At 41.8% G+C, this 288358-nt stretch overlaps 4 protein-coding genes, 1 long non-coding RNA gene, 1 other non-coding gene and 2 pseudogenes across 9 annotated transcripts; 5 read left to right on the top strand and 3 right to left on the bottom strand.

Annotated features, from left to right (window-relative positions):
- The first annotated feature begins 28583 nt into the window (after positions 1 to 28583).
- Positions 28584 to 46323, top strand: LOC100683617 (annotated as a pseudogene).
- Positions 46324 to 54943: 8620 nt separating this feature from the next.
- Positions 54944 to 59796, bottom strand: LOC106559646. The gene is made up of 5 exons (XR_005368382.1): positions 59591 to 59796; positions 58975 to 59136; positions 58515 to 58563; positions 57596 to 57846; positions 54944 to 55032 (listed from the first exon to the last, which is right to left on the bottom strand). It is a non-coding gene; the product is annotated as an uncharacterized LOC106559646 (long non-coding RNA).
- A 32119-nt stretch (positions 59797 to 91915) lies between these two features.
- On the top strand, positions 91916 to 161144 carry IGFBP7 (insulin like growth factor binding protein 7). Its single transcript, XM_038556189.1, has 5 exons — positions 91916 to 92415; positions 150438 to 150547; positions 158560 to 158676; positions 159406 to 159532; positions 160879 to 161144. The coding sequence occupies exons 1-5, from the start codon at positions 91941 to 91943 to the stop codon at positions 160896 to 160898; spliced, it is 849 nt and encodes a 282-aa protein (XP_038412117.1). The 5' UTR covers positions 91916 to 91940; the 3' UTR covers positions 160899 to 161144.
- On the bottom strand, positions 161059 to 208541 carry POLR2B (RNA polymerase II subunit B). Its single transcript, XM_038556187.1, has 25 exons — positions 208234 to 208541; positions 203512 to 203584; positions 198120 to 198270; positions 195904 to 196016; positions 195565 to 195784; positions 195035 to 195193; positions 190648 to 190812; positions 188214 to 188410; positions 187940 to 188059; positions 186994 to 187180; positions 186167 to 186310; positions 185799 to 185938; positions 185587 to 185698; positions 180202 to 180356; positions 178784 to 178982; positions 178079 to 178247; positions 170999 to 171095; positions 169900 to 169994; positions 168048 to 168298; positions 167873 to 167962; positions 167526 to 167633; positions 166185 to 166298; positions 165685 to 165845; positions 162002 to 162197; positions 161059 to 161316 (listed from the first exon to the last, which is right to left on the bottom strand). The coding sequence occupies exons 1-25, from the start codon at positions 208250 to 208252 to the stop codon at positions 161227 to 161229; spliced, it is 3525 nt and encodes a 1174-aa protein (XP_038412115.1). The 5' UTR covers positions 208253 to 208541; the 3' UTR covers positions 161059 to 161226.
- LOC119865452 lies at positions 182169 to 182344 on the top strand (annotated as a pseudogene).
- Positions 208455 to 221344, top strand: NOA1 (nitric oxide associated 1). The gene is given in 8 exon segments (XM_038556188.1): positions 208455 to 210119; positions 211467 to 211631; positions 212289 to 212332; positions 212334 to 212495; positions 215797 to 215928; positions 217050 to 217166; positions 220514 to 220634; positions 220941 to 221344. Coding segments are annotated over 8 exon segments (2103 nt in total). The 5' UTR covers positions 208455 to 208984; the 3' UTR covers positions 221168 to 221344.
- Positions 221345 to 237517: 16173 nt separating this feature from the next.
- Positions 237518 to 260024, bottom strand: REST (RE1 silencing transcription factor). 4 transcript variants are annotated; one of them, XM_038556183.1, is made up of 4 exons: positions 259831 to 260024; positions 256357 to 257260; positions 249973 to 250056; positions 237518 to 243259 (listed from the first exon to the last, which is right to left on the bottom strand). In XM_038556183.1, the coding sequence occupies exons 2-4, from the start codon at positions 257249 to 257251 to the stop codon at positions 241248 to 241250; spliced, it is 2991 nt and encodes a 996-aa protein (XP_038412111.1). In that variant the 5' UTR covers positions 257252 to 257260; positions 259831 to 260024; the 3' UTR covers positions 237518 to 241247. The 4 variants fall into 4 exon arrangements, with proteins under 4 accessions (XP_038412111.1, XP_038412113.1, XP_038412112.1 ...); XM_038556185.1 differs by lacking the exon at positions 259831 to 260024 and adding an exon at positions 259075 to 259181; XM_038556184.1 differs by lacking the exon at positions 259831 to 260024 and adding an exon at positions 259050 to 259142.
- A 3297-nt stretch (positions 260025 to 263321) lies between these two features.
- LOC119865513 lies at positions 263322 to 263436 on the top strand. The gene has a single exon (XR_005369115.1). It is a non-coding gene; the product is annotated as a U5 spliceosomal RNA (small nuclear RNA).
- Positions 263437 to 288358: the final 24922 nt, after the last annotated feature.

Here is a 288358-nt window from a genome sequence, read left to right as displayed (position 1 = left end):
TGCATTCGGACTCCACCAGGAAAGGACGTCTCATGCTTTGAGGCCCTTTGATTCTGAGGTGTCTGACCTCTTGGCTGTAATACAACAGTGACTGTAAATATAACACTTACCTGTGTTCTGTGAGTCATTCTAGGAGATTATCCCAAATTTGTAGCCAATTGGCCATAAGTCAGCCTGGCCTGAGAACCCCTGAGACTGTGGGTGGTGTGTACAGTCTTGTGGAGGACTATGCCTCTAACCTGTGAAGTCTGGTCTAAGTCTGGGTGGTTAGCATCAGGAGTCCTTGCCCAAGGCTGTGTGGAATATCCTATATTGATGTTACTTGGCTAAAATTGATCTTCAGGATTCAAAACTGACCATCGCCTGGCTTCCATGAGCAGCATTTCTGTAAGGCGCTGTTGCTTCCATGTCCAAGTTTCATTGTCCCGCTTAACCAGGTGATCTCACTTTAACACCCTAGACCCTAGGGGGGTCTGATGAACTAGAGGGGAATTTCTGCTCATTTGGCTCTTTCAGTTTTCCTCCCTTACATTTTTACTCTTTTTGACCTTAACTGTGTAAAAATCTTAAGATTTGGGGGTGCCTGGATGGCTCAGTTGGTTAAGCCTGTGACTCTTGATTTCTACTCAGGTCATGATCTCAGGGTCAAGATCCAGCCCCACTTGGGGCCCCATGCTGGGAGTGGAGCCGACTTAGGAGTCTCTCTCCCCACCTTTTTCCCTCCCTACCTCATGCACTTGCGTGCAAGTCTCTCTCACTCTCTCAAAAAAAAAAAAAAAAAAATATATATATATATATATATATATATAAATTTTGTTCCTCATTAAAATAAAAAACAGTATCTGGGTGCACCTAACATTCTTTTGCACTGTCCTTCATACCTCTAACTAGCTATAAGTCTGGACACAGACTTGAAAAACACTAAGTGTATTTATAAGAAGATAGGGACGCCTGGGTGGCTCAGCGGTTGAGCATCTGCCTTCAGCTCGGGGCATGATCCCAGTCCAGGAATCAAATCCCACATCGGGCTCCCTATGGGGAGCCTGCTTTTCCCTCCCTATGTCTCTGCCCCTCTCTGTGTGTCTCTCATGAATAGGTAAATAAAATCTTAAAAAAAAAAAAGCATAGAATAGATCGATCAGTGATTTAATGTAGGATTTGAATTAAGCAAAGGAAAGAGGATAGGATCTTAGAATCATAGAATTTATATTAGTCACTCTTATAAAGAACTAAGTAGCAAATTTGGGAGCTATAAAAAGCCTCTGAGATAATCTAGTTCAAAACCTTCATTTTGGATGTTAACTAGCTTTACCATGGTGATCACAATATACACAAATATGAAATCATTATGTAATATACCCAAAACTAAAATAATGTTATATATCAAGTATATCTCAATTTTTTAAATTTTATTTTGTGGGTGAAGAAACTAAGGCCCAGAAAAGTTGCAGTGAAATATCTTTCCCTGAGTTAGAAACTATGGTATCTGAAGACAGCATTTCCTTGGAATGTATTTTATCCTTAGTAGTCATACTTGCTAAAATTCCTCTTTCCAAAGCAGAAAATCCAAATCACCAATGTGATATCTTATTCACAGTGTAGTTTGAAAATGTCACAATTAATAGTAGAATGACCTTACCATTATGTCATGACAATGCAGGAATCTTCCAGGTTTTTGGACAGAAAAGTAGCAGTTTTTATTTCAGTGGAAGCTATTCTCTTTCTAGGAGAGTAAGGAAATGAAAATCAGGTATCCTGGATCCTCTCTAGAGTTACAGACAGTTTCTATGATTTTTTTTTCTGTATTATTGCCAGTTCTTCAGTTATAAAATGGATGGCATAAAACATAGCTTGTTTTCATAATGAATGTATTTCTGAGAGAGAGTCTCAGTCACAAACCAAATAGAATAAGGGACTTTGGTATTTAAAAGAAATCCTAATGTGATTCCTTTTGTAAAATCAAAAAGAAAATTATTTTCTAATGTAAGTAACCTCACCACAATTTTTCTGTTTTGTAAATTCAGGTTTCTATACAAAGGTGTTTCCTTTAAATGAGGTTCCTCTGTATTACATACTCTACATTATTCTGGGATGACATGTGAAAAAGGCAGATGAATGTGGCAAAGTGCTTGGAAAGACTCAGAAAGAGTCGCCTGATATAGGTTCAGCAGGCAAAAATACAAAGGCTTTATTTCCTTTATCCTGAACTAGCAGGCTGTTTTTTCAAGATCCAGTCAGAATGTGCCGCAGCAAATAGCTCACGAATGTTTAATACATGATCAAGTGCACCTCACAATTTCACCCAAACACCCAATGTATTATTCCAGTAGGTGTGAGAGACAAGAATCAATCAACATTTAGGCTACCTCATCCTTTCTCAAGGTGAAAGAACTAAAACAACTGTATTATCTGTATGACAATCACTCCTGTTTTATTTGGAGCTGCGTTCCACTCTGACCATCAGAGAAGCAATGACATAGTTTTACGGCTGCTCTTATTAAATATTATTACTGTGGTGCAAGCTTGACGGTCGAGAGAGGAGAAAAAGGAGGCAGCTTCATTGCCCAGAGGAGATCCAGTAATCAGATGGTCTGCAGCCTGAAGAGAACATCAATCTTCTGAATCCAATTCTGACTATACGCTTTAGCAGTGACTGTATAGCCTCAGTATAAAACGTTGATATTAAGGCAATTGCTACCCTAAAAAGTGTGTGTTTAAGAAAGAGAACAAAAGGGACGGCTCTAGAGATTCAGAACACTGTTAAGAATACTAATTGATATTTCTAGAAAACAGTACTGAGGAAATACACTGGACTGGCCATTGGATTTTTTTTCCATTGTAGTGCTTTGTCTTCTTTGTGTTTTTTATGTTTTTGTGGGTTTTTTAAAAAAGATTTATTTATCAGAGAGAGAAAGAGAGAATGCTCATGAGAGCAAGGGGCAGGAGAGAGAATAGAATCTCAAGCAGACTCCCTGCTGGGTGTGGAGCTTGATGCCACAACCCAGAGACTGTGACCTGAGCAAAATCAGGAGTTGGTCGCTTAACTGACTGAGCCACCCAGGTGCCCTTTGCAGGGTTTTTTTAAATGCCAGTCTAGTGTCCAACCTGCTGCTTTCCTGGTTTTTAAGGAGTACCTAACTCCTTGAGCATAGTCTTAGAGGGTTTCCACAAGCTCCCACAGATAAAGATAGAGAGACTCAATCCTTCCTTTCCCCATTCCCTAATAGGCAATGCCAACATACAAGGCTCAGTGTGTCAGATGCTCTCACTCACCTGAATTTTGAACAAGTGAAGCAAAGATAGAGTTGGCTAAATGTACTCATAGCAGCAGCACAACCACACAGAGGCATAACCAGCTTCTCTTGTTTCTTGACTCTCTGATTCTTGTTCATTTTCCAGACATGATCTCCCAACCCTGACTATGCCCCTTATTTGCTTTAGAGTCAGAGTTATTCTCAGTTCCTTGGAATGCCAAAGCATCATAACTGACACCCATCATTATGAGACATCCATAATGAGACTGAAGCCTAGAATGGGGGACATCCTAAGGAGAGAAAAAAAGTTTGCTTTCCCAAAAACTCATTATTATTTAAGATTCTTATTTTGTATCTTATGTCTCATATCTCTGATATGAGAAAGGCATACAGAAAACATATACTCTTTCCCTTGTATTTTTATTACTGCCACTGTATGTGTGAGACATTTTCCAGTTGTTACCTATTCCTCTGGTGGGTGAATCCCCAAGAGTAACTAGGGAAATGGAATGATTGGTAACATGGCAGAGTTCTCTCAATAATCCCAGGTCTGTAAAGGAGCGTAAGACATATGCTTTAGGACTGAAGAAGGAACAAAGTAAGAAATACAGCAGGGGATGCAAAGTTCTTAAGCCAGAAGAAAAGCAGGCTTTGCTTACACTGACAGGAAGCTGAACTGGGGTGAAGAGCCTCTCAGGATGGATCTTCAACCACAGTGACTACAGAACCTTAAGAAAAAGCAAGCCCAGCCACTGCTCCAGCTCCGTGAGTAAACAAGCCAAGTGTCACTGCAAATGGAGAGTATGTAATCCAGGAAAGGTGAGAACAAAACACCAGATAGCCTATATTCTAGGCAGGAATTGTGGCACGACAGAGAGAAAAGCCTCCCACCTTCAGGCAAGACTTGTCTAGGAAACAGAGTGACTATACAGATGAAGGAGAGCCTAACCAGAGCCAAAGGGAATGACCGACCATGAGGCTCATATGCACAATTAAAGGCTCAGAAGTAAGTCCCAGAAATGCCAACAAGAAACAGTCTACCTTGCTTCAGATAATCAATCTGTGCTCTGAAAATGCATCTCCATCTATGTTGTATATATTCTTCAAATGCGTGTGTATAGGTGTTTAGAGATTAGTGTTGATAGTTTTTCCCATTGTTTTCTAAAATGTGTCACTCATCTTCACTGAATTAAGAGAAAAAGATCCCTAGGAGAACTACCATACTCAATTTGACCTTCAAATAAAGGAACACTAAGAAGTCTTTCTAAAAAGAAGATGAGGGAAACCCTATCAGCAATTGCTAACTCTCCAAGCCAGAGAACACACACATACGTACATACACACACACACACACACACGCGCGCGAGCGCGCGTAATATGCAAACCAGGAAGTCTGGGATTAGATTAGTACTCACTGAAGCCAAAATATGTACATGAAAATTGAAAAAAAAAAGAAAAAGAAAATTGAGCCCATAGAAAGCCTAGGCCATCACCACCAGTTCTAGGAAGTGTACAAAAACTAAGAGCCAGTGGTCCTTTAAGAACTCATCTTCAAGGTGATGCATCCGCAAAGACCACCAAAGAGGTTCACTTCTGCAAGGCTAGAGACTATTGAGTAAAGTCCTCTGCTGGGAGCATGGGGCATCCTGACTAGAAACAAAGGACCTAAAGTCAACCAAACCTGAGGATGCCACCCAGCTGGGTGACCTCCACCAGTCACTTAAACCTAGTATTGTGATCTGTGGGTAATAACCTCCATTCTGTAGGGCTGTTTAAGATTAAATGTTACATGTTTTATGACCTGCATGTTTGTGTCTCAAAAAAATCCATATGTTGAAATCCTAATTCCCAGTTTGATGACATTAACACATGGGGCCTTTAGGAGGTAATTAGCTTTAGATAAGGTCATGACAGTGGAGCCCCCACAATGAGATTAGCTTATAAGGTCATCCTATGAGGACACCTTATGAGACAAGAAAGAAACTAGGGCTTACACTCTCTACCATATGAGGATACAGTAAGACAGCTGTCTGCAAACCAGGAAGAGAATCTTCACCAGACACTGAAGCTGCTGACACACTGATCTCGAACCTTCCAGCTTCTAGTACTATGAAAAGTAAACTCCTCTGTAATCCAACCAATTTATGGTATCTTGTTATAGCAGCCTGAATTGACTAAGACATAATATAAAGCTTTTTGTGCACTCCTTAGTATATAGTAAATGTTTAGGAAAATAAGAAAAGCCATGTAAGTAAGAACATAGATAAATAAAAATAAGTGAAGCCACTGACTAGGGAAGTCTGGATTTCAGTCAAGTACAGAAAAGATCTCACACCACTAATCTCATTCCACCAGGAAAACATCTGGGAAGATGAACTAGGATGGACACACTTTTTAACTATACTTATTTGCAGTTTTTATTTTGAAGAAGTGGAAACAACAGCTGCCACCATCCCCATGATAGGCCAGGCAGTTGACAAGTATTGGTGGAGCTGCAGAAGGCTCTGTCAGGGGAACAGGGACTCTCCAGCCGGTTTCATGTGGGAAATCAGGAGGACAGATTTTCTTAGGCAATGTTCTCATTCATTCTGGTTTCTGCTTGGCTAGAAAGAGTACATAAGCTGTTTGTCTCAAATGAACGCTCCAGTAGATAAGACACCAAAAGGGGTTTTGGGAAACATAACAAAATAAGAATTGCCACACTGGCTTAGACCAACTGTCTGACAATAGTACCAAGAGACATTCTGTAGCAAAGAGTTCCAACTTCCTCCATAATCATGGCTTCATAAGCTTGGAAACAACTCCTAAATGTCCTTAAATTCCTACTAATGCTCTATCATCCACAACTTAAACTCTCCTTGAGTTTTATTATTAGCATTTCCAGTTAATACTGTGTATGTGTCCATGAGTTTATTTATGTAACCAACTTTCATTCCTGTGTTGTACTCCACTTGACCACAGCCTTGATTCACTTCACAACCTGAAGCATGTCCCCAAGCTGATTCTGTCTTAATATCTCCATCTATAAAATGGAAAAATAATAGTGGCTCCATATTGAGGTCACAAAAGGAAGAGATTCCTGGAGCTACATTTTTCTCTGCTGAGCTCTACAAAGGAAGAAAGGGACTTCAGACTAGATACTTAAGTTCCATTTTCTTGTGCTAATTCCTATCAATCCCAGAAGAATCAAATAGAAGAATAATGGAAGAGGAAACAAAGAAAGGGAATAGACAAAATCTTGGGATCAGGTTATATTGTCAGCCACTGAACCAATAAAAATGTGCCCATCCACAATTCAAAGGTTATTAGAATTAGATTACTCACCTAGATTATAATACTACAGAATCTATATGGCTTCAACAAAATGGTCACTTACAAATAAAAATGTTTGGTGACAGTAAGAATAGAAACAGCATTTTTTTTTCCTTTCAAGCCAGAGAAAACCCAAAGACGAGTAGTGCTGAATTGCCAAAGTAGTAAAAATCAGTAAGAGATATGTATATACCTGAATCGCCCAGATCACACTGGAATTTGACAAGAAATTTTTATTGTCATACATCAAATTGGCTCCAGACATGAGTTACTTTAGTCATTGTTTCCATATCATATAGGAGTAATAATTAAAGGTTTGGAGAAAAGATTTGATATTTTCTATTCAGGAAGAGGAAATGTGGTAAAGTACAGTTGTGAAGAAGTTAACATGCAAGGCAGGATAGAGTGAGTGATTAAATGACACAGTGGTCTTTCCCTTTCTACCTTATTAAAAGCAAAAGAAATTTTTAATAAAGTAATATAGTCAGTTCCAGAAAGCCAAAATGAGTCCAGTGTGAAACATTTGTATGTAACTAAGTCATCTTACTTTATTTGAAATTGAATTTGAGAATTTATTGAGAAAATAATAATTAAAAGTAAATACCCTCTAAATAATTTATTACAATCTTACGATGCTCACATTTGTTAACTATGTAAAGAGGCAAAATTTTGCTGCTAGAAGAATATATGTTATACCTAAGGTAGTTCTATTTGTTATAATGCTGAAAAATGTTTTTAATTAAGTGATATTAATATAAGTGCAAATAGAATTCTTTGGGGCCGCTTCCTCTTACAAAGAGGTTTTAAATATTAAATGAAGGAAAATGTAAACTACCTTAGTTTGTCTATCTTAAAGATGAAAGTTGTATGACCTTGTATCAAGGGAATGCAGTACAGATTAATTAGCTAATTAGATCTTTGTTGTATCCAGTGTTATAAAAGGCAAAATGTGCCTGTGGCTCTGGTTCAAGCCAACCCTTTTATCTAAAACACCAAGCATTTAAGTCAATACAAGGTACTGTCACCAGATCAGGGCAAGCAAACAAACCATAATTAAAGGTGGGGTTTAGTGCCTGGAGAATCAGGGCAATTTGCCCCTCGCTAGTGTCTGTGGCCTTGTCAAGTTACTTGACCCTTTGGGACTCACTTTCCTAATCAGTGAAATGAATGGGGTTGACCTTTCAGGAGTTTTTCTGCACTAAAATTCTATGGCACACAATTTTTATACTTAAGAGAAGCAAACAAGTCACTCTCCAGAGAAAGGTGCTGATTTGTTGTGGATATATCTACATGTATATATATCATGTGCCATTCCACATAAGGTCCAGGGACATGTCATGTATCCAGAAGTCCTCTTGCCTTCCTCTTGCCCAGCCAACCAGTCAACCCAGGGTGCCCAGGAAAATCCTGAGAATGTGAAAACAAAGTAGGTATCTACACATCCCTTCTCATCAGTTTCTTCTTGACCTCCATAACTCCCTTGCAAATCTGTTTTACCAATAACTGTGTTGCACCTTTGGTCTAGAAACACTCCAAATGCTTCCTTCTTTCTTCACTCACACAAATGACATTGTTAGGTTATTCTCATTCTTTCACTCGTTAATTCATTTATTGGCTGGTCTAGCATTTACTGAGCAACTACTATGGGCAGCTGTCTTCACTAGGCCTTGATCTCCTTTGAATGCTGTGTAAAGTGAAGCCAGTGTGTTGGTTCGGGGTGGCTGACAGCATTTTCCATGGAGTTAGACTGCCTGAGTTCAAATCGCAGCTCTCTCACTTACTGTGTTATCTTGAAAAGTGTCAGTGTTCTCATTTGTAAAGTGTGGTTACTAATAGGAACCACCTCATAAAGTTTAGTGATGGGTTAAATATGTCAATTTGTGTTTAGTGCCTTGAAAAAGCACGATAAGAGCTGATAAGCACTAGGTAAATGTTAGTTCTTACTGTTATCCCCAAACTATCTGAATTAGTCTGAAATCAGTAGGCCCCTCCGTGAGCCACTGATGACACTTGACACAGTGCCTTCCATATAAAACATGATATTTCATGGTTGTGGAGTTGTTTGTCCACTTCAAAGGGCCATTGGAAATGGATTTGAGGAGTATTTGTCACTGACAAGGATTAGTGAAGCAAGCAGAGTTGCTGCTACCTCAGAGAGTTCCGGGCAACGACAGCCACTTTGTCCAAGCCTGAGCAGTAGCAAAAGGATGGCAATAACCCAAAGAAAAGATACAGATGAGGAAGTATTATTGCCAGGCAAACCCAGGATGACCTGGAAATTTGCTCTAGCTACTCCTTTTTGAAGATACATAAGTCCGTGCTGCTTATTTATTGTAAAGAAAGCATTTGCCATGCCTGGACATTAATAGTAATGGTAGTGATAGTAATTGTAATTATTGTAGTAACAGTAGCAGTAATAGCAATAATTGGAGTATTTGAAATAACAGTGACAATAGCAGAGGTAGTCAATAGGAGTAAGAGTAACTGATAATAGTAATAATCCTACCAACAGTAGAGTAGCCATAGCAATGGTATAGTAGTAATCATGGCAGTGGTAATGGTAGTCATAGAGCAATAGTAAGAGCTGTGATGTGATAGTTGGTAGGAGTGATGGTGTAGTAGTAATGGAAGCAGTGGTGATAATCATAGCAGCACTTGCAGCAGCAGGAGTAGTGCAGTGGTGGGTGCAAGAAAATAACAGCTACACTTTTTTATAGCACTATTCAGAGTACTTTACATTTATTAACTCAATTCATACAACTACCCTGTGAGGTAGGGATTATTATAAATGTCTGTTTTACAATAGCACCTATAACATTTTGAATTAGTACAGTTCTAACTGATACCAAACTTGGTTATGCTAGCTCCACCAACATCTCATTAAGGACCATGGTCCTCCCATCTCCAGTCCTCCAGATCCCACTCACTGAATCTTCCCCCTCCTGGTCATGTAAGCTGAAGCCCCAGAGCCTCTGTATGCATGCTGTTGCTTCTAGTAGGAAAGACATTCCTTATGTAATGTGAAATTGCTTGCTTGCTTTCAATAAAGGTGTCCCTCTTGGCTGAAAAAAAAGTGGGAGAAATGTTGCCCTCCAGTGGTGGGTATGTTCTACAATGGTTGGCTAGAGCAGTAGAAGGAAAAGAGGGAAAGGAGAAATGGTCCCTCACCTCCCTCTTGATTGAGGCAGAGTCCTCACACCTCCTCAGTGTCAGAAAGACGCCTGTCCTCGATTTCCTGTCACAACCTACCTTCACACGTGACTCATTCTTTCCCTTTGATGAGTTAAGGTGTCTCTAAAATGGCCATTTCAAATAGTGATTAGGAGTCAGATAAACTGGTATGCAAATGTCACTTCTCTCCCAAATTGCTTCTTAGACTTTCTTAGACTTGGTTTCCTCCTCTGTAAAATGAGGATAATTATCACCTCCTAGAGCTGTTATAAGAAACAAAAGAGAAGATACATCAAAAGCCTGATCCAGCATTTGGCACATGTTAAGCCTAAATGACTATTAACCAACTACTAGTACTGAGGTTACCACCATTATTCTTTTCCTTCAAACCATTAAATCCATTATTGCTGTGAGTAAATATCCAGGTGTAATCCCTGTCCCCTCAAAGATCTTCTCTGTTACCCAAATAACACAGAAAATGAAATTTCAGGTCTCTAGTGTCAGAGAATCATCCAGACCTCCATTCTTTAAAGATGCGTATTAGTCTCCCATTGCTGCTGTAACAAATGATCACAAACTTAATGGCTTTAAGCAACACAAAGTTATTACCTTACAGTTCTGAAAGTCAGAAGTCTATGGTGGGTTGTCAGGAGACTCTAGGGAGAACATTCTTCTTGCTCTTTCTAGCTTTCAGAGGTTGCCCACAGCCCTTGGTTCATGACCCATCACTCCAGTCTCTGCTTCCATAATCACATATATGACTTCCACCTTCCTCTTTCCCTTACAAAGACCTTGTAATTATATTGGGCCCATACAGATAATAAGGGTAATATTGCCATCTCAAGATCCTTAATCATTTTTCTGCAAAGTCTCTTTTCCATGTAAGGTAACTTAGAGTTTCCAGAGGTTAGAACATGCGTATCTTTGGGGGACCATTATTCAGCCCAACACAGATGCCCTGAAGGACTAGCTATAGGAAACACTGAGTTCTCGCCACTGAATTCCACATTCCTTATTCAGTGTTCAGAGGATCAGCTGTCCTCCCCTGATCTTTAATATATTACCCAACTTCTTTGAGGGTCAGTTTTCACATGTGTCAAACTGGAATGGCTGCACTGCATATATCAGAGTGTTTGAGGAATCATGAATGCACTTGGGTTTTAGCAAATTTTAGAATAAAATGCCATGGGATCCCTGGGTGGCGCAGCGGTTTGGCGCCTGCCTTTGGCCCAGGGCGCGATCCTGGAGACCCGGGATCGAGTCCCACGTCGGGCTCCCGGTGCATGGAGCCTGCTTCTCCCTCTGCCTGTGTCTCTGCCTCTCTCTCTCTCTAACTATCATAAATAAATAAAAAAATTAAAAAAAAATTTTAGAATAAAATGCCACATAAAAATAAAGCAATAATTTAACTTTCTTACAAGTCAATTAATAGACTCAAACTGCTTTGAGATATTTGGATAAAAGGCATTTTCCAATGCCAAGTATATGTTGGTGTTTTGCCTTTGTCCTCGCTGTCAGCCATATATCATCAAAAGCATATTTTATTTTTCCTGTTTTAGATAAACTAATTTTCTGTGCCTATGGTTTTCCTGAATGTCTCCTTCCCTCAAGCCTTGCAGCATCAGAAGTGTAGCTCATTTTCTTCACTGGGTATTCTGTGGGTGGGTAGATTTGGCCACTTTAACTAGTCTTTTTGTCTCCCTTTGTTCTCAAGCTACAGCTTTTGCTGCCTCTGACTTGGTTTTTGCTGCATAGTTATGAATTTGCCACCTCTCTTTTGAGCCTCATCAAGAGCTGCTCTGGCCTGATACGTAGGTTTCTTTCTAGTTTTACTGTCTCCAAGGGAAATGGAGTCAATATGGTTGTTCACCTGCTGAGTTAAGAGTTTGCCCTCATACACATGCCATGTCATTTTATTCTAGTTACAGGGAGCATGCAGCGATTGCACTTCCATGGACTCTCACATGAAGAAGAAGCCACTGTGTGTCCTTCACAATCCCTTATGCATTGCCTTTGCTTCCTAGGGCAAGGATGTATACCAACTACACCCAGGAAGACGGTACAGATGACTCTACTTTTTGAAGTTGACCCTCCCCAGAAACCAGGACCTGCAGAAAAGCAAACCTCTATTTGCTTAAAAAAAAAAAAAAAAAAAATATATATATATATATATATATATATATATATATATATATATATATGAAAGAAACCAAAAGCTGCATTTGGTTTATACGTTTTTTAAACATCTAAAAAGACATGACTGCATTTAGAATAATGTGATGCTCCCGTGTATCTCCTTCTCAGGAAAAATAGTTATGTGGATGTATCAGTTCCCATTCAGATATTTAAGAGAGAGATTTTAATATAGGAAAAGAATGACAAAGGTGTTTAAAATGCTGGCCAAGGGAAAGAAGGTATTATCTAAAGGTCAGCCAACTGCAGGAAGTTGCCATTGCCCCTATAGCCGGAGGAGCAAAGAGGTGAATATGGTGCTACCCACAGTCTACCACTACATACCTGCTTGCCCCTGCTGGAAATGATGGATCTGCCCTTGGATTAGTTATCTATTGCTATTATGTAACAAATTACCTCAAAATGTAATGAAACAACAAACATTTACTACCTCCCACCCCAACTGCTCTTTTAGAACCCCTTCTGGTCCTCCTCATTTAATCAGCTGATGCCCCAACATTGTCTGCTCTACATATAAAGTCTCACCACTCTTCACCAGAACCTCTCATCTAGACTTGCTTTCTCAGACCATGGGTACACCAGGTTCCCATCCCTTCCTGCCTCTGCCTTTCCCCTTCCTTCAAAGCTTAGCTATCCTACTTTCCCTGTCCTTGCCTCCTCAGGGCTCTTTTATCGTCAGTTAGCACTGAATAATGGAAAGCTGTGAGATTTATTCAATTCAACAAAATCTATTATGCAGATGTTATGTTTCAGGCATTATGCTGGGGGCTAGGGATGCAAAAAAAGAAATAGTTCCTGCCCTTGAAGAGTATGCAGTTATGTCAGGGACACAGATGTCTATAAAACAAAGTGATAAGTGCTACAATACAGGTACATTCTGGCAGATTGATTGACAAACCACACAGATCTGTCCTCAATTGGCTTCAGGTTATCTGCATCCTTGGTTCTTGCTGGGGAAAGAAACGCAACCTTGAATTCTCAGTCATATAATCCTTATCAAATAAACTTACAATAAATAATTTATGGTGGTTTACCTAAAAGACAAACAGCCCATCTATTACTTTAGAGATCCTAAATTTTATTGTTCATGTACACAGAAGCATAATTCAGTTCATTAAAAAAAAAAATCTATAAAAAACTAAAACAAAACAACATGATCCATGGCCTTGTTTTCATACCTCAGTAGAACTGCTTTTACTGAGCTGTATGTTGATGTCTCATCTGCCTAGATAAGCAACATTTTAAACACTGCTAAATGAAATGAAATACATCCCCAATGTAGAAATATTGTGAGAGTCTTCCTGTACATCCTGTGTCCATTTTCTAAGGACTCCAGAGGGAAGTTTTTCTCAGATCTCAGATTCAGGAAGAGCCTTCTCAGAACAATTCATTTGTTTTTGTCTTATGGATAGAGCAAAAATCTTATAATCCATTCATTGTGTCTCCATTTTTGCTATAGGTGCTGGAAGTTAAGATCAAATCGTAGTGCTCCTCTAATAACCATACGAGAATGGGTGGTAGGCATTTGTTTTGCTGTCCTGATTTCCCCTTGATCCCAAATCCTCCTTTACCCTTTTGTAGGTATGTTGGTAAGATATCTCAAGCTCTCTATAGAATGGGGAGGTTTATATTGATTACAAATGAATTGTGCAGGTGTATATATGGTATTAGTCCTATTTGGGAAGAAGAAGCAAGAAAATCATAGAAAGAAATGACTTTTGATCTGATTCTTGGAAAATTATGACACGTATCTAGTCTGAGAAGATCTTTCCAACTCAGGAGAATAACATAAGCAAAGACTTAGAGTCATAAAAATACCCATGGGTTATAGGGCCAGATCCAGAGGAAGGGAGGCTCTAACATGGATGTATTTTTTCCTATTAGTACACTATCCCTCCCAGTTAAAAGAATAGTTAAGCTATTAAAATGCAACTTTACACTGATGAGCCTTTAAAGAGTGACTCTAATAATAGCAGTTTCTATCAAGAGAAATTAGTTGGTTTTTGTTTTGTTTTGCTTTGTTTTTATCAAGTAAGCATCTTTCTGTTCAATTCACAAGGACATCCCACTCTGTCTGCAGGTTGGCTAAGCTAGATGCTAGGCCACCAAGAACAGCAATAGTTGTCACAAGCCTCTGCCAGAGTAGGTATGGCCAAGGTAAAACCAGAGCACCCATCCCCCAAAGCTCTGTTCATGGTCCTCTGCTCCTGCAAAGCCATTTCCTGGGCTGGCTAAGCCTGCTTTAAGGGCAAAAAGAGCAATGTGTGGGTACGAGCAGATCTTACATATCAGGAGATGCTGCTCTGTTGTTTGGTACTCACAAGAATTGAGCAAGATTTTTCCCCCTTACTACTCATTTTCTTATGATTTGGATGTCTTTAATGTGATATTTTTACCCGATCCCCCCTTTTTCTATAATCACACTGCCTATCTGTGATATTCACTGATTTTTCCAATCTACAAACCCATCTATATACATCACAATGGACTCCCAGTAGCTAGAGACGACTTTAAAAATGAGTCATTCACCCTGCTCTAGGCAGGAAATTAAGACTTGTAATGTTGAGATAGGAATAATTTTGGGTACCTTTCATTACTTTGATTTCTTTTTTCTAGTAAATATTACAATTATTTAAGCAGCTGAAAACATCATGTTAAAATGTCAGTAAATACAGTAACAAATCTAGCTCTTAAGTGAGTCCCCACCAAGGCCTCATGCAAACAGCAATTTGCTGGAATCACACATGAAAAACATTAGGCTATTTGAGGATTTGGGGTGATTTCAGTCTGAAAATTGGCCTATTTGAGAAGAAAGAACCATCTCCAGGAGGAATTAACAAAGCAATGGCTTTTGTTGTTGGTTAAGTAAATTTCCAAGGTTTTTAAATGTTGCTTTTTATAAATACCAAAGGAGAAAAATTGGGTAGCACTGATCGCAGTTTTACTATTTAGCTTTAACAGAGACCTTAGGCCAGCCTGGGACCCAAATGAGGGACAGTCTCATGTGGGGACCACACAAAAAGAAAATCTGCCTCTTGTGTCAAAAAGAGTAGTGTTGGCCTGAACAAGCACCTCTCTGAGTGCAAACACTCCACTAGCCTGGAAAGGCACTGGTAGCAAAAGGGATGTGCAAGAAACCAAATGTCCTAGATGTACCAGCAAGAAGCAGTGAGGCAAAATAGCTGTCCTTGAATACAAATAAAAAGAAACCCTGCAATGAGAGTTCTAGCCCTGAGCTGCCCACATACACATCTCTCACTAATCACACCTCCGACCTAGCCCTGACTTCCTCACCCATCACACATTTACCCAGCCACCTCTAGCCATCACATGTGCCATGACGCTGTGCTAAACACTCAGTAAATTATCTCCAGATGGTCTTCAGACTTTGTCTTCCTTTACAGATTTGCATGTGCAAGTTAGCTTTGTAGATTACCCATGTATGCCTGAGATCCATGCAGTTTTCACTGGCCAAATAGCTATGTGTAGCCATTGTCGAGACTCTCCCCAGTTGCCTTAGGCTGAGACTATGAATACTTAGAACATTTATTTTTATAAACCAACCCTCATTTAGACAAAAGGCTAAATTATCTAACATATAAAGAGCTTTTACAACCAATAAAAAAATGCCAACAATCTTTGGAAAAGGAAAATTTATAAAGCAACATCTCACTAAAAAAGAAATGCAACTATCTTTAAAATGTGACCCAAAAAGAATGCAACTGTCTTTCAGACTCTCTCATAATGAAAGAAAAATTAGAACAATGAAACACTTTCCTATATCAGATTAGAAAAGATTAGAGTTTTTAAAGTATATAGTAAAGTATCAGAGAAACCAGGTTAATGAACTATTGATGGAAGTATAAATTATTATAATCTCATCATAGGGCAATTAGGCAATAACTATTGAAATTTTAATACTATTGAAATTTTAAATATATACTTTGACTACTTTCATATGTAAGAATTTATCCTTCAAAAATATTGTACATAAACAAGTGAGTTGTGAGGATATTGCAATATTAGCATAACAAAAGCAATATACCACAGATGACAACTGATATTTGAAGACCTCCAAATGTCCAGGAGTCTATGCAGTTATTAAAATGGTTGAGGTGGATCTCTACCAAAAAAAAGTCCAAAACTGCCTACAGGACAAAGAACTTTGACTGCCACATAACACATCACAAAGCAGTCACCCCCATGGCCCTGAACTCTAGACAACCAAAGAAGCCCACCATCAGGCAGCATGCCAAGGCAGTACAGGTAATATCTGGTAATCTGATAAGGATTAAAGATAAAATAAAACTTCAGGCAAGTATCTGTCTTTGGGTGTCTTAAAATTTCCATCTCATTGTGCTGAAAATATACCAAAGTATGATTTGCCCAGTTTGGCAGGCTCTAGAACAAGGTCTTATTTTCAGAATTTAAAAAAAAAAAAAAAACAGAGTTAAGCTTCAATTCAATTAAATAAAATATAAAAGCCTTTCTTATTCATTTGTTAAAATATACCACAAAATACTAGTTGTCAATATTTTGCCAATATGTTTAAATAAAAATTTAAGACAACCAACTCTCTTTCATAAAACTTCCAATCTCTTCTCTCATTGCTTAATAATATCTCTTTCTTCCCCCTGCTTTAAGAAAAAGCTTTAACTTTCCTTCACTGAAGTTCAGGTATCAAAGCTTGTCCACAGTTCCCGGAATGCTAGCTTAGGGCAGCAGCTATCAGATTCCATTGATTTGCTGCTAGCAAATTGGAAGATTTAATGGTGTGACTTCCATATGTTGCTGGTTGGTGATCAGGTCTCACTGGGGTCTCTCCAAATGGGAAAAGAATTGCTTCCTGCTAATCTCAGGCAGCCGCATTGCATCCACATCCATTTGCTCACTGATCTTAAACAGAAAGAATACAGAGAAAGATTATGTTTCATTCTCCCACTGCGTCTACATAAAACCCAATTGCCGTCCCTTTCTGATCAGCAAGATGTTACCTTGGCAACTACTTTGTAGAGCTCTTATTCCTCCCTCCCCTGAAGCTCATCATTTATGTAAAAGTTATTTTGCCTCCTAATGACTAAGATAAGATATCAGCCAGCCTGACTGGTTCCCTGGTTCTTGTAGACAAAGGTTATAAAACGGATAGCCTAGGGGCCAAATCCAACACTAAGTGCATTTGACTACACAAAGATTTTTAGGTTTTGTGTTTTTTTCTTTTTTTTTTTAATGTAAAATAAGGTATTAAACCAGAAGATTTGACATAGAAATCCAATATTCCAGTTGTCTTTAAAAATATTTAGACCTGGGAGTGCTGAGGTAGTTGTCAGTTAAGTGTCTGCCTTCAGCTCAGGTCACGATCTCAGGGTCTTGGGATCAAGCCCTGTGTCAGGCTCTCTGCTGAGTGGAGAGCCTGTTCCTCTCCCTCTGCCTGCCGCTCTGCCTACTTGTGCTCTCCCTGTCAAATAAATAAAATCATAAATATATATGTGTGTGTATATATGTATGTGTGTGTGTGTAGAGAGAGAGACCTGAAGACACTGCGTCCACATTGTAAAAATTCAGCTGTAAGCATAGTACTGGTTGTTTCCCTGCACTCAGGCCTCTTCCTTTGATTAGATTACCTGGTAGGCATTTAGGTTGTGGCCTCTGTTTGAAGATACATGCCCTTTTAAAAATGAAAATATTCAGAACAGAACAAAAGTTGTTTCTAAGATGTTTCTCTTTCTCAAAATTCAAAGGAACTTCAAACTCACCAAATGTCTTCAGAAGTGCACCAGGTTTTCTAACATTATCCTTAACTTTTTGCCACCATTCCTAATTACAGCCAGCAATATAAGATACTCTGAGGGTTTCAACAAAAAAAGACCAAGTTAAGGAGTGAAATAACTCATGTCTACTGATCAGTTAGAAGGGCAGTGAGGGTTGTTTTTTTTTTTTTTATTGGAGTTCAATTTGCCAACATATAGCATAACACCCAGTGCTCATCCCATCAAATGCCCCCCTCAGTGCCCGTCACCCAGTCACCCCCACCCCCCCGCCCACCTCCCTTTCCACCACCCCTTGTTTGTTTCCCAGAGTTAGGAGTCTCTCATGGTCTGTCTCCCTCTCTGATATTTCCCACTCATTTTTTCTCCTTTCCCCTTTATTCCCTTTCACTATTTTTTATATTCCCCAAATGAATGAGACCATATGATGTTTGTCCTTTTCCAATTGACTTATTTCACTCAGCATAATACCCTGCAGTCCCATCCACGTCAAAGCAAATGGTGGGTGTTTGTCGTTTCTAATGGCTGAGTAGTATTCAGCCATTGTATAAATGTGGTCATTGTATAAATAGACCACATCTTCTCTATCCATTCATCTTTTGATGGACACCGAGGCTCCTTCCACAGTGTGGCTATTGTGGACATTGCTACTATAAACATCGAGGTGCAGGTGTCCCGGTGTTTCACTGCATCTGTATCTTTGGGGTAAATCCCAGCAGTGCAATTGCTGGGCCATAGGGCAGATCTATTTTTAACTCTTTGAGGAACCTCCACACAGTTTTCCAGAGTGGCTGCACCAGTTCACATTCCCACCAACAGTGCAGGAGGGTTCCCTTTCCTCCACATCCTCTCCAAAATTTGTTGTTTCCTGCCTTGTTAATTTTCCCCATTCTCACTGGTGTGAGGTGGTATCTCATTGTGGTTTTGATTTGTATTTCCCTGATGGCAAGTGATGCAGAGCATTTTCTCGTGTGCTTGTTGGCCATATCTACGTCTTCCTCTATGAGACTTCTGTTCATGTCTTTTGCCCATTTCATGATTGGATTGTTTGTTTCTTTGGTGTTGAGTTTAATAAGTTCTTTATAGATCTTGGATACTAGTCCTTCATCAGATACGTCATTTGCAAATATCGTCTTGAAGGGCAGTGAGGTTGATAAAGAAGTCAGTGGTCTTCAAACTGAAACATGCATTAAAATCATTAGGAGAGGGGATCCCTGGGTAGCTCAGTGATTTAGTGTCTGCCTTTGGCCCAGGGCGCGATCCTGGAGTCCCGGGATCGAGTCCCACGTCAGGCTCCCAGCATGGAGCCTGCATCTCCCTCTGCCTGTGTCTCTGCCTCTCTCTCTAGGTCTATCATGAATAAATAAATAAAATCTTTAAAAATAAATAAAGTCACCAGGAGAGCTTGTTAAAACACAGATTTCTGAGGGCACCTGGATGGCTTAGTTGGTTAGGTGTCCAGCACTTGATTTCGGCTTAGGTCATCATCTCAGGGTCTTAAGATAGAGTCCCACATTGGGTTTTGTGCTGAGCAGGGAGTCTGCTTGAGATTCTCTCCTCCCTCTACTCTTCCCCCTACTCATGCCCTCTATAAATCAATCAATCCTTTAAAAAAAAAAAAAAAAAACTCCAGATTTCTGTATCTGAGTTTCTGATTCAGTAGGTCTAGGATATTTGCATTTCTAACACACCCCAGTGATGCTGATGCTCCTGGTCTGGCAACCATACTTTGAGCATCACCAATTTCTTGCTGTACCAAATATATCTGTAAATGTATAGTGGCCAAGCACAATAGAAGTTTATTTCTCTTTCACAAAACAATCCATAGCAAGTTTTCTTTCATTCATTGAGTGAGGAACCCAAGCTCCTTTGAGCTTATATCTCTACTAACAATTAGGAGCATATACAGTTGGAAGAGAGGAAAGGTATCCAGAAAGCAGACCACTTTTTTTTTTAATTCAAGCATAATTAACATACAGTATTATATTAGTTTCAGGTATATAATATAATGACTCAATAATTATATAAATTACTCAGTGCTCATCATAACAGATGTCCTCTTAATCCCCTTCCATCTATTTCACCCATCTCCCTATCCATTTCTCCTCTAGCAACCACCAGCTTGTTCTCTATATTTAAGAGTCTGTCTGCTTTTTGGTTTGTCTCTTTTTTGCTTTGTTCTTTTTGTTTGTTTCTTAAATTCCACATGAGTGAAATTTTATGGCATTTATCTTTCTCTTACTGACTTATTTCACTTAGCATTATACCATCTAGATCTGTCCATGTTGTTGTAAGTGGCAAGATTTCATTCTTTCTATGACTCAGCAATATTCTATTATATTATATATGTAAATATTTTTTGTCCATTCCTCTATGGGTGGACATTTAGGTTGCTTCCATATCTTTGCTATTATAAATAATGCTGCAGTAAACATAGAGGTCCTTCTATCTTTTCAAGTTCATGTTTTCATTTTCTTTGGCTAAATACCCAGTAGTGCAATTACTGGATCATATGGTAATTCTATTTTTGATTTTTTGAGAATCTCTATACTGTTTTCCACCAACTGGCATTCCCACCAATAGTGCACAAGTGTCCCTTTTTCTCCACAGCATCTCCAACACTTGCTGTTTCTTCTGTTTTGATTTTAGCCATTCTGATAGGTATGAGGTGATATCTCATTTTGGTTTTGATTTGCATTTCCCTGATGATTAGTGATGTTGAGCATCTTTTCATATATCTGTTGGCCAGCTTTATGACTTCCTTGGAAAAATATCTATTCATGTCTCCTACCCATTTTTAATCAGATTATGTCTTTTGATGTTAAGTTGTACAATTTATTCATATATTTCAGATATTAACTGTTTATTGGATATATCATTTGCAAATATCTTCTCCCATTCAGTGTGTTGTCTTTTTGTTTTGTTGATGGTTTCCTTTGCTGTACAAAAAGTTTTGTTTTGTTTTGTTTTTTTGGTATAGTCCTGATAGGTTGCTTTTGCTTTTTGTTTCCCTTGTCAAAGGAGATGTATCTAGAAAAAGATTTGTTCAGCTTATCAGTCTACTTTTTAAAAGCGTTGTCATAGAAGTGTCCCATATCACTTCAATTCAATGTTTCATTGGTGAAAACTAACCACATGATAGTATCTAGATGCAGAGAATGCTGGGAAACAGTCTCTGGCAGGACAGCTACTTCTACAAAATGGAAGGGAGAACACCTGTTTTTGTGTACATCTGCATCTCAGCAGCTATGAATGTGGCTCACTCTTCCTCTGCCAACTTCTTTCCCCATTACCAAAAGGCTCTTCTCCCTTATTCTTGCTCATCCAAATCTCATCACCCTCTGGTTATATTTAACTTCCACCAGAATTCCCAGTAAAAAATATCTCTAGTCTTTTATCTTGATAAGTAGCTAAAGTAACTTCCCTCAAAGAGTTTGTTGTTTCCTTGAGGTTATTTTGATAATTATAACCTTAAGAACAAGATTCATTCTTCTCTAGCTAATCAGAAGGAAAATATAAGCTGTTTGCATTTTGAACGTTTTAAAGACTTCCTAGAGTCAAGTATCACATCAAATTATGTTTCCAAAAACTAGACAATGGAAATAAGTAATGAAAAGTGCCTAAAATAATTAATGTTGTGACATTATAACCTAACTACTCTCCCTGTAGTAAATTAATACTTTCTAAAGTCCTCTCTAGCTCCTGGGATCTAAAGTGAGTTATAGAGGTGATCTGTGGGCTTCTAAAATCAATCAAAACTAAAAATATGATAATAAAATGAAATGTGGTTCATTTACCATTGCAAGTAGCATAAAACTGAACCCAAACTAGCTAGGCAGAAAGAGAATCTATTGTTTCACTTAGGATGAAAAGTCTAAAGGCATACTTAGCTTCAGAAATGGCTGAATTCTGAACTCAACTAATGTCATCAGGACTGTTTTTCTCATCTCTCAACTTCATGGTGGAACAGAATGGCAACAAGGACTCTAACTCCTATGCTCTCTTTAGGTCCAACAGATAAGATCAAGAGTACCTCAAAGAGAAAACATCACTGTGGGTTATTGGAATTGACTAGAGAGTCTTATGCTCATCCTTAAACTAACCATTGTAGCCAAGGGACACTAATTTTGGTTTTGTGTGTGGAATAAGTTTCACTTAATCCAAACTGAGTTGGAGAAGGTGGTTCTTTTTTTTTTTTTTTTTTTTTAAGGTGGTTCTTTAGAGGGGAAATGTATGGTTATTGTTGGAGTTTGAGGCGGCTCCATGCCCTACCCTTGGAACCAGTTGAAGGACCTATGAGCCAGGTAGACACAAAAAGTTACCTTTATTACATGAGTTTAGGTCTGTTAACCAAGAGCTTGCTAATTCCTGAACCAAATGAATCTGCCCCATCACAGACATGCAGTCTCCCACAGGGGCTTGTCCCTATCAGATTTATGACAAAGAGAAGCACAGAATGTTCTCTGCATACTGATAGGTGACGTCAAAGGAGGAAATGGGAATTCTGGTGCAGTGGCTGAGCCCTATCAGGTAAGTCACTCTTCCCCTGCTTGGGGCAAAGGGAGAACAACCAGTGGGTAGATGAGCTAGGATTGTTACACTGAAAAATTTCATACACACAATATAGGAATAGAAAATACATGTCTCCTAACATTTAACAAGAGAATAAATGAATGCTGATAGCAACAACAGATGTCCACTACCAATAGAAAGTAAGACTTAGTTTTAAATACGTAGATACATAGAACAAAATATATGCATCCAAATGGTTAGATTCCTTAAGCTTTTTAGTTATAAAAGAATATTGAACCCACCTGTTATGAAAACACCATAATGCCCTTTAGATACTGTACTTCACAATTATTGTCTTTTATCTAATTTAGTGTGTTTCTGTCTATGAAAAGTAACCAAGTATAAAAGTGGACTTTAGCTGAGTGAAGTAAGTCAGTCGGTGAAGGACAAACATTATATGTTCTCACTCATTTGGGGAATATAAATAATAGTGAAAGGGAATATAAGGGAAGGGAGAAGAAATGTGTGGGAAATATCAGAAAGGGAGACAGAACATAAAGACTGCTAACTCTGGGAAACGAACTAGGGGTGGTAGAAGGGGAGAAGGGCGGGGGGTGGGAGTGAATGGGTGACGGGCACGGGGGGTTATTCTGTATGTTAGTAAATTGAACACCAATTAAAAATAAATTTAAAAAAAAGTGGACTTTATGTTAATGCCCTAGGATTAAATGAGTTGCCAGAAGAATATGGTTGAGAGCTTAGGGAAAACAAACAAGACAAAGAGGAGATTCATACTGATCTGGACCTGATTCTACAATATAAGTTCTATGAGATCAGACTCCTTGTCTTCCCTGCTCACCATTTTATCTTTCCCTAGTGTCTAGAATGTGGCCTCTGACATATAGTAGATGCTCAATAAGCATTTGTGGATTGGATAAATTGCGGAGGGGGTAGGAATCAGAGAAAATTAAAATCTTGTTTGGAGTTACAGTGGCCCCAAAAAAGTAGTGTCAATTTGGAACTAAACTGTATTTCGACCTTAACTAAAAGGACCTAATTTCATGCTATCTAGGATGTATTCAGCTGACCTGGAAGAGTTCAAGAATTAAGGAACCAAAAATATCTGAAATGATAGGTAACACGATGGTAACAGATCTGGAACCTCAGCCTGGCCAGATGCAGGCCCTCCCCGTCCCCCAGAAAGAGGGAAGCCCACTGTCCTGGGCCTGCAGGATTTGGGTCCTGCCCACTAGCTGCACTGACGCTGCCCCTTTCTCCCTGCCCAACTTCCCCTCACCTCAGCTCCGGACATCCAGGACTTATTTAAACTCTGTTGCAAGTGCAATAAACCCGGCCCGGTGCCCCCACTGACCAGAAAAAAAAAAAAAAAGGAGTCTTACAGGTAATTTATTAATTCCCAACAATGACTGCATATTTAAAACACTTGGGGAGCTCTTTAAACAATTAAATACCCAGGCGTCTATAATTTGCAAGTAGTTCCCAAATGATTCTGACATACAGCTTGGGCTGAGAACTGTTCTACTACAACCACTCCATCCTTTAGAAGAGGCTGCACTTAAAAAGGTAAAGGATTCAGAATGTGATTTGATTATGTCAGTGTTTAGATATATTTTGAAATTAAATCATGAAAAAGAAATAGCTACTTCTTAATGTCAACCCTAGTCGATTCCTGAAATGAGTAAGTCTCAATCTTTCAAAATATTACCAGAACCAACTATTTTTATAGGCAGAGAAGGATGGTTATTCCAGCCCAGTAGTCTGCCTTGAAGGCCATGGGGAAGCCATTGAAAAGTTTTGCAAAAGTGTCATGATGAAAAGGTAGTTTCCAGAGATGGACCTGGCTATGGTGGAAGGATAAGTTTGAAGGAACAAGTAGAAAGACAGGGAGGTGACACAATAGCTATCCCAGAATGAGCCCTTGATCATCCAACATAAGATAGAGACAGTGAACATGAGCACTATCATGTAAAGCTGTCAACAGGGCTTCAGGACTATTGGCTTGGAAGAGTCAACGGTGAGCTGGCGCCCAGAGCAACTACAGGTGCCAGCTCTTGACTTAATCCAGTTTTGCATTCTAAACAGCTGCCTGGCCTGGAGCTGCCAGAAGCTCTTTTAAAGGAGGAGAAGGAAGGGTATAAAGGAAGAGAGTATAAAGCATGGGCCTGGGGGTGAGGGGCAGGTCTAACCATTTCATCTACCTGGGGAGCTTAACACTGTTGTGTTTTGTGACTAGAACCAAGTAAAGAGATGGTTGTCTCAGAAAATCCACTTCCCGGCTACTTGGGTGACCTCCAAAGTCCTGCAGGACATTGGGCCATTGGGGAGAGGGGGTAGAGGAGTGACACCTTCTACTTGGTAGACACAAAGCTGTTTCATCACCATATTTTACTTAAGTAAAATTAAGTGTGCTAGATGAGTAAATCTATCCACCTCAAACACATTTTGCAAACCATCATCTAACCACTGAAAATTTTGTTTTCAAAATTTCCCTGATTGGATCCCATACCCAAGGTGCTGTGGGGTGTTCTGCATGTATTTGCAGATATGCATGCACAGTACCTACCTTTTGCAGAGGCAAAAAGTCACTCCAAGGTGAAATGATCCTGCTGAAAGAGCTTGTGGCTCTTCCAACAGAACTGAAGGGGTTGTGGGGGGAGAGGTGGTAGCCCAAGCAATCTGCCTCAGGCCAGCTCTGGTAGGGCCCCAGCCCTGTGAAGGAGCAATGCCATTCCTGGGAGCCCACTCCCCTCTGCCCTGGGGGGTTACCTGCGCCCCCTCAGATGCCTCCAGTAATGGGTCTTTCGAAACTTCCCTCAGGAGAGGATGCCATGGGCTAATAGACATCACTATCAGGAAGACTTTTGTGCTGCGCAGCTTATATTTTCTTTTCCGCAGTTTCAGCTCATTGCTCCTAATTACCTCCCCCTGGGCACCACCCCCCCCCTCCCCCCAGCATACAGGATCAACAGCTTGGCCTGCCTCAGCACCTCTCTGCCAGAGGCTCTTCATTCAGAATGGCCCACTTAAAATGCAGCCCCACACTACCCAGCTCCAACTCAGGTACAGGTCCCTGGAGTTGCCCGCCTTCCTGCTACCCTGGCCTTGCTTGGGGTCTCCTACTGGCTAAGCCCAGGAGCCCCAGCAGGTGAGAGCACACCGCCATCTCCTCCCCCTTTCTCTGCCTGGGCTTTCTCATAGGGTCTGCGTTCCTCCAGTATGGGGGGCACAGCCGATGGAAGCAGAGCTCTGGGTACCATGCCAAGGGGACCCAGCATTAATTATTCTCTCTTCTCCAAGCAAAGGTGTGAGAGCTGTGCCCTGCGATGATCACGGACTTGGAGTACAGTCAGCACTACATCTACAGGCTGAAAACCAGAGAGGTTCATTCAATTCCCTCTCCTCCTGTGCCTTTTAACTCACTTTGAAATTCCTCACGCTGCTGCAGGTGCCTCCGTGCTTTTTCCAAGGGCTAGAGCCCTGTGCAGATTTATTTGGTAACCATCGCAGGAATTTCAAAAAAAAAAAAAAAAGAAAGAAAGAGAGAGAGAGAACTGGAGGAAGAAGCCAGGCCTGAAGTAATTAAGATGATTTGTTTCACATGGTTCAGGTAGGTACAAAGGGGAACCTGAACACAGAGAATGGAAGATCAAAGGGACAGCAGTGAGAAGGTGGAAGCTCAGCTCTGCCAAATGAAAACCCCTCTCCATATTTTTAGCTTCTCCCAGAGATAAAAGAGAGGAAGATAACATTTGTTTTAACGTTTGCTTTCAGCAGTTAGCTTCCAGAATAAAATATTCAAATGTATGATGCCAGATTTACAAGGTCATAAGATCTCCCCCTCTGAAATCATTTGTGGGTAGAAAACACTGCTCTACTTAAGCCCCAGGAATTGAGCTGCCGGAATGAATATTCCTTAGGAAGTACATGTACTTGGCAAGCTTATTGGTGGCTCTTGAGAATCCTCTCTGCAATGGGCCCTCTTCTGCCCCTGGCACCCTACCAGCCACGGTATGTAAAGGTAAGGTTGAGCAGCAGAGGAGCCAGTGCAGGGGGCACATGCATACATCTGAGCACACCACTTTTCAAAACCACGACATGGTATTTATGAAACAGCATGGTATTTGGCTGTGGGGTTCTCCTTCCCAACAATATGCATCACCAAGAATCAGCCATTGTATTATTTTCCAATGCTATTGATACCCCGGATCTTCTGATATTTTGCCACAAGTATATACACGTCTCTCCTCTGCTAACTCTGTGGCTTCCATCTGACCTGCACTGTGACACACCTGCTGCTCACTCATATTTCGTCCAGAGTTCCTTACAAGCCCTGGGAAGTTACACTTGTTCGGGACCACAGTGACAGATCTAGAGCTAGAATCTGGGGCTCTGGCAAAATGAAGAGGCATTCTCTTTGTGGTTTTTCCTTTCTCATCCCCTTTCCGTAAGGTGACTGAGATTTCTTACCTCCTGTGAATATGACTAAATCTGAGTATTACAGAGTGAATACTGAGCTTAGTATTTATAATATGCCCATTAAATCAGTACCATTCAGATAATCAATTTTAAAATTATCTGAATGCATGGCTGGGTGGCTCAGTGGTTGAGCATCTGCCCTTGGCTTAGGTCATGATCCTGGGATCAAGTCCCACATTGGGCTCCTCACAGGGAGCTTGCTTCTCCATCTGCCTATGTCTCTGCCTCTCTCTGTGTCTCATGAATAAATAAAATCTTAAAAAAAAAATGGAAATAAAGAAACTAAGGTTGGGAAAGTTAAATCACTTACCCCAGTCAGGGCTAGCAGGTGGAGGATAGAGGGGTCTCTACTGCCTCTGTGAATAAACACCTGAATTCCTTTAGCACCACAGATAGCATTCACCGATGGCCTCCGAACAGCTGTGGAGACTAGACTGACCAAACAATCGAACATCCATGAGGTGTGTTTTCAGTGACTGCACTTTTGACAAAATTGACCTGAGTAGGTGTCACTTTGGGAGACTTCCCTCTACTTCACTAGCCTTTTCCTAGGACGCTGCTGCCACGGTGGCGGTCTTGCTCCAGGCCCCCTGGAGGCCTACATACCATTGGTAGGAAATGTCGGCAGCATTGACCATGATTCTGGAAAGAAGCAAATTAATCTGTGCAGTGGTCTCCAACCCATGACATGGCCTCATTATCCCTCTTGCTCTGAGCAGAAGGTTCCAGCCCATAACCCAGAAAAAAAACCCTGCAGACGCCCTATTGACTCCTCAGCTCCAGGGGACAGGTATGTCACAAGACTAGCTTCCCTGGACCAGGCTTCAACGGAGGTGTTTTTCTGTGGTGGAGAGAAATGTGTGGACAAAAGAGATGGCCTTTTTTGTGAGTATCAGCACTTCTCAGGCTTTGGCATACACACGAATCACTGGGGAGCTTGTTAAAACACATACTCTGTTTCAGCTGCTCTGGGGTCCTGAGATGCTACGTTTCTAGGAAGCTCCAACACAGTGCCCACACTGCTGGTCCCGATGCTGAGTAGCCAGGTTTTCTCTGCACATATGTTTTCACAGTGAAGCCCTTGATGTCGCATTTTGACAAAGAAGTTCTGTAAAGACCAGAAGCCGTGGCCTTACATCACTGCTATGAGTAGAAGGAAGGCTTTCTTCTGAAGCAGAGAACATTCTTCAAGTCACTCACCTGGGAAAAAGCCCTTCAGATCATCCAGAAAGGAAATTCCTCACCCTCTGCTGGAACTGCACATCCAAAGTCAAGGCTGGAGCAGTCCTTCAGGGATCAAGGATAGGCCACACATGAGGCCATAAACTCTACCATGTAACCCTTCCTGCTTGTAGTTCCTTTTGTGGCCATACTGACTCAGCTGTAAGTCATCCAGTGGGTTTGCCCCAACCCTCAGTGGACAGGTGCATGTGTCTGCCAGGGCCCACCAGGTTGCACGTGTGCCAGCAAGCATGTACCACCCATCTGTGTGCCCACTGTGGGGTGGTACAGACGGGCCCAAGGTTGGGCTAGCACCACACAGGGCTCCTGCCCCAGGCATCCCGCATGTGCACAGTCACTCCTGGTCATGTGTTTATGACCTAGCATCTGTGCAGTTCATCTGGGGCTCCGGGGCCACACTTGATTGTGTTCTTATTGACTCAATGTCTCCCAAAGTCAGATAAAACCCATGGCTGTGAACTAGGCTGGACCACGTTCTTTCCATCACATCTGCACACATACATGGATGTGTGTCCACATTCCTTCGAAACTGAAAGTCTAATTTTAGGAAAAAAATTTCCAGGGCATGGTGATAGCCTGAAGTTTAAAAACAAAATTTAAGTCTCAGAAACTTGGTTCCCCAATAATGCTGGTGGACATGACGTTGCCAGTGCTGTGGCTAAAGATGAGAACACAGCTCAAGAAAGGGAGACTGGGTGAGGCCAAGCAGCCTGGTTTAGCAACCCCTGCTAGAGGAGGAAGATAGCATGCATGGTCTTTGCTTCTGATTAGCTAAGGGACTTGAGCATTGGGATTCCTTGAAAGGTCATTTCTCTAAACAGAAATAACCTAAGTTCTGATTTTCCCTAATAACATAACTACTTGGTACACATTTGGGCAACTATAAAATAATGCCGGTTCTAGAGGCAGAGAAGCTGTGGTCAGACCAGCCTTTAATGAGCAACCCAGGGCCTGGCCAGGTTTTGAAGGAACTAGCATATAGAGATATTAGCTAAACCTCAAAAACAATAGGTGCCTGCGCCCTCTAAGTAGCTCATGTGTTACAGATCTGACAAGTCTCATTGATTTAAATGGCTGGAGAACTGCTTGGATTTTAATCTCCTTCACCCTTATACCAAGGAGGTCACTGTTTAAATGCTTTTACTTAATAATGTAAACACCTGTCACACGCCAGGGGCAAAGCTATTAAGGAGAAGGATTATTTAAAGCAATGCTCCTGAATACAACATTGTTATTATTGTCTTATTCTCAGTTGCCAGGGCTTTTTTCTTAGGACTAGAGCCAATGGCCAAGTCACCTAGTGCTCTGTCCCCCAGAGAGATCTGCAGAGGGTTCCTTTGACCCATACACAGAATGAGCATCTGCTCACATGCTGTCATCTGAAGGTCCCCAAACATCTGACCTGCAAAGCCTCTTGCAGTCAACACCATGTGTCTACCAAAGTCCGTTATTAAAATGGAAAGCTATTTTCATAAAGGAGTATTAAGCCATTAACCTGGTAGCTACAAGGCACAGACTAAACTCTTTACAAAGTATCATCTCTTATACCTACAACAACCCTATGATTTAATGCTGTTGTCATCCCCATAATCTGAAGTACAGAATGGTTAAGTGACTTTCTCAAGGACACACAGTATCTAAGATTAGAATAAGAATTAGATAAGAATAAGAATAAGAATAAGATTAGAATCTAGGGCTGACCTCAAAGCACCTACTTTTAGGAACCAAGCACTATGCTGTATTATCTCTCTCACTTTCAAGGGTCCATTAGTGTACCACATAACCTGATGAGATGAAAGCCTAAAGGAATGATTCAGAAGAGAGTAGAAAAAAATGAGCCAGAACCTGCAGGGCTGCTGGGGAGGAAGGGCCTGAGGCTAGACTCTAAGGCCTGGACTGGGGGCTCTGGAACAAAATATTGGCATCAGGAGGCCCAGGGGTTAGAACCCGAAGGCAAAGGACCCTAACACATTTAAGAAGATACCAAGGCTAAAGATGTAAGAGCACCACCTATAGCCCAGCTTAAAGAAGGGACAGCCCCTGCTCCCTGCTCTTTTATTTTTCCCAAACTGTCTCATCAGGGGAGGCACACCTGAGGCCAACACAAAAAGGCCTTCCCCACCCTTACCTGTCCATGTCTTCTGAATATTCACCATAGCACTGGTCTTAGCAAAACCCAGGTCAGCCTGGACCCTGCCAACAGTACCCAAAGCCCCAATGTCTAACCAACTGTGGGTTAGTGACATTGGCCCTAGAAAGGAGGGCAAGCTCATGTGACAGTGCAGGTTGCAACAGACACTGGTCTTTAATCCAAGTTACCGATCAGATATTGGTGTGGTTTATCAAGACCACTCCTCCACAAACTTACCTTTGAGAGAAAAGCCAATCCCTTTGGCTTAGTCTCAGCACCTGAATTCAGGAGTGCTTTGATGAACAAACTCTTCATAATGATACAGAACAAGAAGAGAGGAAATGGTTTGTTCACTCAACAAATATTTATCGAACATCTTTTGTAAACCTGGCACTACCTTTGGTACCGGGAATAAAGCAAAGAATAAAGTTGTCAATATGCCCTCCCCATGTGGAGCTTTCAGTTGTGCAGGGACAGCAAATCAGTAAAAGGAGGGAAATAATGTTATGTTTTGAAAGAAAAATAATCAGAACATTGTTTCTCCAGGAGTGGTGGCCAAACCAGCAGCATCAGCATCACCCAAGAACTTGTTAAGGCACAGATCCTTAGACCTACTGAATCAAAAACTCTGGGCATAGAACCCAGCAATCTGGGTTTTAACAAGCCTATGAGGGGAATCTGATCTGTGCTAAGGTTCCATTGGGATATAAAGTAAGGGTGGGGAGAGGAGTATCTTTAGGTAGGATGATCAGGATAGGCCTTTGTGATATTCAGACTGAGACCTGAGAGATGAAAAAGAAACATCCCATGCAAAAGCCAAGAGAAAAAAGAATTCCAGAGACAGAGAACAGTAGGTGCAAAGTCCCTGTGGCAGGGAAAACTTGTTATGATCAAGTAACAGGAGAAAAGTATGACTATAGCATAATTATTAAAGAGGAAGCTGAGAACAGAGGCTAGATCCTGCAAGGAATTATAGACCTCAGTAAAAGGCATAAATTGAGAATTAACATAAATGCTCTAACGAAAGAAGCATGTTCCTATGTTATGAAGCATGAATCTAACCCAGATTGAGGGTCAGTGAGGGATTCTCAAAGGTAATGATTTTTGAGATAATCAACAAATACAAGATTACTAAGGAGCCATCATGTGCAAAGGCCCGGAGACAGGAAAGATCATGACACGGTCAGGAGAAATTATAATTTCCCTTTTTTTTTTTTTAATTTCCCTGACTTTAAAATAGGCAAAAGTGACTGGATAGTCTAACATACTCTTTCCTACTTACCTGTGCCTTCATTATCTTTGACCTACTTTATCACTATTGCAAATTGTAGAAAACTGAGAGTAATGCCATGACTCTTAACCAGAGAAATGCAAATTAATGTTGCCCAACGTGTAATTGATTATTGCCCTATGAATATGGCTAGCTTCACCTCTGTTAACCAATTCATTTCAGCATTTCTCTTTTATTTTTTTAGATTTTATTCATTTATTCCTGAGAGAGACAGAGACAGAGAGAGAGAGAGAAAGAAGCAGGCTCCTCGAAGGGAGCCCGATGTGGGACTCAATCCCTGGACCTAGGATCACACCCTGAGCCTACACTAAACCACTGAGCCACCCAAGCATCCCTATTTTAGCATCTCTTGATTGTATATATGTGCGTGTCTTCTATGTGTGTGCTGAATTCTCTTTTGAACCAATTGTAACCTCCTACTGATTCTTTCATTAATCAGTGAGTTTTTTAAAACTTTGATGGGGGCATCTAGGTGGCTCAGTTCAGTTAAACGTCCAACTCCCTTTTTTTTTTTTAAAGATTATTTATTTTAGGGAGTGCAAGTCTTAAGCAGACTCCTCACTAAGCAGTACTGAGCATGGAGACCAAAGAGGGGCTCCATCTCAGGACCCTAAGATCAAAACCTGAGCTGGAACCAAGAGTCAGAGACTTAACCAACTGTACCAATCAGGTGCCCCAAGCATCCAACTCTTGATTTCAGTTCAGGTCATCATCTCAGGGTTGTACAATGTAGCCCCGTGTTGGGCTCTCTACTGGGCGTGGAGCCTGCTTAAGATTCTCTCTCTCTCTCCCTCTCCCTCTGTCCCTCACACCCCCTCCTTAAAAAAAAAAAAAATTCTTTGACACATTTGTTTATGTTTATATATGAGTTATAATTTTATCTCTTTTAGAAATTAGTTTTTAACAACAGGCTAGTGTGGTAGCAGGCTGCCAAATAACATACAGGACACTCAGTTAAATCTGAATTCAGATAAACAAGATTTTTTTGCATAAATATGTCCCAAATATCACATGAGATATATTCATGCTAAAAAAGTATTCATTGTTTATTGGACATGCAAATTTAGCTGGGCACCTTGTACTTTTATTTGCTAAATCTGAACACACAGTAGCATGGTCACTGCTGACTGTACTCCCACAGCAGGCCCCTATTTGCTCTCAGGGTTGGGAACAGAAAGAAACACCTTTCATTCAGTCTTTGACTTCTGCTTAGAGGCTACATCAACACATCTTAGGACTTACACAGTAGGATTTGATAATGTTTCAGATCTCACACACCCTCACCCCATCCAAAATTGCCTCTCTTCCCAGTGAGGATTCACTGCTTTAGTCTGAAGCTCTTCCATATTCAAGCTACCTATTAAAATGCAAATATCCCCCCATGAGGATATCTGAACATTGGCTAACATTTTAACAGGAATGAGCTGACATGATACACAAACCAAGCACTTGATGGGAGGCGGAACAGCAGCTTAGGAAAAGATGTAGGGAACAGGCAGGAAGGAGACCCCAAGAGAGGGGGAAGATATGCTGGAAACCTGGAGTCGTGCTTTAGTCCTCAGATCAATCTTGCAGGCAAAGTCTTTAATATAAAATCTGGGAAAGAATCATTTCAAATTTAAGGCCAAATGCTCTTGTTATTTCCCATGCTTTTCCCAAAATGTGATATAAGACACCTCCAAAAGGCCTATCCTCATGGAAATATATTTTTGACTCAGTGGGCATCCCCACAGGCTGGCAATAGAAAACACCTGCGAAATGGATAACCCCACACAGACGCATAAAAGGCAGTTCCAGTCACCAGCAGGGCTTCAATCACATTCCCCTGAGCCCAGTTAGGTCTCCGAGGAATTATTATCACTTTCTGCATGTAGAGGACAATGAATGGGCCTAGCTCTCCCTGGAATGTAGGAGTGGGAGCCTGGCAGACCGAATCTCTCCAGACTGAATAAATGCTGGCGGGGGGAGGGGGAGGCTCGGGGGAAGGATCACCATCCCCAAGAAGCATCCATCCCTTTTCAAGCAATGGCTCACACACCAACTTTGGATCCCAACTTCTGTAATATTTCTATGTTATAAATTGAATAGCGCAGCATGTGGTCAAGGAGCCATTACAAGCCCACTCAAACAAGATTTTTTTTTCCAGGGGACTTAATTTCCTACAATGTTGGAGCAATTATTCTCTTGGAATGTAGGACAGGCTCTCAGCCTGCCAGACAAAAACAAAAACTAAACCAAACATAAAAGCAAAGTCTCTGAAAGGATAACGCACGAGCAGACTTCCTTCTGAGCACCTGGAGGCCCCTCCCTCCCAAGCTGAAGCTGCTAGATCACTCTAATGAGAACAGATGGCACCTGTCGGGAGATGGCCTCCACATTACATGCTTCCCATGTCCTCCTCCTGAAACCAGATTTTAGCAGATTTGGAGCTGGTTTAAGTGTTAGCCTAGTCATGTGCCAGGAAAGTGGGATGTTAATATGCACTAATACATTTGCTGCTGATTTTTGGAGAGCTCAAGGCACTTCATAACAGAGGAGGTGAAGTCTTCAGGAGGGCCAACTTCAAGGATGGAGGAAAAGGTTGCCACGAACAGCCCACAGGAGGTGACTCATCTAGTCATTGGCAGAGAAGAAATTATACCCCCAACCCCCCACTCCATGATTCCAGCTACCTGATGCCAACATATGACTGGAACACGGAACAGTCCAGGTGCAGGGTGTGGAGTGTGGGAGGGCAAAGATTCCACAGGAGGGTCGGGAAGCTCATTTGAGGTAGAAGAGGCTAGGCTGAACCTGGTACCTCTGGTCAACCCCGCCCTCACCCCTGCAAGTGGAGGTCACCTGCCTGCATGTGGTAGTCATTTCTTAGCCTTTCAGGTTTCAGCAAGTGGATCGGGGTGACCTTAGAACACCACTGCAGGGGTATCCGCAGAATAAAGGCAGAGAGAGAGCTAGGTTTCCAGAGCAGCAAACTCCTGCATTTTAAACTCTACTTTTCACAAAAGGTGTTTCATTGTCGTCATAATTGCCAAATTTAAATTACTTCTATTTTCAGGTCTCAGGAAGCCATAAAGAGAGAAAGGAGAGATTTTCACGGTGAGAAATGAGAAATGATGAGGGGAAGAGGGCAGCCTGTGGAGCAGAGACATAAAGAGGAAAAATGTTTCTGGAATCAGCTGCGCTGAGGCTGAGTCTGGAAAGGAAGGAGAAGTGGCAGCAGGTGAGTGGACAGGGAAAGGGGGAAGGGAGAGAATCTGGACATAGAGCTTTGAATCAGGTCAGAGGTAAGCCCCAAAGGAAGTTCTAGGAAGGAACTTTTCAACAAGAGTCATTGAAAACGAGTATGAAAATGAAGCAGAAACTGAAATCATGTTGTTTTGTGTGCCTGTGACCAGTGTTCACCAAGGATGGTGAACCCTGAGTTCTAGATTTCTTCTTCTAGATTTCTTCTGTGTCTTTAAAAAAAATAATAGAGCAAAAAACAGGAGTTGTTGGAGAAATGACATTGATAATATAGTGACTTATAAGAAATACATACTTGGTCTTCCTTCCGTTTCTGGCACAGAGCTTCTAAAACCCTAGGAATTCCGTAAGTAATAAGAGTGATCAAGGCTTCTTTTTTCATGCCAATGTGGTGGCTTTTAGATGCCCCTAGGCCACCTGAGGATGAGGCCTGGCTGGCAGAGGAACCCACCTGGTGATGAGAGGGTTGGAATCTTTAGTCTGGGAGAGAAGTACCGGAGCTTGGCTCAATCCCCAGTGGCCAATGAGTTAATCAATTATGCCTGTGTAATGAAGCCTGCATAAACCCCCAAAAGGATAGGGTTTGGAGAGCTTCCAGGTTGGTGAAGAGGTGGAGATTCAGGAAGAATGGAAGCTCCACACCTCTTCCCCACATGCTGCCCTATGGATCTCTTCCATCTGGCAGTTCCTTTTATAATAAAACAGTCATCTAGGAAGTAAAATATTTCTCTGAGTTCTGTGAGCCACTCTACCAAATTAATCAAACACAAAGAGGAGGTCATAGGAACCTCCAATTTATATAGCCAGTCAGAAGTACAGGTAATAACCTGCATGTGTGTCTGTCATCTGACCATCTCCCCCACCTGGGAGGACAGCGGGGCTGACAGACTTACAGGACAGACTCCTTAACTTGTGGAATCTGATACTATCTCCAGCTAGACGGTGTTGGAATTAAGCTGAAGTATTGGACACCCTCCTGAGGTTTAGCAATTTCTTGGTGTTCTGTGGGAGGTCTCTTGCCCCCTCACCCCACCCCACACACACACATACACACACACAGGGATTGGGTCCAGGAACCTAAAACAATATAGGCTGTCAACATAGGCTGAAATCCTTTTCCCCATTATTGTTCTTATATCAGCTAAGTGTGTGTGTGTGTGTGTGTGTGTGTGTGTGTGTGTGTGTATACACTTTTCAATAATTTTTAAGGGCTTTGTGCAGGGGTGAACTCCACTTTAGTTTCTAAATAGATGATCCCTGGGATCCCTGGGTGGCTCAATGGTTTAGCGCGGCCTTCAGCCCAGGGCGTGATCCTGGAGTCTCAGGATTGAGTCCCACATCAGGCTCCCTGTGTGAAGCCTGCTTCTATCTCTGCCTGTGTCTCTGCCTCTCTCTCTCTCTCTCTCTCTCTCTCTCTCTCTGTGTGTGTGTGTGTGTGTGTCATCAATGAATAAATAAAATCTTTAAATAAATAGATGATCCCTCTAAGTAATATCCAGAAACATAAAAAAGTGATTATCTAAAAAAAAGTGATTATCTCTTGGTAATTAGGGCAGATAACTCTCCTTGATTGAGTACTTATTACATATACAAACATTATATAATGTAGTTTTTATAAAAACTGTGCATTATTCTCCCAGTTTACAAAAGAAGGAACTTAGTCTCTGGGTGTTAAATAAATTGCCCAAGTTTACTAGTATGGATTAAATGCTTGCATGAAAAAAAATAAAATAAATGCTTGTGTGTCCCCCCAAAATTCATATGTTGAAGCACTTAACCCCCAATGTGATGATAGTGGGAGGTGAGACCTTTATAAGGGAATGAGGCATGAGGGTGGAGCCCTCACGAATGGGATTGGTACCCTCACAAGAAGAGCTAGGGGACAGCCACATAAGGACACAGCACGAAACAAGAAGAGAGCTCTCACTAGGAACTGATCAGCCCAACACCTTGACCTTGAATCTCCCAGCCTCTAGAACTGCAAGAAATCAATGTATCATTTAAGCTACCTAGTCTTTAATAGCATTTTAAGCTGATTGCAGTTACACACCCAGTAAATACTGGAGCAAGGACTTGGTACAAAGTCAGTACTCTTTCTACTACACCAGACTGCATCTCAGCAGCAGCTTCACTCAACCCAACTCAGCTGGACATGACAACCACAGTAATATCCTTGTATATATGTGTCTCATAGAGTTAACAAAGCACTTTCACATCTAGCACTTAGGGTGTTATAAAAAAGTAAGGTCTGGAATCTTTAGACCTCAAATCCTAGATCCTAATACCCAGTGCAGAGACCCATCACGGCATATTATTTCTAACAGAAATAAACCGGTGAAACAGGGATCCCTGGGTGGCGCAGCGGTTTGGCGCCTGCCTTTGGCCCAGGGCGCGATCCTGGAGACCCCGGATCGAATCCCACGTCAGGCTCCCGGTGCATGGAGCCTGCTTCTCCCTCTGCCTGTGTCTCTGCCTCTCTCTCTCTCTCTCTCTCACTGTGTGCCTATCATAAATAAATAAAAAATTTAAAAAAAAGAAAAAAAGAAATAAACCGGTGAAACAAACTTTAATAACATGCAGCGCTGCTGAGGATTCTCTTGCACCTGGCTGAACATGCCATGTGGCATGAACTTTCTGGATAATCATTTAGTAATAAAAGTTTTTAAAAGCCACATTCTTTGATCCAGTAACTCTGCTTCCAGTACTGTCTTACAGGTGAGGAATGCATAGAAAGATTAATAAAAAGGATATTCATCACAAGATAATAAATAAGACTCAAAATTTGGAAATAGCCTGAAAGCCCAAAAATGCATTAATTGACCAAATAGTATATATTTATAACCTAATACCATACATCCACTACATATCATGCCATCGAAGTATACACAAAGGTATATGCAATGTTCCTAATATTAACACTTTAGGTGAAAAAGCAAGTCAGAAAACAGTATATAAGGTATATGGTTCCCAATTTTATTCTTAAAACATGTCTACACATAAATGTGACCAAACATAAATGCACTTACTGTTATCAATAAGGTTGCCTCTGGATGAAAGTTCTAGGTAATCTTTCCTTTTCTCTATATTTTCCTAAATCATCTGTACTGAACATGTATCTTTTCTAATCAGAGAAAAAGAAAATAGAATGTAATTTTTTGTTTATAATATTTGTACAGTAAAGCCTCCTTGCTAATCATTTCTTTGCCAAGAGGCCTCACACTCACATTCGCACCCACCCTTGGCCTCAGGTTGGAATTCAGGCCCATCTGCATCATCATCATCCCTCCCAATGTTCTTGCCATTCACATATGAGACTTGCTCTTAGCTTCTCTCCAGCATAGTTCCTTCTGTTTCTATATAGAAAGTCCCGGATAATTTTCTTTCTTAAAAAACTGAATTTTCGGTTGAAAATTTGGAAGCTTGGCAAATACCAGGTCACAGCCCCTGTGATAACTAGCCTCACAGGTGATGTTTTCCCGAACCTGACTTGGAGCAAGCAAAGAGATCATCACTTCACTTCTAAATAGCCTCCAATCAAGCAAACATTTCAATTAAAAAGTTTACTTGAGGTTTTGTGTTTTTTTTTTATTGCTGTGCACACACACAAATATACCTGCTATGTCTTTTTTGAGGAAGGAGTGCAGGGAACAATAACTAGGAGGCAATATAATCAAGGATTTCATCTCTCCTGTCTTATTTCTTATCCTACCATCTTGTACTCTCTGACCGGCCAATTTAAAATAAGTTTCCAGAGGCCCCTGGGTGGCTCAGTTGGTTAAGCATCTGACTCTTGGCTTTGCCTCAGGTCATGATCTCAGGGTTGTGGGATCAAGCTCCACATCAGACTCCTCATCCAGCAGGGAGTCTGCTTGACACTCTCTCTTTCTCTCTCTCTCTCTCTCTCTCTCTCTCTCTCAAAGTAAATAAATCTTTCAAACAATAAAGATAAAATAAGTTTCCAAACTGACATACTGTCCACACCTTGGAACTTGCACACTTTACCATTCCTTCAAATTGACCTATTAACTCTAATACATCCTCAGGGTCTCAGTTTGAACACCTGTGCTCCAACAAGCCTTTTCTGACCTCCAAGACGGGGTCAAACAGCTTGTATCACTCTGACTGCTCTTTATTAGAATTGCCTCTTTCACTTGTCAGTATCTCCACCTGGACCTATAAGCATCTACAAGGTAGGGACTGTGTCTTATCTACCTTTGTTTCTCTGGCATGTGGTGTGATGTCTGGCACAAAGTAGATACTCAGTAAATGTTGGTTAATGAATAAAGGTATCATGCCCCCACCCCCACCCAAAGTCCCTAGCAGTTCTTGATCCACACACAGCAGCCACTGATAGGACCACACAGTATATCCTACAGTGTCCACAAATGCTGTATTTTAGTTACTCATGGAGTCTGGCTCCAGGCATGGAAGCTTTGGAAGCTGCTGGTTATGATGCTTGGGATCAGATAAACTTAAAAAACTAGAGTGAATGATCCTATATCTACATCTGTCTGTTAAAATATTTAAAAGGGAATTTATCCCTTTAATGCAAAGTTCATCCCACCTACAACTCCAGTAGTAGTGGGCTAGCAGGGTAGTGGCCCTGTTAGAGATTTACTTAGACATGTTTAAGTGTCATGCTGTAGTCCTTGCTGACTGCATTGCAACTCAATGCTGAATAGGCATTTTTTTAAAGATTTGATTTATTTATTCATGAGAGACAGAGAGAGAGAGAGAGAGAGAGTGAGTCAGATACACAGGCAGAGGGAGAAGCAGGCTCATGCAGGGAGCCTGATGTGGGACTTGATCCCCTGTCTCCAGGATCATGCCCTGGGTGAAGGCGGCACTAAACCGCTGAGCCACCAGGGCATTTTTTAACAAGAAGAAATGATTCAGTGGGTGTGAATTGGCAAATGTGCTACTTTAATGGCTATTCATATTAGCTCTGTGTAAAAAGGTCCCAGGTTATGTCTCCATCTAGTCTGGTGTTTATTTAGTGTTCAGTGTTAGTTTGAGTAATAAGCCCCTTAGCTTTGTGACAGATTGTCCTTTAAACACCAGACCCATCAGCACGCTGCCCTTGAGTTCCTGCTAACCAGAGAAGATTCCTAGGGAGTAACTCCTCGGCCCCATGGGAGTTTGTGAAATGTGAAATTGGAGGTCAGTGACAGCGTAAACAAATCTGAAAATAGCTCTTGTGAAAAATCTGCTCTGCAATATAGAACCCACTTCTGCTAGAGCTGGTTGAGACCTTCCATGGGTCCCAGATCCCTCCCACTGAGACTAGTGGGAGGTAGGAAGAAATGTGGATTTAGCACTTGTAGCTGACTTGGAAAGGCCAAGTTTGGATACAACTAAATCTTTGTAGAGTTTTTTTTTTTTAATTTTTATTTATTTATGATAGTCACAGAGAGAGAGAGAGAGAGAGAGAGGCAGAGACATAGGCAGAGGGAGAAGCAGGCTCCATGCACCGGGAGCCCGACGTGGGATTCGATCCTGGGTCTCCAGGATCGCGCCCTGGGCCAAAGGCAGGCGCCAAACCGCTGCGCCACCCAAGGATCCCTTTGTAGAGTTTTTTTAATCCCAGGGTCTTTTTCTACACCTCTGTAGGGACAGAAATAGATAAAATACTCTTATCTTTGTTTTATTGATGGAGAAAGCAAAGCTTAGAGAATGGCTTTCCCCATGTGGAAGGTGCTACTTGATAAGTCAGTAGTGGCACTTAGGATTCTGGAGCCTAGAACATGTCCTGACCACTTGCTCATGTGTCTGACACAGTGTCTGGCATATAACACTTGGGCATACAATAAATGCTTATTGAGTAAATGAATGATGAATGAATGAAACAAATGTCCCTCAAATTCCTTCAGAGAAATAAGTCTCTTGACCCCAGAGGTTATCTATAAAACCTCAATTTAAACTTCATTCTTATTCTTTGAAATATCTACCAGTAGCAAATTATCATTGCAAAATAGAATTTCAATCCTTATAGTTGATAAAAATACTTTATTAGTATTGAAAGAAAAACACAATTTTTTAAAGTTCTCATTGAATTCATAGATCTCAGTTAATATCAGCCAATCTCATTTAAAGGGAAACTGTACCAGATTATAAGCCCTTAAGGGAGGGCTGGTCTGAATGTTGTCCTTTATGAGATCCTCAGCAATCTTCGCCTGGTACTCTCTTCCTCTGAGAATAATGATGGTGATCTGATTGTGACCAAACTCCACCCTAAATAGGAAAGGATAGCTCTCCCTGCCAGCCAGTGAGTGCCATGCACAACAGGAGAGTTCTGGAGAATGATGCTTGAATGCACTCTAGCTAAGCAGAGCTCACGTCCAGCTGGGCATTCAGAGAACGTATCACAGGGAAGGTGGAATGTAAACTGGGCCTGGCAACATGAAGAGGACTTGGTGACACAGAGAAGAAGGAGGAGAGCTTTAGCAATGAAGAAAGGGGAGTCTTTTCCTTTCCTGCTGATTTGCTGCCTCTTAAACTGGATTTGCCAACAAAGACAGGCCTCGAGGATATCAGAAGTCCTGGCCAAACCTCAAAAGACTGCATGGGTTTTGAGTAATGCCCAATCAGAAAGGACATAATAGAAAGATAATTAAAAATCTGGGGGCACCGGGGTAGAACAGTCATTTAAGCCTCCAACTCTTTTTTTTTTTTTTTTTAAGATTTTATTTATTTATTCATGACAGACACAGAGAGAGTGAGAGGCAGAAACACAGGCAGAGGGAGAAGCAGGCTCCATGCAGGGAGCCTGACTTGTGACTTGATCCCAGATCTCCAGGATCACACCCTGGGCTGAAGGCGACACTAACCCGCTGGGCTACTGAGGCTCCCCTAAGCCTCCAACTCTTGAGTTTTGGCTCAGATCATGATGTCAGGGTCGTGAGATGGAACCCCATGTCAGCTCCATGCTCAGTGGGGAGTCAGAGAATCCCTCACCTTCTTCCCCTGCCCCTCCCCCCAGCCCATGTTTGCTCTTGTTCTCTCTCTCTCTCTAATAAATCTTATCTCTTTTTTTTTTTTAAGATTTTATCTATTTACTTGACAGAGAGATAGCATAAACAGTAGGAGTGGCAGACAGAAGAGGGAGAAGGAGGCCCCCTGCTGAGCAGAGAGCCTGATTGGGGATCATGACCCAAGCCAAAGGCAGTTGCTTAACTGACTGAGCTTAACTTTCCAGGCGTCCTTAGAATAAGTAAATCTTAAAATAAAAAAATAAAAAAATAAAAAAAAAAAACACCTTAAATAAACTGTTATTCCTCAATGAAAAAAATCATCTGAAATCGCTGGAGGAAATTATTCTTTTCTACTACTTTGTCTTCATTCTCCCCACTTCTGAGTATAAAAATGACTTTGGACTACCCAGATCCTATTCTTGAAATCTGAAGTTTGTTTTCTAGGCTCTGAAACTTGCCTATGTTTTCTTTTTCTTTTCTTTTTTTTTAAGATTTTACTTATTTATTCATGAGAGATACAGAGAGAGGCAGAGACATGGGCAGAGGGAGAAGCAGGCTCCCTGCAGGGATGGGACCCAATCCTCAATCCAATGTGGGATTCAATCCCAGACCCCAGGATCATGCCTTGAGCTGAAGGCAGATGCTCAACCACTGAGCCACCCAGGTGTCCCTGTTTTCTTATGTTTCCTAATGACAGGCCCACACCCCTCCACAGGGGGTCCTTGAAGTCAACTATTGTGTCTTTTTGGTGTGTATTTCCGTAACCTACTGCCAAATCATACGCAGGTATTCCATAAACATTTTCTAAAAGAATCTGTTTGGCCAAATAAGTGCCCAGAGTTATTCTATGGCCCTGTCTCTTCTCGTACATCAAAATGTACTCCTAGCAAAGGAGCTGATCACTTCAGCCACATTAAGATCTAACTAACACCACTTAGTATGTTCCCTGCCCAGTGACATTTTAAGTCCCATGTAAATTGAATTTTTTCACAAACAGACTTGGGAGATAGTTCAAGGCTAAGTAGGAGTGTTTTTTGTTTCTAAGCAAATAGGTCTATCTTCGTAAGGCTGACTTTGAAGCCAGCTCTTATCAAAAAGATGAAGTGAAATTTTGGCATACTTATAAAAGGGCGGTATAGTTGATCCTGTGATAACAGATTTGAGCTGCAAAGAGCTGCCAAAAAAAAAAAAAAAAAAAAAAGCTACAGTCTACCCTAGCAACACTTATTAAGATGAGATTTAACCAAAGACTATAAAATCTTAAATGGTAGATAATAAGGTCAAGCTAAGTTACTATTTTCAGCTCAGAACAGATGATAAGACAGGAGGACATAAATGGAAATTAAAAGAAAAGGGATTCAGAACAGATCAGAAGGTCACCAAAAATAATCAATGGCTGAAATGACTTTCTGGACTCATTCACTTGTACAGAAAATATTGGGTCATTGAAAAAGTAATGAGATGATATTCTTGGGAAATGGAATAGTTAAAATGAATGAGTCCAGATAGGCCCAGAGACTTTAATCATTCTGAAAAGTAACACTTGCTGGGACACTCTCTCCTCAACCAAGTTGAAATTTCATTCTAGGGATAACTAGGTATATGGTAAGAAGACTTCACTTTTCACATTCCCTGAGTATTTGTAGTTCCTTCAAAGTTATAATGGTATATAATATCAAGGGGCCTTTTATGAGTGCTGGCTCCTACAGGATCTTAACAAGAAAAATGAGCAAGACAACCACTAGAGACATGGAGACTTGGAGTTCATTCTCAGCCAGGCTCCCATCCAAAGTTGAAATCTCTGTGTACACACAAATCATGCATCTGCCAATGCATAATTCCAGGGCCAGGACAATGCCGAGGCAGCCTACTCTGCTACTGGGCAGCTGAAATTGTTAGACAGCCAAAATTGTTTCTTGCAGGGTCTGGTCTTCCTAGTGTCTACCCAATAGGCAGATCCTTTGTATCTACACCACATGTGTCTACTTCTGCTTCTAATTTTTTTTTTTTATTTATTTATGATAGTCACAGAGAGAGAGAGAGAGAGAGAGAGAGAGGCAGAGACACAGACAGAGGGAGAAGCAGGCTCCGTGCACTGGGAGCCCGACGTGGGATTCGATCCCGGGTCTCCAGGATCGCGCCCTGGGCCAAAGGCAGGCGCTAAATCGCTGCGCCACCCAGGGATCCCTCTACTTCTGCTTCTAAATAGTAACTAGCAAATATTTAAAGGTAACACAAGCTAAGTTTTCTCTTTTTCAAGCTATATATACCCATTTCCTTCATATGGCATATTTTCCAGATTCTTTGCCCTCCTGACCACCATCTTTGCAAAGACTGTTAATGTTCAATCATGCACACTCATATGAACATACACACACATACATATCTTAGAGTGGAGTCCTCCAAATTGAACATGTGTCCCCAGATGAAACCGGGCATTGTACCAGCTACCTTCTTTGATCTAGAGATGCCTACTCTGTTTACACAGACAAATAATAGTAGTAGTAGCTACTATTTATTACAGTCTACCATATGCCAGGTACTGGGCTAGCCACTTTGCATAGGTTATTTCTAATCACAACCACAGCCAATTTTAATATTCCTATTTTATAGATAAAAAAATTAAAACTCAGAAAGCAAATAACTTGCTCACCTTCATAGGACTAGGAAAATTGAAGAAAAACATGCTGATTAAGAAGTATCCCCTGATAGAGCTGACCTAAAGCTTCCTAGAAACCAATGGAAGCTGTAGCAGAGCATCTAATGAATATGGTGACATTAAACATATTTCCACTAAGGAATGGGCTATGATTGGTTAAACTGTTTTACACCTTTTAAAATGTAAATTCAATTTGTCAACATATAGTATAATACCTAGTGCTCATCCCATCAAGTGCCCTCCTCACTGTCCGTCCCCCAGTTACCCATCCCCCCACCCACCTCCCCTTCTGCAACTGTTTGTTCGGTTCCCAGAGTTAGGAGTCGCTCATGGTTTGTCTTCCTCTCTAATTTTTCCCACTCAGTTCCCCTCCTTTCCCTTATGATCCCTTCCACGATTTCTTATATTCCACATATGAATGATCTGGTTAAATGTTTTACCAAGCTTTTTAAAGATGATATCCAGTATCTGTTAACAATGGACAAGCTATGGTGGAAAAGGAAACCACCAGTTCTGTTGGACTGGGCTGAAGTACAGAATCAAGGAGAAGAAACCAATGAATCAGATCAACAAAATGAACTCCAGTTAGGTCTGCAAGACCAGCAGGTTCTAGAGTAAAGAGCTATACACCTCTTTTTTTTTTTTTTTTTTTCCAAAGAGCATTGAGACTTTGAGAGTTCATTTAACAGAAAAGGAAGATGGAACTGAGCTTGTGTGGGGCAAGGATGACCTGTCTACAATGGGTCACCTCTGCTGCAGACCTCATGCTGCTTATTTTCAGTATGAATATGAAGAGAAGATTTGGTAGAAAATTAATGGCAGAGAACATTATTCCTGCTATTGCTACAACTAATGGAGTGATTGCTGGGTTAATAGTACTAGAAGGATTGAAGACTTTATTAGAAAAGCAGACCAGTAGAACAATTTATTTTTTAATAAATAGCCAAATGCAAGAAAGAAACTTCCTGTACCTTGGCACTGGATCCTCACAATCCCAATTGTTAGACATGTGCCAACAAGCCAGAGTGACTGGCTGAACATCCACAAAATGACTGTTCTCCCATTACAGGATAAGATAGTGAAAGAAAAATTTGCTATGGTGACTCCAGATGTCTAAATTGGAGATGGAAAGGAACAATCCTAGTATCTTCAGAAGAGGGAGAGGCAGAAGCTAATAATCACAATAAGCTGTCAGAATTTGGAACTGGAAATGGGAGCCTGCTTCAAGCCGATGACTTTCTTCAAAACTACACTTTATTGATCAACATCCTTCATAGTAAGGCCCTAGGGAAGGATGTTGAACTTGATGTTGTTGGTGATTCCCCAGAAAAAGGGAGGCCCCAAACTAACTGAAGATGATGCCAAAAGCATAAGTAGCAATGGCAGTGACGATGGAGCTCAGCCTTCCACGTCCACTTCACGGGAGCAAGATAATGCTCATAGTTGATTCAGATGAAGAAGGTCCTTCAGATAATGCCAACATCAACAAAGAGAGAAGTCACAAGAGGAAATTGGATAAGAGAGAATATCAGCGCAAAGAGGTCATGTGCACAACAGACAGAAGAGCTTGATAATGTTATGGCTTTAGATTGAACAGAAAGATCTCTAAACAGAACCTTCTGACTGCAGTAGGTCATCTGGGCAGAACCAGCTTCTTTGTTATGTCTCTTGTTCCAAAGGGGGGGAAAAAATGACACCAGTGACTTGAAAAAAATGATTCTGCTCCTTTGAAAGCACTCATTTGGCTAGAATAATTAGAAACATGCAGTATGCTATATTCATAGTAGGAATATAGTTTTAAAATCCTTCAAAGTGTGTGCATAACTATTTGTGAGATTAAAGAACACAATGCATGTTGCCTTTCTAATGTAAATAACCTTAGGTATCATTTAACAGTTTTAAAATATCATAGTTTAGGGCACCTGGGCAGCTCAGTGATTGAGCGTCTGCCTTTGGCTCAGGTCGTGATCCTGGGGTCCTGGATCAAGTCCCACATCGGGCTTCCTGCAGGGAGCCTACTTCTCTCTCTGCCTAGGTCTCTGCCTCCCTCATGTGTCTCTCATGAATAAATAAATAAAATCTCAAAAAAAAAATAGAATATCATAGTTTAGTCAAGTTGATACCTGGTTATAAATATTATGCTTTTATTTTTTGTTAGAATTATTTTTAGCCTAGATCTAACCATTTTCATACTCTTAACTGACTGAAACAGATTCAAAGAAGTATCAAATGCCATGCACTGAAGCCTATTTTTAAATGTTAACTGGCACTATGTACACTAATGTAAAACAGTGTTCATTTACTCAAGTTTTCAGCCTGTTACTGCCTGGTATGTCTGTGTAAGGAGCCAATTTTTGTGTATTGTTATAGTTTCAGGTTATTTATATATGATGTTTCATTAAAACATCAAATTACAACTATATGGTACTCATGGACCAAATAAATGGTATCTGCATACTTGTTTTAAAAAAAACTTTTTATCAACTCCACACATCTTGCACTTTCATATATGTTAAAGATTTGTACTCCACAGGGAGTAAATTACATTGCAAGGCAGTGGCATTCATCACAGGGAATTCTAGGAGAAAAGAGCTGGACCCAGGTTGGGAGGGACACAGGGTTTTGTGGGCAGAGCTGTGGCACCAGTATAAGCCATCAATTGTCCAAACCCTAATCCAAGCAGACATACAGCCAATGCAGCCCATTTGCAGGGGTCTCAGGGAGATCTGTGGGAAGACAAGACAGCCTCAGAGATTTAAAATACTGACCATGAGAATGTCAAGCTAACCAGAGATCCTACACAAATTCTGCCTCCACCAGGGCCTGAGAGAACAGTATATAAAGTCATGAGGACAATAAAATAGGGCTTTGCCCCCATGATCTAGAAAGGGGTGCAAAATATGAACACTCTACGTATCCAGGAGACCCAGACAAAGGAGAACTAGACCCAAGCTTGTAAAACCTGATCTCCTGTGCAGTAAACAGTTAACTCAACAGGCCTGGGGTGCCCAAACTCTGCATATTTCAAAGAAAGGACTTGCTCTTCCTGGGATCAGGAAGATCCCTATTCCTATCAGGAAGATCCCTACTCCTATTCAGCAGTAAGTCTGTTCTTCCCCCTCCCTCTGCCCCTCCCCCTGCTCATTCTCTCTCTCTCTCTCTCTCTCTCTCTCAAATAAAATTTAAAAAAAAAAAAAAAAACTCGCCCTTAACCAGGGCCCATGGCCATGACAGTTTATGTTAACAATGTGATATATGGTAAATGCCTATTTTTGTTTGCCTGGAATCATGAGCCATACCCTGGGGAGGCTGGAGACTGAGTAGCTAAGGTCAGTTACACGAACACTCCATGTCTATACGACTGACCCCTAAAAGTTGGCAATACTTCATGTGTGTTGTCCTGCATTATTGCTGGGGGGATTGAGTGGTATCCATGCAACTCCACTGGATGAGGACAACTGGAAGCTCATACCTGGTTTCTCCCGAACTCCACCCTATACATGTTTTTCCTTCACTGGCTTTCATCTGTATCCCTTCACTCTAGTAATCTATACCTCTAACAGTTTTTCTAAGTTTTGTGAGTCCTTCAAGCAAATCATCAAAGCTGAGAGTAGCCTTGGGGATCTCATACATATCTCCCAATGCCAGAATATGTAGAGGAGTGGTTAAGGGGCTTAGAACACCGAGGTAGAGCCCAACACAAAGGCCAGTTCTAAACCTCCCTCTTTGTTGCCATATGCAACTCTTATTAACAGACCCACTGACCTCTCAGTGGGACTAGGAGAGAGCCAGATCAGCCTGCAGAAAATGGGGTTGTCATTTGAGATAACTGGGATGGATCTAGGACAGGGGTAAAAATTCACACAGATGTCCCCATCTGGTATCCGTTCAAATGAGTATGTTTTGAGTTGTTTTTTTTTTTTTTTTTAATGTATTGGCAAAATCTATGACTCTAATTGTGAAAGTAATACATATTCATTGTCAAAAATCTGGAAAACATAACAAAATACATTAAAAAGAAAACAGCCCATTGGAATCCCACCACCCAGAGGTAAGCGCGGTTAATACTGTGATATAGCTCTTTCCAGTCAATTTCTTTTTCATGAATATGCAGCAGTGTCCCTGATGAGACAGAATTTAAAATTTTTTGTTAGCAAGAAAATCTGCAAGTTAAAAGTTGCCAGCCACTTCCATGTCTAACAAGTCATCTTGGGACACATTTTTGTTCTGGAAACAATCACATGGGCAGTTTCTTTTAGTCTTGCAGATGTAAGGCAGAGGCACCCATCATAAGGCAACGATGGGTTTTTTTTGTCATGGAACATGTTTCTTGTCAAAGGCTGCCCATCTCACCCTGCTGGTACTAAAGCCAAATGTCACTGGAAAGTAAGTGAGCCGATCTGAGAGGGAGCCTAGAAGCTTCCTAAAAAAAAAAGAAATCAAGACCCCAACTACTTCTTGGCTTCACTAGTTTTCAGCATTTCTGATGAGTTCACTTAGTCTTATGCAGGAACCCAGATTACTGAACTGTTGGTGTTTTAGTTTAGGCATAACACATGGACCCAGACAGGAACCCTCTACTGCAGTGGCCCCAGGCACCATGCGTTTGAGGATATTATGTACGAGGGCACACTAAGAAACTGAAACAAAGAGATCCCAGGCCATTACTGGTACACAATGGTAAGAAGAAATCTCTTCCCAGCACACTGAGAACTATCCCCTGACCAGCTGTGATAGCACAGCCAGGGATGGCTCCAGGGAGTGGTAGCCAAGTCGGTAGACAACCCAACACACAATAGGCCAATAAGATTCTCCAGGGTTCTCTCCACAGGCACTTGTTCTTTAGTCTGAATAAAGTGGCACAGAGGAGCCTTAAGTACATCACAAGAAGGGTATCACTGAGAAAGAGAAGAAAACTTTCATGCTGAGTGAAATAGGGCCTCTACCCTGTGCACTGGAGACATGTGACCATATTTTATACCCCAAGCTGACAAAGCAGAAGATATACACCAAACAAAAATATAAACCTACATGATGTGTAACAAAAAGGGGATTAAACCTCATAATGTTTTTTTTTTTTCTCCACTTAACATTTTTTTTTCTCCAACTCTTATGCCATAAGAGTTGCATATGGCAACAAAGAGGGAGGTTTAGAACTGGCCTTTGCGTTGGGCTCTACCTCGGTGTTCTAAGCCCCTTAACCACTCCTCTACATATTCTGGCATTCTCTCCTTTGAGCCTTGAATAACACAGGTTTGAACTGTGTGGTTTTTTTCAATAAATATAGTCCAGCACTGTAGATGTGTTTTATCTTGCTTATAATTTTCGTAATAATATTTTCTTTTCTTTAGCTCACTTTTCATATACAGTATATAATACAGATACAAAATATGTGTTAACGGTTTATGTTATTAGCAGGGCTTCTGGTCAACTATAGGCTCTACAAATAGTTAAGTGTTGGGGTAACCAAAAGTGTTATGTGGATTTTCAGCTGCACAGGGAACCCCCATGTAGTTCAAGAGCCAACCATATACTGAGCATTTTCTGACATTACACTTATTTGGAAATGCACTATTAATAGGTAATAATAATAACTAAGACTTACTTATGTAGCACTTGTGTAGCACTTACTGTGTGAGGTAGTATTAGTAGCCTTATCTCTAGATAAGGAAACTGAGGCACAATGAGGTTGTATAACTTGTTAATGACATGGCTAGTACATGGAAAAACAAGCATTTGAACCCAATTTTGTATACATAGTATATATAATCACTTTTCCTATAAATAGTTCATTTTCCCTATTATAAATATATAGTGATAAACATCCTTATACATAAATCTTTAAAAGTCAATTAAAAATTTTAATCTAAATGTAGAACTTCACATTTGTTGAACTCCACCACTTAAAAAAAAAAAAAAAAAAACCCACAAGTTGTCTACCTGCCACCGTGTTGGTGCTACAATGTCATGGACTATATTCCTTCCGCTGTGCCTCTTATTCCCCTAACTTACTCATTCCAGAGCTGGAAGCCTATGTTTCCCATTCCCCTTCAGCCATTTTTCCCATCTCCCCACCCCTTCCCTCTGCCACCCAACAGTTTGTTCTCTGTGTTTATAGGTCTAATTCTGCTTTTTGTTTATTTGTTTATTCATTTGTTTTTTACATTCCAATATAAGTGAAATCATATAGTATTTGTCTTTCTCAGTCTAACTTATTTCACTTGGCCTAATACCTCTAGGTTCATCAGTGTCACAAATGGCAAAAACAAAAACAAGCCCTCATCCTTTTTATGGCTGTGTAGTATTCCTCTGTGTGTGTGTGTGTGTGTGTGTGTGTGTGTATTATATACACCACATCTTTGCTCATCATCTGTGGGTTGCTTCCATATCCTATTGTAAACAATGCTGCAATAAACATAGGGGTGCACAGATCTTTTCAAATTAGGGTTTTTGTTTTCTTTGAGTAAATCCCAGTAGTAGAATTATTGGATCATATAGTTTTTCAATTTTTTGAGGAACCTCCATACTGTCTTCCTCAGTGACTGCATCCATTTATAGTCCCACCAATAGTACACGAGGGTCCTTTTTTTTCTTCACATCCTTGTTATTTCACTAGTTATTTCTTTGAATTCCAGCACTTTTAATTTAGACCTGTGAGATTTTTCTGGAATCTTAATTCTGCAATTCAGATTTTCCACTCTCCCCTCCCCCCTCAACTTTTGTGTCATTCTGAGTTAACTGACCTGTTCTCCTCAAATTCACCTCTTTCGATTCTGCGGAGGTCTGAGGGAGGGAGGATGAGGTTGGAGTCTTCTTTCTGTCGCCAGAAACTCATCCATACTCCCTCCCCCTCCCTCCTCCCTCCCTCTCCTCCTTTCTTTCTCTTTCTTTCTTTCTTTCTTTCTTTCTTTCTTTCTTTCTTTCTTCTTTCTTTCTTAAATCTTTTTTTTAAGTAGCCCTTACTCCCAACATGGGACTCAAACAATCCTGCAATCAAAAATTGCATGCTCTACAGACTGAGCCAGCCCAGGCACTGACAGATACTTCATCTTAAACTTGACCCTGGACAAGACAAGTTCCCATGGCTTGGTTCCTGTCTCTCCCACCAGTTCATCTCACATTCAGGCTTCCACTTTGTCAACCATACCATGTTTCTGTGGCCTTGCATTCTGCTCCCCTTCCTGACACCCCCTGCCTTCCCTGGTGAACTCCCAACAGTCCTTCACATCTCAACTCAAGCTGAGGCCAGAGTGAGTTTTTTGTTATATAGTCACAGAATCATATTCTTTTCCTTCCAAGTGGGAAATTCATGCACTCATTCATGAAATTATCTGATTGATAGCTGTCTCCTTTATTCAATGAAAGATTCCATGACAGCAAGGGCTACACACCTGCTTTCACATCCTGGTACCCAGCGCTATACTTAGTCTGGAGTGATAGTCAATGAATATTTGCTGAATGAATGAATACAGCATCCTGTGGCAAAGCAATAGAACAACTGACCTTCTGTGTTCATAATAGCATGCCTGGATTCATCAGCTTTCTTCGAGTATGGTACTGTAATTAGTTATAATTTATGACCTACCCACATTCTCATCTTAGCCCCAGGATATTGCTAAAGAGTGTCAGATACAGCTGACATCAAGCCATACTGTGATTGACCACCCCTACTCTCTCCTCCCTCCAGACAACCTCTATACAGCCTCCAGTTGTCCTTCCTAAGGCAGCTCTGAATACACAACTTCCTGATTAAGAACCTTTTTGGGGGATGCCTGGGTGGCTCAGTGGTTGAGCAATGGCCTTTGGCTCAGGGCGTGATCCTGGAATCCCAGGATTGAGTCCCACATTGGGCTCCTTGTGGGGAGCCTGCTTCTCTCTCTACCTATGTCTCTGCCTCTCTGCCTATGTCTCTGCCTCTCTCTCTTTTGGGTCCACAATGTCCTCTGGATGATGTCCAAGCTCCTAATCATGACATTCAAGGTCCTTCACATTTTGGCAAAGGATCACCTGCCTTGTCCCTATTGTCTGCTGCCCCTCACACTGCCACCCACTCCCCACATAGTGCAATACCACAAGTCTTCCCACACACCACGTGCTTGCATATCTCTGAGCCTTTGCCCTCTGTCCCCAGAATGCAAACCTCTCTACTCTGACAAACCCCTACTCATCTTTTAGGTCAAAAGTCACTTCCCCTCTTAAGGTCTCCCTGTCTCCTTCCCACCCTCATCAAAGGCAGAACTAATGATTCCTTCTTAAATTCTTGTTGCATTTTGTCTACTTTAGTATTTTCAATCTATGTTACATTTAGATGTTTGTGTCCTCTGAAGGATTTTGAGCTCCTTGAGGGCAGGGACCATATCTCATCCACCACTCTCTCCCCGCAGAAACCACCTCTGTTCCCAACACAAAACAGGCACTCAGAGAATGTTCATGCTGCTACGTCTTGGGGTACTATCCCATTCCACAAGTCTTGTGGTACTTTCAAAACACATTCAACTTTTAGAGCCATTGCTGACCAACTCGCCTAAGAGCCACTGGTAGATGGGATGTGGAGGTTCTCAGCCACAGAAGTGGTAAGTGCGACCTGAGGGCCTTGAGTCTCTGCTTCCTCCACCATCACACCAGCCACTAACCTACCCAGCGCCTGTCAGTCCAGTGGGGGTACCTGCTTGATCCTGCTAGTCCTCTCTGCGGCCCATCTTTTCTTTCTTTGCTTTCCTGCTCTCTACTTCTTCATGAATTAGTGACAATTCCGGACTGGCTCAAGGTGAAGAAGCTACTGAGAGAATATAGAAAAACTGATATTCAGAAATCAAGGGCAGAGAAGACTGCTGGGTTTTTAAAAAATTGAAATGGAGACATTCTGGGGTTCTAACCCTCACCTCTTTCTTCCTCTTTCCGCTCAGCTAGCTGCCTCAGTTTGCCCATCTTTCACGCACCCCACCCCCTGCCAAATTTACATGACTTTTCAGCTCAGCTCTCCATATTAAACAAGACCGTTCCTTTCAGTGTTCCAGTCCCAAAAATCTTAAAAGAAGGCTCTGATCATCCCATTGCCACCCCAGTTTTGTAGCTTTGGATCCGGTGTCCTGTCCCAGTCCAACCAGCCAGGGCTAGCACAAAGGTTCAGATCATGTGGCCAGCTTCCCTCCACAGAGGGTGGAAAGAGAAGGGATGGTTAGATTCAGCGACTGTATCTTTAGTTAGGCACTAGACTAGGGCATTTTTCAATCTCAGACAAGCCTTGAAACAGAAGTACCAGCTGTTTGGAGGTCAAGTGTTGCTATATAGGAGACCAACACTGCCCCCCATCCTCAGTGTAATAGCCCAGAGACTGCTTTCTCAACATTGTTCCAAGCAGCCCCCATTAGTCTGGCAAAATGAATAAATGGGTCCGTAGCTCAACAGAGAGATTTTGACCGGAGATGAAAATGTAGTCATCATCAGGATTAATGAGCAATAAATGGTGGTAGTGGAGAAGGTGGTGGTGGGTCTCGGGTCTGTACATGTAAACAGGTCCTTGGGGAGGTTGAGCAAAGTGAGGAGGAGGCTGAAGTTGCAGGGACCAAGGACGTGGGAAGTTGGCAAAGGAAGAAAATTTCTGAAGGACAGAAAAGAACAGCCAAGAGCAATGGAGGTCTTAGAGCCAAGATCTGGCCAAGGTGGGATGGAGTTTGGAGGAAGGGAGAGGGTGTCAAACCTAAGGAGATCAAGTAAGACCAGGATGGGCTTCTCAAGAGGAGACGAACTCCTAACTCTGGGAAACAGACCAGGGGAGGTGGACGGGGAGGGGGGCGGGGGGGGGGGGTGACTGGGTGACGGGCACTGAGGGGGGCACTTGATGGGATGAGCACCGGGTGTTATGCTGTATGTTGGCAAATCGAACTCCAATAAAAAATAAATTTATAAATGAAAAGAGGAGACGAGGAGGTGGGAGGGGATTGAGTTAGCAAACCACGGGGGGGGGGGGGGGGGGGGGCGGGGCTGAGACAGGTGAACAGAGAGGAACTTAGTGTCACAGGGAATTTTTTTCCCCCAAGATGAAGTTTAGGTGAAGAGGTTTAAAAGCCAGAGAGGCCGCGAAAGGAGCGAGGCGGAGGCCGGTGGAACGGGACTCCTGAGTCTTGAGCTCCGAAGCCGCCTGAGAAGGGTCGGTGAGGCCTGAGGGCGAGGGGAGGCTCCCCACGCGCCGTCCCGGGCCCAAGGTCAGGCCTAGGACCTGCCCGCCGCCTCCGCCGCGGGGCTCCGCGCAGCGCGTGACGCTGGTGCCCTCTAGTGGCTCGAGTCGGCATCGCGGGGGCGCTCGGCACCGCCGGCGGGGAGGGGCGGGAGGACGCGCGGGTCTCAGGATACGGCTCCCGGCACGAAATGGGCGGGGGAGGAAACCATCTAGATGGGGACAGTCATCAGTTTCTCCGGGGGGGGCGATCTGGGCCAATTAGCCACAGCATCGGTCACGCCCGGACCCCGAGGCCGAAGCCCCAGGACGCCCGGGCCGCGGAGGCCACCTGCAGAGCAGAGCGTGCGGCGTCCGCGGAGGCGGGAGGCGGGAGGCGGAGGCGGGAGGCGGAGGCGGAGGCGGAGGGAGGGGCTCCGCGGGGAGAGGACGCGTCGGCTGCGCGATGCTGCCACCTGCCGGGCACGGCCGGAGCGCGCGGGCCTTGGCGGGCGGCTCTCAGGCTTTAGCAACAGTGAGACTCACCTGGCTCGCGGAACAGCTGGAACAGCTCGGGGGAAGCATTCAGGTGCTTGGTATTTTCCATCTTCAAAGAACAAAGAAAAATCCTCTACCTGGAACCAATATAACAACGTTCGTTAAGAGTCAGGAATTAAATTTTTTGAAAATAACAATGACAATGAAGAAGCTACTAGAAACAGAACCACTCCCCTGACCAAATAAATTCTCCAATGAAATGTACACAGCAGGGACCCCTGGGTGGCTCAGAGGTTGAGCGTGATCCTGGAGACCCAGGATGGAGTCCTGATCCGCCCCTTGCAGGGAGCCTGCTTCTCCCTCTGCCTGTGTCTCTGCCTCTCTCATGAATAAATAAGTGAATGAACGAAAGGAAAGAAGGGGAAGAAAGGAAGGAAGGAAGGAAGGAAGGAAGGAAGGAAGGAAGGAAGGAAGGAAGGAAGGAAGGAAGGAAGGAAGGAAGGAAGGAAGGAAGGAAGGAAGGAAGAAGGAAGGAGAGAAAAGAAATGTACACAACAAAGAGTAGATCAGTGACTGGGGTCTGGAATGGTGTGGGTGGCAGTCTCGGGGTCAAAGGTCATTCTCAGCCTTACAGATCTGTAGAGTACATGGAAAGAAGGTTTGGGGCTCAAGCCTGTTTGCTTTTGAGCTTGGTTCCTTCCTTTCTAACGTGGCGGTAATGATGGCCTCAAAGGAATGCCCTGAGGATCAGAAATGTTGATCCTTGGAAGGAGTGTGGCAAGTGTAAGCTGCACGTCGTCACAGATGCGATCAAGTGCAAACTCTTGTTCCCTATCAGAGGTGACTGAGCAAAATGCTGCCCATCCAGGAGTTGTTGGTGTGGAGGGGAGAAGCTAAGATTCTCCATTTCGTTTCCCCAGATCCTGGTTTTAATAAAACCTGTCTTTCCTAAATGGTCTTCCCAATACCATCACTGGGATGCTGTAAGGAAGAAATTAAATCACTTATATAAAAAGCTTACCTCTCCCTGAAGAGAGACTGACAAGGGTGTTTGCTTTTTGGAGTTGTATTTGTCAAGTCAAAACGTATGTCAGTCTTATTTTTGGCAGCTAAGCAGACTAAATGTTAGACATTTTTGCAGTGAGCATGATTTTTCCATGATTCTTAAGAGAATACTGAAGTTCACAGAGGTTAATTTTCCAAGACCACCAAGCAAGTAAGCAGTGGGTATAAAACTCACAATTGGAGAGAAAAATCAATAAACTTTGGATAAAGCCAGCCTTGAGCCTAGGCAATACACCAGCCCTGCCATAATGTCAATTCAGATCCAGTATGAGGACTTTCCTGCCTGATAAAAAGCACTTACTCTGCCTACTTATAAAGAAAATTAGACTTATAAAAATCATTAGAGAATGATTCTTCAGGTTTAAGACATTTTTGTTCCCCTTTTTGAAAAGCAAATTCTCCTGAGAATGATAATAACTTTAAGCTTTTTTTAGTCATTTATACCTACAGAAGAAAAAGTTTATTGTATTCTTCCCCAGAGAGAAGCTTGATGAAGAAATGGATGAAAAGCACATGGAGAGTCTGAATACTCACAGGAAATAAAAAGAAAAGGAACACAAAAAGGGAGGCAGGTTGCCCCAAATTGCCTATTTCACTATTTTACCTAGAATTTTGGCTGTGATGATAGGATGTGTTTTTGATGCCAAAACATCATATACTGAAGACAACAAAGTTAGAGGACTGACATTTCCTCATGTCAACACTGGAAAGCTACAGTAATCATGGTGTAAGTATCCTACTGTCACAAGGATTGACATAGAGATAAATAGTATAAAATTGAAAGTCAGAAATAAACCTTAACATCTACGGTCAATTGATTTTTGACCAGGATGCCAAGACAATTCAATGGAGGCAAAATAGTCTTTTCAATAAATGGTGCTGAGAAAACTGGGTATCCACACGTAAAAGAATGAAGTTGGACCTTTTAGTCACATTATATGCCAAAATTAACTCCATATGGATTATAGATTTAAACATCACACCCAAAACTATAAAACTCTTAGAAGAAAATATAGGAGTAAATCTCCATGAACTCAGGTTGGACAAAGACCTCTTAACTATGACATCAAAAGCACAAGCAACAAAAGTAAAAATAGAGAAGTTGGACTTAAATTTTAAAACTTGTACTTCAGGGACACCTGGGTGGCTCAGTCAGTTAGGTGTCTGACTCTTGATTTCAGCTCAGGTCATGATCTCATGGGTCATGGGATCACCCAGCATTGGGCTCCATGCTCAGTGGGGAGTCTGCTTGAGATTTTCTTTCTCCTCTCCCTCTCCCCCTCTCCCCATTCGCACACTCACTCTCTCGTTCTCTAAAATAAATAAATAAATCTTTAAAAAAAAAACAAAAACTTGTACTTCAAAGGACATTCCTAAAAAGTGAAAGGACATCCTACAGAATAGGAAAAAAATATTTGCAAATCAAATATTCTAATAAGGAAATTGTGTCTGGAATATATAAAGAACTCGTAGAAGTCAATGACAAAAAAGACAACCCAAGTTGAATGCGCAGAGATTTTAACTAGATGCTTCTCCAAAGAAGATAATACAAATGGCTCATAAGAACATCAAAAGATCCTCAGCGTCATTAGCCCTCAGGAAAATGCTAAATCAAAAACACAATAAGATACCTACCACTCCATACCTAGCCAGATGCCTGTGAAGAAGCCTCTAGATGATTCCAGCCCCGGGGCATTCACATGTTCCCACTGAGGGAACAGACAAGTCAACCCTGTGTGCACTGTCCAGATCTCTGACCCATGTGACCCACATACACAAAACGGCTGTTGTTTTATCCTCCTCGGTTTGGGGTAGCGTGTTATGCTCTCACAGATGACCAGAACATGGTTTAACTTGAGTGCTCAGACGCCTGTTCCTCTGTGAGCCTGCACAACATAGGACCAAGACACAAGAGAAGAATGTAGGGTTTTCCGATGAAAATTACCCACTGTATCAATAGAGATGGTTAATTGGCCTCTGCTATATGCTAGAGTGGTGCTGGATGCTTTCCAGACTTATCTCTGCTCTTCCCAGCAACTAACCCAGGGGTTCTATAAGCCCCATTGTACAGATGAGGAAGCTGTATCAGGCACATTTGAATGACTTGCCCAGGGTCACACAGATGCTAGACAGCCACGATTGACGTCCACACTGATGTAGTTTCCGCCGCGTGCAAAACCTATATGTTGCCCCCCACAGCATGGCACCCACCCACCCCACCATCGCAGCCGTCCACCAGGAATGCAAAACTGTTCTGAAACTGCAAGCAAGGAGTTGAGATACATAACGAATAGTGACTTTTTTTATTCCCCTGCCAAAACTACACGAAACACGCAGAACATCAAGAGGCAGAGGCGGTCAAGGTGTTTGTTTTAATAATTCAGCTTATCAAAAAATTATTAAATAATAAGAAGGAACTGAGGGGAGCTGAAAAACATATTTCATTTTTCCGGCCTCCCCTACCTGGAGTCAAGACTGGTAAAGGCATAGGGAGAGCCTTTTCTCACTTTGGGCCAGACTTAGTATCTCCACACCTGACTGGGTCATTTCTTACCCTGTGGACACAAAGTGGTGTCCAAATTGTGGGAGACGATTCCAGTGGCCTAGGAAAAAAGCCAGAATCTACAGTCACCCTGAGGATGTTAGAATAGACTTAGCCAATCAATCAATCAATCAATCAATCAAAAGAATAGACTTAGCCACTAGATATTTCCGTGTCAACATACCACATGCCACACGCTCAAGCAGTTGTACCATTATTCAAGTATGTAAATTGTTTGTTTAACATTAGACAGGGATCTCCAGAGAACCGCCAGGCTTTATGTATATAAAACCTTCTACCCTACCCCACTGCCCCACACTTGCATGCAGACTCTCTCATAAAATAAATAAATAAAAAAGAAAAAACATTACATAAATATTTGTTGAATGAATGAAGCATAACCCTAGGAGACTTCTTCATTGACATTAAGCTGCCAAGTCCCCCACAAACACTTGATTATGACCGCGCTTACCTGAGTATGAAATAGCACCCACGTTGAATGTCAAGGGTGCTATTTAAATGTCAAGGTCTAAAGGCAGCCGGCTGACTCAGCTGGAAGGGCATTGGAGTCTTGATCTCGGGGTCATGAGTTCGAGCCCCATGTTGGAGGTAGAGGTGACTTAAATAAAGAAAACTTTAAAAAAGAAAGAAAAAAGAAAAAAGAGATGTCAAGGTCCAAAGCAGATGACCTGCCCAGTCACCACCAGTAACAGTGATGTCGAATGAAGAAGTAGAAGCTAAGAATAGAGTAAAGGCATTTAGGGATGCCGGTGAACCTAGAGTAATCCAACAGAAATGCAACGTGAACCACGTGGGGTATGTTTAGTGTTCTAGTAGCAACAATCTTACAAATTAAGAAACAGCAGGTCAATTTAATTTCAATAACACACTTTATAAATTATGATTTTTAAATATAATTATTTTACCCATATCCAAAATATCATTTCAGCATATAATCCATAAAAAATCATCAGTGAAAATAAATAAATAAATAAATAAATAAATAAATAAATAAATAAATAAATAAAACTATCGGTAAGGTAGTTTGCCTTCTTCTTTCATACTAAGATTCTGAAATTCATGCTTACGGCTCATCTTCATGTGAACTGGCTCGTTTCCAGTCCTCGGTGGCCACAGGCGGCTCACTCCGGTGCTGTCTAGAGGCAGCAGCATGATGTCTGACCACTTGCAAGTCAGGATGAGTGGCATCCTCTGAAGCCCTGCTTGCTCAGTGAGGCTGACTTGACTCTCCATGGGATTCGATGTCCATGTCCCCGTGTCTTCCCTGATTTGAGAAAAGTCAGAACCAGGGTCACCATGTACCTGGAGTCCATGGAGACAAATGAGGCCAAGACTCAAGACCTGCTATTCACAACTGGTCAGACTTGGGGCACTCTCCGGGTGTCGGTATCCTCACAAACGAAATGTAGAATTGCTGAGAGAGTTCAGTTTGAGCACCTTAAACCCTGCACAGGAACTTCGAGATGCCAGCCTGAACCCCCTGAACATGGAACTACTTTGAACTCCTACTACTGGCTGCTTCTGCAGAATGGCTGAGGCTTCACTTTAAAAAAAGAAAGAAACTGGGGCACCTGGGTGGCTCAGTCGGTTAAATGACTGACTCTTGATTTCAGCTCAGGTCATGATCTCAGGGTCATGAGGTTGAGCCCCACACTGGGCTCCGCACTCAGCGCAGAGTCTGCTGGAAATTCTCTCTCTCCCTCTCCCCTTGCCCTCTCCCCTGCTTGCTCTCTCATGTGCTCTCGCTCTCTAAAAATAAAAATAACTAAAATCTTTTTTAAAAAAAGAAGGAAATTCTACAATATGTGACAACATGGGGCACCTGGGTGGCTCAGTGGCTGAGCGCCTGCCTTTGGCTCAGGCCGTGGTCCCAGGGATCGAATCCCATGTCAGGCTCCCTGCATGGAGCCTGCTTCTCCCTCCGCCTTTGTCTCAGCCTCTGTCTCTGTGTCTCTCACAAATAAATAAATAAAACCTTTTAAAACAAAATGTGACAATATAGATGGATCTTGAGGACATCGTGCTAAGTGGCACAAGCCAGACACAGAAAGACAAGTAGTATGTGCTTCCACTTTTATGAGGTATCTAAAATTGTCAGATTCATAAAACCCAAGACTAGAATAGTGGTTCCCAGGAGCTATAGAGAGAGGGAAATGGATCATTATTGATCAATAGGCATAACATTTCAGTTAATAAGTTTAACTTTTTACAAAAATAAGATTTTTTTTTTTAATGGCCGAGGCTTGAAGGAAATCTCCCACTTCCCTAGAATTTCCTGAGACCCCTGAAGGAGGCTAGCCCGTGAGAGGCCACTCCAGAGTGGATTTCAAGCTTGCAGTCCATGGAGGGAGCTGGTGGTCTTTTCCAGCCCCTGACTTGGGCTTCTAGCCCAGACATGGGAGATTTCACAAAGAGCCCATCGAGGGCCAGAACACAGAATCCGTGGCACTCTCGATAATGCAGCCAAGCGATGCACACGCTCCCACTCTCTCTGCCATTTTTGCACCATCGCAGAAACTCAGAGAGATGTGGATGGAACACTATAGATGTTGGCATCTCCAGGGAATGACGCCAAGGTCGGTCATATTAGGAAGACAATCCCAAACTCCTCTGGGGTCCTCACAGCTGCTTCCAACCCTCTGCCCATGGTCTGGTTTCCCATCACCGGCACACCTTCAAGTGTCTATAAGATAAGCTTCTGAAAGTCATAGCCATTTAGAAATCTAAATGTTCTCCTAGTCTCTAATTTATACATCGGCTTCCTAGAGCCCTTGACATTAACCTCCCAAATGTTACCAAATTCAAATCCCCGTTCATGATCTGTCAGCCTCTTTATCTCTTAGAAAGGTAACAGAGGGAAAAGAAACAAGCCCAAATGGCTTTTTTGGCTGCCCACAGTATTCTTGGAAGTCGGTACGCGAGGCATCCAATGCCTTCTCCCCTATTGTTAGTACCAGCTGGCAGGCCACGGGCTGACAACACACTTGCCAGCGTCTGTGCTATTCCATACTGTGGAATAAAGCCCGGCTGTTTCCTTCTCTCTACCAAAGTAAGAGAGTTAGAGTCATAGGCAACTGGTAAATTCTCTGAGATTTTTAAAAAATGTTTAAGATACTCCTTGTTTAAATAGACCCCTACAGGAGGGCTGCTGAAGCAGGTACCCTTTCTAAGGGTACCTAAGAAGCCCCCTACCAGGGGAGGCGGGGACTGCTGGGGAGGGCGGGATCCGAGGAAGCAGGTACAAGAGAAGCAGACAGATGGAGGATGGAAAGAAGGTGGAGAAAGGATGGTTCTGGTGGCAGGAAGGAGATGTGTCTGCTGAATGCGTATGTGGGAGCCCCACAGCTAAGCCACCCAGCCTTCAGGAAAGTGCTTGCTGTTCCTCCGCAGGAATGTGGCCAGCAGACAGCCTCCAGGTGCCAGCGCAGGGTCTGTCTCCGCTGCAAGAGCTGCCTCACACAAGGGGGTGCCCTTTCCAGGGCAGGCACGTCTGGCAGTTGAGGGAAGCAGGGCCCATCACCATGGCCCCTAGTAGGACAACTCATTGCAGGGCTCCTGGGTTGGCTGAGGCCTTGCGGGGTTCACACTGTGTCTCAGCTTCTCCTTCTGTCCGGCCCTGCTTCCTCCTCTTGCTGCGCACAGGAGCGGGTCCCTAGCAAATGCCCATACATCGAACTCCATTTCAGCATCTGCTTCTGAAAACCCAAACTGCAATGGCCTGGATTTGATTATACCAGATATTTTACATGTTACCCCACTTAACGTACACTGTTGTATGTAGTAGGTGTGTGTGTAAATAGTATATTGTATATAGTATGTATATAATATATAGTATACATAGAGCATACTGTATATAAAATATTGTATATGGTATAATATTGTATACTGTGTGTGTGTGTGTGTGTGTGTGTGTATGTAATCAGTCCCCTTTTATAACTGAGGAAGCCAAAGCTCTGAGAGGTTTAGTAACTTGCCCTTGGCTTGCACAATAGCAGAAGTGGGGTTCAGAAGACCCCCTGAGTGAATTACTGATGACCTAACGTGTACCAGAAAGTCAGGGAAGAGCAAGCCCTTTCAAGGGAGGGGAAGAAGAAAAAAAAAAAAATGAGAGGGGAAGAGATGGGAGAAAAAAAAATGCAGTCCCCTTTTGGTGACTTTTGGAAACATACTCTATACCCAAAATACTCCTCCTCCTCCTCCCTGGCCAACTGCTGACTACAATCCCTTTCTTTCCAAAATTGGAGAGAAAAATTAACATACAAATCCTGAAAACAGAATTGCACCCACATGGTTAAGTCAGCAAGCCCCCGGCACCCGCACTCTCTGCTTCTCTCATCCTCTGCTTTGCTTCCCTGCTCCTCTGTTGCCCTAGATCCTTGCTATCATGAGAGAAGTGATCTGATAAACTAACTCCTTCAGAGGGACATGCAAATGACAGCGTGTGTACATTTTGCGAGATAATTCAGGACGCAGCTAATGTGTAACCTGAGCACTGGGGTTCCAGATTGGAAAGCTATTTTGAGGCAGGAGGATCGTGACATTTGCTGTCACTTTGCAGATTTGTGTTTGGAAGGCCAGTACTCCCAAAGCTGTTTATCTCTTCCTGTTATGTTACCCATAATTGAGATAAGGTTGACAATGGTCCTTTGGAAATTGTCTAGTGGTAAAAATAGCTATTCTTTCCATGGACACAGTTAACATAGATATTTTCTAAAAGCCGAAGTAGAATTCTTCATTAGCAACATCATTAAACACCAGTCTCTAAATATAACAACAATTAAGGGAAGTTTTTTAAATAAAAATAAATAAAATCACTTGAAGTCCAATTTTACTAGTTCTTCCAATAAGTGCTTAATCTAAGCGTAGCTTCCCTCAGGCTGGATGACTATCGTCTGACTCTTTCACCCTCCGACACTGCTCAAGCACACATCTGAGTTTCTCCAGCTCTGTTGTTGGCAAGACTCAGAACCCTCTATGCAGTGAAAGGGTCCAAAATGTGCCACCCCCAAATGTGCCACTTTGGCACAGGATTACTTTGAGCTAAAGGCAATGGAGAGTCAAAAGTTGTAAGAACTTTTTTGTAAGAACTGCCCTCCCCTTACCTGCTTAAATTTCCCTTTGGGCGTATCCACCCCCCCAATCACCACCCCCACCAGGAATATAATTCTTTTTTTTTAAAGTATCATTGACATATGATTTCTGAGAAGAGCTGAGAAAAGCATTCTTATCATGCTGAAACGAGTTTTCATAAACATATCTTACTATAATAATCTTTATGTTCCATTAGTTCTCCCATATATTTCCTAGTCACTCCCTCACAATTATGCCTTGAAGCCTGTTGGGGAAGGTCATCAAAAAGATGTGACTGCCAGATGACCCATGACTTAGAGGCTCCTCATCCCCTCCCCTGTCCTTGGAAGGTGGTTCTGATTGCCTTTCCCATTCTCAGAGGCGGCTCCAAGGACACAGCCTTGAGATAGTGATGTGGTGTTGAGAACACCCGCATAGTGTACATGACTAAACCCCTTAAGGCTTCTTTATAACTTTAAAGATTTGGTGGGTGGGTACAGGGATCCATCCATCTTGTTGCTGCACAAGACAAGCTTATTAAAACCTGTCACCTACCAACCTGGAGTAACCTGTCTCTTTCTTTCATCCCTATGGGGGCCAGTTTCAGATTACACCAGAGAAGCTCCCAATAGGGTTGTCTAACCACTTCTTTGAGTTTCATTTCTTTTCTGTGAACTTCTGTGCTAATAAAATTTGGTAAGTTTTTATGCTATCTTCTCTTGTCAATCTGTCTTTTGTTACTTTGGTTTTTTTAAGATTTATTTATTTTAGAGAGAAAGAGGTAGGGGAGGGGCAGAGGGAGAGAGAGAGAGAGAGAGAGAATCCCAAGCAGACTCCCCGCTGAGCGTGGGGCCCTGACACAGGGCTTGATCCCACGACCCTAAGATCATGACCTGAGCCAAAACCAAGAGTCAGATGCTTAACAACTGAGCCACCCAGGCATCCCTGTCTTTTGTTAGTTTAATTCGTAGATCCCCAGTTACTGAAATTAAGAGTAGGGGATCATTTTTCCTCCCCAACATCAGCTATAGGCATCTTTTACTCAAGCCAGAGAGCCCTTTTGGTTACTATTGAGTTTCCCTCTGTCTGGACTCAAGATTTATTCTACCTAACAATGTGGGCTCTCTTTGTTCCCTGCGTCAAAGGAAAATACTTTCTGAATCATCTGTCTCCTGAAACAGAAAGGCCATCATCTCTTGGGCTTTCTCTAGGAGTGGAAACCCTTGAGACATAAGGAGTAAGTGCCAGCCTGGAAGTTAAGAGGTCTGGGTCCTTTTCTAACTCTGTTCTATGACCTCTGCAATAACCAATCTGGGGCCCAGTTTCCTTACAGAGGGAAGGGAAGGGAAAGGAAAGGAAGTAGAAGAGTTGACTCTAACTCCAGCTCCTCTGCTCACTCTCATGAGTTGAGACCCTCTCATCTCTCTAAGTTTCAATTTCCCCCTCTATAAACTGGGGGCTAGGGAAGTTACTAGATCAGCACTTCTCAAGGTGTGGTCCTCTTCCACCTCCACAACCTCCCCCCCATGACCACCAACCAGCCCAGCAGCAGCAGCATTGGAGAATTTATTAGAAATGCAAATGTATGTGCTTGCAGAGATCTACTAAATCAGAATTTCTGGGATGCAGTCCAGAAATTCTGTTTTAGTAAACTTTTTAGGTGATTCTCACTCAAATTTATGAACCACTGGCAGAAATGATATCACAAGTCTCTTCCAGATTAGCAACCCTTAAACTCTTTTGACCCCAACCTTAAGATCTCTCTCTCTCTCCTTCTTTCTTTCTTTCTTTATCTTAAGAACAAAACAAAAAATCTGCTACAAATGTCTCTCTCTATAGACTACTAACTTTAAGGGACTTAAAATAAAATTTGCATTCAGTTATTTCCATAGCAACCTTAACAAAACCACTAAGATGTTTTTGTTCTTTAATGTACCTGCTACTTCTTTTAAAGGAACTGTGTTCCTTTTCCAGTTATAAATCCAATCTTATGTAAGGATATCTCTTAAAAACATCTCAGTAGTACAACCAGAGTCCCAGCCAGCAGTACAAAGATTATCATTTAAATCATACCACCTAATTGACCCTATATGTCAACTCTCTTATAAAGGCCACCTCTCAAGATGAGACATAATCTAAGATCCCAGATCTCCAGGAAAGAATCTGTTTCCATAATAGTATTCCATATACCGTTATTGATTTCACATTCTATCCACTGACCCTACTTCTAGAAATAGCTGCCAACTCTGACTGATGAGCCACCCACCCCCACCCCACCCCAGACCGTGAATTTCTGGTGCCGCTGATTCTACACCCAGATCCAGGTTTGGCCCATAAAAGCCTCCTAGCCCTGGACGCATGACCCATGTCATTCAGAAGTAGCAATATGACCCATCGAAGCCAATGAGATGTTGACTGAAACTTTTGGAATATACACATGTGATATTTCTCACTGGACTATAGCCAGGAATGATGACATCTAAAACTTCACAGTTGTTTTAATCTCATGACAGAAGATTTATCCAAGATGGAGCCACTGAACAGGTGGAACTATGAGGCCAGGTGAGTGAACATGGGGCCATATATCATTTCTGAGCCTGTATCCAATAATGCCTGAAACCAGTTCCCCTTTCCAGACCTTTTGGTACAAGATCCATTAAATTTCCTTTATTCACTTTGGGTTGACTTTCCTACCACCTGGCACCAAAAACATTTTAATGGGTACAGAGTATAAATTAATACATCTTTTGGTAAGCAACTTGTCAGTGTCTATAAAAAAAAATCCCATGTGCATAACTCTTGTCCTAGAAATTCTATTTCCAGAATATACTCTTCAGAAATGCTCTCACAATTTTGGAAATATGTACACACACACACATACACACACACATTCATTAAATTCACTGAAGTAATGTTTTCAGAGAAAAGAGTTGGAAGCAGCCTAGTGTCATTTGATAGAGGAATGGACCAATAAATCATGTTGCATCTGTACCATGGGACACTGTGATGCCACTAATATAAACGAGGCAGATCAATATAGTGATGTGAAAGAAAATTCAGATTTCTATTGATAAGTAACAATAATCAGTTTCAAAGGATATTTTTATACTATATTGGAAGTAGGAGACATGAATATATGAATTGAAAAGGTCTGGAAAGATCAAATGGTCAATTCTATGGAGTAGGGTGAGGGGACATTTAAAGCATTTTATATTGTTAACTTTTTACCTCAAATATAAACTACTTTGGTAAATAATAAAACCCAAAAAAGGATAAAAGAAAAACACTAAAAAGCAATACATTGAGTTGTACTTTGTTTCAGCAAACACTTAATCAATGCCTACTGTATGCTAGGCTCTATGCCGGGCCCTGTACATCCAAAGATGAGCCTCATTGTGAAGATAACACTAAGAAGTATACCTGTGCCATAAGGTAACTGTGCCCCACGTACTGTTTTGAAGGTTTGGCCATAATGAGTCATAGACTAAATCCATCTCTTACAAGTAAAGCCATGGGTTTTAGTGTGTGTAGGGTAAAGTTATTACCACTAAGTTACCATTCAGTGCTATCAGGAAATTTTTTGTTGCATTTTTGCAACCGACTAGTCTTTCAAGGGCTCCCAAAAAACCCAGAGCTCATGGTTGGTTGTGCGACTAGTGGGAAAGCCAATAGTTGGTATAGATTTGAACCCTGGTGGCTCCATAAACAATACTTGCTTTTACTCTGTGAAACAGGCAAATGAGGCTTTGATTAAAAGAACATCTCAATGAATGGATAAAGAAGATGTGGTTTATGTATACAATGGAATATTACTCAGCCATTAGAAATGACATACCCACCATTTGCTTCGACATGGATGGAACTGGAGGGTATTATGCTGAGTGAAATAAGTCAATCAGAGAAGGACAAACATTATATGGTCTCATTAATTTGGGGAATATAAAAAATAGTGGAAGGGAATAAAGGGGAAAGGAGAAAAAATAAATGGAAAATATCAGAAAGGGAGACAGAACATGACAGACTCCTAACTCTGGGAAACGAACTAGGGGTGGTGGAAGGGAGGTGGGTAGGGGGTGGGGGTGACTGGGTGAGGCACACTGAGGGGGGCACTTGATGGGATGAGCACTGGGTGTTATTCTATATGTTGGCAAATTGAACACCAATAAAAAATAAATTTATAAAAAAAAAAGAACATCTCAAAAACCAAGGTCAACAGGGCTTCCCATGTGCTGGGCTCATGCACCTCCTAAAAACTGATCCAAGACCATCAATTAATGTCCCAGAGGCCACCAAACACTGTCTGAGGAGGGAGAGTGTGCAGTGGTTTTGAGAGAGCACTGGATTCATTCTAGCAATGGAAAGGTTTTAGCATCCCTGTTGTATCCTCACCCCTGGGCAACCCAATCTCCATGAAGCAATGAACTATTCACACTCTATTAATGATTTATCTGATCATGTGTTTACTCATGCTCTTGCCACTGCACAGTTAACTCCATTAGATTAGGACCATGTCTAGCCTCATATCTCCATCTATAGCATGAGGTCTGACACATAGCAGGGGCTCAATAGACATTGTTGAATTAATAACCTATTCTTTAGTCAAACCATTTTTAAAGGTTTTTAATGTGAAGTACAGTATCTTCACTTCCCTGCTCTGAGCTGTACTACAAGAAGACTAAGAATTATAAATTAAGAAGCACATGAGATGGCGTATATGGAACCTTCTGCAAACTTCAGTCTCCTATACAAATCTTGGTAAGTGGTGCTCAGGAAACTGGTTAACTTCTAAGTAATGGCTCTATCATATTTCCAACTTAATAGCTGATTTGAAAATAAATTGTGGAGCAGTTAACACTTCAATGCACAGGCTAAAGTATGTTTTTGTTTGTGTATTTTTTAGAATCCTGCCTCATTTGTGCATTTATGATGTTAATGATGAGTAAAGCACAACCCCAATCATAGAGTCAAAGACTTTTTTTTTTTTAAGATTTTTTAAATTTATTTATTCCTGATAGAGAGAGAGAGAGAGGCAGAGACACAGGCAGAGGCAGAAGCAGGCTCCATGCAGGGAGCCTGACATGGAACTCGATCCTGGGACTCCAGGATCAGGCCCTGGGCCAAAGGCAGGTGCTGAACCACTGAGCTACCCAGGTATCCCCAGTCAAAGACTTTTAGAGCTAGAAAGGACCTAGGTCAAGTATTGTACATCTATCACCTGACAGATGCAAAATCTAAATCCACAGAGGTAAAGTGACTTGGCTGGTGTCACTCAGCTAATTCTTCACAGAGCCAGGAGAAAATCCTTTATCTTCTGGTTGCCATTCCTCCTCTACATCATGCTGGGTCTGAAATTCTGACTGTGCTGGTCATTGTCAGACAATGGCTGGCATCTGGCTTTTCACTGTAAAATCAATACCCCAATGCAAAAGTTAAATCAACATTATGCTCAGTGTCAAGGATAACAAATTAAGCTGCTTTAAGCTCGACAAAAATAGCTTTTTCTCTGCATACAACTTTTTTCTTTCCCTCTCTTCTCCTTCTCTTCCGTCCACCAAACTCACACTTGTCCTGGATACACCAATGCAAGCGGCAATTCAGAAAGCTTCAGCAGCTAAATGCCAGTCAGAGTAAAGCTCTATTCTCAGCCACAGTAATAAAGCAGTTGAAAATGCTGTTCATTCAAGTCACAAAAGATATGATTTCTGCCTGAGATTGTCCGATAACAGAAATGAATGATGGTTCTTTGCCTGAAAATACGTATTGATTGTTGGCTGTGAATTTCACCATGTTTAATGTGGAAGTCACCATCCTTCAAATGTGTGTGAATTGAAGTTGCTGTTGCCCATTCCTTGCAGGATGATTTGTAGCAAGAGACAAGACAAAGCAGGAGAAATGTCTACATCCAGGTCAGGCTGGACATTCTCCAGCCAATTTTCCATCCTGGATTATTTGATCTTCACTTCTAAGGCCCCAGTTTATTGCATTCGAAGGGCAGATTGATTGCCTGCATTTGACTAAGATGGAGGGGCCCTGGCATTCTTGAAAATCTTCTGCAGAACTGAATTCTTTAAAAATCACCCCATATTCCCAGGCCAAGCCACCATTTAACAACTTAAATCTCTAGTGGCCTCACCTAGCCTACTTTCTGCTGACCTGTGAATGGGACCAAATAGAAACCAGCACCAATACCAGGTGTCAATCTTCTCTCCCTAAGCCAGACCAAACTTCATCCTTCCTGCTCCAATGCAGCAATAGCTCTTTGTATCACTTCCTGATGCTTAAAAAGCATTAGGCTTTACTGACTGATTTGGCTACCAAAATTCCTGCAGAAGGTAGTTGGCCAGTCAGTGTTAGTCAACAGAGGAAGAGAACAGTCTGCCTCAGCATCAGTTTCATGCTACTCACAACTCTAAGACATCAGAGTCCAGTGAGCTCAGAGATTCTAAGTAGGAAGTTTCTTATGCTATAGAATTCAAGGGCTCCTAAAATTTTCCCCTAACCCAAAATGCTTCCCCAGCAGCCTATTACAATATCTAAAATCTCACCATTACAAATCTGTTTCATGAGAGTTCTATCAAATTAGGGTTTCTGAATGCCCTTCATAAAAATTCCAGAACCACTAAGAGGACTAAATATTATCTTCATTTTAGCAGAGATGTCTTCTAAGCTCTTAGCACTGAACAAAAGGCTTTATGAGGATATGAAACATCCAGATTGCGGAGACACATAGGTGGTAGTGAGACAGTCATGGAATGGAAATGCTGAAAGATACCACAGATTTCCAATTTAGCCCAGGATCAGCTGGAGGAACACACCAATCCAGTTTATAAGAGAAATCAGTCCCAGTGAAATGTTCTGAAGACAGCAGTAGTAAAATTCCAGAGGACATTCCTGGAGCCTCAGTAAATCCCAGAAGAGGTTTTTGATGCCTTTCCAGTCCTGTAATTCACTTCATTACTTTCTCCTAGGTACCTAATAGGGGAAACAGGACCAGTGGATAGACACATGGAGGATTTGAGAGGAGAAACATACATTTTAATATAATTGACTGTCATTAAAAAGGGTTTAATGCTTTATATAGTCAGCAAGACAAATTAGTTGACTTCACCTTCTTTTTTTTAAAGTATAAAATATTACAGTTAGAGCAGCGCACACACACAAAAAAATCCCCTTAGATATACCAATGCTTTATCATTGTTGTCAGTTCTTGCTTTGTCTAACTAATGACTTAATCATCTTTCTCCTTCCCCCAAGTTGGAATGGACTCAGTTACCCCCTACTCAATTGAGGCTTAGGCTACACATGTAGTCATGGCTCTTTTTTTTTTTTTTTTTATGATAGTCACAGAGAGAGAGAGAGAGGCAGAGACACAGGCAGAGGGAGAAGCAGGCTCCATGCACCGGGAGCCCGACGTGGGATTCGATCCCGGGTCTCCAGGATCGCGCCCTGGGCCAAAGGCAGGCGCCAAACCGCTGTGCCACCCAGGGATCCCTCATGGCTCCTTTATCATGTCTTTCCAGGAAAGTCTCTACTGACTGAAATTCTACTCTTTATGGATCCTGTAATTTGCCCAGAGATGCCACATGCACTAACTCCTTTTATGGTTTGTTCTATGTAACCATTATAGACAGAGGTGTACCAAACATACATGTGCCCCCATCCCACCTACTTCATGTGTATCTATTTTACTCTGGTTTATAACACTAATTAAAACAATTTACTTCTTGCATGTTAGGACAGCCAAATGCATCCAAGATTATCCACTGTAACTATCACAGTGCTCACTGGCCTCTGAGGAAACCTGCCTACGGATAAATCCTCCAAACTCTCTCCTCTCATTCTTTGCATGTGCTTTCCTCATATCCATCATCCTCCTTCAGATCATCTCAGGATAAATGCTATACTACATCCCTTCTGAGAAAACCACCTCAACCTTCTCTCGGTCTTGTCCATTTCGCCTCCTACTGTATCTTGAAATATTAACTTTCTACCCCCACCCTCATCGCAGGACTCACCTTCCTCCACCTACTTACTCTTATACTCTAAATCTGCACCTGGCTCCCCAAATTAAAAGAACATTTCAATTCTCTCTCCATGTAGAAAGTGAAAGACTAACACAATGACTAAATTTTCCATCCCTTAAACCATATTTCTAAAGTGCCAGTCATAGAATGGATACTCAAATGTGGTTATTCTTTCTACCAGCTGTGATGGATTTGCTCCTCAGCCTTCCAGCCAAGCTGGATGGTACAGCATAGTAGGAAGGGCAAAGGCAGATCTTCAGAGTCAGGCAGATCTAGGTGTACCTCCCGGCTCTCCCACTTACCAATTGTATCTAAATAATGGTGTGGGGCATTGACAGTTTGGTGGGATCGTGCATAAAGAATCAATGTGGGGCTTTCCCCTCTCCCATCATCAAGTGGGGACCATGATTTCAATGATCATTGCATCTATCTCCAGGCACAAGAGACACACCTGGCATACAGAAGCCACTTACTACATATTTGTTGAACTAACATGCAACAAAGATAACAAACATAACAGATATTAGACCCTATAGACACGGGAGGGAACAAACACAAGGTTTTCAGAAGCACCAAGAAATCCCTGGAAGTCAAGAGCCACTGTCCAGAAATGGAAGAGAGGGAAAAGGGTGAGGCAGGGAATGCCATGATTCACCACAGAACAAAATGTAAGAAACTAAAGATTGCCAGAACAACGGACTCTGACACGTGGTTCCCTAGTCCTTCTTTTAAAAGGAGATTTCTATTTAAAAAAACTTTTTGAATGACTCCACTACAATATTGATATGGGCATTCTTAGTCATAAAATGGTTTTTTTGTGTGTCAATCCCCCCTTCTGTCAAAAATGAGCAAGAATTTTAAACTTACTTGGCTAGCTACAGGGAGAAGAGATGGAAGAAACTGGAGGAGGGTTAATTATCTGAAAGAACATCTAGGAAACATATTCAGGCATGGAATTCCAGAAATGAAAAGGCATCTATCTCATCTTAAGTTCAGGTTGAAGAAGGATGCAAGTTTCCCTAGGGAAGGTTCCTTCCAACCCTTTTGAAAAGGCATCCTTGACAACACTCTGCCCCCCTGCCTTGGACATTTCAAAATCATGTAGCATTTTATACTCCATAATTTTAGCCACTTATTTGTTCTGCTAAAAGAGTGTAGAGAGGGTTACAGAAGAGAGTCCATATATAATGAGAAACTAGAAGCTCCCTATGATTATTAAGCAAAAGATGGCTGAGCAACACTCTCCACGTAGAAGAGAATTCTCTGTCACAGAAGGAAGGAAGTCTCAAGGCCTCTGAGACTGCAACCAAAGCATCGGTCACAAGTTCCAACAGCCAGAAGGCCTTGATCAGAAAGAATGGTCATCGTCGCAGACACAAAGCTAATGATGACACCAGAGTGCCATTATCAAGAGAAGCCAGGGGCTAGCAAGTTTCCATCTGCTTGAAAAGAACATGATATTTTCTGATGTGCTTGCTCTCCTTGGAGGAACAAAAGATAATAAATGTGAAATACTAGTGGTTACCATATTTTAATGGTATTCTGCGGGGGGGGGGGGGGGGGAGAAAAACAATAGATTCTGAAGATAGGAATATGAATTTTTAACACCCTCTTCTTTGTTTCCCCTCTTTGTGACCCAGACAAAACGGGATATTTCATGGTCAGTCTCAACACAGTTCTACCTGCAAAAGAAACCAAAAGAAGATATTGAAAAGCAATTTAAATTTTTATAGAATTCCCTTGAAGACAAAGGAAAGGGTATTGAGGGCATGACGCTAGGGAAAGCTCCTTTAAGTCTTTCTCTCCCTCTCTCTCTCTCTCTCTCTCTCTCTATCTATCTATCTATATATATATATATATTTCTCTTCAGCAAAATTCCATCTTTCAGTACTGAGGGGGGCACTTGATGGGGTGAGCACTGGGTGTTATACTATATGTTGGCAAATCAAACTTAAATAAAAACAAATGTAAAAAAAGAAAAAGAAAAAGATCAGCTTCCCCACCCCCACCCCCCCAAAAAAAACTCCATCTTTCTTCCTTTCCCTCCCACCCCAACCCCTTGCTCAGAGATCTGTTTTGTTCTTCTAATAGCTCCAGGCTCATCCCACTATGGGTCAATCCTGTCTCCTTGCTCCTTCCAGCTCTTCCAGCCTCACATTTCCATAATTAGCACAACAGTAGATCCTAGCCTCCTTAGAAAAAGAGGGGCACCGGGGAAAGCTATGATTGTTTATACACTAGTACTTTTTAATATCAGGGATGCTATCATACCTACACTTTCTTAAAATTTTTAACGAACATGTATAATTTTGTGATCAGGGGGAAAAAAAGCCATGTTTCCTTTTTTCAGTAAAAAACAGAGTGTCTTTAAAATAGAGTATCCTAAAAACAGTGGTGCCCAGATTTTAGAATGTTATAATCGAGTACAACTTTCAGAAAAATCCTAGGGAATAACACAGGGCTAATAATTTTATAGCTTGACCCAAAAAAGGATTATTTTTAAAATCTGCTACCCTCATCGTTTTATCAAAGAAAGAGCATTTTAACAACCTTAACAGTGGAGAGAGGCACGGATTCTCCTGACTGGCTAATGGTTTGGACCCATTCTTTAAGTAATGGGTGAGAGTATTTAATGAGAGTAGAAAGAAATTGACTTCTGTTAGAAGATACCCTTTTATGTTCAGAACAAGAGACAATTACATATGCTTATCATTAACATAATATTTGAACTTATTTGCAATTGTTTTTCATTTCACTGATTTTCCATTATTCCTAACTACAAAGCACTGTGCACTCATCCCCAGCCCCTCAGACTCACCAGGCATGGAAGCCGCTTACGTAGCTTTTTCAATGGGCTTTTATACTGTTTTGCTTAGTCTTTGTTAACAAAACACTCCCTTTTCTGATATGTGTGTCCTTCTTTAGGACGTGAATCTGGATGTATCCAAACCAGATACATTTTAGGAGACCTTAAAGGGCTTAAAATGCATGTGATAAAATAAATCACTTGTTCTCAGTAAGCGGGACCAAGGAATGCATGCTGGGTTTCAGAATTTCAGCTGATTGCAGCTGCCAACCTCAGGCCACTGGCGGCCGGCTGGCTAGGCTTGGTTGGGGCTGACTGAACTTGGTGCATGCTGGAATCATAAAACTATTCAGACAAAATTGGCCACCACCATCAGAGAGTGCTTTGTGTTTGCTTTTGTTTTTGTTTTTGCATCCACACGAGGGCCTCTAAGACTTCATTAGGATTAGGAACAATACACTTTTTAATGCTTTTGAAAATTATGGCACCTGAAAACCTGAGTTAAAAAGAACCATATTTCTGGGGCGCGTGGGTGGCTCAGTGGGTTAAACATCTGACTCCTGGTTTTGGCTCAGGTCACGATCTCTGGGTCTTGAGATCAAGCCCCACATCTGGCTGAGCATGGAACCTGTTTAAGATTCTCTCCCTCTCCCCCTGCTCCTCCTTCCCCTCCCCGACCCCCAACACTTGCACGTGCACACTGGAACCCAATCTCTCTCTCTCTCAACCAAAGCAAAAACATATTTTCTGATTTACAGCATCCCTTCTAATTACTTCCCTAGGAAGTAGCTCAGCTGACCTGGTTCTTAATCCAGACTCTAGAAAAGTCACTTGAATAATGGATTTGACTTTTACGTACAGTTGAAAAACCACAAAAGAATAAGCGCATGCATCCAGGTACACCAGAGATTTACCACATGTAGTTGCAAGATGAAGAGTATTTTTAAAGTCTCACCTAGTTATTGATCGCCGACCTGTTTCCCCAATGAGCATCTCGTCCAGCCCAAACTGGTAACAATTGCTTTACCTTTGAAGTAATTAGCTTTGACTGCTCCCAGATGTGGGAAGGGGGATGGGGGACATGAAGGGGACACCCAGGTGATGGCTGACAGCATGTCCTCTCGCTATCCCATGCAAGTGAAGAGAGTTGAGTCTGTCCCATCTATGTCCCTCTCCCCTGCCCTGTAATTGGCCTATATATTGTCCCCTGTGGAAAATATGTTCAACAGCAGCCACCTCTTCCCCTTCCCCTTGCAAATCTGCACCTATTTTTTTGTGCCGACGTGGACGGTTCATTCGATGTGCAGAGAGGAATGTGCAGAGAGGACCCCCCGCCAGAGTGAGAGAATCAAGCCCAGATTCCCCTCCAGCATCCTGGGGAGCAGCCCGGCTCCACTGCCCCCTGGCAGCCCAGCCTCACGGATGGGAGATCAGGGCCGGGAGGACTTGGCACCTGCCGGAGCTGCCCTCTGAAGCTCATCCAATAATCCCCCCACTGGAAGCAGGAGGTATGGAGATAATGACTATTTCCTGAATATCGTGCTGTTTAAACAGCCCTGCTGTGGTGTTTGGAGAGATCCAGGATGTTTTTGCATCCCAGGTGCTGTCGGAGCTGCCGAGCTAAGCTAAACACAATGCTCAGCCTTTGAGAACAGGTGGTGGCTGGCCAGATTGCTGGCAGTCAGGGTGCTGGCGGGTGTTTTCCTTGTTCCAGAAGTTGGCAGAGGAATGCATGCTTCGGTACAATCGGTAGCTTTCCATCCTCGAAAAAGGAATGTTTTCCCTGACACCAGAACAGGAAGACACACTCTACGCTGCTCAAAAGCCCTTTCGGAGACCCAACAAAGTCCAAAACTGCAGACTGCCGTTCAGAATCATCCTCGCTTTATCCCTGATTTTAGCTGGAGCATTTTGGCTTGGAAAATGAGCAATGCACTCAAGCTAGCTCAAGAGGCTATGTGTGGGTGTGGAGGTGGCTTTGAAGGAACGCAAGGGAAGAAATAGCTCTGGGGCTCAAAGGAGCTAGCAATCCAATCTCTCAGGGACTGTGTACACCCTCCCATCTCTAGTTCCCTCACGGACTCCTTTCCTGTTGGCCAAGGCCCCCAAGTCCCCTAGTCTTTGTCACCTTCCTGGAAAGGCCTTCCCTGACCCAAGTCCTTGCTGCTGTCTCTCCCCATTCTCTATCAGATAACCCTGTTTTATCATTCCATTGCCTTTACCATTGCAATGGATTGAACGTCGTTGTTCCCCAAATTCAAATGTTGAAATCTGATCCCCAAAGTGATATTTTTTGGAGGTGAGGCCTTTGGGAGGTAATTAGGTCATGAGTAGGTCCACCGTTAAATGGAACCTTCGTGAATGCAATTAGCACCCTTTAAATAGAGGCCAAAGAGCCACCCAGCCTGCTTTCCATCATGCAAGAATATAACAAAAAGCTGGCTGTCTGCAAACCAGGAAGCAGGACGTCACCAGAAGGTGACCATGCGGGTGCTCTGATCTTGGACTTCCAGCCTCTAGAACAATGAGGAATCAATTTCTGTTGTTTATTGACTGAGCACCCAGTTTGTGGTACTTTGTTATAGAGGCTTGAACTAGGATGATTAACACCTGAATTTTTAAAAAATTTATTTGCTATTCTTTTCCCCACTTTAACATACACTAGGTAAGAGCAGGACTTTGTCTTATACATCACCACAGCAGCCTTAGATCCTAAATAGCATGAAGCAGGTCACTCAGGAAATGCATGATCTTTCGCACCCGGGGCCCTCTGCTCCAGAATTTCTGTGATAATGGGTTCAAACTCCCAAGAGAAAACATCTCATTGGTTCTCTAGCCAGCAAATGGACTTATGCCTATAGTTCTGGCATCTGTCCCTCGTTCATTCAGCCAGGGCAAGTGCCAGGGGTCATAGACCACCCTTTGCTAGGTCTCTAAGGGATCTGTGGGTGAAGAAGAGTGGGGTCTCAGGGGGGTCTTGCCACCTTTCCAGAGTTACCTCCCACTACACACGAATGTACACAAGTGTGTGTGCAACCCACTTCCCCCCGCCATGCATGTGGGTCACCCACCAAGATGACGCATAGCTCAGATTAGACATTCAAACTGATGTATTCCTGCTTCCAGATCTTGCCCACGCTATTCCCTCTCTGCCAGAAAGGCTCACTCCAACCAGTCCAACCTCCACTATCAGCCTACAGATGTTATAACCTTATTTCAGAAATCAACTCAGATTTCATCCCTTGCCCAGAGTCTGCCTTTCTGAAGTAGCCACTCCTTTCCCCAAACTCAGGAACCGCCTTGTGGCAACCTCTATTAGCGGCTTATTCCACGCTTCTTGCCAAGAGAAAGGTAAGAATCAGATAACAAAATGTCACACAAAGACCCCTAGCAGTGAAAACCTGAAGACTTACATTAAGACAGAAGTAAAGTGTGACATCCATGCCATGTACAAGAGGCCACTATGGGTGTGTTCACGCAGAGGACACAGCTTCTTGAAGAAGGCCATCAGAAAGAGGCTTCAAGGGCCATAAGGTTACATTTTGCCTACTAACAAAGACAAGCTGAGTCTTTACCCAAATGCAGGCTGTCACTAGATTTTACCCCTGAGACCAATGGTCATCAACTTTGGCTGCATATTAAAGTTACCTGGGATGCTTATGAAAACTCTCCGTGTCCAGACCCCACTGTAAGAGAATGGGATTTAATTGCTCTGAGGTGGGGCACGGCCACTGAGAACCGCTTAAACTGTGTCAAACACATAAGAGACAAACAAGGGCTCTGATTCCAAAGTGGACAGAGCATAAACCCCAACTCCATTCTTTCCCAGCTTCACCATCTCTGCAAGTCACTTAAAACGTCTGAGCCTCCCTTTTCATACACCCAAATAGAGCGATGCTAGTAATTCTTATCTCATGTGATTAGTGTAAGGATTAGAGAAAACATATTTAAAATTCCTAGAATGGGACCCCTGAGTGGCTCAGTGGTTTAGCACCTGCCTTCGGCCCAGGGCGTGATCCTGGAGTTCCGGGATCAAGTCCCACATCGGGCTCCCTGCATGGAGCCTGCTTCTCCCTCTGCCTGTGTCTCTGCCTCTCTCTCTGTTTCTCATGAATAAATAAATAAAATCTTTTAAAAAAATAAAATAATAAAATAAAATTCCTACAACATAATAGACCCTCAATGAGATGCTGGGTATAAGCACTATTAAAGCCTCTCCGGACAACTGGCTGCAGAGTGCTATTTAACACGCTGTGGTTTAAACACCTAAGAGAGTGTTGCCTACAAAACAAAATATTAGTGCTGTAAGGAAGAGGCTTGCTTTGTTTGTATATAGGCCACCTCAGCCCCATCACCGAAGAAAGTTGGTTGGCTTTCTCTGAAAAGTGACATCGTCCAGACTCTGGCTTTTCATGGAGGCAATATGCCCTTAAGAAGTAACATTTGTGTCAGCAACTCCAGACCAGAAGGCAGCTATCCTGTCACAAAGCAAATGACAGGGAAGTCCATAACCGCCCTTGAATGAGAATGCTGTGCCTACAGAAAGCTACGGGTGGCAAAGGCACGAGGGGACCATCACATGAATGTGAGCCAGGCATCTCTCACATTTTTCAGGCACATTTGTATATGAGGGGAAACCATCTGCCAGGCACAAAAGACAAGGAGAAATACATTTCCTGTTCTTCATTAGCAAAATAATAGTATCCCATTCCCAAAATCCCTTAGAGACATACTTCCTGGCTTTTTCACTGTACTGGACCCTCTTCCCACCCAACACTAGAACTAAGTCTATAATGCAACAGTATGAAGCTGAGAGGTGGCAAAATCTGGCTTGATTTCAACCAAGTTCGTGGGGAAGATAAACATGCTGTCATTTACAGTCTGAACCACTAGGGAAGAGAAAATGGCACATTGTAATCAGGATAATTATTTGCTGACTTAATTTAGACTGTGGAGATATTGAGAAGCATAGGACCCTACTGCAAAATATAAGATATGGGAGGAAATTCCAACATGGAAATTTACAGATTAAATTGATACGGACGATTACAAGGCAAACGGAAAATATCTATGACAACAAAAGTATCCTGATGGAGACCCTAATTTATGAATTAACCTATTGATTTTTCTCAGCTGTGTATATTAGTCAGCACTTGGTTGTTCTCTTCCCTAGAGGGTCAACAAACTACGGCCCATGAGTCAGACCCAGCCCACCACCTGTTTTTGTAAATAAAGTTTTATTGGTACACAGCCACACTCACTTGTTTACAAGTCATCTATGCCTGTTTTCACGCTACAACAATAGAGTTGTAGAGTGTTGCCATTGTATAACCTGAAAATTTTAAAATATTTCCTATGTGACTCTTTGCCAGTGAAGTTTGCCGAGCCCTTACTCTGTTAAAACAGGGCCTACAATCATCTCCCCACCAAAAATACTTAGGCTAACCATGATAGCGTCAGTAAAAATATATTAAAATATATGCTTGAAGATTTACGCTTTGTATGAAGTACTCAGTATAGCAATAATGTGTTTATTATTTGTTACATACCATTTGGGGAAAATCACTAAGTAAAATTACCTTATACCACTAAATATCCATTTTTATATAGATAAGAGTTATGCTAACAGTAAAGATTTCATTTCAGTCTTTATTAGTAATTACTAGATGGTTAGTTATTTTCACCTATCAGGGCAACTTGGAAAAGAAATACAGTTCATATTATTTCTGTCTTAGTTTTTCCACAGATTAAATGTAAAAGGAAATGGAGCTGGTGTGTTTAATTCAACTCAGCACTTTCTAACAAGGATGAAATAGTGTCAATTATATGCACTGCAGTTGTTTTAAAGCAAACTGAAACATAAAATATACTCAATTTAATTAAAGCATAAAAATAAAATGAGGTATCAATAGTAAAAGAGTGAGAACAGCAGTATTGGTATGGTAATCTTATTTATGCATCTAGATTTACTGCATCCAAAATTGTGTGGGTTTTAAACAGTCATTAATGGGAATCCGGTTAAAATAGAGCAACAAAGGAAGAAAAAAACAATTTAAATAAGTGACATTTTTCTTTTTTACATTTAGCCATCGTCTAAAGAAGGGGCTATTAAAATTTTAAATCAGTTTTTAATCAAAGTTTAGTAGTATAATATTTAATTGAAAACACCACCAGATGTTCTTTATCAAAACATCTTTCATAATGGCTAAATCAAGGTCTAAGAAGTTATTTAATGAGATAATTGTTGGTCTGTGAATACAGCAGCAATTTCTTATTTATTTGTAACACTAAAACACACAAGTTTGGAGGCTAGCCGAGGTTCTGTTAACTGCTGTTCACGTCTCGTATCTCTCCTTATGTGGTCCAAGCAAAGATGCCTGCTTACAACACCAAACCTCAAAGTCCAAGCCAACAGATGAGCCCCAAGTATCAGTGCCCTGGGAGATTAGCCCCTTCTTTGAACCCCAGGAAAAAATACCATTGATAAGATATAGGGCATAGGTAACAAACTGCAAGGTTCCCAGGCACACAAAAGCCAGGAAGAGAAATCACAGAGCTTGGCTTCAGGGAAGAGTTATCTTCAGAAAACAGCATTTGACAATTTTGGTAGGCAGAAATCTCAACTGACTACCCAAGATTTCCCACTCTAATCACCAGGACTATAAATATGATGATAGATCATGCCCATGATTATGTGACATTACAAGGTAAAAGAGATTTTGCAATAGAATTACATTATTACTGATCAATTGACCTGCAGTTAAGCAGGAGGAAGATTATCCGGGTAAGCCTAGTCTAATGACGTGACCTGCTAAAGGCAGAGTTCTCTTTGGTGGCAGAAGAGGAAGTTGGAGAGACACGAGGCTCTAGAAAGATTCAACACTGCTATGGCTGCTCCGAAGATGGAGGGGGCCACACACAAGGATCAGAGAGCTGTCCAGCCAACAGCCAGCAAGAAAACAGGGTCTTTAGTCCTACAACCACAGGAACTAAATTTTGCCAATAATCAAAATGGTCATGGAAGTAGAGTCTTGTCCCAGAATCTCCATATAAGAACCCAATCCAGCCTACACTCATTTTAGCCTAAGAACCCAATCTGCAAGCTACCAAACTTGTGTTAATTTTTTAAGCAGCAATAGAAAGTTAATACCACCATCCCCTCCGTTATCAAGGCCAGAATGACCAGGCATTTCCAAAGCATCTATTGGCTTTTCTTATTCAGACTCTTGCTTGATCAAATTCCTAAGATCCCCTTGACACTCACTATGAACTTAATAAAAATTCCTCTCCCTGGAAGAAAAGATGAAACTGAGAATCTATAAATATTAAGCAAGTTACACTGAGATTGGCAAGCACCTTTTCCAAAAAGACAAATACTGTACCAGAGGCAGCATGTAACGTTTCTGAGATTCCCAGGAGATACCTCTCTCAAGAAAAGTTGTGCTACTTTGCAGTTCAATATTGCTACTTTCAGGCAGAAGCCAACTTAACTATGAACCTGCTTCAAATGGGATGATTAAATTCAGGGCAGACATTACCACCTCTGCTATGTGGGAGGTAATAAAAAGGTCCCTCCCCAAGCGCTCCACATCAGCCCATTGGTGCGCAGAACCCTCTGTGTGCATTTTCCCCTTAAAAGTGAAAGGACTAGAACTGCTTAGCCTTTGGGAAAAATGTATCTCACCAGCAGGGGGCTGAAACCAGCGTGGGGAATATTCAAATGTCATTTACTATTCTCTGAGATAGAGAATTAAAAAGCAGTAGGAAGCCCGTCTGATGCCTTCAAACCTCTCTGCCTTATCGCTTATTTGAAAAGAACGAGGAATGAGAATCCCCAAACCTGGGGAGATCCTAAGGCAGCAAGCAGGAAGCCGGAGAACTCCTGGGTGTAGAGGATACTATGCTTTTCAAGACTAAGTCCTCTTCTCCCAGAGACCTTCTGCTCAGCAGATGGCTCAGAGATCCAGCTGGTAGGCCGTGCCAGTTTGGTAAGAAAGACCAGCGCTCCATAAACCAGTTTCCATTTTGTCCCACTCACCATTTTAACTTCATCAGTGCTCACAATAGGGTTGTTCAAAAGCAGGGGGGTGGGGAGGTGGGGAACTTATAAAACCGCTGAAAGATTTTCTTTTTTAAATGATTTTATTTATTTATTCATGAGAGACACAGAGAGGCAGAGACACAGGCAGAGGGAGAAGCAGGCTCCATGCAGGGAGCCTGATGTGGGACTCGATCCCAGGACCCCAGGATCATGCCCTGGGCCGAAGGCAGATGCTCAACCACTGAGCCATCCCAGGCATCCCATTACTGAAATATTTTCAAACTTAAGGCAAATATTAGGTATCTCTAATATTCTAAGTGTGACCCACAAAGCCATTTAGCCCTACGGGACACCAACAGAGGTACCCACCAACCCCACCCCCGCCCCAACCCTAGGTACCTCCGAAAAATAAGAGAGGAATCAAATGAAGGAGTAAAGAAAAAGAAAAATTAATCCATGTTTACATAATTCCCCCCACACCTAGTGAGACAGGAAGGTCCAACAGTGATCTTAGTCTACTAATCAATTTTGACAAAATCATTGGTTTAGCAATCCTGTGAAAACACAGAGGAATGCACAGGAAATAATTGAATAATAGCATTTACTTAAGGTTCATTAGTTCTAAGCACTGTTTTAAGTACTCTAAGTGTATTAGCTCATTTAATGTCCCTACTACCTTGTGAGGAAGGAACTATTCTATTCTTATCCTCATATTACAGATGAGAAGACTGAGGCACAGAGAGGTTAAGCTACTTACTCAAGCTTGTAGGCCTAGAAAGTGCTAGAAACTGGAATAAAAGAAGAAAGGGAGCCAAAAAATTATATATATTTATATTTAAATCGACATACACATATAATGTGTGGTGCTGAGATGTCTTAGAAAACAGGTAACCAATGAATTCACTCATTCGTTCATGCACGCATTCATGCATGCATGCGTTCATTCATGCATGTATCCACCTGTTGGGCTGAGTGCTAGAAATACAGCAATAGTAAATCAGTTTTTAAAGCCACCCATTCCTTGAGATTGCAGAGTCTGGTGGTTAGATCCAGGGCAGCAAAGCTGAGACAGGAGATGGGCCCAGGGGGGAGCCCACTGCGAGACCTGAGGGGTAGAGAGGGCTCTTCCCACAGACCCTGATGTGTGAGCAGAGACCCAAAGTATGAGGATGCTCTGGGACTCAGACCAGATTGCCTCTGCCCTTTGAGAAGGACTTTGTCCCCCCCCCCCAACACCCTCCAGCACTAACTGTTTTAAAAATAGACCCAAAAAGAAGAGAGAAAGAGACTGTGGCGGCCAAATTCCAAAGGAGCCCAGTCATTTCCTCCCACCCTGAAAGTCCCGGGAGAGAGAAAGGGCTGGGCAAAGGCAGAGCAGGACAGGGTGGACTGACCCGGAAAGGCTGGAGGCTGGGATGCGATGTCCTCACCCAAGGGAAGGAAGCTCTGGAGGCCAAATCCAGCTAGAGATTGGAAGCAGATAGAAGCACACCTGCGGTATGCACACGTGCGTGGAGAAGAGTGAAAGTAGACCCCGCAAGCAGCCAGCCCGGGACAAGAACTGAGACTCCTGCAGCTCAGGACCCCGAGGTCTACACCCGCAGGTGGGCGTCAGACCGCGCAGTCGAGTGGGGGCTTGGCTGCGGTTCCCAACTGCAATTCTCAGAAGGGAACCGGACAAAGGAGGAGGGGTTCAGTCCCAGAGAGAGAGAGAGAGAGAGAGAGAGAAGAGGTTCTGGGGAATGAGATAAATGCTCAGCTTCTCTAGGGAATTCCAGAAGGCAGAAACAAGGTGTGAGACGTCTAGAGAGGATGGCACGCTCAGGACATTGGAGTCTTTGAGTTTGGTATCAGCGAGGTCAAAGGGCAAGTCTAGGGATGCCCTTTGGGAAATTTAAAATACTCCCAAAATTTTTTAAGCAGTCTGGCGTGTTTCTTATCCACTGAAGGTGGTTAATCAACAGGATTTATTTAGGTCTAAACCTTCGATTGACCAGGGCTGCCTCGAGGGGCCCAGATTAAAAATTTCCTATGTTCTAATCAGTTTGATGCAGTTATACCAGAGAAGAGCTTTAACTGGGTCCCCAGTGAGCCTCTTCTTGCAAATGCTTGTGGTATAGAATTACATTAAGAATGTAACCGAAACAGATTTATCGAGCCATCTTCTGAGAGGCACGTGAAGCTGGCCAGTGTTGCTTTCCCACCTTAAGCCAATTTCCTGGACTCCCCAATGTCCATGCCGTGGGGTCTCATGGCCAAAAAGGTGGAAGGCTTCCCACAGTCACCGTTGCCACATTGTCAAAGCCCCTCCTAATATTCCCACTGTGTACTAACAGGACACCTCAGTTGGGTCTACTTCCCTCCCTGGGGGCTGCTCAAGCCTCCGGTAGACTCCCCAGCTGTGGGCTAGCCTGTCGTACAAACTCCAGAGACCTGGGATCACACATAGAACATGAGCGATTTCACCAAAGGTCAAGGAGACACGAGTTCCTTTCTCCTAGAGTTGTATCCTCTCTTCCCTCTCTTGAATATCTGATCCCCAGATCACTTTTTCTGCAATAAGAAAATCACTGGGGAACCTCCCCGACCCCCCATCAAGCCAATCACCAGTAAGTACATCTCATGGGCTTCCAGAACCCGAGGCCAAGTAACACGAGGACAAAAATTTCACCTCTGAACCTTGGAGAAAACCTAAAAATGTTACTTCTCAACAAGGCATAGGAATATACTCAAGTGACCCAAGAGAATTCCACTCAACAAGAATCAAAAGAAGAGGGACTTTTTCCAGTATTCCCTTTAATCTGGCATATCAACATTTCTCTTAAAAAACAAGCATTTTAATAAAACATTAATGCTATGAGAAGGCAGTAATGAGGGAGGTGCCCTGGCATTGGGGATTTGGATCTGAAACTTGATAGCTCTAGATGGTGACAACACTGGAATTAGCTTGCTACTCACCCAAGAGGCTGACACACCAGCCAGGTACACTGCTGTAGTAGATAAAGTAACAGTCATGTCATTCGGTTATCAGCTTTTTAAAAAGTGAATCTTTAGCACCAGTGAAAGGAATGTTGTTATTCTACTCCCTTAACAAGTTTAAAAAAAAAAAAAAAGAAAAGAAAAGGAAAAGAAAAGAAAAAAGCAGTATCAGTGAAGGAAAATTTGCTACTCAACATCTTAACCTCCTAGCTGATGATCTGTTCAGAAGGGAAAAGATCAAAGCTCTCGGGATAAAAATCCTCACAGACTTTCAGACACCCAGATAACCCCCTCAGAAGCATAAAGTTTTCCTCACAGTTAAGTTTGTGACTGAACCACTTATTCTCTGAAAATATTTTATTCATCCTTGTTTGATAGTCTCGGGCCTCTGACAACGATGAGGAGACATTCTTTATTTTTTATTTTTCTGCTTTGCCAAGGTGAGTTATGGAATCGGGCAACTGGAAGATGAATATGGGGGCACTGCATCATTTACCACCAAATGATCATATCATTTCCCCCATAACAAAAAAGGATGGAGCCTAATTATGGAATAACCCAAGGAGATTTCTTTCTACTTGTTGTCACAAGAAGCAATGCTTCTCTAATTTATTTTATAGGGGGATGCAAATGTAAAAGTCCGTGCTAATTCAAAGTTAAAGTGTAAAATAATGAATCTGAAGCCAGGAAATGAAGCTCCCAGAGATTTAACAGCCTCGTGTGATATATCTGGTATAGTGAGGATTAGAGCGTAAACCTAAATTTTCTTTGCACTTGTGTGTATTTGGAAGTTAGTTTATTATTCAGTGACCTTCCAAAATCTTGAAAGGTTGTCAAATAATAGAGCAGAATCTGAGAGAGATCATCTTCTTTGATGATCTCTAAAAGTCCTTTAGGGGTCTCTGTGCCCCTGATGACTCATGATCCGGGCTAATGGCATGCTCCAGCTTCACCTCGCTTTCAATGACCTCTAGAGAGTCCTTCAAGTTCTGTGTCTCTAATATTGAATTTTATAGGCTTTTAATGCCTTTTCAATTATATCATTAGCTATTTCCCTGCATAGCTGTAGCTCTTTTAAGAGATCAGATGTGGAATGCTGATAAGAAATCGGTTTCTGTCCTTTATTAAACAATGAGATTTTATCATCGAGGGTCTTCATATAACAGAGAGAGAACCGACGTCAAGGGCTGACTCTAAGTCAAATTTCCGGCAGTGTCTCCGCAACAATGTGATATGATCACTAGGGAGGCCCCCCTTTACCTTTCTAGAACTATCCAAAGAGGATAGACCTGGTTTTATAAAGAATCAGCATGTCCAAAATCAAGCTCATCATCGTCTCCTAACACAACAGTGTGCCAACAGCAGCTTTCACCAGGTCTTCCAGGCCAGAAATGTCAAGGTTTCTCTTGCCTTCCTCTCACAGTTACTTTCAGAGGCCTGTGTATTAACGTCTTAAAAAAACCTCTCATCCTCTATATAGGGTCACTGCATGTCCCTCTTGTCCCAGGCAATCTTGATCTATGCCTGTTTGTCCCAGCATAATTGCGAACAGTACTCCCTTTTGCTCATGAAAGTGTCCAGGATGGACCTCATCCCTTCCCATCACAATTCACTTCAAGCCCTCATTGATTCCTGCCTGGATGGTAGTTGTAGTGGGCACTAATAGTTACCCTGCTGTCTTCTCTCTCGCCCACTGACTTTTTAAAAATTCTAAGTCAGAAAAAAAAAAAAAATTCTAAGTCAGTGCCAGTTCTGTATCACACACAATGTTGGCACCGGGCTGGGCCTCCCTGTACGTCTGTGCAGTGTGCACACAGGAAGCGAGTGAGGCTGAAATTCAGCCCTCCCATCACCTGCTAGGCCCTATATTTTGGGGCAGGCTTGGTTCCCCTCCCAGGAGGAAGAGGCGACTTCTTGGCACAAAGGCACCATCTACATGCCAAGTCTTGCTCTCTCTATACTGCATCTGCCTGGGTGGCAGGCGCGGGGGCGGGGGGAGCTTTTTTCTAATTTACATAAAGACACTACAAAGACTAAAGGTAGCTCCTATTTTGTAAAAATTACACTCCTTCTTCAAGTCTATCCTATGTGAATCCATCCCTGTTTTCTGGACCAACCTTTCTACACTGCAAACCTGATCTTGCGTCTCCCCTGCATCCTTCAGCAGCTCACTGTCATCTATAAAGCTCCAGTCCAAAGTCATGGGCGTGGTGTGCAAAACCCTTGGTCACCTCCTCTCTGCCTTCTCTCCAGAGTCATTTCTCCTCCCACACACCTTGCTTCAGCTATCCTGGACTTTATCCAGTTGTTGGGATGTGCCAAAATCATTTCCACTGGCTTCATCCTTTTCATGTGCTGTTTATCTGGGCTGGAATCATCATCCACACCCGTTCCCACCACCTGACAATCTACTTCCTGACGATGATGAAAGAAGGGGAGGGAGAGGAGGAGAAAATGAAATGATGATAGAGATGATGAATAATTATCACAACAGACAGTTAGAACAACTTTTCCTGTGCCTGGAAATGGAGCAGGATCCACACCCCCAAAACACAGATGCTATGTGTCTCCCCACATTCTAGAAAAGAGCCAGCAAGAACTGGAGCAGAGTGCTCCTCAGTGCTAAATGGCCTACAACAATCAACCCCACCCAGCACACTAACCCCTACTCTATAAAAGCAGGTTGAGTGAGAGCCTAGTGGAGGACACAGGCGGGTTCTCCTCCGCTTCCATGCCTACCCCCGGCTACCCAAAGAAGCCAAGGTGGGGGGAGCAGCCAATGTATCTGTGGTGTTTCCAGAAAAAGGGAGACAGATGTTCCATTTTCCAGTTAGATATCTGCTGGAGAGGCAGGGCACAGAGGGACACAGCAGAGGAGGCCGCATGGCTCCATGAGCTTCCCATAGATGCCACTGAAGTGTGCTGGCCGGGGAGTCTTGGAGATGCCCCACCAAGATGGGTGCTTGTCAGGTACATGGATCCATTGGCAGAGGGTTTGGGGGTGTGCTATGGGTTGGGGTGGGAAAATGTTGAGCTCAAATAAGACAGAAAAGAAGGAGCTGGAGGGCAAATCTCTCATGTGCCACTGCCCTTCATCCAAAGGCCACCAGGAGCACACCTGTAGTCAAATAATTGGCTTTCTTACTCATTGTAGGAGAGAGAATGAGCTCCATATGGAACTGAGGGGTTCCCGCAGTTAAGAGGGTGTTAGAAAGAACCTATTACAGAATTTGGACTTTGGTTGAGTAATTTTGGGAAAGGTCTAAGGAAGCAGGAGTTTACTCTGAATGGAACAATTCTCTGATTATCTCAATAACTCTTATCTGTAGGGAAGGCAGATCCAAGTAAAAAAAATAATAAATGATAAAGTAAAAGACTTTTTTCCCCCAATTTTTTATTTAGATAAAGTAGCAGTCTTGTTTAGTGAGGGAGGGGGTGTTCAGTATTTTGTGGCTGGCACCTTGTCTACAGTAGGAAGAGGACCTTGCCTTTACGCCCTTGCCAACCCTCCCAGCATCTTGATCTTGGACTTCGAGACTCCAGAATTGGAAGAAAATTAATTTCTGCTTATTTAAGCTGCCTCATCTGTGGTATGCAGAAGGAGCCCGATGCCAGGACTTGATTCCAGGACCCCGGGATCACGACGTGAGCCCAAGGCAGACGCTCAACCACTGAGCCACCCAGGTGTCACTCACTCTCACCACTTCTATTCCACATTATACTGGAGGTTCTAACCAGAACAATTAGGCAAATAATAATAATTATAATAATAATAATAGAGGGTATCAAGATTAAACAGGAGGAAGCATAAAATTCTATTTGCAAATGACATAATCCCTTCTCCAACACCCAGGTGTTTCATCTCACTAGAACTGAAGCTGAATAGGTGGCAACATCTTCTTTTTGGGAAGCAAGGAGTTGCCAAATTTCTTTGTAAAGGCTCCATCTTCCTGCCGTTTCTTCTTCCTCTGAGTAGCCAGGTCTGTTCCTATTTTCAGGTGCTCCGCACTGGCGCTGTCACCACAGCCCAGGTGCCCCCTTCAATGATGAGAACCCCGCTTTCTCTCCTGCTCACTGGGCAGTGAGGGCCCCCAAAGGAACTCTACTGTCCCATGTGCCTGCTTTCTAACTGCTGGCTTGGATGCCGGGTTTCAAAACACCACACAGCTGTGGTCGGTGCCCCCCACCCCAAACGTGTAGAGCCTGAGGGCTTCATCTGGCTGCACACCCACCTGGGAGCTAACTTGATAAGCACCTGTACCGCCGCCTGCCTTTCTAACCCGCTCCCAAACCTCTCCCCCAAAACCCGGTGCAACTGGTGTGGCCTTATGTGGCCTCTCAACTAAACTCCTTGAACTGGGATCCTTGTTCTCAGGATCAGCTTCTGGGGACCCTAAAACTACAGCAGATAGTCAGAGTGGGTCATCATGAACCTAGTGGACCTTGACCAATGAATTCATAATGTTGCAACAGAAGAGGAAATATCAGAGTGCAATCTGCATTCGTTTCGATTTGGGACTGTATACCGGGTCACAAAACTCTATCTCACAGTGGGACAAAGGCAAGAATATTTAAGGAAACTCTCTCCAAAGACTTTTCATCGTTTTACAATCGTCATGTCAACATGTAACCTTTCAAACGAAAGTGCCACTTTTTCAGAATATCGGAGGCCAAAAAAGCAGTGCTGCTAGGTTTTCTGGTTAGGAGGATGCTTGGTTTTTTACTCCCTGATTACATTTTGCGATTGCATAATTCCCAGGAAAAAGTTTACAGGAATCCTAGTAAGGACGATGAGAGTGACATCCATATACTGCCGGTGGCATCGTGAACCGCACACTTTGAGTTAGCAATCCTAGAAATCCTTGGATTTATGCTAAGAAGAAAGAACTCTAAAGAACTAAAAGGTGACATGCAGAACGATGCACATGGCAGTGTTGTACGCTGGATAAAAATGGAAAGAATTTAAATGACTGCATAGGAAGGACGTGAAGGGCAGGCTCTCAGGAAAAGAGGCTTTACGGGTAAGTTGGCAGCGCACTTTACAGAAAGACGGAGGAAGAAACGCCAGTGGTTTAGATTAAAAATCTCATGGGATCAATGGTGACAATTGCTGCAGGTGCCTCCAGTGGGCACATGCAGCTGTGCCCCGTTCTCTGGAGAGCCAACGCAATCCAGAATGAACCTAAGGCAGTGAAACGACTCTCGTGTTTGTACTCACGCTTAAAACTTGATTTGGGGGCAGCCCGGGGGGCTCAGCGGTTTAGCGCCGCCTTCGGCCTGGGGTGTGATCCTGGGGTCACAGGATCGAGTCCCGCGATGAGCTCCCTGCGTGGAGCCTGCTTCTCCCCCTGTGTCTCTCATGAATAAATAAATAAAATCTTTAAAAATTAATAAATAAAAATAAAACTTGACTTGGCATAAGAAAGCACAGGGTTGGCAATGATTTGTCCTCTTAGCCTGGCACCTAAGGCCACACCGAGCCTGTGGCCAATGGGGACACCAAACCCCATGCGGGGCCTTAAGCACCGATTGTTAAGAGCTTCCCAACCGCAGCGTCTTCAGTAGCGGGGTGTCCCGGGCCCCCGGAGACTTTACTAGGTCATCAGCTTGGGGGGCCTCGGGCGGGGCGGGGCGGGGGGCAGCGGAGGGGCGGCAAGAGCAGCGAGGGCAGCGCGGGCAGCGGGGGCAGCGGGGGGGCGGCGAGGGCAGCAGGGGGCAGCGGGGGGCAGAGGAGGGGCGGCGAGGGCAGCAGGGGGCAGCGGAGCGGCGGCAAGGGCAGCAGGGGGCAGCGGGGGGCAGAGGAGGGGCAGCGCGGGCAGCAGGGGGCAGCGGGGGGCAGCGGAGGGGCGGCGAGGGCAGCGGGGGGCAGCAAGGGGCAGCGGGGGGGCAGCGGGGGGCAGCGGAGGGGTGGCGGGGGCAGCGTGGGGGCAGCAAGGGGCAGCGCGGTCAGCAGGGGGCAGCGGAGGAGCGGCGAGGGCAGCGGGGGGCAGCGGGGGGCAGCAGGGGGCAGCGGAGGGGCAGCGCGGGCAGCAGGGGGCAGCGGAGCGGCGGCAAGGGCAGCAGGGGGCAGCGGGGGGCAGCGGAGGGGCGGCGAGGGCAGCGCGGGCAGTAGGGGGGCAGCGGAGGGGCGGCGAGGGCAGCGGGGGGCAGCAAGTGGCAGCGGGGGGCACGGCGGGGGCAGCGGAGGTCAGAGCGGGGCAGTGGAGGGGCGGCGGGGGCAGCGCGGGGGCAGCGCGGGGCAGTGCGGGGCAGCGGGGGTGGGCGGCGGGGGCGCGGGGAGGGGAGGCGCGGCGCCGGGAACCGCACGCGGGCCCCTGCCCCGGGCCGCGGACGCCCCGCCCCCCCCGCCAGCAGCAGCGCGCGGCAGCCGGGCGGTCCCGGGAGGGGGACCGCCCCGGGGAGGGGTTCCCGCGGCCGGGCCGGGCGGGGCGCCGGGTTTAAGGCTCGGGCCCGCGGGGCCCCCTCAGTCGCGCTCCCGCCCGCCGCCGCGCCCAGCCATGGAGCGGCCGCCGCTGCGCGCCCTGCTGCTCGGCGCCGCCGGGGTGCTGCTCCTGCTCCTGCCCCTCTCCTCTTCCTCCTCTTCGGACGCCTGCGGCCCCTGCGCGCCGGCCGCCTGCCCGCCCCTGCCCCCGCGGGGCTGCCCGCTGGGCGAGACCCGCGACGCGTGCGGCTGCTGCCCGGTGTGCGCGCGCGGCGAGGGCGAGCCGTGCGGGGGCGGCGGCGCCGGCAGGGGGCACTGCGCGCCGGGCATGGAGTGCGTGAAGAGCCGCAAGAGGCGGAAGGGTAAAGCCGGGGCAGCAGCCGGCGGCTCGGCGGCGAGCGGCGTGTGCGTGTGCAAGAGCCGCTACCCGGTGTGCGGCAGCGACGGCGTCACCTACCCCAGCGGCTGCCAGCTGCGCGCCGCCAGCCTGCGGGCCGAGAGCCGCGGGGAGAAGGCCGTCACCCAGGTCAGCAAGGGCACCTGCGAGCAAGGTGGGCACGCGCGCCGGCCCCGCCCCGGCCCCGCCCCGGCCCCGCCCCGCCCCCGCCCGCCCCGCCCCGGCCCCGCCCCGCCCCGCCCCCGGCCTTGGCTCCCCCTGGCGGAGCGCGCCCGCCGAGCCCCGACGGCTGCAGGCGCGGCGGACGGGCTGCGGGGCGCGGCGCCCCCTCTTCCCTCCCTCTCTCTTTCTTCTCTTTCTTTTCTTTTGCTGGTTTTATTTTGGAAGCCGGTTGCGCGCGCCAGAGGCGAGGATGCGGCGGGGCGAGCGTGCGCGGACCCCGGTGCACCCCCCCCCCCCCGCCCGCGCTAAACAGCTGGCGCGGCCCCCGCTGCCGGGAAACGCCGGGGCCGCTGCCTCCGGGGTCCTCCCGCCCGGGCTCGGGGCGACGGCGGGGCCGGGGCGGGGCGGCCGGACGGGACCGGGGGGCGACGAGCGCCCGAGCCAGGGCGTCCCGCGGAGTCGCTCGCCGCGCGCGTCCGATGGGCTCGAGTGCCCTGTAAACGTTGGGTTTCGTTCACTTACTGCAAACGAAAGATCCTCAAAGAATAATCTGGCCCCTTATCTGTGGGCCAGAAGCACAAACTGCTGCAGGAATGTTTTAATGGTGTCGCTTGTATCCTGAACCTTCTGGCCGGTTTGTTGTTCTTTCGTGTCCCCTTTTTTGGGGCCTTCATCCCCCAGGATGCGCTGTTCAGCAGGAATGCCTTTGAGGCTGTTTTATTTCCGGGCAGGTCCAAACTTGCCATAAAAGAAAGGGGAAAATAAATAAGAGTCTGGACTTGTAAGGAGGAGAAGGGGAAAAAAAAAAAAAAACAACCTCAGAGGTTTTAACTCTGTCTGAAATAACATTTTCCATAGGCAGTAACTTCAAGGGAGAGTTAGAGCCAACCTTGGCAGCCCCTCTCCTGGCCCCTGCCAGTGTAGAAAAAAGGAAGGGAGGCGGTTCTCCTGAAATGACAGGAGCAGTTGCTTCTTTAGAGCACAGCTCAGGCTTTCTCCACACTTTCCAAATAATTCTTTTTTTAGAGTTCTTCCCAGAACTCCGTGCTCTGATGAGTCCTATGTCACTAATTTCAGAGTTCACCCCCGAAAGCCTTGAATTGTGTAACTTACGGTTGACTCTTTATATTATGGTCACCTTAAGCTTAGAAAATCACCACCCAGACTAATTCACAGTACTTTTCCAACAGGAATGGTCATGTCTTCTTTTGGATCTCATTTATCAGTCCTACCCTGAAAGAAGTGTGTGGGGTTTAAAAACTCATTCCACATACTGAGATTTTCTTAGAAACATTCCAAGGGGACTTTTTCCCCATAGTCCTTCAAATTCCTGGTTATCAGAGCAGAAGGTTAGCTTGGTGATTGTTTAAGCATTGTTGCCGGTTCTGGCCGGTAGCTGGTTTTATCCCTTTTTCTTTCCTGCTATGTGCATCCCTAAACGCACAGTGGGATTATAAGATCTTGAGACTGATAGTCCTGTAGAACTGTTCCTATCACCTCCATGTACACCCTGTTCCTTAGCATCTTTCCAGACTGCAAACCCCATAACCCCATGAAGATGCGGACCTTGTTTTTCTTTTTGTTGGGGGGGGGGGGGGGTGGCACGGAATGTTAAGAGAACTAGCATCTAAAACTGAAAACCCTGACATAAATTAGCCTTTTCTTCCCAATCTAAATTTAGAGATATGGGGTCTAGGGCCTGGGACCATTTATGGGAGGAATGCCAGAGAAAGCAGAAAAGAATGTGAAGCCTACCAGTGTACTTTTCTACAACAGAGACAAATGGGGCTAAAGCCATACATGTTCATACATTTTTCCTGACGTGGATGTGTTTTGACAATTACAGAGGCAAGCCGGACAGAGTGCCGTTTATTTCTGTGCCATTTGGTACTGGGGCTCTGCAAAGAATAGGAAATGCGTTTGCTAGCTTTCTCCAGCCATTTCCACCCCAAGAAGAAACTTGAGTTATGCTTCCTTGAGTATTTAGAGGAAGGGGGCATTGCTGTTCATCTCGTTAGCCAACGTTTATTGAGCATCTAGCACACATCAGCACGGTGTCTCTACAGCCAAGGATGCACCAACAGATCTGGTCGTGCTAATTAAAAGTATCCTAATTAATTAATTACAATAAATAAAATAAATAAAATAAAAGGATCCATACAGGTTGCAACCGCTCCTCCCTGAGTGGTTTCCTTAGAGCCCTGGAGACACTCCCAATCGTCCCCTTCCTTTCTGAGATCACCACTTAACCATATAGGAAAAGAACTTCCTCTGCTTGTTTTCTGTACCTGTGATAAGAGGCAAAGCCATCTTCTTGAAGATATGTCCAGAGGTAATGAGCTAATAATCTCAAACCTTGGAACTGCCATCACAAATTTAGTGCCGTTAGATCTTACTGAGGTCCCTGATGTCATGAGTAACTGGAAGAGGGGATTTGACAGTTCAGTTTAATAAGGACTTATTATAGACGTGCTGAGATCTATAATAAAATCACACAGTTGGAAGAGAATATGGTGCTCCTTTATTCCGTTTCTTGGTTAACACCTTTTGTTTGTGGTCTTTTAAATCTGAGCTTCTTGGCAATTCCATTTCCAGTGGTCTTAGGTTTCTGTTTAGTGCTTTTAGGACCAAGTTCAAACTACCTGGCTGGGCATACGAGGCTCTTTACCATAACTGTATTATTTTGGCTTCTTCTCTCCAACCCCCTTATGGTCCAGCCACTGTAAGCGCTGCTGTTTGCTATTATTTGCAATCACACCCTCACCCTCACTATCTCTCCACCCTTTGAACACCAGGCCTTCCAGAACTGGCCCATATCCCTTTCTCCATGAAGCTCCTTAACACCCCTGTCCTTCTCCACCCACCCTCTATCCCCATAATGATGTCCTTCTCCTCCTTTGGTTCTCTGTAGGCATCCAGCCATTTTTCAACAGTATTTATTGCAGACATACTGTGTATATGTAAGCAAGAGGCGTTCTAGCAGAAATAGTAAGACACTGAGCTCTAGAGCCAGACTCCTGGGTGTGAATCTCAACCCTGTCACTTATCCTTAGGCGAGTCGCTTGACCTCTTAGGACCGGGTTTTCTCGCCTGTAATAAAACGATTCTAACCAGACCTATCTCAGAGTTGCTGTTAAGACTCATTATAAGGGAAAGGAGGGGAACTGGGTGGGGAAAAATTAGGGAGACAAACCATGAGAGACTCCTAAGTCTGGGAAACAAAGGGTTGCAGAAGGGGGGGGAATGGGGTAACTGGGTGATGGGCACTAAGGAGGACACTTGATGGGATGAACACTGGGCATTATACTGTATGTTAGCAAATTGAATTTAGACTTAAAAAATTTTTTTTAAAGATTCAGTGTTGTGGAGGTTATCCATAGCAAGCACTCAATAAATGTTCATTGTCATTATGGAACTTGAAAGTAAGCTCCATGAGGAAAGGGCATTTTTGCTCCTGATCTATGCCTACATCAAGTGTGTTTTAAACATACGTTGAATGAGTGTATGAATTTGCCAGGCATTCTTCTAGTCTCAGGGCAAGCAGCCTTAAATAAAATAAACAAGATCCCTCTCTCACGGCTTTTACTCTAAGCTTTAGACAGAAACAAACCTTTTCATTTGATAGCATGTCCTGTGAAGAATGCACCACAGGAAAATGGGATGGAGGCTAGGGGTGGATGAGCAGTGTTAAGTGGGGTGGGCCACGCCATGCAGAGGATCCATGTGGGGATTTCAGCAAAGGGACCAGAATTCCTGAGGGAAACACAAGCTCTGCTAGTTAGTATAGCATTCCCCATGGTCTCCAAAGGGCTCTTTGAATGTCTGTCTCCCCCCTCCACCCCCACTAGGAGCATCCTAAAAGAAGACGGACTCCACCTTATAATAAGTATTTATAAATACAGTGGCGGGATCCCTGGGTGGCGCAGCGGTTTGGCGCCTGCCTTTGGCCCAGGGCGCGATCCTGGAGACCCGGGATCGAATCCCATGTCGGGCTCCCGGTGCATGGAGCCTGCTTCTCCCTCTGCCTCTCTCTCTCTCTCTCTCTCTCTCTGTCTCTGATGACTATCATAAATAAATAAAAATTAAAAAAAAAATACAGTGGCTGGTGGATAATTGGACACTTTGTAAATATTTGTGATTAAACAAAAGAATCCATGTAAGAAAGAGCCTTCCCATTTGGAAATGCAGGGTATGGACTCTCCTGCCTGCCTGTTCTCTTTTCTCCTTGTATATTGTGCCTTCCTCAAGTCCAGGCCAGTGAATACATCTGACTGTTGACTCCTCTTCCCTTCCCCGGCTATCCTGAACTCTAACATTAGGTAATCACGTTCCCCACCCCCCAAATCCCAACATTTCTCCGTCCCCACTGTGGTAAGGATTAGGTTCAGAGCTGCAGAAACTGTTCTGCAAATAGAAAAAGCTTCAGTAAAAGATTGTGGTTTTCAGAAACTCCTTTTGTTTGATGGATTTTATTTTATTTTTTTAATTTTATTTATTTATTTACGATAGTCACACAGAGAAAGAGAGAGAGGCAGAGACACAGGCAGAGGGAGAAGCAGGCTCCATGCACCGGGAGCCCGACGTGGGATTCGATCCCGGGTCTCCAGGATCGCGCCCTGGGCCAAAGGCAGGCGCCAAACCGCTGCGCCACCCAGGGATCCCTGTTTGATGGATTTTAAACATTCAGTCTTTGAGAAGCTCATTTTAATGTTGATAGGCCATCATTTAAATGTCCATGTCCTATTACCAGCCGCCAATGAGTTATGAACTTGCGATATCGTGATTTATAATGAATGTATGTGTGATCATCCTCCCTGTTTCTGCAGCGAAGCTCCTAAAGTCCTTGGAATCTCTAAAGTGTGGAGAGTGAAACAAAAAAATAAATAAATAGGGATCCCTGGGTGGCTCAGCGGTTATGCACCTGCCTTCAGCCCAGGGTGTGATCTTGGAGACCCAGGATCAAATCCCACATTGGGCTCCTGCCTGCTTCTCCCTCTGCCTGTGTCTCTGTCTCTGCCTCTCTCTCTCTCTCTCTCTCGAATAAATAAATAAAATCTTTAATATAAATAAATAAATAAATAAATAATTAAATAAATAAATAAATAAAGTGTGGAGAGTTATCAGGGTAGTTTTTGTTATGTTAATGAGTGACTTTGGGACCAAGGAGGGTGCTGGCTGCCTGCCAGTGGAACCAACCACTTGATTATTGGGTGGGAACTTTCAGACCCACCCACCCACCCCTATCTCCTGGGAGGACAGAGGGGCCGGAGATTGAGTTCAATCACCAATGATTGTCATTGAATCAATAATACATAGTGATGAAGCCTCCACAAATACCCAGAAGGGTCGGGTTCAGAGAGCTTCTGGATTGGTGGACATGTGGAGATGCTGGGAGAGTGGCCCTCCTGGACAGGGCATGGAAGCTCTATACCCCTTCCCCCATACCTTGCCCTACACATCTCTTCTGTCTGGCTCTTCCTGAGTTGTATTGTTGTATAATAAACCAATAGTTTTTTAAGCAAAATGTTTCTCTGAGTTCTGTGAGCCACACTTGCAAATTAATTGAACCCAAGGAGGGAGTGGTTGGAACCACCAATCGGTAAGCAACCAGAAGGGCAGGTGGCAAACTGGACTTGCAATAGGCATCTGAAGTCCTGTGGGACTGAGCTGTGGGATCTTATGCTATCTCCAGGTAGATAGTGTCAGAAAAGGATTTTAGGTCACCCTGCTGGTGTCAAAGAATTGGCACTGGTGTCAGAATTGTAGAACTTTATCAAAAGTTGAAACAGGGATTCCAAAATTATTAATGGTCTGGTTTATCTGCAGGGATGGGGGGAATGGAAGTCTGTGCAATACTTTGTTAAACTGACACAGTTCTACCATAAGATGGTCCCAGAGCCCAGAGGAGAGGGATCCTTAACCCAGATTTGTAGGAAGAGAGCCAGGAAAGAATTCCTGGGAAAATAAGGTCCTGAGACAAGAATGTACAGGAACTGGCTGCAGAAGAGCTGGCATGGGAGTTGGAATGGACTTAGAAGGGAGATGAGAAGGGTATCAGCTGTGGAAGGACTAGCACGTGGTTCCATGGGGCTGCCTTGCGGAGAGAGAGCGAACTATCCAGTTCGCTGGCAGCTGGACCATTGGCAGAGTCCAGTGATGGAGAAATTTAGATGCATCAAAGTTTAGAGGTGATCCCAAGAGTAGTGGGACCTATTGAGTGCTGCTGTTGGATTTATGTTTTTTAAAAATCTGTATTGGTAGGGGCGCCTGGGTGGCTCAGTCAGTTAAGTGTCGACCTTTAGCTCAGATCATGATCCCAGAGTCCTAGGTTCAGGATCAAGCCCTGCATTGGGCTCCCTACTCAGTGGGGAGTCTGCTTCCCCCTCTGCCCCTCACCCCACTTGCTTGCTCTCTCTTTCTCTCTCTCTCAAATAAATATATAAAAATCTTTTTTAAAAAAATCTGTGTTGACCACCATTAGAATGGATTGGAAAGGGGCAAGACTTGCAGTCAGACTCCCATTAGGAAGCTGTTAAAGTAATCCCAACAGGAGATGCCTAGACTTCTTCACAAGACCTTAAGTTTCTCAGATCTTAGAAGCATTGTCAGATCTGGGTTCCTAACCTACCATGACAAGCTGTGTGTTCCTTGGGATAGAGGAGCCCATTGTGCCTCACTTTACAAAGTGCCCTCACGTCACTAGCTCATTAGCCAGCCCTGCTCCCGAATTACAGCCCCTTGCTCATTTCTGGAAGCTCTTCCTTTCTCTCCACAATCCCCATTCCTCTCTCTCCTTTCAAATCAGAAACCGAAAAAGTCACATCCCCCCAAAAAAGTCTACCCCAGCCCAATAGAAATACATTAAATATTTTTTCTGGCCTCCTTTGTCCTTCTTGAGCACAGAAACCTGAGGGCCTTGGTTCCTTCTTATTTTATCTAGTTTTAATCACTACATTTCAGGAAAGATTTGAAAACCCGAAGAAGCTTTAGAAAAGCTAATAGGCAGCCTTGGAAAAAGGTCTAAAGGACTTAAGATTTTTTTTTCTAGGAAAGGAATCCAAAGAACAAGTTAATGTTTCTTCATGGTTGGGGAATGAGTTATTAAATGGAAAGTGCCAGACCCGTTCTACAATTCCTCAGGAGATGGAATTAAACGGCCTGGAATTAAGTAGCCATGAGGCACATTTAGATTACCCAGTAGGAAGAACTTGCTCGTAAAAAAAAAACAACAAAAAAAAACAAAAAAAAAAAACACTGCTCCTGTTGGGAGGCCAGAGCATTCTGTTTGAAAGATTCTCTCATGGAGAGCTGAGAGAGAACTCAAGTGAGGAAGGGAAGCATGTGGAAGAGGCTGTTACAAGTTTTAAAATCTTTGATCCTTGGTGTGCCTGGGTGGCTCAGTGAGTTAAGCACCCGCCTTCAGCTCAGGTACATGATCCTGGGGTCCTGGGATCAAGATCTAGCTCCGCATCAGGCTCCTTGCTCAGCGGGGAGTCTACTTCTCCCTCTGCCTCTTATCCTACTCATGATCTCTCTCTCTCTCTATCTCTATTTCTATCTCTTTCTCTCTCTCAAATAAATAAAGTCCTTTTAAAAAATTAAAATCTTTGATATTCTAGAGCTATGAGATAGAATGATTGAGCTAAGCAGGCATCTATTGACACCACTAAATATGATTTCCATCCTTCCCCTAGAGCCTGCCCCCTGGGTTTACTGCACACTTGCCTTCTACGAGAAGCTGCCTTATAAGGCTCTCTTTCAGTAGTTTAGTGACAAAACTCTCTTGGACGGAGCCCAAGGCCAGCCAGCCTGCCTTCATTCTAAATTCCTCCCCACAGTGGATAAGATTATGGAGCTTCCTTTACCTCGAGCTACCCCACAAATGATCTCACCTCGTCTGTGTTTTTAATTGTAAGACAGCCTCTTGTTTTTAGCAGCTATTAAAAAGGAACCTGAATTGTCAAAAGAACTTTTAAGCCAGGGAACATATGAATGTAACCTTTTTTTTTTTTTTGTAATTTAGATCCAGGAGTGGCACTGTTAGAAAGATTTGAGATGGGAGAAGGCTTGTGACTGTATAAACAATTGTCAGTTTATTTTTAGGCAATTCTGAAGATTTCCCGGTGAGACCTTTTACTCTTCAGGAAGGTGGGTGGGAGGGACTAGAAAGGTCTAAGGAAAGCTTTCCCAAGGCTCTTCTGGGTGAGTTTTTCAGGTGGATAAGACCCACCACCCCACTAGCCCACAAAGCGTACAAAAGAGAGTGAAGAGCTCTGGAGAAAGCCAGGGTTGATCTTGGGTGGGGGAGCAGGGAAGGATTTTTCTCTTTTTTACTTCAAATTGATATAAATAGTTCATGGTGTATTGAGTTCAAATAGTTGAACTCTTTTTTTTTTTTAAGATTTTATTTATTCATGAGACACACAGAGAGGGTCAGAGACACAGGCAGAGGGAGAAGCGAGACTCGATCCCTGGACCCTGGGATCATGACCTGAGCCAACTGAGCCATCTAGGTGCCCCTGAAAAAGTTGGATTCTATCTCAAGTTGGATTAATGGCAGAATGATCTGGAGCCTTTGAACAAGCTTATTTATTGAATTGACATTACCCTTCTACAAAGGAGGGCTGGTGCGGTTGACAAGGAACAGCTGGAGCAGGGGGTCGCCCCACCTAGTGCCTCCACCCAGAGAGGTCACCAGAGAGAGGAGCCAGCTGTGGACCGGGCCGCACCCAGAAGCAGGCTGAGGTGGCACAGAAGTTCTGTGTCTGAAAAGGAAGAATGGTTCAGACCTGGTGAGACAAACTAGTAACCCAGTGTTGACAGAGCCACGTTCATACGGTTGTGGCTTTACTCACTTACAGTAGGAGAGCCAAGGACAAGCCGGCACGTTCCAAGTAGAGTTTCCTGTGAAAAAGCAGCACCCTCAAAACTTCGAAATGACACATTTAATTAATTGCGAAGGTCAAATTAAAGAACAGATACGAAATAGCTGTGAAGTGTGCAGCACCAAACAAATGTCAAGAGTCATTGACTAGACTAAACTCCTTTGGGGCAAGAGCTCTCCTTGGGGCCTTGTAGGTGGTGAGTCACTGATGTTTGTCGGTAACTCAGAGTTAACTGGGGGCTTCTGTGGATGTCTGCTCCTTTGCCACTCACAGCAGCCTTGGAAGGTAAGGGGAGTCCTCCAGTTTCCAGATAAGGCCCTGAAGGTCAGCCATCACACAGCCAGGAAACCGCATTTCTGGTGTGTAAATCTAGGTATTTTATAGGCTTGCTGTTCAGAGTGTGGCACGTAGACCTATAGCATCAGCTCTCTGCACTTTCTCTTCTGTAAACCTAGAGAGTTATTTCAAAATGAACAGTTTAAAACAAGAGTCAAGGGGCACCTGGGTGGCTCAGTCGGTTGGGTGTCTGGCTTCAGCTCAGGTCATGATGCCAGGGTCCTGGGTTCGAGCCCCACATTGGGCTCCCTGCTTGGGGAGGGGAGACTGTTTCTCCCTCTACCCCTCACCCCGTTTGTGTTCTCACTGTCTCTCTCCTTCTGTCTCTGTCTCTACCTCTCTCTCACTGTCTCTCTTCTCGCTCTCTCTCTTACTGTCTCATAAATCTTTTAAAAAAAGACTTTAATGAGTTTATCTTGCTTATATTTTTCTCTTTGATGAATTGAGGGGGGTATATGATAGATTCCTGTGTCAATAGCTCTAAAAGAGTTCTTTCAATGAGCATAAAATAGAAACTCTTTATGATAACAAAGTTGACGTCTTAGTTTATTGGCTCTTTGTGGTAAGGTGATGTACCTTATAATAAATGTCCTATTACATTCAATGGAAGATGGTATTTCTTACAGGAGTGCATCCGAGGGGCCCCCTCATGGATACCTGAGCTCAGTCTTGCGTCTCCTTCCAGGTCCAAACTGGGGAGTCTCCTCAGTTGCAGCCCAGAGGCTTTGGAGGGCCAGGGTGCTGGGAGCAGCTGGCCTGAATCTTTTCCCGAACAGGACCTCTTGGAGCATAACGGTTGTGCGTGGTGTTTGATCACTTGCCAGGCCTCTGGGTAACTCCGAGTGGACTGAAGGAGGAGGAAAATCACTAAGCTAACTGTCAACACGCTCGAGTGTTCGCTTTCACCTGAAGTCTTAGCTCTGAGCCCTGCCTGGGCCCTGCCCCCAGCACCACTCTGGCCTCCGTTTTCCCGCCTGGGATAATATTTACTCCACATCTAAGCTGTGATTCATCCTAGGCCTACTCTTTAGGGATCGAAGCATCGTTTTGTCAGTCAGGTGATGACTTGCCAAAGAAGGCAAGCCCTTGTAGGGGCTTGAGGACTCCAGAATAATCCATTTTGACTTTCTGAGAGGAAAAAAGAGCGCACTTTAATATTCTGACAGGCAGAAATGCAGCTGACTTCAATCACTCCCTTCTTTCATGCTGTTTTTCTTGAAGGAGGGACGTCTCCTGCCTTCTCGGAGGCTTGTCTTTTCCCTGAGTGAGAAAGGCTCAAAGACATTTCATTTACATCACGACAGATGAGCCGGCCAGCGGTCAAGTGGTTGAATCAGGAAAGCTTTAGATCTAACATCTGTTCTGCTCTCTTCTGGCCTGACCCCAAGCGAGGGAGAAAATTTTATCAAGGAATAGATCTACTGGAACATTCAGAAGGTTTTGAAAGAGACCACACAGAAGCGAGGCTTTAGGAATTTGTCTGGGAAGCCCGAGCCTGCAGGATGCAAAGCCCGCTCCTTCTCCCTGGGAGCTTTCAGAACTTCATGCTCCGGGAACAGGAACCCGAAAGTGAACTTCAGTAGCAGCTGCAGCAATTCCCCTGCAGCCCCGGCTTCCGAAGGACCCCCCCTTGGGGAGGCTGTGCCGCCTGTGACCCAGAATGAAATGCTGAGGCAGCAGGCCACTCCCAGTTAGAGGAGGTGAGGGGACGGGCTGCTAGTTAGAGACGTCCAGCCCTGCTGGGGAGCGCGCAGGCCGGCCCAGAGCAAGACGCTGCTCGAGTTTGGACAGGCCAGAGCTTCGGAGCCGGAGGCCCTTGAGAGCAGGAGGGAGAAGCTGATGCAGCTTGGCCCTTTCTGCACCACCAAGCCTTTGGTTCACTAGGAGAGAGCTGCCAGGGCTGGGGCAGGCCCGTTGGGACCCAGCTGTGATGTGGGGCAGCGAGCCTCCCTCACTCCTGCCTCCTCGGAGGCCTCTTGCTTTTTGCTCTCTCTGCCTGGCCTGGCCTTGCCTGCTGCCCTTTTCTCCTGCCCCAGCACGAAGAAGGATGGTTTTCTCTCCCCAGCCCTCACCCTTCGTGAGTTCCAGAGCTCGGCCAGCAACTTTATAAATGATGAACTCTGCTCAGTCCACTCCCCCAACTGCACCCCCAGACGCATGAGCTGCACCTGGCATTCCCCCGTAGAGCGCGAATAAGCAAGAAGCAAGAATAATGCCACGTCTCAAGGCCCGTGTTAACCAGGAGATGGTTGTCCTTTTCTTGATGAAGTTTTCTTGGGATGAAGTTTTTTCAGATGGTTTAGGATCCCGACTTATCCTATGCATCAGCCCAAACCCAGTGGCCTCCCCCAGGTCTAGCCTAGGAGGTAGGGGAGACAGCCATAACCCCCTGGTGACCGTGGGCTTGATAGGTCTCCAAGGCTCACCCCCGGCTGGACCCTACCAATTGTCTTCAGTTCTTAAGACTTCTGGGTCACCCAGCAGCCAAAATGATACACGTGACAAAATACAGTGGAATGGTTAAGGATGTGAACTTTGGAGTCAGACCCCGTGAGCCAAATCCCCCTTTGCCACTTAACTACTTGTGGGACCCTAACCTCCTTGATTCGTAGTTTTTTTTTTTATTGCAAAGCAGGTATAATATTAATGTCTGCCACTTAGGGAACATGAGTGAGCTAATACATGAAAAGCATTGGTATCCGGCACATAGAAAAGTCTCATTAAATGCTGTTTCATTTCCGCTTTTATTGTTACTAGCATTATAAACCCTTATACAATTTAGTTTGTAAGTGACTAGACTGTGGCATGTTGATGTCTTTTTTTTTTTTTTTCTTTCTAAGAGGGAGAGGAGGAGGGGCAGAGAGAGAGAGAATATTAAGCAGGCTCCACATCCAGCTCAGAGCCCAATACGGGGCTCAATCTCACAACCCTGAGTTCATGATCTGAGCTGAGATCAAGAGTTGGACACAGCCAACTGAGCTACTACCCAAGTGCCCCTGACAGGTCGATGTCTTACTTTGAACAATCCAAATGTAATACTGCCTTATGTATCTCCCAAGTTAGATCTGAAACCTGTATTTAGGTCTATGCAAACAAAATGGCAGGATGACTTTGTGATAAACAAATCCCTGAAAACTCATCTACCTCTTGTTCTTGCTCTTCAAGTATTTTAGGACAGGGAGTTCTGCTCCATCTCCAGGAGATCCCAGAGCCAAATGCAAACAGTCACATGGGAGCCACCCAGGATGCTGGCCAGAGGGTTCACTTTGCTTTACAGCATGGAATATTTCCATCTTCTGTGTCACACACTTTTTTTTTTTCTAATAGCACCTTTCAGGTATAGAGGATATTTTAGAATCAAAGGACACTCAAATTAGTTTTTTTTTTTTTAAGATTTTATTAATTTGAGAGAGAGCATGGATGGAGAGAGGGAGAAGCAGACTCCTTATTGAGCAGGGAGCCTGATGCAGAGCATGATCCCAGGACCCCGAGATCATGACCTGAGTGGAAGTCATCCACTTAACAGACTGAGCCACCCAGGCACCCAAAGGACACTCAAATTAAGTAATTATTGGTCTGTTTCTTCCTTGTATATATAGGAAATGTTTTGGGGTTATGTTGGTTGGTTCATTAAAAACAAATCAGAGAGACTGGCTCCAAAGAGAAACATAAACCCAAATCAGAGATTGGCCAAGAGTATGATTAGTATTGGGTACATGTTGGGTATTAGGCTTGACCGCTGAAGACTTATTGGTGGAAATAATAAAACCCTTTGCTTGCAATTCATGTATGTCCTTTTTGGCTTTCACCTGTAGCCTCAGCTTAGTAAGAACTCCTTTTAAAAATCAAAACACTTGGGACCCCTAGGTGGCTCAGTGGTTGAGCTCCTGCCTCTGGCTCAGGTGATGTTCCCAGGGTCCTGGGATCAAGTCCTGCATCAGGCTCCCCGCAGGAAGCCTACTTCTCCCTCTCCCTCTGCCTCTCTCTCTCTCTCTCTCTGGCTCTTTCATTATAAATAAAAATCTTTTTATTTATTTTTAAACATTTAGCTATAAACAGACAAGTTTAGACTCAAGAAGGTATCCACGTAGGTGGGTTCTTTGCGACTACTCAAAAAATGATGCCGTCAACCTCCCAGCAGAGGGTGGAGAGCAGAAGAGAGGAGGGTATGGAGAGGAAATTTAGGAAGCTAGGTAACTTTTCAGATCCACCAGCTTCAGCAGTTTTGAGTGAAATAGAACACTGGACCCACCAACTCTTGGCACACACTGTGTGCTCCGACACATTCTAAAGCGATGGTTCTTGACCTTGGCTGGATGTCACAATCACCTGGGGAGTTTTATAAAATTCTGATGCCTGAGTTCTACTGCAAAATTCTGATGTAATTGGCTTAATTGGGCATCAGGATTTTTAAAAACTCCTAGGTGATTTAATGTCCAGGCCAGGTTCAGAACCATTGTTCTAAAAGGACTTCAGGTGACTTTGGAGGTACATCGTTTCCTTCGATTAATCACGATATTGATGGACCAATTTTTGCTCCATTTATCTGCACATAATGTTTCGCAGCAGGACAATTTTTCAGAATATCTATTTTACCTTGGGAAGCGGAAGCCCTCGAAAACACGAGCACTCAGTACAGTGCAAGCGGCATGGTAGTTTGGCTGCTGCTTATCTCCTTGGCTATTTCAGTGCAGTTTTATGAGTCAGAATGGAAATATTCCTACATTTACTGGTATTTGTTGGTATTAATAAAAGTTGGAGTGCCACAGTACTTTAAGTACTAACCTGAAGCCATACGACTCAATCGTTCAGTCCTGTCCCTAGAATATAAGTTCCATGAGCCTAGTGCTTCTTATCTGTTTTGTTCAGTTTTTAATCCCCAGTGTCTAAATAGTCCTATGGATAAGATAGTAGGTATTCAATACACACTTGTTGAGTAAATTAATGAATAAGAGTGGATTAGAATGTGTCCTATGGGAAAGGGGAACCTTCACACAGGTGGATGCCCACCTCTCTCCCCGTCCCTCCCTATTCAGGATCTCCAATGGGGAGAGGTGATGGTCCAGCCTAGAGGGGAATCTTTTGTCCCTTGGCCGAGTGTCCCAGTTGTCATCTTCTCACATTGCCCTTTATACTTACATCCTGCCGTCACAAAAACCCTGAGACTGAGAGTAAATGTTCAGTTTGATTATATCATCTCCCTCAGTCACCTCCCAGGCAGTGGCTCTGTGACCTAAGGAAAGTTACTTAACCTCTCTGAGCATCAGTTTTCTCATCTGTAAAATGAAGATACTACCTACCTCACAAGCTGGTTGTGAGAGTTACATGAGTGAATGTATTTTAACTGTCTAGCACAGTGTTTGACCCACAATTGGCCCTTAATAAAGGTTACTTCTAGTCTGTTTTCCCCTTCGGTGAAACGGCAACAGAGGAAGACACAAATTCAGTTCGTTCCCATTATTTGTGGTAATGCAGACACTGAATTAGTGAGTACTGAACCATTGCTCTTAGGGGCAACAGACTTAAGTTCCTGATCACATTTTCATTAATCGGTACATGTGTATTTGTTTTATGTGTATTTCTGCTTAAAGACACTTTATTTAATACGTATTGTTGATTTATTTGCACTGAACTCAGGCCAACAACCTGTAACTCCTGCCGGAGTGAAGCATTTCTAACACACACTTTCTCTGTAAGACAGGTAGCCTTTTCTTGCTGGAACACTAGACAGCACTTCAGCACTACGCTTGGGGACCATTTTAAACAGTGAAATCACCAACAGGAAACAAAAAAATGCAAAAAAAAAAAAAAAAGTGGCAATAATAGACTGTGAAGGGGATTCTTGTTTACAGTGTGAGAGCTGAAACGAGCAGTTTGGCCTTGTTTGACCTCAGCTGGGACCTCAATTTTTTTTTCCACTCTGCACAAGAAATTTTTTTTGTACCCTGTACAAGAATCATTTGATTTGAGGGTTATAAATGTTAATGAGTCGGTGGCTCCGCAATACGGAATCCATGAATAATAAGGATCAACTGTCGGAAATAGATCAGTGACAAGCATTAGGAACTGTCAGGATTTCTGAGGACAGTACACGTTATGGGTTGTGCTAGACTGTCCCCGTGACAAGCCTCTGTTTTCTCCCTGCAACTCGTCTGCAAGCAGGACTCCCACTCCACAGGTGTTAGAAGTGTAGGTTTTATCGTGTTTTTATAGGGACAGCAGGAGGCACCTCCCATTTCTTCTCCAGCCTTCCCAGCAGCCGGAATCTCCTGCGTGGCTCTTCCTTCACACAGGGCCAGGCTTGCAGGCACCCTTCTTCACCTTGCTCAAAACCAGCTCTCTCCTCTCTGTCTGGATTTACACTCAGCAATTAGGCTCTATCCTGGCTTCTCTGAGTTCACCCCATCCCTGAGCTCAGGAAACGAAGGTTACCTGGATCATCACTGTCATTAGAAGTAGAGAATTATGATGATTCCCTAGGAATCATGTCAAGTACCTTTTTGTAAATGCTGAGCTGGGTGCCATAATAAGGACATCTGCAGTGATGAGAAAGTTAACGCCCCTTCCCTAAGGAGCCTACAAACCTGTGGTCTGTCTGATGGTTTGTGAAGTACAGGAAGGCAGACTAATATGAAAGAGGCCCGTGTAAGTCAGGTCAATAAAAATGCGTAGGAACAAAGAACATCCACATGACCGAGCCCTCAGCTCTTTACTTTGAATAATTAGAAGCATATATTTTCCATGCAGTTTCCACTGAAAGGGAAAAAACGAACAAAGGTACCTTCACGTTTGTAGCCTATGAATACATTATAATTTAATTATTGACTTCGTGAGCTGATAAATAATGTAACTATGGCTCAATGTGTAGTATATAAATGACATAGTTATTACTTTGCCCAAAGTGACATTCTGGAGTGGAGACAAATGGATTTTATTTCTTTTTTTTGCTCAGGATTGAGCTAAGGATAGACTGTTGATCCAAAAGAATCTCAAAGATTGTGTTTACCCTGGTAAACACTGAGAAGAAAAAAAATACAATAAGTTCACTTTTGTTCCACCTAGTTCCCTGACAAAAAGCAAAATTATAAATAGGTACGAATGACCTACTGAAATCATGAGGATACTATTTTGCACTTAGTGATACATTGTCAGGTGGTTAGCTTTTTGGACAAACTACAGTGGGTTTTAAATTCTAGACGTTTCTTATCCTTGTTAATTAATTTCAGCTGGCATGCAGTTTATGTGTGTTCTGGGAATGTGAGCTCATTTAATTTTGTTTTCAATTAAGATCATTTTTGTTACTGAAGAAAAACCCAAACATTATGGAGGCTTGTAGAATTCATTGAAATCGGAGACTGTCATTGTTAGTTTTTTTATAGTACCCATTTCATATTTTATTGTATTTCATTCTAGCAGTTTTCTAGGCATGTATCATATAATTAAATAGTGTTCTTCATATATTTTTATTATTTTCATTTATAACTACTCTCTGTGGACTCAAAATGTCTTATAAATATTATTTATAATGCTACATGATTATTTGAATGACTCCTACTTCACCCCAGTTTTCCTGTCATGAATAACCTTGAAATTCACATCTTTGGACATAAAGGCCTTCTTCTGCATTATATTTTTAGAATAGACTCCACCTTGGAGTGACTGATTCAAAGGTTTGAACATTTACCAAAAAAATTTTAATGTATGTTGACATTGGTAATTCCATTTTAAAAATTAGCCTCTTCTAAATTAGACATATTTTCCCCAAAGAACAAAAGGCCAAAAGCAAAGCATTCTGTTATGCAGTCGAAATTACTTTGGGGGAGTGCCTGGATGGCTCAGTGGTTGAGCATCTGTCTGCCTTTGGCGCAGGTTGTGATCCTGGGGGTCCCACAGGGAGCCTGCTTCTCCCTTAGCCTGTGTCTCTGCCTCTCTCTTTCTATGTCTCTCATGAATAAATACATTTTAGAAAAAGAAAAAAATTACTTTGGAATTATCTTCAGACTTGAATTATACTGTGACTGTCCCTCTCCAATGGCGTAGAAACCAATGAGAGTAGTACCTTCACCCCTGTCCCTGTCTATGAAATGTGTAGTGACTGACCAACATCCAGATCCAGTTTGCTTCCAGGCTTACCAGGCATTGGGAGTAGAGAGTTAGAGATCAGTTAAAACTCCTCCATCAGGAGTTTGCTGTAATGCCTTTCATTTGTTAGAGTCCAGTTTGGTCAGTCATACCTTTCAAAATAATAGGGAGCTGGAGAGAATATGCCTTTGTTCATCATTGAATTGGGATTCATTAAAAGCATGTGTATCTCTGTGAAAGTAGCTTGAAAATGTCTATTGTAACAGCAGCCACCTCTATGAGATCTCAATGGTCAACACTTTGTGAACTTTGGCGGTTTTGTCTTTAGTGTCCTTTCACAGAAGAAAAATAATAGCCTTTACAACTCTATTTGGCCATGGTCAAACACGCTATTGATTCTCAGCATCTCGTTAAATACGAGTTCCATGCATGATCATGAGCCCAGGGCTTGACCACCTGTTTCATCTTGCTTTTGTGACATGTACTGCTACTCTCCAGCTCTCAGGGTCAACCGATGGCCTGTTCCACTTACTAAAACTGGAAAAGAATGTGTTTACAACGTTTTACTGCACGTGTCCTTGCAGCTCTCCTTGGGTCCTTAGAGATTGGCAAAGCCTCATTTCCTTTTCCTCAAATCCTTAATCTCTAACAATTCAGCGACAATAGTCCTCTGTGAGGCGGTTGTTCCTGCGAATACAGTAGTAACCAAAGAATGCTGAGAGGATAGATTTATAAAATGGAGAAGCTGCACGTGATTATTCCAGCAGAATTTTCCCCATTATTTTACCAGGAGTTAGGAATAGTAACAATACCCTAAGTCAACAGGATAGTACAAGTTATAAGAATTTTTACATATGCACATATGTATGTCACCTTTTAATCCTCACAGGATCCCTTGTGGTGTTAAGTGTTATCCCTGCATTATAAATTAGACAACCAAGGTTCAGCATATGTGAGTGCCCTAGCAGAGCTCTGATGAACAGGAATCCCTTGAAGCTGGAGCGAGGGTTTTCCGCAAGCAGATGTGTACCTGGGCACACACCTTTGAAGCCACAGGAAACTAAAATCGAGTCTCAGAACCAGTTAAACCTAAGAGATGCTTCATTCTAGTCCCTAATCTGTGGATTCCAGTTTCTATTTCCTGTATTTTTATGCTATATTTCCACAACTTCCAGTTACTCTGATTATTACCAGTGTGTGGAAATGCATGTGTTTGTGCTGTGCTTATTTTGTTAAGCCATGTATGTCTTGTTGAAGAAAGATATCCAGAAAGTCTAAAGCTGTTGTTTTAGTAAGTTCAAATAACGTAAAGTCGAGGTGTTGGCAGTGGCAGTTGCCTAGCTTAGCATGATAAAATTATCCCCTAAGTGCCCATGATTAACTTGGTTAATTACAAGTAGCCCAACTCCCAGTTGTGCACACTGCCTGGATTGTTGGTTTTGCTCAATAAGCAGTATGTCATTCAATATCCTGGGGAAAATGCCAAATAAGTTTAAAAAGGTAATCAGGTAAATCACTGCTTTCACACATATTTTCTAAAACTCATCACTAAAAAGTAGAACTTGGGGTGCTTGGGTGGCTCAGTCCATTAAGTGTCTGACTCTTGATTTCAGCTCAGGTGGTGATCAAGCTCCGCATTGGGCTCTGCGCTCAGTGGGGAGTCTGCTTCTCTCCCTCTGCCCCTCATCCCCTCTACCCCATGTGTACACACTCATTTTCTCTCTCAAATGAATTTTTTAATTGTTTTTATTTTTTTAAAAGATTTCATTTATTTGAGAGAGAGAGAGAGAGAGACCAAAAGCCGGGAGAGGGGAAGAGGGCGAGAGAGAAGCAAGCTCCATGTGGGGCTCGATGCTAGGGCTCCAGGATTGGGACCTGAGCAGGAGGCAGGTGCCTAACTGAACCACCCAGGCACCCCTACATAAAAAAATTTTTAATTTTAATAAATAAAAAGCAGAAGAACTTTTGAAGAACAGATAAGTTTTCAGTCAATTCGAATAAAATTGAGTCCTGGGAGATTTATCATGGGTCTGTATGTCTGTGATCTCTACGGAATGAGAATGTGACCTGAAGCCCTTGAAACCAACAGGCTGTATCCTAACAACTGAAAGGCCTAACTTTGAACACTGCCAAAGAAAGCAGGAAATAGATTCCTCATGGAAATATGACATCGCAGACCCAAGAAGTTCTTCGGCAGAGAAGTGAAGGGATATTTCCCAGCAGTATTCTGAATTAGCCGTGTAATGTAGTTTGTATGCAGCTTGTATTATTCTTTAGTTTGTAAATACTGTTGGGTTATGTAAGTCTGTGCCTGATGAGAAGGTGCCATTCTGTGCCGGTTCCTTCAACCTGTACGGGGTGGTTGGATTTGGGGAAGGGAAAGAGAAGAACCATCCCCAAAAGAAGGCAGCAGCTAGTCTATCAGTAAGGAACGTGTTCAGCTGCAAATAACAGAAAACCTGGCTACAGTGGCTCACCCAGCTCAGGGGTCTGCACAGCAAGGAGTCCGGGTGTAGACAGCTGCTGGTATGGATTTAACTGCTCAGCAATGCCACTGAGGACCCAGGTCCTTTCTGCTCTTTCATCCTTTGCCTTGTGTTGGCTTCTATCTTCATGCTAATCGTTTCAAGGGGGCTTCTGTGCCTCTGGTCATTGAGTCTTACTCGGGGAGGGGCGGGGGGCAGTAGTTAGTAGGAACAGGGACAGTGCAGTTGTATATCCCGTTTTATCAGGTGAGCAAAAGATTTCCAGAAGCTCTTCTCTCAGCAAATGTCTGCCTAATGTCATTGGCCAAAAATGGGTCAGTTGGCTACACTACAGCAAGAGAAACTGAGAAGAGGGAGGTAGAGATCGGGGCAGAGTCAGGCCTACCCTCTCTGCCAGAGCTGGGCAGCAGTTTGTCTTTGCAGAATTATTAAGGCAAATTCAGAGGATGACTGCAAGTTCAGTGGTTTGGAGTCCACAGATGCCATCAGACTTCAGTAAACAGCAACCAGTTACTTTTGAAAACCAGATGATAGGGCGCCTGGGTGGCTCAGTGGTTAAGCATCTGCCTTTGGCTCAGGTCGTGATCCTGGGGTCCTGGGATTGAGTCCCGCATCAGGCTCCCCTCTGGATGCCTGCTTCTCCCTCTGCCTGTGTCTCTGCCTCTCTCTGTGGGTCTCTCATGAACAAGTAAATAAAATCTTAAAAAAAAAAAAAAGAAAAGAAAGCCAGATGATAAAATAGATTATGTCTGGGGAAAAAATGAGACCAGCTTTATAGCAAAATATGTCATTCGCAAAATTCAGTGTGAAGAGGTTCTATGGAAAATGTACCAAAGATCTTGACGGAGACCATTATGAAAGAAATGACATTTCACTCCTTAATGGTTTCCTTTATAGAAGGGATAGGTAACAGGTTTGAGGATTCCTGCCTAATTTGCTTTTATGATGTGGAAAGGGATACTTTGAAGGTAAACAACAAGGTTTTTAAAATTGCTTTTATGCAGATATGTGCTATGAAAAAGCTTAGAAAACAAACTTTATGCAGTTTATGAAAAATCAAGCTTCAGTTCATCCTCAGGTGTCTTGGTATGATGAATTCCTAATTGTTATGTTTTTATGCTTATTTAAACCATACGTATTGCAGAGGGGTTTGTTTAGGAGAGCGTGGGGTTCAAATTCCTACTCCTATAGTTACTATATGCATGATTTGGGGGCACCTGGGTGGCTCAGTTGGTTAAGCATCTGCCTTCAGCTCGGGTCATGATCCCAGGGTGCTGGGATCGAGCCCTACATTAGGCTCCCTGCTCAGCAGGGAGTCTGCTTCTCCCTCTTCCTCTGTTCTTCACCCACCACCTCTCTCTTGCTCATGTTCCCTCTCTCTCAAATAAATAAAAATCTTAAAAGTAAATAAATAAAAAGATTTTTAAAAATAAGTGCATGATTTGGCCAAGTTTCTTGACGAAACTGAGGTTCAGAGAAGCTGTCTGTAAAGTGGGAACAGTACTGCCTGCCTAGCAGGGCTGGTGAGAGGAGGTGCCTGGCTCACAGTAGGACTCAAAGTCTGGTTGCTGCCCTCAGCATTAGTGGTACTGTGATGCTTCTGGAACAGCCCCAAAATGTCATACCTTGGTACTTTTATACTTGTTCTTCCCTCTTTTTCTTTTTTTTTTTTTTTTCTTTTTCTTTTTCTAGAGTTGTGGTGATTGAAGGTAGAGGCAGAAACTAAGTGGTAGGAGTGGTTTTAGGGATTGCAGGGAGCAAATTAGGATTATTCTTGCCCAAACTAGTCCAGAACCTCTCTGTTTTTATATATGTATAATATATACCCTGCCTTCTTCTGACATTGGGTGTGAATAGTTTGTGTCCCCACGCTCTTCAGGTGTAACAATGGTGTTGTAAAACACATTAAGCTTAGAAGAGAGTCCAGACTATACATTGAGTGGATGTGTTGTATGGACAGGTTGCTTAGTCTCCTGGACCGCTCCATCCCTTCACCTGTAAAGTGGAGCTAGCAGGGCTTGTATTAAAAGGATAGGGTTGGAGCTCGTGGGTGGCACAGTTGGTCAAGCGTCCAGTTCTTAGTTTCTGCTCAGCTCGTGATCTCAGTGTTGTGAGATCGAGCCCACCTGGGGCTGCACACTGAGTGTGGAGTTTGCTTGAAGTTCTCTCCCTCTCCCCTCCCCAGTTGTGTTCTCTCTCTCTCTCTCTCTCTCTCTCTCTCTCAGATAAATAAATCTTTAAACAAATAAAAATAAAGAGGTAGGATTGTGAGAAGAAATAAGCGAGGTAACATGTTTGAAAGCCCTTTGTAATGGTAAAGCATGGTACAAACGAAAGATTTTATTCCTTTTGGTTTCACCAATTGTCACAGCAACAGCTCTCAAATATGCCCACCAGGTTAACTATCTCATATACATCTGTGTCAAATGTTTACTTTCTAATGGGTTGCCCCATGTATGACTGGGCCACCTCCTTCCCTTCAAATCACCACCAGCAAGTGATGCCCAGGGACTGCTCACGTTATAGCGTGTGCCTGAACCAAGCATAATTAGTAAAGAAATCTGTCACAACAAATTCATACACAAGAAAATACAAAGTACTTTAAGGTCAGCATCAATCTGAGATCATCTGTTCCTCTCCTGCTCTTCATTAGTCGGGTAATCAAGAGTTGGCAGTGTTCTTTGCAGAAGCTCATGCTGCATATTGACCTGGGTAATGACGGCAACTTTTATGTTAACCATCAATCACTTTAATGAGTATAAGAATGCCTCCTATCAGCCTTCCAGAAGATGCAGGCATTAAGAGTAACTTGTTCACGGGTGAAATATATGAGTGTCTTCTCTGGGTTGGGTGCTGTGTTGGTGCCGTGGGCATAACACCAACTCCCGTCTCCAGGACTTATAGTTTGGTAATGGGGCTGTGGCAGCAGACTTCGTTGGTCTCCTGAATTCAACTTCCTCATAAAAACAGAGCCATACAAGGGTGGTTGCCAGGGGTTGGGGAAGAAAGGAATGGGAGTTGTTTAATTGGACCACAGCTTGCTTGTTACTTAACACTATTGAACTATACATTTAAAAATAGTGAAGGAGGTGCTAACCTTTATGGTAAATTTTAAATTTTTAATATTAAAATAAAGCCACTAGATCCCAAACCAAAACCCCATGGATGATGTTTACCACACAGAGGTGACAAGCTGTCCCTTAGAATCCCAGAATAGGAGTGTGTTAAACCACCTACGTCACAAGGTCTGCATGATGTTGATAGCTTTGTGCAAGGAAGCAGAGGAAAGTCATGAGATGATGGACAGACCCGATTATAGGCAAATCCCAACGCAATCAGCTAGTACTCACTGGAAAGTGTGATGTGTACCAAGTCCATTAGTGGTGAGTGCAAGGAACTCACAGAAGGATCCGAGGAGCTGGAGCAGCCTGGACCCCCAAGATAGGGTCCCTCACTAGGGAGAACTTCTAGAAGTAGGATCAAAATTCAGTGGGAAAGAGACAACAGAGATGAAGGAAAGAGGAGGCCAGGTAAAAGTGGGGAGGAATTTAGCTCCTTGTGATTGCAAGACAGCTCAGCAGCAACCACAGACAAAGAAGGTTGTGTCTTCTCCTGCATTCCACATTATTATTATTATTCTCAGAATTTTTCTAAGAAGTGCTCCGGTAGATTTACCCGTAGGTCTCATCAGCCAGAATTGGATCACACCCCCCTGCCTGAACCAGTGACTTTGACTGTCAAGGAGAATGAGATACTGTGATTGGCTGACACCCAGTCATAATCCACCCTTGAGAATTAACCTTCTCTTGACACATGAGAGCCTGAAGACCCAAACGCAGTCTGGTTTGCCATTAAGGAAGATGGGGCCTGCCCGTTGGGTATATGATCAACAGTATTTGCAATAGTTTGCTATCGTGCTCAATTATGTTGTGGCTCCTAGTCCTCAAATATTGTGATCACACTAAGTCTGTGGGAATTCTCCTGTTAACATTTGGTAGACATGTTATCATACATGCAAAATGAGTCTTCAAGGGTGACCTATGCAGTTGTGTGTGAGCCTCTTTTCAAAATATCCGTAATTCTCTTGAGTAAATTAGGTACATTCTCTACTGCTATAGTATTAATTTAAGTATTACTGACTAATATATCAAAATAATCTGTAAATTGTGGTGGAATATAAATGAATAAGGTATGATTTCTGTCTTTAAGGCTCTTAGACTATAATTAGTATAAAGATAATCATCATTTAAGCCTATGATATAATTTTATTGTCTAAGTCAAATGAGTCTCAAGAAGTACCTGGATCTCTTATCAAGCAGTTCACCTATGGAGTAACTCAGCACCAATTACAGAAAGTTAAAATTCTTCCAGTTTAAAAAAAAAAAAAAAAAGGAAAAGAAATTGCTGGGGAGGGCTATAGCAAGGAATTCACAGAAAGCAAGTCACCATATATTTTTTTTAAGATTTTATTTATTTATTCATGAGAGACACAGAAAGAGAAAGGCAGACACAGGCAGAGGGACCTGGAACCCCAGGATCACGCCCTGAGCCAAAGGCAGAGGCTTAACCGCTGAGCCACCCAGGCATCCCAAGTCATCATATTTTTAATACTAAGTGAAAATAGCACAAAATGGAGTTCTTGAGAAATTAGAAAAAGGTATTTTGGAATACCTCCTTCTGAAAGTTCAGGAGAAAACCAATTTTACATGAAAATAAGCACAGAAAAGGATTAAGGTTGATGCCATATTAGAAAGAAATCTATAAGGACGGAAAAGAGAATAACATACCTGCAGATAATGAAACCATCCACAAAAGACATGTGCTCAAAACAGATAAAACTATAGCCTACTATTCAAAATGAGCGTAGAGACCTGTTTTTAAAAATACAAGGTATGAAATAACAATAGAGATCAGACTTAGAAACACTCAAAAATGAGGCAAATAGCTCTAATTACAAATAAAAAACAATTATTTCAGATTAAGAGTCAAAATCAAACCCAATAGCAAGCAAAAGCAATAAATAATTCCTTGAAAGAAATAAAAAGATTAAAGAAACAGAAAGGCAAAAGACATTATTATTATTATCATTATTATCATTTTCATTATTATTTATTATTTTGAAAGGGAGAGGGAGGAAAGAGAAAATCTTAAGCAGGTTTCCCCAGTATGGGGCTCAATGTCACAACCCTGGGATCATGACCTGAGCTGAAATCAAGAGCAGGACGCTTAACCCACTGAGCCACTGAGGCACCCCAGAAGGAGGAAATTTTTGAAAAAAGAAATGAAGAGATAAAAGTAACTATTGAAAATCTGCAAAGCAGGGGTACCTGGGTGGCTCAGTGGTTGAGCATCTGCCTTTGGCTCTATGATCCCAAGATCCTGGGATCGAGTCCCACATCAGGCAACCTGCAGGGAGCCTGCTTCTCCCTCTGCCTATGTGTCTGCCTCTCTGTGTCTCTCATGAATAAATTTTTAAAAAGAAAATATGCAAAGCAGATCTAGCATACAAATAAATGATAGAGGTAACTGAAGAAGAAAACTGAAGCAGGAGAACAGAATAAATACTTAAGGTTATATTCTAGAAAACTTCCCTAAAATACAACAACAACAACAAAAAATTTAAAACTACATTGTGGAAGAGCAAACAGCCTACTTAAGAGTATTGATGTAGAATGGCAGACAAGAAGTCATTCTAGTAACATTACCAGACTTAAAAAAGAAGAAGAAGAAGAAGTCCCTTAAACATCTGAGTAAAAAGGGACTTATAAGGGGGAAAAAGTAAATCATCAGACTTTTAACAGCAGCTCTTTGTGCCAAGGGAAAATAGTGTAACCACTGAGTTAATAGAGACAATTTAAGTTTACTTGCAATCTATTTTGTGAGCAGTGCCTGTGAGTGGTATAAACAGGAATCCCTAGAAGAGTCCAGGAAAAAAAGAAAAAAAGCCATCGCTCTCAACTAGAAAAGCTTCATGAAAGAGGTGGAAAAGAAATCTTGGAAAAATTTTAAACTAATATATTTCAGAATTATAATACATGAATGTGATTTATTCTGAGTGCTCAACTATGTATAATATTGGATTCATTGCATACCACCCTGTGTCCGTATTTCTCTTACTTACTTTTATAAAAAATATAAAATTCCTGGCTAAAAGTTTTTTTTTTTTAAATACTGGAATTTGAGTAATTCTGTGAATCCAGAATATGTTGCTATTTTAAAAATTACATACAATTCAGTGATTTTTTTTCAGTAGATGTGATAAACATAAATTTTTTGTCAGTGGAAACCTGGATAATCCAGCTTTTGAGTTGGTTGATTATTGAGACAAAAGTAATTACATATAATTAAACAGAATTCTGAGCAAAATTAACTGTCCAAGTACTCTCCATCTTTATTTTTTGGTTAATTTCTTTTTATAGCACATAGAATGGATGGTAGAGTATATTTATATTTTATTGTATAGAATACCTTAAAATCTAAAGGGAGTTTTTCGTTTTTAAAAAAATATATTTTATTTTTTAAGTAATCTCCACACCAAACCTGGGGCTCAAACTCACAATCCCAAGATCAACAGTTGGATGCTCTACCAACTTAGCCAGCCAAGTGCTCTGAATTTGCATTTTGTGTAATGCTTTTAATACAAAGTAGTGGCCAAAGTTCAGAGTCAAACAATTCACACTGCTTCATACCGTATTAAAAACAAATTCAGGATGGTTAATAGCAAAAAAAGTTAAACGAATAAAGCTATTCTGATAGCCCAGAAACCATAAAGGAAAAGATCAACTGACTTGGCTACATAAAAATTCTAGGCTTATATATTTATTTATGCATTTATTATTTTTATTGAGATCATACTAGTTACCAGGCACTGTTCTTGGTGCTGAAGATACGGCCTAAATAGCCAGTGTCACATCTCACAAAGAGCTTATATTACATGCTATATGGCAACCAATACCATAAATAAATGGCTATGGGGGAAAAAAAAAGACACAACCTAGAGAGATTCTTTGCAAGATATATAATAAATATCTGTAATAAACAAGGGCTCGTAATAAATTAGTAAACAAGTAACCCAATAGACAAATAAGCAAAAGTTATAGTGAATTAAAAGGAGAAACAACTGGAAATGGCCAATAAACATGTGAAGAGTTGCTCAGTCCGAAAGTAGTTCTAAAAATGCAGTTGGAACAACTACAGCATACAGTGTTTCCCCCTTCAGCTTGGCCTAATTTCTGAAAATTCCTAACTCCCACTGTTGGGAAATGTGTGAGGAAATGAACACAAGTCTAAGAATTTCTAGCCTTTTTGAAAGTAATCTAGGAGTGTCTGTTAAAATGAAACATTCTCATACCCTTTGACCCAGAAAGCACATTTTCTGGAACCTCTCCTACAGACATAAAAACACTAATGCATAAAGATATGTGTAAGAGTATTTACTGTATCATAGTTTATTTTGTATGTAGAAGAGAATTGAAAGAGGTTGACTCGCGTTATGGAACAATTTGTAGCAATTGAAAAGAATGAATTTGATACATGTGAATTATATTGACCCAACAAGAACATATATGAAATGCTGATTGTTCAATGACAAAAGGCAATTTGTTGGGTAATAGAATGAAATTTTTAATTAATTAACTCTTTTTGAGTTAGTGTTTTAGCTTTGTTCAGATAAATACCCAGAAGCGAAGTTGTAGGATCATATGATAATCCTATTTTTAGTTCTTTGAGGAAAGTCCATACTGTTTTCCATACGGCTGCACCAATTTAAATTCCCACCAGTAGTGCACAAGAGCTCCCTTTTCTTCATATCTGCACTAACACTTATTTCTTGTCTCTTGTTCCTTTTGAGGGGGTGAGGAGGAGCAGAGGGAGAGGGTGAGAGAAAATCTCAAGCAGGCTCCCTACTGAGCGTGGATTAAGGATTAAGCCAGTAGCCATCCCCTACTTTCTTCCCTATATTATTCCCGTCTAAGAGATTTCAAACCTGACTGCTCCAAAGACACCAGTAATAGAGTTCTCTCCAATCACAGTTTGCTACCCATATTGGTCTAGAATGGAAAATTTCACAGTATCCTTTGCAAACTGAGATTTACCGTATGGAGGTCTTTCTTACTGTGAGTGATATCCTTTGGACTGATGCTTACACCTGTTTTCTCCACTTCAATTATCAGAGAGAAAGAACCAGAAATTATTCTAGGCCTCTAAAGGACTTCCTGGAGGTTGCTTCAACCTTCCCATCTTAGAAGTGAAAAAACTGAGGACCAAGTAGAGTGTGGAACCTGCCTGTGGTGAGAACTGATACCAAAACCCATTTATACTCCATGCCAGCCAAGTGCACTTCCTGCTGCCCTTGTCCTACCTTTCTCTCAGAGAGACACTAGCATCACCTAATTGGTTCTACATTCAGTGCCTTTTACCTACTGATACAAGGTCGGTGAGGTACAGACTACTGTCATAACTTTTGAAGTAAAAACTAATCTATTGGAACACCTGGGTGGCTCAGTGGTTGACCGTCTGCCTTTGGCCCAGGGCGTGATCCTGGAGTCCCGGGATCGAGTCCCACATCGGGCTCCCAGCATGGAACCTGCATCTCCCTCTGCCTGTGTCTCTGCCTCTCTCTCTATGTCTATCATGAATAAATAAATAAAATCTTTTAAAAAAAACTAATCTATTAATGTTGGGATTTGCCATCCTATACCAAAGTAAGAGTGTTTCAGAGCAAGGATAAAACTCCAAATCACCACTCATTTTGGACTGAGAACCTAGAAGCTCCACTTTCCCTTCCCTGGTTTAGGCTCCATGCTGAGACTTTAATTTAAAGTCAAAACTTCACAGGATTAGGAATTGAGGGTATATTTTTTTTCATATCTACTCAAAACTGAAGCCCTACTGCCATTAGGCAGCTCAGATTCTTTGCTCAGCTTCTGCTTATGTTTGGGCAAAGTGAAGACCCCTGGGTGGGAGTGAATGCTTCCAGCACCGCATGGTTTCCACAAAGGTCCAAGCATTCCTCCTGGCCTGATATGAGGGTCACACCAGAAGGATGTGACTAATAAAGAATGTGACTTCAGAGACTCTGCGAGTCCAGACAACTTCTGATAAACATTTAAACAGAGGTTAAGAATGTTTTCGTTTCTGAAGGGAAACTATGTGGTCTGTGGTGTGAGTGGGAGGGAGTAGAGGGGAATAAATCTAAACATCAGCTTCCTCTTTTCATAATTCTTAAGCGTTTTAGCAGCAGCCGTTTTTAATACCCTGACAGGCTTTCGTACTTAGAACCCAGAGCTGGATGCCAGCCAAAAGAGAAGGGGGATGGAATCTCTGAAGACCAGGCAATTCCAAAGTGATTACCAAGCAAGTTTAAACATAAGCTGGACATTGAGGCCAATTTCCCTGGTTCCCACCCTAAGTCCGGGAATGCTCCAGAAGGTGTCCACTCAAGGCACACTTTGAGTCTCCTGGTTGGGATCCTCACTTCCTATGCTGACAAAAGGGGGAAGCTCTGTAGAGGAAATGGGTGTTGACTTCAGGGGGAGGAAAGGTGAGGTGGACCAGATGGCACCTTTCAGCATCCTCAACCCACCCAAGGAATTCTGGGAACACTGGTCCAGGACAGGGAGGAGACAGCCAACACGTTTACCCGGCTGGCAGGGGAAAGGAAAGCAGCATAGTTCTGGTGACGCAAAGCACTTTCATTGGTAGTGCTGACCCAACGAATATCTTTGAGCACTTTCTCCTCGTGGGCTCTTTGATTTATCTCCTCACATTTCCTGGATAGTGTGTGTTGGGGGAAGGGGGTGTGGATAGCATGGCACTTTCTCTGCTGAATTCTAAATAAAAAGTAAGAAAAATAATGTCATTCAGCAAACTCTCTCTAAATGGGGAGGGGAGGGAGTTCAGTATTGGAAGGAAAGGCATGGGTGTTAACTTTAGGAAAACCCTTCGTGTATCTGAAGTTGATATTCCTTTGAATATGTCTGCTTCCATTATTTTAGCCATTACACCTACAGCCAGGAGCACTCAGGACCAGTGTGGTTGTGTTAGTTCCTTTCCTTTGAATTTTAAGTGGGTAGAGAAATTATTTTTATTTTGAAATCCTAAGTATTCCCATACTCCATTTCTGACATTTCTTGCTTTTCTGAGAGCAATTTCTCTAAAAAGGCTATTGTTCAGAAAGCACATTCATCTTGGTTTGTTCATTTATGTAGTCATTCATTCGTTCATTCATTCAAGTGTCCACCAAAACCTATGATAGGCTCTGTTAGGATGGAAAGGGCCATCATCCCAGTAGGTCATGACTCAGAAAACTGGGAGTCATGGTTAGGATGAAAGTCGTGGAGTTAAACCTACCCTGAAATCTTGGCTCTGCTACTGATAACCTGTGTGACTTTGCACATCATTTAACCTCTCAGAGCCTCTGATTTCTCATCTGTAAAATGGAGCTAAAAAGCATAAGCCCCTCATTGGATTCTTTTTTTTTTTTTTTTTTAAGATTTTATTTATTGATTCACGAGAGCCGCAGAGAGACAGGCAGAGGGTGAAGCAGGCTCCCTGTAGGGAGCCTTACATGGGACTGGATCCAGAGACTCCAGGATCACACCCTGGGCTGAAGGTGGCGCTAAACCGCTGAGCCACCCAGGCTGCCCACCCCTCATTGGATTCTTATGAGAATTACTCAAAAGAAGAAGAAGAGCCTACACTCTGCCCGGCATATAAGCTCAGTAAATGGTGGTATAGTCAAGATTCATGGTAGCTTTAAGGCTGGTGGCGATTTTTATTATTATTATTCATGAGTGATAGGGCAAAGCATTGTTAGATGTCAAGGTCGGGGAGAGAGCGCTGGACCGGAGTGCCTGCAAAGATTCCCTGTAGAACTTGACTTGCTAACTTGCTCTCCCTTGAGCTCTCTTATTTTTTTCAATCACATCTTCATGGAGAAATTGGGAAATTCCTTTCCCTTTGCATTTCGCTTTCTATTACATTCCTGAAGACTGAAGCTTTAATACAGTATTCAGCTGAAGGCCACATCCCTGGTATTTGCATTGACCTTGGAGTGCCAGCATAATTATTTTGTCAATTATTTGACTTTTTAGAGTGTGCTTACCTTGAAGAACCTCCACAAAGGAGAACCATGTTAATGTGTAACACAGAGATAAGCAAGGAGCTGCTTTCTCTCTCTCTCTCTTCTCTCTCTCTTTTTTTCATGACCATTCAAGTGGAAAACTGAAATGGTTCTATTTGCATCTCATCGAGCATGTTGAAAGGTGGAGGCAGAAAAGGGGCTTTTGCTAATGAACTACCCTGGGGTGTAAATTTTAGCAACACTGAATGCAAGGAGTCACCTGTGATTTGTTTTCTGTTTTAAGAAAAAAAGAAAATTACAAAACAATGTAATCCCTTGCTTGAAGAAGTGGCTGGTGTTTAGCAAGAAGACAGCAAATAGGAATCATCTGAGTTCAGCCAAGGAGCAGTGTGCTCCCTTTGCTCCCTTGTAGATGGGATGAATGAATGAATGATTCTCACTTGCATTGGCAGCAAGGTCATTTTTCTCACCCTAAAAAGAAGGCATTAATCATCGGGGCTGGAGAACAACATGTGAGACAAGAAGAAATGAGCGGCTGCAGCAGGAGACACAGAGCTGGGCCGGGAGGCTTGGCGACCCTGCGGGTGGGAGTCGGGCCTGCCCAAGGTGGCCCCTCCCAGGCTGGCAGGAGTGGGTGTGGGAGCTGGTGCTCCTGAGCCCTAATAGTTCTGTTGGGAACTTTCCATTGTTAGAGAAACCTCCTAGTCATCATCCAAGTGCATTTCTGAAATGCCTGACTGTGCTCAGGGCTTGGTAAGCTCAGGATTAGCCTGCCTTCCACGTACCCAGTGTGTATTACAAGCAGGGATCAGGGGAACGTGGCTGAGCCAATTGTTTTTGTTGTTGTTGTTGTTGTTGTTGTTGTTTTTAAGCCCCAAACCCACAGGTAAATGGAAGGTACATATTTATATCACCGACCCATCAAGGGCAAAGGTGTTTTGCAGGAAGAGAGAGAAAGAAATTATCACGAATGAAGCTCTGGAACTTAGAGCTAGAGGAATTATGGAAGATTGAGCAAAGGAAATTGAAAGCAAATACTGGACCTCTAACCAACTTTTCCATCCACCACAACCAGTGGTTTGCCTGTATATCTGTTCGTTGACTTGCCCAGGCAGGCTCTTAGGTCACCTATATGGTAATATGGGATCTTGGCTGGGAGCCTGGGTTCTAGAACCAAATTACTTAGTTTTGAATCCCAGCATAACTACTTATGAGCCTGGGGACTTCGGGCAAACTCTTAACCTTTCTTGGCCTCAGCTTTCTCTTCTGTGAAATGGGAGACAGCCCCAACCTCACAGGGTTGTTGACAGGGTTAAATTAGTTACGTATCTATCTGTCCATGTCAAGCCATTGGTGGGGAGCTGGGGGCAGGAGTGAGTGGAAGGGCAGGGAAAGCCATGTGGAATAGAATAACAGAGTAGGGTGGATGCAAGGAATGAGAAAGGTCATTTAGTCCAGCCTCCTCCTTAACCAGGAAAACAAATCCTGCTCCATTTTAGAGGATTTATAAGAGAGACCAACCAAAAGCGCATCTGCCAGCAGGAGGAGGAGCAGAGGGGGAAGGCAAGGGAGGCGGAAAATCTCAAGCAAACTGTAGGCTGAGCGTGGAGCCCACATGAGGCTGAATCCCACCACGCTGAGATCATGACCTGAGCTGATACACATGTGTGCACATGCGCATGCACACTCTTTTTGAAATAAAGAAGCTGGGATCCCTGGGTGGCGCAGCAGTTTGGCACCTGCCTTTGGCCCAGGGCGCGATCCTGGAGACCCGGGATCGAATCCCACGTCAGGCTCCCGGTGCATGGAGCCTGCTTCTCCCTCTGCCTATGTCTCTGCGCCTCTCTCTGTGTGTGTATGTGACTATCATAAAAAAAAAAAAAAAGAAATAAAGCCTTTAAAATAAATAATAAATAAAATGATAAGTAATTAAATATTTCCTTTGGAAAATCTCATAGGAAATTATAGAGTCAATCCATCATTTGATTGACTCCATCATTCAGTTTGGTTGAAATTGTGAATAAAATGAAGAATCCACCCACTAATAACTCTCAGCCTTCACTCATATCCACAGGACTACATTTTAGGAAAGTCTGTTTATTGTTGGACACCCTTAACTGCTGGTGCTTTGCTACCTTGACTTTAAACATGCAATGTAACTTTGATCTTAGTGTTTCTGGGGTAACTAAAATCAAGACTTCTCATTTCCCGATGTGGCATTCCTTCAGACGTTAGAAGATATTTAACAGGTACTTCCCCTCTCCAGGCTTCTCTTCTTCAAGCACCCCACATCACCTTCTACGTTGGTTTTCCGACCCTACACCATTGTTTGATGGGTCTCTTCCACTCTTAACCTCTTGGACGGGACCCAGGTCTGCAGGACTGAGAGGATTAGTGCAGAACACACTAGAACCATAGGCTCACATGCATGCAGACCAAGGGGGCTGACCTCTAGCCTCTTGGTTAAATAAGGTGGTGGGCTCCTTGGTTAAATAAGGCAGAGAGGCAAGCAGGAGCAAGGAAGGAGCTTTCCCGAACTGTTTCAGGGTGATCCATAGTAGTCTTGGTATTGTTGCTGCTGTTTGTATTTCAAGTAAGAATTCCTCATTAAATTACTTGTAACAAAGAGATCCTTAGCATTCAAGTTTTGTTTTTTTTTTTTTTTAAGATTTATTTATTTATTTTAGAGAGAGAGCATGGAGGTGGAGTGAAGGGCAGAGGGAGAGGGACAAGCAGACTCCCCACTGAGCCCTGAGATCAGGACCTGAGCTGAAACCATGAGTCGGACACTCAACTAACTGAACCACCCAGGCGCCCCAGCATTCAAGATTTTTATAGACTATTCATAAATTCTCAAGCACGAGTTCAAACAATGAAAAAATGTTCCTCCTTTTTATGATAGGGGACATCTGTAGCTATGTTGATCAGAGATCTGTATGACAAATAGACCAGGACCCATGGAAAGGGAGAGATTTAAAGATCTAGATGTCGAGATACTCAGGTGACTCCTTTGTGATCTAACTACTACGCTGCTTCCTGCCCACCCCTTCTCTCAGATTGGAAATTATTGGACTTTATTTTTCTATGTGTCACATTCTCTGTAGCTTTTTAGTTGCTGCACTGAATCCTTTCCCTTAAAGGCATTTGTTGTTAGGTTGTTGGGTTTGTTTGGGTTTCCTTCTTTCTTTTTTTTTTTTTTTAACGTTTTTGCTTCACTGAAGCTTAGTGTGCTTTTTATGGTTTTATAGTTACCTTGCAGAAATCTCATTAGAAAAGCACTTTAATATATTACTTGGCAACCAGACATCTGACAGTGTTCTAGTTCATTAGTTAGGAAACCTCCCCAACCTTGTAGGAATGGACATTCCTCAGTGAACAGGGAAGCTTTGATCACTCCTGCAGGGGCCAGGATTTATTTTAATGCATTTTGGGAGTAGGGGAAGAGGGGCTGTAAATCTGGCAAAATAAAAATAACCAATTAAGAAAAACAATGAAACATTATTGAAAAAGAAATAAATTTAAGTTAATATTATCCTGTGGTATCTCCTGAGTCTATTGAAGGCAGAGCTTGTTTTAGGAAAATGGTCCTCCTGTCGTGAACAAGAAGCTAGTTAAGCAGCCTCACGCCAGATCACAGATTACACTGAACTGATCCTAATGAGGATAGACTTTTCAAAGCTATATTCATTTTACCATGAATAAATGGATTCAAGTCTTATTCGTGGGTTTTTAATTTTCAACTTTGAATTTGCAAACTATCAAATTCCTTCAAAGCTATGGTGTGCAGAGAAGGCTCTGAGTAATAGGATTGCTTATTCTTAAAGTCAGATGCCCTTTAGCAAAGCACTAGGCTTTGAAATGTGATCAGTCAAGGGTCCAATAGGCACGGATTGCCCCACATGGCGCTGTTTCTTGTTGAGTTCCAACCAGATTTAGTATCTCTCACACAAAACACAACTCGGCCCCGAGGGCTTCTAGTGCATTCAAAGTAGGTAATGCTATATTGTTTTAACACAGATTATACCAAATGAAGTGCAATTTAAGTTCCTGAGGCATGACGGTACTTGGGTGCTGGTAACTTTTTTTATTTGGGAGCTGGATCTTTTTTCTTTTAATTGAAAGGCTTGAAAGAAGCAAGCTGTCTGGAAAGGTGTTTTTTTTTTTTTAAAAAAAAAAAAGAAGACTCCTTTATTAGAATGTTAAGAATAAGCCAAAAAGCAAATGGGGTATTATGAAAGAACTTAGAGATGAGAGAAGAGAGTTTTGGCAAGAGTGCGGGAAGCCCCTGAGGTAAAGCTGGAGAATAAGCTCGAGCATCCCACGTAGTGGGAGGGTAAGTGCGTGGAGCCTGTGGTGTTTTCACACTTGCCTGAATGGGGAGCAGAACCCAGATGCCAGATGCTCACTTTTACCTTGTGAGGCCTTCAGAGGCAAGTAGAAGGAAGAAAGGGAGAGCCGAGCAATAAAATGTGTTTGTTCTGGGTTAGAGACGCGGTTTCCAAAGAGGAGACCATGTCAGGCAGTTGGGAGGCCCTGTCTGTGTCCTCACACCAGGATAGGGCCGTGTGAGCTCTGGCCTCAGGCGGGTTCCTCACCTCTGTACCAGCAGTCACTGCGGTTCCCAGTCAGCGCCACAGGACTGCGCTGAGGGTCAGCTAAGGTAACCCACTTGAGAAGGTTCTCCACAAATGGGCAGTGGTGGTGAGCAAAGTTGGAGGTGGTGGTGATGACTGTGGGGTTGTATCTGGGCTGACTTACAACCTGGCCAGTTACTGTGCAGGTGTGGAAGTTTATGGGGCCACCCAAAACCCATGCCCGTTCTAGTCTAATCCTCATGATCCAGAGACCCTAGTGATCTCAAGCAATTCTGGGACATTCTTAGAACCACCTCCCTCCCCACATCTGGTGTTCCTCAGTCTACCCAGAACAACTATTCAAGACAAGCCCTCCTAAGCAAACCCAATGTTTTGAAAGCCCTTGTGGATCTGCCCTCCTGATTACCCTGGTATCCGCCATGCCACGTATGCCACGAGCCACAAGCCATGTGGCTCCCTTGTGTCTGACCTGTTAGGATACTAACCGAGGCCAGCCCCCCTCTGTTGGGCTGAGTATTGCATCTGAGGGCTGGGGGCCCCCAGGTTCCTCCCCCAGAGGGACCCCCACCCACTCAGTGACCAACCAGGAAAACCAGGCTGGCTTGCTGAGCCTGTGTGTTGGAACTCTCCCCAGTGTTGGAGAGCTGGGGTTGCTTCATCTAAGCCCGAGTGATCAGCACCAGACGTTTACAATGTACAGAAGCAAACATTTGTCAGCACAGATGGAAGAAGGAGATGCTAGATGTGAGAGTCCCAAGGAGGCCTCCTGCCGACTGACTCTCCTCTCCCTACGCATGCAGAACTCTCCTGATGTGATGAGACATGTGTGCACTCAGTGACAGCATGGAATGTAGTGTCTGACTAGAAGAGGCTTTCCAAAGGCCGTAACAGGAGGAGTGTTCTTAGTGAGTTCCAGCTGGTGTTTCACACTCCAGATGTATCAAAAATACATGCCTTCAGTAGGACGTAGAGTTGTGCGTTGATGGGCAGCACTTCTGGCCATAATTACTCATGCTGCAGCCTGAACTGACTCGCATACTTCCTTCAGCCCGACTTTGTCACCACCATATGCCCATGGGCCCCAGGGACTTTGTTAACCTGGGGATCCAGTGTGTTCAGAACAGGAGAAATAGGAGGTAGTAAGGTGAACACACGCTGGGAGAGCCCATCTGCAGATAAAGTAGCCTTTGTAATTAGCAGTTTTATTTCAGTAAGTTATTAAATTAACTGAGATGTCTGTGTGGTACCATTCGACTCTGATCCACAAGATTGATCACGTTTGTTTTTCAAGATTTATCAATCTCACTCCAGTAGAAAAATGCACCGAGGGCTCCCCCCACCCCAGTGTTCATTGCTTATTAACCCCCCCCCCCAAATTGTCAGCTAGGTTGTCTCAGACATCCATAAGAGAAAACAAAGGTGTTCTTATTTAAGCTTTTGGTTTTACATTCACACGTTTTGATTTGATTGGAGAACAGTTAAAGACTCAGGGAGGTTTAGGCCTGCAGGAGGAGATTGAGCACTTTCCATCATTATAAACGTGTCCTGGGGCGCCCACCTCATTTAACTAGAGCATAATGCAGAGGAGTGATTTGGGACTGACTCTTTCTTCCCACAAACTAATCTTTTTAAATGGCTTGCACTTTTTGCTGTCCCCAAAGGGATTTGTGAAATGTGATTTTCAGCAGGAAATTGGCTTTTTTTGATGTTAGCCATAATGGAAATGTGTAGATAAACAGAATCTCGGTTAATATAATAAGACAATCAGGCATTTGGGGGGTAGGGGGTGGAGAGGAAGGCAGGAGAGAGGAAACAAAGCTAGGAAGACCTCTGTCAAACGTGGAAGGAGTATGTCTTTGGTTTTCATTTTTATTTAAACCAGCCTCTTTATAAAGTTAATTTCTTGTTAAGACATCGTACAGTGAGTCTGATCAACATTTTGAGGGGAAAATGTCTCGCTCTGGGTGGACTTCTGGGAGAAAGAGGACTCACCTAAGATTCCTGTGGGAAACCTAAGGACAACTCTGATGCTGAAGGTCTCCTGATGGAGGAACTTCCATTTGTGTTTTGGTGGAGGGGCCGTGGACAACCTTGAGAGACCAATCTCAGCATTCGGAAGTTCCTCCTATAGCCCGACCTGTGGTCCCTGCCCAACTTCTCTCTGCTCATTTGGTTTCTTTATTTTTCTCTTTGGCTCCCTCCAGCCCAAAATGGCCCAAGAGACACAAATGGCCATTTGGGTTTTCACACCAGTTTGAATTTCCTTCCCAAGGCAAGTCCGTGTGTCTTGATGGTAGCGTTGTGTCCTTAAACAGTGCAGTGGGAGGGTGTGGGAGTCTCCTTCATCCCCACCTCTGGGAGCACAGCTGGAGGAAGGCCTCATGGGGGATCCAAGCCAGGCATTCAGGCCCCCCCCGCCCCCAATGTCTGGGCAAGGGGCTCAGAACGTTTCTGTGGTCTCAACCAGAGGGTCTTCCTTCCATGGTTTTTTTCCTCTCCTGTCATTGAAAAGGGTTCCACACCTAAGACTGGCAATTGAAAAGCTTCAGGGAATTTGCTTTTAATGTAAAAAGAAGTAGCAAGCTGAGCAAGTGACTGAAGAGGAAGCCTACCCCGGCTGCCGGTCCACTTGGAGAGCATGGGCATGACAGGATGTCCTCAATGTAAACATTACTTGTCCCTTTCTCCTTGTCCTTAGAAGACATGAAGTCTCCTTTCACTTCCCTCAAGGCCTTCCGCTAACCCCATTCCTGGTTTAAGGCCCGGCAGGGATAATTTTGTGTTTGCACTGTGAAAATCCAAACCTTAATGTGCCATTTACTCTCTTTTAATATCTTTTTTCCTTCTTCCTGTGGAAAATGAGGTAAAAGAATCAATAAAAAAAAAAGAATCATTTTTTATCCCAACCATATATTAATGAATGGGAAGTATTTCCGTCCTTATTTTTCTCTGCCATTACTGACATATTACCAGGCTCCTCTTATCTCTGCCTTAGCTTCTTGCTTATCTGAGCCTTCACTGGCTTCTGTTTTTCCCTGTTCTCTTGGGTATTGTGTCTACAGGTCTTTGGTGTTGGGGGAATGAGCTAGTGACCTGGTGACATCAGGCCTTTGATTGGAGTCTTGCTCTTCAAATGCCTGGGTATGTTTTTAAGCCCACTTGTCGTGAAACCTCAACACATCTCCAGATTAGCAATTCCCAAACTTGTTGGGCTTATTACTATCCTTGTTTTCCTACCTTACCTTTGGTTTATATGACTTTCTTCCTCCTCCTCTCCCATCCTGCCAATCCTCCGAGAAGAAGAGTGCAACGTTTGTATCTATTAATATAAAAACAAATAAAAATTTGTTTAATTTTGAGGAATTTTGAGACAGCATGACACGTATACTGGAGAAATTCTGGAGTGTTGCAGAAAAGAAATCACTGCTATAAATCTTGGAATAAGGTCATTTTAATCTCATGATTCCTTTTTTTTTTTTTTTTTTTTCAGTTTTCATTTTGGTAGAAAACATGTCACGGGGCAGCCCCGGTGGCGCAGCAGTTTAGCACCGCCTGCAGCCCAGGGCATGATCCTGGAGTCCTGGGATCGAGTCCCACGTCAGGCTCTCTGCATGGAGCCTGCTTCTCCTTCTGCCTGTGTCTCTGCCTCTCTCTCTCTCTCTCTCTGCATCTCTATGAATAAATAAATAAAATCTTTAAAAATAAATAAAAAATAAAAAATAAAGAAAAAAGAAAAAACAATAAAAAAAAAGAAAACATGTCACGTGAAATCTACCCTCTTAACAAAGTGTTAAGTATACAGTACAGTATTGTTAACGGTGTGCACATTGTTGTACAGCAGATCTTTAGAAATTTCATGTTGCGTGACTGAAGTTCTACACTCATTTCCCCTTCCCTCCAGCCTCTGGCAGCCACCATTCTACTTTCTGCTTCTGTGAGTTTGGCTCTTCATGTACATAAAAATCATGCAATATTTGTCCTGTGATGGGCTTATTTCACTTAGCGTAATGTCCTCAAGGCTCATCCATGTTGTAGTTTATGGCAGGTTAATTTCACTCACCATTAAAGTGTAAATATGAGACTCTTAAGGGGCAAAAAAAGTCCCTTATATCTTCTATGGGCTGTTTAAGGTTACAAATGCTCACATTTAGGGCTTCTGTTTTAAAGATCCTGGGGTGATAGAAGTTCCAATTCTTTATTATATAATGATGAAGTAACGTAGAAGATTGTAAGATAGCAGATACAAAAAACATATTAAGAAGAGTCCTTGAAAATACTTATCATCTCCATAGTCATCTCGTTGGGATTGAGCAATAATGGCCCGAAATCAGTAAATATCCATCATGAGGACTCTGAATATGTGGGAGTATATCCTTGGGATATATCCTTGGGAGAAAGGACTTTATGACAAACAAAAAAACCTCATTCTCCAGGGAGGATTATGATTAATTAAGGAACAACTCTAGTTGATGGTAGAGAAGGTTCAAAGATGTTGTGTCGGTTATTTATCGCTACAGAAAAAAATTAGTCCAAAATTTAGCAGCCTAAAACAACAAAGAATATTTATTAACCCACACATTTTGTATGGGTCAGACATTTAGGACTGGCTTATCCAGGTAGTTCTGGCTTTGGGATCTCTCATGAGGTTACGGTCAAGATGTGAGTGGGCACTGCAGTCATCTGAAGGTTTGACTGGGGTTGGTAGGATGTGTTTCCACACTGGCTCACTCACAGGACTGTAACTATAAGTGTGTATTCCATCACACAGGCCTCTCCATTGCACTACTGGAGCATCCTTACAGCATATCAGCTAGCTTCTCCCAAAGCAAGTGACCCTAGAAAAAGGACGGAAGCTGCTGTGCTAATGGCCTAGTGTCAGAAGTCCTACTTTGTCACTTTAGCCACATTCTATTTGTGAGGAGTCCAGCCCACAGGCAAGGGGAGGAGAATTAGGTCCTGCCTAGAGAGGGAGGATTTGATAAGAGGACGGGGAGGCCTGTGCAGTAGGATTTATAAATAGGACCTGGACTGGATACTGTAGTAATGCTGCAAAACAGACAGATTTGGACACAAACTCACTTCTGTGGTTGTCATGGGGCTGATGTGGGGTGGAGAGAACCAGGGACACAACTGGCTGGGTGCCCTAGAGAAGTGATACAGGTAAAGGCAGTGGCTTTGACCTGGGAACAAAGGTAGGTGCTCTGGGCCAGCCCAGGAGCTGGGCACTCCTGGAGGGAAAAAGTACTTTTTACCAACCAGGTTTTTGTTTGCTGTCGCTGAAACTGAACAGTACCCGCAGGTTCTCCTCTGCACTGAAGATGTTTCTTCAACTCAGCAAGAAGCTGGCTCAGAACCCAGACCCCACGGTTCTGTGAAATCGGAGGAGGGCTAACATCTTGCTGCCGTTTGTCCCTGGACTTGCCCCTTTGTACATGGCCGTCTGTTGGCATTTCCAGAGCTTAGCAGTGAACCCTTTTCTGTTTTCCCCGTGAAGTCAGATTCTGGGGTGGGCCTCGATGTTTCTCCAAAGGCCCTTTCCAAAGCTTAACTTGTGTTTACTTAGAAGAAAGTTGCCTGAATTGCCTTCCTAACCTCCGTAGACTGAGTTTATTTGTCTTGAGGGAAGAATCAGAGTTTCGAACTCATCTCTTTGGCTCCAGCTCTCTTGGCAGAGGACACAGGGAGAGAGTTTTTGCTTGTGTGTGTGCTTGGGGAGGATCTTTTTTTAATTTTTTATTTATTTATTTTTTTTGTCCCAGCCATAGCCCATGGGTGAGCAAGCACCTGGGACCTTGACAAGCCTCCATGTGTGGGCTGGGGTCACATGGGGAGTTCTACCCAGGAGGACCATTTGTGATGTTCCCAAATTCCAGAGTAGGCGGTGGTTTTCCAAATTCAAGGCTCAGGGGAATTGGGGGAATTACTTTCCTGGAGCCAGCCTTATCTTATTTATCCATGTTCTACTCACGCGAATTAGACATATTCCCACAACTAAACTGTGTGCTGCCCATCTGCCGAGAAATGGAGCTGTGGATGCTTAATGGCTTTGCTCAGCACCTTTCTGATCTCTCAGCTTCACCCCACCTAATGGTGGCCAGCTGATCGAGGACAGATAATGTTTTTTTCTCAGTTAATAATAAAGTGCAAGGAGATGAAGTCACATAGTTCTAGTTTTTGTTGCTACCAGCATCCAGTGATGAGCAAAGGCAAATGGTCACAACCCCCACCCCCAGCCTTACCTGTAAAATGAGGATCTGGACAAGATGTATATTAGGGTCCTTCTACTTCTAAAAGTCACGGCCTATATGATATTTTAAGAGAATGAAAGCATCAATAGGAAAGGACTTCTTTACTAAAAGAGGTGAATCTCATACTCATTCCTATCCCACTAGAAAGGGCCCGTCCCTCCACTGGAACATTTCCTCTCCATGTGGAATCAGCGATTTTTCCTGTTTGGAAACAGATTTTTAAGTAGACCTTTTCACTTAAAACTTGATATAATTGTTTTTAACATCTTTGGGTAACTGGGGCTTATGCTTTCCTGTTTTTTTAATCCATCTCTTCTAACAATATCGTTGGTCAACGTGGATTTGAACTTTGGCGCTTTGAAGTATTTACACCACCTTTACTCTGGTTCTCCCAACAAAAGTCTGAGCAGTGACCCTGGATTTTTAAATCTTACAAATTGACTAATCAGGCAGCATTTGCTACAGACTCAGTCTTTATCTTTTGTCTCCTGGGTTTTATCTACGTTTTTAAATGAGATTGCTATTTTTTTATAGACTTTTTTTGAACATGTGATCTATGTTAGTATAAGGGTAAAAATACAGAATCAGCAATTCTGGCCATTTGATTGCTCTGTTGAGTAGCTGAGTCAGGAACATAAGAAAGGCAGACCGAAGCATTGACCTGTTTGTACCTATGAATGGTTGAGGACTGGCTTTTAAATAGGCCACAGTTAACAAAATCTCTGCACTTTCACCTTTCCCAAATGCTAAGACATGCCCTGTACAAACTCTGGAACAGAAGTAGTTTATAGCTGGCTAGCCCCCCCCCCCCCCGCCCCCAGAGCGTTTTTAATAATCAACAACACGAAAGCTAGTTTCTTGGAATGATTCCTAAACTCATGCTATTGAAACCTTCACATGAAAATACTAAAAATATTAAACCTGGTGAATAATCTACTAGAGGCATTGTTTCAATCAACTACTCAGCAGAGTATTATTGGTCATCTACTCAGTGCTAGGCAGTGGGACACAGGAAAGAACTAGAGAGAGCAGGTCGACAGATCCTTACCAGCACTGAGCCCACAGTCTGACGGGCTACATAGACACAATCAGACTGCCTTGTGAAAATGCTAGGATGAGAGTCAATACAGAGAGCCAGTTAAAAACCAGAAAAGATGCCCCCATTCTAAATTGGGTGCAGGGAAGGGGTGAAAAGGAGAGGAGGGAGATGAGGAAGGAAGGGTCAAGGAAGATTCATTAAACAAAAAGATAGCTGAGACCCAAAAGATACCTAGGAGTTAACCAAGCAAAAGTGGGGAGGAGTGAGAAATGGAGGAGAGGGATTGTTCCAGAAAAAGGAATGATACCTGCAAAGATTAGCAGAGAGCAAGGACATTCGAGGAACACAAGAATTCTCTATGGCTGGAGCTCAGAGTTCAAGAGAGATGTGGCAAGAAATGAGGCTGGGAAAACATCAAGGCCAAATCTTATTTATTCTGGATTTTATAGTTTAGTAAATGTTTTCACATAAGGCCCTGATTCTCTTTCTGGCAATTAAAAAGTTTTTCTCAACATGAAGATATAAATCTAGAACATATCTAATCCCAAAGAAATGACATTTTCACTAAGATAAGGATTGCTTGGCTCTGCCCAGGAATGTTTACTAAGTGTTAACGTTGACTTTTAAAGTTCTCATAGGATTCCTGCATATATAAGATACTTTCTAAGAATCTGGCATCTTCTTAATGATTTGTAAGACAAAACATGAAATGTATTTTCTCACACTGATTGTCACATTAAATATTTATTTAATAAAATCTTTTAAAAAAAATAAAAAAGAAGAAAGAAAAACTAAATTCATGTCCTGGCCCACTATTCTCAATCTGGGTGACTTTCTACAAGCCACTTAGCCTTACTGAACCTCAACCATTTTTTTTTAAGATTTTATATATTTATTCATGAGAGACACACAGAGTGAGGCAGAGACATAGGCAGAGGGAGAAGCAGGCTCCCTGCAGGGAACCCGATGCAGGACTTGATCCCAGGACCCTGGAAATAGGACCTGAGCCACCCAGGTGCCCTTGAACCTCAACTTTTGTATCTGTAAAATGACTAGCTAATCTCACAAGATTATTGGGAAACTCAAAATGAAGTAATAGACATAAAAGCTCTCTGTGTGGTTGGTGTAAAGCCCAACACCAATATAAATTATTATTTTTCCTGCAAGTGACCTCTCATTTCTTTGAGCACGCTAATCCCATTGCCTGCAATCTCCTCGCCTTTGCCGCCACCACCTTTAACTTTTGAAAGGCCCTTTCCTCTTCCACGAATTCAGTTCTCACCTATTCAGTCAATATTTTTTATATTTATATCATAGGACCAGTCAACACTCCATCCATATTATAATTGCTTATCTACTTGTATACTTGTCTACACTTTCTGTATTGTAAACCCCTGTCAGGCAGGAGTCCAACCCAACCATCTTTCCGTCCCATGTCACCAGCACAACACATAGTTCGTGGAGGGCCTGAATGAATTAATCCACTCCTTGTTGTTACCTGCTTTGTGCCAATGCAATGCTGAAATTTGGTTTGGTTAATATCATTGTGGATCATTCTCACCTTTTATGCCATTTTCCATGGGGATATTCCCTCACAGAATAAATTCAAGTAGGCAATAGTAGAAGTTAGGGCTCTAATTACAGGGATGGATGTTAAAGTTAATGATGATGAGATGACATTTTTCCTTTGATATCACCTAATTATACAGAATTAAATCTTTGGCCAGCCCAATTTTACATCTGATGACCGACCGATCAGTGTATTTCGGAAAGATCTGTCCTTTAAACATCTTCTGAGTGTGTTAACATGACATTGGGAAAGCTATCTAGTGCTGACACTATAGAATATGTGTTGAATTGTGATTCCTCAGTAGTTTTGTGTAGGTTAAAATGCTGCTTGCTCATTAAAACAAAACAAAACAAACAAAAACCTGTCTGAAATGGATTGATGGATTGACCTTTCTCCACTCCAGAGGCCATGACCCTCAGTTTTCACAGGCCAAACTCACATGGATATGTGGGTGGAAATACGGAGAGAGGTTGCATGATTGGCCAACATCCAACTTATTGGAGTCTCCTTTGAATTTTCGTCTCTTCAAGTGTTGGTTTAACTGACAGACTCAAAAACCATAATCTTTTCCCATGGACTAGATGAGCCTGGACTACTTTCCCTCCTCCTCCCCATTGTTCATAAGCAGAACAAGCATGAACACCCTTGTGAACAGTCTTCGTCTTTGAAGACTCCAGCTTCCTAAAGAGGTCACACATTTCGCTGGGGAGATTTCCCGAGAATGTGTTCAAAAGGCAAGGCCTGAGGGGGTGTCAACTGCAGCTTTTACGTCACTTTCAGGAAGATTGAGGACATTTTCTTCCCCAAGTTTATAAAGAATGAGTTTTCCTACTTTTATGTATGGTTGCTCTGAAGAGGTGCCAAATCTGAAATCCCAGCTGCTTGATGAGGAAATTATTTTTCATAAACAAAAGAATAAGGTCTCCATGCCTGGAACTGATGGTAGCTCTAGAAGGCATACCTGTGGAGGAAAAAAATGGTTCTGAGGGACGAGGCTTTCCCCCGGTGTCACCTCACCTGCAGGGTACTTGGCATGTGGTTGCTCCCAGGCCTCACAAAGATACAGCGGCCTAGATTTTAAAACCCAAGCTACTGAAACCATGAAAACCTTCCTTGTTTCTTCCTCTGTTGTAAAAAGAATGAGCAACTTAAGGAAAACAAAACAAGAGAAACTAAAACAAAACAAAAAACCATAGCATCACTAATTACAGAAAAATAATCACTGCCTAAAAATAAAGTGCCAAAGTCAAGATGTTTGGTCCTGTAACTCCTGGGAAGAGCAGCCAAGAGCATTCCCATGTCCCAAAGTTCCCTTTTTCTGGAGAAATTACTCCCCTGTGCATTGACATAGCTTTGCTTTACCTGCTTCCCCAATGTCCTATACCTCACACCCACCCAGATGAGCTCCAGGTTGTCCTCCAGCAGATGAGAGCAAGCATGATTTGCCTCACTAATGAAAAATACAAGATCCTTATTCAAAGTTCTCCGGCTCCTACCAGATAGCTCCTCCTACCCTGAGGTCAGCAAGACATACCCATTTTTCTGACTGTCAGAGTGGTGGTGTTTGGCACTTCTGAGCCCCCCTGAACAGTCTAGCTCACCCAAATCCAGATGGTCTAGCACCTTCTGTGATGTGAACTTCCTCTCAGCACCCAGGAGGAATGTCTTGCCCATGTGCCAGAACACACAGCACCTTCACAGTGATTTATAAAGCTAGCAAGCCCCCGAGACACACACACGAGAATTAGCCCACAAGGTAGGAGGAGTGTTATGCTCTAGCCTGAGCCTGGCGAGCAGCCCTAGAAAATGCAGAACATGGGAGAAGAAACCCTAAATCCTACCAGGGAGGGGGAGGGAAATCTGAGGACACTCAGCAAAGGGGAGATAAACAAAGGCTGAGTCTTGGGGTAAATAGCTGAGAGCTTTCAAGCCTGTGGCCGACATCACAGAGGAGAACAGAAAATCACCAGAGGGTTTTGATTTGTATTTCCCTGATGTGGGCGGGGGGACGGGGTGACTGAGTGACAGGCACTGATGGGGGGCACTGGATGGGATGAGCACTGGGTGTTATACTGTATGTTGGCAAATCGAACTCCAATAAAAAAATATATATTAAAAAAAAAAGAATGAAGAAAGAAAAAGAAAGAAAGAAAGAAAGAGAAAGAAAGAAAGAAAGAAGAAAGAAAGAAAGAAAGAAAGAAAGAAAGAAAGAAAGAAAGAAGAAAGAAAGAGAAAGAAAGAAAGAAAGAAAGAAAGAAAGAAAGAAAGAAAGAAAGAAAGAAAGAAAGAAAGAAAGAAAGAAGAAATCACCAGAGGGCACGAGAGGGAATGAGAACACAGAGAAAGAACAGGGGGAGCTCTTTTGTGGGCGGCTGATTCACGTCTGGGGTTGGCGGCCAAGGAGGCAAGTGTAAATGAGCTCTAGGGGAGCTGGAGCCTGGAGGCCGAAAACCTCATCAAATAGAAATGCCAGCCGGGGCCTGCGCTCTGCTTCTCGGCAGCCTGGGGGGTGCTGTTTTCTGGCACCCGGGTCCCTGGTACCCTGCCCCTGGCCCTCCCCATGCCAGGGCCCATGTGTCTTCAGGGAGCTGAGCGGAGGGGCAGGGGCCCCAACTTGGCCAGATTTTCAGGGGGTAGGAGTTGCGAGGCAGCCGAGGGGGGCAGGGGCAGGGCTGAGAACCAACTGCTTTATTTCAGGAAAATGAGCCAAGGCGACTGAGAGCTTCCGACAAAGCTCCAGATGCGGCCCACAGGGGCCCCCCTTCCCCCACCAGGCCCAAGTGGCCAGAACAGTAGTAAGCACGCAACACCGGGTCACTGCCATCGGGCTTCGCCCCCTTCCCTGGAGCGGCTCCCGGAGCTTGCTGTCTTCCCCAACCCTCTGCACCTCCCAGGGCCCCTCGGCCTCTCCCCGAGGAGACTGGAAGCCTTCTGTCTTCAAATCTGTCCTCCCCGCCTCTTGTCTTACTTTGTGCCTTCCTGTCTGTCTGTCTGTCTGTCTGCCTCCTCCTCTGAGCGTCTCTGGAGCTGTGTGCTCATTGGTCCTGCCTGGAGAGGGTGCTTGTTATCGTTGTTGTTGTTGTTGTTTTAATACTGGGCCAGACCAGTGAGAAACTCCGGGAGTGCGGCCCAGGCCTGGGCCCTGACCCTTCCCAGGGGAGTCCAGGGCGCAGCCAGGATTGGCAGCCTACCCCCCCGCCAGGTAAGATGCTGCAGGACCCCATCCTGCAGGCCCAGTTCCTGGTGGCAGGAGCCCCCCACCCCACCCCTGCCCCCCCAGCTCTGTGTGCCTGGCTGCTGCTTATTTCTGCAGGCGCCTCTCTGTGAGATCTTTCCTGACCCATGTCACCTCTGGAGACTGGACACCTCTTCTCCTTTTGGCCACTCCTAGTCTGAAAGAGTGACTGTGCTGGACGGTCCATTCCCGCAGCTTCTTCCAGAGTTGTCAGCCTGGCTGGAGGCGATTTGCTGGGACCCCTCTGGTGTAAACCTCTTCTTGGACAAATCGGAGCTCATGGCAGGGTTCGGGAACACCTGTGTCTTGGGGATGGCGCACACTGTGGCCCTTGTTAGCGGCACAGGGCCCGTGGGCAAAGGTGAAGCTTTGAGGCTGGGTGACCTCCAGGCTCCAAGAGACTTTTCTTATACTCTGGTCCAGAAAGCACTTCCCGATGCCTGACGGTGCCAGGCACCGGGTGTGTATGGAGGGGAAGGGGAGCGGGCAGGAACTCAAAGGTGAAGCATCCTGGGGCAACTCACTGTCCAGGTTTCTAACAATCCCAGAACCAGGTGGCAAAAAAAAAAGTGCCCTTCTGTGGAAACTTCCCCACCCGTTTCAGTGCTTATGGCATAGGAACAAGTAACCTGCATTTTTCATAGGTTGGATTTAAGGGAAGTGAGTCATAGGTCCAGACAGGACAAGCCCACGAGATGTAGAGAAAATATCTCCGAGGCCGCGTTAACGAGATACACCCACATAACTGGGGAGTTGCCCTTCGTAATGGTACTCCATATGAGGTCAGTTCTTGCACATGCCCCCACCAGATAAAAATCTAGCCCACTCGCTTAACTTGTATGGACATCAGTCAGTCGGGTGGTGTGATGGCAGTAGGCAACTGCTGCGTGAGCTCATAAGTGAGCCCATCCCTTGGCATGGTGGCCGACACAGCCAGGTTAGCTCATCCGCTACTTGGCTACCCCCGGGACCGCTCTACCTGACCCATCTGAACCCTTCATGGATTTGCTCTACGTAATGCAGGGTTCCTCCCAAGGTGACCCCAGGCCACGTGTACCAGAATCACCGGTGGGTGGCAGTCACCCCCGGGGGTCAGACCCTTGGTCAGTACCTGTCTCCTCCTTGTGCTAGACCCAAGTTAGGGGAAAAGAGTAAGAAAACATGGTCACAATAAGAGATCTGTTTGTAAGCAACAGATTGTAAGAAGCAACTTTCTATTCCTGTTCCATGGTCAGAGTTAACGGTAAAAATTTTGAGACACTGCAAGATTCGCAATCATCATAGAATGACTTATGAACACTATGATATCTACTAGAGTTAAAAAAAAAAGGGGGGGGTGTTGCTGGAGTGGGCTAATACATTCTGGGAAGATTTTCGGCATTGAGGATTGGAGCCATAGTGGGGTGTCTCATTAAAACCCAGAGGTTAAATAATAATAATAATAATAATAATAATAATCCCAAAGGTTAAGTAGGAGTCAGGAGATGTAGCAGACAGGACCTGTGTACGCCGCCACCAGGGTTCCATCACTGGGCACTGTGCTTTCACCGTGGCTCATGGCCACGTGGCTCATCTCCTTCTCTGCCTTGGGCCGGCTGGGGATGCAACCTGCTGTCTGAATTTTTGCAGAGAAGCTGCCCATGGGATGGAGAACCAAAGCTGCCTGGCTTCCACACGAAGGAAGCTACCTAGCCTTCCCAGGGCTAGAAGGTAAACTAGACGACATTGACCTTGGCGCACCTGGTCCCTGCAGCCTGTATCCTTTCCTCTCTTTCCATTGGGTTCAGACCTCAGTCCCCTAGATGGTATCTCCAATTCAGCAAACTAAGACCCAGATGCATTCCTTTCCCCCCTCCCCAGACTGGCATCCTGCTCATGCGCATGTGTAGGAGCCTTCTCTTACCCAGCCTCGCACCTTTTGACTCAGCCCCCACTTCCCCCATCCAAGCAGTTACTGGATGGCATGAGTTCCTCCTGAATACTCTCTGCTCTCCTGTCTGTTCCCCTTGCTGCAACCTTGACTTACCCCCCCAATCCCCACCGTGTCCTAATCCTGCTGCAAAGGCCTCATGCCTCTCCAACATTCGGGGACACACTTGACTATAAAGCCCCAGCTCCCCACCCCCCCCACACACACACCAGATCTCTGCTCCTCCTCTTCTGTGCAACGTGCTCTCCCAGAGCCGGCCTGGTGTGCTCGCCCTTCTGCTGGCAGGCAGGCGTTTTCCTGCCTCCACACCTCTGCTCAGGCAAGTCCCTGAAGGTGGAAACCTCCTTAACAGAAGTCCTATTTCCGAACTTCAGGGCCTACTCAGATGCCATCTCCCTTCCCTGGCCATCCCAAGTCCAAGTGATGTGTGGTCTCCATTGGGGAAAAAACAATTTTCATCAGCTCCAGTCATAAGGAATTTGCTTTGAAACAGAAGCAAGAACTGTTTACCTCATGCTGCAGGTTCCAGACCAATTGCTGTATCATGTTTGATCTTTCTAATAATCTAATGATTTGGATATTGTTGTCTCATTTCAAGATGAACAGACTGAGAGAAGTTAAATAATTTGGGCACTGTCACACTACTTGGAAGTGATAGAACAGGATTCCTGATTCCAGGGTCCATACTCCAAACTCACGAGATAGTCTCTTAACTCCCCAGAATTCTGTTTGTAGTTTAAACTGTTAAGCATCCCCCATCCTATCCCACTAGATTATATATGGAGGAGAGGAAGCAATTCTTACACACTTTTGCATCCGGCAGTGTTTGACAGGGCCCCATCATTAAAAACTGTTATGTCTTCATTCACACTAAAGTGTAAATGACTAACAGTAGCTACCATAACCAGATGACTTTGCCTTAAACTAAATGAAATTAAACCGAGGCTCTGTTGCTTGAGATTTAGTACTTTTTCCTCCTGCCTTTGCTGTCATCCACTGACACCCTTGAGACTGTGTGATAGAGTCCCATATCCAGGTTAGCTGCCACCTCACCCCACCTCTGGAAGTTCCCAAAATGACTTGCCTTGGCAGATAGCTCTGCTCTTTAATTAGCCATGGAGCTACTGCTTCCCCTTATTTAATATCAGGAAGTTTTTGCATGTTTCATCCCCTTCCCCCTCTTGGCCATAGTGCCTTCCTACTATTCTTTTCCTAGTTTGTACTTTTGTTTAGTGTTTTTCCCTTCGATGTGTTATCAGAATGCAATCTGGGGATTTTTGCCAAGGTGTCTGAACTCTTCATCTCCATATGTGGTATCACAGTTCTTTCTTAAGTCCTCCTTTTTTGGTATGAATACACATGTGCTGTATGAACTATTCCAAGATTTGGCATCTCTGAGAGTCCAGATGAGTGTGGTTTGCAGACCCACCATAATGTAGAGAAGACTGTATACATCGCTGTCTTAGCCATGTTGATAAGTACTCAGCGGGAGCTGTAATGTCCATTGTATAACCCAACATGGTGCAGAAACCCTGTTTTTCACGTGAGGATGATTGATGATGTTTTACCCCCAGCAGACCTACCCTCCTTGTTGGGATTTCTTAACTACTATATACAAATTAATTTGCATCCCCTGATCATATACAAACAGGCTAGTGAGTGGGCAGTAGCCATGATACATTGCTTACGGCAAGAGAAAGTCAAGTGGAGGATTAAAGAAAATTGTGATAAATTATCTTCCAGCTGGTAAATAAGCAGTGGTTCTAGCATCACTTTGGTTATGTGTCTTGGCAGTGTGCGCACCGGTGCATTTTCAAGACTGTGGCTAACTACTCAGTCCCACGTGGCTAATCACGTTCTGTTCTGAGTTTACTGCTGCCCTTTACCCACTGTATGTAATCTGGGCTGTCCCTCCTTCCAGTGAATGCAAAGAACATCTGATTCCAGAGTTTCTGGCTCAGTTCTGACTCCATCCGGGCACTGGTATCTTCAATTAGCTCTGCTGGGGAAAGCATTAGAGAACAATGATGTGCTAAGCCATATGGCACTAAGTGAACACAACAGAATTTCCCAGATGAAATAAGTGGGAATCTTAGCTATACAGAAGTGCCAGAGGGAGTGACACTTCAGTCCTAGAGATTCAAATAAAGGATGGGGCATAGATAATAGATGAGAGGAAGGACATCCCAGGTGGGCCAGCGCATCATCATAAGTAAAGCTTCAAAGCAGTAATGAGCATGTAATGGTGGGTGAGCCCAGGAATGAGTTTGGGTAGAAGTAAGAAGAGCGAATTTTTAGTGTGAGAACGAAAGAGATGATAAGGGAAATGAAAGCAATGAAGAAAAAAAATATATATATATGCATATACGTGTGATTAAATATCAATAAAATAGGACAAAAATTGACTATTGGGGAAAATTTGGCTTTTGACTGTTTTCCAGTGGGCTGTATTCAGCTTCAGAAGACCTCTCCTAACATCTTCTATGCAGCTCTTTCAGACTAAAAACTTGGCTTACTAGGTAACATTTGATACTTTAATAAGCTCTATTTTACTCATTGCAGAGAGAACAAACTTTGTTATGAGTCACATATGTTGCATTTAGGTAGGGGAGAAGGTCACTGGACTGTTGTGGGCCATGAGAGCTCTAGAAGTAGGCAGCACAACTGCAAAACTTCATGGATGTCAAAGATGCCATTTGAGTTGTAGTCCTGTGCTCTCAAGGACACATTCACTTCTAAGCCCAAAGAGAAGATTCTCAGGCCCGTTCTGGTTTCTTCTGTAACGATGGGTTAGTGACTTTTCCAGGGTCTCTTGGCCAGAAGCAGCAGACGAGGATCCAGAGCCAGGTGTCCTGTCCCCAAGAGTGCTTTGATTTTTGTTTTTTTTTTTAATGGTGACATGGTGAGGCCATCTCAGGTCATGTCAGGGGAGTGTTTTGTGCTCTGTAGGAGACTAGGAAATTGTTCACACGTTTCTTATACATGATCTTCATGCGTTTTATAGGATAACAAATCTTAACCCTGTTCTACAAGTTCATGTAAATTAGTTTGCATGAAATGTTGGTCAACTTAAAAATTCTGCTTCAGGATCTTCTGGTATTTGTGTGTTTTGTGAGAACTGCTCTCCTTAGCCTCTTCAGAATCAAATTGAAATATTCGGGGCAACTGGGTGGCTCAGGAGGTTGGGCATCTGCCTTTGGCTCAGGGCGTGGTCCCGGGGTTCCATGATCGAGTCCCGTGTCAGCTCCCTGTGAGGAGCCTGCTTCTCCCTCTGCCTGTGTCTCTGCCTCTTTCTCTCTCTCATGAATAAATAGATAAAATCTTTTTAAAAAGTTGAAATATTCCAAATTTAAATCCATCTTGTCTACGTTTTTCATGATTTCTTGGAACATAGCTCTTTCTAGGTTGTGATTGAATATTCCTAAAATTAATTGGTCATGTGTCTAGAACTTAATTAAAAGGAGCCGAGGAGAAGGAGGTACATCTAGATGGAAATTCTGCGGGAGATTTCTAGCTCCTCCAAGGTACTATTAAGGTGACGTTGATTCAATAAAGTTAATTTTAGTTTTCTTCCAAACTTAGGACTTCCTTCTTCCTTGCTACTTCATTTAGGATCTGGCTGTCTTGCTTCTCCTCCACCTTCTGCCTCCCTCCTTCTTCCTCCTTCCCTCCAAAGAATGATTAAAGAGAAGAGACTATGTAAGGGTCACAAGGCAAGAGTTACTAAAAAGGAGGGGGACAAGAACATTAAGAGATTGGATGAGAATGGAGTTACGAGATGTAAGAAAGGAAAAATAGTGGCTCAGTGTTTGAGCCTCTGCCTTTGGCTCAGGTCATGATCCTGGGGTCCTGGGATCGAATCCCCCATAGGGAGCCTGCTTCTCCCTCTATGTCTCTGCCTTTCTCTCTGTGTGTCTCTCATGAATAAATAAATAAAATCTTTAAATAAAAAAAGAAAGAAAGGAAAATGAAGGAGCCTGATTTGGGGAAGCATTGGGGTAGACTCCTTGTGCCAGCCGCCAGGCAGCACTGTGGGCAGCTTGGTTGCTACATGGAGTTGCCCAGGGTGGGGATGGGGAAGAGACAGGTGGTGGGCCGTCAGTTATCCTCTGTCCGCACAGGATGTTTGCTAGACAGATGTTTGAGCAGCCTCAAGTGCTTACTGGAACAAAGACCAGGATAAATAAATAACTGAACCTATCCTGGTGTCTGTCCTTATATATTTAAATATATAAATTGCTTGCTTTATATGGAATCTCCACTTGCTTTAAATGGAATCCAAACATCGAACGTGATTTAGATGGTAATGTCGGTCCCATTGGCCCAACCTCAAGAACCAGATTCTGAGCTTTCTGCCTGAAACCAAGGTCAGAGTGAACCAAAACTTCCTTTACCCTTAAAAAAACAAATAAATTCTGGATCTGCTTTGGACTTCTTGGGAACAAGGCAGAGTGGAAGGAGAAGCTATTTGGTCAAGAGTCATTTTGCTGAGCTCTCTCCTGAGGTCGAACAGACTCTTCAGGAATTGAACTGTGTGATAGACTCACAATTCCAGATGATGGTGGTGAATGCTTACCCATGGAGCATGTGGGATGATGGTGATTCAGGTTGGGGGAGGGGATTACAGTGTTTTGGGATCTGCCACCGTATTAGCCCAAAATGTTTTCACTATCCCTTCACGTCCAGACAAAACCTGTCCACTTGGTGTCCCTGTGGGTCACCATTAAGTCCCTTTCTTACTCTTTCTCACTGTGTATCCTCACTCGTCTTTCTGTACTGCTGCTGTGTCCTGCTCTCATCACAAGTTTGTCCGCTCCCCCTTCATACCTGAGGGAATTTCCTGACTGGTGAGTGGCAAAGTACCAGGCAAGAGTTTAGTAAGTAGGTGACCAAATGGGTATCAGCACTGAACAGCGTAAACAGGAAGAATCTGAAACCATGGATCCTTCCAATGCAGGAAATCAGATTGAAGCCAGCCTGCCCCCACCTACTCTAGGAGGTTGGTTATCTCTTGAATATTAGTCTAATCATTCATTGATCTGAGCTGACTTTGCAAGAGACTGCATATCCACATCTAAATCTAAAGGTCATACCGTAGGTCAGCAACTATCGAGAGTAGATATTGCGTATTCAAGTTTTCCTTGGGTTCTTGAATCTGACATTTGTTCAAGGACATATGAAATAGCCAAGGGTTTTTGTAAATGCTCTTCTGGCAAATGGGTCCTAACGGCCCCTCTGCTCCTCCACCCCATCAACTCAAGATTCAGAGGGTAATACAGAATTTATGGTATGGAATCTTGTAGAATTCTTGGGAAAGCCTGGTAGCAGAATTGTAGAGATAATTTATGTTCTTAGAATGGTCCAAATAGTGGCTCAGCCCATTCACCCCTGGTTTAATATGTACTTCAAGGGTTGGGAGAGAGAAAGAGGAACCCACAGCTTGATTTGTCCTAATTTTGAACTTCCTAGCGATGGCTCTCATTCAAAGTATTCCTGGCTTCAGATGTTTTGAAAGAATTCTTGCTCTTCCTGAAATGTAATGCTTCTTGGAATAAGGAGAGGATTGGGGAGGGATGGGTGTAATAGATCTTCTCTCTATTCGGTGCTATACTTTTAATACATTTCTAAATTACACCATAGTCATTATTAGCACAAGGACAGGCACATAGACCGATGGAACAAAATAAAGAATCCAGAAGTAGACTCCCACACATATGGTCAGTGGATTTACCATTATGATTCTGCAGGAAAAGGATGGCCTTTTCAACAAATGATGCCAAATCAATTGATGACCTGGGCCGGAAGGGGTGTGGTGAACTTTGACCTCTGCCGTGGAGCATGCACAAAGATCAATTCAAGAGGGCCACAAACCTAAATGGGAAAGGAGAAACCATAAAGTTTATAGAAGAAAACAGGAAATCTTTATGACCTTGGGGTAGGCCAAACATTTCTTTAAACAGGGCACCTCCAAAGCACTAATCATAAAAGAAAAGTGTGATAAATAGGACTGTGTGAAAACTGAGAATATCTTAGCTTTAAAAGTGTGCCCCGGGAAGAATTCATAGGCGTCTTCAAGGCCTGTAACAGAAAATCAGGCTGGGCTTGTTCCCTGCACCCCTGACAGAGGGGGGCCTCGGCTGCCCCTCCTGACTCTAGGGAGGTGGATGGACGCAGGTTCAAATAAGTGGTTGGTTCTAAGGCTCAGGCACTGAGACCTCACAGCAAAAAACCATCTTACGTTCCTTGTGTGGTTTTACTACATGAGAGGCAGCTTTGTTCCCGAGCCCCTCCACCCCTGAACACTAGGGTATTCTTCTCCGAACAATCTCTTGAGATTCCCTGAGCTTTGAGGTCATCCTGATGAGTCTGTGTGGGAAGGAGGACAGAGCCACATGGAGGCCCTCAGAGAGGTGAGGGAAAGTAGTTCACATTCCAGCCAGATCCGGTTCGCTGGCAGCTCAGCCCCTGGGTCCCAGGACCCTGGAGGAAGGCTGGGGTGGGGTCAGGCCCGGCCCAGGCCTTTGCGGGGTCCCCTGTTGCTTCAGTCAGACTAGGAAGCACCGGAGACAGAGCCAGAAGACACACAAACACAGCCTGGCCTTGCTCACCGCATCTCCACATCTGCAACTGAAAAGCCAAGACCCCTGGCCAAGATAGACGTTTCCTCCTCAGACCTATGGTTTAGAGGGAAGGAAGCACGAAATATATTTAGAACTTTCAGAACTTTGATTGTTTTGCACATTCTTACAAAGGGGAAAAAATAAAAATACCCTGAGGGATTAGAAAAAAAAAATCAGCAACCAATACTTTAGATGAGTGGGAAAAAATCTTATATGCTGGAGTTATTTCCTTTCTATTTCAAAAAATTACTAGTGTGCTGGAAATAGCCTGTTGCAAAAGGGGAGATTTTGTGTCCTTTGAATGCTGATTATGCCAGAAAATTTTCCAGGCCTAAAGGGGAAGTTGTCCCTTTCCCAGGACACTGACGCAAGATGACCCTTACAGTTAGACATTTTATTTGGCAGAAGACTCGAGGCAGTGGAGAGCTGAAATTCAGAGGGAATGATTAACTCATTCGTTCAAGAAACGGCATTGAGCATTGAGGATGGGCCAGGTTTGGTTCTGGAGTGGTGGGCTGTCCTACCAGGAAGAGGGGGCGTGGGGGGGCGGGGAGGTAGGCTCCAGCTCCACCTCCCTCCCTGTTCTGGGGACTGTCCCTAATCTCCCCGAAGGCCCCTGTGCTTGAGACCTGCCATTCAGAATTAGCAGAAGTGAAATATTAAATACAACCCACTAAGAAGCAGGTGTGTGGGCCTCTTCTACAGCAGATGCTGGGGAGCTGCACCCCCCACCCCCCCCACACCCAAGAAGCAGTGAGCATAGCCCTCTCAGTACCTATTGGTTTCAGAAGTGTTACAGTTCAGAGCTGGACCAGCAGGTGGGTTTACCTACACCAGCTCCAGGTAACGTGTAGAGGAAGGTCGTGTGGAGCCCTGCGGCTTTCCTGTGACATCTTTAGGCATTGGTAGGCTGATGAGAGAAGGTATCAGCGCTTCTTCCTTAAGGGGCCAATTTGTAAATTGGTTGTTTCATGCCATACAGCCCCGGGCCACAATTGCCAGACTCGCATGACTGTGTTCCAGTAAAAAACTTAATTTATGAAAAAAAAAAAAAAAAAAAAAACTTAATTTATGGACACTGAAATGTGACTTACAATTTTTGCATCATGAAATACACACACACACACACACACACACACACACACCAACCATTTAAAAACACAAAGACTGGGGCGCCTGGATGGCTCAGATGATCAAGCACCGACTCTTGATCTCGGCTCAGGTCTTGATCTCAGGTTTGTGAGTTTGAGCCCTGTTTTCTTAAAACAAGAAAAAAAAAATCCTGGTAAACGAGAAGGAAATAAAGCTCAACATTTTGGAACTAAATTTTATTATATTAATTGGGACATCCCAGATAATGCAAAACAGCCGGTGCATTTAAACCATTAAACAAAAAAAAATAAAAATAAAAAATAAAAAATAAAAAAATAAACCATTAAACATGGGCAGTCCGGGTGGCTCAGCGGTTTAGCGCCGCTGTCCGCCCAGGGCGTGATCCTGGAGTCCCGGGATCGAGTCCCACGTCGGGCTCCCTGCATGGAACCTGCTTCTCCCTCTGCCTGTGTCTCTGCCTCTCTCTGTGTGTGTCTCTCATGAATGAATAAATAAAATCTTTAAAAAAAATAATAAGCCATTAAACATGAATTAAGGGAGTGGAAAATTTTGTCAACAGTGAATTTTTCTTCCTAATGATATCTGTTTGTTTAGATGTGTGCATTTCCAAAGCAGAGCTTCAAATCATGCTGGTGGCAGGGGGATGCCAGGCTCTGGTCTTTGAAATTTATTTTAGGTAATGCACAGGGGGCACAGCCTCCTAAACAGAGTCAAGTATTTACTTCCTAGAATGCTAACGTGAGAAAAAGATGGTTTAAAAAGATGTGTTTGGCTTTGTGTTCTCTCTTGTAGGTCCTTCCATTGTGACACCCCCCAAGGACATCTGGAATGTCACTGGCGCCCAGGTGTACTTGAGCTGTGAGGTCATCGGAATCCCAACCCCTGTCCTCATCTGGAACAAGGTCAGTGGCCCAGATTTCAGGAAGGCCTCCAAGGCTGCCGGCCTCTCCTACTCCCTGCCGCTCCTCAGAGGTGAAGCCTTGTGGTGACCTTCCAGACACTTCCCCTGGATCCACAGACCAATTTTACTGACCTCCAGAATGGTCTCCGCTCTGCTTTTGTTATCAGGGCCTGAGGCTGGAGTCTTAGGAACTGGAAAACTATAATGCTGAACACCCAAACCCAGCATGTGAGTGTGTGCGCATGTGAGTGTGAGCATGTGTGTGTCCTCACCAGAGACGGTACAGCATAGCAGCATCATGGTTAAAGATGTGAGTAACCAGGTCACGAGAATTCTAAGGCCCCCCTGCCCCCAGGTTTCTTCCCCTGAGCACTATTAACATTTTGAAGCAGGGATCCCTGCGGGGCTCAGCGGTTTAACGCCTGCCTTTGGTCTCCAGGGTGTGATCCTGGAGACCTGGGATCGAGTCCCACGTCGGGCTCCCTGCATGGAGCCTGCTTCTCCCTCTGCCTGTGTCTCTGCCTCTGTGTGTGTGTGTGTGTGTCTCTCATGAATAAATAAATAAAATCTTAAAAAGATATATTTTGAAGCAGATAATTCTTTGATGTGGGGGCTGCGCTGTGCATTGTTAAGATGCTTAGCATCATCCCTGGCCTCCACCAGCTGGATGCCAGTAGCACCTGCCCCCTCCAGCTGGGGACAGTCAGAAGTGTATCAGGACATTGCCAAATGTCTCCTGGGGGAAAAAATCGCCTAAAGTAAGAAGCAGTGCTCTAAACCTCCATCTCCTCCTCTGTATGATGAAGGTGGCATATAGTTTTTGTAAAGAGTCCATAAAGGAACGCAGGCTTGTTATCAGCAGAGTTAACGCTGTTGCTGTCACCTACTGTTCCTGGAAATATTTCTCCTCAAGTGGTATTATCTTGTGTAATTGTCATCACATTTGAAGGATAACGTATTCCCAGCATGTCTGTAGAAGGGAAAACACTCATTTCCCAGATCAAATAGTACTTCACGGTTATACTCTATGATTTTACATTATTTCCCTTTTTGTGCATTTTCAAGGTTTTATTTATTTGTTTATTAAAGATTGTATTTATTTATTCATGAGAGACAGAGCGAGGCAGAGACACAGGCTGAGGGAGAAGCAGGCTCCCTGCAGGGAGCCTGTTGTGGGGACTCGATTCCAGAACCCTGGGATCACGACCTGAGCCAAAGGCAGACACTCAACCACTGAGCCACCCAGGCACCCCCTTTTTTTCTGCATGTTGACAGGGTGAAGCCTCCCAACAATGCGATGGAGTAAATACCATCAAACTTGTGCTAACAACAAGGAAATAGAGTTTAAGGAGAAAGGCGTAACCAGGTACCCCTTTCTGGGCTGGTTCACTTCTCCAGCGAGCTCTGAGATGGTCTCTCGATTATTTTGTTTGCAGGTATCTGACCAGAGGATCCACTTCTGGAATTCCAGGGGGATCTTGGCTCCCATGGTCAGAATCTTGATGTGGCAGGTTGTAAGAACCTCCCTTCAAACTACCCTGAGCAAGAAAAAGGGAGAGTGGGGAGTGGCGACTCCTGCCTCTGGGGTGCCTAGATCCAGGTGCGCAGTGTGGTCAGGACTCGGGTCTGGACTTTGATCTCCGCGTGTGCGTCTCATTTTTTCCTTCTACTTCAAAAAGCCCCACACGGTCGGCAGCATTGTCATTGGCAGCTCCGGACGCATGTTATGATCACCCCTTGAAGACTCTAGAGGAAAGAAAGGGCTTCCCCTGTCCCTGCTGCATTGTCCCCTAGAAGGACGCTGACTCGGGTGGGGCCACCTGCCACCCTCTGGCCAGCGGGCTGCATCATCCTCATGGGGCCATCTGGTGGGAGTGAGGTCAGGGGGATTCCAAAAAATGGGGGTAGGGGGGCAGAGACACCACCAGCAATGTTGCGACCAACCTTTACAGCTGTAACTTCTGTTAAAGAGGACAGTGAAGGGGATCCCTGGTGGCTCAGCGGTTTAGCGCCTGACATTGGCCCAGGGTGCGATCCTGGGGTCCCGGGATTGAGGCCCAAGGCCCGCATTGGGCTCCCTGCATGGGGCCTGCTTCTCCCTCTGCCTGTGTCTCTGCCTCTCTCTGTGCCTCTCATGAATAAATAAATAAATAAAATCTTAAAAAAAAAAAAAAGGACAGTGAAATTTCACAGTAAATTTTGCATATTTCAAAAACGCAAATTTCTTTTTTTTTAAAAGATTTTATTTATTTATTTATAATAGACATAGAGAGAGAGAGGCAGAGACACAGGCAGAGGGAGAAACAGGCTCCATGCAGGGAGCCTGACGTGGGACACTATCCCGGGACCCCAGGATCCCGCCCTGGGCCAAAGGCAGGCGCTAAACCGCTGAGCCACCCGGGGATCCCAAAAACGCAAATTTCCAACGCAAAATGTATTTGTCACTACAGGCCATGTCACCGACCTAAATAATTAAACAAGCCATTTGTTTCTCCCCACTTTCCCTGTAACCAAACTGTTAAGAATACAAACCAGAAAAAGGTCACGTTCAAATTCAATTTAAGCCCAGAATTGCTTTCGGATTATAAATGGATGTTAGAGTCTCAAGTGTCAAGCTTGAAGTTCAAGAAGGCAGCTTGTCTTCCTTGCTCAAGAACTAACTCCCAGTGGGCAGCCCAGGTGGCTCAACGGTTTAGCGCCGCCTTCGGCCCAGGGCCTGATCCTGGAGACCCGGGATCGAGTCCCACGTCGGGCTCCCTGCATGGAGCCTGCTTCTCCCTCTGCCTGTGTCTCTGCCTTTCTCTCTCTCTGTGTCTCTCATGAATAAATAAATAAAATCTTAAAAAAAAAAAAAAAACTAACTCCCAGCAGCCGCAGAGCGTGCGGAACGAGCCTTCTCCCTCAGACACTGAAGGCTACGGTGGCGCCTCTTGTGGTCTGTACTCTGTGGCCTCTAGTTACTGTGTGATGTTGACGAGGCCCATACTTCTCCAGCAAACCCCCAGCCTAGAAAGATTCCAGGAGCAGTATTTTGAGATGGAGAAATGAACTGAAATAGCCATATTTTAGGCTGAGAGAGCCTTAACCCAGCAGGTCAGAGATGATGCTTATGGAGAAGATAAAACACCTAGAATTCCTTCCAAACGCTTGTAGTTTCTGAGACCAAAGCTCTTTGTTCTTTTCCTGCCTGAACATTTCTGCAGATTTGGGCTTTCATGACCCCCAGAAATAGTTCTTTAATTAAAAATAGTGATAGGAAAAAAAATAGTGATGGGGCACCTGGGTGGTGCCCAGTTGGTTAAGCATCTGCCTTTGGCTCAGGTCATGATCTCAGGGTTCTGGGATCGAGCCCCGTGTCAGGCTCCCCGTGCAGTGGGGAGTCTGCTTCTCCCTCTACTTCTGTGCTCTCGCTCACTCGGTCTCAAATAAGTAGTTAAAAATTTTTTTTAAAATAAATTTTAAAAAGTGATGATAGTAATATTAGGAGAGACTCTCCAAAGACGTAAAAAAAAAGAGTTCAAAATCTCCCACCGTCTTCCACTCCCTGAAATAACCAAGTGAACTGCCCTGGTTTTTCTTTCTAGACCCTTATTTGTGTCCAGACACCGGCACATATTCCCAGTATGTGGCAGGCCTAGGGGGGAGCATGTTACTGTGATACTGGCTTTTCTCAATTAATTTCTTGGGCATCCCTCCAGGTCTGCTCTCGGTAACTACATGATATTCCTAGTATGAGAGTGTACCATAATTATTAAACAATTCCTGTATTGTTTCTAATTTTTGACCACCTTAAATAATATGAGTATATACATATTCTATATGCAAGTGCTTTTATTTTTTTCCCCTAGAAGATGGACTCCCCCCAAAAGATCCATGACTAGGTAGGTCAAAAGATTTGTTTTAATGCTAGTTTTAATAGACATTGTCAGATTACTTTCTAAATAGATTGTAGCGGTTCACACCCTCCCCAGTAGTGTAGGGGTGCCATTTCCCTGCATCCTCACCAGCACTGAATATTGCCCAACTTTTTAATTTTTGTTAATGATGGCTAAAAATATCCTTTTGTTATTGCTTTAATTTCTTTGACTACATTGAGGATACATTTTATCACATTGTAAATTTTCTTTGGGGTTCAGCAGTCTTTTATTTTAAATTTTTTAAGATTTTCTTTATTTGAGAGAGATAGAGCACACGAGTGTGGGGGTGGGTGCAGGAGGACAAGCAGACTCTTCTCCCTTGTGCAGAGAGCGCAAGCTGGGCTCAATCCTAAGACCCTGAGATCATGAGCTGAGCTGAAGTCAGATGCGTAAGCGAATGAGCCACCCATGGGCCCCTAATTTTATTTTAATTCCAGTATAGTTAACATAGTGTTATATTAGTTTCCAGTGTGCGATATAGTGATTTTTATCAATTCCATACATCACCCGGTGCTCCTTACAAGCGCACTCCTTAAGCCCCCTCACCAATTTCACCTGTTCCCCCCTCCACCTCCCCTCTGGCAACCAGCAGTTTGTTCTCTAGAGGTAGGAGTCTGTCTGTAAGGGCACCTGGGTGGCTCAGTGGGTTAAGCATCCGACGCTTGATTGCAGCTCAGGTTTTGATCTCAAGGTCATGAGTTCAAGCCATGTATTGGATTCCATGCCCAGCATGGAGCCTACTTTTTTTTTTTTTTTTTAATTTTTATTTGTTTATCATAGTCACAGAGAGAGAGAGAGAGAGAGAGGCAGAGACATAGGGAGAGGGAGAAGCAGGCTCCATGCACCGGGAGCCCGACGTGGGACTCGATCCCGGGTCTCCAGGATCGCGCCCTGGGCCAAAGGCAGGCGCCAAACCGCTGCGCCACCCAGGGATCCCTGGAGCCTACTTTTTAAAAAAAAGTCTATTTCTTGATTTTTTTCCCCTTTGCTTCTTTGGTTTCTTAAATTCCACATACAAGTGAAATCATTTAGTATTTGTCTTTCTCTGACTGATTTCACTTAGCATAATACCCTCTAGCTCCATCCATGTCATTGTAAATGGCAAGATTTCACTTTTTATGACTGAATAATATTCCATTGTGTATGTGTGTATGTATACATATATATACGTTTCAGTGGACACTTGAGTTGCTTCTATAATTTGGCTATTGTAAATAATGCTATAAACATAGGGATGCATGTATCCCCTTGAGTTAGTATTTCTGTATCTTTGGGGTAAATAATAGTGCAATTCCTGGATCATAGGGTAGTTCTATTTTTAACTTTTTGATTAGCCTCCATACTGCTTTCTTTCCACGGTGGCTGCACCAGTCTGCATTCCTTCCAGCAGTGCATGAGGGTTCCATTTTCTCCACATCCGTGCCAACACCTGTTTCTTGTGTTGTTGATTTTAGCCATTCTGACAGGTATGAGGTGATATCTCATTGTAGTTTTGATTGGTATTTCCCTGATGGTGAGTGATGTTGAGCATTTTTCATGTGTCGGCCATCCACATTTCATTTTTATAGCAATGTCTGTCTTCTCATTTTTAATTGGATTGTTTTGGGGGGGGGTTGAGTTGTATAAGTTCTTTATATATTTTGAAAAGAGTATTTTTCATATTGTGTGTTATGTGAATTGTGTTCAAATATTCTTTACCCATTTCTTTTTTGGGTTGTTTCTAATTACTAGTCTGTGGCTTTTTGTACAGGAGATATTTATTGACCCTTTCTCACGTATTAAAAATATCTTTCCTAGACAATTATTTTGTTTTTAGTGGGTTACAGTGGCCGGGGATATGCAAGTTTCAACAGACATGTATTTATTTCATCATAAACCTCTTCTGAAACTTCATCAAAAAGGCACAGCAAGTATGTTCTATACTGCATAAAAATCCTCTAATGGTTCCCTGAAATTCAGTGAACCCTTGAAATGTATTAACCTGTAAGAGTCAGACTAACTCATCCTGCTTTGTAACCACGGGCACTTTTCATTAATTGCTTATTTGCAATAGCAGGATTCAGGAAGATGTTGTTGCAGCTAAAATACAAGCAGAGCTGAAATGACTTCCTGGGTCTCCCTCTAATTCACCTAGTTGACCCCTTATGGTGAGCAGTGACTGCTAGGCAGTTTTTTTTTTTGCCTAAATTTCTAAGGTTCAAACTCTGAAGCACGTCCAGCCCATTGCACATCTGTCAAATTGTCTTAGAATCCACTTTTCTCAGCCAGCATCCTTTTCTTTTCTTTTTTTTTTTTTCAAACTATAAAACACATTGATCGACAAACTCCCCTCACATGAGGGAGCAAGGAAATGTGCCATATAAAAATGTACCATGTAATAATTCTTGACATTTCTACATGTTTTCTATGTGGTGAGTAGCTTTTTACAATGTATTAGAATGTGAGTTCTGTTACATATAAAGATTTGCTTTCCAATCCAACTTGAGAGCAGTTTATACAGTAGACCAGGTTTACTGGCGCAGAATGCTCCTAAGAGTGACATAACCTGAGGACCAGCAGTTGCTGAGATTATTTTCCATGGAGTAGAGTTTTTCTGCTCTGGTCACACACAGAGCTCTAGAAGAATTCTGAAATTCACTAAAGACCAGAGATACGTTACTTTGGCCATTGAATCAATACTCTCACACCATGGTTATAACCATTTTCAAATATTTCAAAATCTGCACTAGCATAAACTGTTTTTGCCAGCTACTTGGTAAATGGGAGGAAAAAAGATGCCTACGGAGTTTATCTGTTTCGTCTTGATAGCTCTTCCATGTGAAAAACACTAACCTGGCTTTCTCTAATGGTCACAATAGGGGGAAACCCCGGGGGGTGGGGGGCGCTAAGCAGGCAAGCAAAATCCAGGCATTCCAAATCAATAATGCTAGGTATTTTTTTATAAAGTAGAGGAGTTGGCCTAGGTCCCTCATGGTTTTCAGAGCCCTAGCCCTGGTGTCACGCCACAGAAAATGAGTAGACTTGAAGTTGAGACAAGCTTACTGATGTGTAGTAGGAGTGGGACACACAGGGAGATGCAACACTAATGTAGAGTGTCCATATAGTATGTCACCTGTTTTTTTGTGACTCAGAATCTGCTCAATAAAATGAAAACTACTTGTGAGATTGCAAGTCCTTTTTCCTAATTAGAAGTTACTTATCAGTTAAACATCAACCTCTTACAGGTGGCCTGAGATGGAATAAACGAAACATTGCTTCCTGTATCGCTTTTTTTTTAAAGCCCATCCTTATCACAAGCCTTAAAATATTTGTACCCTGACTCAACAATTCCACTTTTAGAAATTTATACTAAATGTGTATGTACATAAGGGTTACATTTTATTTTTCCATATACTTTTGCGTATTTTCCAGTTTATAATATGAACACAGGTCATGAGGGGGAAATTAGGACAGAGTTCACTATTACCCTCAAACCAAGGAGATGGAATGTCTTAACCCATCCCTATTTCCATCATGACGCACAGGGGTGGGCAGCAAGCAGCTTTTGTCATAAGAGAACAGAGCCAGCAGTGTGTATTTGACAGGCATTTTTTTGCTCTCAGTTCTTTAGTAAATCATTAGAATGAACTCTTAGCCCTCCGAACAAAAAGAATGGTACTGATTTTGGACTCAACCTACTGTTTTCTATTACTGAAGTGGTTGCAGAGCATAGCCTCCTACTCAAGGTCCCAAGAATCAAATCTAGCACTTGGTGACAGTTTGTCAAACATGGCATGGCAAGCAAGAAAAAGCTCAGCAAAAAACAGAATTTATGAGGGCATGAGTGAAGGATGGTAGTCAGTGGCAGCAAAGTATGATGGTGTGCCTTCCCCAAGCATGCAGAAAAATAGTTTAAAATATATAAACTTAGAGGGAAACTGACAGGAAGAAATAAGATCTATAGTTAAGTATTCAGGAAAGAGTAACAGGGAAATTGCTGGGTTTAATCCAGTTAGAAAGTCTGACGCATACCCCACACAATTCTAAAAATGTGGCTGCTTCCAAGTTGGTTTTTCAGTACAAGAAAACTTAAGACTATTTGCTTTTGTTTTTGCAGGTAAAAAGGGGTAACTATGGAGTTCAAAGGACAGAACTCTTGCCTGGTGACCGGGACAACCTGGCTATTCAGACCCGGGGTGGCCCAGAAAAGCATGAAGTCACTGGTTGGGTGCTGGTGAGTACCAAGAGCTGCCAAGGATTTCATTCCTAGGATTAGACACAGCAAGCCTGGCAAAAGTGCCAGATGTCCTGGCAGGCTGCAAGTATTTGCCCTGCCACACCACACACTCTTTGGAACAAGCCTACCAGGAAACTGCTACTCCTCTTTCAGAGGGAACTTAAAGAGCTGAGATTGGTTCAATGTTTTGGAAACAACCAACAAATAAATGAGAATATTTTCTCTTAAGAATTCAAAGCACGGGTGCCTGGCTGGCAGTCAGTAGAGCATGTGACTCTTGATCTGAGTTGTGAGCTCAGTCAAGCCCCATGCTGAGCCTGGAAGCTTACTTTAAAAAAAAAATTCAAAGCAAAATCCTCACGGGGAACTAAGTGGCCCAACCATTATTTTAATCAATTCTTAATGGTTATTTTTATTTGACCTCTGATGCTCCTAAATTGTACTTATATCCACTAGTAGTCTTCCTCAAGCTGGTATGGCACATGTCCCCAGTTCTTCACCTATACATTGTGTTCAGAAGCTGTCAGTGGTGTTTCCTCAGAGCGTCAGTGCTCCTGGCAGAACAGAAGGGCAGCTGCCTCACTCTTCCAGCACAGTATCTGCACTGTTTCTGGCAGTACCTCTGCTAGGAATCCCCTATTCAGCCTAAGAAATAATGACCTAACTGGAGCCACTGGGAAAGAGAGGACTGCCATAGAGGAGCTAACGATCCTTTTTCTTTCATAGGTATCTCCTCTCAGTAAGGAGGATGCTGGAGAATACGAGTGCCATGCATCCAATTCCCAAGGACAGGCTTCAGCATCAGCAAAAATCACAGTGGTTGATGCCTTACATGAAATACCAGTGAAAAAAGGTAGGTAATGAATCTCACAACCATTTAAGGATTAGTGGTTTTGTCTCATAGAGAAACAGAACCAAGGATGAAATTTAGACGTAGCTCTTACTGAAGTTGTTAGCCACAAAGACATGCCATCAACATGTGGAGCACATGGCTCTACGAGAACATCTGGACAGTTGATGGAACGCTACTGTTAAGACTTAGATGCTTTCATCTTATCTCACATGTAAAAGTCAAAACTCAAAACTTCAATGGAATGGCTTATATTTCCCACAACTTTCTATCCACATGGCAGTCTTCCTTGGTGTTGCAACCATTACATTAAATTTCCACTTTAAAGTAAATGATTGTGGGATCCCTGGGTGGCACAGCCGTTTGGCGCCTGCCTTTGGCCCAGGGCGCGATCCTGGAGACCCGGGATCGAATCCCACATCTGGCTCCCGGTGCATGGAGCCTGCCTCTCCCTCTGCCTGTGTCTCTGCCTCTCTCTCTCTCTCTCTCACTGCGTGCCTATCATAAATAAATAAAAAAAAAAAATTAAAGTAAATGATTGTGAGCAATTCTGGTCCTTCACTTTGAGCTTTTATAAGAGAAAGCCAGAAGGGACAGTATACTGGCAAGTACCCAACTCTACTCTGCCTTGCCATCAAAAAGCTGCCTCTCAAGCACCTATCCTGGCAGCATCAGAGCACTGCTACTTTACATTTATGTAGTGGTCTTAGACTGATGTCCGAACTGGCTTCTCTTAAACCAAAAATAACAAAATTTATTATCAGCATCTGTCAAAACATCCCTCTGCGCAGATCGCTCGGGAGGAGGAAGTATCAAGTAAATATGTGCTTGGTCAGATTCTCCTTGGCCAAGATGTGGACAGCCAGGTGATGAAACAGCAGTAGCTGACAGTCATGTTTCGATCTCAGCTCTGCCACTAATTATCCTCCACTTGAATTCTGAGAGAATGCTTGATGACAGAGGACAGTTCCTTCGCGTCTCTGGATCTCAACTTGGTTGTGAAATGAACTCTTCCACTTCTATAATTAGTTCCATCTCTCATTCGTAGACCAGAACAACAAAATCACATAGGTCAAATTCCAAAGAGTGTTTCACCCTATCATGTGTTGTTTTAGAGATTTTAATTTATTCATGAGAGGCAGAGACATAGGCAGAGGGAGAAGCAGGCTTGGTCTGCAGAGAGCCTGATGTGAGACTCCATCCTGGGACCCCGGGATCACGCCCTGAGCCGGAGGCAGGCGCTCAGCCACTGAGCCGCCCAGGCGTCCCCCTATCGTTTGTACAGTTACTCACATATCCTTTATCATTTATTATTTCTTTAATTTTCATCTTTTTCTTTTTTTAAACAGGTGAAGGTGCTGACCTATAAACTGCAGAATGTATTAATCTGCATCACTAAAAGTAGTCCTGGTAACTACAGCCTCTGTTCTTGCCTAATAACCAGTTTCTTTTCATCCAGTCCACTAACGCTTAGTTATATATTCACTGGTTTTACATAAAGGAAATCCAAAATAAAGATAACACATCAAGACTATCTACAAAAATTTATTGTCTATTTACAGAAGAAAAGCATGCATGTAATTAAAATCAATAAAATGCTTTCTCTCACAATGCAGTACACTGTGGTTTTTTTTTTTTTTTAAAAACATACTGAAGAAACAAAAATATTTACAAGTATCTTGAGGTTTTTAAAAGAACTAAACACTCATCATTCGAGGTGCAATACTCATAGACATAAGTTCCTGAAACAACAGCTTGCATGCATAAGGCATTCGCACCAAAGAAATCTGGAGGGAGAAGAAAAAGGTAATTAGCAAAACTGTATTTGAAATAACCCCACTCCCCTACCCCAGAAAAAGGTATGAGGTCTTGGTACTGTAGGTGATAAATAAGGGCTGATAACATTCATCCCTTATTTGCTACTTTGTGGCGGCTCTTTCTCCTGAGAGGCTTTGGTATTTCTTTTTTTTTTTTTAATTTTTTTTTTAATTTTTATTTATTTATGATAGTCACAGAGAGAGAAAGAGAGAGGCAGAGACACAGGCAAAGGGAGAAGCAGGCTCCATGCACCGGAAGCCCGATGTGGGATTCGATCCCGGGTCTCTAGGATCGCACCCTGGGCCAAAGGCAGGCGCCAAACCGCTGCGCCACCCAGGGATCCCGAGGCTTTGGTATTTCAGTCTTCTAGCCAGACATAATTTATATTCACCTTTTTTTTAACTCCTTAATTTAAAATGTTTAAAATCTCTTGTACACATCCTTATTTCCAAAAGATGAGACATTACCCCACTACAACTGGTTTTTAGAAAAATCAAATTATCTTTTTCCTCATTTAAAACTAAGAATCTTATACAGGTGTTAATCAAAATTGTGAAAATGCCAATCGGTTCCACCACACTGAACCTGCCTGCATGATTAAACCAACATAGTTATATCCTAAACAAGTATCAACTGCCAATAAGGTCTACACACCTGGGTTTTATTGCGGCAGCCTCGGCATTCATATGTATGGGTCCTCGTGTTAGCAATCGCCATTATGCCACAAAGATTGCAGACATGAACCTGATATGGATCTGACGCCTCAAACAATCTTTCCCTTAAAAACTGGGCTGCTCCATGGGCAATCTGACAATCTCGTTCCATTTCTCCAAAACGTAGACCACCATCACTGTTAAGAACAAAGAACAGATTATTTTATACTAATAAATAAAGCAGCTTCTCCATGAATGAGTCTCCCAGGCAATCAAGCCTACACTGATAAATGTACACTGGTAAAAGTAATGGAAAGAACAAGTGAATAATCACAGGTTTCCCCAGTATGGAAGTGAAATGAAATGCATTATTTAAAGAGCCAAAAAGTGGATGGTTACAGCTTCTATTTAATAGTCTCAATACATAAAATTCATAAAACCAATGATTTCTTAGTGATATTATCAAAAACCAAATCATCAATTTTGGAGAATGATAAACCAAGAAAGAATCAAGCATTTATCTTGCCTAAATGAACTATGTCACAAGGTTAACCAGTTGAGGAAACAAAGTTTCTCTCTATACAGAAGTATAAACAGGGACATCAAGTAATGATCATTAATGGCTGCTGAAACTGTAAGACACAGACACTGGAAATACACAATATTGCCTATGACATTACTGCAAAACAAAAGAGTGCAATTCTTCATTTCATCAAAGCTCAAGATCTAATTAGCTATTTACAAGAAAAATAGGAATATATAGCCCCAGAATGCAACCGGCAAAATCCAGAGTGTGAGAAACCCTCCAGGGCTAACAATCCAGTTTCTTCAACACATAAACACTGCAAGGGAAAGGAAAGGTGAAAGGCAACCTATAGACTTAAAAAACAAAAACAACTCCAACTGCAAAGCACAGATGTATCTATATCCTAACTGAAAACAAATCTCCTTAAAAATTAAAAATTTCCAATCAGGAAAATTTGAACATTGGATACTTAGTAATATCAAGGTACAGCTCACCCTGAACAAAGTGTAAGGGGCTCTTATTCCTAACCCCATCCTGCAGTCAAAAATATGTGTAAACATCTGATTCCCCAAAAATCCTAATAGCCTACTGCTGACTGGAAGCCTTACCAATACTAGTCAGTTAACACATACTGCACATATGTATTCTACACTATATTCTTTTTTTTTTCTATAGTATATTCTTAAAGCTAGAGGAAAAAAGTGTTAAGAATTGTAAGAGAAAATACATTTACAGTACCATATCAAAAAAAATCGTGTACAAGTACACCTGCACAGTTAAAACCTGTATTACTCAAGAGTCAACTATAGTGTGATTAGGTGTTTTGGTGGGATTTTTGTAATGTTCTAATACTTTAAAGTTTTCTGAGTGTAATCTGTGGACCCAGTAAGGGTGGAAACTATTTTCATAATAATATAACACATTTTTACTTCTTCCACTGTATTGACATGTGCACTGAGATGGTTGCAAAATAAACTACAAGACACAAAACAAGGCAGTGGAACCAAACTTACTAGCAGTCATATTCTCCACTGTGAAGGGAAGAGGGAAAGCCAGTTTCACTTAAGAATGTCATTAATAATAAAAGCCTGGGTGGCTCAGTCCGATAAGCATCTGGCTCTTGATCTTGTGATCAAGAGTTCAAGCCCTGTGTTGGGTTCTGCCCTGGGTGTGGAGCCTACTTAAAAAGAATGTCATTAATAAAACTGTAAAAATAGTTTTATTAAACCTTGATTCTTGAGTACACGTTTTTCTGAATATTCTATGACAAAACAGTTCTAAAGCACTTCTGTTCTATACTAAGGATGCTTGTCTTAAAGAAAAACACTTGCATGATTCTGAAATAATTTCCTTTTCTCATGGAGTATCTTGAAAAAATCGCTGACACCAATTTTGTTAATTCACCAACACGAAGAACACCAACTATGTGAATCTGAATTCAGACCTGGGTATTGGGCAGACATCATTTTTTTTTTTTTTTTTGAAAATGAACACAGTAATCCTTTTACTTTGAGGAAAACTTGTAAGTATTTGTTGAAAATGATTAAAATTTGAGCTTTCAATCAAAAAAAATTTTTAGAAAACCTCTATTTAACACTGGCCGTGAGAGCTTCTCAATAAAAGATTTCTGATAACACTGGTGAAGACACTACAAATGTGAATTTTTAAAATAAATGAAACACATCAACATGAACCAGTTTTTTCCAAATAGCCCCAGTTATAATGCTACAAAATTATACATGTGTAAAAGATACATTCAAAGTGCAAGACAGGCCAGAATTTTAATACAATATGGTTTCAGATTCTACATCACAGCTAACCTTTAAGAAACTACAAATTGTTATTTTGGCATAGCCAAAGAATATCCACAGTCATCTAAAAAGGTTATTAAAATATTTCTCCCTTTTCCAACTACATGTCTATATGAGGTAGGATTTTCCTCATATACTTAAATATAAAAAATACTGCAATGGATTGAATGCAGAAGCAGACACAAGGATCCTGCTCTCTTCTAGTAAACCAGCTCATTAAAAAGATTTGCAGGGGTACCTGGATGGCTCAAGTCTAGGTTAAGCATCTGCCTATGGCTCAGGTCATGAGGCCCAGGTCAGGGTCCTGGGACCAAGTCCCAAATGTCAAGCTCCAGGCTCAGCAGGGAACCTGCCTTTTAAGGACATTAAGGAGGGCATGTGATATGATGAGCACTGGGTGTTATAAGCAACTGATGAATTACTGAACTCTACATCTGAAACTAATGTACTATATATAGGTTAACTGAATTTAAATAAATACATTTTTAAAGATTTGCAAAAAGGTAAACCAATGTCACTCCTCACTAAGTTTACTTAGAAAATAAATTTTTCATTAAAAATGTTATTTATGGGCAGCCCAGGTGGTCAGCAGTTTGGCGCTGCCTTCGGCCCAGGGTGTAGTCCTGGAGACCCGGGATTGGGTCCCATGTCGGACTCCCTGCATGGAGCCTGCTTCTGCCTGTGTCTGTGCCTCTGTGTGTGTGTGTGTGTGTGTCTCATGAGTAAATAAATAAAATCTTTTTTTAAAAATGTTATTTATGTTAATGCCTAATGGGCTTATTAATGTTTTCTGTGATTTATTTTAGCAAAAAAGAGCACGCAAGCAGGGGGAGGGGCAGAGAATCCCCAAGCAGACTCTCCACTAAGTGCAGAACCCAATGCAGGGCTCAATCCCAGGACCCTGAGATGATGTCCTGAGCTGAAATCGAGTTAGATGCTCAACTGAGTAAGCCACTCAAGGGCCCCCTTATTAGTGTTATTTTTTACTAAATTAACATTTTAAGTCTTAATTTTAACTTCTACCATGATTAACATCAATAGAAACAACTCAAAAACTCTTTAGGGTCCTGGAACTAAGAAATTTGAGAACCACTTTCATAAATATATCCTGAAATATATTCACAGATGAAAATGATGTCTAGGCTTTGCTTAAAAGTAATCAGGAGCTGGTGGCAGTAGGGAGATAAATGCAGTTAAGTCAGTCTGGCCACTGATAATTACCTGATGTGGAGTGAGAGGCACATGGGGGTTTCATTATACCATTACCTCTATTTTGGTAGGTGTTTGATATTCTTCATTAAAAAAGGTTAATTAATAATAACAATGATGGTGATGCAGCTCTCTTACCGAGATCTACCCTCCATGGGCTGTCTATTAAGGATCTGAATAGGTCCCCTGGCACGAGAATGAATCTTATCATCCACCATATGCTTCAAACGCTGGTAATATGTGGGACCAATAAAAATCTGTGACGTGATTTTTCGACCAGTGAAACCATTGTACAGGACCTGAAAGAGATTTTGAAGTACAGACTTAAAAATATTAAAAATACATGCATAGACCATATGATTTCATTTATATGAAAACTGAAAGCAGAGAGAATGTTTACCTTGGGGCTCGGATGGGAGTAGTAAATGGAAGGATACAGGAGGGGGCATCCAGGCCTAAAAGAGTTCTAATTTTTGAGATCTGGGTGCCAGTCACACAGATGTGTTCATCAAGCTATACATTTATGATTTGTGCACATATTTAAAGCATTGTCATACTTCAGTAAGAATTGATTTTTTAAAAATGAAACTAGACATATACGACAAAGGATATAACTACTAATATAAGAGCAAACATACCTCATTTCCTCTGAGATGGTAGCCATAATCAGATAACAGATTAGAAATCTTCTGCACGTTTACAGCATCATTAAATGGAGTGGCATCACCAATTTCACCCTTGTTAGCTGATACCTTTTTTTAAAAAAAGTAGTCTTTAAAAGCTGGGTCCTTCTGTATTCCCTTAGAAGTCTTTATCAATAAAAATATATTCAGTTAAAAAATCCTTTCTATACAGGGAAGATTTTGAATTTAAAAATCTATGTTATGGAAAGCTGTAATATTATGTTTCATTTTATTAATATCTTAAATGAAATATTTATAACAAACTAATTTACTGAAAAAAATTAAACTTGGGCAGCCTCGGTGGTTTAGCGGTTTAGACCTGCTTTCCGCCCAGGGCATGATCCTGGAGACCCGGGATTGAGTCCCACGTCAGGCTCCCTGCATGGAGCCTGCTTCTCCATCTGCCTGTTTCTTTTTCTCTCTCTCTCTCTCTCTCTCTCTCTCTCTTCTCTCTCTCTCTCTCTCCCCCCCTCCGTCTCTGTGTGTCTCTAATAAAAAAAAATCTTTAAAAAAAATTTTAACTCAATTATAAGCCTTCAAAAAGGGAAGCTATCCATGAAACCAGATACAAAAAGAATGAGACTCCCAACTGTTTCCTATGGCTCAAAGAAAGTGACATTTTAATGCCCTCAAACCAAGTCACCTATGTGTTAGGCTATATCCATTCTACCGGAACAAGATACTTAAAAATGGAAAACCTACTGAAAGATGCATGAATATAGCTAATAATACAGCTATACAATTATTAAGTTCACACTGAACTAACCACCAATGAATTAACCCCTCATCTACAGAAAAGAACCAGTCAAAAGATAATAATAGATGTATGTAGAGATTGGATGTAGTAAATTTAATAAAAATTCTGACTTAGCCAAAACCTCACAAATTTTTGCTGGGGGAAGAAACACACAATCATAACCAACTTACAAATTAAAAGCAGGAAAAAGAAAAAAAATTAAAAGCAGGAAAGTGGGACGCCTGGGTGGCTCAGCAGTTGAGTGCCCGCTTTAGGCTCAGGGCACGATCCTGGGATCCTGGACTGAGTCCCGCAACAGGCTCCCTGTGGGGAGCCTGTTTCTTTCTCCCTCTGCCTATGTCTCTGCCTCTCTCTCTGTGTCTTTCATGAATAAATAAATAAATCTTTACAAAATGTATGAATAAATAAAAGCAGGAAAGTAAGTATCATACAATCTTTTTTCCAAAAAAGAACCCTGACTCAAATATGAGAGAATCACCTATCATCATTTTGGAAGAAACATCAGTTTGGAACATATATTTTTAAAGAATATTTCTTACCTTCCCTTGAAGACATTCAATCAAGTGACCAATAGTCATGCGAGAGGGAATGGCATGGGGATTTATGATGATATCAGGGGTGATACCCTCACAGGTAAAAGGCATGTCCTAGGAAGAAATTTTTTAAAGGAGACAAACGTAACTCTCTTAACTATGAAACTGAAATGGATCCTCCCCTTTCTGAAGTTTCCTATGTCCTCAATTCTGTTCAACATGCTCTATTCATTTACTTACTCAAAATTAAAAAGTCAAGCCTCTATCATCTCTGCACTTTTAAGTTAAAGCAAATTTTGATTCTGTAAAATGTTAAACTGTGGGTTAAGGTGAGGGAAATAAGAGATACCTACCTCTTGTCTGTACTGAATACCACAAGTACCCTTTTGACCATGTCGACTAGCAAATTTGTCTCCAATCTGTGGAATTCTAACAGAGCGGACCTGAATTCATACAAAAATAGGTTAATTAACTTAAGTCAAACTGGTTTACTTTTTATAAAAAGCAGTATGAAAAAGCTATACTCACCCTTATTTTACAAAATTTATATCCTTCCTGGTTGAGAGTTACCATAACCTGATCCACAATGCCAGTCTCACTAGTTCTAAGAAATGTGCTACAGTCTCTCTTGGTATAGCGCCTATTAGTGCCCTCTAATTCATCTTCATTTTCAGGCAAGGTGACTGTTTTGCCTATAATAACATCATCTCCTGATACACGGACTCCAGGAGCTATCAAACCATCATCATCCAGCTTGTCATAAATGGCATGCCTCATACCTATGAGGAAACAGACACAGAATTTTCTGAAATGGTACTACTATATAAAGTATTTAAAATGTCACATAACCCGGGGCACCCGGGTGGTTCAGTCTGGTTAAGTGCCTTTGGCTCAGGTCATGACATCAGGGTCCTGGGATTGAGCCCTATGATGGACTCCCTGCATGGTAGGGAATCTGCTTCTCCTCCTCTCCCTGCCCTCCCCCCCCCAAACTTGTGGTCTCTCATTCTAATAAATAAATAAAATCTTAAAAAAAAAAAAAAGTCACATAATCCCCCCAAAAGATTAAAACCAAATCCTGAATCAGTTCCAAGTCAGAGAGAAGTTCATAGGAATCTTTAACACCATGAGCTATGTGTAATAATAATACAATGCTCTTACTCCAAATCCTACAAACTATTCTGAATTCTAAAAAAGTACTGGACTAACACTGGAAAATCAAAATGTCTATGACTTTGGATAAGGGTGTTGCCATCTTCTGATCTCAGAGGGCCTGGGTTGTGCAGTCGGTTAAGCATCTGACTCTTGGTTTCAGCTCAGTTCTGATCTCAGAGTAGTGAGATCAAGCCCTGCATCCTGCTCTGCCACTGGGAGTCTGCTTGGCTTTCTCTCTCCTTCTTCTGCCCCTCCCTCCTACACTCACACTCTCTCATTGAAATAATCTTAAAAAAAAGAAAGAAAAGAAAAAGAATATGCTCTCTACACACATCCTCTCAAAGAAATTTTGAATTTCATCTTACATAATCTTAACTCCACTGGACATCAATTCACTACTACATAGAACCACCCACAATGGCTCTATTTCTATAGGATAACAGAAAGATGACTTAAAAAACAAGACACATTTTACTTCACACAATACCATTAGAGGTCAAAACTGTAGCAGATACATACATTTCCCTGGGACAGCCCATCCATCCCACTGCATACATAGTTTTTAAGTGTCTATGAAAATAGTAACTAGACAATAAGTTTGAGTTTTCTAAACAAAAAAAAGTGCCAGGTATCCCTTTATCTGTTAAATGTATACAAATATGGTGGCTAGACAAATATTATGGACACACTACAATGTGGAGAGGGAAGGGAGTTCCCATGCAAATACATAAATTGAGTGAAAAGTTCACAGTACAGGAGTACTGTATCCCATGAAATTATATGACCTCTGTGATGTTCTAAAACCCTCTTCGGGGGATCCCTGGGTGGCGCAGCGGGTTAGTGCCTGCCTTTGGCCCAGGGCGCGATCCTGGAGACCCGGGATCGAATCCCACGTCGGGCTCCGGTGCATGGAGCCTGCTTCTCCCTCTGCCTGTGTCTCTGCCTCTCTCTCTCTCTCTCTGTGTGACTATCATAAATAAATAAAAAAATAAAAAAATAAGAAAAAAAAATAATAAATAAATAAAACCCTCTTCGATGCAGATCTACCAGGATGGAAGGATCTTAACAAGCCAACTCCTATGTGTAAAGACTTTTGGCAAACACACATATTTTCTTATATATCAGCTCTAAAAATAGTGGAGGGGGGCAAGGGGGAGGTACTAATTAGGAAAAACATGGTGAGTTAACTTTAAATTCCATTATTTTAAATGTCAGTATCACTTACCCTGGCATGTTTCGCGAGTTGGCTTCTCAAAAACTTCTTCTTGATCAAATCCTTTCTTAGATTCCTGTTCTTTATATGATCGATAGAAGACAGACCTAAAAATGCATGGTTGTAAAGGTAACTTCTATTTTCCTTTTATAATAGAGGTTAGAATATACCAATCATTTTTACTTTGATATTTGGGAGACAATTTAACCATGAATCTAAAATAAGAGTTAACTGTATCAAGAGTCAAAGTCAAGTCTTAAATGGTATTATATGCGCCACACACGTAGCATTTGATCTGTATCTTAACACAGCTGGATTATATGTGAGAACAGGAAGGACCTAAGGTCACAACTGCAACCTCCTACCTAAAAGAAGAATCCCTTCCCTAATAACCCCCAGAGAAGGTCATTCAGGATCTGCTCCAATATCTCTGGTGAGAAGTTTATGATATTAAGGTATCATGCCCACTCTCTGGTCCTAGTTCTATCCTGACACTATGCAGAAAAAAAATCCATCTTCTCAATCTCTAGTTTTTAACCAATCTTCATATGCCAGTATCTGGGATTGTCAATAAAATAACTAAAGCATAAGAATAATAAAGACTGAAAAAATACTATAATTTTAATAGTTATTTGTGGGTCCTAAGATTAATAGGTTTATTTCTTTAGACATTTCTGTATTATAATTGCAAACATGTATTTGCTTACCAAAAAAGAGTAGAGGGTGGCGACCTCAAAATATTAGCATTTGAAAATCCTGAGACACAGGAAATAGTGTCATTCCTTCAGTCATTCATGACCATGAACCAACTGGGCCTGTTTTCTGGAGCAGGGCATTGATTTCGCCACACTGAACTCTATACAGCTATCTATACAACAGTATGTACTGGCCAGTATGTACACATAGCTTCATGAATGGAGGCAAAAGAGTAAATATCGTAACAGAAAAACTTCTCTGCTGTCAGATCATTTTTTCTTCTAGCCTGACTTTCAAAACCACCAAAAAGTTTGGATACATACAAGCCAAATCTATTTTTTTAAAAACTTTTTTTGATTAAAGTATTAATTTTTGCACTGTATCTGTGTTTTGACAACTGTTGTAAATAGCTGACCTGAAAAAGCCTCTGTCTACAGCTGAACGATTCATGATAACAGAGTCTTCTTGGTTATATCCAGTGTATGATGCAATGGCCACAATGGAGTTGATACCTGTAGTGCATGTAAGAGCATACATTAAAGCCTCATCCGGGAAACAAAGAAAAACTTTCTTTTATTTATTTTTAAAAAGTTAAAAATTCCTTAAATTTTTTATTCCTGGTACCACTACTGCAATTGACAGGACAATATACATGATGTAATGAAAAAGACAAAGCTACAACAGCTAAAAGACCTCAGGAATATACATCTAGGGGCGCCTGGCTAGCTCAGTCAGTAGAGCAAGCAACTCTACTGGGTCAAGCCCCCATGATGGGTGCAGATTACTTAAAATTAAAAAATAAAAATAAAAAAAAAAAAGAGGAATGTTCGTCTAATTGACACTACATCGCATTAAGCAATAGCTGCATGTTTTGAAAACTGTGGCTATAACCATCCTGAACAAGAAATGTTTTCTATTTAAGCTCTGGTAACTTTACTGACTATGGATCATCATTTCTCCTACGGCAGACTTTTACAGACGAATATTTCAAAGTAACCTGCAGCTTTCCTGACCAACTCACTCTCTCTCCTGCTAAGAACTGTAACCCTTTTCTTCTGAGTTCTTTTAGAATCTTCTGCTATCATATCCACCACTTCCACCACCAGATCCATAACCACCACCATAGGGACTACCCAAGTTTCTTCACCAAAACTGCACCCCTTCACAGGTCCATAATTTAATTGCTGTTGTCCACTCTAATTTCCAAAATCACTAGGTTCCCACCACCAGCATAGTTACATCCTCCAAAATTTCCTCCTTCACTGTAACCCCTGTATCTTCCACCACCACACCATAGCTTCCTCTACTGTTACAATCAAGACCACCACTATCATTGCCACCACCCTCTACAACTACCTCTGCTGCCAATACCTCCACCACCACAGCCTCCTCTTCCACCTAAGTTTCTTCTGTGATCCATAAAGTAGCCAGATCCACCTCTACAACTTCTTTGTGATCCAGCAGACTGCATTTCTTGCTTAGAAAGGGCCTTTTTCACTTCACAATTATGCCCATTAATAGTATGGTATTTCTGAACAGTAATTTTGTCAATTGTATCAATGATCATTCAAAGTTACAAAAGCAAATCCTTTTTTTTTTCCATCTCTTCCTGTCTTCCATAACTTCTAGAGTTTCAATCTTGCCATATTTTTAAAAAATACTTAAGGAGGGACAGCCTGGGTGACTTAGCAGTTTAGCGCCGCCTTCAGCCCAGGGCCTGATCCTGGAGACCTGGGATCGAGTCCCACGTCGGGCTCCCTGCAAGGAGCCTGCTTCTCTCTCTGTCTGTGTCTCTGCCTCTCTCTCTGTCTCTCATGAATAAATAAATAAATAAAATCTTTAAAAAAAAAATACTTAAGGAATCTCTATACCTAACATGTGACTGGAACTCACAACCCTGAGATCAAGAGTCATACACTCCTCCAACTAAGCCAACTAGGTGCCCCTAGAGTTTTTTATTTTTTTTAAAGATTTTACTGATTTATTCATGAGAGAGAGAGAAAGAGAGGGAGAGGGAAGGGGAAGGGAGAGGGAGACAGACAGACAGACAGACAAGCAGGCAGGCAGGCAGAGGGAGAAGCAGGCTCCGTGCAGGGAGCCTGACATGGACTTGATCCCAGGTCTCCAGGATCACGCCCTGGGCTGAAGGTGGCGCTAAACCACTGAGCCACCCGGGCTGCTCCAGAGTTTTCTTTTTTTATTTAATTTTATTTTAAAGATTTTATTTATTCATAGAGACAGAGAGAGAGAGAGGCAGAGACAGAAGGAGGCACCATGCAGAGCCCGACGTGGGACTCGATCCATGGTCTCCAGGATCACACCCTGGGCTGCAGGTGGCGCTAAACCGCTGCACCACCAGGGCTGCCCCAGAGTTTTGTTTTTAATTTGAATTCATTTTTAACACTTTAAAAAGTAAATTTACCTAAAAACTTAGATTTTAAACTTTTCTTTAAAAATCAGATCTGGCATCACTGGGCCCATTTATACACATCACAACCATAGCTGAAGCTGAATACGGATAAGTGGAAAGGTAAACCTCTAACTCACCAATCCCTGCCTAAACCTGTAGGAATTACAGGCTGCAAGCCCTGTTTAAAAGATAACACTAAACATTTTATGCTAAATATAACCTTGACTGCTCTCTAAGGAACAATCATACTAACAAGAGGGTATTTGTTCTGAGCACCTTGATGAGTTTGTATATTTGAATTTAGATCTAAAATGCTCTCCTTGAGGAGGAAAGGACTCTGATATTCTCCAAGGAAAAACCCCAGTAGTAGCAAGGCCTTCAGAGAATCAGAAAAGTCCAATAAACCGTCACTTCTCAGGTATGCAATGAAAACTCCTCCCGAAATCTAAATGATTTGCTCTAGTAGCATTCACACTGGTCACCATCCTTTTGTGTGGACTCTTTGGGGGAACTAGAAGAATTTTTAAAAACTTCACAAATGATTAAGCAGCATAATGCAAGGAAAACACATAAAAAGCCAGCAGTAGGACATAGATCACATCTGTGGTACATGAAACAGGCAAGACTTCTCCAGCATGTCCTTACATTTTGGTGGAGAACCACCTATACCTATGTCCTGCACCTTTTCCCAGATGATATAGCCTATAGGTGTTCAACTGTCTTGGCCTTGTGAGGCTTTCTTGCTTTCATGTGACAATCCCTGGATCACCTGTATATACTACATCAACTGGAGCCCAGAAGATAGTCCCTTCCATCCTACCTTTATCCAATCTATCTGGGCAAGTCTGAGAGATCAGCTAAATTTAGCTAAAAACATGAACTTGGGACGCCTGGGTGGCTCAGCGGTTGAGCGTCTGCCTTCGGCTCAGGGCATAATCCCAGATCCTGGGAATGAATCCCACATCGGGCTCCCTGCATGGAGCCTGCTTCTCCTTCTGCCTGTGTCTCTGTCGCTCTCTGTGTCTCTCATGAATAAATAAATATTTTTAAAAATAATAATAATAAAAAAATAAAAACATGGAACTTAAGTATGCTTCTAATAGTTTTTTTCTTAAAAGCCCCAAATCAAGATGCAATGTAGTGAAGAGCAAAAGGCACCAGAAAGAGAGATGGGAGGAAAAGGTCTACGTTTGGTCAAAAAGGAAAAACAGGCCAGTTTAAATTCTGGATTTATAGTTCTTAAGTTGTTTAATTCTGGGCAAATAACTTAACCTTTTGGATCCTGTCTCCACAGTTGTAAAACAGAGATAATATAACTACCACTATCTCTAATCATTTGACATTTATTCCTCCTTTACTATCTGCCAGGCACTAAGCCATCAGTTTTAAATGGATTTAACCATTTAATCATCACAAAAGCTTTATGAGGCAGGTACTATTAATCTCATTTTGCAGGTGAAAAAAATTTCAAAATGTTTTTATGATGTTTAGAAATAACATGTAAAAAACCTTTGAACGGTGTTTCAAATTCAATGCTCAATAAATATTAGTAACTTTGACAAAAATATCTGTGAGCTATGGGGTGCTTGGGTGGTTCAGTCATTGAGTAGCCACTCTTGATTTCAACTCAGGTCATAACCTCAGGGTCCTGGGATCAAGTCCTGAGTCTGGCTCAAAACTCAGGGGAAGTCAGCTTCAGGATTCTCTCTCTCTCTCCCCTTCTTGCTCTCTCTCTGCCCCTCCCCCTACTCACTTGCTCTCTCTCTCTCTAAATAAAGCTGTGCAATCCTTGCACACACTCTAAGATGAAATTCTGTCACAAGCATCTTTGCTCCCAGAAGATGTCAACTAAGGTAATAGTATACTATTACCTTGATAGTGTATGATACCCCTACAAGAATGATACTCATCAAGAAGACATTCCTTAAGATAACTTGATTAGCCCGAATCCGTCAGTCAGGGCTCAGAATTTGGCCAATGCAGCTGGCATGTTAGACAAAGCCAGGGCCAATAATTCAGCCAGGAGGTCAAGAGATTGGTTATATCAATAGAATGAGCAAATAAATAAATACACTGAAGTCAGCAGGAGCCAGATTTCTCCTTATCAGAAAATGGAGTTCTAAAATAAACACTCTCGTTTTGGACTGGGATGGAAGATGCTTGTGTGAACCTGTGTTACTTAACATACAGAATCATAAAAATAGACAAAGTTATGGGAGCAGTATATGCATATGCATTTTTCTACGTATTAGCTGAGGAACCCAGAAACAATGATATTCTAATAGCAAAAAGCACACTTAACACCCACATTCTGGTTTCCACATATTATTCCTTCACTGAAAGAAACTGATGAGTCCAGGTTTAGAGAAAGCACAAAATACAATGAAGTGCATAAAGAAAGATAAGGGACCTATCAGGAGTCAACTTCAAGTTGTTCCCACTGCAAAGTCTGGAACAATTTTAGCATCAAAATGGAAGGAATGATGGAATCAGAAAATCACCATTTGACAACAATCATGCTACACACTAATGGCTGAAAATTTGACAAGGAACAGAATATTTACATCATCTCAAAGTATCTCTTCCCAAAACACAACTTAGTACAAAATACTTTTAATTAACAGAAAGTGGAGAAATCTGGCAGACATCATCTTAATCACATGAATAGTTAAAAGTCACTATTGGTACATATAGACAGCATGTGCCTCCTGATATGATGCAATAAGAATACAGTATTACTTCTTTGCTGGTCCTGCCAAAAATTCATACTAACCCTAACCTGCATACAATCATGGGGAAACAACAGCCAAAGCCAAACTGAGAAGACAAAGTATAACTTTGCCTGAACGCTTCAAAAACGTCAAGGTCATGAGACAAGGAAAAACTAAAGAACTGTTCCACACTGAGGAAACTAAGGAAACATGCAACTAAATGCAATGCACAATCCTGGATTAGAGCCTAGACCCGTGAAGGACAGTATCTAGAATGGCAAAATGAACTAGGGACTGACTGCTCACTAGATGGGTATCCATGTTAAACTCCTGATTTTGACTGTGGTACTATTGAGAAGATCTTTGTTTTTAGGAAACATTCACTTAAGAATTAAAAAGTGATGTGGCTTCATGTCTACAACTTACTCTCCAATGATTCAGGAAGAGAAAGGGAAAGAATAAGACAAATGTGGTAAGATATGAACTAGGAAACTAGATGAAGAGTATACAGAAGTTCTTTGTACTGGTCTCACAACTTTTCTATCAGTTTGAAATTATCTCCAAAAACAGTTTTTAGAATAAACAATGTGATTAAAGCTTGAAGCAAAAACAGAACTGAAAAGTATGTGTAGTCCCTACCAGCCATGACTTCACCACTTCAAACCAGTTACCAAAAGAACATTTTATTTCAAATCTAACTTTTTACCTGTATTTCTTTTCTTCTCTAGTCATAAACTATTATCTAAATATTGAAGAAAAACACAACAGTGCAAGCATCCCCCAAAGATAGGAGCACACTGTAGAAAAACCTAACAGATTGTGTTTTCCTAGTCAAGAGTAACCCCTTGTGGAGGACTTTGAAAATAAACCATTCTAACCTGTGAGAATTTACTATCAAAATGTTAGATTTTCTAGTGTAGTTAATTTAAGGCCACCATTTACAAAGCAAAATTCTATATAACGTTATATAGATAATGTTACAAATAAATAACATTACCCACAGTTAAAGCCAAAATCCTATTAATAGTAAGGTAAGAAGACAATTATGCCAAAGAAACTTTGCTGCCTTGATTAATATTCAACACTCCCCTACCCTTTAGACGTCTCTGCACCATCTTACCTGTTGTCCAGTCTCCCTCTTACAAATCTGTAAACTCCTGATTCTCCTATCAGTTACATCTCAAATCTGTTCTCCTAAATTCTTTTCCTGGTGACTAAAGTTCGGTCTCTGGCTTTATTCACACTTTGAAATTCCCCTCAGTAATTTCATGGTAATTATTAGAATTATCACTAATATATCAAAAACCTCACAGCTCTAAATTTGACCTTCTTCCAAATCACATTTGCAACTATTAGAAAATCTTTTCTCGGGACACCTGGGTGGCTCAGCAGTTGAGCATCTCTGCCTTTGGCTTGGGGTGTGATCCCAGTCCCAGGATCAAGTCCCACAGGGGCTCCCTGAGAGGAGCCTGCTTCTCCCTGTCTGTGCCTCTGCTTCTCTCTGTCTCTCATGAATAAATAAAATCTTTAAAAAAAAAAATTCTTTTCTGTTATGGCAACAACTCAAAACCAACATGCTGAAAACTGAACTTATTATTATTTTACCTCTAAAACATCCTCCTTCTGTATTCCCAGTCTTATTAATAGTACCCCTCTCTTCTTGATCACCCAAGCCACAAGTAGCAACGTATTTCCAATTCCTATCTTCTCCCCCTTCATCACTCCACAACCAATTAATCAAGTCCATCATGGGTATTCCAATAGGCACTCACCTACTCTTCATTTCTTAAAGACCTTACACATTCTGAGACCACTGAAAAAGCCTCTAAATTATCTCCTCCAATACCATTCCTGACTGTAATCTGTATTAACTATCAGAATGATATTCCTAAAATAAATTTCTAATTGTATTACCGCCTTGCTCCAAAAGGCCGGATGAGTGTCCTTCTCAAAATTCATTCTGTTCTCTCCACATTGTGAGACCAAGGTTCATTCCTGTGCACTTATACTCCAGTCATACTAGAGTGCCAGGACTACTACTAACTTTTCCCATATCTCATACATTCATGTATATCTAAGCCCTTCCTCAACCCATCTCTCAAATTCAAATACTCTTTCATCAACTTTACATTAGTCTAAAATGCCACCACTCTTGTGAAACTGGCTCTAGATTTCCAATAGGATTCAATCATTTCCTGTACCTCACCCTAACACTTACCACATATCTATCTCTTTATTATTTGTGTTGTTTCCCACATTATAATTCTGAGAGAAGAGATGCTGTGTCATATGTATTTTATTAACTCTCCCAAGCACCCAGAAGTGCCTTAAGCATGACAGGATCTTAAAAACTAAAGAGCAAAACTGAACATACCTGCTGGAAGCTCTCTAAATCGTAGATATTCCATTGACCGTGTAGTCACAAGCGGTTTTTGAGGATAATACAGAACATGGGCCAGTGTATCCATACGAACGTGGAAGTTGGTGATATAAACTCCCATAGCCTGCTTACCCATAGCAGACTGATATGTGTTTCTAGGGGACTAAAGGTAGAAATGAAAAGCAGAATCAATGAAAATTTAATTGCTTCTGGGGCACCTGGATGGGTCAGTTAGTTAAGTGTCTGCCTTTGGCTCAGGTCATGATCCCAGGGTTCTGGGATGAAGACTTGCATGAGGCTCCCTGCTCCTCGGGGGGCCTGCTTCTCCCTCTCCCTTTGCCTGCTGCTCCTCATGCTTGTGCTCTCTTTTCTCTTTCTCTCAAATAAATAATCTTTTTTTTTTTTTTAATTTACTTCTGAAGGAACAAACTTTACAGGGTGCTATGTAAATCAGTAATATGGTTGATAAAAGTTATGCTTTTTTCTCAAAGATAAGTGATAAGCATTTGGAATAATCAACTATGGCTTCTAATCCAACTATGGCTTCAGCGAAAAAAGAAAATAAGTATATTAAATGCAGATTCTCTAGGAGTTCACAGTCCTTTCATCAACATGCTTTTCTTTAGGAAAAACTAGATTAATCATTTTTCTACCTTCCCCCAATTTCTCACAAACCAGAAGTTAAAAACTCCTACCAACCTGGTTATGATCAGGAAAGGGAATAATAGATGCACAGACACCAAGAATCATTGATGGATGAATCTCACAGTGTGTATATGTGGAACAATAAGCTACTTCTTTTTCCTGTAAATCATCTGGAGTCATTGCAAGCATCACTGTTTCTTCTTCCAGAGTATCAATATATTCTACTACCCCACTGGCCACAAGATCCTGCCAACTAAAAAAGAAGAACTCACTTTATTTCCTTACTTACTGAATTATTTTAAATAAACTTCCTAGTTAACAGAGTATTCCAAAAAAAAAAACAGAGTATTCCTATATCTACATATACAGATAGAGTTCCAAAATAGGTCTATTATTGTTAATAGTGGGAAAAAAATCAAGTTACTAAACAATACACATGAAGTATAGTTCTATCAATATTACCATTAGTTTGTAATGCTTTGTCCTAAAAGGAACTATTTAGGGGAAGGCTAGCTCAGTCAGTGCAGCATGAGACTCTTAACCTTGGGATTGTTGAGTTTGAGCCCCACACTGTTGTAGTGATTACTCAAAAAAAATAGTAATAATAAAAATTAAAAAAAAAAAAAATAGGAGTGCCTGGGTGGCTCAATCAGTTAAGCATTTGCCTTCGGTTCAGGTCATGATCCCAGGGTCCCAGATCGAGTCCCATGTCAGGCTCCTTGTTCAATGGGGAGCCTGCTTCTCCCTCTCCCACTGCCTGCTGCTCCCTCTGCTGTGTTCTCTTTCTCTCTGTCAAATAATCATTTTCTAAAAAAATAATAATAAATCGAATTATTTGTGGATGTATACGTATAGGTTACATAATTATTTATTTTAAGATTTTATTTATTTATTCATGAGACACACACACAGAGAGGCAGACACACAGGCAGGAGAAGCAGGCTCCATTCAGGGGCCTGATGTAGGACTTGATCCCAGGACTCCAGGATCATGCCTTGAGCCGAAGGCAGATGCTCAACTGCTGAGCCACCCAGGCATCCCACATAATTACTTTTTAAGAGGAAAATACAAATTGGGGGCTTTTATGTATTTTTATTATATATACTGTTTGAAATATTTTTACAATAAAAAATAAATTTTAAAGCAGGTTCATCTTATTAAATGATTGTTACACGTAACATATATATAAGTTTATATTATATGCTATTTATTATTTGATAACATGTCACAAAGACTTTATTCTTCAAACTCTACAAGTCCCTTACTTGATGACAAAAATTAAGAAAAACAAATATGACTGCTAATACAGAGTTTCTTTCTGGGGCAATGAAAGTGTTCTGGAATTAGGTAGTGGTGAGAGATGCACGATCTTATGAATATACTAAAAACCATTGAACTGTATACTTTAAAATGGTTAATTTTATGGTATGTGAACTAAATCTCAATTTTTTTCTCTTCTCAAATGTTCTTACCTGTAGTTGTTATATTCTCTCTCTTTCAACTGATCAATGTGTCTCTTCTTCAAAAGTAGTTTTTGTTTTTCTACAATCAGAAGTGGCCTACAAATACGGCCTGCATCTGTATAAATCCGAATCTCCCTCTCTCGAATATCTCTGATCATAGAAACCTTCCAGTAAAAAGACAAAACAGTGTTATAAACTTTAATTTTCTCTTATCATTAAACCTTAGTGAAAAATAAAATTCTTAATAAATTTCTGGAGCAAACCGTTATTAAATAACATGCACAAATCTCAAGTTTCTCGTTTGTTCAATATACTAAAAACCTAGCTATAATTTAAAATTTTATAAAAAGGGACACCTGGGTGCCTCAGCATTGAGCGTCTGCCTTTAGCTCAGGGTGTGACCCCAGGTCCAGGATGGAGGCCCACATCAGGCTCCCTGCACAGGAGCCTGCTTATCACCTGGTCTATGTCTCTGCTTCTCTCGGTCTCTCTCATGAATAAATAAATACTTTTTTAAAAGATTTATATATTTATTCATGATAGACAGAGAGAGGCAGAGACACAGGCAGAGGGAGAAGCAGGCTCCATGCCAGTAGCCTGACGCGGGACTCGACCCCGGGACTCCAGGATCGTGCCCTAGGCCAAAGGCAGGCACTAAACCACTGAGCCACCCAAGGATTCCATAAATAAATTTTTAAAATGAAATTAAAAATAAAATGAAATTTTGTAAGGAACAAATATTTAACCCTGATACTTGTAAAGCTGAATAATATCCAGCAATGGGGATCTCTGGGTGGCTCAGCGGTTTAGTGCCTCCCTTCAGCCCAGGCGTAATCTTGGGAGTCCCGCGATCAAGTCCCACATCAGGCTCCCCACAGGGAGCCTGCTTCTCTCTCTGTGTGTCTCTCTCATGAATAAATAAAATCTTCAAAAAAAAAAAAAATACCCAGCAATAATGTCATGCAAGATAAAGTAAAACAAAAAATATATTTTTGGCATCACAAACACTAGTATATTACAACTTATTTTGCCTCTTTAATAATTACACAGACTTCACTCTGCAACTTTCCAGTAACCAACCCTGTATCACTTTGCATTGATCATACTTTCTCAGTAATAAGCTCAACTTCTGACACTTACCTATCAAACAAATGGCTTACTGTCTACCTTCCAATACAGCAGTCACTAGCTACATGTCACTATTAAGCACTTGAAATCGGCCATCTCTGAACTGAGATACACTGCAGTGTATAACATGTACAAACTACAAGGTAGATTTCAAAGGACAATATCACATAAAAAAAGTACCACATTAAAAAAAGAAAAACAGACCCCTAAATACAGAGAACAAACTGGTGGTTAAAAGAGGTGGGGGGGGGGGGGGGGAACACCTGGGTGGCTCAGTGGTTGAGCATCTGCCTTTGATTCAGGGCATGATCCCGGGGTCCTGGGATGGAGTCCTGCATTAGGCTCCTTGTGAGGAGCCTGCTTCTCCCTCTGCATATGTCTCTGCCTCTCTCTGTCTCTCTCATGAATGAATAAATAAATAAAATCTTTAAAAAGGGGGGCGGGGAGCAGTGGTGGGGATGGGCAGAAAAGGGTAAAGAAATTAAGAGGTACAGATTTCCAGTTATGGAATGATTAAGTCACAGGGATAAATGGTACAGTTCAGAGAATATAGTCAATGGTATTATAATAGCATGTATAGTGATAAACGGTAGCTACATTTGTGGTGAGCACAGCATAACAGAGTTGTCAAATCACTGTTGTACACCTGAAACTTATGAAATACTAAGTGCCAACTATAAATTAATAATTTAAAAAAGTACCACACAAAAATAAAGAATGTAAAATTTCTCATAAATAATCCGTATACTGATTAGATACTGAAACTGTAATATTTTGGATATATCAGATCAAATAAAAATATTAAAATTACTTTCATGTTTCTAATTTTTTTTAACACGGGTACTGGAAGCTTTGCGCAGTGGCAGTATTGTAGCCAATGAGGTTTATCTGAGGTGCAATTATTGCTAATTGAAAACTTTTCCTAACACGAGTACTGGAAAAATTTAAGTATGTAGCTCATATGATATTTCTACTCGGCAGAACTAGGAAATATATTCCCAGAAAATAATTTTTTTTTCAAAGATGTTTATTTATTCATGAGAGACACACAGAGAGAGGCAGAGACCCAGGCAGAGAGAGAAGCAGGCTCCATGCAGGGAGCCTGATGTGAGACTCGATTGCCGGTCTCTGGGATCAACCCCTGAGCCAAAGGTAAACACTCAACCACAGAACCACCCAGCAGTCCCTCCCAGAAAATACTAAAAAAATATCTGGGGCAGGGACACCTGGCTTGCTCAGTTGGAAGAACATGCAATTCTTGATCTCAGGGTCATGACTTCAAGTCCCACGTTGGGCACAGAGCTGACTTCAAAAAAAAAAAAAAAAATGGGGGTAAACTTACAATAAAAAACATAGTAATTACTAAAAGCACTGTGGATCTTGAACTACCTATTTACAAAGAAATAAGTCAAAAAGAAAATAAGAATTTCCATTGAATTATATAATTCTAATATATAATCTTGGAAGCCAACTAAAGAAATGAATTGACAAAGAGTTGGGAAATGGAAAAATAGATTCGTATTTCTCCAACAAAAGTACCTTAAGAAAGTAAAATCACCTCTGGATACTTTTATTAAAGACTGAGTTTATTTAAGAAAAATTTGGATTACTGGGTTTAAAACCAAGAGTAAATCATAAAAGCTTGATCAAAAACACCAAGGTCTCCAAAACTAAAATGTCAAAAGCCACTAAATAGAAAATGTTCGGGCAGCCCGGGTGGCTCAGCGGTTTAGCGCCATCTTCAGCCCAGGGTGTGATCCTGGAGACCTGGGATCGAGTCCAGCGTCAGGCTACCTGAATGGAGCCTGTTTCTCCCTCTGCCTGTCTCTGCCTCTCTCTCTGTCTCTCATGAATAAGTAAATAAGATCTTTAAAAAAAAAAAAAAAAAAAAATAGAAAATGTTCTACATCCTTAGCCCACTTCCTGTCCTTGAAAAACAATGTGAGGAGAAACACTATGTCTTTGAGCAAAACACGATCAGTGACACTGTCAAGTCCTAGAAAAGATATTGTTTTCAAATGCATTGCCTTGAATCCTTAGAGAATTCCTAGTAAAATACAGTTCTATTCTTTTTTTTTTTTCAGTTCTATTGTCTTAATAGGACGACATAAATTGTGAACTGTATCTTCTCAAAGCCCCAAAGGAAATGGGTGTACTTTAGTAGGTCTAAAGAGGACTACTGACAGGACAGCCTAAGTCAGAAATCGGTAAAATGACTACCTCTGGTAGTCACAACATATGAACAAAAAGAAAAAGTGCCAGATTCCTTCAGGAAAATATACCCAATTCTCCCACTTACTTAGAGGCTCCCATAATCACTAACAGGAGATTAAGGTACCTAGTCCAAGACACAGGATTATTTAAATGTTCAATAAACACTTAGTGTCTACTATATGTCAGGTACTATGCTCATAGCTGAAAATAGAAAGTCGTATTAATACATGTTCCCCGCCTCTGGAGAATTAAGAGTGTAGCGAGTGAGGCTGGCATGTAAGTCAACAGTTCCCATCTGGGACAAGGATTCTGTCACAAACATGTAAGTAAAATACACTGTATACAGTCAGAGATCTAAATCAGGGGGTCAGGGAAGAGCACACAGGCCAAATCTACCCTTGTCATCTGTTTTTGTAAATAAACAGATGGTTTATGTACTGCCTATGGCTGCTTTTCACTACAACAGCTGAAGTGAATACACAACAGAGTACATGGTAAACAAAGCCTAAAATATTTAGTATCTGGCCCTTTCCAGAAATCTTTGCCAAGTTGTGATCGAATCAAACGGGGCAGGGGGAGGTGGTCAGGTAAGGTACCCTGAAGGAGCCAAAGGAGATGAGAGTTAATATAAGCTTTGCAGAATAAGTGAGATTTATCTGAAAAAAGTAATAAACACCCTTTTCCCTACTGTTCATTTTTGGGGAGGAATGGGGACAGGAACACAAACATTCTAGATTAAAGGAATGGGCCCATGGAAAGGTAAAGAGGACTAAAACAGCAGGAGGAATTTAATTTTACTCTAGAAAACAGAAAAGCTAAAGAAGGCTCTTAGAAAAACATGGAATTACCAAAGTTCTCAATCATAAAAAATACAGCCAATTTTGGTTCTTAGGCTTTCTCTTAGTCCTGCCTGCTCTCAAGTAAAGCATGCTGTTGCTGCCTTCAAGCTATGAATACTCCGGATTCAAAACCCAGGGTCTGCTTGCTAGAGAAAAGCCTAGAGCAATCGCTCTGCTCTGCTAAGTAGAAGAGAGATCAGCTACTGACTTAAGTGTGTTAGTTTCTCTCCAAACCCACTTTCTCCTAGACATAATCCACAATATAGATTGGGGGAAATCAAGACTGAGCCATATCTCTCAATACAGTACACTAAAAGCAAAAGCCCTGTTTTGGGTAGTAATAAAAGTAATAAAGCCCATATAATATATATTAATGCTTAAAAAAAAAAAAGCTCTCCTAATCCCAAAGCATTTTAATATCCACCTAAATATAAAAATCTTTATAAAGGTGTATCACATTTTAAGAATGAATCTCTGGGGATGCCTGGGTGGCTCAGTCAGTTGAATACCTGACTGTTGATTTTAGCTCAGGTCATGATCTCAGGGTTGTGGGATGCAGCTTCAAGTCAGGCTCCGCACTTAACGTGGAGTCTTCTTGTCCCTCTCCAACTCCCCACCCCCTATTTGCATGTGCTCTCTCTGAAATAAAATCTTTAACAAAAAAAAAAAAAAAAAAGGAACATATCTCTGGATTCAGACAAAGGAAAAATCAGAGCTCATTATTCTCTTATCAAAAGCATTATTGTCACCTTTACAAAAAGACCCTCAAAAGAATTCCTTTTACTTTAAAATATAATTTGAGTTCTAAAAATATAATTAAAATTACATGTCAAATTTTTATTTTTTTTTTTAAGATTTTATTTATTTATTCATGAGGGCCAGAGAGAGGCAGAGATATAGGCAGACAGAGAAGCAGGCTCCATGCAGGAAGCCCAAAGTGGGATTCGATCCCGGGACTCCAGGATGCCCTGGGCCAAAGGCAGATAATCAACTGCTGAGCCACCCAGGCATCCCTACATGTCAAATTTTTATAAGTATATACCTAAAGCATTAAAGCAAGCAATATCTTATATTTAGCTCAAAACATCACCTAGACTTTTGACAATGTACTCTACAAGGGAAACAGTTAAAGATGCCAATGCAAATAAAACTGTCACTAGTCTTATGCCTTGTTTAGATATCCCATATGATCATGCACTCTCAAAAGACTCACTTCAGACACAATGATGTCCATCTGACGCCGCAATTTCCTTAGAGTGTTCATAAGTTGTTCAGGATCTTTATGTATTCCAACCCAGCAACCATTAACAAAAATCTTGGTTGCACTAAAATGTGAAATCAAGAGCATTTTGCAGTTAGTATCTGTATACTAAGCAACAACCCAAGATTAACAATAGTTTCAAAAGAAATCACATCTATACATACTCAGCAATAGCTGCAGGAGAAATTTCTTCTAAATTTTCCATACTCCATTCTTCTAAAAATTCCAGAATTGGAGAAGGCTGAGACCCAACTGAAATATAAGCCATCAGGGCTAAATTCTTCACAAGTCCTACAGCATGGCCCTACAAATAAACAAAGTATTACTCATACTGATTTAGCATGCCTATCAAAATTCTTTTCCATAAACGTTTTTCCTTCAATTTGATTTCAGGATTTACTCTAAGAACAAAATCATAAATAAAACATTAGTTCTAGAACCACACAGCATAACTAAATACTTCCACAAGTAATTACATATCCTACATAATTATTGATAGACTTTTGACTGAATGTAAACTCTAATGTATTACCTCTGGGGTCTCAGCAGGACACACCATTCCCCACAATGTATTATGCAACTGTCTTGGTTTTGCTAGCTTGCCATCTCTACCAATAGGTGAATTCAAACGACGAAGGTGAGAAAGAGTAGATGCAAAAGTCAGGCGGTTTAATACCTAGAAAACAATAGCAAAACTTTAAAAGTTTGGGCATTTCTGTTACTCGTCCTATCACATTTTTGGCAAATACTAGAAAGAGGCAAAGTCACATTTTTACTTATAATCAATTGACATCAAACTCTCCCTATCACTCCTTTCTCCATCCTTTCCCTGAATAAGATCATTCACCTCATAAGTGCCTGTTATAGCAGGGATGGTAAACATGTGAGGTACAATTCTAACATGTCACATAAATGCTTTATTTATAATCACCTCCAACCACTAGGATGTTAGTTCCACCAAGAGTTGGTGACCCTAACCCCCACGCGTTCACAAGTCAAAAGTGTACTGTACTTTGCATCAAAGAAAGGGAATACCCATTTATTCTCTGGGTCGGTGTCTAACATGGAGATCTAAAAACATAAAAATTTCACTAACATGGACCATCTTTACCTCCCAAGCAGCTACACTAATTTATTAACTATCTTGCTGTAAGCCAAAACCTTAATTTCTCTTAAGTAATGCTAACAGCTAATTTGAAGACAAATTTCATTTTCATAATCCAAAATCCCCCAGTGCTGTTATACCTGACAGGGGAAAAAAAAAAAAAAAGGCAAAACAATTTACACTCAATGAATGAAAGGATTTCTTAGTCCCACGACATTTTCCTATCAAACCTGTAATCATAGTCCATGTCCTACCTGAGATACTCCAGCTCTGGCTTGATGAGCTTTCTTTTGGTCACCCCAGTTTCCAGTAGCTAAGGAATATTTTAGGCCATCAGATATAATCCTTGTTTTAATTGCCAACTCCAAGTTAAAATCCTTTCCTCGATCAATAAACTTCTGTGCATAGATCCGCACTTCTTTAAGCAAATTCTTAAACATACTGCCAAATAAAATGGTATCGTTTCAAATATGTAAAGGTCAACATACATTCTCAATACGGACAATACTGCCCACAAGGGGGAGGAAAGTAGTTAGCATAGAGGAAGGGAAGTGTTATTACTCTCTTTATGTAAAAAGCACTGATGTACTTATAGTACATAAACATACATAAGAGGAACAACTAGGGAAAAAAATGTCAGAAGAGACTCCTTAATGGGGTGAAAACAAGATTGAAGAACATCAATCCAAAATACACAAAATAACAGAATACATAGAAACACTACTATAATCTTTTTCATATTGTCTACATACTTTGTTTTTAAAAACTTCTGATTATAAAAGTGTTAGATGTTCATTATAGGAAATATGGAAAATATAAGAACATATGAAAAATAAAACTCACTTTAAACCAATATTGCTAATATTTTGATAGATTTCCCTCCAGCTTTTGTGTTTTTATAAAATGCAAAAGCAGGACTAATAAAAATTCCAATATCATCTATACTTAGAAAATCAAGACAAACGCCTTATAAAGCTACCAGAGAAATAAAGAAAATGTAAATAATAAACTGTCCTCACAAACCTGAAATTGTCAGACAGGAACCAGAACAAAATCTGGGCAAGTGGCACAAAGAATGTAGCTAACTTCCTATGTACCCAATATGGATGCCAAGAGAGTTTAGTACTTCCATTAGTGCAATGACCAATCTAAAGTGAAATCTCTCTACTTTTAACAACATCGTTTTATATCATTCCTTACCCTCTAAATAAGAATGCAAGCAGTGGCCCAGCAAGATCCAATCTTTTGTTTCCATAGTGATCCCTGTCATCTAATTCTCTTCTACCCAAGGCTGCTAGAAGCAACCTATGAACCATGTACCTTGAAAAAAAAGAAAAGAAACAAGAAAATGAAAAACAATACATATGGCTTTTGGCTTTTTAAAAAACTTGTATATTAAAAACACCATTTCTGATATTTTTAACTTTAAGGAAAACTTTATCTCGACAGTATCTTGGCAAAAATCTTAACATACCCCAAAAAATAAGCTTTTTTGGTCTCACAAAAGTCACTGACACCAACATGAGGGAGCATTTCTTTTTGTAAGACTTCTTTTGCATATTTAATTCTTTTCTCTTTAGTGACCCCAGGCTTTGCCCCTCTTGAGCCAATGAAATTTAGTGCAACATTCTGCTCCTGGATGACAAAAGCTTCATCGAGAGAAGGTTTCACCTATCAGAAAATTCAAATGAAAGTTATTTTCAAATTCATATTTTCACCTTAAAATAAGTAACTGTTAACTTTCATTTATAACTTGTTAAATATCCCTATGTACTTAATAGAATACGCAAATATTTTTTTTAAAAAACAAGGAACCACAAAATCCTAAAACTTGAATAAGTCTTAAGATCTAGAGATCTGACAGAATCTACACAATTACACTTCCTAAAATAATACAAATAACCCTATTATTTAAAAAAAAAAAAAAAAGCAGTTTTTGGTTTTTACATTTTAGTTAACAATGGCAAAACAAAAATTCCTAAATATCTTACACCAATTTAGAAAAGTTTAATAGTCAAATTAAAATTGACTCAACTACAAATGAATAAATGCACTAGGCTGGTTTTAGTCTTGGTTTTAAGAGGTTTTTAAACCTATAAATAAAACTACTCTGTTTTTTGTAAAGCACAATATTTCAAAGGCAGACTGTTATAGAGACCTACACGTTCTATACCTGCAGCAAAGTGGGTGTGGCCTCTAAGCAGTCATGTAATCAGTTTCCTTGTCTGAGGTGGTCAGACATGATAATCCCCAAGTTTTACTCACTCTAGTTCTAACATTCTAAAATTCCATTTTACATAATGAGCATGAAGAATGGGTACCACTTAACTTTGGCCTCTGTATATACACTTGAATTCTATCACATTTTCTGAAATGTCTTTCCTGCCTCTGACTTCCTATGTCTATTTATCACTGATTCTCAAAAGTCTAAAAATATCCATATTCCAATCATAGAACCAACGATCAGAAAAAGGTAACATAAACCAGTCAAAGTGAGGCCACAATATGGCAAATGGAAGTGGTCTTTTTAAATCATCAATGTTATGAAACTGTTTTGTTAAGGTTAATATGGATTTGGAAAAAAGGAAAACAAAAGAAAAAATTAAAGTACTCTTGCAAAGTGAATGGCTTGACTCGGACTGTAAAAATTGGCCTAAGCTTCGTAAGAGCTAAAGGAACAAGCAATAATTAAAAATAAGTATGTAACAGACATAAAGCAAATCAGCTCTTTCACTTTCCTAAGAAAATTCCAGTTTGAATATGATCTGAATCAATTTTGAATCATTTGCAATGCCTTTTGGATTAAAAGATAATAAATTTTCTTAAATACTTAAATAATTACTATCTTTAAGTATTTAAAGAAAACAAACAAAAAAAAAAAACACAAAAACGCGACCATTAGTAAAAGCTAAAAGTAAAATCTAACCAGAATCCATTTTTCTCATGGAACTGCATCAATGCTCTAATAACTAATGTACTCATTCTGCTATCTCACTTTGTGACCAATGTTTGGCCTCCATTTAACCTTCTTACTTAGTAGTCCTAAAGACTTTAGACAATTCAGGACAACTGGCAATAACCTAAATAAGATCTATGGCCTAGTAGTATTAAAGCTAAGTATTATGAATATGTAAAGAATGTCCTGGTTTTCATAGGAAATACACATTGAAGTATTTAGGAATAAAGGGCACAATGCCTGAAACTTACTCTCAAATGTAGAAAAAAATAACATGTATAAATAAAGAGAATGCTAAAACAAATGTAGCACAGGTACCAACTAGTGAATCTGGATGAGAGTATACAAAAGTTCTTTGCAACTTTTCTACAAGTTTGAAATTATTTCAAAATAAAAAGTTAAAAAAGGTTATCAACTATTCATTTTCTTTTTTTACTATACATTTCTTTTTTTTACTAAATTGCACCATATGGTATGCTTTCATGATTTTCTTACTATGGTTTCTTCTTGTTGCTATCGGTGAACTCTGGCTGCCTCTAGTTTTTATGTCTATTTTACACAGAATTGTCAAGAAAGAAGCTGAAGCAAGGCTGAAGGCTTTTGCTACACAGTAAATAGCATGGATCTGTGGCCGCTAAATTACTCTTCAAAGCATCTTTCTACTATGTTTTAAGATTACCAAGTCAGTAACTTTAAACCTCTCATTAGAACACTGCGAATAGGGATCCCTGGGTGGCGCAGCGGTTTGGCGCCTGCCTTTGGCCCAGGGCGCGATCCTGGAGACCCAGGATCGAATCCCACGTCGGGCTCCCGGTGCATGGAGCCTGCTTCTCCCTCTGCCTGTGTCTCTGCCTCTCTCTAGCTCTCTCTCTGTGTAACTATCGTAAATAAATAAAAATTAAAAAAAAAAAAAAAAAAAAGAACACTGCGAATATATTTTGCTTTACATTACCATTTCCATCATCTCTGGATCTTCAAAATCATAAATAATATGCTCTAAAATATCTCTGTCAGACACAAAACCTAATGCTCTAAACACAATAATGATGGGAACTTCCTGCTTGATATATGGTAGAGTTGCCACAATGCGTTGACCAATAGCACTCTTTTTTGCACCCTAGAAAAATAAAACATTAGAATATCAGTACAAAGAGATCACGGTCACATAAAAATATCATAACCATTTCATACACATGTCCACAGTATGTATTTCAAAAGAAGTATACCTTTCAAACTTTAAGGAATGTCCTATGGCTGCTTGCCAAAGACACTGAAACAGGTTTACTAATTCTATGAACAGGCTGATCATTTAGACCTAAGAGAACTTCCATCCTCTATTCTATGCCTGCCAAGACTCTCTTATTAAAAATACACACACAAAAAAAACAAAACACAAAAAATTCTCTGGAAGAAAGACATAACGGGTCAAAAAAAAAATATGTAGGGTAGCCCAGGTGGCTCAGCAGTTTAGTGCCACCTTCAGCCCAGGGCCAGATCCTGGAGACCTGGGATTGAGTCCCACGTCAGGCTCCCTGCATGGAGCCTGCTCTCTCTCTGTCTGTGTCTCTGCCTCTCTGTCTCTCATGAATAAACAAATAAAATCTTAAAAAAAAAAAAAAAAAAAATATATATATATATATATATAGGCAAACACAGGAAAAAAGCTAAGCATGAATGAAAAATATTAACTCAGAGCTGGTAAGGTATCTCATTTGAATAGTATTTCAAAATTAAACAGCCTCTCTCACATAATTTTTTTTCCAATTTCTCTTTAATTGTATACACATACAGAAATGAAACAAAAGTTACTAGCCTACACTTTCATAAAAACTGGCTTCTCCATTTTAATTATCTTTAATATTAAACTCTATCTCCTCTTGGCCTCATAACCCTATATTATCATGGTCCCTCTAATAACAATTTCTGTCATCTCCTCCTATTCAGACCTGGGTCCTTAGAAATCTTATCCAATTTTATGGGTATTCAGTTAATGGCTCTTGAAAAATGATACCCAAACTTTCATCTTGCTCTTTTTCCTGTACTCTGAGCCAAATGCTAGTTGGTTGTTTCTACTTAGAAATCAATTATGCCATTCAGTCTATGATCTGTTTCATCACAGATCTTTTTCAGAATAAGCAAAACATAAGAAAATAATGCACACATCATGTACCCCCACAAAATCTTTTGTCTAAGAAATGAACTCACTACATTCTAAAAATCAATTCTTAGAAGTTTTCTATTTCATCCAGAACTTGAGGATAGAAACCACAGAATCTTCAGTGACTCATATTATACCAAATCTATCACTAAACCCAGATTTTTTTTTTAAAGATTTGATTTTTAAATTATCTCTACACCCAATGTGGGACTCAAACCTACGACCCTGAGATCAAGAGTTGTATGCTCTCCCGACTGAGCCAGTCAGGTGCCCCAGATGATTTTTCTTTTCTCTGCCTCTAATTTATTCATTTTGCCCCTAACTGCCATAGTAATCTCTCTAACTTATGTTTTCATTTCTTTGCCCTCCATGATCTAGGCTAATGCTGCTCAACAAAGAATGCACACATCAGGAACACATCTTTTCCAAACATTTGTACTTGGGCCCCATTCTACCTCTATTTACAAATAAAAACCACTTTAATTATTTAAAACACCTATTCTATGTGTCTATTTAACTTCAGGATAGCTAAAATTCTCTAATCTTCAAGTTCAGAACTGTTTGCAAGAGCACAGGACTAGAAACCTAAATGCCCATCAAAAGGGAAATGGTTAAATAAATTTGCTACCAAAATAAAATAAAATAAATTATGCTACCAAAAATAAATAAATAAATAATAAAATAAACCTGCATATATAAATAAATAAGTAAATAATGAAAGAAAGAAAAGAAAAGGAAGGAAAGGAAAGGGAAAAGGAAAAGGAAAAGGAAGCAAGCTATATCTACATATGGAATATAACAGCTCCAAAATAATGATAAAGTGCTGATCTAAACATGTTTTTAGGGATCCTTGGGTGGCGCAGCGGTTTGGCGCCTGCCTTTGGCCCAGGGCGCGATCCTGGAGACCCGGGATCGAATCCCACATCGGGCTCCCGGTGCATGGAGCCTGCTTCTCCCTCTGCCTGTGTCTCTGCCTCTCTCTCTCTCTGTGTGACTATCATAAATAAATAAAAATTTAAAAAAAAAATAAATAAATAAACATGTTTTTAAAGGATACCAGCAGGGACGCCTAGGTGGCTCAGTGGTTGAGCATCTGCCTTCGGCTCAGGTCATGATCCTAGGATCGAGTCCCATATCAGGCTCCCCACTGGGAGCCTGCTTCTCCCTCTGCCTATGTCTCTGCCTCTCTCTCTGTATCTTTCATGAATAAATAAATAAAATCTTAAAAAAAAAAAAAGATACCAGCAAAGTTCAAACTTTGTATCTCATGCTACCATTTATATTTTTTGCATTAAGACTATTTCTGAACTGATTCATGAGAAATTATTAAAAGTGACTGCCTCTGTGGAAAAGAAGGTCAAAGGAAGACTACTTTCTATATTAAATTTTTTTCTACTTTTGAACTGTTTTAATGTGCATGTATAACTTATTCAAAACAAAATATAATAAAAACTGTACCTGAAATTAAATAGAAGCAATTGCAACTACTTTTGAAGACCGTTATAAAGATAATATCAAGCAATCAGAGTAACATAACTACACACAGCAAATAAGAAAAGCTAGCTATTATTTTTTTAAAATAAAGATTTTATTCACTTACTTACGGATGTTAGAGACAGGGAAGGGGGGAAGGGAGGTGGGGGGAGGAAGGGAGAGGGGGGAAGGCAAGGGAGCTTGCTCCAGTGTGGGGAGGGGCAGGAGGAGAAAGAGAGGGGAAACCTCCAGTAGATTCTACACTGAGCACAGAGCCCAATGCTGGGCTCCATCTCACGACCCTGAGATGATGACCTGAGCTGAAATCAAGAGTCAGACACTCAACCAACTGTGCCACCCAGGTGCCCAAGGCTAGGTATTAATTATTACAAATCACATAGGGGACGCCTGGGTGGCTCAGCGGTTGAGCATCTGCCTTCGGCTCAGGCCCTGATCCCAGAATCCATGATCATGTTCCACATCGGCCTCCTTGCAGGGAGCCTGCTTCTCCCTCTGTCTATATCTCTGCCTCTCTCTCTCTCTCTCTCTCTCTCTCTCTCTCTGTGTCTCTTGAATAAATAAACAAAATCTTTAAAAAAAAAAAAAAAAAAAAACACAAGTAACATGGTAGGCAGCTTCTAAGATGGTGCTCATGGACTCCTGCCTACTACTATTATTCCCTTGTATAATTGTCTTCCCTTGAAAAGGGGCTGAACATAGTGGCTTATATCTAACCAAAGAGAATACAGCAGAAATGATAGGATGTTGTTTCTAAGATTATGTTATAGAAGACTGTGATTTCCATCTTGCTTGTCCACTCTATGGTCTTCTCGATTACTCTCTCTGATGAAGCAAGCTCCATGTTGTCAGCAGCTACATGGAGAACCACGTGGCAAAGAACTGAGAGAAGGTTCCTGCCACCAGCCAGCAAAGAACCGAGTCTCTCAATTCAACAGCCCACAGTGAACTGAATCACACTGGTTTCACAGACAACCACATGAAATGAGCCTTTGACGAGCACAGCTCAGGCAAACACCTTGACTGCAGCCTTGTGAGAGATGCTCAGCCAGAGGACCTAGTGAAGCCACCCCAGATTCTGGATTCACAGAAACTGTGAGATGATCTATGTTGTTACTGGGGTAATTTGCCACAGAGCAATAATAATACAACATCTACCATATAACACTGACAATAAGCTCCAGAAAACATTTTTTTTTTAATATTTTTTTCTTATTTATTTATGATAGTCACACAGAGAGAGAGAGAGAGAGAGGCAGAGACATAGGCAGAGGGAGAAGCAGGCTCCATGCACCAGGAGCCCGACGTGGGATTCGATCCCAGGTCTCCAGGATCGCGCCCTGGGCCAAAGGCAGGCGCCAAACCACTGCGCCACCCAGGGATCCCTCCAGAAAACATTTTTTAACTAAGAATGGAGTCTGACGGGACACCTCGGGGGCTCAGCGGTTGAGCGCCTGCCTTTGGCTCAGGGCGTGATCCTGGAGTCCTGGGATCGAGTCCCACAGCGGGCTCCCTGCAGGAAGCCTGCTTCTCCCTCTGTCTGTGCCTCTGCCTCTCTCTCTCTCTCTCTGTATCTCTCATGAATGAATAAATAAAATCTTTAAAAAAAAAAAAAAAGAATGGAGTCTGACAGATTATAAGACTAGACAGAAAGAAATAAACTCAAACAACATCATATTCCAAACCATACCTGTCCTCCTCTTGCCAGCATGCTAACCCAAATAGTACTTGTGGGTCGGGAAGAATTCTCCAGACATGATCTACACTCTCCTGTGTAGGCATATTTAGAATCCTTTTTGGCGAACACATAGACGGTGTTTGTCGCCATTTTCTCTTGAGCAATCAGAACCTTTAGGGACAATAAAACAGTTATGCCATAAAACCCACAAGTCCTTGAAGTAGAAAGAAGAGTAAAATCTGCATCTTAATTTAAGCTGATCAGATGAGCTCACTGAAACATCAATTCTTAAACTTTACAAACTCCATTTTACATAAATGCTTCACAGAAACATATAAGCTCAAGCAACTGACCACATTTCTAGTATTTATTATATACAACTAAATAAAGGTTTGGTTTACATAAGTTTGGCTGTCACTCCCTAAATAATTCAACACCACTTCTAGGCTTTTCTGTATACAAGTTTACTTTTTAATTTGAAATTTCATAATCTAAATCTTAATTACAATTTTGTAATTTTCTTTAAATAACACTTATTATACCTTTTCTGATCCATTAATAATGAAATATCCACCAGGATCCAAAGGGCATTCATTTAACTCACAAAGATCACGATCTGTTAAGCCATTCAACAGGCAGTAAGTTGAACGCAACATAATTGGAATTTTTCCTATAAAAGTTTTCTGATGCTGAGTTTGAAGTTGTTCTTCACCTTCTTTAATGACTGTTTTTGTTATATCAACATAAAGTGGAGCAGAATACCTTTAGAAACAAAAGTAAAATCACAACTAAGTAATAGTAAGGTGTTTGCTAAAACTCAACTGGTTAAAATCACATTTTCTGAACTGTATTACAGTATCAATTATTGGAAAAATTCTTACGTGAGATTTCTTAACCTGGCCTCATTTGGCATCATTGGCGAAGGAGCACCATCTCTTTCCCAATGGGTAGGCTTGGAGAGGTAAATTTGTTCAAACTTCAGCAAGTATCTTGGCTAAAAGGAAACCAAAAAACATGAAAAGGATAGTTTTCCATGAAAGTTTTAATGATTCCATTTTAATCAACATTAACATTTGACTAGGAGCAGCTCTAGAAACTGCTGAAATTCACCCACTTTACTAACACTGGGGACTCTCAAAGGCCAATATCCCTATTTCAAAGATGTCAAGTTTTGTACCTGCTTTCTTAAGGCAAAGACCAAGAGACTTAAAATATCCCAAGTAAATAAAGATTATGCATATATCTCATATGCTCTATGTTTATATCAAATAGTTAAAAGATTTGTATCAGTAATCTATATACTTCTGTGTGGTCTCTCCTTAGTTAAGGTCAGAAGTACATACAATGTTACCAGAAAAACAAAGAAAAGATAAATTCAATTAGGACCATCCTCTAATTTATTCAACAGAACACTGGAAAAAATAAACCTATCTCTTCAATTAAATTTACAAAAAAATCCCAATTACTCTATATCAAGGACTGAGAACAACTTCCAACCCTGATCAAAGCACAACGTACTCCCTCTACCAAAAAAAGTTTTCAATCAGTATCTGTTCCCCAATAAAACAAGATCCATGAGCACTTTCCAGAGGTAAACGGAAAGTGGTTTCTCTCTAAACCAGATCTTAGAAAAAGAAACAATGGGACTAAAACAGACCACTAATGGTAATTAACATCCAAGTTCCCCAAATTGAACAATTCCTAATAACACCCAAAGCCCATGACAATCTCATTCTATCTTACCTTCCGCTAACACATATCAAAAACAGATCAAGCTAAAAATCATCTACTGACTGTTGTGGTCATTCCATCCCCAAGTCAAATAACACCAAGTATTTCCTTGCTGAACCCCCTAAGTATCTTGTCTCTACTAAGACAAGTTCTACCCCGCCGCCCTTCATAGTCAGCTTAAGTCTGCCCCCATCTTTTCCACTAAATTCTGATACCCCAGCTTCAGATCTATTCCTCCAATAGTACTTAATAGTAGTGACACTTTGAACCTGTTATATTGTTACCTCTCTGTTTTGCAAATACTAGGAAAATATTGTGTTAAAAAAAAATTATGCCCATTTTTCCAGCACAGTGCCAGAAGAACCGACGATTTTTGTTAAAAGTCTATGCAGCATCTCCAACTAGATACGATTTTTGTTAAAAGTCTATGCAGCATCTCCAACTAGATTAGAAGAAAAGATCAGCCCTTAGGAGATTAGCTACAGAAAAGGAGGACTGAATTTGCCAAAAATAAAAGGAAGATTGAATTGGGGCTCTCCCTGACTCACTTGGTTTTTCAGTTTCCCCATCTCTCTTCTCAAAAACTGGGGACAGCATTATTTTGGACCATATACTTCTTTACAATAACTCACATAAGACCAGATTATAAAATTATAACCTTGCGGGATGTCTGGGTGGTGCAGCGGTTTGGCGCCTGCCTTTGGCCCAGGGCGCGATCCTGGAGACCCGGGATCGAATCCCACATCAGGCTCCCGGTGCATGGAGCCTGCTTCTCCCTCTGCCTATGTCTCTGCCTCTCTCTCTTTCTCTCTCTGTGACTATCATAAATAAAAATTAAAAAAAAAATAAAATTATAACCTTGCTATGATTTTAATAATGCTAAGAACATATGTATGTATAAACAGACTATTAGAAACTTAGAAAAACTAAAACAGCTGGTATGTTTGGGTGATTTTTTCCTTTATTATCTATTATAACGTATTTCTTACAAAAATAAGGGGGAAAGTCCTTCAAATATATTTTCTTTTATGATTGTTGAAAAGAAATCACGAAAGGAAGAAAAAAGGGGGGGCTTCTGAAGCAACATGACTATTTGTGGCCTGCTTCTCCTAGTAGTTCATCATATTTCTAAGCTCCCCGTCCCCAGTTATTATATCCCTACTATCTGAATAAGGATTAGGGATTTGGATTACTTGCAAAAATATATCTACTAGTAAGAATAAACAGGAGCTGATAAAAGATGCTGTAAGTAACCTACTAAAAACATTCACTTTTTTTTTTAACCTTTAAGCCAGGTGAGAGAACTGAAATTACAAATTAATACTCTTCTTTTACATATGTTACTTTATTAGAATAACCCTCTTACCGGTTCTTCAACTTCTCCACTAGCATGCTGAGCTTCAGCTTGTAGGTCTATAGGTGGAGCATCTTCCACAATTCTTTGAACAGACATCTGAATAAACTCATCAAAAGAATCCAGCTGTTGTCTGACCAAGCCTTTCTCGTCAAAATAGGAACTGGGAAAAAATATTTGAGTTTATAACTAGTTACAACTCAGTGATGTTTTCTAGAGTATTTCCCCATTCTCATTATAATTAAATCCAACCATTATAAGTCCATCATTACGCAGATACTATGATGTATCCAAAAAAGGGGTAAAACTAGAAACAGTTTCTCTGTAGGACTTAAGTTTTGGGAATCAAGGCTTATGGGTAAAATAATTAAAGCACAGCATAAAAACTATAAGGAATCCCTAATATAAAGATCTCTTATAAATTTTATCCAACCTCTTTAAAATGGACTGATTGATTTATATAAGTAATCTCTACATCCCACGTGGGGCTCAAACTCACAACCCCAAGATCAAGAGCTGTACACTTCTCTGACTGAGCCAGCCACGTACCCCTCATTCAACCTCTTTGAAATAGTTTTTCAAACTAAAGAAAATGTGGGACATCTGAGTGGCACAGTCAAGCATCTGACTCTGGGTTTTGGCTCAGGTCACGATTGCAGGGTGATGAGATCAAGCCCCACATGAGACTCTGCATTCATTGCAGAGTCTGCTTAAAATTCTCTCTCCCTCTGCCCCTCCCCACCATGCTCTCTCATTCTAAAATTAAAAAATCTTAAACTAAAAAAAATGTATAAAGATAAAATAATTCTAATTTGAATAAGAGGAAAGGTGATAAAAAAAAAAAGAGGAAAGATGATACCCATAACTAAAATACTGAAGGTATAAAAACATAATTTAAGGTTTAAGAGTAGTTCTATTTTGAATATGTTAAAGGTGAGATGGCACCTGGGTGGCTCAGTCAGTTAAGCGTCTGCCTTCAGCTCAGGTCATGATCCCAGGATCCTGAGACTGAACCCCACATTGGGCTCCCTGCTGAGCAGGGAGCCTGCTTCTCCCTCTCCCTCTGCCTGCTGCTCCCCTTAACTGTGCTTGCTGTCAAGTGAATAAAATCTTAAAGAAATAAAAAATATAAAGGTGAGATGAAGTCATTCAAGTGAAAATATTCAGCAAATGACTGATGTTAAAAAATGAAATAGGAGTTAAAAAAAAAAAAGAAAAGAAAGAAAAGAAGTATGGGAGAGATGGGAGTTACCAACAGATACAGAAATCACATAATGAAGCCCTAAAGAAGAACCTACAAGAGTAGATATTCAGTTTACAAGGAACAGACACTTCTTCACATGAAGGAAGGAAAAAGAAGAAAAAAATATATATATACACACTAAAAGTAACAAGAAGCTAAAATTGCAAGAGCAATTTCACTCCTCACCACCCAGAAAGTGTACAGCTAGGTTTTAGGAAGACTATGAGAGCTCTGAGATTTACCACACTCTTATGGACTGGATTATCTCATCACCCCTCAGCAGGAGCAAACAACGCACCAGCATACCACCATGTCCCAATTCCTTCATCTTGTGACCCTGCATCTTGTACCTATGACAATTTCTTAGTTTCTACTCACCTCTCCCTGGCCACTACCAATCCCTTATCCTTACATCAGTTTTCTGAGGCAATATGTACAGCCCAACTAATGGTCAGTTTGGCATCACCAGGTCATTTCACAGGTCACTAGCAGACCTAGATTGGATGGCTTTGGGTCAAGATCTCAACCTGATTCAATCATGGACATTAATATTAGAAGTTAGGTCCTATGGCAGAGAATAGAAAACACAATCGGGCAGCCCCGGTGGCGCAGCGGTTTGGCGCCGCCTACAGCCTGGGTTGTGATCCTGGAGACCTGGGATCGAGTCCCACGTCGGGCTCCCTGCATGGAGCCTGCTTCTCCCTCTGCCTGTGTCTCTGTCTCTCTCTGTGTGTCTACGAATAAATAAATAAAATCTTAAAAAAAAGAAAAAGAAAACACATTCTTTTTTCTTTAAAGATATTTATTTATTTATTCATTTATGAATGAGAGAGAGAGAGAGAGAGAGAAGCAGAGACACAGGCAGAGGGAGAAGCAGGCTCCATGCAGGGAGCCCTATATGGGACTCGACCCCGGAACTCCAGGATCACGCCCCGGGCCAAAGGCAGGAACTGAACCGCTGAGCCACCCAGGGATTCCCCCCACAATCATTCTTGTATGAGATACAGCCTAAAAATGGTTAGGGTAATTTCCTTGTATAACTGCAAGCTAACAGGAAAGACATTTCTCACAACCATTTGAGTCTGCCATTGACATATAAGAAACATATGAAAGAAGGCACTATAATTTAAGTAACAATGTGTTGTTTTTTTTTTTAAAGAAAAAAAGATTAATTTATTCATGAGAGACAGAGAGAGAGAGAGAGGCAGAGACACAGGCAGAGGGAGAAGCAGGGTCCACGCAGGGAGCCCAACGTGGAACTCGATCCAGGGTCTCCAGGATCATACCCTGGGCTGAAGGCGGCACTAAACCACCGAACCACCTGGGCTGCCCAGTAACAGTGGTTTTTATGGACAATTAACAATGAAAAAATCTTTACAAAACTGTGGATAAGTTTCATTTCCCCCAGAAGACTTCCCAAAATCATTAGAAATGTTAGAATGTTACCCTTGGGGTGCCTGGGTGGCTCAGCTGGTTAAGCATCTGATTCTCAATTTCAGCTCAGGTCATAATCTGTCTTGATATTATTTTTTAAAAGACTTATTTATTTATTCACAAGAGACACAGCGACAGAAAGAGGCAGAGAGAGAAGCAGACTCTATGCAAGGAGCCCGATGGAGGACTCAATCCGGGATCCCAGGATCACGCCCTGAGCCGAAGGCAGACACTCAACGGCTAAGCCACACAGGCGTCCCTCCGTCTGGGTTTTTTTTTTTTTTTTTAAGATTTTATTTATTTATTCATGAGAGACAGAGAGAGAGAGACAGAGAGAGAGAGGGAGGGAGGGGCAGAGACACAGGCAGAGGGAGAAGCAGGCTCCATGCAAGAAGCCTGACATGGGACTCGATCCCAGGTCTCCAGGATCAGGCTCTGGGCTGAAGGCGGCGCTAAACCGCTGAGCCACCCAGGCTGCCCCTCAGTCTGGGTACTAAGCCTGGTGTGGGGTTCCACGCTCAGCAAGGAGTCCGCTTCTTTCCTTTCTCCCTCCGCCCTTCCCCTATACAAGCACCCTATCTCTATCAAACAAACATTAAAAAAAAAAAGGTTGTCCTTTACATGCCTAAACTATATAAATATTTCATATATGTATATATATATATCTTTTTTTAAATTTTTATTTATTTATGATAGAGAGAGAGAGAGAGAGGCCGAGACACAGGCAGAGGGAGAAGCAGGCTCCATGCACCGGGAGCCCGATGTGGGATTCGATCCCGGGTCTCCAGGATCGCGCCCTGGGCCAAAAGCAGGCGCCAAACCACTGCGCCACCCAGGGATCCCCTATATATATATATATATCTTATTTTACCACAAGCCCTCTTACTGAAGTCTCTGACATTAAGTAACATCACATTCACACTGTTTGGGAAAAATCACTTGACGTTAAAAAGTGAGAAAATAAAGCATCATCTCACAATAGCCAAAGAACCTATAGTCTATTAAAATGTAAAAATCAAATATTTTGTAACAAATGTTAAATGGGGTGACAGCTCAAAAATAGTTTACCCTGAACAATCATATATGTTGAAAACAGTTCTTTTAAGATCAAAATATTCCTTCTCCCTAGATATTGCAGAATATAGGAATACTCACAGAATATCTACCTATTTTTTTCCTAGTAAGACACTTCTTAGTGTTTAAAACTCAAACATCATAGAGGATACAAATGTCTTAATACAAAGTTTTTATAGCCCATGATTAGTAGTAAAAAGACACATCTCAAAATTGCAACACATTTTTTTAACAACAAAAAAAAGGTTCAAGAACGTTTAGTTATATTCCAAATACAACTGGTACAACATTGGAAGCATGTGTTCTTTGAAAAAGAAGAGACTGTGAACCCAGAGGATGTGCACCTTGGAGATGAAGGGGCTCAAAGAGACATCACAGCAAGTGTCAGTTTGATAAGAGAGCAGAGTTGTAGCATTTTATATTCTAATACAGCAGGATATAAGTTCACTACTTAAAAGTTACTTTTCTTACCTACAAAAAGGCTTCTGAGTTTTAATTATACTTAGAATTAGATGGGAAGTTAGGTTGAAATACAACCTAATGTAACTTTATCATTTAAAATAATAAAACCAAGGAATTGGGACACCTGAGTGGCTTAGCAGTTAAGGGTGTCTGCCTTCAGCTCAGGGCGTGATCCTGGAGTACAGGGATCGAGTCCCACATCAGGCTCCATGCAGGGAGTCTCTGCCTCTGTCTTTCTGTGTCTCTTATGAACAAACAAAATCTTAAAAAAAAGAAAAAGAAAAAGAAAACCAAGGAATCAAATTAACATCAGCAATGGATAAAAACAGGTTATATCACATGCTACCTAATGGACTGCAGAGAACATCACTCCTGCCAAAAGCAATCATATGAATCTAATTATGAGAAAACATCAGACAAACCCAAACTGAGGGGTATTCTAAAAAGCAACTGGCCTGTATTCCTCAAAAGTGCCGAGATCAAAAAAAAGGAAGACTGAGGGACTGTTCTGAATTACAGGAGACAAAAAAATAAGAAAACTAAAAGCAATATGAAATCCTAGGCTGGATCCAGGATCAGAAAAAAATTTACTTTTCTATAAACATTAGTGGGGCAACTGACAAAATTTGGGTAAGAACTATAAATTATTGTATTAATATCAACTTCCTGATTTTGATGACTTATTATATAAAAGAACGTTCTTATGTCTGCAACTTACTCTCAAATGTCTCGGAAAAAAAAAAAAGAAAGGGAAAAAAAGGCAAAGAAAATATGTAAGGTTAACATCTAGGGAACCTGAGTGAAATGTATATATGAATTCTTTGTGTAACTTAAAGTCTGAAATACTTTAAAAGTTCAAGTTAAATATATATATATATAAAATAAAGAAACCAGCTTTCATGTGACATATTCATATAAAATATAACTTTTTTAAGATTTTATTTATTTATTCATGAGAGACAGAGAGAGAGGCAGAGACACAGGCAGAGAAGCAGGCTCCATGCAGGGAGACCGATGTGGGACTCAATCCCGGGATTCCAGGATCACGCCCTGGGCCAAACGCAGACGCTCAGCCACTGAGCCACCCATAGGTCACTAAAATATATAATTTTCAATAACAGAATAAGCATGAAATCCCTTTATGGATTATTATGCCTTTTAAGGCTTATTCAGTTTGGTCTCAAAAGTTACCTGATTACAATCCAGCATGCTTCTTGCCACAAGTCTGGCGTGATTTCATCATCATCTTCATCATATTGCATATCTGCAAAAACCAAAATTATTGTACTTGTGCGCAATAAAATGCTAGTAGTTAACATCTTGCTCCTATGATTTGAAGTAGCAGAAACATATTTACATATTTACTCTTTGCTAAGTAAAAAGCAATCCTTTACCCCGCTTCTCTAAACTTTCAATTAACTAAATTATTACTAACATACATAGGTATATACCTATGTGTACGAAGTCTACATCACATAGGTATTCTCCCAATATACAAAGAGCCTTCGTTACAAAGGTTCAGTATAAGTTGTGTGAATGTGTTAATAATCCATCTTCTCCAGAAAGTCCATGTAATTCTCATCAATAGCTAACTGTAATGGTAACTAAGATGAAGCACATAATCCTCCAATCAATAAGCTCCTTAGAGACTGGAAAGATTATGTAAGGAGGTAAAGCCAGAGAAGGGTTCCAATAGCTGGGCAATACCTTAAGGTTCAGTAGACTATTATAGCAACATTTCATAAAGGTAAAAGAATGACAGGTTGTATTTTCTGAGGATGGCCACAACTATATTCTTCCATTTCACATGCTCTTTTACAGGGTCATCTTTGCCCACCATCAAGATATAGAGGTCTAGGTTTCCTCCCCTTAAATCTGGGTGGGTTTTTGACACTGCCATAACTAAAAGAATGTAGCTGAAGACATACTACAGGACTTTAAAGGTAATATTAGGTAAGAAAAGGCAATGCAATGTGTTTGCTAAAACACACACTTCTAGAGCTCTCTGAGTGGCCATTAGTTAAGTCCTACTACTTCAAGGCTTGTATAGTACAAGGAAGCCCAAATCATATGGAGAGGACGCTTGTAGAAGCCATGGTCAGCAATCCTGGTCCTTGAGTCCCACTAGGCTAGGTGTCAGACATGTATAATAAACACTCTAGATCACATAGGTCCCAGTCATCAATACCTAGCCTTTGAGTCTTTGCATTGAACCACTGGTCTCATGGAGCAAATAAGTCATTCCTATTATACTCTGTGCAAATTCCTGACCCACCTAATCCATGAACACATTAATTTTTTAAGCAGCCAAATTTTAGGGTAGTTATGCAGCAACAGTAATTTGAACAGCAGGAGGTTTGAAAAATCAGACTGCACAGTTCCTCTGATATTAGTCTCATCATCTGTAAAAGAGAAGCATGCTGTATTTTTGTTTTTATATTCTAACTTATATAGCCTGTAAAACTTAAGACTTTAGGTAAATTTTTTTTAGGAAACAATACATATTCAAAACAAATTATTTCATAAATGCTTCTTGAATGGATTGGAATTACTGACCCTATTCTGGAGGTGGGGGAAGAGTAAGAAACACAAAGATATCTAAAATAGCTCAGAGATACCTAGCTTTGATGACAGATTAGAGGTTAATATCACAGCCACACAGAGAAGCAAGAAGGTGAGAAAAGGAGAGAAATGAGGTTAGCTTTAGGTATACATGTAGATCATTTGTCCCCTTAAGTACTTGCAGTAAACAACTGGATATAAATATGAAGCTCAAATAAGGGGTATAAATTATAAATCGCTGAGAATCATTACAAGTGGTTGGTAGAATATGGAGAGCTTACATAGGAAAGGAAGACTGAAGGCAGGATATTGAGGAATACCTCTATTACAGTCATGTGAAAAAAATCCACGAAGGAGAGTCATTTATTCATTCATCCATTCCCATTCATTAAATATTTATTGCATGTATGTACTATATCCCAGGCACTGGAAACACAACATTCAGCAAGATAAAAGATGGCTATATCCTCAGAGAGATTATTACCTACTGGAGGAATACAAACAAGATGAAGAACAGGGCAGCCCCGGTGGCGCAGCGGTTTAGCGCCGCCTGCAGCCTACGGCGTGATCCTGGAGACCCTGGATGGAGTCCCACGTCAGGCTCCCTGCATGGAGCCTGCTTCTCCCTCTGCCTGTGTCTCTGCCTCTCTCTCTCTCTCTCTCTCTCTCTCTATGTCTCTATGAATAAATAAATAAATAATCTTTAAAAAAAAAAAGAGGAAGAACAAAGTGAAATGGACAATCCTAAGACCTGAGGAGGTTAGGGTAGCCTTCCCAAAAGAGGAGCTGAGCAGAGACCTCATGTATGAATAAACAGGAGTAATCGAGGCAAAAGGAAAGGATGAGGGTGGGAGTGGCAGAGAAAGTAGTCTTTCAAAAAAAACAATTTGTGCAAAAGACTCCAAAATGAAAGCTATTCAAGGAACAAAAGAAGGCTAATGTAGCTGAAGCACAGAGTATAATGTAGTAGTAAAAGAGATTGGTCTTTGCCAAATAAGAGCTGTGAAGAACCATTCTAAGATTTTAATAAGGGTGTGGTAAATCAGATTTTCATTTCTGAAAAATCACTATAGCCACAGTATGAGCAGTGAAATGGGAAGCCAAGAATCCCGGAGAGCATACAAACCAGTTGAGAATCTGGAGAAGTTAATCTAGGCAAGAGATTAGTGAGTTCGAGTGATGGCCTGAACTAGAAATTGTGGCAGAAGGGACAGACAAGTCACCAGATTTGACATATTTGGGAGACAGAACCCTTAGAACTTGGTGGCTCATTAGATAATGGGAACAGAAGAGAGGAATTAGGAATGATGCCCAGGCTTCTGGCTTCCACAACACAAGAGGAAGATACTACTCACTGAGATGGAGAACATAGGACAAAGCAGATTAGGAAGACAGATGAGTAAAAGCAAATAGCTCAGTCTGGACAGTGACAAGTTTGAGGAGGCTGGGGCATATCCAAGTGAAGTCGTCCAGTGGCAGTTAGACATGTAAGACACTTGGACTAGAAATATAAATTCGAAGTCATCCACATATAAATCATACCCGAAGCCATGGAGAAAAGATAGAATCCTCCTGAATAGTATGAGAGAAGAGAACAAGAAGGAATGCCAGACAGGTAAGAAGAATTACATGAGGGGATCCCTGGGTGGCGCAGCGGTTTAGCGCCTGTCTTTGGCCCAGGGCGCGATCCTGGAGACCCGGGATCGAATCCCACATCGGGCTCCCGGTGCATGGAGCCTGCTTCTCCCTCTGCCTGTGTCTCTGCCCCTCTCTCTCTCTCTCTGTGACTATCATAAATAAATAAAACATTTAAAAAAAAAAGAATTACATGAGAGTTATGTGGCAGAAGGACTGAGTTTCAAAGAGGAAGTCATCAACAATGCTGAATACCACAGGGTCTGGATACGGTTTGAAAAATGTCCTTCTGGGGTGCCTGAGTGGCTCAGTTGGTTAAGCATCTGACTCTCCTCTTGATTGTGGCTCAGGTCATGATTGCACAGTTGTAGGACTGAGCACCATGTTGGGCTCTGTGCTCAGAGCAGAGTCTGCTTATCCCTCACCCTATGTTCCTCTGCTATCCTCATTCTATCACACACACAAATATCTTTTAAAGATTTTTTTTAAAAGATTTTATTTACTCATGAGAAACAGAGAGAAAGAGGTAGAGACATAGACAGAGGAAGAAGCAGGTTACCTGCAGAGAGCCCGATGCAGGACTTGATCCCACGACCTTGACCTGAGCCAAAGGCAGACACAACCACTGAGCCACCCATGTGCCCCAATAAAATTTTTTTAAAAAGGTCCCTCTGATTTGTCAATTGAGAAGTCATTAACATTCTTATCATGAGCTATTTTAATGTAGTGGATAAAGTATAATTAGATTATTGTACAATCTGGTTGTAGGACTCCTGGGTGGCTCAGCAGTTGAGCGTCTGCCTTTGGCTCAGGGTGTGATCCTGGGGTCCCGGGATCGAGTCCCACATCGGCGTCCCTGCAGGGAGCCTGCTTCTCTCCCTCTGCCTGTGTCTCTGCCTCTCTCTCTCTCTCTCTCTGCGTCTCTCATGAATAAATAAAATCTTTAAAAAAATAAAAATAAAAAAAAGACTAAAACAGTAGAGTTTATGCTTCTGCCTCTTTTTCTCCCGAGAGTGGCCTGGGAATAAAGAGAAACATGAGAAGTGGCCACAGGATTGGGAGTCAGGAAAAAAGTGAAGTCTGAAAATAGTAGCTGTGGAGAATGAGAGACCGAGCATTAAAAATAATTAAAATACACTAGACCACGACTAAGATTTCCACATGTGAAAGGAAAAAATAAAGACATAGTGGCCGTATTCAATAGGATACATAACACCTGAACACTCTGGCATCTTGTGGGAAGACGGAATTTAAAGGTCATCTTTAAAGACCATTGACTTGGACGTGTGACATCACGAAGGGATGTGCCCCGACACACACACGCTATTCTTTAGCCCGGCTGTATGCGTGGCACAGGCTGACACTCCACAATTCAGGGGCTCCATAAATCCACTACGGCCTTGAGGGAAATCCAGAATGGAGCCCTTTGCTTCAAAGTAAAAACAATGGACTCTGTCTTGCTGCTCGGCGCGCCATTTCTGTCCGGGAAGGCGGTGTCAGACTCACCCAGGAGCCGAAAGTGGAGAGACCGGAATCAGCTGACCGGGGGCATTAGCGCTACGTTCCCCGCACCCTCCACGCTCACGATCCCGGCCTGAGGAACGCCGGGGCCACCACCGGGAACACTCGAGCGGCGACTGAGGAGAGGCCGCAAATTCAGGTCCCCGCTTCTCCCCCCTTAGTTCGCCGCGGAGCGTTCCGAGTAGTTTCACCTACCTTCGTCCGCGTCGTACATACTGGCAGACGGTTCCCAAGTTCCTAACTCTTGAAACCGGAGAAAACCGCGCAGCAGCCACCAGCGCCCGCAGCGTGAGGGGAAGTAATTTCCGTCTCCGGCGTTCCCAGAATGCTCTGCTTCTCGGGGCCGAGGCCAACCCACAAAGCCGCCAACGTAAGATCTGCGCCTGCGCAAGTCGTCGGCTGGGTTAGCGAGGGTTAGAGCTGCGCACGCGCACACTGCAGACTGGTGGCTGCGAGGAATGTTCCTATAGTTTGAGGGTCGGATCCCGCCAGCTTTTTTGTTTTTCGATATCGTTGAACAAATAACACCTGATAAAAAAAATAAAGATTTATTAATAAAAGGCTTTAATTGAGGCCATGAGGACGCGGCGTTTTGGGGGGAGGGGTTCTGAAGACCAAAACCAAGAAGCTTTGAAAAACGTGATTCACTAGAAGCCCGCCGGGCCAGCAAGTGGCGCGTTCCAGAAGCCCTAAAGTACGCAACCCCTCACTGGCCTCTCCGGCCCACGCAACTCGGCCCAGGTCGCCGACGCTTTTGCAGTAGCTTAGAAAGGGTTCTCGGGCCTCAGATCATTCTCGCGAGAACTCACAGGATTCGAAGTTTGGTGTCGGACAAACGACCGCCCACCAGTAGTCCCGGGCTCCGGTCTCGGGTTTGACGCACGTCTCGGACCCTAGTGCGCCTGCGCGCACGCGTCTCCGCCTCCCGCCCTGGGTCGCGTTCCCCATGCTACCTGCACGCCTCGCCCGCCGGCTGCTGCGGCCCTTCCTGCGGGGATCGGCTCCCGCGGCGGCCGGCCATGGCTCTCGGGGTCCGCTTCTCGAGCGACGTGCGGCCGCGCCCTCCTCCCAGCAGCCGTCGTGCCTGGTACGCGGGCTTTCCCGTGGCTCAGCGGCGCCTGGGGGTTACGAAGGGGGGACTGACGTGGAGGAGCATTTTCTGTTCCCGGAGTACGTTTCGGAGCCGGAGCCTGCACCGACCGTCGAAGAGCAGCTGCGGGAACTGCAGCAGCGGCAGGAGGAGGAGGAGGAGCGACGGAAGCGGCGGCGGCCGCAGAAGGGACCGCCCGGGAGTCGGGGACACCCGGTCGTGGGACACCCGGACCCGACGGTGCCGCCCAGCGGCCTGAGCTGCTCGGGCTGCGGAGCGGAGCTGCACTGCCGGGACCCGGGCGTGCCCGGCTACCTGCCCAGCGAGAAGTTCCTCAGCGCGGCGGCGGAGACCGACGGCGGGCTGGCGCGAGCCGTGTGCCAGCGCTGCTGGCTGCTGGTGCACCACCGGCGCGCCCTGCGCGTGCAGATGAGCCGCGAGCAGTACCTGGAGCTGGTGAGCGCCGCGCTGCGGCGGCCCGGGCCCGCCCTGGTGCTCTACATGGTGGACCTGCTCGACCTGCCCGACGCCCTGCTGCCCGACCTGCCCGCGCTGGTGGGCCCCAGGCAGCTGATCGTGCTGGGGAACAAGGTGGACCTGCTGCCCCAGGACGCGCCCGGCCACCTGCAGCGGCTCCGGGAGCGACTGTGGGACGACTGTACCCGCGCAGGGCTGCTGCGGCCCCCTGGCCGCCGGGGGCCACGGCACGCCGGCGAGGACGGGCAGCGAGACGGGGCGGAGAATTCGAATTCTGCCGCCAGGGCCCGCCCGGTGCTCAGGGACGTGCGGCTCATCAGCGCCAAGACTGGCTATGGAGTGGAAGAATTGATCTCCGCGCTCCAGCGCTCCTGGCGTTACCGCGGCGACGTGTACCTCGTTGGCGCCACCAACGCTGGCAAGTCCACTCTCTTCAACACGCTCCTAGGGTCCGATTACTGCATCGCCAAGGGCGCCGAGGCTATCGACAGAGCCACCATCTCCCCCTGGCCTGGTGAGCCCTCGGGAGGCCTGCCTCCTCTCTTTTCTGAGACGCTGGGAAGTCTGGTTGCGGCCCAGGCCTCTAGTCCATCCTTCCTTAATGCCCACGTGGGGCGCAGTCTGGAGCCTTCCATTTAAAAGTTCCCTCCCGGGCATCCCCAGTGGCTCAGCGGTTTACTGCCACCTTTAACCCCGGGATGTGATCCTGGAGACCCGGGATCGAGTCCCACGTCGGGCTCCTGCATGGAGCCTGCTTTTCCCTATGCCTGTGTCTCTCTTCTCTCTATCTCTCTCTCTCTCTCTCTGCCTCTCATGAATAAATAAATAAATCTTTAAAAAATAATAAAATGAAAGTTCCCTCATGGGCAGTCCGGGTGGCTCAGCGGTTTAGCACCTGCCTTCAGCCCAGGGCCTGATCCTGGAGTCCTGGGATCGAGTCCCACATCCGGCTCCTGCATGGAGCCTGCTTCTCTCTCTGCCTGTGTCTCTGCCTCTCTGTCTCTGTCTCTCATGAATAAATAAATAAAATCTTTTAAAAAATAAAACTTCTCTCCCTACTATGGTCACACCTGTCTTTTGTGTCAGCCTAGTGCTTGGAAAGTTAGTATATGTTAGACTTATTTTCTCATGGGAATATTTATGGAGCACTTCTGTGTTCCAGTCACTGTTCTTGAGGCACTGTAGATGAACCAGAGAGCAGAGCTCCAGTTCCTCTCTTGGAAGTTTCCCTGGTAGCTTTACCTTGTATGTTTCTCTTTTTTCTTTTTCTTCTTTTTCAACTTTTTCTTTTCTTCTTTTCAACTTTCTAAACTTCCACCCTCTCTTAAGTTTATTCGTAAGATCAAATCCAAATACTATACGCATTTAATATTTGAATAATTCACTAATTGTCATTTGGTGTGTGGCTTTGAGAAAAAAATGTCAACTGTGCGGTTTTAAGAAACTTTGGTAATCGCAAAATGGGTCTTTCTGTGACCCTGTTGGTATTTAACTGTTGGCAAAACTCTTGTTCCTTTGAAACCAGTGCTTAACTTTAATAAGCTGTTCTTCTCTGTCCAGACTTTGTTTGAATTATACACAGAAGTGCTTTTATACTGGATGGTAGTACAGTGAAAATGGAAAGAAAGCAGGTCTGCAGATTTGGGATTCAAATCCAAGTTGAGCCTTTGATCCAGTCTCTGAGCCTGTTTCCTCATCTGTAAAATGAGAATGATCTTGTAGAGGGTTGTCTTGAAGGTTAAGTGAAGTAAATAGCAGTACCTGAGACAATGTAGCCAGCCCCTCAAAAATGTTAGTTTTCCTCCCCTTATTTCCTCTTGTAAAATGTTTATAAGAACATTTTTATTCTTTGGTATTTCAGGTACTACATTAAACCTTCTGAAGTTTCCTATTTGCAACCCAACACCTTATAGGATGTTTGAAAGACAAAAAAGGCTTAAGAAAGATGCAGCTGAAGCTGAAGAAAATCTTAGTCCACAAGAACAAAATCAGCTTAAGCTCTTGAAAAGGCGTGGTTATGTAGTAGGTAAGTATCTTCTATAGGAAAACTCTTGTTGGGCCTATGCTAGCATTTTTTTGTTGAGCAACCTGAAATACAGCTGTCTGGGGCTAGCGAGTTTTTGTGGGGAGAGACAACCCCCCTTATTCTAGAACAAAGAGGCCCTTTAGAGGCAAGGCTACTGTTTGAAATCCCAGAGTTCATTGTGCTGAGAAAACTGAAACAGTAGATTCTTGGAGAAATCCAGGAGAGGAAACCTGCAACAACTACCCACGTAGCCAATTGCCAGCAATCGAAGCATTTTCACTGAGAAACAGCACACTCTCCGTGCAAACCAGCACAGGTTGCTGACTCCACAACACAGCTTTAAATTACCTCGTCCCTCTTTCCTTAGTATCTTTTTTCAACCTTCCTTCACTGAAAACAGTTTGATTTCCAGAACTTTCCCCCACCCACCCAACCCCCTGCCCAATGTACACAGCTAGCCACAGATTTGACAGTTGCAAGAGTCTGACTCCCATTGCCTTTGAAAGAAAGGCAAAGGTATCGTTGTAGTCTTGCTTCCAAGCACCATAGTTAGTCTAAGTAACTTGTTTTTGAGGCAAGTAAGGAGAATAAGAATTATCTGTCTGGAGTCAAAAGCTTCAAAAGAATGACTAATAGCTTAAATATAACTTTTTCTAGGAAGAGTTGGAAGGACGTTCTTGTATTCAGAAGAACGGAAAGAATGAAGCTGCCTTTGAGTTTGATGCTGATTCACTTGCCTTTGACATGGGAAATGAACCTGCTATGGTTGCAGATAAATCCACCAAACGAGTAGAATTAACTCCACAAGATATAAAAGATGCCCACTGGTTTCATGACACCCCTGGAATTACAAAAGAAAATTGTGTATGTATTTCATGTCTTTTGGAAATAATAACTTTTTTTTCCCAAGATTATTTATTTATTAGAGCACAAGAGGGAGGGGCAGAGGGAAAGGGAAAAGCAGACTCCCCGTTGAGCAGGAAGCCTGATGCGGGACTCTGTCCCAGGACCCTGAGATCATGATCTGAACCAAAGGCAGACATTTGACTGACTGAGCCACCCAGGCACCCCAGAAATATTAACTTTCAATTGCACAAGTACTGTCTTAATTGGCAGAACACAGGAAAGGAGTATCCTTTCACTTTAGGCTCAGTTCTGATTCATTCATAGAAGCAGTTCAGGGTGATCTATGTGCCATCAAGATCAGTATTCCATTTTGTAGGCTTTACTGCTCACAACCTCTTTGTATTATTGTAGTCGTTACCTTAGTTAGGGAGACATTTATGAAATCCTAGATTTTGAGGTTGGAAGAAAACAAATATCACTGCAGTCCCGCCACATGTTCTGTGCTTGAATTCCCTCTAAACATAGCCATTTGTCTTGAACTGAAATAAGGAGTGACTTACCCTCAGCTAAAGCAGTGTCACCTCATCTCCCATGGTAACCCATTTGGCCTTTGACCTGCCTTTTGTGTTGAGCTGAACAGTCTCCCTGTAACTTGTACCCATTGTTCTTTAAATGGTCCTGCATGGAATGAACAGAATGCCTGTTTTCCTGCTAGACTTTGAACTACTTTAAAGGGTAATGTTCTATATCTTCTCACTCTTCTCTTTCATTAGTTCATCCTACAAACATTGAACATTTACAGTGCTGACATAATCCAGATTATTTCTCTTTGTTTCTTGTGGCTGTTCTGAGAGATAGGCTTTTCATCAATTCAGGCCTCTATTCAGAATATTTTCTAATTTGTTTTTGTCCTTAAAATATGACACTAAGAACTAAGTGTCTTGTATAAGTATCCTCAGATGAGCACAACTTAGAATAGGATTAACTCCACCTCTCTTGCCCTTATACATCTTACTCTAATTGCAGGATCTCCTGGGCAACTTTGTTTTATTTCATTAAATTAAGCCCATGTCCTATACACTCATTAAATCTCACAACTTTTTATTCATTTGCAGTTTTGATTATCATCCAAGTCATAGGTTGACTGAAGAATGCATCCAGGATACAGCCTTACAACAGATCCATTAATCAGTTTCCTTTGAATCTGGTCACTGATACAAGTTCCTGGTTTGCCTAATTATGCCTGTTTATGCCTAGGAAAAGTGGTGTCTTAGCTTCTTTTCCTTCTTTGTGTTATCTGAATCACTTAGTTTCATTCTCAAAATTATGCTCTACTTATAGTGTCCCATATCATAGAATCATATGGAGCTTTCACCTTTTCTGTGGTCCAAAATATAATGGCTTGTGTCAACTTTCTCTTCCTTAGCAATCCATAACTTCAGAGTAATTGGACTGCTTTCTAATAATGTTCCAGCACTTGAACTTCACCATTCATTGATTTCTTCCCTTTTAGACTCAAGTCAAGGATAGCAGGTATTTTAGTCATATGTACCCTCTTGTCAAATAGTCAGAAAAGCAAGAATTTGCTAAATATTGTAGCCAGCAAAATGAGACCCTCAAGTCATTAGATCTAAAAGGTCTCTGGCATTTTGTTTCTGTCAGTTTATTGATAAGTTTATTGGATGCCTTAAACCAGTGTTTTCCCAAACTAAATCAAAGAACTCTGCTGAGAAATAAAAGTGTTAAGGTCTCTGCTAAAAAGGGCTAAAAGGCTTCTACTGCAGGTGGCTTTTATTTATTTTATTTTTTAAGATTGTATTTATTTATTTGATAGGGAGAGTACACAAGAAGGGGAGAAGCAGGCTCCCCCCAGAGCAGGGAGCCTGATGTGGGGCTGTATCCCAGGACCCTGGGATCATGACCTGAATGGAAGGCAGATGTTTAACTAACTGAGCCACCCAGGTGCCCCTGTAGGTGGCTTTTAATATGCTTTTTTTTAATACAAATGCTGAGGGAAAGTACTTGCAGGCTCCTTGTTATGTATTTGCTTGTGAGGCTCTCTAGGTTTCATGTGTTCTTTATTTACTTATCTTTCTTTTTTGTTGTTTTTAAGATTTTATTTATTTATTTGAGAAAGTGAGGAGAGTAGGGGGCAGAGTGGGGAGGGAGAGAGAAAGAATCTCAAGCAGAGGGCAGCCGGGGTGGCTCAGCAGTTTAGCTCCACCTTCAGCCCTGGGCCTGATCCTGGAGACCCAGGATCGAATCCCATGTCAGGCTCCCTGCATGTAGTCTGCTTCTCCCTCTGCCTGTGTCTCTGCGCCTCTCTCTCTCTCTCATGAATAAATAAATAAAATCTTTTAAAAAAGAAGAATCTCAGGCAGACTCAGAGCCTATCACAGGGCCCAATGTGGGGATTGATCTGAGGACCCTAAGATCATGCATGACCTGAGCTGAAACCAAGAGTCAGATGTTTAACTAACTGAGCCACCCAGGCGCCCCTCCTTGTTATTTTTCTTAATCCAGTTCACAGAAGTTTTTTTTTATCCACTTTTTTACTGACTAATATTTCTTTAAAAAAAAAATTTTTTTTATGTAATCTCTACACCCAGTGTGGAGCTCAGACTCAGAACCCTGAGATCGAGTCACATGCTTTACCAACTGAGCCAGCCAAATGTCCCCATAATATTTCTTTTTAAATCAGATTTTGATTCCCTGAATTCTATCAGAATCTTGTGCTTCCTGGGTTTCCTTTCTATTTTCTCTAGTTTCTTGGAACTCTTCATTCTTAGAAGCCAGAGAATTCATCACTTTCTCATTTTTTGCTGACACTTCAGGGGAAATAAAAAAACTGAAGACCAGAATGTGGAAGAGCGTTCTTCAGCGCTCTCTAACTGCTCCTAGAATGAGTGTTTTTTTCATTTAATGCATGCATACTTGCCACTGGGATAGAAGGTGGTATATTGCCTTACCTTTGGCTGATAACTACTGGTCCCTAGAAGCCTTGATGGAGAGAACATAGTGCTGTTTTGGGAATGACTCAAAGGTGTTTTCGGTTCACACCAGTTTTGACATTTGAGAGATACTGCTGACATACAAAGTCTCATACTCCCATGTAAGTTGTTTTGCGGGTTACTCAGTATTACATTGTGAAACAAGAGTAGAGCCATCCTGCAAATTGATTTAAACAATATAGCAATTTTATGTGCAACAAATTCTGACATACTTTGGTTTATTTTATCACTTTTTTACCTTAGAGGGTATATCACAATATATCTTCAATAAAGGTAATTCTCTAAAACATCTGTCCTCTGCTTTACAGATTTTAAACCTTCTAACAGAAAAAGAAGTAAATATTGTTTTGCCAACATGTTCCATTGTTCCAAGAACTTTTGTGCTTAAACCAGGAATGGTTCTATTTTTGGGTGCCATAGGCCGCATAGATTTTCTGCAGGTAAGGAAAGTCTGTACTGTTAAAAAAAATGATGTAGGATTACTTTAAGGATGCAGGTATATGAACGAGATTGGCAAAATGTTGATAACTAGATCATGACTGTGTAGGAAGTTGATTATACTTTTTTGTTTGCAAATGTCCATAATAAAAACTTGGGGAAAAGAAATGGGAGGAAAAACAAGTAGTGGGTCTCAAAAACTAGATCTTCATTAGGTTATTGAATGCCCATACAGCTTGGCATGAGGAAAAGATGCTGTCCCTATCCTGTGGTACTGTTTCACATGGAAATCATAGGTTAAAAAGAAAAAAATAGGTCCAACCTTTAGGTACATGGTTAATATGCATTAAATAAATCCCACTTTTTTGTTTTAAGCTTTTTTTTTTTAAGCAAACTCTACACCCAACATGGGGCTTGAACTCACAATTGATCAAGAGTCACATGCTCCCCTACCTGAGCAAGCCAGCCTCCCTTCCCCCACTCCTTATATCCCCAAGATATGTATACATTTATGTATGTGCTTTTCTGTTTGATATTCACTTACATAGCATCATACTGGGGATTTTTTAGTATTTACAGAATTGCTCCGTTTTCCCAAAGAGAGGAGAAAAAAGGGAAATGAAACATGGATGTGTCCAGCAACAGTAAATGCAACTTGGAGGCCAGTGCTATAGCATATTTCTTGGGTTTTGTGTTTTTTCATAAATTGTTAGCAATTTAGCCTTACACATTTATGTTTCATTAAAGCCCACAGAACGTTAACTTTACACTGCACAATTTACACTTTACAATGCGCAATTAAAGCATTTCCTTTTACTCACATTTCTTTGTGTGTAGGGGTTTTAAATAGGCTTCATGCCCAGCATGGAGCGCAACATGGGACTTGAACTTACCACCTTGAGATCAAGACCTGAGCTGAGATCAAGAGTTAGCCACTTTAACTGACTGAGCCACCCAGGTGCCCCTCCTTGTGTATTTCCTCTACTTATATTTAATTACACTCCATTTACTTAGAAAAGGAGCTTGATTTAGGGGGACAAAGGGGTCATTGATCGTAACTTGTAATATGCGGTTCTTGCAAGTTTTTCATTCTGTAAAATAATTATTTTCTTCCTTTCTTAAGGGAAATCAGTCAGCTTGGTTTACAGTTGTGGCTTCCAACCTCCTCCCTGTGCACATTACTTCCTTGGACAGGGCAGATACTGTGTATCAGAAGCATGCAGGTCATACATTACTCAAGGTGAGCCACACACTTTGAAGATTACACAATTAGGTTAACGTACACTGTGACAGCCTCACAGCCCTGCTAAGAAAGCCTTTGTTGAACTTACCATTTTTGTTATATGATCAGCTAACTCTCTCCTCACCTGTTCTGCTTGAGGATTTTGGCTATAAAGTAAAGTGAGCTCTATGAGAAAAGGGAGGTTATTTGGACTCATCCTAGAATAGTATGGACTTGTGTTTTTTCTAAACTACACTGGCCAATACCGTAGCCACAAGTGGCTATTTAAATTTAAATAAATTCGGGACACCTGGGTGGCCCACCAGTTAAGGGAGTCTGCCTTCAGCCCAGGGGCATGATCCTGCAGATCCAGGATCGAGTTCCACATGGGGCTCTTTGCATGGAGCCTGCTTCTCCCTCTGCCTGTGTCTATGCCTCTCTCTTTCCGTGTCTCTCATGAATAAAAAAATAAAATCTTTTTAAAAAATTGTTTTTTAATAAATTTAAGGTAAATAAAATTTAAAGTTGAGTTGTTCAGTTGCACTAGCCACTTTTGACTGCCCAGCAGTCACATCATTGCGGAAAGTTATATCAGATAGCGCTGAATGAAGAGAAGTTACACATTTTCTCACAATTGGGGTTGCTACTGGCTTCTGGTAGATGGAAGCCAGAGATGATGCTGGAATCCTATAGTGCACAAGACAGACCCTCACAACAAAGAATTATCTGGTCCAAAATGTCCATAGTGCCAAGGTTGATAAGTTCTGGCCTGAGTAGAAAAGCCCTCCTCCTAGGTTCTTAATCCCAGACGCTTACAGATTATCTTAGTTTTTCACTCCTGCTCTACTTTCCCCTTGTAGGTATGTTACAGTTTCTCTCATTTTTTTTTTTTTTTAAGATTTTATTTATTTATTCATGAGGCACAGAGAGAGAGACAGAGACACAGGCAGAGGGAGAAGCAGGCTCCCTGTAAGGAGCCAGATGCAGGACTCCCATCGCAGAACCCCGGGATCACAACCTGAGCCAAAGGCAGACACTCAACCACTGAGCCACCCACACGCCCCTCTCATCTTTAAAAAACGAAACAAAACTCAGGGTCCTGCTTGTTCCTTCTTTTTACAATCAACATTGTAAGTGTTGGTAATGATGTTGAAGGAACACATCTACAAAAACACCAGGTACATCCAGCAGAAATGATTGAGCATTAATTAGTGTTAATGCAACTGAATATAAGCCAAAATCCAAAATATATACCTGCCTGCCCTTCAAGGAGGATAAAAATAAACCTGACTTGAGAAGTAAATGCTTCTTTCTCTCTGTATTTCCTAAGAGAGCCAGACTAAAGTTAAACTCCATTGAAATAACTGCCATAAGGTTAATATTCCAGAGACTTGTAGGATTTGCAGAATGGGTGAGCATATAAAGGCAATCAGCAATATAGAACCTATTGATTTTTCTACACTTAAAAGCCTTTAGGGGTAGCCCAGGTGGCTCGGCAGTTTGACGCTGCCTTCAGCCCAGGGTGTGATCCTGGAGACCCGGGATCGGGTCCCACATCGGGCTCCCCGCGTGGAGACTGCTTCTCCCTCTGCCTGTGTCTCTGCCTCTCTCTCTCTCTCTCTGTTTCTCTCATGAATAAATAAATAAAATCTTTAAAAAAAAAAAAAAAAAGCCTTTAGTTCTCCTGTTATATTTGCTCACTTTTTAGGTCAAACAATAATATATGAGGTGAAATACAGTTAAGGACTCACAAGAAAGAAAACTTCTTACTCTATATAACATGGTGCTCATAAAAAAGGACCTGTGTGGTGCTCTATCCTAATGTATTTGTGTAGTTTTCAGAGCGGACATCACTGATACTTTCCAAAGTAACAATCCTAGTCTTCTCTCCTACTGTAACGGAAACTTTTTTTGGTGGGGAGGGCTGCTCAGAGACTCACTCTTCCATCCCATTTTTCTTACCTCCCAAATCAAAGTCAGCCTTGCCTCCTGATTATCACTGAATCCAGCCTCCCAATTCAAGCTGTAATCTGGTTTCATTAGGTTTATTGAGAACCTATTTTCTTAGCTTCCAGCTTTTATTGCCCTCCTCCTCCCCCAGTATATCTCCCCAGCCACTAAAGTAGTGGTTCTCAATCAGGGGACATTTGACAATGACTAGAGTCATTTTTGTGTTTCACAACTTGATGGATGCTGCTAAAAATTCTACAATGCACAAGACAGCCTCCCCACCCCGACAACAAAAAACTATTCAGCCTAAAATGTCGACAGTGTCGAAGTTAAGAAACCCTGCACTATAGAGATCTTTCCAAAATACAAAGCAGGTCACAGTATTTTTTTATTCCTATCTGTTCTTTTTCCTGCTAATTCCTTGGTATTTCCACATTACTAAGAAATCTAAACTGATAGCCTCGTCACTAATACACACACATACACAGACTGAACATACCTTAGACAATTCAACTACAATTCCCCGAACTCATCCTTTTTCCTGTTTTTGTGTCTATACTTGATGCTAACCCTGAATACCTTTCTAGTAAGTAATTTCAACCTATTGCTCACAGTACTACTCAGATATTGCTTCTTCATTAATGTTTTCCTTGACCAAAATGTGTTCATAACTTCTTCCTCCACAACCGTAGTACTTAATAGATGCCTCCCATCACATGCCTTACCTTGTAATTTGTTTACATGTTCTTTCCACCTTCTGACCTCCTTGAGGGCAGGGACCATATTGTAACATCTATTTTGTGTCCCTAATGTTAAACCAGAGAGATCTATTAATAAGTTATTATCCAGCTACTTCCCATTCATGGACACATCTGTAAACAGAAGTTGAACCTTATCCATCATACATGTACCCTTCACTTGCAGTGAGGCAGGGATTAATCTTTGAGGCCAGCCAGGCCTATGAGAACTAAGGTATTTTGAAGGATATTATCTTTTTTTTTTTTTTTGATTTTTATTTATTATTTATGATAGTCACACAGAGAGAGAGAGAGAGAGAGACACAGGCAGAGGGAGAAGCAGGCTCCATGCACCGGGAGCCCAACGTGGGATTCGATCCCGGGTCTCCAGGATCGTGCCCTGGGCCAAAGGCAGGCACCAAACCGCTGCGCCACCCAGGGATCCCTGAAGGATATTATCTTAATTGCCAAACATTACTCTGCAAAGCTTAATGGAGGGCTGTAAAAATAGTGTAAACTGATAAAGATTCTGCTATCAGGAGGTTACCACTAGAAACATGTTCACATGCAGTTCTTGGCACTGGGGTAGGCTTCATTTCACAGAGCTCCCATGCTTTTCATTGGAACAAGAAGTGATTTGGGATTTTCAGTAGCTGAGAATATTTATCTCAATGGCAGATTCCAATGGGTGGAGAAGAACGAATGGCAGGATTTCCTCCTCTTGTTGGTGAAGACATTACATTAAAAGAAGGACTTGGGGAATCTAAAGCAGTGGCTGACATCAAATTTTCATCTGCAGGTAATTTTACACCAAGCACTTTTTAAAAGGTGAATAAAGTAGCCTTTACTGACTTACAGTAGATTTTTTTAGAAATGTGCATTTAATTGACATAAACTGAGGATTTTAGGAAATACATACTAGTTTATTCATTAAATGAAACCTACTCTAAAAATAAATTTGTACCTTTTCACAAATGCATGCCTTCTTTAAAAATCGAGTGAAGGAGCAGCAGCCTCCTTTGGTGTTCTGTTTTGAGCTTGGGGTAGGTGTTTTTAAGAAGATATTTGCTAACACCATTTTGTGTTCTGTCCCATGCCTGCATAGGTTGGGTTGCAGTAACACCTCAGTTTAAGGACAGACTGCATCTCCGAGGCTATACACCTCAAGGAACAGTTCTGACCGTCCGGCCCCCTCTCTTGCCACACATCGTTAACATCAAAGGAGAGCGCCTCAAGAGAAGTGTGGCCTATAAAACCAAGAAGCCTCCTTCCCTTGTGTACAATCTGCAGAAGAAAAAACAGATGAAGTTGACCTTGTTCACTGAATATTAACATAACTACATACATAAATATAACCATAATAAAGCTGTCTTTGCTCCTACTCTTCTTGAACCACCCAGGACTGTACCTGTTTGTAATGTATTGAATTTGTATATACAAGGTTTTTTTTGTAAGGTGTATATATGTATGTATGTGACCCTAATATACTTAAAAAGTAGTTAAGCTACATTCAAGTTTCTTGCATTATTAAGACCATATACTGGGGTCCCTAGTTGGCTCAGTCAGAGAAGCGTGCAACTCTTCGTCTTAGGGTCATGAGTTCAAGTCCACATTGGGCATAGAGATTACAAAACAAAACTTTAAATAAATAAATAAATAAATAATAAATAAATAAATAAATAAACAAACCAGATGTCATTTCTTATTTACAGCCTAGTTGGGAGAGCAACATCGCAGCTGGCATATGAAAAAAATGGTAAGAAATGAGTCTCCAAAATACATTGGCTTAAGTAAAATAGAAGTGAATAGTGCCTCTGCTCCATATAGTTATCAAGTATCCAACTGGTGGAACACTCCATGGCTTCATCTGTAGGTCTACATCAATCAGAAGTCTACCTTTTATTATTCCTAGCTGAGTAAATAGCACTGTAGCTGTGTACAGTGAATAACTGGCAAGTCAAGTCCCAGATCCCAATGTTAGATAAATGCTAGTGGGATTAGCTGGCCTGAAATGCAGTCAGATCCATGAACTTCCTTGTAGACTAAGGTTTACCATAGAATTAATAGACATACCTATGTCTTCAGTCAACAGGCATCCATCCCCTAGCCCCCCATCTCACTAAGACAACTTAGAATAAATGGCTAGCATTTTAAGATGTAACTTGTAAGAACTGTAGATCTTGCTTTCATCATGTTTCAAAGTAAATACTATTGGCATCTTGGGGAAGGGAGCCCCTTATGTGTAAAACTGCATTTCAGGATGCCAGCATCCCTCCCCAGATACTAAATGCCACTAACAGCTCCCCCTGCCCCATTAGTCCTGGTGACAAATGAAAAGTACTTCTTATATTTATATATTTTATATATTTTCCTCTAGAGGGCAGTAGCTTCCCAAGTTGAGAAATTTAATTTCCAGTTTTTATTTTGGAGAAAATAAAACGCCATTAATTTTACAAGTCAAAACCTGGCATTTACATAGAAATATAGAGGAATGCCAGGGTGGCTCAGTGGTTGAGTGTCTGCCTTTGGCTCAGGATGTGATCCTGGGGTCCTGGGATCGAATCCACATCAGGCTCCCTGGGAGGAGCCTGCTTCTTCCTCTGCCTATGTCTCATGAATAAATAAAAAATCTTAAAAATTAAAAGAAATATAGAACCTAAGAACTAATGCTATCACTCTAATAACTTCTGAATTATTTTAGAAAGCAAAGCATTCCTCCTTAATGTCTCTTTTAGACCTCTTGACTAATAAAGATCCAGTTTTTAAGTGTTCATAATTTATACTCTCAGATTTTTACCTCTGAAATTCAATGGTTTTGTTTTATAAAGCTTGACTGAAACAGGTGTTTCAGGGTATCTTGCTAGAAGTTTCAAACAGTACAGTTTACTAGGCAAATTTAGTTTCCCTGGTTATATTAGTTAATGTCTTCAAGTCTTCATTTTCTCACCTACAAAAGGAGGGAAAGATGTTGAATTTCTCTTGGTCCTTGTATAATTCTCAGGAAAAACAGGCAGGAAAGCCAAGAAAGAGTGTTTCCTATACCACAGACAAAAAAGATGCCCCATGCCCAGACAGTTGAGGCCTTCAGCTAGGATCTATGTTTACTCCATACGCTGTCAACATAATACAGCCCAGGGCAACCCCGGGTGGCTCAGCGGTTTGGCGCCACCTTCGGCCCAGGGCGTGATCCTGGAGACCCGGGATGGAGTCCCGCAACCCTGCATGGAGCCTAAGCTTCTCTCTCTGCCTCTCTCTCTTTCTGTGTCTCTCATGAATAAATAAATAAAATAAAAAATCATTAAAAAGAAAAATGCAGCCCAGGATCACTACTGGTATATTCAATTCCACGGTAGATTTTACTTTAAGTTGTTACTGTATTGGTTTCTGAGCTTTATTTAGTTTATTGATAGTTTTTATTTTTCTTTAGAGATTTTATTTATTTGAGATTTTATTTGAGAGATTTAGAGCATGAGCAACAGTAGAGGCAGAGAGAAGCAGGCTCCCCACTGAGTAAGGGAGCCTGATGCAGGGCTTGATCCCATGATCCTGAGATCATGACCTGAGCCGAAGGCAGACACTTAACCAACTGAGCCACCCAGGCACCCCTTTACTGATACTTCTTAATCCAGTAATCTAAGTATGAAGACCTCCCTTGAATCAGTAATCATTTACACTATGGCAGCATGCAGGAATAAGTAAAATTAATGGCCAAGTGTCAGGACAACCCGCTCACTTTTCCACAGAACAGAGACTGGGGCAACCCCAGTGGCGCAGCAGTTTGGCACTGCCTGCAGCCCGGGGTGTGATCCTGGAGTCCCAGGATCGAGTCCCACATCGGGCTCCCTGCATGGAGCCTGCTTCTCCCTCTGCCTCTATGTCTCTGCCTCTCTCTCTCTCTCTCTCTCTCTCATTTTCTCTATGAATAAATAAATAAATAAAATCTTTAAAAAAAAAAAAAAAGAAAAGAAAAGAACAGACTGTTTTGAGTGGCCAGAAAACAATTAAGCAAGTTTATACTAGATCATTTACAAGTTCAGCTTTGTGGTGGTCTGCATGTCACCTCTTTTGTACTCATGTCTAAAACAAGTAAAATATGTGTCATCAAAGGTTCTTGACTTCTATTTAACATTAAACTCAAAGGTTTGTTGTTGTTGTTGTTGTTGTTATACTTTCTCTCTCCTTTCCCCCTCGAAACAGCAGCATTTTCTTCAAAGTTACTGAAACAAAGTTTAACACATCTTGTATTTTTAATCACCATAAATGGCGATTAGAACTTTACCACGTAGTTCCCCAGAGTCTAAATTTGTTTATGTTGCTTGCAACACTCACTTCCCATGACAACCAGGGAGAAGTGCAGCACAGATGCAATCTTGGATGCTTGTGTTTCTTGATCAGACACTTCCTACAAAATGGAGATGAAGGCCAGTTCCCTGCAGATGACTAACGTGGAGCTCCAGCTGTGCCAGCCGTGGCAGAGTTGTTATTGCTTCACTGAGTAGGCACCCAGCGCTCAAGCTGAGGCGAGCTGTTTCGTAGACAGCCTCTGATCATTTATCCTGGCTCCCCTCCCACTTGGCTCTGTCTTGCGGAGCAATAGAATCATTTCCATTCTTTCTCAGACTGTTCCATTTTCTCTTGGCTGCTTTCCTCCTCCCAGGGGGATTGTTTTCTCAACTGTCAAAGAGTAATGCTTAAACATTAAAAACAAGACCTCACACTCATGTGAATCGAATAGATAGCACCTTTGCCTGCTCTGAAAGTCACTGTGTCATGTTGTCTGCACCCCCTAATGTCCAGTAGTGAGAGGGGAACGGTTCAAGGTTAATATTTTAACACCATATAGGAATGATGCCTCACTTTTTCCCTTCATGTCAAAGAGCATTGTTATTCTCTCATTTACTACAAGAGTTTCATGATCTGAATATTACTAAGTCTATCTAGAGCATCCTGAAGATACCTGTGGCTTGGACCCGCCAGGTTCTTGTGTTTCAAAAGCTTCCTTTTCTCTCCCGGATAATTCACAGAATTTACCTTGTAGGTAATCAACCTAGTAGAAGAATTTCTCTGGTCTTAATGTTCTCATTGGTAGATGCAATAGATATGATGCTTAATGGCAGACGTTATCAGTACCTCTAGCCAGTAGCTGTGGCAAATCTGAAAAAACACAGGACACACCAAAACAAACAAACAAACAAGACAAGACACACATGTGCTAGAGAACACATCATCAGGTGATTTTAGAAGGGAAGAATGCCAAGGTCCTTTCTAACTTTTCAGTAAGTCTGTGAAAATAGCAGGCATTCAATCCATAATTGAATGAATTAGGAGAATGAGGGGATTTTCTTGTTTGGTTGGGCTTTCCATTCCCTGGAAAATAGCAACAGAGCAGACTTAAATTTGCATAGTAGAGGGGCGCCAGCATGGCTCAGTTAAGCATATGACTCTTGATTTCGGCTCAGGTCATGATCTCAGAGTCATGAGATCAGTTCAGGTCATGATCTCAGGATTGTGAGATGGAGCACCACAATGGGCTTAAGATTCTCTCTGTCCCTGCCCTCCCACCGTGTGTCCATGCACACACACCCATGCTCCCTCTTCAAAACAAAATAAAACAATTTGCTTAGAAGCATTTGCATTCTCCTAGGGTTTCTTTCTTTCCTGCATAAGGGCACCACCTCATGGTAGTTGTATTTCAGACTGCTAATGGTTGCTAGGATCATATATTACATTATAATAATAATAGCTATCTCTTATAAAGCACATGCAATGAGCCACACACAGTTTTAAGTGTTGTATATATATTAGCTGAATCTCTACAGTAAACACCATGAAGGAGATATTACTATTACCTGCATTTACAGATGGGAAAACTAAAGCACAAGTAACTTGCCCAGAGTCACACAATCAATGAACAATGGAGCTGTGATTGACACAAAACCCAAGCACTCTAGGTTCAGCACCCCTGTGGGTTTAATTGTACAGTAAAACTAACTTTAGTCCCTTTCATCATACGGTTCCATGGATTTCAATATATGTATGTTTGTGTAATGACCTCCATAATCACAATACACAACAGTCCCATTCGACAGCACCCAGGTTTCTAACCCCTACACAATACTTCCTCTGTATATGGGAACCCATCACAAGTCTAAAAGAGGGAACTTTTCAATCTCAGGGGGGAAACATGTTATCTCAGAAAGGCCACTTTGAAGACCTCCAAAGGAAATGACACAATTTCCATGGAAACTCTAAATGCCACATAATTCTTTCTAGCTTTCTTGAATGCCACTATAAACAATTCTACTGTGACAAAGGTATTTCTCAGGGTTAGGGCATGTGTGTGTGTGTGTGTGTGTGTGTGTGTGTGTGTGTGTGTGTGATGTGCTATACTCTTGCTGTCTTACTTCAGCAGTGCTGAACCAACGTCAAGTGTCCCAGTGTGATTTCCTTGCTCTCTTACCATCTCAGATAGCTTTAAATCAACTGTGCTTTCATGGCTGGCTGGGAATCTTTTCACATTGCTAGTGAGCTTTGCCAAGTACCACGGACAGATCACAGCATGAGTGGAGATCCTGACCCACAGTTCTGATTAAGAAAATAGTAAATTAAATACACAGGAAATCTGGAATGCAAACATCCAAAGAATTATACCACTAAACTATCACAGAAAAGAAATTGATGTTTAGTTCTGACTCTACTAGTGACATAGAACTGTATTAGACCAGAAGAACTCTATTCACAAAGCCAAATAGCCTCAAGTGCCAAACTGATTTGGTCTTGAACTTGTTTAAATGGAATTGCCTTTTCTATTTGTATGGCACTCATCCTCTTCCTGTTCATTTTTACATGTTTTACTAAAAGGGAATCCTGGTTGCCGAACTAAAAACTTTCTATTATCTCCAGTTTTTCTCAACATTTAACATCAGGCTTAAAAAGTTGTGGAGGTTTTTGGTGTTTTTTTTGTTTGTTTGTTTTTTCCTTTAAACTCCATGGTTAAATTACTCAATAGGAAGGAAAAATAGAAACTACTTTTCTCTAAAATGCCAGATAAAAGATATATTTTGGTGAAACACTAGCTAAAGAAAATGTCTTTTTCACTGGACAAATAAAGTGATCGTGTAAAGCTAATTCTGAGAAATGTGAAAATTTTCAGCATGGAAACTTGGATGAGACTGTTCAACAAAGGAAAACTATGCCTAATGGTCCCATTTACCCACTAATTCCCCCATTAGGCATAAGCTAAGTCACTTCTAGGAAGTTGCTCATTTGTTAATTGGAAATGCTTTTTTATTGGGGCGCCTGTTGGGTGGCTTAGTTGGTTGGGCATCTACCTTTGGCTCAGGTTGTGACCTTCCTGGGATTGAGCCTCAGGCTCCCTGCCAAGCAGGGAGCCTGCTTCTCCCTCTGCCCTGTTTCTGTGTGTGTGCACGTGCATGAGCACACTCTCTCAAATATTTAAAAAAAGGAAATGCTTTTTCATTAACTAGATTCGGGGCATTATTAGATTTGTATCCTTGTCTATTGCTGGGTAACAAACTAAGTGACAAACTCAAACTAAGTGACTTTACACAAGCATTTATTTGCTCCCATTCCTTAGTTTGGCAGTTTAATCTAGGCTCAGCTAAGTGGCTCTTCTGCTCTATAGAGACATACACTTGCAGAGCTCACTCTGTATCAGGAGCTCCATCTGGGATGGTCATTAATAACTGGGAAACCCAGGCCTTTTTCCAGCGGTCACTCCTTCTACCCAAGGTCTCACCCTCAAGCTTGTTCACAAGGGAACAGTGTTTAGAAAGAGCATGAGACCAAGGGGCAAGGCCTCCAGGGGCTGAAGCTCAGAAGCTACACATGTCACTGCTGCATTTTGCTGGTCAGAGAAAGCCATGATGGCAGCAGCACAGACAGGGACTCAAGCTGACTGGAAAGGCTACAAAGAATCTGTGCACCAGATTTTATCCACCAAATATCTGGCATGTTGACCACCTTGAGGAAAATGCAATGTAACATGCTATCCGTTTTAACAACCTTATGAAGAGAATCCACTGTAAATCTGCAAAATAAGAAATTTGATGCTAGTTTAAATTTATCTCAGGAGTGAGGTACATATAGCAGTGATGCAACTTAGGAGAGGAGAGAGGAAAAGGCTATGGAATGTTGATGCCATCATAAATCTTTTAGGAACATTGTTTTTACCCATGCATGTATAACTTTCATAACTTAAAATGAAAAAAAATCCATTCAGGGATGGCTGGGTGGCTCGGTGGTTGGTGGTTGAGCGTTGAGCGTCTGCCTTTGTTGAGCGTCTGCCTTTGTCTCGGGACATGTCCCGGGGTTCTGGGATCAAGCTGGGATCAGGCTCCCTGCAGGGAGCCTGCTTCTCCCTCTGCCTGTGTCTCTGCCTCTCTCTGTGTCTCTCAGGAATAAATAAGTAAAATCTTTTTAAAAAGAAAAAACAATCCATTCAGATTCAAATACAGCCTACCTCCACCCCCATGAAGTACTTACAGTAGCAGAAAACTATCTCAGGAAGTGAGCTATCTACAGAAATCTCTCTGGGGGGGTAAGGTAATGAGAACACAGAATTTAAGGACGCTCAAAACAGTATCCTACTGCTCTTCAAGAAGGAATAAAGAGATTTGAGGCAGAATCCAAGCTGAGGATCCTCAGACCCTAGAAACTCTTCTTTTCCTGGCTCTACAACCAGGGTGAAGGATGGAGTGACATGGGGTTGGAACCCCTCTTTTAACCCTGACCACCTACTAGCACTTTTTTCTACCAGCACTTCTTGATCTCTGCAATCCCCTCCCCTTTTAGTCCTGTGGATGGACACTGGGTCCTGGCTTAGACGGAGTGGGGGATGGGAAGCAGAAGGAATCCTATAGGCAGTCCCACTTGCTCCAGTCTTCAAATCAATGTTTAGAACTGTACACTGGGGTATCTAGAAATTTGATAACAGATTAGCTTATTTTCTATCCCACTAGAGCTCCACCCTGCCCGCCCCCCTCCAACAACAAAGGAACCCAAATGGCAGTGCTACTGCCAGGGCAAAATTTGGGCATTTCTAGCTCCCTGGCTTCAGTCCCCCAACCAGTAAAACCTCTCAACCTGAAAACTCTAAGGAGATGTGCAAAAGAAAAAAAAAAGACACTTCAACTTTTAAATAACCAATATTTTCCAAAGGGAAAATAACCGCACTACTACATACCTTAGCCTTGGGGGTGGTGGAAGTACAATGGGATTATACTCAACAAATAGCACAGGCTAAAAATGGTTAACATCTCAAAAGAAACCATGTGAACGGGATCCCTGGGTGGCGCAGCGGTTTGGCGCCTGCCCTTGGCCCAGGGCGCGATCCTGGAGACCCGGGATCGAATCCCACGTCGGGCTCCCGGTGCATGGAGCCTGCTTCTCCCTCTGCCTGTGTCTCTGTCTCTCATTCTCTCTCTCTGTGACTATCATAAATAAATAAAAATTTAAAAAAAAATTTAAAAAAAAAAATAAAAAAAAAAAAAGAAACCATGTGAACTTTCCCCACCAGTTGATGTCAAAATTATGAAAGATGGGATCCCTGGGTGGCGCAGCGGTTTAGCACCTGCCTTTGGCCCAGGGCCTGATCCTGGAGACCCGGGATGGAGTCCCACATCGGGCTCCCTGCATGGAGCCTGCTTCTTCCTCTGCCTATGTCTCTGCCTCTCTCTCTCTCTGTGACTATCATAAATAAATAAAAATTTTAAAAAAATGAAAGTGGAAAAATAGGCAAAAAGTTGTAACATTGAAGACTTTTTTTTTTTTTAAGATTTTATTTATTAAAAAAAAAAATAAAATAAAAAAAAAAAAGATTTTATTTATTCATGAGAGACACACACAGAGAGGCAGAGACAGACAGAGGGAGAAGCAGGCTCCATGCAGGGAGCCCGATGTGGGTATTGATTCCGGGTCTCCAGGATCATGCCCTAGGCTGAAGGCAAGTGCTAAACCACTGAGCCCCCCAAGCATCCCACACTGAAGACTTTTAAAGCTGTATTGTATATTTACAGAACTGCCCAGCTGAGTGAAGTGTCAGTCGGAGAAGGACAAACATTATATGTTCTCATTCATTTGGGGAATATAAATAATAGTGAAAGGGAATATAAGGGAAGAGAGAAGAAATGTGTGGGAAATATCAGAAAGGGAGACAGAACGTAAAGACTGCTAACTCTGGGAAATGAACTAGGGGTGGTAGAAGGGGAGGAGGGCGGGGGGTGGGAGTGAATGGGTGACGGGCACTGGGGGTTATTCTGTATGTTAGTAAATTGAACACCAATAAAAAATAAATTAAAAAAAAAAGTGAAGGGAATTAAGAGTACAGTTTATCATGATGTGTGCTAAATAATGTATAGAATTGTTGAATCACAATATTGGACACATGAAACTAATATGACAATGTACATTATTTATACATAAATAATTAAAAATAAAGAAAAGAAAAAAAAGTATATCATTAAGTGAATGTACCAAAGTCTTTATATCGATACCAAGAGGTTATTAAACATTTAACATAATTGTCAAAAAAAAAAAAAAAAAAAAGAACTGCCCAAAGCTTGAAAAGGACACTTTATTGATATTTACTCAAAGTGATCAATGTTCTAGCAAGACTGGGGATCCAGAGATCTGCAAAGGTCTCAGGATTATCATCTACCATTTTTCAGGCCCTATTGGAAAGCACATTTCCCATGTATGTGAGTAGCCCAAAGAGTCTCAAGGGTCCTTACCTCTGGAACCCACTGACCTGAAACTGAGGCCCTGAAATAAATCTGGACCATCCACCTTCACCTGCATGGGGTAGACTGACCTGGGCCTGCTTCCTGGCAAGCCATCTGCTGATCAGAACTCCAGCCAGCGTTAATGTGTGCATTCCTGTACGTGCATGCTCATGCTGAAGACCACCAAAAAGGCACAAGATGGAGAGAGAAATGCCTGCTACTATTACTACTATCAGGGTTATAACTGCTGACTGGTCAACAATAAATAAAACATGGGAAGACAGCACAGAGAGAAGCTTACATTGTTGTTGTTGTTGTTTTTAACTGAAAACACCTGGTGTCCAGAGGACCTCAAGACTATAGGTAGAAACCTTGGTCAGGGACTCTGCTGCTCTTCCTCCTTCCTGCTGTGTAGAATGGACAGCCTATTACTGTTATGTCTCCACTACTCCCAATCAATTCTGGGAGACTGGGAGACACCCACGCACAGCCAAGTTATCTACAACTTGTGATATTCTAATCAATGGGTCAGATGGGACAAATGTCAAGGCCTGTAATACAGCAGGCTCACAGGGCCCAAGAACCAAGGGCATTTTCAAATAAATACAGCTCTCAGGGTGACTGGGTGGCTCAGTTAGGTGTCTGCCTTCATGACTCAATCAGGTCATAATCTTGAGGTCCTGGAACTGAACCCTGCATGGGCCTCTCCGCTCAGTGGTGAGTCTGCTTCTCCCTTTCCCTCTCCCTCTGTAATCTCTCTCGCTCTAACAGAATCTTTAAAAAAGAAAAAAAAATCCAGCTCTCAACTTTAAATTATGACATATTCTTATGCTTTCAAATAGCTACCCCACAAGGGTACATGGGTAGCTCAGTGGGTTAAGTATCTGGCTTTTGAGTTTGGCTCAGGTCATGATCTCGAGGTTGTGGGGTCAAGCCTTGTGTCAGACTGCACTCAGCATGCGAGTCTCCTAAAAATTCTTTCCCCCTCCCCTTCTGCTTCTTTCCCAGCTCATGCTCACTCTCTAAATAAAATTTTAAATATATAGCTAACACATTATAGTAGTATCTAAAAATGCCAGCTTAAAAAAATTAACATAAACCATCTCAGAACTAGGCTTAAGTAGGATTAGGGCACAATTCTTTTATCCTACTTTTGTTTTAAAAAGGTGATATTAGGGATCCTTGGGTGGCGCAGCGGTTTAGCGCCTGCCTTTGGCCCAGGGCGTGATCCTGGAGACCCGGGATCGAATCCCACGTCGGGCTCCCGGTGCATGGAGCCTGCTTCTCCCTCTGCCTATGTCTCTGCCTCTCTCTCTCTCTGTGACTATCATAAATAAATTAAAAAAAAAAAAAAGGTGAAATTAATCTACTGATGGTAAGCTTCTGATGTGATCTTTACTAAATATAAACTGACTAGAAATTGATAGAGGGATGCCTATTTAAAGAGCGCCCTTTTTATCATGTTAATAGGGCACTGTAAATTGAGAACATTCAGATTAGGCTGATATCCCTTTGATCACTAATTGCTCCTTTTATTTTTGTAACATCCATTTCCCACATAATATTCACTTAATCAGGGGATCCCTTGGTGGCGCAGCGGTTTGGCGCCTGCCTTTGGTCCAAGGCGCGATCCTGGAGACCTGGGATCGAATCCCACATCGGGCTCCCGGTGCATGGAGCCTGCTTCTCCCTCTGCCTATGTCTCTGCCTCTCTTTCTTCTGTGACTATTATAAATAAATAAAAATTAAAAAAAATATTCACTTAATCAAAAAGGCAGTGTAACACAGACCTGCCACTTCCTACTCTAATATCACAATTTACTTGTCTGTAGGTTGCAATGTTTGAATAACAACTTACTTCTTGGTTATGTTAAGGGGATTCGGTTAAGGGGATGTGCTTGATACTTATAAAAAGTACTTATACTACTAGATGTTAATGCAGGATCACCAAGCCCATGCCACCTTTGTTCCCAAAGACTTAGGAGTTGTCTTACATGGATCACGAGTAAATACTACCTACTCTTACATGAAATTAGCCATTTTATTTCTCTCCAACAACAGCTTCCTTTTTTTTTTTTTTTATTTATTTATGATAGTCATACAGAGAGAAAGAGAGAGAGGCAGAGACACAGGCAGAGGGAGAAGCAGGCTCCATGCACTGGGAGCCTGACGTGGGATTCGATCCCGGGTCTCCAGGATCACGCCCTGGGCCAAAGGCAGGTGCCAAACCACTGCGCCACCCAGGGATCCCCAACAGCTTCCTTTAATGGAATTTCATACTTCTGTGCACAGGGCACAGAACATCTCATCAGAAAAATCTTTGTTCTTTTATGCCAGTAAGACTCCCGTTGGGCTCCCCACACGGGTCAAATAGACATGGCCTAGCTAGTTGTATCTTATGCTCAAATAGGGAGCTTAAAAACTGTAATTCTTTCATATATCATTATATGGGTAATTCATTCACCCCAGTAATGGTAGCTTAGTGTGAGGTGTTATTACCTACCCACATCTATGCTGAACATTAAATGCTGGACATGTTATTCATCATTCTATTTTAAGCAACACTAAATTAAACACTCCAAATATATACATCTTCTGTGTTTAAAAAAAAAAAAAAGCTTTCACACACAAAGTTTAGGACTTGATTACTGGGCAGCCTGGGTGGCTCAGTGGTTTAGCACCGCCTTCAGCCCAGGGCGTGATCCTGGAGACCTGGGATCGAGTCCCACGTCGGGCTCCCTGCATGGAGCCTGCTTCTGTCTCTGCCTCTCTATGAATAAATTTTTAAAAATCTTTGAAAAAAAAAAAAGACTTGATTACTGTTAGAAAACCTGAAAGAAGTTCTATTAAGAACACAAGCATAGGGACACCTGGCTGGCTCAGCGGTTGAGCATCTGCTTTCAGCCCAGGGCGTGATCCTGGATTCTCAGGATTGAGTCCCACGTCGGGCTCCCTGCATGGAGCCTGTCTCTCTCTCTCTGTCTTTGTCTCTCATGAATAAATAAAATCTTTAAAAAAATATAACTATTAAAAAAAAGAACACAAGCACAAACATAATTTTTAAGATTATAAGAGATTATGGGTCCTCTGAACCTCACTTCATGAGAATACTTCCAAGATTGTCAACCAATTTTGGTGATAAAGATATCAGAGAAATAGGCATTAAAGTGATTAGACCATGACACATTCACCCTTTGGAACATTATGCAATAGCTACAAAGAATGAGGAAGTTCCTAACTACTGACATCAATCCCCAAATTCTGCAAGCTGCAAAATATCAATAATCCTATTTATATCAAAAGCATAGAAACCAAACAATATGTATACAGATACAGAGATAAAGAGTTAACAGTAAACCATTAAAAGTAGTTAAATCTAAAGAACATGAGAGTAACAGGGTTAACAAGAAGAGGGCTAGTCAAGATAGACTTTTTTAATGAGAATTTAGTTACACATGCATTGTGATTTTTATTAAAATATTTTTTATTTATTCATAAGAGACAGAGAGAGGCAGAGACATAGGTAGAAGGAGAAGCAAGCTCCATGTAGGGAGCCAGACACAGGTCCCTACATTGTGATTTTTACAAAGCAATCAGGGCACACACACAAAGAAATAAAAGGTATGGTATTTCAAAATCAATATAAGAATGAGGATACTGATCTCTAAAATTGCCCCTTCTGGTAGTAGAATCTTGACCACTGGTAAATTTCCACCTGCAGTTCATCCCTTAAAGACATTCCAGCAAGCTTCCATAATTTTATAGCACTGTTATGACTTAAGCAGAGGGATATTCGATATATCTGAGTTTCAAAGTATTCGGTCATAAGTAAGAATCTTCAGTGTATTAGGACTAAGTCAATTCTTATGAAAGGAGCCAGAAAGAAAGGGCACTCCGCACTCCCCACCCCCAACAAAATTGGGGTGAAGTGAATGACTGCCAGGTAATACATGAAACAAGAACTGGGATCTACCAGAAGGAAAAGCTCTTCCTGATGAGAATACATAGAACATAGAAGGTATAATGTATTCAAGCAAAAATAATTACATGCTAAAATCATTGGGTTTCTTAAAAAGATTGTTTCAATATATCTTCCCACAGATTACAAAGGGAAAAAATAACTTAATAGAGAAATCTGGTGAACCACACCTTAATCAAATGAGTTAACACCAATAATGGGATAAACTGACACGATGTATGCCATCTGGAGTAATACACCAATATTTAGTATTCCTGCCAAAATGTATAACCTGAACTGAGGCATGAATAAACAGTATTTAGAATATTCTAAATTAAGGAACACTCTTTAAACCACTGGGATGAACTCTTAAAACTCATTATTGTGAAGAACAAGCTAGGGAATTGTTCCAAATTAGAGGAAACTGAAGAGATGAGACAATTGAATGCAATGGGTGTTAGGAACAGGGGGACTATTAAAAGGTTACTATTAAGACATTTGAGACAATTTGAACATATATTGTAATACATTTTATCAATTTAAAAGTCCTACATTTTTAACTAGAGCCTGGTTGTGCAAAAGAATGCCCTTATCCTTAGGAGGCAAGAACTGAAATATTGAGATAAAGAGGTACGCTACTTAATTTCTGGTGGTTCTACAAAGCACACATATTATACAGAAAGCAAGTATGAGTGAATCCAAATGAGGGTACACAAAATTTCAAGATACCATTGCTGCAATTTCTCTAAGTTTGAATCTTTTTCAAAATAAAATTTAACAAAGTCTCTTTCTCAAGATTTGCTATTTCCTGTAACTTGGGTTGACTCCCAATATCCTCGGTCTGTGAAACAAGAGATTTCTGCATTATCAGAATTTAAAAATTACAGTAAACCTACCATTGTAAATTAATTAGCTGAAATCAAGGAGAAACACAGAAACACCTCACACACAATTCTTGGCCTGGGCAACTATTTACCCTACTAAGGACCAGATACTATGTTAGCTGCTTAATAAAGTAGTGAACATGAAAGCATTCTGACTCCTACGATATTATAATGTAGTTTGACACAAAAGCCCATGTACTTCTTTAACATTAAAAGCTGTTTTCCAAGACAAGCAAGTCAATTACACAACTTAATCATGCCCAAATAGAGGAAGAACTTCAAGTATTTAAGGATACTTACTTGGTTTGTCATGTAGTGAAAGAGGTCCTAGTAAAAGTATATATCAAGCAGTAGGCTAAATGCTTAATAAGCATTTAACACTCAAAGCCACTCTATGGATAGAAATTCCATGTCTCCTTTTATAGATGAATAGGTTCAGTAAAGTTAAAATAGTTTGCCCATTTTATACTGGTAAGGAAAAGAGGCCCATTGTGAACCCAGCTGTAACTCAAAGGCCCACAGAACACTTGATGCAGTGCTCTTTGAAAAGGCAATTTCTTAACACTGAAACTTTCCCTTATTACCAAACACTACTGCCTTGTTCTTAGCACCTTCACCAATCCGCCTTTATGGAGCTGAGGATGAGTGCTGTGGAGTACCCTAGGTGGGAGGTCACAGGATTATACAGCAACTCTACCTACAAATGAATCAAGCCCTCACTGAGACCTGGGCAGAAAAAAAAGATGGCCAACTGGTTTAAGTGTAAAGGCAGGATATATGTAAACATCCTAACAAGGGTAAGCCCCTGGGAAAGAAGTAGAAAGGAACTGAAGACACTTGTAACCATTCCTTCATTCATTAAAGATAACAAACCAAATCAGACATCAATAGCATTTATGTATTCAAGATAAATTCCCCATATATCCTTGGTCGGTCAAACTTTCATGCTCTTTGTCACTGATTCTACTATCTCAATAAAGTAAATGCTTGGAAATTCATTTTGCTTTTTGCTGATAAAGTCTTACAAAAGACATCAAACGAAGAATCACTCTCATCAATATGAAATATCCATTCTTTATGACTCAGGAGGTTACAGGTCACTTGTTGTTATCAGACCACAATGCAATCCAATTATTTTGATGCTTTGCAAAGCCAGAGGTTTCTCCATCACCTTCTTCTCTTTTTGTCAACAAAAACACTTTAAAAAACATGTTTCTCCATTAACAAAAGAAGCAGACTCTTATTTTCTTCTCAGAGGTCCATTACAGTAAGATCCTTAAGACAGTAGCCTGGCAGTCAACACTTAGTATAACTTATTTCCCCTTCAATGCATCTTTTTCCAATCATGAGTCAAAATGTACTAACACCAGGCCTGCTATTGAGAAAGGATATTTATATTAAAGCTATTAAGGGAAGGACGTCTGGGTGGCTCAGTGGTTGAGCATCTGTTTTAGGCTCAGGGTGTGATCCTGGGGTCCTGGGATCGAGTCCCTCATTGGGCTCCCTGCGAGGAGCCTGCTTCCCCCTCTGCCTATGTCTGTCTCTCTGTGTCTTTCATGAATAAATAAAATACATTTTTTTAAAAAGCTGTTAAGGGGGATCCCTGGGTGGCGCAGCGGTTTGGCACCTGCCTTTGGCCCAGGGCGCAATCCTGGAAACCCGGGATCGAATCCGACATCAGGCTCCCGGTGCATGGAGCCTGCTTCTCCCTCTGCCTATGTCTCTGCCTCTCTCTCTCTCTCTCTCTCTCTGTGTGACTATCATAAATAAATAAAAAAATTTAAAAAAAACCAAAAAAAGAAAAAAAAAAAAGAAAAAGCTGTTAAGGGAACCTGGGGTTGGGAAGTAATTACTATGTAAAGCATCCTGTGATTTGTCTTCAGGTTGTTTCTCCCTGACCTCAACCTCCTAAAAAGTAGAGGAAGATCTACTTTGGACGACTACCCACTAGACTGTTACCCCAAACAATGGATTGTGATGACCTTTCTACCTACCATGGTTTATCAGAGGTAATAATTTTGGAATTAATATACTTGCAATTCTAGCAAAATAATTCGGTTTGATATTTGACCTACCAAATAATAAACAAAGGCATAAATGCTTTTTAAAACTTTATTTCAACATAACTATGCTTACAGAAATACACTCATATTGGTTAATAGAATGCAATTTAAGTTTAACTTATCCTACACAATTTGGACCAAAAACTTGGTACATGGTTTAAGCTTTAAAAAAAAAAAAAAAAAAAAAAAAGGATTTGCAATCTGGTTTTTCATCTATTACAAATGTATATAAAAGATCCTCCCATCAAATGCTGCTAAAGCAGGCAGCAAGAACCTTGAGAAGTTAACCTTTGGTTTGTCTCGGAAAAATAACACGTATTGCACTGTAAAAGTTTATAAAATTGGTGCAACAAAACATTGTTGTAATGTTTCAATGCCAGTTTACAAAGATCAATTAACTAATGGATGTTGAAAAGGGTGGGGAGAGCCTATGTACAAAGTGAAAATGTAAAAGCTATCTGATTTAGTTAAAATTGCATGTAGATTGCAAGTCTACACAAACCGAGATTCAGATAATTTCGCGAATCTGAAATAACACTATCAGCTCAGTTCATCTGCTGAGGTCAACAAGGAAACTGCACACTAGCGGTTTTTCTGGTTTATGCAAAAAAGAAAATTTTCTTCCCCAGCTTTTCAGTCCAGAACTGATATTATACTACAGGCAAGGTATTCCTTCCATTGTCAACATTCATGGGGTGACATGTGATGAGGTCTACTTGGGTTTAAATTTATTTGCATTAGCACTTATATGCAAAATAGTCCCCAAAGTTAAAGACCACATGACTTTAGAAGTGACTCTAAAAAATAAAATGGCCCTTCTTGGAAGACTAGAACAAAACATCCAGCCATAGTTATAAGAAGCCTTATCAGAAAAGTAGCCCCTTATGAATTACACCTCAATAAAAAAAAAAGTAGCCCCCAAAGAAGCAGCTCTGAAAAGAGGAAAAAATATAACTTAAGATATCTTGAAGAGCAATGTGAATATAGATAGGTTCAGAAGATAAAAAGAGATACATTTTCATAAGACTACCTAGGATTAGGCTTATAGTGTATTCTAGTATTTCAAGTTTATCTCTAGTTACTAAACATCAATTTACAAATAACATATTCACTTTTTATTCCTTTAACAAAAGGGAAAATTCTAGTTTCAATTCTATCCAGTGGAGGGGAAACTGAGAAAACAAAGATTCAAACAGTTCCATGCAAATATCACATTTTTCAAATGGAAGAACTCCCAACTAAACCAGAAGTTCATATTACTAATATATTTTTCATTGAAACAATTTTTAACAAGTACAAATACATGGCATTAAGGTTCAGAACCTAATATAGGCCTGACAATCAAGTCCTTGTTTTCTGGAAGAAAGGCCTCAAGTCCCACTCAATTTCCAGTAACAATGTTTTCACAGATCAATTTAATAATAAGGGGTTTTAATTTCCTTCATATTTTTGTTTTTTAGCATTCTAGTCTTAAAAACTAGATAAGAAAATTAGTCCAATTCCCCAGACATCTAATTTTTCTCTTTTGTAGGATGAAAGAATCCACAAAATCTCTTCCCCAAACTGATTCCCAATCTCCAATCTGTACTTAACATGAGTCTTTTCATATAGAATGTAAAAGGTAACTTACATAAAATGTACCCATGAACATTAAAACTAGTTGTTAGAAAGATTTAACTAGCTTTATAATTTAAGTTTTAAAACATAAATATTTGCAGCTTGATCTTCTGTTGACAATGATTGTCGGAGCCGTGAATTCACCTAGAATTCAACATCATTTATAATTCCCATTCATGCACACAAAACACACACCATTAACACACAACTTACTCCTCGTGTCTTGAGAGAATCTTCTCTTCTTTAAATCTTTGGCCTCCCAGTCAATCCCAAGTTCAAATGTCTTTTAACTCAAACTTCACTCTCAGATATTTAACAAGTTTCCAACCACACTTCATCAATGCTTTTCCTATTCTTTTCATGTTGCATTGCCAAACTCTGAAGCCTGCCTCAAAGAGATCACCAGATAAAAGAAAATAAATGAAATATAAAGTGGTTATTTCAGAATAGAACATGGGAGGATCAGAATTGTTCAAGATTCCCTACTGGGATCATACTTTGACTGCAATGAATTAACTGCTATCAGCAAGAAAAATCCTGTTGGATTCTTTCAGTCTTTGGCAACTGGCCAAAGAACCTACCAAGAAAGTTTAGAAGTACACTCTTTCTTAATACAAAGTGCCCCCACAGGAACACCAGGATAGCTGCAATTCATCTGAGGCCTCACCTGTAGAAAGAGGCTGTCACAGGGACAGCCAGGACACCCACTAGTTTGTGGAGATCCCTGAGAAAGTATGATTTTAAAAATCTGGACTGTACTTGAGTTTCACCTGCCTTTTTCATTGTATTCATAGGAAGGAAGTAGCAGCTGGTCTACCAGCACTCATACTACTACCTCTCTCAACCTAGGTTTTCTGTGTAATTGCTATGGCTTTGGAATCTCACAACCGATATTCTGTATAACTTAAAGGAGTAATTATGCCTCCTAATTCCAGGTTTGCAGTTTCCAAATATCACTTACAGTTCTTTATTCAGCTGAGTAGCCATATGGACACCAACCATCTATGCAGAAAGGTTTTCCTCAAAGATATGACTTAACACTGCACATTTAAGGAAGTAGTTCTACTAAAACAAGCCAAAAATTTTTACTCATGGTTGGTATCTGAGATAAAAATCTGTCTAATATAGAGTCTAGTGGTTTATTGTAAAGGTCAAAATGAGAGCTGTGAATTCACTACATCCATTTAAAATAAATAACTTATGTGAAATACAGATTCTGGCATAGATATAAGATGTGAAATTCAAAATCAATGGATTGAACCTGCATGTTTCATTTGCTCACAAATTTGCACACACTAATATTCTGCAAAAAAGACAATTGCAGCAAAGGAAAAAGAAAACTGCCCTTTTGCAAACAAGACTAAAAGCATCCCTCGAAAGAGGACAAAATAAACATGCATATATATGTATAAAGTGTTACTGTTCAACACGAATACTATTTCTAGAAAAAAATTGAACTGCATAGGTTAAAAAAAAAACAAAACAATGTGCAACATCTTAAGCCATTAAAGCACCAAAAAAAAAAAAAAAAAAAAAAAACTTGAAAGAAAAAAAAAACACACCAAAATCATTGTTTTTATGACGATTAACATACACAAATAAGAAATATTGATCAAAACTCAGTAAGTAAATACCTGGACTGATACAATGTCCACTGTTGGGAGAATTTTTCTTCAATTTAAATGTCTCTTCTCATCTCTAAAAAAATTTTAAAGTGCTAACTTTATATAAAGCAGGCAAATTCAAGTAATTTGCTATTTAAGTATGCCAATTTTTATAGAACTAAACAAAGAACTAAGAAAAAACTAAAGCGAAACAAGAAGACAGACATGGCAAGAAAAGTGACAAGTTACAGCCAGACAAAGCAACAGAATGCTACAATACCACCTTGGCCTTCTCATTTCAATTAAATGTATAAACTAACAGATTTAGGTATCTGCTGGTTTAGTACACTAACTTCCTTGGATTTGCTAAAATTTATCCATCAATAGATATACAGAGTCCTAAGGAAAAGAGTGCCACTTAAAAATCAACATTGGACACTAATTAAAGCAATTTAAAAAAACAAAAGGTTGTCTACAGCTATAAATGAATATTAAATGTAATAGATCGCATAAACTAAGAACTGAAGCCTTATCCTAAGATTAATTACTCCTGCCCTTTAGCTGCTTTTTCAAGGAAGTATACGTTAACCAAATGACGATTGAGGTGCTTGCTGTAATCTTTTTCCTTTCTAAAAGAGCGATCACAGAAGATACAAACAAAATCTCCCTCTCCCACTTTGACTGCTAAGGCTTCCTTTGCATTTTTCCTGCTGGTTTCTTGTGGAACTGGCCGGGCCCCATTCAATCCAGAGTCATCACTACCCTCTGACATGTTGTCACTTAGATCACTTCCATCATGACTGTGGATGCCTTCATCTTCATCCATTTCCTGAGACTCATTTACTGCCATGGTGACAGGAGGTGATGTCACAGCAGTTTTAGACACTGCTTCATGGTTTTCTATTGGTAGGGGATGCAGCACTGGTGAAACAGGTTCTTCAACTGCTGGGCCTTTGCCAGGGGGATTCTCTGTTTTGTTCTCATCAGTGTCCATTTCCATTTCACAAAGCACAGTGTCAGCCTGACACTTAGCATCTAAAATTTCACCCTCTGGTATAGTCAAGTTTTGTTCAGAGGATGAAATATTGGCAGATTCCTTAATAGCAGCAAGACCAGCTAGACCTTTCTCTGCCTCTTCTACTTCTACTTTTTGAAGAGGGGCTTCTTTACTTCCTTCGTTTTCAGTGAATAATTTTTGGTCTTTTGACTCCTCTTCTTTTGAGTTTTCCTTTGGTGGCGGCAGTGGTGGTGGTGGTGGTGGTGGTGGTAAGTGATCCTGTGCACTTGCACTTTCCTTTAGAAGCTGGCTATCTTTAACAGGCACTAAGCCCACTTCAATAAGGACTTGCTCCTTCCGTGCCATTTCACTCTGTATGTTGGACTTTTCCTTTTTATCTTTTCGAGGAGACTTTTTGGGACTTGGTTCCATGTGAAGAGAAGGCTCTGTGGGAGGAGGCTCCATCTGAACAACCTCCATCTGAACAGGGCCCATGGGAGGAGGTGGCTCCATCTGAGAAGACCCTATCTGAGCAGACTCCACTGGGGGAGGCGGCTCCATTTGACCAACATCCATCTGAGTAGACTCTAGGGCCGGGGGCGGCTCCATCTGAGCAGGCCCCCTGGGAGGAGAAGTCTCCAACTGAGCAGGCCCCCTGGGAGAAGGCTCCAATTGAGCAGGCCCCTTGGGAGGAGAAGGCTCCATCAGAGCAAGCCCCTTCTGAGCAGGCTCCTTCTGAGCAACCTCTTTCTGAGCAGGCTTGCTGCTTTTTTTACTTGACTTATTTTTCAGACTTTTCTTCTTTGTACTTTTTTTCACGCAGGTATTTTGCTTTTTATTCTCCTCTACTTTGCTATCACCTTTTGGCACTTCCTGACTATTTTTGGATTTGCTTTCTGCCTTCTTTTTCTTTTTTGTCACAGGTTCCTCATCATTTACAGGGTCTTTTAAGGAATGGGCTTCAGCTTCCATCCTCCTTTTGCTTTTCTTGGTTTTACCGGTAGCTTCTGAATTATTTCCTGTATGCACATCCATTTCTTTAGTTTCCATTGCTGATTTGCGAGTTCTAGTAGTCACTTGGGTGGAAGCATTACTACAAGACTTTTTCTCTTTTGAAACATTATCTTTTTTCTCCACTTTTACAGACCTCTCATTCTTCTTTCCAGCCACATCCCCCTTTACTTTTGTCTGTTCTGTCTCTGTTTTTTCATTGGTAATATTGTTATCAGGCAGGTCAGCCTCTCGCTTTTTGGTTTTCTTTAGTTTCACTTTTGAGACATCCATTGTTTTATTAGGACAAGTAGGATGCTTAGACTTGAAATGATACTGCAAATTACACTTCTTAGAAGCTGCATAGTCGCATACAGGGCAATTGAACTGCCGTGGATTAACATGTAGCTCTACGTGTTTTTTGAAATTACTTCTATCTGCTGTTTTGTAGTCACAATGTGGACAGTTGAGAGGTTTAGGCCCATTATGAACCTGTCTTGCGTGGCGGGTTACTTCATGTTGATTAGAGGCCACATAACTGCACTGATCACATTTAAATGGCTTCTCACCTGAAGGTAAATTAAGAGATGTTAGAACATAGGTTAAGAAATGAACTCACGCTTCTATTAAAATATAAGGAATTGGATGTTAAAACATACACACAACACAAACTATTCATTGAAAAGACTGTATCATGCACTTTACATTTACCATATTTATTTGTAGATCTTTTCTCTACCCCTTGACATGGATTCTCATACCTAATGGAGGAACAATTACCTCATTTAACCATCATCTTCTAAAAAGTTGTCAAGCTAGAACTCTCAAACACTGTATAAGAGAACAATGATTCATCAAGAAGTACACAACAATTATTGGCAAAGTTGGTTGGGCTGTGGATGTGAATTTTGGGGCAAGGGCACTCAAAGAGGAAAGATAATTTTTTTCTTTTGAGAAAAGATTAATTTTAAATGTTCTACATTTAGTCAAAACAAATATATAATGGAATAGAATAGAATATATAATTCCCATACATTTTTAAGATGAATCTTGAGACTTCAAAAGGAGTATCTTATACTCCAGGCTATATTCTCAGACCTTAGATGTAGAAGTTATAAAACAAAGTTTTTGGCCTCAAGGAGCAAAAGGCCTTTTCTTTAAATTTAACCATTTTATTCATCCCAGCAAGAGTAAAGTTTCATTCAGCAAACTCTTCCAGATGCCAGAATTGCTATTTTAAGGCAAAAATATAATCAAACCAGAAACCTTTTGATTTTTCCCTACCTTCTTCTAACATATGGGCAAAGAAATTATATCAATGAGAAACAGCATACAAATAGATATGGTATGTAAAATAATTGAACAAAGTCATGATCACAGATCACAGGTACATACAAAACCAAAACCACCCCCACCCCCAAATTAAAGGTATAAGATTAACATTCTACCTGAATACATACCCATCTAGATCACACTCTAGTAAATATTACCAAATGGTATCCATACCCCACTGGTCCAATGGAATGCATAGTAGAAAAATGGAAATTGACATTTATGAAAATTCATCTCTCAAACATTCTCAAATTTATTATCAAATCTAATTTTTTTTCACAAAGTAAATTTCTCAGACATTAGGTAAAACCATGGTAAGCTTTACATGATTTGAAAATGTCTGATGATAAAATAATCACAGAAACAAAAACTTACCAGGTATATCAGATTGGTTATGTAGCTAACTGGACAACTCTTTCCCATGTTAGACTACTAATAGATTCATAAATAGAGGTTTCTACAACATGCTGCATTACTCTATATTTGGCTCTATCTTGTCCTCTCCAATGAATGACCTCAGTGGGGACAATCGTTTGCATAACATATATAGACATAGAATAGGGGAAAATAGGTGGCATAATGTTTAAAACCTTTTCTAAAATGAGACAATTTGGGGGATCAAATATGGGCTCTTCTTCTCCAACTCACTGTGAAATCTTGAGCAAAGTACTGAAAACTGTAAGGCTCAATTTCTTCATCTGTAAAATACTCTTAAGTGTTCTGAGCTATAATTTATTCTACATAAAGCATTTAGGATGAACAGAGAGGCAAGCAATTCATATACATTCCCTATACATCATCACTTTTGGGACTGGTACTTTTAGAATAGGTTAATAAAATGCAAGATTCATGGGTTTATCCTGCCTGTCCATTTAAACCTTACCTCTGAGTAAACAAATGGCTGATGAATTTTCTCTCTTTAGGAAAATATTTATGCTAATAAAAGAATTATAATGGAGTATCACCATTGTATAACCCCTAACAAATGAGGATATTTACATAGCAAGCATCAAAATGCAAGCCTCCAAAAAAAAACAAAAACAAAATGCAAGCCTCCACCTATGAAATGTTCAGAGAATGGGAGTTCATAAAAACCTATTTAAATTTTGATGGCAAAATTTACTTGCTCCATTCATTCTCCCCCTCAATTTTATTTTCTTGCCATTAAATATTACTTGTGGGATCCCTGGGTGGCACAGCGGTTTGGCACCTGCCTTTGGCCCAGGGCACGATCCTGGAGACCTGGGATCGAATCCCACATCAGGCTGCCGGTGCATGGAGCCTGCTTCTCCCTCTGCCCATGTCTCTGCCTCTCTCTCTCTCACTCTGTGTGTGACTATCATAAATAAATAAAAATTAAAATAAATAAATAAATAAATAAATATTACTTGTATTAGGATATCTAGTCATCAAAACTGTATGTTATTAGCGCCTAGTTGAATATATATATATTTTTGCCTTGTATCAATGATTTTAACTTAATTCTTTTCCAATTCTAGTAATATTTATCTATATTTTTAATCTTTATAAATGTGTCAGATATCTATTTTCTTCTTCCCAAAGTAACTTACAGGTACATTACAAATTCAAAAGGCAAAGCTTTTTATACAATTTATATGTTCTTATCAAGAATCCAAAAAGAAAAGGGAACTTTTTATAAAGAACAGGGCATACAATTGATTACTACTTAGCAATAAGAACAAAGTTCTGATAAAGCAGCATGGGATGAATGTCAAAAACATCTTATAGAACAATGTTGGAATAGTCTTTCTTGCTAGAAATCAGTATCAGTTGCGGGGAAGTACTGATTGGCAAGGGCAAGGACAGAACTTTTCTGAGGGTGTAAGATTCCTTCCTCTAGGGGGCAGTCAAACAGGAGAAATCCTGTGAAGTAACTACACTTCAGATGCATGTCTGCATTTTCATGTGTTAATGAACCTCAACAGAATACTGTTTAAAAATTTATTCTACATACCTGCAACTAATGTAACATTGCATATTAACTATACTTCAGTAAAAAATGTTTACTGACAAAAAGCCCAAACTGCATAGTAAGTTGAATTTGACATGGCATATTAAAATGGGAATAAAATAAAATAGCAAAGACCCAGGAAAAAAACATATTCTGGAATTCATGAAGACTTTTAAACCATAACGCCTTTCAAATAAACCCAGCTATTAAAATAGTGCCGCCATAATAATTATGAAATCCTTGGTTAAAGGAAAATAAACTTATTGTTGAATAAAATATTTTTCCATCTTAAAAAGAGTAATAAATGGAGATAGAACTTGGCAAGTTGTTGATCTCCTTTAACAAAAGCATCCAACAAAACAAAACAACACCAAAACACAAAAGCATCCAGGCAAATCAAAGTAAAAAAAAAAAAAAAAAAAAAAAAAGTTACTAAAAAAAAAAAGCATCCATTACACTCATTATGGAAAAATACTCAAAATGAATTCCTATGCTAGCAGAATAGGGAACTAGCCAGTGTGATATATACAAAAATATCATTAACAGCAAATACCAACTGGATGTATTTCATCAAATGGTAGCATCTCCATTGAGAATAAGAAAGGGAGAGCTGTGGATAATGTCAGTGTAGATTCTAGGACTAGCCAAGTGAAGGATACTTTAATACCATTAGGTAGAAACACCAATAAAACAGAGAATAAGACCAGATATGTCAGATTGGTTTAGTGTGTCAATTTTTCACCTCATCAACATTCTGATCCCTTCCTAATTTAAAAGACTCATTTTATGGATGAAACTGCTCCAAGTAAACAACCAGTGTTATAAGCTGTCAATTAAGCTAAAATGTATCAACTCCATAGAGCCTCATCTTTTCCAAAAATAAGAGACTAATAATAAGCACATACTTTTTCTTCTCTAAAACACACTCACATGAACAAGAACCAACCAACCCATGGAGACCTTAAAAGACTCCAGACCACAGAGAAGGCACCCAAGAGATTCATTCCATGCAAGACTCCATGCAATCTTTAAAAAAAGACTACCTATCTAATTTGACCTAACTTAGCCTCACTTTTTATAATTGCACACTCATACACAAAACAAACTAACCATGTTTGTTTCCTGTCTGCCACTCAAACTATTGGCATCCAATAAAACACAGATCCCCGCTCTCTCCGTACGCTGTGGTTCCAATGTCATTATGCTATAGTCTCTTAAGCCATTTTCTGAGCCATAATGTTCTTTTAACTCTGCTTAACTGAAAATGTGAGGGTAAGGAGTTTAAGGCCAAATCCTAGCTCTTCTGATCTAAAGGAATGACAATTAACCATAGGTAAAACATTTAGCCTCTCTAAATCTAATCCATAAAGTAAGATAAACCATTTAAGGAATACTAAGATTAGAGATAACAAATCCCAATTTCTCAGTACCTGACATACATACAATAAATAGTAGCTACTATTAGGGTGCCTGGCTGGCTCAGTAGATAGAGCATGTGACTCTTGATCGTGGGGTTAAGTTTGAGATCCACACTGGGTATAGAGATTACTTAGAAAAATAAAATCCTTATTTTTTTATTTTTTAAAAAATATTTTATTTGACAGAGAGCACGCACAAGCAGTAGAAGCAGCAGACAGAGGGAAAGGAAGAAGCAGGCTCCCCGCTTGGCAGGAAGCCTGATGTAGGTTTCCATCCCTGGACCCTGGGATCATGACCCGAGCGGAAGGCAGACATTTAACCAACTGAGCCACCCAGGGACCCAAAATAAAATCTTTAAAAAGAAAATAGTAAAAAACAAAAAAAAGAAAAAGAAAATAGTAACTACTACTCATTAAGAAATTTTTTAAATACTTGCTGTACTGTAACAGCCAACTACTGAATATCATCTTTTTAATACAGCAAAGAGAGTCAAAAGACAACAGTTAGCAAACACAATTTATTTTTTTTTAAGCAAACACAAAATTATTCAGGCAGAAGTTACTGACTGGTGTAAAACCGACACTTATACAGTGACAAAAATATTATCTATTCAATGAAAAAGATACAAGAATGTCATCATTCTAATCCAGTAACCCAGCAAGAGTACTAGTGAGCCAACCAGATAGTACTTTCAAATGAGACACATGAAGTAGAATCCAAGCATTCCAATTTAATTTCCAGTGTACAAGTAATACAAAGTCACAGGTAAAGAGGAAAAACCAAATGACACCATGAGAAAGCAAGTAAGACAAATCTAGAAAGGAGGACACTCTACAGAAAAAATGGCCACATTTCTTCAATGCCTTAAGTTTCCGCATTGGTAAAATGGGGACAATAATAGAACCTATACATTATAGCATAGTTATAAGGACTAAAATTAGTTAACTCACATAAAACTTTTATACGTTTCATTTAAGGGCTAAAGCACAATTATCAATAGAACATGATGCCTACCCTCAACAAAACTTGAGACAACATCCAAATTACCCTCAGAAAAATGAAACCAGGAAGTACCCCTAAGCAATAAATTCAGGTTTCTGGTTAAGTGACTCAATTCAATAGCTTAGGAGATTTAGAAAGAACATTCAAAGTATATTAACATGACAAGAATGTAGGGTGAAGAAAAGCTAGTAAGCATATTATGTGACCCCTTTATAGTGCTCAAATCACAACCTGTACTATAATCAAATGTTACTTATTGACTTAAAATTGCAATATCCAATAGAAATAAAATACAATATGTAATTTTAAATTTTCAGTAGTCACATTTACAAAGGTAAAATTAAATTTTACTACTCATTTAACTCAATATAACCAATGTTATGTCAATATGTAACCAATATTCAAAAAAAATTTTTAGGTTTTATTTAAGAACTCTAGACCCAATGTGGAGCTCAAACTCACAACCCCGAGATCAAGTCACATGCTCCTCCAACTGAGCCAGCCAGGTGCCCCAAAGTAGATATTTTATGTGCTTTTATTTATACTGTTTGAGTTCTACTATGAATTTGATACATTTCAATTCAAACTAGCTACATTTCACAAGTTCAATAACCACATGAGGCTAGTGGCTACCCAAGCAAACTGCACAAATTTCAGGCAATTAATTATTAACTTAAAGGAGGTTAAGTCTACACAGACTTCGGTTATCACCAAAATTTTGGCATAGTTTGAAAGTATTCTGACCAGTTGTGGTGGTTCACCAAGAGTCAATTATAGCCAAAATGAATTATCCTTTAAAGACCACCTATGCAAAAAAAAAAAAAATAAAAATAAAAAAAAAACAAACCACCTATGCTAATATTTACTTTTTAACTCTGCCATCTATCTACCTTGATAATGGGGGCCAATTCTGGTTGGTGATCACATTATTTCAGTCACCAGAATGGACAAATCTTCCACTGCATTTATAGTCCTGCATTTTATCTATTATATGTTAATAAATTGAGATCCTAGAATTACCGATTATTCTTTAAAGTCTGGCTTTTGTAAATTAGTCCACAGAAGCCCTATCAGCTCTCAAAAAGAGGACAAATTCACACTTTAGGACCTGAAAAGTTAAGAAGGAATCCCTATAACTGGAAATCACATACTATGAAACTTGGTGTTATACTGTGTTGGGAGTAGGGGAGAGGGTGAAAAGGTAGGGGTTGTTCAAAAGTATGAACCAGCATTGGTCTACAATAGCACTTCCAGTTTTATTAATCATGGAATTTGAAGATCTGGTGAAAATTATGGACCCTTCAGCCAGAAACCGTGCATGCATGCATTCACATTCAGTTTCAAGAGTTCCATGTATGGATTCCTTGTTAAGAACCTACATTTAAATACAACACTGATTTTTTAACTCTTAATTTCTAAATTATATTAAAAATAAATAATTTGATTTTTAAAATAAATAAATCATAAATAATGACCCAGTTCCAGGTCTAGAAGAACTTCCTTATAATGAGGTATTGAATACTAAAAATCAAAGAAGAGTTTCCATTTCTTACCAACCTGAATGAGTACGCATATGTCTAGTTAGATGAGTCTTCTGAGAACTTGAGTAAGGACAAAGCTCACATTTGTATGGGCGTTCCCCTGCAAGAATATAATGATTAGGGTTTAAACATGATAAAATAAGGGAAATACAATTCTAACAATACACACAATGTTCAACACTGAGCATTTTTTTTTTTTTGATAAGGATTCTTTTTTCCTATTCCTGGCAAAATGGTCAATTTTTTATCATGTATTAGACACATCAATGATTTAACTCAGAATTCACATTACCTACATTTCAGCTTTGCTGACAAAAAAGATCACTGGCTTTCTGAATTCTCATAGCCCTCTTAATTTTCCCAGAATGCTACATACTATCACATTAAATATTAAGAACTGAATACTTATCTTGATAAGATATCAAGGAGCATCTTTTTCTTTAAATTAGAATTACCCTTAGAAAAAAAAAAATCTACCCAAATTTTCTCCTGCTGTGACTTGGAGTATTTTTTTTTTATTCTTGTGAAAAATAAACCTATCATTTGAAATTGTTAGCTTAAAGCAAGAACACTTGAGTGGGGGTAATTAAGCTAAAAATACTATGAAAGGTAGATAAACCTTTCATAAATTAGATCAGTGTTAAAGCAAATCATGCTCATAAAGCCATAGAACTGATAGCAATTGCAGATGAGAAGACCGTGATTTCAGTACTAAGCAATTTAAGACTTAATGGCAGGAAACGTTTATTTTTGGGATATGGGTTGTCAACCACAAAACAGGTTTTTTAAAAACCTTGACAATTAAAAAAAAAAGGTCGACAATTTGTAATTTGTTTTCATCCAGTCTTTGGCCACAAGATAATAATTACGACCTTGGGCAAGTTTCCTCCCTAAAAGTAAAAGCGCCTTTATTTCCTAGAATTGTGAGAATTTAAATTTAAGGTAATACAGAGCATTTGACATTGTGCCTGGCACATAAAGCCCTCAATAAATACCAGTTATTATTTTGTCTATATGGTAAAACTTCCAGTAACAAATATGTCTAATAAAATGGACAAGGAAAAGACAAAAAAGTGAAAAGAGGAAGAATATGATAAGGAGTAGGAAATGTGTTCCTAGTAGCTGTACAGCTGTTACTAGTTGGTAGCTACAGATTAGCGATATAGGTCATACCAAAAGAATTCTTAACTTCAATCTCCAAGAATTTAGCTTTAAAAATGTTGCATGAAAAAAAAATAAAAAATAAAAAATAAAAAAAAAAAAAATAAATAAAAATAAAAATGTTGCATGTGTTCTTATAAGGATATATAAATGACAGATAAGCACATGAAAAGATTCACAGTATCTTTACCCATGATGGAAATGCAAAACAAAACCATAATGAGATGAAGGCTTCACACCCATGAGGATGGCTATAATCAAAATGACAGATGTTAACAAGTATTGGTTAGGATATGGAAAAATTGGAAGTCATACAATGTGAGGCTGTAAAATAGTGCAGCCACTTTGGAAAACAGTTTAGCAGTTCCTCAAATGACTAAACATAGTTACCATATGGTCTAGCAATTCCACTACTAGGGATAAACAGTTGACCCTTGAACAACAGGAGTTTGAACTGTTTGAACTATATGGACCTCCACATATAGATGCTTTTTTCCAATAAATACACTACATACAGTACATTTATTTCTCTTTCCATGGAGTTTTTTTCTTTTTAAAAAAACATTTATCTATTGGGGCGCCTGGGTGGCTGAGTCAGATAAGCATCTGCCTTTGGCTCAGGTCATGAGCCAAAGGGTTCTGGGATTGAGCCCTGCATCTAGCTCCCTGCACAGCGGACCCTGCTTCTGCCTCATTCTCTCTCAAATAAATAATTTTTAAAAGTTATTTATTTGAGAGAGATAGAGTGAGGGGCGGAGCAGAAGAGAATGCCAAGCAGACTCCCCACTGAGCAGAGCCTAAGGCCCTGAAATCAGGATCTTAGCCCAAATCAAGAGTCAGATGCTTCATCACCGACTGAGCCACCCAGGAGCCCCCTCATGGATTTTCTTCATAACATTTTCTTTTTTCTAGCTTATGTTATCTTAAGAATACAATATATAATACATACAACATACAAAGTATGTTAATCAACTATGTTATTGGTAAGGCTTCCAGTCAACAGTAGGCTAGGCTACTAGTGGTTAAGTTCTGGGGGAGTCAAAAGGTTATGTGCTCATTTTCGACTGCCCCTAATCTCTGCATTGTTCAAGGGTCAACTGTATATTCCCAAGAAAAACAAACGTATGTCCACACAAAAACTTGTATATGAATGTTCATAGCATAATTATTCACAATAGCCAAAAATGGAACCAATCCAAATACTGTGATTTATTAAATAAACAAAATGTGGTCTATCCCTACAAAAGATTATTTGGCAACAAAAGGAAAACAAGTACTGTATACAGGACATGGATAAACCCTGAAGACATTATGCTAAGTGAAAGAAGGCAGTCACAAAGGACCATATATTATTGTATGACTTTATTTATATGAACTGTCTAGAACAAGCCAATCCACAGTGAACTGTATGGTATGTAAAACCTATCTCAATTAAGCAGTTACAGAAAGAAATGGAAGATAAACTAAATACCATTATAGATTAACAAAAAGGATCAACTAAGGATAATTTACATTTAAATTCTTTATAACAGAAAAAATAAAAAAAATTCTTTATAACAGAATAGATTGCTTCTATCTGCAATTCTACAAAATGAGCATAGATACTTCAGAAAACTTAAGTGATTTTTCAGTCACACATAGAGGCAAAAATGTCATCTTTCAAGTAGAACTTGTGAACTGGTTAAATATCAAACCCACAAAATTAAAAATCTTTGGACTCAAAACTCAAATGAAAATAATACTCAGCCCACACCATGATAATTACCCATAAAAAGAGAACTGAACTTTGACTCTTGGTTATATATGACCTTGGACACATCACTTCAGGGTTTCTTCTCAGTAAACATGGGCTATTGTAACTTACCTTATGTTCCTCAATAGATTGTTCTGCAAATTTGCATAGAAGTACCCAACACTGGGCACTAAAGAACAGAAGAGACCCATTAAGTGAATCTGAAACTAGGGTACTTAAATGAGAAGTGATTCTATCATTTCTTATCTCTACTCTTCAGCATTAAATAAATTCATTTTTCCATAAACACAATTTTCAGAACCATGCATTTAACATCAGAAATACTCAGAATTCAGATAATCAAAATATTATCCTCCTGATGTAGTATACACTACCAAATGGTTTTAAAATGCCTACCAAAAATTTCAAAATTACAAAGAAGATTAACATTAGGAAGAAAAAAAATCTTTTCAAAAAAGTATTAAGATCACTCAAGTTTAACACTAAAATGTGGGGGGAAACACACACACGCACACATAAATGTGAAATGAGATACATACAACCACTGTTAGCTTACTGTGAAAATACCAACCTTAAATTAATGGCAAGAAAAACTCATGGATGGTATAGTTAAGGACATAAAATATACCCATTAAAAAGCAGTCAACTAAACTTCAATTAGATTAAACCACCTGTACAAAAGAATTTTTAAATGCCAAGAGTTTGTTGTTGTTTTGCTGTTGTTGTTTTTTTCCTTGAAGTATTATTTATTTTAGAGAGAGTATTCTACTTGAACCCACAGAAAGAGGTAGGGGCAGAGGAAGGAGAGAAGCTAACTCTCCAAGCATGGAGGACGACTCTGGGATTTTATCCCAGAACTCTGAGATCATGACCTGAGCCTAAAGCAAGAGTCAGAGGTTTAACTAACGACTGAGCCAGCCAGGCATCCCAAGAGTTCTTTAAAAAAACAAACAAACAAACAAACAACAAAAAAAGCTTTACATAAAAAAAAAAAAGAAAAAAAATTAGAAATACACATAAAATACTAAAAAGCTTTTCCAGTACTCTCCATTTTCTTTTTGGTTCTAAAAATATTCTTAAATTGACAAATTTAGATTTACTGTTGAAAACATTTTTAGCTTTTTGGGGGAATATGAATTACTCAAAATACGAACTGTCAAAAATCAAAATGTATTAAGACAAAAGCACTGGGGTGCTGATAATATTCTCTATATTGACTTGCATGGTGGTTATGAGTACATATATTTGTAAAAGTCATCGATTATACTTCCATTAAAACAATTCATAAAATGTACAGATCAAAGTCATGCCCTGGCTATTCCTTGAAAGCCGTACAGATCACAGCCAATCTAAATTAAGCCCCAAGGTTTTCAAAAACCTGTTAAATAAATAAGAAGTACTTATGGCTGAAGTATATACAGTAGCTGGGATTTATTTTAAGATATTGTATATAAGGTTAGTCTGTTTAATTCAAACTATTAAGTGATTAATGGGGTAGAATTTCCAAATAACTTTCATTTCCTATGCCATGTAATTTTGTAATGTTTGAACTTCTTGACTTTTGAAATTAAAATGGTTTCAAAGCATGGAGAAAATCACAGGTTACAACAAATTCCAAAGGATCTACACATTTTTTTTACTTGACTAGATTTTAAAGTTTTAAATACAGGAACCATCTCTTAGAGGCTTAGAAATCTTGCTTCAGACATCTTTTTTTTTTTTTTTTTTTAGTTTGAGAGAGAGAAAACACAGGGGAGAGGGGAGGTGCCACAAGCAGACTCCACCCAAGTGGGGCTTGATCCCACTGCCAAAGATTGTGACCTGAGCTGAAATCAAGAGTCAAGTACTCAACCAACTGAAGCCACCCGGGTGCCCTCTTTCTTGTAATAAGTTCATCTGCAAGTTTTATTAAATCCATCACTTCAGTAAGCACAATGGAATCCCCTCCCCACTGTACCCTACTTTACCTGTGGGGTTCAGCCCTACTAAGTGATGACTCTTGCAAAAGTGACTTGATGCAAACAGCATCCCTACAACCCCTTTTCACTTCTGATCCAGAGTACTGTACTAGATTACCCTATCCATTTTGTTCAGACCACTACTCAGTCCTCAAAGGTACCAATTCTTAGCAGAAAAAAATATAAGAAAATTAACTACCATTAAGTTGCAAACATTTCCTTAAAAAATGAGATTCCTTGGGGTGCCTGGCTGGCTCAGTCAGTGGGGCATGCAAGTCTTGACCTCAGGGTCTTGAGTTCTAGTCCCACAATGGGTCGAGAGCTTATTTTTTAAAATGAATTATTAAGGGGTATTGAGGAGAAATGGGGTGCAAACACTAATAGCATTTTGTGCGTGTGTGTTGAAGATGTCCTAGAAACTGATTGTGGTCATAGTTACACAACTTTTGTGAATATACAAAAACCAGTGAATTTTAACTTTAAATGGATGAATTCTGTGGTAGCGGACTGTATCTCAATAAAGCAAATAGTTATCCACCCCACCCCCCCAAAAAAAACCCAAACTGCTAAATGTGATAAAATATCAGTAACTATTAAATATAGGTAATGGACATACATGTTGGTATTTGAGATGTTTGAAATTTTTAACATTGTTCTATTTTTTTCATAGAGTACACTTACAAATGAGAAAGCATGAGTTCAAACATGCTGAACGGCATTGGTTTTGGTCTGAAAAATAGCTTCATTTTCCACCTGTGTGTTTGCTTTCTCAGGAAAATGACTGCAAGTGTGGCAATCCCACCAATCTTTTAATTTTTTTTAAAGACTTTATTTATTTATTCAGGAGAGACACACAGAGAGAGGTAGAGACACAGGCAGAGGGAGAAGCAGGCTCCACGCAGGGAGCCGGCCGTGGGACTCCATCCCGGGTCTCCAGGATCACACCGCGGGCTGCAGGCGGCGCTAAACCGCTGCGCCACCGGGCTGCCCCCCACCAATCTTTTAAAAACTACTTCTCACATTCCTATGTTTTGGAGACAAGTTGTTCCACTTAGGAACTCAATACCCAGACAAGTTTTTTAAAAAGTTTAAGGCTTCTGTGAAATGGCTCTATGCAAGGGTTAATCGCTGAGTTTTCCTTCCTGTCTAAATCCTCGATTTCTTTGGGAAACTACATTGCGTCTTCGATGTATTCACTATCAACTAAATATATCTTCGAAGAAAAAAAAAAGTCTAATTTGGCTAAATGATCTATCCCAACTTGTCAGAATATGAATTTTAACAAGAAGATTGATAATATTTCTCTTGGCCATTCTTTGAAGCAAGTCTTCTTCATGTACTCTCCAATCCCTATTGTTATTACCACCATGGAGAGAAACTGAAGCACAAAAGGGGTTAAATCATTTATCCAAGGTCACAAAGACAGCAAAAAGAACCAGAATCCCCCCATCTTTAGTACTACTTTAAACTGCCTACTGAATTAATGATCAGAAGAGAACTGAACTTAAGGACTACAAGGTACTCTTACCTGTATGAGTTCGAACATGTTGAACATAATTATTTTTTCTGTCGGAAAAATAGTTGCATTTTCCACATGTGTATACTTTCCTTGGAAAATGGTTTCTCAAGTGTTTCCTCCAGTGATACTCGCTGATTGTGGTGTATGTGCAAATGATGCACTTGTAGACTCGCTCATTATCCCCAGCTCTGGTGTGGTGTTTCAGGTGAGCGGTATAGTGATCATATCGATTGGTATTGTAGCCGCAGCGGTCACAGCGAATGGGGCCCTTGGAGAAATCGCCCTCCTCTGCAGTGGAAGACCCAGATTCTCTGGCTTTTGCTTGCTTCTCTGCACTTTCTTCCACAAAAAACTTCTTGGCACTATGAACTCTGATGTGATGCACAAACTGTTCTTCTGATTCCGCTTCATACTGGCATGGCTTACAGCGAAAAGGTTTGCTCTTCAAGTTCTTGCATTTGTCCTCTGCTCCAGGTGTTTCAGGAGGAAGATCTTTATTTGAGTTGTAAATTTCTGGGGCAGCTGATACCTCAAACACAGGCTGTGGTTCGACAACACTGAGCTCCAAACTTTCCAGTTCCATGTTTTCCAGTCCACTGGGTTCACCTTTTATTTCAGGAGACTCCTCAAGTCCTTCTCCGTCACTATCTGAAAAGTTGTTATCTCCAACAGGCATCAATTCTGCCATCTGTCTTTCTTCACCAACCAGGTAATCACAGCAGCTGCCATTTACTTCCCCAGTTAAGGCCACATTTGCCAACATGATAAGCTGGGGCGCCGCCAGTTCAGCTTTGGAGAGGTCATGCAAGTCATACATGTCGTTAGGCAAGGCCATGCCAATGTTGCCACTGCCTGTGAACAGCCCTCCTCCTCCAGAAGACTGCCCCATTACCTGGGTGGCCATGACTGTATTCTGAATTCAAAATAAGACAAAAAAAAAAAAAAAAAAAAGAAAGAAAGAAAGAAAGAAAGAATGAATGAATGAAAGAAAGAAAGAAAGAAAGAAAGAAAGAAAGAAAGAAAGAAAGAAAGAAAGAAAAAAACACAAAAGTACCGGTTTAAATACAACATCCAAAACGTTGCTGTAATTCCTCGTATCTAAAAAAAAGTTCTCCAATGTAATCTTTAAATTCAATATATGCTGTTAACTGCTAAAATTAAGGCTTTGATACATTTTTGTACTTCCAAATTTTCTTTATTGCAGTCGCCAAAAAAACTTCTACTATCCCTACGAAAATTTCTATCAATTGTTGGACGTAACTCATGCATCCACTAGGCCTACGCCTGGCATGCCTTCCCTCAAGCAGTTTTAAATCTTTCTTGTAAAAAAAAAAAAATTAAGGAACTTCATTTTTAATGTTAGTTAAAATCATTTTTAAATTCAATACGTGAAGAGTAAACTTGCTGTCCTCCCAACTGGCCCCCTTCAGCAGTTTACTGGTCAGAAAGCGGAGAAATCCAAAAACCATACTGTGCATTTGTTAAGTACAAACACGTCTGGAAAGTAGAAGCCTGTATTAATTGGTCAAGTGAATTGAATTTCGTATGAACTCAAGTAACTCCAGAAGAATAAACTGAGAAAAAGTACCCCTCGGTTTATTTATTTATTTTCTTAATGACTCGACCTTTTTAAAGGGAGGCAAAAAAAAAAAAAAAGAAAAAAAAGCGAACCTTTCTTCCTGTTTAAAAAAAAAAAAAAAAAAAGGGAAGCTCCATGCATTCAAAACTTCACTAATGAAAATAAAGAAACTTTCAAACCCGCTAATAATCGTACAGCTCGACCCGACGACCGGCAACTTTCTTGCATTGTGCTGGACTTGGCCTACTTGCTTGGGGGAAGCCATTACAAGATCACCTTCTTGAAAACATGCTGGGCTTTTAAAGTCGCCTTAAACCACGTTACTTTCCCATCTACAGGGTGCTATTCTCAAACTGAGCGCTGTCTTGCAAGTTAGAAAAAGGAAAAAAAAAAAAAAAAAAAAAGCAAGCAAAGTTATGCTGCAAGCCCTCAAAAAAAAAAAAAAAAAAAAAAAAATGCAATCAAACCCCAAAGACGAAAAGCAGTCGGTTTTCACCCAGGTGCATAAACACAAACCGAGCGGGGTCTGCGAGGTCCCCGGAGCTGGGGCCGAATGCCATCACAGGACGCAAACCCAGGGCCCCGGCGGTCCCAGGGCTGAGCAGCCCGGGCTCCTCGCAGTTGGCCCGATCGTCGCCTTTTCTAATTGCAACCCCCCACCCCCGCCCCAGCCCTAACTACGGTCCCTAAAGGAATTTTCACGCTGGTCGGGGGAGGCCGTCTGAGCAGAGCCCCAAAGCCCAACGTGCTGCACGGATTCCTCCGTGCGGCCGCCAGCAGCGCCGGCCTCGGCCGCGGCATTCCTCACTCCAATAGGCATTCGGCCATTTTCTCAAAATACCAAACACAAAGCAGCTCTTTGCAAAACTCGGGCGCTCTCGCTTCCTCCCGGCCGGGCGCGCTCACTGCACGCGCTCCCACCCCGGCTCGCGCGACTCGCCCCGACCCTCGTCCCGGAGCCCTTTCCCCGGGTGCCCCCCCCCCCCCACGCCGAGCGGGGCCGGCGGGGCAAGCCCGGGGCGCCGTTGGGCCAGACCCGGGCCTCCCCGCTCGTCGCCGCCGCCGCCGCCGCCCCCTCCCCGGCCCCGCGGGCCCGAGTCCGGGAAGGGGAAGGCAAAGTTACCGCGTCGCCGGCGCCCCGGGCTCACCCTCCGCGGCGGGCCCGGGAGGCTCCGCGGGCGCCCTCCGGAGGCGTCGGGCCCCAAGCGCCGGAGGGGCCCCCACGCGCGCCCCGGAAGTCTGAGAACTCACTGCCCCACGGCGCCCCGCGGGCCGCGCGCCCCGGTCCCGCCAGCTCGCGCGCGGAGGCGGCCGGGCGCGGGGGGCCGCGGCGGCGGGGCGGCCCGGGAGCAGAAATCGCTGTCCAGCCCCATTGGCGGAGCCGCCCGGGCCGCGGGGCTGACTCAACCCGCCCGGCCGCACTCAACGGCGCCTTCCGGCGCAAGGGAGAGGCCGCGGAGGGAGGGGGCCGGCGGGGCCGGCGGGGCCGGCGGGGCCGACAGGGCCGCGGGCCGGCGAGGGGCTGCGGCGGGACCTGGGGGCCGGGGGCGCGGGGAGGCAGCTCCGGGGCCGGGGCCGGGGCCGCAGGCGGCGCGGCTCCTCGGGACCCCGCTCCGAGGGCGCCCGGGCCCGCGACTGGGGAGGGGGTCCTGGCTCCACGCCGCTCCCCGGGGACGCCCCCGGCCCAGCCCCCGGGCCGCGCCGGTGTAACCCGATCCCGCCCGGCCGCCCGCCCCCGCCCCGCGCCGCGGCCGCCGCCGGAGCCACAGTATCTGCAAATCAGCCCTGGACAGCGCCTCGCTCCGCGTCCTTCCGCGCCCTCCCCCTGCCGCCGCCGCCGCCGCCGCCGCCGCCGCCCGGCCCTCCCCCACCCGGCCGAGCCCCCGGCCCTGCGCCGCGCTTACCGGCCTTCCCCGGCGAGGAGGCGCGGGCGACCCGCCGTCGCCGCTCCTCCGCCGACTACTTTTCTTTGTTGCCGGAGTTTCGGGGGGAGGGGAGGGGAGGATGGAAAAGTTGGGCGCTGGGGACGTCGAGGCCCGCGAAGGCCCAGGACTGGGGCTCGCAGAGAGCGCTCAGGCCGCCGGCTCCCGCCCCGCCGTCCCGGCCGCCGCCGCCGCCGCCGCCGCCGCCGGGGTCTGTGGCCCGGGGCCTCGGCGGCGCTCGCTCTGCTGCTGCGCCGCGAGCTCGCGGGAGCCGCACATTCCAGCACAGGAGGCTGCGCCGCGCACCCAGCCCGCGCCGCCGCCGCCGCCGCTGCCGCCGCCGCCGCCGCCGCCGCCCGCGGGACACGCCCCCTCCACCGCCCGCGCGCGCCCGCGGGACACGCCCACCCCGCCGCCCGCGCGCGTGGCCGCCCAGCACGCCCCGCCCCTCGGCCGAGGGGGTTGCGCCGGGCCCGGCCGGCCGTGGGCGCGCCGAGGGGGAGCCGCACCTAATCCGCGCGCCCCTCGCTCTTGCCCCGGGGTCGCGCGGAGGCGAGCCTCGCTCCCTTTCTCGACTTCTTTCATAAACAAACAACAGAAAAGTTGCCCCCTAGCCCTGGCGCGCGAGGATGAGAAAAGAGCTGTTAAAAGGAAAAATCTGCAGGCTCTGACCGTTCTCTTTACAACTATTGTCACCCGCCTTTCAAGTCTAAAGCGCTCGAAAAATGCCCTTTTAGAAGCTCTTGAAATCTCCACCCGTGGCCACCCTTTAGCTCATTAAGGTTCCTTAAGCTCACGCGGTAAAAAAAAAAAAAAAAAAAAAAAAAAAAATGCATCCCAAATGTGAAACAATAAGCAGGGAAAATGCAGGCAGCTCTTGAGTTGCGAGAAGAAACTGTCCCGGGAAGGTCGTGGCCTCAAAACACAACTGAGGGGAACAAGTCCATAGACGTGGCAGGTAGCAGGTCCTTCCTGAGCGTTCAAGACACGGTTTCAGGGGCGCAGTTATCGTGTGGGAGAGTAAGCCCGGCTTCCCCGTTTCTAAGCTGGGGTAACCATGCACAATAGCTGGTGCATAGCAATATGCTTTTAAAAGAGAGAGAGACCGTAGTCTCATGTGCCCCTTACCTCCTGTTTACACCAGAAATGCCTTCTTAGTCTGCCTTTGATAGATAAATCATGCCCATCCTCCAAAATTTAATGGCTTCCTTAAACTCCTTAGTTTAGCATTCAAGGCCCGGACCAACCTCACCTAGATAACTTGGACCGTCACTAATATTAAAATACCGGTAGCAGGGGCACCTGGGTGGCTCACCTGCCTTCAGCTCAGGTCCTGATCCCAGGGTCTTGGGATGAGTCCCCCATCCGGGTCCCTGGAGAGAGCCTGCTTCTCCCTCTGCCTGTGTCTCTGCCTCTTCTCTCTCTCTCTCTCTCTGTGTGTGTCTCTCATGAACAAATAAATAAAATCTTTAAAAAAAAAAAAATAAGAGGTAGCAGCAAGTGCTATGGGGGTTCAGAGTAGGGAGATGGTCCCTAGTGAAGAGAACCTAGAAACTTCTCACAGTACATGATTATCCAATCTGGCCTTAGAGAATTAAGAGAATTTCAACAGGTGGAAAGTAAGAGAGGGAACAATCTACACAGTGAAAACAGCAAACTCAGAAACCCATCAACTGAGACCTAACTCCTCCTCCAGCTCTCCCAGTTTTTCTGTCAAGTTCCTTCATGTTTCTCTTAAGACCCAGCTTCCACACTCCTCACTTTCCTAGTCTACACCCTAGTAGGACCCTTGTTTCCCTATATTAGGACAGTAAATGATTAATTAATGCAGGATAGACTAGAGGCCCTAAGAGTTCAGTTACTTAATACCACATGCAAGCACTCCCCCATGAATCAAATTTGAGAAGTATTCATTTTCATTGAACCCAAAAGAGAAAGATATGCAGAAAGGAGGAAAGGAGGGAGACAGAAGAGAGGGAGAGAGGGAAGGAAAGGAGGAAAGAAGGGAAGAAGAAAGGAAAGGGAGAAAGAAAACTTTTAGTCTGCTATAAACTTGTCTACCTTTTCCTTTTTTAATTTTTTTTTCCTTTTTTCTCCTTTTTAACTTAAACCTAATTCAAGTTGCATGGCTTTTTTAGATGTTGTAGCCCAGAAAATAATTCTGGCCTCTTTCATAGCTCTCAAAGACATACAGTGTTTTCCCTTTTTTATGTCCAAAAAGGCAAAAATGAAACATCTCTTTTTAAACTAACTAGATAAATGTCCTTCATTTCCTCAGTCTGACTGCTGGAAATGTTTTATTAATTGCAAATTTACTCCCACATATTGTGATGCAAAAAGAAGAATGACAAATTGGCAGCTGCATTCATTTAAAATTAGCAGAGGCTCTTGTTCAAGAGATGGCATATTCAGAGTGACCCAAATTATCATGACATGAAGGCCACAGGTCAAATTCAAGGCCAAGTTACAAATCAATAGAAAATTTCCTTCAGAGGAAGCTGGTGCTACGAACTTGAATTCTTAATTGTTTGTCAAGAGACTGTATAATTTGCTGCATCCAAAATTTAAGATCTGCAAGATAGGACTTTGAAACGTGAATGAGTTCTGGTTTTCTTATTTTGAGAATATGGATTCTTTCCTATATATTTAATTGATCAGTTTTTTTATTTTAATTATCGTATGTTCTTAATAACATTTCCTCTGGAGATTTATTTCAAAAGTTTGGTAGAATGTTTTTGTGCTTCCGTGTGCTTTTTATTCTTAACCATGTTTCATTTTGTTTTCTCTGGAAAAGAGTTTAGTTTGACTGAACTCACATTAAATGTTTCACTGAAGTTCAACTACTTGCTTTACATGTTACATAACTCAAGGTTTGTGAATGAAAACTGGGGTACATCTCCATTCTGATGTCGAAAGCTTTTGCTTCCACTCTTGCTGTCACCAGCCAAATGGAAGACATCAGTGCGTCAAGGACTAATGTTTTGGGTGTTTCTCCCACTTTCTCTGCATTTTCAGTAGTATCTGCCACTGTTCTCCTCTCCAGGAATCTTCCCCGCAAAGCAATTGATCCTGCAGGGCCTGAGGTCTGGCCCTAAACTTTGTGCTCTGTGAGTTAGCACAGTTTCACTTTGCATTTAGATCACAGTGATTTTAAAAGACAACTTAAAAAATACTTCTTTGTGGTGCACCTGGGTGGCTTAGTGGTTGAGCCTCTACCTTTGACTCAGGTTGTGATCCCAGGGTCCTGGGATCAAGTCCTGCATCAGGTTCCTTGCAGGGAACCTGCTTCTCCCTCTATGTCTCTCCCTCTCACTGTGTCTCTCATGAATAAATAAATAAAATCTTAAAAAAAAAAAAAGAAAGATTCAAACCCAGGCCATTTGATTCCAGGTACTCTGTTTAGATAGATAGATTAGATAGATAGCTTTTCTTATTCTGAAACTTTCATTGAGAATAAAAAAAGAGTGCACTGGATACTCTGGTTTCTCTTCAGATCATATAAATGTTTTGCCTTTTACTAAAGATTTCCATGGAGAGGAACAACTTTGAGTCTTAAGTAGATTTTTTGGGTCCTTGTTTCAGTAAAGTTTACAAAGAAAAAAAAGAGAGAAAGGAAGGAAAGAAAAGAAAAGAAAAGAAAAGAAAAGAAAAGAAAAGAAAAGAAAAGAAAAGAAAGAAAAGAAAGAAAAGAAAAGAAAAGAAAGAAAAGAAAAGAAAAGAAGGAAAAGAGTGAGTGAACACTGGCCAGATAGGCCAGAGAACTGTTTCTCCTTCCCTCTGTCATTTTAAGAAATCACTTCTCGTAGCACCTGGGTAATTTAGTTGGTTAGGGGGTTAAGTCTCTTCCTTGGGCTCAGGTCATGATCCCAGGATGCTGGGATGGAGCCCCAGCTCTCTGCAGGCTTCTGGCTCAACAGGGAATCTGCTTCTCTCTCTTCATGCTCTCACTCTCTCTCACAAATAAAATCTTAGAAAGGAAAGAAAGAAAAAGAAAGAAAGAAAGAAAGAAAGAAAGAAAGAAAGAAAGAAAGAAAGAAAGAAAGAAAGAAAGAAAGAAAGAGAAAGAAAGGAAGAAAGGAAGAAAGAAAGAAAGAAAGAAAACAAAGAAACAACGAAAGAGAAACAAAGAAAGAAAGAAGTCACTTCTCTTGTGTTTTGCCTATAAAATGAAGAGGTTGGGCTAGTGATGTCTAAAATTATCAGCAGCTTAGAAATCTAAGGTGCTTTTTATTCTGTTTGAAATTTCAAATCATGTGTAGTTGTTCCTGGTATAATTATATATATTTAAGTTCAGTGTACTGGGGACCCTAGTGTCTTCTCTATGGCTCTCTTCTGCCCCCTTGGAGAACCACCAGTAGCCTTGAGCCATACTGGTTTAAAGATCTGTGTGTCTTCTGAAGACAGGGATCTAAGGCCTGGTCTGGCTTTATTAAGTGCGGGATAATCTAGCCTTGCTTCCAGTTGAACCCTGACCCTTTGTTCTGGTTCTGACAATTGCAACGCAGTCTTATCCAGTACAGTATCCGTATCTGCAGCTATGTAGGCACAGGAGATGTTCCCTAAATGCTGAGAGGAGGGAGGGAGGTGAATTAGGGAATTCCAGAATGAGCTGGGCTCCTTCCTGCCCTCTGCAAGAGCCTAGAATATACTTTGAACTACTCTCCCCTTGTTCCTCTTCCCTTCAGCACCACTGGCCTCCCTGAAGCCTGGTTCCTCTCTCCATTGTGGTTCCTTGTTCCGCTTGCTGTTCCTCTTTGGAGAGACTGTCCAGTACCCTCTGTCAATGCTGCTCGGTCCTGCCCCTTCTGATTCAGATGTCCTCGTCTCAGGATCCCTGGGTGGCGCAGCGGTTTAGCGCCTGCCTTTGGCCCAGGGCGCGATCCTGGAGACCCAGGATCGAATCCCACGTCGGGCTCCCGGTGCATGGAGCCTGCTTCTCCCTCTGCCTCTCTCTCTCTCTTTCTCTCTGTGTGACTATCATAAATAAATAAAAATTAAAAAAAAAAAAAAGATGTCCTCGTCTCATTCACCAAGCTGTTAGAATTACAACCTCTTCCCCTTTGCATCCGATCCTGTCATCCTTCCTCACTGTTTTTATTAGCTTTTATCACTAACTATAACATAGTTATAGCATAGCATTTATCACGTGCTATGCGTTTTATTTACCTTATTTTTACTTTCTTTCCTTACGAGAACTTAAGCTCCAGAAAAGAAATTGTTTTTGTTTTTATTTTTTAAAGATTTTATTTATTCATGAGAGACAGAGAGAGAGAGAGAGAGAGAGAGGCAGGCTCCATGCAGGGAGCCCGATGTGGGACTTGATCCTGGGACTCCAGGATCACGCCCTGGGCCTAAGGCAGGCGCTAAACCACTGAACCACCCAGGGATCCCCGAGAAATTGTTCTTTATCTCCAATGCCTATAACATGGTAGTTACTCAACAAGAGTTTGTGAAATGAATGGTTAGGGGATCTCAGCTTGGTTTTGGCAGTCTTTCAAAGTGGGGACACCCCTTACCCATATCGGCATCCCCATTTCAGTACCCATCACAGACCTCCCTCATGCTAAATGCTAGCCTGCCTCTTTGACTCTCCCCTACAATATCCCCTTTTTAATAATCATTTGTGGAAGGAATAAAGAAATGCTCCTGGATCCCTGGTCCCTGTGGTTTGTCCTCTTATTGGAAATCTTCCTTCTTGCTCTTCTGCATAGTGTATTCCTAGCACATCACTACTTTCACATGCCAGCCTCTAGTTGGATTTTCCTTGGTGCCCCTAATAGTCTGCTGAGTCTCCAGTGTCCCTCTGTTTGCCTGTAGTTTAAATATAAGCCACATCCCCCTCCCTGCAGAACTGTCATCTGTATTGCCCTGCCCTCCCCTCCCCTGCATTCTGTCTCTTCACTCTGGCCTTTGTCATTGTTGAATTATCCTTCTGGATGGTATGCAGACCACAAAATCTCACAAATGAAAGAGCTCTTAGGGGTCCAAGCTCTTATTTTATAGATGAAAGAAGATAGGCCTGCAAGTATTTGGCTTGTGCAGGTTTGCACTCAAGTTAGGGTACAGCTGGAACTAGGATCCAGAGGCTCAGATTTCCAGCCAGTCTGGTCCTCCTTCCACCTCTCTCAAAATCTCCAGTCTTCCCTTGGTTTTTCCCTGGCCCAGTGGCCTCCTTCCCAAAACCATCTTTTACTTCTCTGGACCTGACAATTTATTCAATGGCTGTACAAACAATGTATATTTCAGGTAAGAAGTCTTTTCAGATTCATTTTCCTTATTTTTAAGCCTATTTTCATATTAAGATTAATTACTCTGGCTAGGAAAGCCCTTACTGTATTCTATTGCATTTAAAATACTCAAGACCGGGATCCCTGGGTGGCGCAGCGGTTTGGCGCCTGCCTTTGGCCCAGGGCGCGATCCTGGAGACCCGGGATCGAATCCCACGTCGGGCTTCCGATGCATGGAGCCTGCTTCTCTCTCTGCCTGTGTCTCTGCCCCGCTCTCTCTCTCTGTGACTATCATGAATAAATAAATAAAATCTTTAAAAAATAAAAATAAAATAAAATAAAATAAAATACTCAAGACCTGGAGCAGCCTGGGTGGCTCAGCGGTTTAGTGCCGCCTTTGGCCCAGGGCCTAATCCTGGATGACCTGGATCCCGAGTTGGGCTCCCTGCATGGGGCCTGCTTCTCCCTCTGCCTGTGTCTCTGTCTCTGTCTCTCTGTGTGTCTCTCATGAATAAATAAATAAAATCTTAAAACAAAACAATACAAAAAACCCTCAAGACCCATGGTGACTGGGTGGCTCAGTCTGTTAAGCATCTGACTCCAGGTTTCAGCTCAGGTCATGATCTCAGAGTTCTTAGGGTCTTGAGATCAAGCCCCATGGCAGGCTTCGAGCTCAGTGAAGAGTCTACTTAAGATTCTCTCTCCCTCTCCCTCTGCCCTTCCTACTCTCTCTCTCCCTCTCAAAATAAACAAATAAATCTACAAATACTCAAGACCTAACACTGACATTTGAACCTACAAAACTGTACATCAATTTAGGAAAAAGAGGACTTAACTTAAAAGACAGAATCTGGCAGCCTTTTCCTTCCTCCCACAAAGAAGCAAAAAGCTCCCAGTATGTGCTCCCAAAGTGCCATAAAAAAAAGTTTACTTGTACATGTTTTCTTTCCTGTGTCTTTCTCACCTGACTATGAGAACCTGGAGATAAGGAAATGTTTGTATGTTCTCAATATAATATTCCTTCCGCAAGTCAAAAAATCAAACATCTGACAAAGTGTATCACTGGTTTTATCAATAAATGTTTCTTAGAGGAGTAAAACCATACCTTTTCCTTATTTGTTTTTAAATAATCACTTAATATACTAGAATGGCTAAAAGTAAAAGAGCTGGCAATATAAGTATTGATAAGAATGCTAAGCAACTGAAACTCTCATATATTACTGATAATGCACATTGGAATTGGTCTATGTAGTTTTCTTTCTTTCTTTTTTTTTTTTTTTTTTTTTTTGGTCTATGTAGTTTTCTATAGAGACACTTAGCATATAATCTAGGGATCCTATTGTTAAAAAGAAAACCACAGGCCCAAAATGGCGTCACTGAAGCCAAGTTTCAACCTCCCCCCTAAATATAGTCTTACCTGGTCAGTCAGGAATTTTCTGATCGACATCAATGAGGTAATCTGTCACATGGGCTCTCTTCATCTCCCCCCCCTTCCAAAAAAAGATGAGGTAATCTGCATGATAAGATTCCTGTTCTTCCCCCTAAGGGAAGGTGACCTTGTCTGAAACAATCTTTTCTTTCCTTTTGTTAATAACTTCCTTGCCCCACCCTCCTTCCTATAAGAACATTCCATTTTGTACAACTCCTCAGAGCTCCCCTCTACCTGCTAGAGGGGATGCTGCTCACTTCATGAATTGATTAATAAAGCAAATTAGATTTTCAAATACACTTGGTTGAATTTTGTTTAACAGTACTAATACAAGAGAACTGAAAATGTATGCTATCCACGCAAGGACCCTATAGGAAAGTGTCCAAAAAATGGGAACAACCCAAAAGTCCAACTGGTGAATGGATAAATTCTAATACACCCATACAATGGAATAATTGTGTCAGGGAACTAAAACTTTCCCTGTACTCTCTTAGTTTAAGTGATTGGGGCCCTGAGAATTGACTAACAAAGACAAATTAGCAAAAGATAAAATTTAATCATTGTTTTTGTTATGGTAAATAGAAGGGTACACAGTAAAATGTGACACAAAGGGGCTGTTAAGATTTGGGGCTTATACACCATCCTAGTAGAGGCAGGGGAGGAAGAGAAGGACACTTACAGAAAAACTAATGGCTTCTTATTAAGGAAAAGTGGGGAAGAAAGAGCACTTATGGGAACACAAATGAGCTTTTGGAAAGATAAATGGGCCTCAGAAGAGATGAGAGATGTAACAATTTTGTGACAATGTCTGTGTGATATAATATGGAGACCTCTCATCTTCTGGGATAAGTGATAAGAGTCTTTGGTCCTTGTTGATCCTAGGAAGAGGATTTATGACAATTGGTTTTTTAGTTCTTTTGATAGGCTCTACTTTTAGGAAGATGAGAGATTTCAGGAACTCAAAATAAATGCCCCTTCCAAAATGTTTTTTAAGATTTCATTTCTTTTTAATTTTTAAAAAAGATTTATTTTATTTTATTTTTTAAATAAATTTTAGAATTTTTTAAATTTTTTATTTATTTATGATAGTCACAGAGAGAGAGAGAGAGAGAGAGAGGCAGAGACACAGGCAGAGGGAGAAGCAGGCTCCATGCACCGGGAGCCTGATGTGAGACTCGATCCTGGGTCTCCAGGATCACGCCCTGGGCCAAAGGCAGGCGCCAAACTGCTGCGCCACCCAGGGATCCCAATTTTTTTTATTTTAGAGAAAGAGCAAGCACAGGGCAAAGGGAGAGGGAGAGAGAAAGAAATTTCAAGCAGGTTCTGCACTGAGCGTGGAGCCTATGCAGAGTTGATCCCAAGGCCCATGAGATCACGACCTGAGCTGAAACCAAGAGTCAGACACTTAACTGACTGAGCCACCCAGGTGCCCCTAGGATTTCATTTTTAAGGGGGCACCTGGGTGGCTCCGTGGTTGAGTTCTGCCTTTGGCTCAGGTCGTGATCCTGGGGTCCTGGGATCAAGTTCCGCATCAGGCTCCTTGCAGGGAGCCTGCTTCTCTTTCTGCCTATGTCTCTGCCTCTCTCTCTGTGTCTCTCATGAATAAATACATAAATTCTCTTTAAAAAAAAAGATTTTATTTTTAAGTAATCTGTACACCCAATGTGGGGCTCAAACTCATGACCTTGGGACCAAGAGTCATATGCTCCACTTGCTGAGCCAACTAGGGACCCCTTCTAAAATATTTATGCCACAGTGAGTGGCATATTCTGGACCCTTCAATAGCAATAAGAACTAGGCTATAAAGCAACTGCATTGATGAATCTTGAGAGTTTTATGCCAAGTGAAAGAAGCCAGATACAAAAGGCCACTTACCATATGATTCCATTTGTATAACATTCCAGGAAAGGCAAGCCAATAGAGACACAAATCAGATCTGTGGTTGCCAGGGGCTGGTGGTTAAGGAAGGGAATTGACTACAAGATGGCATAAGGGAATTTTGGGAGTGATGTCAATGATTATATCTTGGCTATGGTGATGGCTACACAACTGTATAAACTCAAAATCCATAAAAATGAACAACTTAAAAGGGCAAATTTTACTGAATGCAAAGTATACCTTAATAAGCCTGACTTTTAGGGGCCCCTGCATGGATCAGTGGTTGAGCACATGCCTTTAGCTCAGGTCATGATCCTGAGGTCCTGGGATTGAGTCCTGCATCGGGCTCCCCGCAGGGCATCTGCTTCTTGCTCTATGTCTCTGCCTCTCTCTGTGTGTCTCTCATGAATAAATAAATAAAATCTTTAAAAAAAAATAAGCCTGACTTTTAAAAAATATAGCTGTAAAGAATAGAAATGAGTTTTTCTTTGTCTAGGTGTTTATTTGAGTTATTTTGGAAAATGTTTGAAATCCTTTCACAAAACATTACATCTGAGAATAATGATTTTTCTAATAGAGTCTCTACTACCAATTTATACTTAAAAGACACTTACCATCCCTAAAGTTATTTTATTCCACCAATATTTACTAAGCACCTCCTTTGTTTAGGACACAAGGACGGGGATGCAAGGTAGGAGACAGTAAAGAAATATAAACTAGGTGTTGACCTTCACGAGCTTACAATTTAGCTCAGTAGAAGAACAGACAGTAAGAGCTTCTTGAGTTTGGAAGAGAAATCGCTTCCAGCTAGGGCAAAGCTTCAACAATGCAGAACAGGATGTCTTGCAGGAAAAGAAGCTGCTCATGGATTTGGTTCATAAGGAAAGAGTTCAAAGTCTGGAGATTAGTTACCTTTAGGTCATTCCTAATGTGTCATTTCAGGAGGAGGAGAGACTGGTTTTCTGCTGAAACATGAAGCATGAGCAGAGATGCAGGAAAGAAAGTCAGGTAAACCAGAATTGCAAACCAGCTGGGAGCTGAAGCAAAACAGGGTTGAATGGGAAGTATATGGCACCAGTCTAGGACTGACACTCTTTTTTTTTTTTTTTTAAGATTTCATTTATTTATTCATGAGAGACACTGAGAGAGAGAGAGAGAGGCAGAGACACAGGCAGAGGGAGAAGCAGGCCCCATGCAGGAGCCTGATGTGGAGCTTGATTCCGGGTCTCCAGGATCACACCCTAGGCCGAAGGCAGGTGCCAAACCACTGAGCCATCCAGAGATACCCCCCACCCCCTTTTTTTAAGCCTGGCACCCCTCTTTTTTTTTTTAAGATTTTATTTATTTATTCATGAGAGACAGAGAGAGAGAGACAGAAACAGAGAGAGACATAGGCAGAGGGAGAAACAGGCTTCCTGGGGGGAGCCTGATGCGGAACTCGATCCCAGGACCCTGGGATCACGACCTGAGCCAAAGGCAGACAGTCAACCACTGAGCCACCCAGGCGTCCCAAGACTGGTACCCTTTTAAGTAGGGGCTTGGCTTTCTACTAACAATATCTTAAATAAGTAGTGATGAATTCTCTCAGAAAAACAAATAAAAATTCAAACAGAATCAGCACTGCAATCTAATTACACTTGTGATTGTCACACAATCAAAGCCTAACCAAGTAAGTATATTGATTTGGATGAAGATAAACTGTAAATTCCTGCAGGGTGCTCAGAAGAAAGAATGTGTTTCTATTAAGAAGCTTAGTCTGCCTGTAATCTAGAAAGAAGGAAAATGAAGGGGAAAAAATTGACTTTACCTCACACTTTCAGGAGAGGATTGAAAGGCTGAATGTGGCAGTTAGAAAAACCCATATTCTAGATTTAGGACAAAGGACAAATTCACTTGGATTTTCCATGACTTAGAATAGATGTCAAAATTATTTAATCTTTCCTGACATTGAGTCCAGGCTCACAAAACAATATAATAGTCATAATATTCGCTCCACACTTTGACTTCAAGACACATTTTTTCAATTAAGATTTTATTTGTTTACTTGACAGAGAGAGAGAGCAAGAGCATAAACAGGGGGAGTGTCAGAGGCAGAGGGAGAAGCAGACTCCCTGAGGGGAGCTGGGAGACTGATGTGGGACTTGATCCTAGGACCCTAGGATCATGACTTGAGCCAAAGTTTGACACTTAACCTATTAAGTCACCCAGAAACCTCTCAAGACACAATTATTTTTTTATTTATGTTTATTTTTTTATTTTTTTTAATTGGAGTTCAATTTGCCAACATATAGCATAACACCCAGTGCTCATCCCATCAAGTGCCTCCCTCAGTGCCCGTCACCCAGTCTCACACACACACACACACACACACACACACACACACACCTCCCTTTCCACCACCCCTTGTTCGTTTCCCAGAGTTAGGAGTCTCTCATGTTCTGTCAAGACACAATTATTAACTGGTATTCTAATTTTTGAATTTTCTCCTATTATTCCCCCCTAACATCTACTACATCTCTTTTTCTCACTGGCTGGCATTCGCTGAGCTCCCCACACATGGCAGGCATACTCCTGCCTCAAGGCCTTTGTAGATGTAATTAAATTAAGGATCTTGAAATGAGAAGATTAACCTGGATTATCTGGGTGTGTTCTAAATCCATTGACTTGTGTCCTTATAAAAGACACACAGAGGAGAAGGCAATGTGAAGACTGAGGCAGGGATTGGAGAGATATGGCCGCAAGCCAAAGAGGCTGGCAATCACCAGAGGCTAAGAGACCTGGAATGGAGCTTTCCCTAGAGGTCTTTTAGAGGGAGCCTGGCCCTACTGACAGCTTGATTTTGGACCTCTCGATTACAGAACTGTGAGAAAATAAATTTCTATTGTTTTAAACCACCCAGTTTGTAGCAGTTTGTTACAGCAGCCCTGGGAAACTACTGCACTGCACCATTCCATCTATGTAACATAGCAAACTGACAAAATTATAGACACAGAGAATAGATTAGATGTGGCCAAGTGTTAAGAATGGGATGAAGGGTGGTGGCTTGCTGAGTACAAAGGGGTACCACAGGGACGCCTGGGTGGCTTGGCGGTTGAGCATCTGCCTTTGGCTCAGGGCATGATCCTGGAGGTCCCAGGGGTCCCACTTGGGGTTCCCTGCATGGAGCCTGTTTCTCCCTCTGCCTAGGTCTCTGCCTCTCTCTCTGTGTCTCTCATGAATAAATAAATAAAATCTTTAAAAAGGGGGGGGAGCACCACAAAGGAGATCTTTGTGGAGATGGAACTTCCGTCTGCATGTAAATCTGCAGATATCCGAATAAGGATTTCCTTCTCTGTGGATTATACCAATGTCAATCTCCTTGCTTCGATTTCATATTATAATTATATAAGATCTTCTCATTAGAGAAAAGTGAGAAGGAAGAGAATACAGGACCCTTCTGTACTATTTTTGCAACTTCCTGTGAATCTGTAATTATTTTTTTCATTTAATTTTTAAAGATTTTATTTGAGAGAGATAACACATGCACTTGCACACACATACACGGGAGCGTGGGGTGGAAGAAGGGACAGAGGGCAAGAGAGACGTAGGCTCCCCACTGAGCAGGGAGCTTGATTTGGGACTAGATCCCAGGACCCTGGGATCATGACCTGAGCCAAAGGTAGTTGGTTAAACAACTGAGCCACTCAGGTGCCCCTGTAATTACTTTAAAACAAAAAGTTGAAAGAAGTAATTTCACTTCTTTCTTACTATTTTCAGTTGCAGCCACTAGAAAACTTTAAATGACATTCGTGGCTTGCATTATATTTCTATTTGATCAGGGCTGCTCTAGAATGTTATTTTCCCCTGTAGGGCTCTGTAAAGCTGAACAGTCTCCTGCCCTGAAATCTCAGCCTCACCTTCTATAATTGCAGTAAAAACAATACAAGCCCGGGAAGTAAAGTCATAAGAGGAGGGAAAGTACAAGCTGAGTCAGACAGACCTGGGTGGAATCCTGGCTTTGCCATTTAGAGTCAGACTTCAAGCCAATTCTTTAACCTCCCCCCGGCCTACCTCTCTTAGCCTGGACAATCAGAATAATAATGCCATTTTTTCAGCAGGACTCCTGTGAGGACAAAATGAGATCACGGAAGTACCTGACACAAATTGAGTGTTCATTAAATGTCAGTTTGTTGCCTTTCTGTTACAAGTTTCTCACGTCACATTCGATCTTGGATGTTTCCAGAAAAGGGAAGAAGAGGGAAGTGATAATTAGGGCCATCTTAGAGGCTGTCTATCATGCATGGGAAAGTACATTATTGCTTTCAGGTCCTTGATTTCATTCACTGCTCATGATAATCCTGAGATAGAGATTATTGCTCTCAATCATCAATGTCCCAGAAGACCATCAGAAAGAGTTGCTGAGGAAGCAAAGCTAAGTTTATCAGAACACAGGGAGGGGGAGCAGCACCTCACCTTAACAGAATCTTGGTAGTCAGAGGAGGATATTTATACGGTTTAGATGGTTATATGACTTATGCAGGTCTGGGAAGACAGGAAACCGGTTGGGAATGAGCAGAATTTATAATATAATAGTTTAGGATTAGTGAGGATAGCAAGATGAGGGTATTAAAACAAGTATTAATGAGCAAGTTGTTAATCTTGATTAGTAACTTCTTTTAGTTGGTTCCTAGTAGTACCTTTCAAGAACAAGAATGTCATAGAGTAAATAGCTAAGTTATTTCTGTCTAATCCCAGAATTGTTTAGCCCAGGAACAAGAAAGTAAGTTAGTTTCAGCTCTCATGGCTAACAATTTTAGAGTACAAACACAAAAAATGATTAATGGTTCATGGTACGGCAACAAGAAAAGGTACTCTGCAGCCATTAAATGTAATGATTAAAAGTACTTGAAAAAGTGTTTATATTGTATGTTGATGATATAATGTTAAATGAAGGAAACAGAAGACAAAATCTTAAGTTACATGGTTATGACAATGTCAAAATATGTCAGGATTTGGAAGAAAATGTGCTAAGAAAAGGATGCAAAGGTGGTGAGGTGATGAGTGAATCGATCAGGGCCCCATCAGGACACAGAATCCATTTCTAAGTATTTAAAATAGAGGCAATTTGAGGCAAGGGCTTGTTTACTGAAGCGTTAGAAGAGCCCAGAAGCCAAAGAGGGCAGCCAAAGAGCTAGGGGTATGCGACAGGTGCTAGAACCTCCACTGTGGGCCTGTTTAGCAGGAGGCGGAGTCAGAGGTGGAGCAAAGGGAGAGATCACTGCCTCTGCAAAGACACTTCTCAGGACAGAGAGAGAGAGAAACTGCCAGACTTCTCACTTCCTCTCGGCTACAGTCCCTTGCCAGTGCTTCTCATTAGCCAAACCCGGTCAGATACCAGCTTACGGGAAGCCTAGGAACTGCAGCTGCAAAGGCCAGCCTCCTGCAGATGCAGAGGAACACAGAGGAGCCAGGAGAAATAGATCTGAGGCCACAATTAGAGTTTTTCCTTTGCTTTCAGATATATGTAATTGCTGGTGTTTTACTGCTTTTTCAATTCCAGTGGAGGAGGGAGAGGAGATGTAAAAAAAAAAAAAAAAAAAAGTATATTAATTATTCTCAGAAAGAAAATTCTAAGCAGTCTCTTACACTGTAAGTTGCTGTGTAAATAGGTATCACTTCTTGGGAGGGTAACTTGGCTACTGCGCTCAAAGATCTCATTGTACTTATCCTTTGTCCCTGCAATTCCATCTCTAAGATTTTTTTTAAAGATTTTATTTATTTATTCATGAGAGACACAGAGAGAGAGAGAACGAGAGCGAGGCAAAGACACAGGCAGAAGGAGAAGCAGGCTCCATGCACGGACACCGACGTGGGACTGGATCCCAGGACTCCAGGATCATGCCCTGGGCAGAAGGCAGGGCTAAACTGCTGAGCCACCCAGAGATCCCCCAACTCTAAGATTTTACTCAACAGAAATATTTGCAAATATCTGCAAATAGATAGATGATAGATATACACACAATATATATACACACACACATATATATGGATGGTAATTGTAGCACTATTTGCAATTGCAAAAAAACTAGAAATGCTGAAGTGTCCATCATTAAGAAGTTGGTTTTAGATATAGTTATAGGAATAGTATCTAAAAGGGACAAAATAAGGATGCCTGGGTGGCTCAGTGGTTGAGCATCTGCCTTTGGCTCAGGGCATGATCCCAGGGTTCTGGGATCGAGTCCCACATTGGGTTCCCTGCAAGGAGTGTGCTTCTCCCTCTGCCTATGGCTCTACCCCGCTCTCTGTGTCTCTCATGAATAAATAAAATCTTAAAAAAAATAAAAATAAAAGGGACAAAATAGAAGTGTATATTGATATAAAAAGATACCTTAGGTGCATTGTACCATTTTTAAAAAACAAGTTTCAGAACAGAACATAGAGCATGAGCCACTTTTTAATTTTAAAGTTATTTATTTTTTTGACAGAGGGAGCGCACAAGTAGGCAGAGCAACAGGCAGAGGGAGAGGGAGACTGAGCCACCCAGGGAGCCCCCCTTTTTAATTTTTTAAAAATTAATGTGAAAAAAATATCTGGAATAGCATTTCAAACTATTTGTGGTGATTTGAGAAGTAGGCTTACAGGAGACTTCTGCTTTCAAATAATACTTTTCTTGCTGTTTGAGATTTTAAACATAATGGATTTCGTTATTTTATAACATGAAACACATGGGAGGCCTGGGTGGCTCAGCAGTTGAGCACCTGCCTTCCGCCCAGGGGGTGATCCTGGAGACCCGATCAAGTCCCACGTCAGGCTCCCTGCATGGAGCCTGCTTCTCCCTCTGCCTGTGTCTCTCTCTGTCTCTGTCTCTGTCTCTCTCTCTCTCTGTGTCTCTCATGAATAAAATCTTAAAAAAAAAACAAAACGTGAAACACATTCAATCCAGCAAATACCTTCCATATCAGTTAGCCTTGATCAGTTTCTCAAATTCAGTACTGACATTTTGGGCTGGATAATTCCTCATTGTGGAAGCACTGTCCTTGTACTGTAGAGTGTTAGCAGCATCGTGGCCTCTCCCCACTAGATGCCAGTAGCACACACCCCTACCCTGAATCTTAACTGCAGAGATGGACAAATACCTCCTATGGATATGGTTGCTTCCCACACAGTGATCCAGTTAAATTTGAATTTTGGATAAATGATAAATAGCTTTTTTGTTTTATTCTGTTTTTGTTTTTAAAGATTTTATTTATTCATGAGAGACACAGAGGCAGAGACACAGAGGGAGAAGCAGGCTCCCTGGGGGGAGCCTGATGCAGAACTGGATCCCAGGACCCAGGGATCATGACCCGAGCCAAAGGCAGACACTCAACCACTGAGCCACCCAGGCATCCCAACAAATAGTTTTTTTTTTTTTTTTAATTTTTATTTATTTATGATAGTCACACAGAGAGAAAGAGAGAGAGGCAGAGACACAGGCAGAGGGAGAAGCAGGCTCCACGCACCGGGAGCCCGACGTGGGATTCGATCCTGGGTCTCCAGGATCGCGCCCTGGGCCAAAGGCAGGCGCCAAACCGCTGCGCCACCCAGGGATCCCCCAACAAATAGTTTTTTATAAGTATGTCCCATGTAATATTTGTGTTGCATCCTATGTTTTTATTTGTTAAATCTGGCAATCCTAACTTGGGAGCAAATAGCCCTGGTTGAGACCCACTAGCCAGGGTATTATGCTGCTTCATCGCTTTTCTGAGCAGCAATCTTTGCATGGAAAATCTGTTTGTCCCTTTATTCACCATGAAACAGACATGGCCAGAAGGCTGATTGGAAACCTGTAAAGCACCAAGTTATTTTCCCGCTCTATTCTCTTGTACTATCTGCCACCAAACAATCAATAGTATCTTCCAGAAAATTCTCTCACCCGAACTAAGCCCTTGCAATGTTTTAAATGAATCTATTGGGCCAGACAATTTTGTGTAGAAAATATACATCATGTCCTTCTGTTTGGCTCTGGTATGATCCTTTTTTTTTTTTTTTTTAAGATTATTTATTTACTTGAGAGAGAGCACACAAGAAGGGGAGGAGGCAGTGGGAGAGGGAGGGAAAGAAGCAGACTTCCCACTGAGCAGAGAGCCTGACATGAGGCTCAATCACGGGACCCAGGGACCATGACCTGAGCCAAAGGCAGGCACTTAACTGACTGAGCCACCCAGGTGCCTGGTACGATCCTATTTAAGCCAGATCAGCTATGCCTATAAAGGTTTATACTCAAAACTTTGAAAATAAATTGTAAGACAGACATCGATAAAGGTTTAATGAAATATTTATGGATATATTCAGTTGACATAACGTAATAAACTTAGCATTTATTAAAATGTCATTTTTTAAAAAGCTTATAGGCTAGATTTTCTTACTTCCTAAGAAATCCTGAGTATGTAGAAAAATTATCAAGAAATTATAGCTGATAAATTAGTTTATTATGGCCAAGTATTTTTTTTTAAGTTAACTTATTACCCTCTTTATTTTCTTTATTTTTAAAAAATTTTTTTATTTATTTATGATAGTCACAGAGAGAGAGAGAGAGGCAGAGACATAGGCAGAGGGAGAAGCAGGCTCCATGCACTGGGAGCCCGATGTGGGATTCAATTCTGGGTCTCCAGAATCGCGCCCTGGGCCAAAGGCAGGCGCCAAACCGCTGCGCCACCCAGGGATCCCTATTACCCTTTTTAAAAAATATTTTATTATTTATTTGACAGAGCATGAGCAGGGGGAGCCACAGGCAGAGGGAGAGGGAGGTAGGGGAATAGAGGGGGCAGAGGGAGAGGGAGAAGAAGGCTACCCATTGAGCAGAGTCTGATGAGGCTCTATCAATCAATTGCAGGTCCCTGAGTCCATGACCTGAGCCAAAGGCAGATGCTCAACCAGCTGAGCCAGCCACCCAGGCACCCCAACTTATTGTCCTTTTACATATTTTACACACACACACACACACACACACACACACACACAATATTTGATGGGGGACATCTGAAGATGATTGGTATGATGCAAAGTAGAGCCCTGAAATGTGAGGGTACTCAGAGCCTAGAAGTTTGAGGCATGTCTCTCCCAGAATTTTTTAGCAAAGACATACATTGTTTACTTATGCTGGGGGATAAAAGAAGAAAAGATAGAATAAAATTGATTTTGGGAAGTGACTATATTTACTATATTGTTGTCTTATTCTAAAATAATCTCAAAAATTGGATGTAGCAAAATTTAATTTTTACTTTGTATGCTCCCAAATTGTTCCAACTCTTTTTGAATGAATGTATCACTTTTATAATATAGAAATCAAGGATTTTTATTTTTATTTATTTATTTATTTATTTTAATTTTATTTATTTATTTATTTATTTATGATAGGCACACAGTGAGAGAGAGAGAGGCAGAGACACAGGCAGAGGGAGAAGCAGGCTCCATGCACCGGGAGCCCGATGTGGGATTCGATCCCGGGTCTCCAGGATCGCGCCCTGGGCCAAAGGCAGGCGCCAAACCGCTGCGCCACCCAGGGATCCCCAGAAATCAAGGATTTTTAAAGTAAAATAAAACAATCATGGGCCATCTCACAACACTATGTTTGGGGAGTATAAATTGTGCAACTCTTTTGGAGAATAAGATGGCATTGCCAAAACACACACACACATACACATACACACAGACAGACACAGCTTTTGACCCAACATAACCTTCCACAGTGCACAGAGATATACAAGAATGTTCAATCCAGTGTTTTTAGAAAGTTACAAGTCAAAATATTAGCCAGGATTATTTTGTGGAACAGACTTTCACTTACTAAAATATGCATTTCTATAAAATGCATCTTTTAATGTTATATTTAAATTCTAGGACTCTTGCTTATGAATTGCTTCATTCACTGGACAATATTTGGCACTTACAATAAGCCACCAGGCTTCCCCCTCTGAATCTGCCTTCACCAATATAAGACTGGGATGAAAAAATAATTGTATTTTTATTTTATTTTTTTCTTTTTAAAGATTTTATTTATTTATTCATGCGAGACACAGAGAGAAAGGCAGAGGCACAGGCAGAGGGAGAAGCAGGCTCCCTGCAGGGAGCCCAATGTGGGACTCAATCTCAGGGTCCCAGGATCATGCCTTGAGTGAAAGGCAGACGCTCAACCACTGAGCCACCCAGGCGTCCCTGAAAAAAATAATTTTAAAAGGAGACAAAATAGGGAGGTGATTAACTGTTTTGTTTTTTTTGTTTGTTTTTTTTTTGGATACTGGAGAATCTATGAGGCACAGAAAGACTGGGAAGAAGATAAAATAGAGGGTGCTATCTGAAGGGTTCTTGATCACATCTTCTAAGGAAGGCCCACCCCACCAGTTGCTTTAGAAAGGAAACTGATGCTAAAGCTAACTAATCCCTTCAAGTGTCAGCCACCATCCTCCAAAACGCAGACATTTCAGATTGAAAGCAAATAGGATTACCTGGCCCACCCACTCACCCATCTTCCATGAAACTGTCTTAGTGAATAAAAACCATTATCTTTACTTTCTATATTCTGAAGCTATTAAATGAGTAGCAATCCCCAGCTTAAATGAAAAAGAAAAAAAATAGACCTTCAAGTTTATTTTTAACATGCAATATAAATTATAAATAAACAACTATTTGGTCACTCTCAGTGGTTTATGCAAACAGTTGTGGTGATACTGATTACTCAGTTTCAAGGAAAAGTTAAGAAAAAAAATAGCATTCATTGATCAGGAAATATGGAACATATATGGACTCACTTTAGTTTCACAACACCCACTCTATAAAAAGGTTCGAAGGACGTCTGGGTGGCTTAGCAGTTGAGCGTCTGCCTTTGGTTCAAGGTGTGATCCTACAATCCCAGGATCAAGTCCCGCATCGGGCTCCCCGTGGGGAGCCTGCTTCTCACTCTGCCTATGTTTCTGCCACTCCGTTTTTGTGTCTGTCGTGAATAAATAAATAAAATCTTTAAAAAGGAAAAAAAGAGGTACTGATAAAGTCAATTTGTATATGGGGACCCACTAAATGGAGGCTGCCTCAGTGGCCCAGCCCAGGTCACAAACCTAAGTAAATCTTTGTGGAAGGATTTCAATCTAAAATGGAACCAGAGGATATGAAATGGAGAAACTCATGAATAGGCTTTCAGAAGAATGAAATCTAAGAATAAGAGACTGATTTCCATTAAATGCCTGATTTCTGAAAGACTGAGGGACATCTGCCAAGAGTTTCTTCTCATCTTCAAGCCCTAACTTACTCCTGGAACTCTGGCTGGACTTCCCCTTCCTTACACTCTCTAGGCGTTAATACAGCCAATCCCAAACCCTCAACACACCCTAGCTTGCTACAGCATGTGCCTCTCGAATTTCAATTCTTCTGTGATTTCCAAATAAATTCAATTCCAGGTAATTCAAAATTTTCCAGTTTACCTCCTTATTCAGGTTGAGAGCCTGAATTTATAAGAAATGCCTCACTGTCAAGGAAACCTAACATAAACCAATCACAATCCTCCATCTAAGCTAGTTTACCCTACAAAATAGGACCTGCTAGTTTTGTTTATTTGGGTTTTTTTTTTTTTTTTTTTTGGTCCCCACCCTAAGGACTTGCTAGTCTTATAAGGAAACCCCCAACCTCCTAGCCAATCACGCCCTATTTCTATGTTCCCTCTTCTAACACTCTGTAGGACTTACTCTTGTCCAAAATCCCTTGGTAAGAGTACTCACTGCTTGTTAGCACTGTATTTCCCCAATCCATGGATAGTTTTACCTTGAACAAAGGACATCAAACTTGTTCTGAGATTGTATTATTTTAGTCATTTGATAGCATGGACTCCCAATTTTACAGAGGAGCCAAGGAAAGGGTGGGTGTCTCTAGGCAAGTCCAGCAATCTGGCATTATCTGTGACATGACAATCAGTTCTAATATCATCCAGCTGAGTTTACCAGGCTGGGAACCAGAGGGTACTATATAAGTACAATAGCACCAGGAAGCCCTAGACTGGTTTCCTTTGCCAAACTATTTCGAAGGCTTTGAATTTGACCTATGCCCCAACAATTTTAAAGTATTACTTCTTATAAAACTGCTTATCATCAACATTTTCAAACATCGAAGTAAAAGAATAGTGCAATGAGGGTGCCTGAGTGGCTCAGTTGGTTGAACATCTGACTCTTGATTTTGGCTCAGGTCATGATTTCAGGGTTGTGAGATCCAGCCCCGAGTTGGGCTCCCCACTGGGTGTGGAGTCTGCTTAAGTCTCCCTCTCCCTCTGCCCTCCTGCCCCTGCTCATGCACTGTCTCTCTAAAAAAAAAAAAAAAGAATAGTGCAATGAACTCCACATACCCATCACTTAGGGAAGCACTGAATTTTTTTTTTTCATTAAAAAACTTGTTGAGTCACATAAAGAGGTCCATAGAAAGAGACAAGATGCATAACCAGTTTGCAGTCCTAGCTCTGCTATAGATAAACTGTACAGCATTGAGTTCTTCGTGGTGCCACCCTGGGACTCGGTTTTCTCATTAACTGAGATAATAAAACTTGGATGGGATTTGGGGGACTTTCCAGGCTTATATCCTATACTTTGATCCTAAAGTTCATTCACTCAATGTCCACTCATTAAGTCACTATTACCTTTTGCCTTGACTAATCTCTCCTTGCCCGTTCCTGCTCCTCTACATTCCATTTTCTATCTGCTGGCCTAAAAAAGTCAACTTTTAAAAATGCAGATCTGATCAGCCGATTGGGTCATTCCTCTGCTAAAATCCCCTTAGTGCCTTCACATTTCTTTATTTCTTTATTTATTTTTTAAAGATTTGTTTTAAAAGAGTTTATTTATTTATTCATGAGAGACACACACACAGAGAGAGAGACAGAGACACAGGCAGAGGGAGAAGCAGGCTCCATGTGGGGAGCCTGATGTGGTTCTTGAACCTGGGACCCCAGGATCATGCCCTGAGCCAAAGGCAGATGCTTAACTGCTGAGCCACCCAGGCATCCCTTTTAAGATTTTGTTTATTCATGAGAGATATAGAGAGAGGTAGAGACACAGGCAGAGGGAGAAGTAGGTTCCCTGCTGGGAGCCTAATGCGGGACTCCATCCCAGTACCCCAGGATCATGACCTGAGCCAAAGGCAGACACTCAACCACTGAGCCACCCAGGTGCCCCAGCACCTTCACGTTTCTTGTAGGATGATGTTCAAGCTACTCAACAAGACCCATGAGGTGCCACATCTGGCCTACTCCTGGGCTGCTACCTCTCCTTTCACTGACTCTACCTCACTGGCCATTTCCAGCTCAGGCTCTCTCTCTGGGCTGTTCCAACTCCCTGGAGGGTTCCTCTGGGCCTCGGCACTCCACCTACCTCCAACCCGACACAGACACATTCTGCTTGGGCTACATGTTCTCGTTCTTAGAAATCTGTTTACGTATAACATCCTTCAGAATGCCTTCACCTGAACCGGACCAGGTCCTAATAAGTCTGTATATGCTCTGTTAGCACTGGGATGTAGGGGCGTTAAACACCATTTTACTTAATGAATCATTTGTGTATTTACTTAACAACTAATTTCCCTCACCAGACTATAAATTCCACAATGTTGTCTTTACTGCTTTGGCCATCACTGTAATTCCAGCACCTAGCACAGGGCCTGGTACAGAATGGGTGTTCAAATACATATTTGTGGACAAATGACTCGTTCCCTGCTAGGTCTTAGGGATTAAAAAGAAACTCATAATTTAGTGGGGAGGACAGATTGAGAAGTGATAGAAAAAAGACAATGCATTCATAGAAGTGCTAGGATGAAGGAACAGATGCAAGGTGGCTTGCACCTAACAGTCTTGGGAGACACCTAACACAGTCTTGGCCAGGATAGGCTTAGCAGGGGAGTCAGTGACATCATGGAGGAAATCCATTCAACAGGCCTGGATACAGTCTCTATGCGGGCAGGGGTGCAGTGAGGGAGGGAGACAGTCTCAGTGACCTTTTAAGAATGTTCAGATGCGGGATCCCTGGGTGGCTCAGCGGTTTGGCGCCTGCCTTTGGCCCAGGGCGCGATCCCGCGGTCCCGGGATCGAGTCCCGCATCGGGCTCCCTGCATGGAGCCTGCTTCTCCCTCCGCCTGTGTCTCTGCCTCCGCCTCTGTCTCTCTCTGGTCTATCATAAATAAATAAAATCTTAAAAAAAAAAAAAAAAAAAAAGAATGTTCAGATGCGGGAATCCCTGGATGGCTCAGTGGTTTAGTGCCTGCCTTCGGCCCGGGGCATGATCCTGGAGTCTCGGGATCGAGTCCCACATCAGGCTCCCTGCATGGAGCCTGCTTCTCTCTCTGCCTGTGTCTCTACCTCTCTCTCTCTCTCTCTCTCTGTATGTGTCTCTCATGAATAAATAAATAAAATCCTAAAAAAAAAAAAAAAAAAAAGAATGTTCAGATGCTGACATGCCCATGTGATAGTCCTCCAGACTTATTTGGCCTATGGTTAGGTGCCATCTATCCTTTCTCACTTAGAGGATTGGAAGCAGAATAAGTATTCATCAGTACTCAGTTGAGCTTGGTTAGTAAATGAGTAATAATGGGGTAAGCCCTTTTTTTCCCAAAGAAGGGAGTGGGAATTACAGTTAAGAAGGTAGACTTTTCCTTAATTTAAGCTGCAAACATAACTTTTTTTTTTTAATAATAATCACCAATAACTTATCAGCAAGTATAAGGTCATCTTGAACTGAAAGTCCAAGGGTGTCTTGGTGGCTCAGTCAGTTAAGAGGCCGACTCTTGATTTCTGTTCAGATCACAATCTTAGGGTCTTGAGGTTGAGCCCCATGTCCAAGTCCCATGTCTGGTTCTACATTCAGGACAGGCTCCTCAGGATTCTCTTCCTTTCCCTTCTCCTATGTCCCTCCCCCTGCTCATGTATGTGCTCACTCTCTCTCTTTCTCAAATAAATAAATAAAATCTTTTTTTTTTTTTTTAAGAAACAGGATTGTAGAAAATATCAAACATTTCAGAAATGTGCATCTGAAAACTAGAATTGTGTATATTGGGAGACACTTAACACTCCTGCTCAAGAATAACTAAGTATCAAGAATTACACATTTAGTTACATAGGATTTTTTTCTAACTATATGAAAATATACATACAAAATAAACATTTTTAACTAAAATTATTTTGTATTGTCCTGAACTTTTTAATTTAATTTAATTTTATTTTAACTTTTTTCTTTTAATAATATATCTTGAACTTGTTATTTTATGCAGATCTATCTGGTTCTCTTTTTTTAAATTTCATTTATTTGAGAGAAAGAAATAGGGATAATGACAGAGATAGGAAGAAAGAGCACAAGCAAAGAGCAGAGGGAGAATGGGGCTGGATCCCAGGACCCTGGGATCATGACCTGAGCTGAAAGCAGATGTTTAATTGACTGAGCCACCTAGGCACCCTTGGTTCTTTTTTTTTTAAATGAGATTTTATTTATGTATTTATTTTTGCCAGAGAGAGGGAGAGGAGGAAGGGGCAGAGAGAGAGGAAAAGGGAGAAAGAGAATCCCAAGCAGACTCTGCACTGAGCATGAGCCCAACATGGGGCTCAATCTGAGGTCCCTGAGATCATGACCTGAGCTGAAGTCAAGAGTTGGACACTTAACTGACTGAGCCACCCAGCCACTCTTATCTAGTTCTTTTTAATAACTTCCCAGAATTCTATTACTTAAAAATTTTAAAGCATTCCAAAACCAAAATTAAATATTTGCCTACTGAAATTAAGTCTGTACTAGATTGTACCAATGAAATATACTTACCTATCATTTTCACTGGATTGTGTACCCTAGAAAGATCACAGCAAAATTTGCTCCAGATATAAAACCCACCAAATCAAATTGAAAGGTCAAATTGAATTTGTTGGAGAAAATCTCCTCAAAAGCAGGGCCTGGGTGGATAGAAGGGTAGAAGAAGTCAGTATGGAAGAAATAAAGAGGGTGTTTCACAAACCTGTGTATTTGTGCATTTGTGATACACAGTTTCAAGATATAATGAAAAATTTGTTTCCTCATTTTTTACAAAAGGGAAGTCTTTAGAGATAAGGGTTTCAGTAGAATAGATAACATTGGTTTGCATATTCAGGTCATTGCAGACTGATGTCTAAAGTTCCTCTAGGATCTGGAGAGGGAATTCCTCCCCTGCCCCCATCACTGTAGAAAAAAATCGTATTTTCTTTTCAGATTGATACCTTTTTTTGCTGAAATTTCTTTGGTGTTTAAGTATCTAGCTTCTTTAAGTGTTCTAGGAGTTTGGATTTTTGTCTCTGTGCAAACAGACACAATAGGGGATTTAAAGCAGGAGAAGGAGCAGATCTGATTATGTTTACAAAAGGTCACTTTGGCTGGTGGAGGTCACTTTGGCTGGTGGTGGTCACTATGGATTGTAGGGATGTGTAGCAGCCTAAGTGAGGTCCTATAAATAATGCACAAGGGTCAAGTCATTCCTTGGCTCAAAAGCCTTCATCCCAAAGTAAAACCAAAAGCCTTTTGGTGTTCTGTCCCCTTCCCTATCTTCTTCCCTTGCATATCATGCCAACCCCCCTACACCCCCACCACCACTATTGGGGGCTTCATGAGGGCAGGGGTTTTGTTTTCTTCATTGCTAGAGGGCCAATGCTTAGCAGAGCTTCACATACTAGTGCTGATAATGTTGGTTATCGAGTGCATGGTTCTCCTTTGGCTTTAGAATAAATTTTTAAATTCTTGACTTAGTATCCAAGGTTTATTTAGGGTAGTCACAACCCCATCTTATCATTAATGTCTAGGGCTTTTGCTGCAGCCACACTGACCTCGCTTTTAACTTTCTCACAGTCTTAGAATTCCCTGTGGCCTCTGCCTAGAAGGATCCTGACTTCCTCTTTTCTTAGCCGACTCCTTTTCGAACTTCAAGTCTCAGCTTGTATGTGATTTCTTCAGAAAAACATTTTCTTGTGACCTTTAGGAACTCTAACAACAAATACTCAGTTCTTTGACTTCTTGGTGTTTATCACAAATAATTTTTGTTTTTATTTACGGTGAAAACCTTTTTTTTTTTTTTTTTAACTTCTAGATCTTATCTTTTTAGAACTGTTTTAGATTTACCAAAAAATTGAGCAGATAGTACACAGTTCCTATAGACTTTCTCTCCTGCTAAAAAGAAAACCACAGGCCCAAATGGCATCACTTGGGCCAGGCCAAATCGCCAAACTGGGGCTTAATCCTAACCTAATTGCAATTTCAACTTCCTCTGGAAAAAATATAGTCTTAACCTGTCAATCAGGAATTTTCTGATAAGTACCAGTGAGGTAATCTGTCATATGGGGGCCATTTTTGCCCCCGAAAGGAACAATGAGGTAATCCAAGATCCCCTGCCATCTCCCCCACCACCCTGAAAGGGAAGGTAATCTTGCCTGGAACAATTCTTTCTTTTCTTTTACTAATAGTTTTCTTTCCCTACCCTCCTTCCTATAAAAACTTTCTATTTTGCACAACCCCCCTCAGAACTCCTTTCTACTTGCCAGATGGGATGCTGCCCAATTTGTGAATCCCTTAATAAAGCCAATTAGATCTTCAAATTTACTTGGTTGAATATTGTTTTTTGTTTTTTTGTTGTCTTTTTTTTAACATCCCCAACACACAGTTTTCCCTGTTGTTAACATCTATGTGGAGAAAAGATGGAGTCACACACATCAAGTAGTGAGGTAAGCAGCCAAGGACAATGCAGCTAAGACCAGATATTGCTGGAAACAGCAAAGGCCAACGATATTCAGAACTGATAAACTAGCAGAACCAGAAGAGGCCTGCAAAGGCCCAAGACTGATTAAACTCCTTTCAGTGGGAGGACTTCTGTAGCAAACTTTCAGACTCTTCAGGCACTGACCTCCCTCAGGTTTGACCACATCAAAAAAGCAACTGCCACCAAAGTCTCCACCCAACTGATCTCTGAACATCACAGATTCTACATGACTTGACTATAATAATCAGCATGTGCCCAGAGCTGACCCGAACCGGACTGAGTCTTCATCTTAACTATGTGCTCACAGACCGATTTTGCATTGGCTAACTTCCTATTCCTTGTTGTATCTTTGTTGTGGAACTTTGGACTGTGCTTTGCTTTGTGTGACATGTATGAAGGCAAGTTTAAGATTTTTTTTAAAAATTATTTTAAAAATTTTTAAGTAATCTCCATACCCAACATGGGGCTTGAACTTACAACCCCAAGATCAAGAGTCGCATGCTCTAATGGCTGAGTCAGCCAGGCGCCACTGAAGCCAAGTTAAACGCGTAGTGAAATGTCATTTGAGTTTACAATCCTAAACCTGCTTTACAACTATATTAAGCTTGCTTTACAATTAAATAAAGCTGATAGTATGGAAAGACACAACTCATGTGTGCCATCATAGTGTGCTTTTGACAATATTATATTAAAATGGTGCATTTCAAAAAAAAAAAAAATAAAAAAAAAAAAAATAAATAAAATGGTGCATTTCTGGGGCACCTGGTTGCTTCAGTTGGTTAAGTGTCTGCCATTGGCTCAGGTCATGATCCCAGGGTCCTGGGATCGAATCCCACATTGGACTCCCTGCTCACCGGGGAGCCTCCTTCTCCCTCTCCCTCTCCCACCTGCTCCTGCTCTCTCTCTCATGCTTACTTTCTTCCTCTCAAATAAAATAAAATAAAATCTTAAAAAAATAAATAAAATGACACATTTGTTATAGTTAATGAACCAATATGTGTTCATTACTCTCAATACATTATTATTAATTAAAGTCCATAGTTTATGGGATGCCTGGGTGGCTCAGCGGTTGAGCATCTGCTTTTGGCCCAGGTCGTGATCCCGGAGTCCCGGGATTGAGTCCTACATCGGGGGGGCTCCCTGCATGGAGCCTGCTTCTCCCTCTGCCTGTCTCTGCCCCTCTCTCTGTATCTCTCATGAATAAATAAATAAAATCTTAAAAAAAAATAAA

This window comes from Canis lupus, chromosome 13 (genome assembly GCF_011100685.1).
Source record: "Canis lupus familiaris isolate Mischka breed German Shepherd chromosome 13, alternate assembly UU_Cfam_GSD_1.0, whole genome shotgun sequence".
NCBI classification, from domain to species: Eukaryota; Metazoa; Chordata; class Mammalia; order Carnivora; family Canidae; genus Canis; species Canis lupus.
The sequence above is the reverse complement of the archived record's forward strand: the minus strand, read 5'-3'. Positions and strand labels throughout refer to the sequence as shown.

Excerpts from the sequence above, each read along its gene's own strand:
- POLR2B (XM_038556187.1), bottom strand. Across the intron at positions 167,634-167,872 it reads GTATTCAGTACAGACAAGAG|GACATGCCTTTTACCTGTGA; the intron begins GTAGGTATCTCT and ends ATTTCTTCCTAG. Across the intron at positions 161,317-162,001 it reads GCTGCCGCAATAAAACCCAG|ATTTCTTTGGTGCGAATGCC; the intron begins GTGTGTAGACCT and ends TTCTCCCTCCAG.
- REST (XM_038556183.1), bottom strand. The coding sequence starts at position 257,251 with ATGGCCACCCAGGTAATGGGGCAGTCTTCTGGAGGAGGAGGGCTGTTC. Across the intron at positions 250,057-256,356 it reads ACATGTTCGAACTCATACAG|GGGAACGCCCATACAAATGT; the intron begins GTAAGAGTACCT and ends ATATTCTTGCAG. Across the intron at positions 243,260-249,972 it reads ACATATGCGTACTCATTCAG|GTGAGAAGCCATTTAAATGT; the intron begins GTTGGTAAGAAA and ends ATTTACCTTCAG.
- IGFBP7 (XM_038556189.1), top strand. The coding sequence starts at position 91,941 with ATGGAGCGGCCGCCGCTGCGCGCCCTGCTGCTCGGCGCCGCCGGGGTG. Across the intron at positions 92,416-150,437 it reads CAAGGGCACCTGCGAGCAAG|GTCCTTCCATTGTGACACCC; the intron begins GTGGGCACGCGC and ends TCTCTCTTGTAG. Across the intron at positions 150,548-158,559 it reads CTGTCCTCATCTGGAACAAG|GTAAAAAGGGGTAACTATGG; the intron begins GTCAGTGGCCCA and ends TTGTTTTTGCAG.